At 40.6% G+C, this 281479-nt stretch overlaps 5 protein-coding genes and 1 pseudogene across 11 annotated transcripts in view; 4 read left to right on the top strand and 2 right to left on the bottom strand.

The window, feature by feature from the left end:
- Positions 1-28648: 28648 nt before the first annotated feature.
- On the top strand, positions 28649-179987 carry JADE3 (jade family PHD finger 3). Of its 2 annotated transcripts, none has more exons than XM_082864236.1 (11): positions 28649-28664; positions 108859-108915; positions 109687-109766; positions 126116-126273; positions 148396-148586; positions 151780-151991; positions 156949-157116; positions 159538-159654; positions 171749-172219; positions 173733-173850; positions 176954-179987. In XM_082864236.1, the coding sequence occupies exons 2-11, from the start codon at positions 108870-108872 to the stop codon at positions 177862-177864; spliced, it is 2472 nt and encodes an 823-aa protein (XP_082720362.1). In that variant the 5' UTR covers positions 28649-28664; positions 108859-108869; the 3' UTR covers positions 177865-179987. The 2 variants fall into 2 exon arrangements, with proteins under 2 accessions (XP_082720362.1, XP_082720361.1); XM_082864235.1 differs by lacking the exon at positions 28649-28664 and adding an exon at positions 104555-104580.
- On the bottom strand, positions 62238-63726 carry LOC309977913 (large ribosomal subunit protein eL15-like; annotated as a pseudogene). Its single transcript has one exon. The product of its transcript is annotated as a large ribosomal subunit protein eL15-like (transcript).
- On the top strand, positions 161886-162522 carry LOC309977999 (olfactory receptor 2J3-like; the record flags this gene model as incomplete). The annotated part of the gene is given in 3 exon segments (XM_082864370.1): positions 161886-162092; positions 162094-162189; positions 162193-162522. Coding segments are annotated over 3 exon segments (633 nt in total).
- Positions 179988-195799: 15812 nt separating the features above from the next.
- Positions 195800-217861, top strand: RGN (regucalcin). Its single transcript, XM_082865194.1, has 7 exons — positions 195800-195908; positions 197747-197927; positions 200000-200182; positions 213174-213389; positions 214898-215029; positions 215392-215546; positions 216228-217861. The coding sequence occupies exons 2-7, from the start codon at positions 197759-197761 to the stop codon at positions 216276-216278; spliced, it is 906 nt and encodes a 301-aa protein (XP_082721320.1). The 5' UTR covers positions 195800-195908; positions 197747-197758; the 3' UTR covers positions 216279-217861.
- Positions 217862-261549: 43688 nt separating this feature from the next.
- Positions 261550-264137, bottom strand: NDUFB11 (NADH:ubiquinone oxidoreductase subunit B11). Its single transcript, XM_082864819.1, has 3 exons — positions 263558-264137; positions 261929-262059; positions 261550-261774 (listed from the first exon to the last, which is right to left on the bottom strand). The coding sequence occupies exons 1-3, from the start codon at positions 263762-263764 to the stop codon at positions 261648-261650; spliced, it is 465 nt and encodes a 154-aa protein (XP_082720945.1). The 5' UTR covers positions 263765-264137; the 3' UTR covers positions 261550-261647.
- Positions 264138-264585: 448 nt separating this feature from the next.
- RBM10 (RNA binding motif protein 10) overlaps positions 264586-281479 on the top strand; it is a 29544-nt gene continuing 12650 nt past the window's right edge. For 2 of the 5 annotated variants that reach the window (XM_082864815.1, XM_082864816.1), the window contains exons 1-3: positions 264664-264851; positions 266701-266842; positions 278730-278913. In XM_082864815.1, coding sequence (XP_082720941.1) covers positions 264782-264851; positions 266701-266842; positions 278730-278913 — 396 coding nt within the window. In that variant the 5' untranslated portion in view covers positions 264664-264781. Of the gene's footprint in view, positions 264852-266700; positions 266843-278729; positions 278914-280388; positions 280620-281479 lie in introns of all 5 variants that reach the window. The other 3 variants (XM_082864817.1, XM_082864818.1, XM_082864814.1) reach the window with 3 other exon arrangements.

The following is a 281479-nucleotide window of genomic DNA, read 5'->3' on the forward strand; positions in this document are numbered from 1 at the left end:
TTCTGCTTCCTGGTAAGAAAAGGTGTATGCAACACTGAAACTATAGAAGCCCAATCACCAGCAGTTCAAAAAGGTGATCACTGTTTTATCAGCTCTTATGAGCTATTAAAATTAAAACAAAGCCTTGCAACATTTAGGTAAGAAATACTTAAGCATAGTGATAAGCTATGCAGATTATTAAAAAGCTAGATAAATTTGATTTTAATTAGATATCCCACTTCTATCAATCAATGTTCAAGTATGATAAAATTATTTTGGTTGCTTTAAAACATTATTTTCCAGATCAACCTGACCGTAATAATTTACCATGGGGCAGGGGAGAGCTACTTGTTTAAAAATCCACATTCTTGGACCAATCCTTAGGCAAATCGTTCAGTGCCCAGGGGAAACTCTGTTTTAAGGGGTTTGTTGTAACGTAAGGTAATCAGAAGATCTTGATAGGCTGATCTTGTGAGAAGGGACTGAACCTGCCATCTACACCACACAGAGCAGCTAATCAGAAGTTAGCTTTCATAGGTCTATTTTTAAAAGGAACCTTAAATTTAACTATGTTTTGATAAAACTAAAGCTGAAAATAATCACTTATAAAAATTCCTCTTATGATTGTTACTAACAATGTATTTTCGTGTTTAAACTGAAAATATTTTTGTGGATATTTTCAGATTCATTTACAACTATTGCATTGAATTGTGTATCGATGTTCAGAAATAATACATTAAAAGACTTTTCACTTTAAATTAATGAGTAATATTGACCACCTACCCTGTGCCTCACCTTGTATTAGCATTGTATCATTTCAGTCTTCTACAAGAGCATTCTATTCTACATAACCTATCCTTTAAATCAAAATGAATTCGTAAGATACAAATAAAAATCGGTGATGGGTTTAATATAATTTTTATCATAATTTACAAATGAGCTTTGCCAAGTAGTAGTCAGAGGACATTAATTTTTCTCATAGGTAAGCTAAATTAAACATATTCTTATCATAATTACATTATTAAATCCCATTATTCACAGTTTAAAAAAATCACAGTACTTTGTTTTTCAAAAATATAATACAATGTTATACAACGCTGTAAATTGAGTTCTTTATTTTACCTATGGTATTTTAGCAAAAACTCAGGAATATTACATATAAGGGAGATGTTAATTTAAAATTTTCCACTAAATTTAGTATCTATTAACCAAAGCCTAAAATTTTATACTCTTCAGTTAGATAAGAGCTTTTACCCAAGTTTAATTTGTCTTTCAGGACAGTTCTTTGCTTCTGAATGTTTGAAAAGATTTTTTAAAAATAAGTAGTGCTACGGTTGTTGTTTTTATCATTCTAAACCTTGATTGTAATTAGAGTATTCTACATTTCATTTCTGAATAGCTTTTGAATTCATGAAAAAAGAATTAGCAATGAAAACTTAGTAATTTTATTAAGATATACATGTTTAGACATTATATTAGCTTATTTCTCTTGTGTTAATAGTACTGCTATTTTTGCTTCTGTATATTTATATCTAGCTTTTGTATGTAATTTATCTAGTGTTTATAAAATGTGATTTGTAATAAATATTGTTAAAATGAAAATGAATTAACACTAATTTTTGAAGAGCACTTCTATAACATATATTTACTCATACGTGTACCAAAATATGATCATGACACAAATTTTTTAATGATAAAAGTAAAATAAATGGTCTAATCTGTCTTATGTTAATGATAAATGAACTGTATGCCATGTTGTGTGTACAAAGCACTCTGGAGAAATGCAAAGGAAGTAGAAAACCTGTTTTAATCTAAGGAATTTCCAATATCATGCTCCCTTTGTTAAAAGATACGTTTTGCTATGATTGAATACTTACTAAGATTAGGCATCTTTTTCTTCCATATTTAAGAAAATAGTGAATTGTTTGTGACATACTTTCAGGTTTATACAAATGGACCTTATTTTTGAATTGCTACCAAATTTATCAGCCTTTGTACCCAATTTCTCCCTCTCCCAGCCCATAAATCAGAGAAACTGCAGATTGGTTAGTTTTAAAAATAACATTTATTATCATTATTTCTATGTATAAAGCTTCTACATGTATATTTAGAGCATTTGGGGGAAAAAAACAGAACTGTGCAAGATAGTAGCAAAAATTACTTCCTACTTATTGGATAATTCTTGCTGTGCTGAGTTTAAATTTTTTCTCATTTTTATTTTCATTTTATATTTGTGTGAGTTATGATTTTATCTTTTTTTTTAACATCTTTATTGGAGTATAATTGCTTTACAATGGTGTGTTAGTTTCTGCTGTATAACAAAGTGAATCAGCAATACATATACATCTATCCCCATATCTCCTCCCTCTTGCATCTCCCTCCCACCCTCCCTATCCCACCCCTCTAGGTGGTCACAAAGCACTGTGTTTTTCTCATTTAAAAGGGACATATTTAGGGACTTCCCTGGTGATCCAGTGGTTAAGAGTCCGTGCTCCCAATGCAGGGGCCACGGGTTGGATCCCTGGTCAGGGAACTAAGATCCTGCATGCTGTGTGGTGCGGCCAAATAAATAAATAAATAATAGAAGGGTCATATTTAACTCTGTTTTACATAGGAAGAGAAGATACTGTAATTAAGGTATGATTACTCCTTCAAAATCCATTCCAGAAAATATTTTATCCTTTAAAAGTGTAACACTAAAAAAAGCCACATTTCCGCAGTGGTTGAGAGTCCGCCTGCCGATGCAGGGGACACAGGTTCGTGCCCCAGTTCGGGAAGATCCCACATGCCGCAGAGCGGCTGGGCCCGTGAGCCATGGCCGCTGAGCCTGGGCGTCCGGAGCCTGTGCTCCGCAACGGGAGAGGCCACAACAGTGAGAGGCCCACATACCGGTTAAAAAACAAAAAAACAAAACAAACAAACAAACAAAAAAAAGCCACATTTCATTTGAATTTTAGTAATGAAAACTTTTTTTGTGAAAATGGAGGCATTCACCATTGACTTGGTTTTCTTTTTTGGTCGAGTGTTTGAAGAGGGTGGCAATCGGTCCTACTCAGCTGGGGAGGCAGTAAACCTTTATACTACTTCATCTCTCTCCTTTGACATTTGTGACATTTTGGCTTTTAGTGGCAAACTCCAGCAAGATGTTCAGAAGCAGCGTTTTTTTTCCTTTTCTAGTGTTTTGGTGCTTTCCTGGTCAGGGCAGGTTCTTACCTATAAATAGATGTTGAGGGAGCAGGCTCACAGGTAGCAGGGAGCCCCCAGCATCCTTCTCTCGGCTCTGATCCTCCCTCTGGGGTCTGCCTTCCCCATTTCAGTTTAATCTGTCCACTAGTAATTGGACTAATGAAAAGTAACTTGTAAGTGGCGACAAGTAATTAACTGATGTTTGTAAAGTGCCTTGAAATGGTGCTTTATGGATGTTAAGTATTACTGTGCTCAGCAAAGTAGTATGGTGATCTTTTAAAGTAGTTCAGTTGTGAAGCCATACACCCACCTACAAATAGGCAACTGAATAAGAGAAAACACATATAAGAGGCTGTTAAGACTTAAGTGCTGTTCTCTTATTGATTGATGTACTTTCATTTGTCAATTGTAGGTCAGCTTGTTAGGCTCATTAATAGAACCTTTTATATTATTTCACCCTAACTTCTAAACTGAGCATATATTAAGTGATTTTAAAATTTATCCCAGGACTTCCCTGGCTGTCCAGTGGTTAAGACTCCTTGCTTCCACTGCAGGGGGCACGGGTTTGATCCCTGGTCGAGGAACTAAGATCCTGCATGCCGTGTGGTGTGGCGAAAAAAAAAAAATTATCTCATTAGAGCCATCTAGTTTTAGGACTGTGAAGTGTATGGACATTTTCAGTCCCTCATTTTACAGATGATAAATTTGAGGGTCAGAAAATTTAGATGGCCTGTCCAACTCAAACCATAATCACTGAACTACAGTGTAGACCTCTTGACTTTTCCCCTGCAATCACCCGGAGAACCAAGGCTCAGCTCATCAGGCTCCTTCTTTACGAAGCCTTTTCTAACTCTCACAAAGGTGCAGCCCCTCTTTGATGCTTACACAGTCCTCTGTATAGATTTCCTGTAACACTTTATTCTATTTCTTTAGCCATTCCTCCCTTGCTACTCAAAGTGTGGCCTGTAGACCGTCAGCATCAGCATCACCTAGAGTTTGTTAGAGTATCAGGCCCCATTCCAGATTTGTTGAATAAGCCTGTCAACTGAAGAAAAATGTACAGCCTAAAAGTTGCAAGTCATATTTTATTCAGACTCTAATCCAAAAAGATATATGCACCCCTATGTTCATAGCAGCACTATTCGCAATAGCCAAGACGTGGAAACAACCTAAATGTCCATCGACAGATGGATAAAGAAAATGTGGTACATATATACAATGGAATACTACTCAGCTATAAAAAAGAATGAAATAATGCCAGCTGCAGCAACATGGTGGACCTGGAGGGCATTATGCAAAGTGAAATAAGTCAGACAGAGAAAGACAAATACCATATGATATCACTTATATGTGGAATCCAAAATGTGACAGAAATGAACCTCTCTGTGAAACAGAACAGACTCACGGACATAGAGAACAGACTTGTGGTTGTCAAGGGGAGAGGATTGGGGGAGGGATGGAGTGGGAGGTTGGTGTTAGCAGATGTAAGCTTTTATATATAGAATGGATCAACAACAAGGTCCTACTGTATAGCACAGAGACCTATATTCGGTATCCTATGAAAAACCATAATGGAAAAGAATATTAAGAAAAAGAATATATATATATATATGTTTTATTCAGGGACCTTACTGAGAACTATAGCCTGGGAGACAGCCTCTCAGATAGCTCTGAGGAACTGCCCCAAAGAGGTAAGGGAGGAGCCAGGATATATAGGAGTTTTTGCTTGGAAAACAAACATAGTCGAACATCAAAAGATTACCGCTAATCACAAAAAGCAGACATCCTAAGTTAATGGTTTTAGTCCTTTTCTATATATGGGAAGATCCAAGAGTCTGGTCTCATAGAAATCATTCCTTAGATATGCATCTCAACTATCTAGGGCCTGTATCCTGTTTTTCTACATCCTGAATTCCCCCAGGGGGCACCATGGGGCAGGGGGCAGCTGCAGTGGTTGCTGGCTTGATGGTGGACAGCATTGTTTACTGAAATGTCAGGCAACATTTTCTGTCTGCAAGCTTCTACCTTTTAACAAGGTGTTCAGGGGATTCAATATATACATTAAAGTTGGAGAAGCTCTGTCCTAGACTGTTAGTTCCTCAAGCACTAAAATCAAGGCTCAGAAACCTTTGTATTCATAGAGAGTAGCTTAGGGTCCAGTAATTTGATCTATATTTAATAAATATTTTTGACTGAATGACATAATCCAGTGCTTCATTCTACTCTATCAGATTTTAGTTTTTTTCTGTAATTCCTCTCTTCATGTACTCTCCTTGATTGGCTTTGGAATAAAAACATTCTACAGTATTTACTTCCCGCCCCCCCCCCAGTTTTGTGCTGAAATAGTAAACAGGGTCTCTGCCCACTGAGGCTCCTGGAGAGCTTTAAGAACATCAGTGGTATGCATTGGAAACAGAGAAGAGCACAGCAGTTTCTGACTTAAATTTTCTTCTGATGTGTTTTCTTATTCAAGTTTGTTTTATTCAATGAGGAAATGTGTTGCATAAGCCAGAGTGGTGCTTTGTTGATGCTGGGGCTGAGTTAAAGTAAAACAGCAGTCAGCTACTTGCTTTGGGCTTGTGGGGAAAGTTAGTCATTTAGTCCCTCTCAGATGTTATCCTCCCTCTTTATCTCTTGACATCTTTCCACTTGGAGAGTTTAGGGATGAGCTTGGCCATCATCATCAATAGAGCATGTGCAGGATTGTCCAGGGAAGTGGGGGAGGAGACTAGTAACCCTGAGTCTCCTTTCTCCTAAAGACCAGCATTATCATAACAGGTAAGTGGTAGAGCTGGGGTTTAAATGGCTGTCTGTTAACCACTATTCCAGAGAGAGGGGCATATCAAAATTACTTGTGGGTGTTTTTCAAAATACATATGGCCCTTCAAGCAGTTAGAAAGCCTAAACAAGGGGGCTGTACAAAGCATTAAAGGTGGGGGAAGAAGATCAAAGATGGGCAGAGAAACAACATTCGAGTAGCAAAAAACAAAGATCTCTATGTACTGTGGACAAAAAATGTTGCCTGCCATTAAGCCATCAGGCACTGCAGCCCCCCACCCAGTGGTGTACCCTCAGGGGAATTCAGATGGAGAAAAACAGGATACTGGCCCTAGATAGTTAAGATGCATATCAAAGGAATAATTTCGATGAGCCCAGACTCTTGTATCTTCCCATACATAGAAGAGCACTAATATCATTCACTGGAGATGTCTTTTTTGTGTGTGATTAGCAAAAATCTTTTGATGTTCGACTACATTTTTTTTTTTTTGCAAAAACTCCTATATATCCTGGCCCCTCCCTTACCTCTTCAGGACAGTTCCTTAGAGCTATCTGAGAGGCTGTCTCCTGGGCTATAGTCCTCTCTCAGTAAGGTCCCCAAATAAAACATAAGTCACAACGTTTAGGTTGTGGGCTTTTCTTCAGTGGGCAGTACTGATAAGGAGTAATGTTACTTGTAGGTTACAAAACCAAGGTCTACAACAGTGTACCCCCTGTGCTACCTTATGCGTAAGAAAAGGGGAGATAATAAGTACATGTATATATATGCTTAATTTTGCATAAAGGACCACTGAAAGGACAAATAAACCAATAAAAGTTGCCCACAGGAGGCAAGAGAAACCAAGGGGGATGGGGTCAGAAGTGGGAATGAGATTCCTAAATGTATACCTTTTTACAGCTTTGATTTTTGAACTTTGTAAATATATTATCTGTTTTTAGATCCAAGTTGGGGGTAAAGAAGCAGAAAGAAGGTGCTTAGAGAGTAAAAGAGAAAAAGAATAAGAATAGAAAAAAATCATCGGAATACTTTTTCCAAAGACAAGTTGGTGATTTTTTTACTTGGGATGGAATTCAGGGAAAGCAAAGAAAAGTTAATACCCAGAGATGGCTGGAAAGAGACAACCTATACCTTAGACCAGACCTGGATCCTGATAGAAAAGATGTGTCCTGAGTGACCAAGAGAGTTGAGGAAGAATCCAACTTGATGAAGGGATAGGAACTGAGTAACTGTCAAGTCAGTGGCACTTCTCCTATTGCTATTCATGTGTATTACAACCCCCTTTATACTGTGTGTGTCAATGCCACTTACATTTCAGAAGAGTGCCTCTAAATCCTCTCGTCAAGATCCATAGGTTGTTGTTATTTTTGTTTGTTTTTTGGGAGGGTTTGTTATTGTTGTTTTTTGTTTTTTTGGCCACACCACGTGGCTTGTGGGGTCTTAGTTCCCCAAACGCGGCCCTTGGCAGTGAAAGCGCAGGATCCCAACCACTGGACCACCAGGGAATTCCCTGTTTGTCTTTTAATCACACTTTGTTCCCTGTAGCATTTTTCACTGATAATCATTGCCTTGTTCTTTAAAATGTCTCCCACCTTGGTTCCTGTGATAATGAATGCAGTTATCCACCATCCACGAATTCACTGAGCACTGCTTCTTGGGCCAGGCACTGTGCTAGACTCAGTTTTTCCTACTTCTTTGAGACTTAGTCTCTTTGTTTAGCTCTTCATTTCTTTTTTTTTTTCTCTCTGCCCTTCCTTTTCCCTCTTCCACCTCAGCTGTTATCATGGTACAAGGGTCAGTCGTGAATCCTCCGCTTTGATCTCTGTGTCCTTTCCTTTAGGTCCATGAACCCTTCTCACAGCTTCAACCAGCACCGCTAAGGACAGCCATTTATCTGGCTGCTGTTGCTCAATCTTCAGCTCTACCAAATATCTTCACCCAAGTAGTTAAATTTTAATTGTTCTCCTGGTCTCACCATGTAGTACACTGAACTCATCACATTCCTCCTTCCCAGATGGTCTCCCTGTCCTGGCACCCTTGCTTCCATTGATGACACGAAATTATCTCAGTTATACCACTGACATTTTGGGGTCATCTTAGAATGTTCTTCCCCCCACCCACCCCACCCCTTGCTAGGAAGCTCTTAACTAGCCCTGTTGTTGAAATGTTTCTCTTCTCCATCCTTTCCTTTGCATGCCCATACTTATCAACCGAATGTAGGCACATGGTTGCTACATTGGCCTCCTCACTAGGACCCCTACTTAAGATCTCTGCTCGCTTCCTCTCACGCATCCCATACACTGCAGGGTTTTGCTCTGCATAGTAGTTAAGAGCGTAACTTTTGGGGGTGTTTTTGTTATCATTAATCTCGCATCATCTTGTGTGATGCACAGTTGACAAGCTAGATTGTCAACTTCTGGAGTAATCCAAATGATGAACACCTTCGTTCTTAAGTCTGGGACCACTTTCTTTTTTTTAATGATATCTGATTTTTTAAAATAAATTTATTTTATTTATTTATTTGTGGCTGTGTTGGGTCTTTGTTGCTGTACATGGGCTTTCTCTAGTTGCGGTGAGCAGGGGCTACTCTTCATTGTGGTGCACGGGCTTCTCATTGCGATGGCTTCTCTTGTTGCGGAGCACGGGCTCTAGGCGCACAGGCTTCAGTAGTTGCAGCACGCGGGCTCAGTAGTTGTGGCACATGGGCTTAGTTGCTCCATGGCATGTGGGATCTTCCCGGATCAGGGATTGAACCCGTGTCCCCTGCATTGGCAGGTGGATTCTTAACCACTGTACCACCAGGGAAGCCACTTTCTGAAAGAAAAAAAACAATGTCAAAAACTGAGTGTCAGGGAGTAGGGGAGGGAAGGATTGGGAGTTTGGGATTAGCAGATGCAAACTATTATATATAGAATGTATAAACAACAAGGTCCTACTGTATATAGCACAATGAACTATATTCAATATCCTGTAATAAACCATAATGGAAAGGAGTATGAAAAAGAATATATATGTGTATAAGAAACACTTTGCTGTATGGCAGAAATGAACACAACATTATAAATCAACTTTTTTTTAATAATACCTTAGTATATATTTTTTTATTATTTTTTTACATCTCTATTGGAGTATAATTGCTTTACAATGGTGCATTAGTTTCTTTATAACAAAGTGAATCAGTTATACATATACATATGTTCCCATATCTGTTCCCTCTTGTGTCTCCCTCCCTCCCACCCTCCCTATCCAACCCCTCAGGTGGTCAAAAAGCACCGAGCTGATCTGCCTGTGCTATGCAGCTGCTTCCCACTAGCTATCTACCTTACATTTGGTAGTGTATATGTCCATGCCTCTCTCTCGCTTTGTCACAGCTTACCCTTCCCCCTCACCATATCCTGAAGTCCATTCTCTAGTAGGTCTGTGTCTTTATTCCTGTCTTACCCCTGGGTTCTTCATGACATTTTTTTTCTTAAATTCCATATATATATGTGTTAGCATACAGTATTTGTCTTTCTCTTTCTGACTTACTTCACTCTGTATGACAGACTCTAGGTCTATCCACCTCATTACAAATAGCTCAATTTCGTTTCTTTTTATGGCTGAGTAATATTCCATTGTATATATGTGCCACATCTTCTTTATCCATTCATCCGATGATGGGCACTTAGGTTGTTTCCATCTCCGGGCTACTGTAAATAGAGCTGCAATGAATATTTCGGTATATGACTGTTTTTGAATTATGGTTTTCTCAGGGTATATGCCCAGTAGTGGAATTCCTGGGTCATATGGTAGTTCTCTTTGTAGTTTTTTAAGGAACTTCCATACTGTTCTCCATAGTGGCTGTACCAATTCACATTCCCACCAGCAGTGCAGGAGTGTTCCCTTTTCTCCACACCCTCTCCAGCATTTATTGTTTCTAGATTTTTTGATGATGGCCATTCTGACTGGTGTGAGATGATATCTCATTGTAGTTTTGATTTGCATTTCTCTAATGATTAATGATGTTGAGCATTCTTTCATGTGTTTGTTGGCAGTCTGTATATCTTCTTTGGAGAAATGTCTATTTAGGTCTTCTGCCCATTTTTGGATTGGGTTGTTTGTTTTTTTGTTATTGAGCTGCTTATAAATTTTGGAGATTAATCCTTTGTCAGTTGCTTCATTTGCAAATATTTTCTCCCATTCTGAGGGTTGTCTTTTGGTCTTGTTTATGAATTCCTTTGCTGTGCAAAAGCTTTGAAGTTTCATTAGGTCCCATTTGTTTATTTTTGTTTTTATTTCCATTTCTCTAAGAGGTGGGTCAAAAAGGATCTTGCTGTGATTTATGTCATAGAGTGTTCTGCCTATGTTTTCCTCTAAGAGTTAGATAGTTTCTGGCCTTACATTTAGGTCTTTAATCCATTTTGAGCTTATTTTTGTGTATGGTGTTAGGGAGTGATCTAATCTCATACTTTTACATGTACCTGTCCAGTTTTCCCAGCACCACTTATTGAAGAGGCTGTCCTTTCTCCACTGTACATTCCTGCCTCCTTTATCAATGATAAGGGGGCCATATGTGCATGGGTTTATCTCTGGGCTTTCTATCCTGTTCCATTGATCTGTCTTTCTGTTTTTGTGCCAGTACCATACTTTCTTGATTACTGTAGCTTTGTAGTATAGTCTGAAGTCAGGGAGCCTGATTCCTCCAGCTCCGTTTTTCATGCTCAAGATTGCTTTGGCTATTCGGGGTCTTTTGTGTTTCCATACAAATTGTGAAATTTTTTGTTCTAGTTCTGTGAAAAATGCCAGTGGTAGTTTGACAGGGATTGCATTGAATCTGTAGATTGCTTTGGGTAGTAGAGGCATTTTCACAATGTTGATTCTTCCAGTCCAAGAACATGGTATATCTCTCCATCTATTTGTATCATCTTTAATTTCTTTCATCAGTGTCTTACAATTTTCTGCATACAGGTCTTTTGTCTCCTTAGGTAGGTTTATTCCTAGATATTTTATTCTTTTTGTTGCAATGGTAAATGGGAGTGTTTTCTTGATTTCACTTTCAGATTTTTCATCATTAGTGTATAGGAATGCTAGAGATTTCCATGCATTAATTTTGTATCCTGCTACTTTACCACATTCATTGATTAGCTCTAGTAGTTTTCTGGTAGCATCTTTAGGATTCTCTATGTATAGTAACATGTCATCTGCAAACAGTGACTGCTTTACTTCTTCTTTTCTGATTTGGATTCCTTTTATTTCCTTTTCCTCTCTGATTGCTGTGGCTAAAACTTCCAAAACTATGTTGAATAAGAGTGGTGAGAGTGGGCAACCTTGTCTTGTTCCTGATCTTAGTGGAAATGCTTTCATTTTTTCACCATTGAGGACGATGTTGGCTGTGGGTTTGTCATATATGGCCTTTATTATGTTGAGGAAAGTTCCCTCTATGCCTACTTTCTGCAGGATTTTTATCATAAATCGGTGTTGAAATTTGTCGAAAGTTTTTTCTGCATCTATTGAGATGATCATATGGTTTTTCTCCTTCAATTTGTTAATATGGTGTATCACGTTGATTGATTTACGTATACTGAAGAATCCTTGCATTCCTTGAATAAACCCAACTCGATTATGGTGTATGATCCTTTTAATGTGCTGTTGGATTCTGTTTGCTAGTATTTTGTTGAGGATTTTTGCATCTATGTTCATCAGTGATATTGGCCTGTAGTTTTCTTTCTTTGTGACATCCTTTTCTGGTTTTGGTATCAAGGTGATGGTGGCCTCGTAGAATGAGTTTGGGAGTGTTCCTCCTGCTGCTATATTTTGGAAGAGTTTGAGAAGGATGGGTGTTAGCTCTTCTCTAAATGTTTGATAGAATTCACCTGTGAATCCATCTGGTCCTGGGCTTTTGTTTGTTGGAAGATTTTTAATCACAGTTTCAATTTCAGTGCTTGTGATTGGTCTGTTCATATTTTCTATTTCTTCCTGATTCAGTCTTGGCAGGTTGTGCATTTCTACGAATTTGTCCATTTCTTCCAGGTTGTCCATTTTATTGGCATAGAGTTGCTTGTAGTAATCTCTCATGATCTTTTGTATTTCTGCAGTGTCAGTTGTTACTTCTCCTTTTCCATGTCTAATTCTATTGATTTGAGTCTTCTCCCTGTTTTTCTTGATGAGTCTGGCTAATGGTTTATGAATTTTTGTTTATCTTCTAAAAGAACCAGCTTTTAGTTTTATTGATCTTTGCTATCGTTTCCTTCATTTCTTTTTCATTTATTTCTGATCTGATTTTTATGATTTCTTTCCTTCTGCTAACTTTGGGGTTCTTTTGTTCTTCTTTCTCTAGTTGCTTTAGGTACAAGGTTAGGTTGTTTATTCGAGATGTTTCCTGTTTCTTAAGGTAGGATTTTATTGCTATAAACTTCCCTGTTAGAACTGCTTTTGCTGCATCCCATAGGTTTTGGGTCATCGTGTCTCCATTGTCATTTGTTTCTAGGTATTTTTTAATTTCCTCTTTGATTTCTTCAGCGATCACTTTAAAAAAAACTGAGTGGCAATACATGCCATGTACTTTCCGAAAATTAACTTTGGTATAGCCCACAGCAGCTATCACAGTTACTTGTTTGAAGAACTCAGTCCTCCACTTTAGCCGTTTGAAAACTGGTCTTTGCTTATGTTCCTCTCCATGCCTGGAATCCTTTGATCACTCTTCCATTTTTCCCGCCCCCTTACCCCAAAGCTTCAAATTCTGCCCTTCCTTCTGGACTGGCCTAATTTCCATCTCCTCCAATAAGCCACTGACCCTTGATCATTTGAACCAGTCATGTCAGAGTTGCAAAGAACAACAAGTATGGGTTTGAGAAACGTCAGACCTGGGTTTGACTTACATTCTCCTACATACTATCTGTGTAGATCTCTGTAAGTTATGTCTTTAGTTCTGTGCTCTGTAAAATGAGAAGTATGACTACTTTGTAGTTATTTTGAGTATTCAGTGAAATAAAGTAAGTAAAAGTTCCAGCCTCAGTGTTAGGTCTTCACCTTAATCACACAAAACTCTGAAGTATCACTTTTCTTGTGTCTTATTTTTCTAACATGACACAAAACTCACTGTGGACAGCCACCAAGACTTCTGTACCTGCCCCCTGTTGGCCTCAGGCAGCCAAATACTGCCTAAGGCAAATGAATACTGGTTGGATGAATACAAATATAAACATGTATAGGGGGCTCTAGTACTCTAATGCCACTCAATTAGTAACTCTGACTGAACAACTATGAGTATTGAACTTATATGAGCTGAGGTGATGGGTCATATGTAACAAAGTCTTGAGGTAGGCAGCTAGGCCACCCAACAACTCAGAAATGTCTTTAAGGTCCTAGGCTCTTTCTGTCTTCTTGCTCTGCCATCCTAAACATGTAACTTTTTCTTTATGCCAGTAACATGGCTTTCAGACCTCTAGGTATGGTGACTGCATTCTAGGTAGAAAGAATGGAGAAGGTGAATGGCAGAAGGCCAGCTAAGTCTGTACGTTTCCATTGGGAAAACAGTAACTTTCCCAGAAGTCTCATTCAGTAGACTTCAACTTATATGTCATTTGCCAGAGCTGGATCACATGGCCATCCTACCTTCTAGGGAATCTGAGGAGGTGAGTATTCTTACTGGGCATATTGTCTCCCTGAAAAACTGAGGTTCTGACGGTAAGATGAGAAGAATGGATATTGGGTAAACAACTCTCAGTATTTGCCACATGAAACTTATAATCCGTGTAGTTTAGAATATACCATAAACAGATGGGAGGGGAAAAGTTTAAGAACATTTCTCCAAATAACCCAAAAGTTTCTTCAGAGGGATAAAGAATGAGATGAGATCATTTGGGTAAGGTCTCTCAGAGAAGTAAAAAATCTCCAAGAAATTTCTGAAGAACTTCAGGAACCAAATTATTGCTGTTGTGACTTAGACAAACAAAAACAACAACTGGTTCATCTATCCCATCAGACATGCAGGATTTATGGATGGCCTTAAATAGAGCATAGAAGGCCTGGAACAGTTTTCGTGGCTTTCTATCCCAAAGATCCTGGTGCTTATATCTTCAGAATGCCAGATACAGAGACTTCTGAGAACTCACTTAGATGATGGTTTCCAAGAGGAACCACTCTCGCCTAAGCCACACATGGTGCAGTTTACTTCTAATATGGAAAATGATGGTTAGTCTCTAAAGCTGAGCATTCTCTGGAATTGGACGGTTCACCCCTTTTGAAATTTCTGATTTAGAAAAATCCAATCTAAGGAGAGAAGACAAAGTTCAGGGAAATTAATTAATTTTTGTCTTAAGTACATATAGATTCTGGATTTAAAAGTAAAGATAGTGATTGTATCATTCAGGATTCCACCAGAGAAACAGAACCAAGGAATTGGCTTAGGTGATCGTGGGGGCTGGCTAGGCAAGTCCAAAATCTGCAGTCTGTAGAGGGGAGTGTCAGGACGAGCAGGCTGGAGCTCTCAGGCACAAGCTGATGCTGCTGTCCGTAGGTGGGAATTCTTCAGGGAAGCCCCAGTTCTGCTCTTAAGGCCTTCAACTGATTGAATCAGGCCCACCCATATTATCTTGGATAATCTTCCTTACTTAAAGTCAGGAAGACTTGAATCATATCTACAAAACACCTTCACAGCCCCACCTCAATTAGTGTTTGAATGAATAGCTGGGAACTATAGCCTAGCCCTGTAACACTAATGGTGTTTGTTCGTGTTTCATTTTGTTTTTAAATTCCATCAGAACATTTTGTTCTTTGTGAAAATAAATCACAAGCCTGGACAGACTTCTAAGAAGAGAAAGAACCAATATTATCAACCTGTGGTATCAGCATTAATACATATTTGGTCTATAAAGGTCATTAACCATCTGGTGAAAGGAAGCTTCACTGATTATAATTCATCCATTGGGTGTATGCTATTACCTGATTCCACTAAACTCTTTTCAGTTTATTGGTAAGAAAATTAGTCTTCCAACTCAATTGCAGTTAACACCTAAAAAGGAAGAAGTATTTCAAGGAATAGGTGTGTATTTCTTCATTTGTAAATCATTTCTTTCTTTTCTTTTCCTTTTTGGCTTCACTGCTTGGCTTGCGGGATCTTAGTTCCCTGACCAGGGATTGAACCCCGGCCCTGGCAGTGAAAGCGCTGAGTTCTAACCACTGGCCCGCCGGGAATTCCCATCATGCCACAAATGTTTAATGAATACTGGGCTAGGTTAGTTGGCAATTTCTATTCTCCCTTGGAATAAAAATGGTGGATGCTTTAAATAATGAAACCTACACAAGAGTAAGAAGCATTTTGTATGAAGCATACCTACTGTCTATTAATGATGTGGGGAAAGTTATTTTCTCTCTGAGCCTCAGTTTGTTTACCTGTGAAGTGGGAATAATGATTATTATCTGGAGGGTTTGGGGAAGGATTAGATGAGAAAATATGAGTTAAAACACTTGGAACACAGTAGATTGTCCACACATTGATTTTCTGTCTCCTTCCATGAATACAGCCTTCACAAGTGAACTCTTGTGAATTAAAAGTTCTCTCCAGGGCTTCCCTGGTGGCGCAGTGGTTGAAAGTCCGCCTGCCGATGCAGGGGACACGGGTTCGTGCCCCAGTCTGGGAAGATCCCACATGCTGCAGAGCGGCTGGGCCCGTGAGCCATGGCCGCTGAGCCTGCGCGTCTGGAGCCTGTGCTCCGCAACGGGAGAGGCCACAACAGTGAGAGGCCTGTGTACCGCAAAAAAAAAAAAAAAAAAAAAGTTCTCTCCAACTTTTTTTTTGCAGATTGTTTCTACTTGATAGCATTATTTTGGATAGCAAAGAATCAAGTGAGGTTACCAGGGCTCGTGAATTTATCACACTGACTATACTCTCACTGTAGTTTCCTTTGTATTTACTTATGTGCATATGAAGACCATTTTTACATGTTTTCATTTCAACCATGAGTGCAGATAAAATTCTCCAGGTGTTTACAATTGCTTTTTTTGTTTGAAAAATCAGCAATTTTCCAAATTTTATCTGAAAATATTCCTGACTCATAGTCATGAAGTTCTGAACAAAGGTTAGGTGTTACCAGATTTCACAAGTTTGAAATAATTTTTGGCCAAGGAAAAGGGAGCATATCCTATATTCTTTTCCTTATCAGTCTCTCTCATGTGGCTCGGCAGATGCACTGGTTGTTTTATTATTAATTGTTAATTACACAAATAATACCATTTTATTTTCCCTGAAAAAAATGGAGATAAATCTAAAAATGCTCTTTGATCCCTACTCCCCATTGGTAAGTACCATTCTCAATTTGGTCTGTACTCTTCCAGACCATTTGTCTATGGATTTACATATATAGTACAGTACAGAGACAGATGAAATTATATGGAAGGTAGCTGCTTTACTTGTCTAAGGAAAATAGGGCCTATTATTGATTTTTATCATGTGAAACTGGTGTGATGAGTAAGAGAGAGATTGGAGAGAAAAGAGAAGGATGGAAGGTTTTGCCAAGAGTGATAATTTACTTCTCTATATTTCTTTGGCCTTTTCACTTTTGGTCCCCTGAGCCCATTGCTGGCAAGTTACACCACCATAGTGTCTGCACAATAGTACAGGTGGTCTAGAGATCTTGCATCCAGTTTCATCAAGGAGTGGCTCAACAAAGACAGATACACAGTCCCCTAGGCCTTTTGAAAGTCTCTCCACTGAAGTCCAAGCATTAGCAGTTCTAATTTACAAATTAAAAAGAAAGAAAGAAAGAAGAGTCGTTTTGGCTTTAAAGTGCAAGCTGAAGTCATCATGGTGGCAAATTCTTCGTGTTTTCCAACTGAAACAGAAATCTCTTTGTTAATCATTTCATTAATTTTTTTTTTCAGTTTTTGTCTGCGTTGGGTCTTCGTTACTGTGCGCGGGCTTTCTCTAGTTCCAGTGCACCGGCTTCTCATTGCTGTGGCTTCTCTTGTTGCAGAGCACAGACTCTAGGCACGTGGGCTTCAGTAGTTGCAGGGCATGGGCTCAGTAGTTGTGGCTCATGGGCTCTAGAGCGCAGGCTCAGTAGTTGTGGCATACGGGCTTAGTTGCTCCACGGTATGTGGGATCTTCCCGGACCAGCGCTTGAACCCATGTCCCCTGCATTGGCGGGCGGATTCTTAACCACTGCGCCACCAGGGAAGCCCTCACTAATTTCTTTTAAATGATGAGGTAGCTTCAAGTTCCAGACAAGATGGCATAGGCTCATTTCTCTTTGCTCCTCCCTGCTAAGTACAACTGAAATCCCTGGAAATAATACAAAAGTCCATCATAAAGAGACTCTGGTGCTGGAAAGAGGAATGTGGGCTGCCCAGAGACGTCAGGACTCGAGAAAACATGGAGGTGAGCTCCCTGGTTTTTCAGTGTTCCAGACTGGGTGCTGGGGAATCCTGCAACCTAGGATCTCCAATCAGAGCAGACCAAAACAAACAAACAAACAAAAAACAGCAAAGCCAAAAAAAACCACCCTGTTCTTTCTGGCCAAAGCACCTGGAAAGGAGAGAAACCCAGTCCAGCAGGAGAGAAACCTTTTTGACAGCACCTGCCCTACAGCAGCCTATGGTGTCAGCAGTGACTGAATAGGGACATTTGACTTAGGTGCCCCATTCAGTAGCTGCAGGCAGCTAGGGGAAACACTTTCCTATGCTTTCCCCTCCCTCTCCCTCGAAGAGCACAAGCCAAGATTGAGTGTGAGTCCCAGTGGCACCAGGCAGCCTGGGAAGCACCCCACACCCCCTCCCCCCATGGAGAGTAAACTGGAGCCACAATGGCACTGGTCGGGAGTGGGGGTGGGGATGGTGGCAGTGCTGTGCCCTGCTGGAGCCATCAGCAGATAACCAGCAAGGAATCCACACTGCTGTGGCTCACCCAGCAGCACCAGGTAGCCAGGGTTAGCACTTTCAGCCCCAGCAGGCCTGGCATCTCCCAGCCCCCCTCCCCTCAACCTGGTGATATGGGATGGCCCAGGGAGGCACAGGATCCCCTGACCCCCATCAAGTGGCAGGCGACTGGGGAGGCACTTTCCTCTCGCACCAGTGGTGTTGGCTGAGAATGTATGGGGGAGTTTGGACATCTGCCACTCCTCTCCCACCTGGCATAAGGAAAGGATCCAGAGAGATGCTCCCCCTACCTGGTGTTGCCATGTCAGTAGAGACAGAGTGAGGGGTCCAGACTTTTACCCTTGTCGGCCAGTGGCAGCTAGTACCCTCATTCTCTCAATTAGAGAGTGAAGAGAGGATCTCAGAGAGGAGGGAGCTGGATAAAGGGATTCTTTAAATCTGTATAGGAAGTCCTGGAAAGACACCTGACTGACCACAAGGTAAAACTGACTAAATCAACATGGCTGAAGGTCTGAGAACTGAACTACAGTGTGCAATGCCACCTCTGTTTTCAAGAAGGATTCTAAAAACAAAATTGTCATTGGAACCACAGCCCACAAAAGTAGACTAGGACTTGTGCACTAAACCTAAATAGTGTACTGCCTGCTAAAATAGAAGATTTAAGTAGTATCCAGAGTCTCCTAACATCCAAAATGTCCAGGAGATAATGGAAAAGCACTCATCATACCCAGATCTAGTAAAATCACAACTTTACTGGGAAAAGACAATTAACAGATATATCACTGAGATGAATCAGATGTTGGATTTATCTTAAATGAACTTTAGAGCAGCTGTCATAAAAAATGCTTCAATGAGCAATTACAGATTCTCTTGAAACAAATGGAGAGGGAATTCCCTGGTGGTCCAGTGGTTAGGACTCTGTGCTTTCACTGCCGAGGGCTCGGGTACAATCCCTGTTCGGGGAAATGATCCCACAAGCCATGTGGCGAGGCCAAAAAAAAGAAAAAAGAAACAAATGGAGAAATACATAAAATTTCAGCAAAGAAACAGAAGTTTTGGGACTTCCCTGGTGGCGCAGCGGTTAAGAATCCACCTGCCAGTGCAGGGGACATGGGTTCAATCCCTGGTCTGGGAAGATCCCACATGCCGTGGAGCAACTAAGCCCATGTGCCACAACTACTGAGCCTGCGAGCCACAACTACTGAGCCCGCATGCCACAACTACTGAAGCCCATATGCCTAGAGCCCGTGCTCCACAGAAAGAGAAGTCACTGCAGTGAGAAGCCCGTGTGCCACAATGAACAGTAGCCCCTGCTTGCTGCAACTAGAGAAAGCCCACATGCAGCAACAAAGACCCAATGCAGCCAAAAATAAATAAATAAACGTATAAAAAAAAGAAACAGAAGTTTCAAAAAAAGAACCAAACAGAAAGTATAGAAGTGAAAAATATAATAATCAAAATAAAAAACTCATTGGATGGGTTCAATAGTAGCATGAAGATGACAGGATAGACTCAGTGATTGAGGACAGAACAATAGAATTTCTCCAATCTGAACAAAAGAGAGAAAAAAGATGAAGGGGGAAAAGAACCTCAGTTTCAGGGACCTGTTGGACAATAACAACAAAAGTGCTAATATTCATAAAATTGAAGGAGAAGTAAAAGTGAATTCAAAGAAATAATAGGTGAAAATGACCCAAATTTGGTGAAAGACAAAAACCTACAAATTCAAAATGCTCAGTGAAACTCAGACAGGAACAGTAAAAAGTATCCACACCAAGACACATCATAAATAACTTCTGAAAACTAAAGATAAAGAAAAAAATCTTGAAAGCAGCTAGGGATCAAAGAAAATGCATTACCTGTATAATAACACTGATTCAGATGATAGTGAATTTCTCATCTGAAATTATAAAGGCTAGAAGGAAGTGATACATTTTTCAAATGATGAAAGAAAAAATAGTGATACATTTTTCAAATGATGAAAGAAAAGAATATCAAATCTGGGAATTCCCTGGTGGTCCAGTGGTTAAGACTCCGCACTTTCACTGCTGAGGGCATGGGTTCAATCCCTGGTCAGGGAACTAAGATCCTGCAAGCCATGCGGCACAGCCAAAAAAAAAGTCAAATCTGTATTCCATGATCAGCAAAAATATCCTTCAGGAATAAAGGGGAAATAAAGACATTCCTAGATAATAGAAAACTTATAAATTTTTTACTAGCAGAATTACCATTAATGAATGGCTAAAGAATGGAAATGATAACAGAAGGAAGCTTGGAACTTCAGAAAGGAAGGGAAACAATTAAATGTGTAAAAATAAGGATAAATATAACAGACTATCCTTTTCCTCATGAGTTTTTTCAATCATGACGGATTCTTGAAACAAAAATTATAACACCATCTGATGTTGGGTTTAATGTATGTAGAGGAAATAGATAAGAAAATTGCATTTAAAAAGTGAGAGGGTAAAGGGACATAAATGAAAATAAAATTTCTACACTTTACTAGAAGTGGTAAAATGTTGATGACAGTACATTGTGATATTACATATGTGTATTTTAATACCTAGAGCAAACATTAAGAAAACTATAGAGGGAATTCCCTGGTGGTCCAGTGGTTAGGCCTCCATACTTCCACTGCGGGTGCCCTGGATTTGGTCCCTGGTCAGGGAACTAAGATCCCACATGCCACACAGCACCTCCAAAAAAAAAGAGAGAAAGAAATAGAGAAAGAAAGAAAAAGAAAACCATACAAAGTGATATACTCAAAAATACAATGTAGGGACTTCCCTGGTGGCACAGTGGTTTAGAATCCACCTGCCAATGCAGGGGACACGGGTTTGAGCCCTGGTCTGGGAAGATCCCACATACCACAGAGCAAGCAAGCTCGTGTGCCACAACTACTGAGCCTGTGCTCGAGAGCCTACGAGCCACAACTACTGAGCCCTCATGCCACAACTACTGAAGCCCACGCACCTAGAGCCCATGCTCCACAACAAGAGAAGCCACTGCAATGAGAAGCCCATGCACCGCAACAAAGAGTAGCCCCCGCTTGCCCAAACTAGAGAAAGCCCACGCGCAGCAACGAAGACCCAACACAGCCAAAAATAAATAAATAAATACAATGTAAATCAAAATGGAATTCTAAAAAGTAACCTACAATAAGGCAAGAAAAGGAAAACAGAGGAATGAGAAAGAGAGGGAATAAACAGAATGCAAATAATAAAACATTAGACTTTAGCCCTAAGGTATCAATAACTATGTTAAAGGTAAATAGTATAGATACATGAATTAAAATACAGAGATTCAGGGACTTCCCTGGTGGTGCAGTGGTTAAGAATCCACCTGCCAATGCAGGGGACACAGGTTCGATCCCTGGTCTGGGAAGATGCCACATGCCACAGAGCAACTAAGCCTGTGTGCCACAACTACTGAGCCTGTGCCCTAGAGCCTGCAAGCCACAACTACTGAACCCATGTGCCACAACTACTGAAGCCTGTGCGCCTAGAGCCTGTGAAGCCACTGCAATGAGAAGCCCACGCACTGCAAGGAAGAGTAGCCCCCACTCGACACAACTAGAGAAAGCCCGTGCACAGCAATGAAGACCCAGCACAGCCAAAAATAAATAAATAAATAAATAAATTTTAGAAAATAAAATAGAGAGATTCACAGAACGGCTTTTAAAAGTACCCCACTATATGTTGTCTACAAGAAACTCAGCTCAAATATAAGTAGATAGAAAGTAAAATGATGGAAAAAGATATACTATTCAAACATTAATTTGTAAAAGCAGGAGTGGCTATATTAACATCAGATAAAGTAGACTTCAGAGCAAACAAAATTACCAGGGACAAAGAGGAATATTACACAGTGATAAAAGAGTCAATCCACCAAGAATACATAGCAATCCTAAATGTGTGTGCACCAAACAACAGAGCTTCAAAACACATGAAGCAAAATCTAATAGAACTGAAAGGAGAAACAGACAAATCCATAATTATAGTTGGAAACTTCAATACCCACTCTCAGCAACAGAACTACTAGACATAAGATCAGCAAGATTATACAGCTCAACAACACCATAAAACAACAGGACCTAATTTATAGGACACTCCATCCAGCATCATAACTCACATTCTTTTCAAATACCAATGAATATTCACCAAGATAGCTCATATTCTGAGTCATAAAACAAACTTCAACAAATGTAAAAAACTGAAATCATACCGAGTATGTTCTCAGACCATAATGGAATCAAACTAGAAATCAATTACAAAGTCAACAGGAAAATCTCCAAATACTTGGAAACTGAATAACACATTTCTCATTAATCCATAGGTCAAAAGGAAATCTCAAGGGAAATTTTTAAAAATACACTGAACTAAATGAAAATGAAAATACAGCATATCAAAATTTGTGGAATGTAGCTAAAGTAGTGCTGGCATGGGAATTTAGAACTAAGCGCTTACATTAGAAAAGAAGAAAGGTCTCAAATCAATCATGTAAGCTCCCATCTCAGGAGACTAGAAAAAGAAGAACAAAATAAAATGAACTCAAAGAAAGCAAGCAGAAGGAAGGAAATAACAAAGATAAGAGCAGAAATCAATGAAATTGATAAAAGGAAAACAATAGAGAAAATCAATTAAACAAAAAGCTGTTTCTCTGAAAAGATCAATTAACTTGATAAACCTATAGCACTGATTGACTAAGATAAAGAGAGGAGACATAAATCACTAATATCACAAATGAGCCAGGGGATCTTTCTACAGATCCTGAAGCCAATTGAAAGGAAAATAAAGTTCTCAACCTGGTAACCAAATTCTTTGGAAGGAAGATGCTATGGAAATGTCTGTCTATAGCAAATATAGTCAATCCCTGACCAAAATGTTCATTAAAAATGTCACTGTATTTTTCTTTTCTTTCTTTCTTTTTTTTTGGCTGCACTGTGCAGCTTGCAGGATCTCAGTTCCCCAACCAGGGATTGAACTCGGCCACAGCACTGAAAGCCTGGAATCCTAACCATTAGGCCACGAGGGAACTCCCAAAAATGTCACTATTTGGAAAAGAAACTTGCAAATTATTGTATTTCTTTGACATTAGGGTCCCCCCTGCAAAAAAAAAAAAAAAAAGAACTACCATATGATTCAGCAATCCCATTTCTGGGTATATATCCAAAGGAACTGAAATCAGGATCTCAAAGAGCTATCTGCACTCCCATGTTCAATGCAGCATTATTCACAAGAGCCAAGGTATGGAAGCAACCTAAGTGTCTGTCAACAGATGAATAATGGATCAAGTAAATGTGATATATATATATACCACATATACAAGAATATCATTCAGCCTTAAAAAAAAGAACGAGGGGGCTTCCCTGGTGGCGCAGTGGTTGAGAGTCTGCCTGCTGATGCAGGGGACACGGGTTCGTGCCCTGGTCCGGGAAGATCCCACATGCCACGGAGCAGCTGGGCCCGTTAGCCATGGCCACTGAGCCTGCGCGTCCGGAGCCTGTGCTCCGCAACTGGAGAGGCCACAACAGTGAGAGGCCCGCGTACTGCAAAAAAAAAAAAAAAAAGAACGAAATCCTGTTATTTGTGACAACATTGATGAATCTGGAGGGCATTGCGCTAAGTAAAATAAGCCAGACAGAGAAAGACAAATACTGCATGGAATCACTTATATGTGAAATCTAAAAAAAAAAAAAAAAGTCGAACTCATAGAAACAGAGTAGAATAATGGTTGCCAGGGGCCGTGGGGTAGGGGAAACAGAGAGAGGTTGGTAAAAGGGTAAAAACTTCCAGGGAATTCCCTGGCAGTCCAGTGGTTAGGACTCCATGCTTCCACTGCAGGGGGCACGGGTTCAATCCCAGGTTGGGGAACTAAGATCCCGCATGCCAAGCAGCCAAAAACAAACAAAAAAAAGGGTACAAACTTCCATCTGTCAGATGAAGAAAGTCTGAGGATCTAATGTATGACATAGTGAGTATAGTTGATAACACTGTATTGTATAATTGAAATTGCTAAGTAGAACTTAAATGTTCTCACCAAAGAAAAAGAAGGGGAGAGTAAATGTGTGAGGTGATGGATGTGTTTTTTTAAAAAAGGAATACTATGGGGTATTCCCTGGTGGTCCAGTGGTTAGGACTCCGTGCTTCCACTGCAGGGGGCACAGGTTCAATCCCTGGTCGGGTAACTAAGATCCTGCATGCCGTGCGGTGTGAAAATAATTAAATAATTTTTTAAAAAACCGGAATACTATGAAAAACCCTATGCGTATAAATTTGACAACTTAGATAAAATGGAACGTTTCCTTGAAACCCACACACTATCAAAACTCAAACAATATGGAATTTATAATCTGAATACTCCAGTAACTACTAAAGGAATTAGATTTGTAATTTAAAATGTCTTGGGAAAAAAAGTTCCAGGTCCGCATGGTTTCACTGGAAAATTCTACCAACATTTAAAGAATTAACACCAATTTTACACAATCTTTTCCAGAATACCAAAGAGGAGGGAACATTTCTGTGTCAGGGTCCCCAAGACCATCCCCAGGCTCAATGATTCAACTAGGACCTCAGCATATAGTCAGACTCAAGGCTATTATTTATTACAATGACAGAATACAGAGCAAAATCAGCAAAGGAAAAAGGCACATGGCGGAAGTCCAGAGAAAACCAGGCACAAGCTTCCAAGGGTTCTCTCCCAGTGGAGTCACACAGGATGTACTTATGTCCTCCAGCAAAGAGTTGTGACAACACATGTGAAATGTTGTCTATCAGGGAAGCTCATTAGAAGCTTAGTTCCCAGGGCATTTATTGAGGGTCGGTCATGTAGGCACCCTCTGCTTAGCACTTACCAAAATTCCAGACTCCCAGAAGAAAAGCAGATGATCAACATAAACCATACTGTTTGTACAGTTTAGGCACAGTGAGATACTCTTATCAGTCCTGGGAATGGGAGGAACACACTCCAAATCCAAGTTTCCAGATGCCATCCAAGAACCAACCTTGCAAACAGGCCTTTCAAAGGATAACAGTCAGGCCTGCTATGTTAACTCTTCTGCACAGCTTGGAAATCAGGAGACTTGAATTTTAGTCCCAGTATAAATCACGTTTGTACAAACAGTTTAGGCATAGTGAGTCACTCTTATCAGTTCTGGGGATGGTGGAAACCCTCCTGAAATCCCAGTTCCCAGAGGCCCACCAAGGGCCTGCTATGTTAACTCTTTTCTGCACAACTTCTTAACTCATATTATGAGGCCAGTATTCACCTAATATCAAAACCAGACAAACATGGCATGAAAAAAACTCTCAAAACTTCTTTCAGGGACTTTGACACAAAAATCTGCAATCAAATATTAGTGATATAGAATCCAGAAAGGTATAAAAACAATTATACCATGGCCAAGCAGGGCTTATTCCAGCTATGCAAGGTTAGTTCAAAAATCAATATTCAATCAATGCAAACTACCATATCCACAGGCTAAAGAAGAAGAATCGTATGTTCATATCAATTGATGCAGAAAAAGCGTTTGACAAAATTCAGCATTCATTCATGATAAGAACTCTCAGCAAATTAGGAATAGAAGGGAACTTGCTCAACTTGATAAACAGCATCTACAAAAACAAACAAATAAAAAAACACACCGCAGTTAACAGTTTTCTTTCTTTCTTTCTTTCTTTTTTTTTTGCGGTACGTGGACCTCTCACTGTTGTGGCCTCTCCCGTTGCGGAGCACAGGCTCCGGACGCACAGGCTCAGCGACCATGGCTCATGGGTCTAGCCGTTCCGCGGCACATGGGATCTTCCCGGACTGGGGCATGAACCCATGTCCCCTGCATCGGCAGGCGGACTCTCAACCACTGCGCCACCAGGGAAGCCCCCTAACAGTTTTCTTAATGGCAAATTTCCCTCTAAGATAGGGAACAAGGGAAGGATGTCCACTCTTATTCAACATAGTACTGAAAGTTCTAGTCTGCACAATAAGGCAAGAAAAGGAAATAAAAGGCATACTGATTGGAAAGGAAGAAATAGAACTGTCCATACTCATGGACAACATGATTGTCTATGTAGAAGATCCCAAATAATCTACCAAAAAGATTCCTAGAACTAGTAAGTGGGTTCAACAAAGTCAAAGAATACAAGATCAACAGCCAAAATTAATTGCATTTCCATATAATAATAATGAGCAATGAATAAAGAAGCTGAAATTTTAAACACAATATTATTTACAATCATGCCAAAGAAAATGAAATACGATATACACTTAACAAAACATGTACATGATCTGCATGCTGAAAATTCCAAAATGCTGATGAACGAAGTCAAAGAAGATCTAAATAAATTGAGAGACACACATATCGTGTTTATGGATAGAAGACTCAATATAGTATAGATGTTGATTCTCCCCAAATTGATCTATAGGTTCAACACAATTCCTATCAAAATCCCAGCAAGGTTCTTGTAGATATAGACAGGCTCACTCCAAAATTTATATAGAAAAGCAAATGACCTTGAATGGCTAAAACAATTTTGAAGAAGAATAAAGAAATATATAGCTACAGTAATCAAGACTGTTTGGTATTCACAGAGGGATAGACACATAGAACAATAAAACAGAATAGAGAATGGAGAAATAGCCCCACACAAATAGCCTAACACAAATATGCCCACCTGATTTTGCCAAAGGTGCAAAAGCAATTCAGTGGAGGAACAAATAGTTATTTTAACAAACTGTGTTTGAGCCATCAGACATTCATAGGCAAAAATATGAACCTCGACCTTAACTTCACATTTTATACAAAAATTAATTGAAAATGAAGCATGGCCTTATATGTAAAATATAAAACTATAATACTTTTAGAATGAAATACAAGAGAAAGTTTGTGGGACCTAGGACTAGGTGAAATTTTTCTCAGACATGACACCAAATCATGATACATAAATGCAAACATTGATAAGTTGGATTTCATCAAAATTACAACTTTTGGCCTTCAAAATCTCTTAAGAGGATGAAAAGACCAGCTACAGACTGGGAAAAATGTTTGCAGACCACATATCTGACAGAAAACTTGTATCTAGAATATATAAAGAATTCTCAAAATGTAATGGGCAAAAGACATGAACAGACATTTCACCAAAGAGGATATACAAATGGCAAATAAGCATATGAAAAGATATTTAACATAATCAGCTATTGGGAAGTGCAATTTAAAACAAAGAGGTATCACTACACACCTATTAGAATGACTAAAATAAAAATATAGTGACAACACCAAATGCAGGCAAAGATGTAGAGAAACTGGATCTTTCATACATTGCTGGTGGGAATGTAAAATGGTACAGACAATCTGGAATTTTTGGCAGTTTCTTATAACACTAAACTTATACCATTCGACCCAGCAAATTGCACTGTTGGGCATTTGTCACAGAGAAGTGAAAACTAATGTTTACACAAAAAACTCTACATGAATATTCATTGCAGTTTTATTCTTAATAGGCAAAAATTGGAAACAACCCAAATGTCCGTCCATGGGTAAATAGTTAAACAAACTGTAGTACATCTATAGCAATACTACTACTCAGTAATAAAAAGGAATGAACTATTGATACATGCAACAACTTGGGTGGATCGCAAGGAAATTATGCTGAATGAAGAAAAGCCAGTTTCAAAAGGTATGATTCCATTTACATGTGATAAAATTGCGCACTACTATATACACAGACACAGAAACGAGTGCATGTAAAACTGGTGTAATCGGAATAAGGCCTGTGGATTGTACCGATGTCAATATCTTGGTTATGTGAGATTACCATTGGGGGAAATTGGGTGAAGATTACATGAGACTGTTCTGTAATATTTTTTTTACAGATCCTGTGAATCTATAATTATTTCAAAATAAGTATAATAAAATGAGGTAAGTCTGAAGGACCATGAATATTTTAGAATTCATACATTTGCATATTATGACATAGAGCTTACCTTTCTGTTTAGTCTAGAAATGTAAATGAAAATGACAATTATGAGTTCATGGTAAAGGGTTTGTTGCTTAAACATTTGTATGAGTCAGTATTCCACCAAAGAAGCAGACCAATAGCTATAGACACACACACACACACACACACACACACACACACACACGCACACACACACGCGCGCGCGCGCGCGCGCGTGCGCGCACACACTCTCTCTCTCTCTCTCTCTTATTCATTCATTAATTATAAGATATTGGCTTACAAATGTGGGGCAGGCTAAGTAAATCCAAAATCTATAGGGCACGCAGTCAGAAAGGAATGATCAGGCCCACTCAGATTATCCAGGATAATCTCCCTTATTTTATGTCAACTGATCAGGAGCTTTAATTACATGAAAATACCTTCACAGCAACACCTTGGTTAGTGTTTGATTGAATAAATGGAGGCTGTAGCCTAACCAAGTTGACTCGTCAAAAAGCCACACATCATAAACCACTTGTGCTTGCAACTGAATAAATTTATTCTGTTAATAGCCACTTTGGCTTGATTATTATAGGTAATTCAAGTGCAAACGACTTAAATCAATAGTGGCCGACAAGAGTTGTATACATGAGGGTCCACTTATACAACTTTAGAGTTGAAAGGGGCCATGAAAAGCTTAGGTAGTATTTCAACACGGCCCAGGAACCTCCCCGTCGTCGGCGTCTCCGGCCCTTAGAGGCGCTGAGGCTCCTCCCGACAGCAGCGCGCCCAGCAGGAGCAGAGAGGAACCCACCTGGAGCCCAGCGCCGCGGGTGCGGGAGCACTAAGTGGGCGGAGCCTCGAGGCGCGCGGCGGTAGCGACGGCGCCCAGCCCGCCAGAAGAGCGCGCGGCGGGCGGACGGCGGGGAGCCAGTCGGGTAGGGCGAGCGCGGACAGCGGTTGGCTGCGGGGGGGTGGGTTGTGAGTGGAGCGCGGGGGGTGGGGGGACGGGGGGAGGAAGGAAGGGGAAGAGGCGGAGCGTGGGAGCGCACAGTGTCAGGAATACAATAGTGCTCCGCGCCGCTTCAGCCGCCGCCGCCGCCGCCTCAGCCGCTGCAGCCGCCGCCGCCCAACCGCCTGCCCAGCGCTGAGGCCTGACGGGCCGGGCGGGCGAGGGCCGAGGGCGGGAGCTGAGGCACTGGGGGCGGCCCCGGCGGATCCCGTGGCGGGGCGGGGGGCGGGGGGCGGGGGTGGGGAGGAGATTAGGGGGCAGGTGCGAGGGAGGGGAGAGAAGAAAGCGAGCGGTTCGGGGGGCGGTTACCACCCCTACCCGACTCGCCAGGCACGTTGCCGGGCCCGAGTGTGGAGCCGGGAAGGAGCGGCGACCGAGCTGCGCAAAGGTAGGCGCCACTGAGGCTCGACGCGGGGCGAGCGGGCTAGGGGGCGTCGCGTTGTGTGGGCAGCGGGAGTGGCGGCCTCGGGGAGTGGAAACGGGCGCCGCGGAGCGCAACGTCCCGGCCCAGCCTCGCCGCGCTCCGGGTCGCTTCGGCTCCTCACCGCGGTGGCCTCCGGCGTCCCCAGCGCCTTGGGGCCGAGAGCGTGTGTGGGCTGAGGTGAAGTGCCCGGTGGTCCCTGGCCGGCCGGCGCAGCGCCGGGTGGCCGGCGCGGGGGCAGGGGTGGTGGGGGCGCCCGGCCGGGCTCGGCTGCGGCTACACTCGGGCAGGAATTGAGCGCCATAACTGTTGCGGCCGTTCCCTCCGGTGCCCCATCCTGGCGCCCCCTCCCTCCCGGTCCACTGCCTGCTCTCGGGGCTCCCGGGGTCAGACCCGCGGCGGGAGGACCTGCTCTGCCGGCCGCCTGGAGCCGGATGCTCCGGGGAGCGGGGGCGCGCCCTGACTGTTTCGATGTTGGGGGGCGGGAAGAACCGAGTCCCGGAGACTGGGGGCCGGGCGGTGCGGGCGGCGGCGAGGTCCCCGGTGAGCCCGGGCGCCCCGCGGGCTGGCGAACTTTCCCTCCCCCTCGCGTCATTGTTCCGGCGCTCCGGGTCCGGATCCGCGGTGAGCGCCGGGCGGTCCGGGGGCGGGGGTGGCGAAAACGGGAGGGCTTTGCCAGTCTTATGGGAAAAATTTCCCATCGCTGGGCAAGGCAAAGTTAACTTTTCTCCAGCAATCGAGTTGGTTTTATTCCCTCCGCCGTGGGACAATCGATTAAAAAAAAAGAAAAGATAGCCTCCCTCCAATCTTTTTCTCTCGCTTTTCAGCGGCACTGCTTCGGTGAAGTCTGGCTTTAAATTGCACCGGGCAACCTGCGTTTGTTATTTGTGAGGAGGAAAGGGGGGGCGGGATTTCGAGTGTGTGACCGTAATGGTGGTATGTGAAGGCATGTTTAAAAGTTGGTATCATTGTGTGGCCCTGGGACATATGCAGCTCCTAAGCATTTGGCAAGAAACTTGTTTGGCCGCTTCTCTGGATTTCTGAGTTGCAGGGAAATCCATGGTCTCAGATGTTCGAGAGATTGTTTTTGATGTGAGATCCGTTGATCTGTGAAGCTGAGGATGAGGTCCCCGTGTCGTCTCCCCCCGCGTCCCCCCACCCCCCTGCCGTCTGATTGTGTAAGAAATCAAAACCGTGTTGATGGTGATTCCAGTGGCCTGGAGGGAAAGGCGACCTCATTCCCTGATAAAGATAACTGTCTGCTTCTCTCAAAACTGGCAAAGTAATGGAAAATAATTTAGGTAAAGACTGGTTGCACAACATCTTGGCTTAGTTTAAGCAACCCAGAATCCACTTTCTCAGAGTAGTTCTCTTAAATACCTTCCCTGCAGCCATTTCTTGTCAGCCTGGGGGTGAAGGCGGGGTGTGAGAAAGGAGTCGGCCTGAACAAAGCATCGCGTTTTTATTTAATACTTTCATAACATCTGTAAACAATGGGAATGTGGATCCCAGGCCTCTGTACCTTTTGAATAGTGTAGTTCTCATGCTTTTATAGTATCATGTGATTACTCTTTGGATAAGTGAAAATGTGTTTTTTTTTCTCTTTTGTTTAGCCTAGGAGTATTCTACCTCAATAACATATCATTTTCTTTTTCATTTAAATTGAGCTCTAAATTTAAATACTTGAACTGTAAAAGGATAATGATTCTCTCCAAGGGTGAGAGAATTACATGAGCTCTCAGTCTTGGCTACCATCATTGACACCTTTTCTTCAACTATGCTCTTCTCTACAGTTTTGTTTGCTAGAGAAGTGCTCTTAACCCAGTATTGGTGCCTTGACAGTTTCTTGCATTCTTCATCCAGTCAGTTCTGGAATACTCAGGGGTCCTGGTCTGGTCCTAGAACCTACACTTTCGTTCTCCCACTTTTCTGAGTCGTGTTGCTGTGCCTTGGCAGTGTGGTAAATGCCTTCTCACCTGTAGGAGTTGGTGAATCTTGTTCACAGGTAGGGGAAAGTGAAAAAGGGCCTCCCACTCCTACCTGAAGTGTTTGTGATCATCTGGCCTCCGGGAGTGACTTGGAAGCAGCCTTAGGGGTGACCGGGACCCACCTTCTGGCCTGTAGAGAGTTCCCAGGAGCAAGAAAGGTGATGGTGCAGGGCTGTCATCATAGTTGAGATGTATGAGTTAGCAAAAGTTAAAATATTTAAGAACAAAGGATGTTGAAGGCTGTAGGTTGAGCATGATCTCCTTTGGTAATGCTTGTCTTTTCCCTCCTTTGTGTTCCACTGACCCTAACAACCCATTTCTACCCTAAGCTACACGAAAGCATTTCTTCTTTTTGCACGCTACTTTGAGGTCTGGCTGGAACTAAGCAAGTATTTTGGGGGAGGCAGAAGGCATTGGGTGTTTTTGAAGACATGGCATTACAAAGGACTCTAACAAGCCTTGATCAGGGATACAGAGGTTGAATATTATCATAGGACATAATGTACCTACCTCCTCATAGAGCTTACACAAAACAGGAGCTGAGGAAGGTAGAGATCATATGCTGGTTTACATTAAGAAAATCTCTCATCAGGGGATAACTTACTGTGACCTTTACTTATCTCACCTTATAAGTGAGGGGTGAGTATTGGGTGACACCCATGTGGCACTTTGCCGAAATGGCTAATATGGGACACTTGAATGGTTTACAAGTTTCTACCTGTTGTTCCACTTACAGTGACTGGGAAAGCTGAAGCATTCTGGTTTGTGGGGTGGGGAAGGTCTAGGATGAGTAGGTAGAAGTGATGAACGAATAAAAGGGTGCTAACAAGTGGTCATTACAGACCAAGTAACTACTAGCTTTGAGTTTTCTCTTTTCTGGAATCTTTGTGACTCCCCCATAGTTATTTTTGCCTCCTTCCTGTAGATCTCTCCTTAGACAACAGCAGCAAAGCTCTTACCATCGAAACTGCCTCTGTGCTTCTCTTGCCGGGGACAGTGAGCAAGAAGTGTCCTGGGGAGAATTTGCCTGACCCTATAGCTGAGCTTGGGAAACAGAAAGTAAGAACTCAAAGGTAGCCGACTGAAGAAAGCAGGGGGCCTGGTGTGGGGAAATAGTACTGGGGCATTGTCCAATGGGAGATACCTATATGTTCATTAGTGCTCTTCAAGCAGTAAATAATTTAATCTCTGTCCCAACCCAGAAGCTGTGGCTGAGCCCTGTTACCTAAGGGGCTTTTTGTTGGCTGATAGGCAAGGAAACCCGAGTCTGGAGTGTGTTTTTTGGAACAGCTGACGAGAGAATATGGTACCAGCATGGCCAGTACACTAGACCTTGTGTGTTGCAATCTCCTGGGAATTTTTTTTTTTAGATTTTCAAAACTTCTTATTTTGACACAATTAGAAAAAAAGTTGTAAGAATAGTACAAAGAACTCCTTTATTCCTTTCAGTCAAGGTCACCGTTTACTAACAGTTTGTTCCCATTTGCCTTATCATTTGCTCTTTCTGTTTCTTTTTATGAACAGTTTGAGAGTAACCATTGAGAGATTGGTATTTGTCAAAGGCATCTGCACAGAGGGTGGCCCAGGTGCAGCTGTGGGGTGCAGCAGAACATTGGTGAGTGAAATCTACCTAAAGCTGTAAAGCACACATTTGTAAATCACATGGAATCTCTGGTGCTAAATATAGAAATCAGTATCAATTGGAAAAGTGGTTAATGTAAACTCCCCTTTTGTCAGCATTTTCGTCAAGTTTGTTCTTAGCTCTGCCAAGCTTTAATAGTTATGAAAATCCATTCCACCACTCCCCCAACTTTGCACCTATAATATATTCTCGAACATTTTCATTTAATTTATTTAGCAAGCATATATTTGCTAGGGGTATAAGAGGTGAAAGATACTCATCTCCTTGAGAGCTCAACAGCCAGTGGAAAGGTAGTAAGGAAATCTATCACCTCAATCAAGGGGAAGAGTATTGTGCTAAAGGGGTTTACAGGGGTAATTGGAACAGCAAGCTGGTTAAGGATTTGAAGAGTTAGATACCTGGGAGTCATTTGGGAAGTATGTGAATGTGAAGATCCATCTTTTCTGAGGCTTGCTGCTCTTAGATGACAAGGTTTATGAGTTAGGGAAGCCTTTGGTGTCATATCCAACACAGACTGTGGGGTCATGCCAACTTGCATTTTAATCCACCACTTGATTTTGACCAGTTACTTAACTTCACCATGCCTCAGTTTCTTCATCTGCCAAACCACACCTCCGAGATAATAATTAATTGAGGTAATAATTGCTCTGTTGGGCTTCCCTGGTGGCGCAGTGGTTGAGAGTCCACCTGCCGATGCAGGGGACACAGGTTGTGCCCCAGTCCAGGAAGAGCCCACATGCCACGGAGCGGCTAGGCCCGTGAGCCATGGACGCTGAGCCTGCGCGTCCGGAGCCTGTGCTCCGCAACGGGAGAGGCTACAACAGTGAGAGGCCCGCATACCGCAAAAAAAATAATAATAATAAAAATAATTGCTCTGTAAACATTCATTTCGTCTTCCCTTCAAAAAATACAGTATGGGGGGAATAGCGTGAAAGGTACTAGGTATTAAGGTGAAATCCAAGGAGGTGTTTCTATTTTTCTGCAAATAAATATCTAATTACTAATTGTACTGAGTTGTGATGGAGATTACTATGAGATAATAGCAATAACAGCAGCGATGATTTGTTAACCATTTCTTGTGTGCTAAGCACTGTGTTAAGTGCTTATCACAGGGTATCTTTCTGAGGCTCAAAGAGGTGAAGCAAAGGTAACGTGCCTAAGGTCACACAGCAAGTAAGAGGTAGAATGCTTCTGAGAGGGAGATCAGCAAGGTGCCCTGGAGCCTGAAGGATGAGCAGGAAAAAACAAGGTAAAAGTCAGAGAGAAGGGATTGCTAGGCAGAGGGAACAACAGGTGTTGTAAGGGCACTGAGATGGGAGAGAGATGTAGAAAGAATCCACAGAGGTTTGGCTAGGACCTGGGGAAAGAGATGAGATAGGCAGGGGAAAATTGACAGGGCCTTATGGGACCTCATTAAGGAGCTTGTGTTTTATTCCAAGGACTGGGGGAGGCTGCTGGAAGGTGTTTTTCAGTGTGTGTGTGTATTTAATCCAGAAAGGCATCTAGTGAGGCCTAAACAAAAGCGGTTTAAGAGAGTCATTTCCCTTTCAGTGTCCCACTTTGTGATCCAATAGAGGCAGTGTTTCTGGCCTAAATGTGTAGATCTTTTTTTTTTTTTGGCTGCGTCGGGTCTTAGTTGCGGCACACAGGCTTCGTTGAGGCAGGCGGGATCCTCTGTTGCGGCACGCGGGCTCCTCTCTAGTTGCAGCGTGCGGGTTTTCTCTCTCTAGTAGTGGTTTGCGGGCTCCAGAGCGCGTGGGCTCTGTAGTTTGAGGCACACAGACTCTCTAGTTGTGGTGCACGGTCCTAGTTGTCCTGCGGCATGTGGGATCTTAGTTCCCTGACCAGGGATCAAACCCATGTCCCCTGCATTGGAAGGCGGATTCTTTACCACTGGACCACTAGGGAAGTCCCATGTGTAGATCTTAAACAATTTTTACTGCCCACCATTAACATGGCTAAAAAGAGTTGCTGTGATGCTGGAAGAAGCTGGTCCTGTAGAATGCTTCTAGAAGGAGGTTTAATTGGGCTCTTATATCTGATGCTTTTTAGGCTGCATTAAGGGAGCTCTTTCAGCTTTCACCAAGCCCTGTCAAATGGGAAAAAAAGTAGAATTGAAGGAAAAAGTGATTCCTGGAAACCTGAGTTGTTGTTCATGTTAGAAATGGAACTGTTGAATATATAAGACTTTGGCTTAAATATATCATGATAAAGATGCTTCAGTGACTAAATGGAAATTTTTTGTGGAGTGTGTGTGTGTGTGTGTGTGTGTTTGGTGTGTGCCATCCGTGATGGCAGACAGTGCATTTGTGAGAATCTGGGAAGACTGATGAATTTTTTCTATACTTATATATTTATTTATTCTCATCCAGGTACTGCAGGTTTTTCTGTTTGAAACTATTTCTTATGTGCAGAGTAAACTTCATAGGGAAAATCAGTGTTCTTTTCCCCTTTCCATATGTAGTGGACCACAAACATATTTACTTTGAAGTAGCCTATGTCAATTAGCTTTTCCTTCTTTTTTTTTTTTTTGGCAGGGAGGATAGTTAGCTGGCAGCTGGATGATCTAGGATGGCCTCGCTCACACATTTGGTAGTTGGCAGGCTGGTTGGTCTAGGAGGCCCTAAGCTGGGATGGCTCATCCCCACTCCAAATGGTCTCTCATCCAGCTGGCTAGTCTGGACTTGTTAACATCCTGGTCTCAAAGGCACAAAGAGTAGCAAGCGAGAGCAAGCACCAGTGCACAAGCACTTCTCAAGTGTCTGCTTGTGTCACATTTGATATTGTCCCATCAGCCAAACCACAGAAGTTCTTCCATGGCCAAGCCCAGAGTCGTTGTGGGAGGGGACCCTCCAGGGTGTGGACATAAGGAGATGTGAGAAAATTGGGGACCATTACCACAGTAATGCATAATAATTATTAATTAATATAGCAGCTTTTCTTTGATAAATCATTTTAAATGCTCATTTGTAAATGTAGTGTATTCTTGAGACTAAGTAATATGATCATGCCACGTCTCTTCTATCGAGTGTGGAGCTGAGTGATGGTTTTTCTAGGAGGAAGCCAAAGGGAGACAGTGTGGCTCTAGATGTAGATACCATCATGAATTGCTTGGCTGCTCACTGATCTTGTGTGGCTATTATCAAAGGAGCCCCTGGGTTTCCTCAACCTCCCGTTCAAGCTTTATCACAAAAACTGTAGTGTACTAGACTGCACTAGGTTTTGTAGTCAAGCAAAAAGATGGCTAACTGGGAATCCATCACCACCTGAAAGATGAGAGAAACATTTGCATCCTTTCTTCATAACCTTTATGTGATTTATAGTTTTACCTAAGAGAAGAAATCCTTATTTAGGCATTATAATAAGGACAAAGGATTCTCTGTAGATATGTTTTATTTGGTCAGGATTTTAAAATCTCCCTGTGGTTGCTGTGAAGAATCCACCATTGTGCTGTAGAGTGGCCAGTGACTAGTAATTTGGGGAGTCAGCCTTTGGCTTTTGCTTGTGAAGATTTTAGAAGTAACACCTTTTACACACCTGAAATAGGCTTTACAACCAGCTTGTGGCCTGAAATACATTACATGAAAATGCAACTGGACCCTAGGAAGCATGTGTGGGAAAATGAATAGAAGGCTCACTTTGTACATCTTAGAGCTGTACATTTCTCTAGAAAATTGCCTGGTGATAGAATCTCAGCTTCCTTTTTTTCCTCCTAGGATAAAAATTAAAAATGAAAAATCCCTGACATTTTAAAAGTCAGTGACTTGCACCAGTCAGAATGGCCATCATCAAAAAATCTACAAACGATAAGTGCTGGAGAGGGTGTGGAGAAAAGGGAACCCTCTTGCACTGTTGGTGGGAATGTAAATGGATACAGCCGCTATGGAGAACAGTATGGAGGTTCCTTAAAAAACTAAAAATAGAATTACCATATGATCCAGCAATCCCACTACTGGGCATATACCCTGAGAAAACCATAATTCAAAGAGACACATGCACCCCAATATTCATTGCAGCACTATTTACAGTAGCCAGCTCATGGAAGCAACCTAAGTGTCCATTGACAGATGAATGGATAAAGAAGATGTGGCACATATGTACAATGGACTATTACTCAGCCATAAAAAGAAACGAACTTGAGTTATTTGTAGTGAGGTGGATGGACCTAGAGTCTGTCATACAGAGTGAAGTAAATCAGAAAGAGAAAAACAAATACCATATGCTAACACATATATATGGACTCTAAAAAAAAAAAAGGTTCTGAAGAACCTAGGGGCAGGACAGGAATAAAGATGCAGATGTAGAGAATGGACTTGAGGATATGGGGAGGGGATAGGGTAAGCTGGGACGAAGTGTAAGCTGGGACGAAGTGAGAGAGTGGCATGGACATATATACAGTACCAAATGTAGAATAGCTAGTGGGAAGCAGCCACATAGCACAGGGAGAACACCTAGAGGGGTGGGATAGGGAGGGTGGGAGGGAGACGCAAGAGGGAGGAGATATGGGGATATTTGTATATGTATAGCTGATTCACTTTTTTATAAAGCAGAAACTAACACACCACTGTAAAGCAATTATACTCCAATAAAGATGTTAAAAAAAGAAAAAGTGACTTGGAAATAGCCATCAAAATTATAAATGCACATATCATTTGAACCAGCAAACACTTCCAGGAATGAATTCAACAAATGTTTGCGTGTTACTCGGAATATTGCTTATAATAGCAAGAGTGGTTATAGCCTAAGGATCAATCAAGGCTTGATTATACAGTAGAATATTACATTGATATTGCATGATCTTCAAGATGTACAAAATGAAAAAAAAAGCAAGAAACAGAACAATGTGTATTGTATACTACCATTTGTATAAAATAGATAGTGGGGCAGTAATATGTAAATTTTTGCTTACATAAACATAAAATATTTCTGGAAGGATATTCAAGACACTGATAGCTTTGGGGCATACATGGCCTGGGTAGAAGGTGGGAGAGAGACTTTTCACTGCATAAACTTTTATATATACTTTTGGAATTTTAAGCCACGTGAATATATTACCCTATTTTAAAAATTAAGTACATTTATCTAAAAAGAGATGGTATATGGTTATGGTGATGTGAACTTCCATGAACTCCTACACAAGTTGACCTGGTCAGAACTATCCATGTTAAAAAATATATCCAGCCAGTTTTGTTTCCTAGAAATGCCTCAGAATAGTGTACTTCTGAATTTTTAACTATAGCCCTACCTTTTTCAGAATGTCATATGAATGGAATCATACAGTATGTAGCCTTTTTTGGTCTTGCTTCTTTTACTTGATTCATCTATGTTATGTGAAATAATAGCCTTTTCCTTTTTATCGCTGAATTGTATTCCATTGTGTGGAATACAACGGTTCATTCACCTGTTTCAGGACAACTTGGTTGCTTCCAGTTTCTTGGCTATTATGAATAAAGCTGAATAAATATTTTGTGTGGACATAAGTTTTCAGTTCATTTGGGTAGATACGTAGGAGTGGGATTGCTGAGTTTTTATAAGAAACTGCCAAACTGTCTTCCAAAGTGGTTCTACCATTTTGCATTCCTATTCCTACCAGCCATGAAAATGAGGAGTGTATGTCAAGGTTCATCTTCCTGAATATGGATGTCCAGTAGTTCCAGAACCATTTGTTGAAAAGACTGTCCTTTCTCCATTGAATTGCTTTTGTACCTCTGTCAGAATGTGGTTATGCTCGTGTGGGTCTATTTCTGAGATCTCTGTTTGTTGAATTGATCTTTGTGCCTGTCATTTTGCCATTACCACACTGTCTTGACTATTATAGCTTCATAGGATTCTTGAAATCAGGTAATATGGGTACTGTTATTTTTTCTTCTTTATCAGAGTTGTAGAGGTGAGAGAGGACATCCTTCATTTGTTCCAGTCTTAGAAAGCATTCCATCTCTCACCATTAAGTACGATGCTAGCTGTAGGGATTTTTTTTTTAATATATACCCTCGTGTGCTGAAAAGAGTTAACATAGCAGGCCTGAGGCTGCTATCTTTAGAAGGCCTGCTGGAAAGGTTGGCCCTTGGCTGGTGTCTGGGAAATTGGCTTTTCAAACATTTTGAAAATAAAACATTATATTATACCTTCATTTATTCCTTTTCCAACGTTCTTCATTTCTTTATGCTAATCCAGCTTCCCATCTTATTCATAATCTTTCTGCCTGAAGAATTTTCCTTTAACATTAACTTTTATGCCAGATCTGCTGTCAGTAAATTCTGTTTTTGTTTGTATGAGAAAGTCTTTTTTTCCCTCACTTTTAAAGGACATTTTCATGGACTATGGAATTCTGAGTTGAGTTTTTTTCCTCTCTCAACATACTACTCCACTGTTGCCTTGCTTGCATGGTTTCTGTAAAGTCTGCTGTAATTCTTATCTTTGTTCCTCTATAGCTAATTTGCCTTTTTTCCTCTGGCTTCCTTAAGTCTCTTTGTCTTTGCCTAGGTGTGGCCTTTTAGTTTTTTTCATATTTATGCTGCTTGGTATTCTCTGAGCTTCTAGTGTCTGTGATTTGTTGCCTGTCACTAATTTAGAAAGTTCTCAACCATTATTTCTTCAAATAATTATTGTGCCCCATTCTCTCTTTTTTTCTTCCTTCTGGGGTTCCAATTACAAATATATTATACTGTTTGTTATTGTCCCACAGTTCTTGAATGCTGTGTTCTATTTTTTCTCCCTTTTGTCTCTTTTTATTTTATTTTTATTGACCTGATCAACAAATTTGATCTTTATGTTCACTGATTCTTTCCTTGTTTGTGTCAGTTCTACTGTTGATGGTGGTTTTTTACCCTTTTTTTATTGAGCATTTCCATTTGATTCTTTATCACAGTTAACATCTCTTTTCTGAAATTATCCATCTGCTCTTGCATATTGTCTACCTTTTCCATTAGAGTCTTTAACACAGTAATCATAATTCTTTTAGATTTCATTTCTGATAGTCCCAACTTCTGTGTCATACTGAATCTGGATCTGATGATTGTTTTGGCATTTGGAATATTTTCCTGCCTTTTATTATACCTCATAAATTTGTTAAAAGCTGAACATGGGCAGAAGAACACAGGTTTCCTTCTGCTAGGCCTTTAGTGTGGGGATTTTAATTAATCTAGTCAGGAGTCTGCCTGTGTTCCATGTTTGTTTTTGCTATGGGCACCAGAGATTTCTGATTCCTCTAGTGATACCTTCTTTTTGACTCCTGCTTGGCTTTGGGTTTTTCCTTTGTGCTGTTTCCCAAGAGCTGTCTCTTACAGCTCTCCCAGTTGTATTTCAGTGTTACTAACCACATAACTGGTTTGCCAGGTGGTGGTTGCTGGGGGAGGGGGAGTTCTCTGATGATTTGATTAAGCCTCAGACTTAGGCAGGTACTGGAACTTGGGTCTTGAGTGTGTCCTTCACAAGATTTCCTGCCCTTTCTCCAGGAGTGGAGCTTCTTTTTCTTTTTCCTCTGTTCATTCGCCCAGCAGCAGTGAGTATCCACCAGTGTCCTCAAGCCATAGATTTTAAGTCCCCCCGAAAATTAAGCCTTTTGTTCTGTACTAGAGATAAAGGAAAGGGGTCTGGGTGGATTTCACAGTGAGTGCTATTTTCCTCAGCCAAACAGCACCTTCATGGAATCTTTCTCTGACATTTTTCCTGATCTTCCCTGTAGGAGCCTTGTGGGATTCCTTTTGGTAAAACTTGGAAGAGGATGGGAAACCCCTCCCCCACAACATGGAGCCCAAGAGCTTCATACTCTCATGACATTCCATACTCTGGCCTCCAGTAATTTGTCAGAATCTCTAGTTTAATCTTCCTACCAGCTTACATGTTCGGATCCTGTGGCTACCTGCAGGCACCGGTCTCTTCAGATAGTGGGTTGGTGGTTTGCCCTATGACTTCACTTCTCTGATAGGTCCAAGAAGAGTCATTGATTTTCAGTCGATATAGCTTCTTTCTTGTAAAGGTGGAAATGATGACCTCCCAGTACTTTACATGACCAAGCTGAAACCTAAGTCCTCAAATAACTTTTAATCTACACAAATGTCTAATGTGCAGCCCATAGAAACTTAGTACAGGTTAGTTTTTTCCCCTTTTCTTTTTTTCAAATCCTTGAATTTTATAGTTTTATGGCTAGGGAGCCAGAAATAATTGATTCTGGCTTGGGTTCTGCCTATTTTAGGCTTTAAAAGCCTCTGTACCACTGGTAGTATGTTATATGTTTGTCTTGCTCTCTTCTAAAATTCTGTGTATGCCTTTGGTAACTATTGAGCATGTTGTTAGCACTCAATAATAATTTGCCTCATTCAAAATTAGAGCATGATTTAGCCTTTCTAGATCATAGAGTTTGTTAGTGACCATGTGTTCGTTGTTTTTATTCGTCACATTTCCAGGTGCAATTCAGTTCAGCTGATAGTTGTTGAGTGCCCACTGTGCTATGAGTGAGGCACTAAGTGTTAAGTAGAATACAAGCCTGACCTGGTAAATGGAGTGACCAAGGGGTTCCTGAAGGCAGTGGAAGCCCCATGGATGGAAGGAAATTGCAACTTGGGAAACATCTCCATTTCAATCTAGGATTTTTAAAATTCTTTTTAAATTTTTATTTTTAATTATACTAGTGATACATGAATGAATTCTAGTAAAAACTGAGAAGTTTTTACTAGAGCCATGGTTGTCCATGACATCCTTATGACATTCTCATTCCATCACATTCTCCTTCCCAAAGTTAATTTTGACTACTTACTTTTGTTTTACTGTGCAAATTGCTATATCAAACATATCATCTAATAAGTTTACTGAAATACTTAAAATTTTTTTTTTTTATTTTTGGTCGTGCCACACAGCATGTGGGATCTTAGTTCCCCGACCAGAGATCAAATCCATGCCTCCTGCTGTGGAAGCGCAGGGTCTTAACGACTGAACCGCCAGGGAAGTCCCGTGAAATATTTTTATATTTAAGGGAATAAGCACCCAAATTCATTTAACTTTTAAAGAATGTTTATTAGGGGTAACTGTCATCATTTAGGTTGGATGTGTGGCCTAATAATGATTCTTTGCTGCACATTATAATGTAACTCTTCTGGTTTTTAAACCTGAAAACCTAGTGTTGGTGACAGAACTGTAAAAGTTTATTTTGAGTAAATAAGAAATACAGAAATTCGTACTGACTGAAAAGATGACGACCTGTTGCCTTTTTCTTTAATTATCATAGTATAATTGACTTTTCTGGGGTGTGTATAGTTCAGTGGATTTTGACACGTATAGATCAGTGTAACCACTACCACAGTCAAAGTACAAAACAGTTCCACCACCCTAGGAAACTCCTTTGTGCTACCTCTTTCAGTCATACTATGTTCTCACCCCAACTGCTGGCAGCCACTGATCTGTGCTCTTATCACACTATAGTTTTGTCACTTTGATGTCACATAAATGGAGTCAGACTATATGTAATATTTTGAGGGTTTTTTTCACTCAGCATAATGCTTTTGAGATTCATCCAAGTTGTGTGTATCAAATAGTTTGTTCGTTTTTATTACAGAGTAGTAGTCTATTATATGAAACCACATTTTGGTTGTTTCCAGTTTTGGGTGATTAAAAGTAGGGCTGCTGTAAAAATTCATGTGCAAGTGTTTGTGTGCACATAAATTTGCATTTCTCTAGGGTAAATACCTGAGAGTGAGATTGCTAGAATTACACTGCCATTCATGGTAAAACTAGTTAGCTAGAGTTTGAATGCTAGAAATGGATAGAGTAACAAAGACCCAAATTGTTTAAATCTTGCTTTTGCTTCTTACTAGCTATGCAACCTTGAGTGAGTTTAACCTCTTTGTGCCACAGTTTCCATATTTGTAAAATGAAGTTAACAATAACAACCACTGGGATTATTGTGTGGGATTAATGGCATATTTTAAAAATTTATTTATGTTTGTCTGTGTTGGGTCTTAGTTGCTGCATGCAGGCTTTCTCTAGTTGTGTCAAGCGAGGACTACTCTTCATTGGGGTGTGCAGGCTTCTTATTGTGGTGGCTTGTCTTGTTGCGGAGCATGGGCTCTAGGCATGCAAGCTTCAGTAGTTGCAGCACATGGGCTCAGTAGTTGGGGCACGCGGGCTCTAGAGTGCAGGCTCAGTAGTTGTGGCGCATGGACTTAGTTGCTCTGCGGCATGTGGGATCTTCCCGGACCAGGGATCAAACCCATGTCCCCTGAATTGGCAGGTGGATTCTTAACCACTGTGCCACCCGGGAAGTCCTATATTGATGGCATATTAAGAATAAAATGCTGATCGGGACTTCCCTGGTGGTCCAGTGGTTAAGACTCTACATTCCCAATGCAGGGGGCCTGGCTTTGATCCCTGGTCAGGGAACTAGATTCCACGTGCCACAACTCAGAGCCTGCATGCCACAACTGAAAAAAGACCCCACATGCTGCAACTAAAAAAAGACCCCACATGCCTCAACAAAAGATCCTGCATGCTGCAACAAAGATACTGCATGCCGCAACTAAGACCTGGCACAGCCAAATAAATAAATATTTAAAAAAGAATAAAATGCTGATAAATGTCTGGCATATTAAATGTATTATTATACTTATCTCATGTTTAATAAAACGTTTTCTTGTCAGAGACATTCGCCTTTAGTCAATTAAAATAGAGAAATTAAATAATCCATAGGAGGGAGCTTCAAAATGGCGGAAGAGTAAGATGTGGAGATCACCTTCCTCCCCACAAATACATCAGAAATACATCTACGTGGGGGAACAACTCCTACAGAACACCTACTGAATGCTGGCAGAAGACCTCACACTGCCCCAAAGACAAGAAACTCCCACGTACCTGGGTAGGGCAAAAGAAAAAAGAAAAAACAGACAAAAGAATAGGGACGGGACCTGCACCAGTGGGAGGGAGCTGTGAAGGAGGAAAGGTTTCCACACACTAGGAAGCCCCTTCTTGGGCGGAGACTGCTGATGGCAGAGGGGGGAAGCTTCGGAGCCACGGAGCAGAGCACAGCAACAGGGGTGTGGAGGGCAAAGGGGAGAGATTCCCGCACAGAGGATAGGTGCCGACCAGCACTCACCAGCCCAAAAGGCTTGTCTGCTGGGAGCTGAGGCTCTGGCTTTGGAGGTCGGATCCCAGGGAGAAGACTGGGGTTGGCTGTGTGAACACAGCCTGAAGGGGGCTAGTGTGCCACAGCTAGCCAGGAGGGAGTCCAGGAAAAAGTCTGGACCTGCCTAAGAGGCAAGAGACCATTCTTTCGGGGTGCGCGAGGAGAGGGGATTCAGAGCACCGCCTAAACGAGCTCCAGAGAAGGGCGCAAGCTGCGGTTATCAGTGCGGACCCCAGAGATGGGCATGAGATGCTAAGGCTGCTGCTGCAGCCACCAAGAAGCCTGTGTGCAAGCACAGGTCACTGTCCACACCTCCCCTCCTGGGAGCTTGTGCAGCCTGCCACTGCCAGGGTCCCGTGATCCAGGGACAACCTCCCCGGGAGAATGCACGGCGCGCCTCAGGCTGTTACAACGTCATGCTGGCCTCTGCCACCGCAGGCTTGCCCCGCATTCTGTACTCCTCCCTCCGCCCGGCCTGAGTGAGCCAGAGCCCCCGAATCAGCTGCTCCTTTAACCCCGTTCTGTCTGAGCAAAGAACACACGCCCCCAGGTGACCTGCACACAGAGGCGGGTCCAAATCCAAAGCTGAACCCCAGGAGCTGTGCGAACAAAGAAGAGAAAGGGAAATCTCTCCCAGCAGCCTCAGGAGCAGTGGATTAAATCTCCATAATCAACGTGATGTATCCTGCATCTGTTGAATACCTGAACAGACAACGAATCATCCCAAATTGAGAAGGTGGACTTTGAGAGCAACGATATATATATTTTTTCCCCTTTTTTCTCCTTTTATGAGTGTGTATGTGTATGCTTCTGTGTGTGATTTTCTCTGTATAGTTTTGCTTTTACCATTTGTCCTGGGGTTCTGTGTGTCCGTTTTTTTTGTTTGTTTAAGTATAGTTGTTAGCATTTGTTATCATTGGCTGATTTGTTTTTTGGTTTGGTTGCTCTCTTCTTTCTTTCTTTTTTATTAAATTTTTTTAATAATTATTTTTTATTTTATTTTACTTTATTTTATTTTATTTTATCATCTTCTTTCTTTCTCTCTTTTTTTTCTCCCTTTTATTCTGAGCCATATGGATGACAAGCTCTTGGTGTTCCAGCCAGGTGTCAGGGCTGTGCCTCTGAGGTGGGAGAGCCAAGTTCAGGACACTGGTCCACAAGAGACCTCCCAGCTCCATGTAATATCAAACAGTGAAAATCTCCCAGATATCTCCATCTCCATGCCAAGACCCAGCTCTGTTCAACAACCAGCAAACTACAGTGTTGGACACCCTATGAGAAACAACTAGCAAGACAGGAACACATCCCCATCCATTAGCAGAGATGCTGCCTAAAATCATAATAAGGCCACAGACACCCCAAAACACACCACCAGACGTGGACCTGCCCATCAGAAAGACAGGGTCTGGCCTCATCCACCAGAACACAGGCACTAGTCCCCTCCACCAGGAAGCCTACACAACCCACTGAACCAACCTTAGCCACTGGGGACAGACACCAAAAACAAAGGGAACTATGAACTGCAGTCTGTGAAAAGGAGACCCGAAACACAGTAAGTTAAACAAAATGAGAAGACAGAGAAACACACAGCAGATGAAGGAGCAAGGTAAAAACCCACCAGACCAAACAAGTGAAGAGGAAATAGTCTACCTGAAAAAGAATTCAGATTAATGATAGTAAAATGATCCAAAATCTTGAAAATAGAATGGAGAAAAAAGAAGAAACGTTTAACAAGGACCTAGAAGAACTAAAGAGCAAACAAACAGTGATGAACAACACAATAAATGAAATTAAAAATTCTCTAGAAGGGATCAGTAGCAGAATAACTGAGGCAGAAGAATGAATAAGTGACCTGGAAGATAAAATAGTGGAAATAACTACTGCAGAGCAGAATAAAGAGAAAGGAATGAAAAGAATTGAGAACGGTCTCAGAGACCTCTGGGACAACATTAAATGCACCAGCATTCGAATTATAGGGGTCCCAGAAGAAGAAGAGAAAAAGAAAGGGACTGAGAAAAAATTTGAAGAGTTTATAGTTGAAAACTTCCCTAATATGGGAAAGGAAACATCAAGTCCGGGAAACGCAGAGAGTCCCATACGGGAAAAATCCAAGGAGAAACACACCAAGGCACATATTAATCAAACTATCAAAAATTAAATACAAATAAAAAATACTAAAAGCAGCAAGGGAAAAACAACAAATAACACACAAGTGAATCCCCATAAGGTTAACAGCTGATCTTTCAGCAGAAACTCTGCAAGCCAGAAGGGCGTGGCAGGACATATTTAAAGTGATGAAGGAGAAAAACCTACAACCAAGTTTACTCTACCCGGCATGGATCTCATTCAGATTTGACGTAGAAATTAAAACCTTTATGGACAAGCAAAAGCTAAGAGAATTCAGCACTACCAAACAGCTTTACAACAAATGCTAAAGGAAGCTCTGTAAGCAGGAAACACAAGAGAAGGAAAAGACCTACAAAAACAAACCCAAAACAATTAAGAAAATGGTAATAGGAACATACATATCAATAATTATCTTAAATGTAAATGGTTTAAATGCTCCAACCAAGAGCCATAGACTGGCTAAATGGATACAAAAACAAGACCCATATATATGCTGTCTACAAGACACCCACCTCAGACCTAGGGACACATACAGACTGAAAGTGAGGGGATGGAAAAAGATATTCCATGCAAATGGAAATCAAAAGAAAGCGGGAGTAGCAATTCTCATCAGACAAAATAGACTTTAAAACAAAGACTATTACAAGAGACAGAGAAGGACACTACATAATGATCAAGAGATCAATCCAAGAAGATATAAAAATTGAAAATATTTATGCACCCAACATAGGAGCACCTCACTACATAAGGCAAATGCTAACAGCCATAAAAGGGGAAATGGATAGTAACACAATCATAGTAGGGGACTTTAACACCCCACTTTCACCAATGGACAGATTATCCAAAATGAAAATAAATAAGGAAACACAAGCTTTAAATTATACATTAAACAGGATGGACTTAATTGATATTTGTAGGACATTCCATCCAAAAACAACAGAATACACATTCTTCTCAAGTGCTCATGGAACATTGTCCAGGATAGATCATATCTTGGGTCACAAACCAAGCCTTGGTAAATTTAAGAAAATTGAAATCATATCAAGTATCTTTTCCGACCACAACGCTGTGAGACTAGATATCAATTACAGGAAAAAATCTGTTAAAAATACAAACACGTGGGGGCTAAACAATACTTAATAACCAAGAGATCACTGAAGAAATCAAAGAGGAAATCAAAAAATACCAGAAACAAATGATAATGAAAACACAACCCAAAACCTATGGAATGCAGTAAAAGCAGTTTTAAGAGGGAAGTTTATAGCAATACAGTCCTACCTTAAGAAACAACCTAACTTTACACCTAAAGCAATTAGAGAAAGAAGAACAAAAAAAACCCCAAAGTTAGCGGAAGGAAATTAATCATAAAGATCAGATCAGAAATAAGTGAAAAAGAAATTAAGGAAACGATAGCAAAGTTCAGTAAGACTAAAAGCTGGTTCTTTGAGAAGATAAAGAAAATGGATAAACCATTATCCAGACTCATCAAGAGAAAAAGGGAGAAGGCTCAAATCAGTAGAATTAGTAATGAAAAAGAAGTAACCACTGACACTTCAGAAATACATGGGATCATGAGAGATTACTACAAACAACTATATGCCAATACAATGGACAACCTGGAAGAAATGGACAAATTCTTAGAAATGCACAACCTTCCGAGACTGAAGCAGGAAGAAATAGAAAATATGAACAGACCAATCACAAGCACCGAAATTGAAACTGTGATTAAAAATCTTCCAACAAACAAAAGCCCAGGACCAGATGGCTTCATAGGCGAATTCTGTCAGACATTTAGAGAAGAGCTAATACCTGTTCTTCTCAAACTCTTCCAAAATATAGCAGAGGGAGGAACACTCCCCAACTCATTCTATGAGGCCACCATCACCCTGATGCCAAAACCAGACAAAGATGTCACAAAGAAAGAAAACTACAGGCCAATATCACTGATGAACATAGATGCAAAAATCCTCAACAAAATACTAGCAAACAGAATCCAGCAGCACATTAAAAGGATCATACATTATCGTCAAGTGGGGTTTATCCCAGGAATGCTAAGATTCTTCAACATATGCAAATCCATCAGTGTGATACACCATATTAACAAATTGAAGGAGAAAAACCATATGACCATCTCAATAGATTCAGAGAAAGCTTTTGACAAAATTCAACACCCAGTTATGATAAAAACCCTCCAGAAAGTAGGCATAGAGGGAGCTTTCGTCAACATAATAAAGGCAGTATATGATAAATCCACAGCCAACATCATCCTCAATGGTGAAAAACTGAAACCATTTCCACTAAGATCAGGAACAAGACAAGGTTGTCCACTCTCACCACTCTTATTCAACATAGTTTTGGAAGTTTTAGCCACAGCAATCAGAGAAGAAAAAGAAATAAAAGGAACCCAAATCGGAAAAGAAGAAGTAAATCTGTCACTGTTTGCAGATGACATGATACTATACATAGAGAATCCTAAAGATGCTACCAGAAAACTACTAGAGGTAATCAATGAATTTGGTAAAGTCGCAGGATACAAACTTAATGCACAGAAATCTCTGGCATTCCTATACACTAATGATGAAAAATCTGAAAGTGAAATTAAGAAAACACTCCGATTTACCATTGCAACAAAAAGAATAAAATATCTAGGAATAAACCTACCTAAGGAGACCAAGACCTGTATGCAGAAAATTGTAAGACACTGTTGAAAGAAATAAAAGATGATACAAATAGATGGAGAGATATACCATGTTCTTGGATTGGAAGAATCAACATTGTGAAAATGACTCTACTACCCAAAGAAATCTACAGATTCAATGCAATCCCTATCAAACTACCACTGGCATTTTTCACAGAACTAGAACAAAAAATTTCACAATTTGTATGGAAACACAAAAGACCCCGAATTGCCAAAGCAATCTTGAGAACGAAAACTGGAGCTGGAGGAATCAGGCTCCCTGACTTCAGACTATACTACAAAGCTACAGTAATCAAGACAGTATGGTACTGGCACAAAAACAGAAATATAAATCAATGGAACAGGATAGAAAGCTCAGAGATAAACCCATGCACATATGGTCACCTTATCTTTGATAAAGGAGGCAAGAATATACAGTAGAGAAAAGCCCGCCTCTTCAGTAAGTGGTGCTGAGAAAACTGGACAGCTACATGTAAAGGAATGAAATTAGAACACTTCCTAACACCATACACAAAAATAAACTCAAAATAGATTAAAGACCTAAATGTAAGGCCAGAAACTATCAAACTCTTAGAGGAAAACATAGGCAGAACACTCTATGCCACAAATCACAGCAAGGTCCTTTTTGACCCACCTCTTAGAGAAATGGATATAAAAACAAAAGTAAACAAATGGGACCTAATGAAACTTCAAAGCTTTTGCACAGCAAAGGAAACCATAAACAAGACCAAAAGACAACCCTCAGAATGGGAGAAAATATTTGCAAATGAAGCAGCTGACGAAGGATTAATCTCCAAAATTTACAAGCAGCTCATGCCGCTCAATATCAAAAAAACAAACAGCGCAATCCAAAAATGGGCAGAAGACCTAAATAGACATTTCTCCGAAGAAGATATACAGATTGCCAACAAACACATGAAAGGATGCTCAACATCACTAATCATTAGAGAAATGCAAATCAAAAGTACAACGAGGTATCACATCACACCAGTTAGAATGGCCATCATCAAAAAATCTAGAAACAATAAATGCTGGAGAGGGTGTGTAGAAAAGGGAACACTCTTGCACTGCTGGTGGGAATGTGAATTGGTTCAGCCACTATGGAGAACAGTATGGAGGTTCCTTAAAAAACTACAAATAGAACTACCATATGAGCCAGCAATCCCACTACTGGGCATATACCCTGAGCAAACCATAATTCAAAAAGAGTCATGTACCACAATGTTCATTGCAGCTCTATTTACAATAGCCAGGACATGGAAGCAACCTAAGTGTCCATCGATAGATGAATAGATAAAGAAGATGTGGCACATATGTACAATGGAATATTACTCAGCCATAAAAAGAAACGAAATTGAATTATTTGTAGTGAGTTGGGTGGACCTAGAGTCTGTCATACAGAGCGATGTAAATCAGAAAGAGAAAAACAAATACTGTATCCTAACACATATATATGGACTCTAAAAAAATTGATCATGAACCTAGGGGCAAGACGGGAATAAAGACTCAGACCTACTAGAGACTGGACTTGAGGATACGGGGTGGGGGAAGGGTAAGCTGTGAGAAAGTAAGAGAGTGGCATGGACATATATATACTATGAAACGTAAAATATATAGCTAGTGGGAAGCAGCCGCATAGCATAGGGAGAGCAGCTTGGTGCTTTGTTACCACCTAGAGGGGTGGGATAGGGAGGGTGGGAGGGAGGGAGACGCATGAGGGAAGAGATAATGGGGACACATGTATATGCATAACTGATTCACTTTGTTAATAAAGCAGAAACTGGCACACCATTGGAAAGCAATTATACTCTAATGATGTTTAAAAAATAGAATAAAATAAAATGATATCATGGAGATAAGTAATTAAAAAATAATAATAATCCATAGGTGTGGTGTGTTTGGTAGGCAAGGCTTCAAAGCATGGTGTCCATTGGCGAAATTTTAAATGTTGTCCTCAGTTGTCCTTAGGAACATTTAGATGTATGGGAGTCCTATATAATATCCAATGATTGGCCAGATGCCCCCTTTTGATGGTTTTACTTGTCCTCCCAACATTAAAGAATCACGTTCACCAAAAATTTAGTGCATTGCTATACTTCATAAAGAAGCTGCAAAAAGTAGCTCAGAATGAACTAACACTCGAGTGGTTGCTATATACCAGGCCTATGTGTAGACAGTCCTCAAGTGTGTAAACCTGAGTATCTCCCCACAAAATAAGTAATTCGGATAATCACTAAATGCTATTTTTATACTTTTTTAAAAAGCTAACTGTTGAGGACACTGATGAGGCATGATTTATTGGAACCCCCGTGATATGAACCATCTATAATTTCTCAGATCCTAAAAGAAAACACATCTTTTTACAGGAAACCTCCCCAGTTTTGAGGAGCACATTGAGGAGAGAATTGACAAAAACAGCATGCCCACTCAGATATCTCCTTAGAATACTATGTCATTAGAAAATGCAGTGGAGGTCCCTTTCTTGCATAACTGCTGCATGCTATGGTCTGGCTCAGTCTGAGCAAGCACCAAGGGCAGAGGAGATGTGTTTTCCCTTGGAGAACTTTTTCCCTATCCTATGATGTATGCACAAAGGGCCACCCATTCACCTACTAGACAGTGGATAAAGCCCTGTATGTGTAAAGAGGAACCTAAATATCCTTTCTTTTCCTGTCTATTAGTTTCAGTTGTTTTGTAATGTTTTCCCATGACACAATCCATCAACTGAGGACAGTTCTTCACCTGGGATTTCAGGGCAACTAGGTTTAACAGAAATCTTAAGCACACAGACTGGGAAGTCATCTCTGAACTGTTTCCTCACTGGCTCCCCTCCCCCAGTACCACCAACAATCCAACACTCAAGTTTACCTGGAGCCTTTCCTCACAGCTGGATCATCCTGTCCTCTTCTTCCTGCCAATCAATCCTGCCTGGGCCAATTCCAAATTCTTGGAAATTCTAGCTTGGGAGATTCTCCATTTCCCCAAAACCCACACACTTGGATGTTATCCTCTGCGCCATATTCTCTCATTTTAAGTCCTGTCTTTTTTATTCACTTTGGCACCTAATGCCATACTTCCTTACTCTGTGACCTATTTCGTATACGCATGACCTGAAGCTTTACAACTAGACTGCCCCTCCCATAGTGTTAGTAGAACTTCAAATTCTCTACGTTCTGTCTCTCACAAATACCTGAAACAGAATTGTTGCCTGCTGGTTTTTTATTTTTTATTGAAGTATAGTTGATTTACAATTTTGTTAGTTTTAGGTGTACAGCAAAGTGATTCAGATACACGTGTGTGTGTGTGTGTGTGTGTGTGTGTATTCTTTTTCAGATTATTTTCCCTTATAGGTTATTACAAAATATTGAGTATAGTTCCCTGAGCTATACAGTAGGTCCTTGCTGGTTATCTATTTGCTGCCTGCTGTTTAATTAACAAACCAAACATCACTTCTCATTTTGTATTTAAAAAAATTACACATAATGTGTTCTAATGGCCATATAAATCCTGTGGAAAGCAGTAGTTTGGAAAAGAAATATACATTTTGCAGACTGTCAAAAGAAAACTGGTGTTTTCCTATGCTGCCACTGTGAAAAGTGTGGCTATACAGTCTGCCTGGGCAGAGCATGGCTCCGTAGTTTAGATTACAGTCAAAACTGCAGGCAGCTTTTCCCTGGCTGCATCATGGTTTCTAGCCTCATCCATGATTCCTTGCCCACTTATAATGTTAAAGAGCACTAGGATTTTTTCTTTTCAAATACAAACAAAACTTTGACTGTAAACAGTTGTATCCTACTTGTCTCACATGAAAGTTGAATCTTATACAGGAGAGAGGAGGGTGTGTTTGTGTGTGTTATGAACCTAAATTTAGCTCTCTCTAGGATAATCAATTCAATCCAGGATAAACATTTTTTTATACTTCTAAATAAGCCTACCTTTAAAACTCCAATTATGCCCTTTAGCCCCTTGAGGAGAATCCATGTAGGCACTTGCCTTTAGGGAAACTGTCTCTAGGCTGATTTCTTGCCATGATCTCTGTGCCGCTCCAGGTCATACTCAACTTCCTTCCAAACTGCTGTTCATAAAGATGCAGGCTCTTAAAGGTGTCTTCGCTACACCACCATACCCACTCCTGCCACTAAGCCACCATGTACTCCTGGCTGCTCACTGCATAGTAGGTATGCCTGTACTCCTGAGAGCCTAGCAGGTAAAGTCCCCCACGCCCAAGCATAACCTTTCCCACCATCCTTACCGCTTATGTCTTAAATCCTCTTCTCTACCCACTCCACCCAAGTGTGCATTCACTAGAGTCTAAACATACCATGAGTCGTCCTGCCACTCTGTCTGTACTGCCTCTGCCTGAAGTTCTCCACATTCCTCTGTTCTATCTGCACATTTCTCAGGATCCACTCAAAAGCTCATTTTTTTCACCTCAGTGGTTCCTTCCATCTCTCAAGGCCCATAGGACTATGTGCTTAACACTCATTTTCCCAAATGGAATGGTGTGATAGAGTGCTTAATGGCCACCAAGTCTTTTCATTTCTGTATATACACCACTTTACAGTGTGACTTTGCAGCTTCTTCCATCAGGAGGTGGAGTCTATTTCTCTACTCCTTGAATCTGAGCTGTTCTTGTAACTCGATTTGGCCAATAAATGCAGCATGAGTAACTGGGTGACTTCTGAGCCTAGGTCTCAAGAAGTCTTGTAGCTTTCCTCTTCTCCCTGAGAACGCTGAAGCAACCATGTGAAGAAGCCCCAGCTAGTCTGCTGGAGGAAGAGAGATGATATTGAGAGGCCAGTCAGCAGCCAACCATCAGACATGTGAGTGACGCCATCTTAAATACTCAACCCTAGTCGTATTGCCAGATGACCAACTTCATGAGGAACTCTCGGAAAGACTAGCAGAAGAACCACTCAGCTGATTCTAGCTCAGATTGCTGACCCACAGAATTATGAGCAAATAAAATGGTTGTTATTTTAAGTCACTAAATTTTGGGGTGATTTGTTATGCAGCAGTAAATAACTGAAAGAGCAGGTTTTGTACTGCTGTATTCCTGGCATCTAGAGGGCATGTTCATGGTAGGTTGTCAGTAAGAGATTGCTGTGGATCCCTGTCATCAAGGTGTCACTCCTCTTTACTTAATAGACAACCAAGCTTCCTAATCCTCATGTCTCTCCCTGGCTCTCAAACAGTTCAAAGCCTGGGCTCAACACTGTCTTCCAGGATGACACCTTGCAGTTCTTCTTCACTCCACTGGACCAACATCCATTCATTTGCTCCCTTCACAGCCCTTTGACAGGTCATATCTTTCAGCTGCATGCTGCATTCCCTCACTAATTACTTCGTTCACTAAACCCTGAGGGGCCAACCCATGGACTGCCTCAATGCCATAAAGCTGTTCTCAACTTCCCAACCTTCCACCATCACTCTGAACCCTCACTACCTGATTCACATGTGCTTACAATTAGGAGAGACCTAAGAGATTGTCTAGGACAACCCCTTCCAGTTATGAATGAGGAAAGAAAGTCCCAGATAAGAAATAATAATAATAAATGGCTTATTCAAGGTCACATGATGGCAGTATCAATACCAGAACCCACATGTCATGCAGATTATTACCTAGTAGATTGCTTATTTGTGCTTGGTTTGTGTGTGTGCAACTGTGCCCTGCAGTTTAGACTGTGGGAGTTCCTTGGAGAGTGGCATCATATCTTTTACTTCTCCTACCTTTTCACACTCTTCCTGCTATCTGCAAAGACTGACCAGTAACTACTGGACACGTCAGCAGTCAATAAATGCTTGTTGATTAATTGACATTTAAAAGGAAATTACGCTTGGAACTGTTCTGTATCTTGTTTTTGGTGGTAATTACAACCATAGGTATTTGTCAGAACTTGAACTGTACATTAAAAAGGGTAAATTATACTGTGTATAAATTTTTAAATTAAGGTATAATTCAAAGCAATTATGCTGAAGAGATCTATTTATTTGATAAATGTGGCTAAATGTATTACTGTGAGAAAAGAAATTTGGCCCTTTGAAAATAAATTTGTACATAATAGGCACTCGGTAATGTTAGTTTCCTTCCTTCTTGTGCACAAATGCTTCATGATTACCTGTCAAGACTGCTAAAGAAAGCATTCCTGCCCTAGGAGATGACTGGATCTCAGATGACTTCTAAGATCCTATGATTTCTTTGAAAGGTAAATAAATAACTGTTTTGAAACACATGTGTAAAGTAAAATATAGAAGCGTTACTACACTATTCCAAAGGTGGGCCCCCTAGAACCTTGATTTTACTTCCAAAGACTTAGACTCAGGTATAAAACTATTAACCCTCTGTTAATAGAAATTATTTTAAAACTTAAAAAATAATACAAAAGGACGACCAAATGTCCTTTCGTTGTCATTCTGGAGCATTGACTGAGAGATGTGTGTCTATAACCCAAGTGTGTCTAAATAACCCAAGGATTATTTAGTTCTCTAGGGGATTACATCCTTGTTTGGCTTATTATTCACTAATGATTAGGATCCAGACTTTTTGAAGTGACATGTTAACTTAAAGATTTTTTGTCTGGTAGAGATGAAAAAAAATTCTGTTTGGTAGAAGAAATAATCCCAAAGACTATGGATTAACTGTCCTATAGTGCATTAACCACTTTTCTATCTAATTTGGCTATCTTATTCTAGAATTTTTACTTTCAGTATTTATATATACTGAATCTCTCAAATATTCTTTGAATCAGCCTTACATAATGCTGGGTCCCTCACTAATAAATTAGTCTTTGACATGTGTTCATTCTGTATTTGTATGTGAGTCATGTTCTTAATTTTGAAAATTATATTGTAATTATATATATTATACCCCAAACATCCTACAACATTGTCTGTGGACCATGTCCCATCCTGCACAAAGTCCCTGATATCTACTACTGACTGCTGGTTTTAATGCTGTAAGAGCACCTTGAAATACCTTTGTGATCATGCTGGTACCTGAAGAGGTCAGGATACCTCTGCAAGTGCTCAAGAAAACTGCAGAAAGACTTTCTGGAACTACTCTCACAAAATGAGAAACTGATGTCTTTCCTATCATGTTACTGTTCTATCTATAAACCGAGAGGATGACATTAAGAACTTTGTTTTAGAGATCCAGAACAAATAGACTCACACTGGGCCCTTCTTTCCTGTCAAACACTATTCCTGTAATCCGCTTTTGCTAGTAATGGCCATAAAATAACTATATTGGAGCAATAAAAATTGATAAACTACCAGCTGCCTCAAAAATCTAATAGCTTTGGCAAAATATACTGCAGCTTGTTGTGATAGAGCCTCCTTTTCCCTAACACATTTTATTTTAACACTTGCCTTTTCACACTACTGAATAGTATAATCAAATTAACAGATTCAGCAAATGCTCAGTGAGTTCCAGGCACTAGACACTGCTCAGTCCTGACTACCCTCACCCCCTTCCCCAAGCAGGCTCAACTAGTACTCAGTGTCAATCATTGGTTTGCAGTTGTCCAGGATGAAAATGGAGAATAGAGCCCAAATGGAGGGTTGCATTCTGTCCTGTCAGCACCCAAAAGATTTAAAATGGAGTCAAGCAAAAGAATGGATCTCTTTCACATTAATAAAATTTAATGATCTACAACACCACTGAGTATTAAATGCATACAGATTTGAAACATCCTGAGAAACAGGAAGGGTGGGTTAAAACGTGGTTCACAAACAAACTGCTATTTATAAATATTCTGAATCAGCTTGACAACTTTATTGAAAGAGGTATGAAACAAATATCTTCCAATAAACACTCAAACTCAGAAATAATCGAAATATGGTGCCCATTCATACAAAGACCAAAGTGCCAAGTTTCCATGCAGCATAGGGAATCCTCTGCAAAGCAAGTCTGAACCAAAATTCTAAAACGCCAAGGAGGAGGGGGTGAAGTGGGTTGAGGATATAGAACAGGAGTAGGAGTAATTTTTTCAACCTACTTTTACCCTGGTGATTATTAAAACAGAATTCTGTAATATTTCACAATAGAATGTTTTTGAAAAAATAATCTGTTTAGGCCAGCTTCTGCCTTGGGATGTAGGGAGCTGGAAGTAGTGTTGCTCTTACCCTTACAATTAGCCAAACTAAATTAAAATTCATGACTTTTATTGAGCCCATCAGAGGAGTATTACTCAAGTATTTGTTGAGAGGAGTATTTGTTCAAGTATTTTGCTTTAATTTAAATTTGGTAGTTTGTTTTCTTGCTGTGGTGTTTTGAGAATTTTGTTTTTTGTTTTGTTTTGTTTTGTTTGGCTGCACCGTGCAGCCTGTGGGATCTTAGTTCCCCGACCAGGGATTGAACCCACACCCCCTGCATTGGAAGCGTGGAGGCTTAACCACTGGACTGCCGGGGAAGTCCGAGAGTTTTTTTTTTTTAATATTCTGAATAAAAATCCTTTGTTGGTTATGTGGTTTATCAGTAAATATTTTCTCTACATCTGTGGCTTGGTTTTTTATTCTCTTTTTTTTTTTTTTTTTTTTTTTTTTGCGGTACGTGGGCCTCTCACTGCTGTGGCCTCTCCCATTGCAGAGCACAGGCTCCGGACGCGCAGGCTCAGCGGCCATGGCTCACGGGCCCAGCCGCTCCATGGCACGTGGGATCTTCCCGGACCGTGGCACGAACCCGTGTCCCCTGCATCTGCAGGCGGATCTCAACCACTGCGCCACCAGGGAAGCCCCGGTTTTTTATTCTCTTAATGGTGTCATTCACCAAGCAAGATTTTAATTTTGATGAAGTCCAATTTATCATTTTTTAAAAGGACTCGTGTCTAAGAACTCTTATATTAACCTTAGATCATGAAGATTTTCTCCTATGTTTTCTTCTAAAAGTTATGTAGTTACATGTTTTACATTTAGGTATGTGCCTATTTCGAGTTAATCTTTGTCCATGATGTGAAGTTTAGGTGGAGATCTGTTTTTTACATATGGATGTCTAATTGTTCCCACACCGTTAGTTCAAAAGACTATCTTTCCTCCTCTAAATTGCTTTTGCACCTGTTTCAAAAATCAGTTGCCTGTATTTATGTAGGTCAATATCTTAACTCTCTTTTGTTCCATTGTTCTGTTTTTATCACTTCATCAATACCACTGTCTTGATTACTGTAGCTTTATATTATGCCTTAAAATCAGTGTGTTTCTCCAACTTTATTCTTCTTTTTAAAATTTGTTTTAGCTATTCTAGATCTTTTGCTGTTCTTTATAAATTTTAGAATCATCTTGTCTATATTTACAAAAAATCCTACTGGCATTTTTGTTTGAATTAGGTTAAATCTAATCATGAATCTGATGACTTTGGGGAGAAATGACATCTTTAATATGCTGAATCTTCCACCACATGAATATAGCATATTTCTCCATTTCTTTAGATTTTCTTTGATTTTTTCATGGAAGCATCTATGTTTTGTAGTGTTCAGCATAGAGATCCTGTACATGTTTTGTTAGATATATACCTGAATGTTTCATTTCTTTGGAGCTGTTGTAAATGATATATTTTTTTAAAGATTCAGTTTCTAGTTGTTTATTGCCACCATATAGAAATATGACTGATTTTTGTATTGACCTTATATCCTGCTTCCTTGCTAAGCTGTTAGTTATAGGACTTAAAAAATAGATTTCTCTGATATATTCTAAGCAAACAATCATGCTGTTTAGGAGTAGGGATACTTTCATTTCTTTCTTTCAATCTGTATACCTTTTATATATTTTTTGTCCCTTTTTGCACAGGCTAAGACTTCTAGTATGATGTTTGATAGAAGTGATGAGAGAGCACAGCTTTTTCTTATTTTACCTTTAAGTTCTTTATCAAGTTGAGGAAGTTCCCTTCTATTCCTACTATGCTGAGAGTTTCTATTATGAATGCATTTTGAATTTTGACAAATGGTTTTGTCCTCATCAACTGATATTATCATTTGGTTTTTCTTTTTTAGACTTAATATGTTGATTACATTGATTGATTTTCAAATATTGAACCTGCTTTTCATTCCTGGGAGAAACCCCACTTGGATGTAGGGTTTTATATATTGCTGTTAGATTTGCTAATATTTTGTTGAGGGTATTTGCTTTTATATTCATGAGGGATATTGGTCTATAGTTTTCTTTTTTGTATTGTTTGTCTGGGTTTGGTATCAGGGCTTCATAAAATGAGTAGGGAAAGATTCTATCCTCTCCTGTTTTCTGGAAGAGATCTTGCAGAATTGGTGTTATCTTTTCTTTTTTTTAATTTTTTTACTTTATATTTAATAATTTATTCAATACTCATATCAATCCTATAAGTACAATACTATTATTTTCCCCTTTTGAACCAATAATGAAACATTCTGAAGCACAGAAATGTTAACAGTTTCCCAAGAGCACAGAATTAGTAAGTGGCTGAGCAGAGATTAAAATTCAGGAAGTCTGACTGTAGTCCCTGTGCCATAACCACTTGCCTATAAAATGGTGTTATCTTTTCTTTAAATGTTTGTTGGAATTTGCCAGTGAAACCATCTGGGCCTGGGCATTTCTTTTAAAAAAGATTTTTAGCTGTGAATTTAATTTCCTTAATAGATGGATCATTATTCAGGTTACTTGTTTCATCTTCAATGAGTTTTAGTAGTTTGTGGTTTTCGAGCAGTCTGTCCATTTCATTTAAGTTGTCTAACTTATGTGTGTAGAGTTATTCATGGTAGTATCCCCTTATTATCTTTTTATGTCTGCGGGGTCTATAGTGATAATCTCCTCTTTCATTCCTCATATTGGTAATTTGCTTTTTTTTTTTCTTTCTCAGTTTTGCTAGAGGTTTATCAATTTTATTGATCTTTTCAAAGGACCAGCTTTTGTTTTCATTTATTTTTCTCTGTTGTTTTTCTGTTTTCAGCTTCATTGATTTCTGCTTTATCTTATTTCCTTTTTCTGCTTGCTTTGGGTTTATTTTGCTCTTTTTCTAGTTCCTAAGGGGGAAGCCTAGATTACAGTTGACCCTTGAACAACAGGGGTATGAACTGTGCAGGTCCACTTATATGTAGATTATTTTCAATAGTAAATACTACAGTACTACACGATCCACATGGTTGGTTGAATCCACAGATGTGAAACTGCCAATACAGAGGAATTGAGGTTATGGAGGAACCATGGATAGGGAGGGCTGACAATAACTTAGATATGGATTTTTGACTGTGCAGAGGTTTGGCACCCCTGACCCCTGATTGTTCAAGGGTCACCTGTATTTATATGAGAGATTTTTTTCCCTAAAATATCATTTACTGCTATGAATTTCCCTCTAAGCCCACAAATTGAGTTATGTTGTTTTTTCATTTTTCTTTAATTAAAAATATTTTCTAATTTCCCTTAAAAGTTTCTCTTTGATTAATGGGTTATTTAGATATATGATATCCAATAGCCAAGTATTTGGAGCTTTTCCTCTTATCTCTCTGTTGTTGATTTCTATTTTATTTCCTTTATGGTCAGGGAACATATTCTGTATGATTTCAGTTCTTTTATATTTGAAGTTTGTTTTGTGACCCAGGATGTGATCTATCTTGTTGAAAGAATATATATTCTGCGATTGTTAGATAGAGTGTTCTGTACATATAAGCTAATTCCACTTGGTTGATAATAGTGTTCAGTTCTTACATATTCTTGCTGATTTTCTGTCTGCTAGTTCTATATATTAATTAGAGAGGAATGTTGAAGTCTCCAACTATAATTGTGGGTTTTTCTACTTCTAATTTTAGATCTGACACTTTTTGCTTCACATATTTTGAAGCACTGTTGTTAGGTGTTTACACATTTAGGATTGTTAAGTCTTTGGGGTGAATTAAATAACCCTTTTAGCATTATGACATGTCTCTTTATATCCCACTTTATCCTTTCTTTTTAGTTTAATAGACATTTATTCTATTATTATGTATAGTTGAACAAGCTCTACACACAAAATTATATGGTTTAAGACTTTTTTTTTGAGTGGGAAGAAATTTGGGTCTCAAAACGTTTTGCGAGCCTGCTACATGTTTTCTGGAAATCATTAAGTGGACCTTTCAAGACCCTTGAAGAAAATACGAGAAAAATTGGTTCAAGAAAACCAGCAATTAGATTTCAAAATTAACCTACCTGTTAAGATAGCAAACCAAGAATTGGAAAGAATTGGGGCAATTCCTCTTCCATATTTCCTATACACTCAAATCCACCCTGGGAAACAGAACATGATGCAAGCAGAATGTAGTGGTATGCCCAGCCACAACTGGTGGCCTGGCAAGTTTGTGGAATGGTGAGGCTCTTGAGGGTGGTTTGAGCAGGGATCAGAAAAATAACTGTAGGCAACATATAAAATTGGAAACCAATTGAACTTGTATTGACACCAACTACATGACTTTTCTCAGTATCCTTATGGGAATGGATAATGTGGCTTGACCCAAAATAGCACTGATTAGACTTAGTGTTACTTTTAAATAAAACCAACCCTGTTGTCCCCTCTGTGGTGGCTTAGAGAGTTCATAATGGTCACAAACTAATATTACAGATAAAACATTTAAAATTTTGATCCAAGCTTTTTCTGTCCTCCCACACTTGAAAGGTATCTGATGGACACCAATTTCCCAATCCTAGCATTACTAGCTTACAAACCTTAGGGCTAATTAACTCCCTTCTCATTTACCTAATGTTCAATTTCCATCAGTTTCAGTATACACCAGTGTAAATACCATGACTATTTTGCATGAAGTTCAGTATTCTACAGATCCCAATCCTGGGATTAAACCAGTAGCTCCCATCTTTTATGTGAACATCAGTGGTACCATGGAGGCCAAGGCAGTTTAATTTAGGTTAACCAGGATGTTTTCATTTGTAAGCGAACCCTCTTGCAACGGGTTTATTCAATTCTCTTAAAAATGGTGACACTCCTTTACTTTTCGCCTTTCGGAAGCAGCTGTTTACATAAATGGAATATTAGATTAAGTCTAAAAATGTGGGCCCTAGTCAACTTTCATTGTTTTTCTGCGTATGATCATGATAAAGGATCAGGATATCCTTCACATTTCCAAGGAAAATCCAATTTAAAAAGTTTGTCCTTGCCAAACTCCATAAAACAGCCACTTTAGAGTAAACCAGCAGAGCATTGCATCACCCCAATAAAGCTGTAGGTTTCATCACATGCATCAACAAATCTACATGGCTAGTTTCTGCACTCCTCTTTTCCAGAATTTATTTTACACCTATTGTACCAAACAGCATTTTAAACACGGACATATCAACTCCCTAATAAAGCAAAAACAAAGGCATTTCCCTTATTAGAAACAAGATACACCATCACTTAAAGTCTTCAAACATTATTGCACTTTAATTTTCATAATTTGACAATGCATTCAGTGAAATAATCTGGAGACAACTAGTTTTAACAGACAAATTTAAAAACACCTTTAAGCGGACATGAATGTCCTAAATTGTTTATTAGGTAAGAATTTTACAAACATTACTTTTATTAGCGGTAATAGTGGAGCTGGAGAGTATTGCGCCTTCTCCAAGCTGCACGGTGAGAACCACCAATAGTGTGGTGGGACTTGTGGCCCTTTCCAAGGCCGCGGCTCTTTCTGCCTGCAGATGTCAGCCCCCACATCTCCCTGTGCTTGTGGACTGGTTTGGTGATCCACTGGGTGACAGGGTTTCTTCTGATAGCTTTATGAAATGGATCAATGATGATAACCTCAAAAAATTTGTAAGTAGAATCTTCACCAACCCAGTAAGAATTCAGGACCCTTAGGGCCCCACAGTGACGTCCAGTTCACTCCTTGGCAACAGAATGAAGGCTTCGAGCAAACTAGAGCTGGTTGACACCATGATGGAGAGGCTTGACGTAGGTGGCACCATTAGGAACCGGGCATTTGCGGGCACCACAGCACACACGAATCCGATATATGACATAACCTTGCTTGGCCTTGTAGCCCAGCCTGTGTACCTTGTCAGGCTGGGTGGGGCAGAGGGCCCTCTGCAGTGCAGAGAGCTGGCGGTACTGCCAGCAGTGCACCCTGAGCAGAAAGCAAATTATGTGGGACTGCTTCTTCCTCCTGGATGTACTAGCAAGTGCCCATCTCGGCTCACCTGATGGCTGCTGCCAGACGGAAAGGCCCACTTTATCCTTGTAATTTTCTTTGCTCTGAATTCTTTCTTTTCTTTTTTTTTTTTTTTGGCGGTACGTGTGCCTCTCACCGCTGTGGCCTCTCCCATTGCAGAGCACAGGCTCCAGACGTGCAGGCCCAGCGGCCATGGCTCATGGGTGCAGCCGCTCCGCAGCATGTGGGATCTTCCAGGACCGGGGCACGAACCCGTGTACCCTGCATCGGCAGGCGGACGCTCAACCACTGCGCCATCAGGGAAGCCCTGAATTCTTTCTTTTGATCAGCATTTGCATCATATCTTTTTTCATCTTTTACTTTTCATCTACCTATATCATATTTTAAATGATTTTCTTATAGTCTTTGTGGTGGGATCATGTTTTTTAAATCTGTTCTGACAGTCTCTGTCTTTTAATTGTATGTTTAGACCATTCCACTTAATGTAGTTATTGATATGCTTGGTTTAAACCTACCATTTTATTATTTCTTTTCTTTGTGTTATACCTCTATTATTATTTCCTCTCTTTTCCACTTTCCTGCCTTTTGGGTTATTTGAACGTTTTTTAGTGCTCCATTTTAATTAATCTACTGTGGTTTTTTTTTTTTTTTTTGCGGTATGTGGGCCTCTCACCGCTGTGGCCTCTCCCGCTGCGAGGCACAGGCTCCGGACGCGCAGGCTCAGCGGCCATGGCTCACGGGCCCAGCCGCTCCGCGGCACGTGGGATCCTCCCGGACCGGGGCACGAATCCGCGTCCCCTGCATCGGCAGGCGGACTCTCAACCACTGTGTCACCAGGGAAGCCCTACTGTGATTTTTGAGTTTATCTCTTTGCATATCTTTTGTGGTTACTCTAGGGATTATAATATACATATTAAGCCTTGCACAGTCTGCTTAGAATCAATACTTTACTACTTCAGGAGTCATGCAGAAACCTTACACCCTGTAGGTCCCTTTACCCTCTCCCCTTTATGTTATAGTTGTCTTATATATTACATCTACACATACTGAAAATCCCTTCACACATTCTTATTGTTTTTGCTATCAGCTGCCAAACATATTTTAAGTAATTCAAGAGAAGAACAGTCTGTTATATCTACCCAAATTTTACAATTTATATTGCTGTTCCTTCATTCCTAATGTGCTAAATTTCTTTCTGCTATAATTTCCCAACTGGCTGAAGAACTTCCTCTAGCAGTTCTTTTAGAGCAGATTGCTGGCTATAAATTGTCATCCCTGAAAGATATTTTTGCTGGATATAGAATTATGTGTTGACAGTTCTTTTTTCCCCACACTTCAAACATGTTGTGCCATTTCCTTATGACCTCCATGGTTTCTGATACAAGAAATCCACTGTAATTCGAATTGTTATACCCCTATAAGGTAATGTATTTTTCCTCTGGCTGCTTTCAAGATTTTTTTCTTTGTACTACGTTCAGCAGTTTGATTTGGATATGTCTGGAAACGGGTTTCTTTGGGTTTATTCTGTTTGGGGTTTTTCACTGCTCAGGCTATTCAAAGTCTCATAAATAGGCTCTGGATCCAGAAGAGATTGGAATAATAATGACAAAAAACTTCTTTTGAAAGTATCTTTGCTTTGTAGGGACCTGCACACAGTAGAAATAGAAATATTTTCTGTATATCCCAGACAGAATTTAACATTAGTAAATTATAGTTGTAACTCCTGCTCCCTTTCAGTGATGTGGAAGATTGTTGCAAATGGACTAGAATGGAGAGAATTGAGCTCCAGAGAGAATGAGTGAGTTTTGTAGTTTTACACACCTAGTAAGTTGCAGATCTATAAGTTAGTGTTCAAGTTCTGTTTACACTACTATAATATGTTCCTATGCACTTATAGAATTTGTCCCTCCTCCTAAACTGAAACTTTAGCTTAAGTTTATGGTGAGATGCTCGTTTGAAATGTCTACTTTTTAAAAAAAATCAGGGAAAGTCTCATATTTTAAATTCCTTCAGGGAGGCATTAAGTCTTGGTTTGAGCAGGGATTGGTACACTATAGCCTGCCCGCTAAATCTGTCCCACTACCTGTTTTATGCAGCCTATATGCAGCCTATAAGCCTTATGCAGCCTATAAGCTAGGAATGGATTTTTCTGTTTTTAAATGGTTGGAAAAATCAAAAGAAGAATAATATTTGATGACATGTGAAAATTGTATGAAATTAAAATTTCAGTGTAAGTGAAGTTTTTTTGATATTTATTTACTTATTTATTTATTTGGCTGCGTTGGGTCTTAGTTGCGGCACACGGGCTCTTCGTTGCAGCGCACGGGCTCTAGACCACACGGGCTCAGTAGCTGTGGCACGGGGGCTTAGTTGCCCCACAGCATGTGGGATCTTAGTTCTGTGGCTAGGGATCGAACCTGAGTCCCATGCGTTGGAAGGCGGATTCTTAACCACTGGACCATCAGGGAAGCCCCTATAAGTGAAGTTTTATTGGAACACAGCCATGTCCATTTATTTACATAAATAAATGTCAGTGGTTTCTCTTATGCTGTAATGGCAGAGTTGAGTAGTTAAGACAGAGGCTGAATGGCCTGCAAAGCAAAAAATATATACTGTCTAGCCCTTTACAGAAAACGTTTGCTAACTCCTTGTTTAGAATAATGTCCAGTGAATTGAGTTAGGATGTCACTGATCTGAACTGTGTGAAAAGGGTAGCTAGAATTCAAACGTTGCTCTTTGAATAAGTGTCTTAGGTGTAAGAAAAGTAGAAGATAAGAAATATTAACTGTTTACAGTACTAGTCTATTGACATGTATTGAATGTTTTCAGTTCTGCAGCAATATTCTGTTCTTTTAAAATTAACCCTTCAGGAAATCCTACTATTTGCAACAACATGGACAAACTGGGAGGGCATTATGCTCAGTGAAATAAGCCAGACAGAGAAAGACAAATACTGCATGGTATCACTTCTATGTGGAATCAAAAAAAAAAAAAAAAAAAGGTCAAACTCATAGAAACAGAGAGTAGAATGGTGGTTGCTAGGGGCGAAGAGGCAGGAGAAATGGGGTGAGGTTGGTAAAAGGGTACAAACTTTAAGTTATAAGATGAAAAAGTTCTGGGGATGTAATGTACAGCATGGTCACTATAGTTATCAATACTGTATTTTATACTTGAAAGTTGCTAAGAGAGTAGATCTTAAATGTTCTCACCACAAAAAGGAAAAAAGGTAACTGTGTAGTGATGGATGTGTAAACTTGGTGGGAATCCTTTCACAATGTATAGGTATATCAAATCAAATGATCACATTGTACACTTTACATATATTATAATTTTATTTGTCAATTATACCTCAATAAAGCTGAGGGGAAAATTAAATAAATAAAGGGCAAAACATAAAATAAAATTAGTCTTTCAGATCAAGAGAAATTGATTAGAAGAAAAGCCAGGACTGTTTCTACCTGGTTGAAGAAGATTGTCAGTTGGAGGCACTTGAGGCCCAAGTGTGAGGGGCTTAGGGAGGTTTTCTTGGCTGGACGAGGTAAAGGTCATTATTTAAACTTTGTTTTCCTGCTTCTCTGTTGGGCTTTTTACAGGTCTAATTACCTAGTTGACTTTCTGTTCTTTTGTGAGTCTTTTTCTCTATGACTAGTGAGAGGAAATGGCTGATCACTTTTAAATGAAGAGGAAAGCCCAACTCAGACCAGGAACCGTTGCCCCTCACCCCTACCGCTATAGGTGGACCTTTCCTTTGGGCTTATTGACCTACCTTGCCAGCTGGCATCAGAAGTCCATTGAGATGTACATGGCCTGTTTCTCCTAACCTCTTCCCTCCATCTCAAGGACCAAATGAGCCACATCTGTACTATGCATGAATTTAAGGATTTTTTTTTAGGCCCAAGTTAACTTCTGTTACGCATTGAAATTTAAGCTTCTCGAGTGGGTTGCCTATCATAGAGTTCCTGGCAACAACAAATTTTAAATGCACAATACACATTAATTTTTAGGGTAAAAATATTATTATCTTGGTTTGTAAACTTACCTTTTAGGTGACAGGAAAACAAATCTCTCTTTGTGCTATGCCTGCTTATGTATTTTCTATACATATGTGTTCTATAATTATATATTCTCTCTTGGATCTACTACTACTATGAAATATAGCTGTTCTGAATGTCCTGGGCCACACCATTCTGGCAGTGAAAGCAGGGTCTGGATAACAGTCCCTCAGACTTTTGCCAGCTCTATTATAGTTCTCCAGCTTCCAGGGAAGTCTTCAAACATACCCAGTTTACCCTGGAGGTATCTGTTGTGTTTTCCTGAATAAGGTATTCTAGAGCTCCAAGTGTCATCTCCCTCCTCTCCCTTTGCTCTTAGCACCTTTGGTGACCTCTGGGGCAGGGTCCTTGCTGGGCTGCTAGTGCTTTCAGCCCCTTGAGGCTGCTCTCCTGTGTTTGCACAGCCCCCAGTGCTGCAAATACCACTGACATGCCTGACTCTGTCCATGTGGGTGGCTCACTCTTACACTTCCCAGTTAAGGGTACTGGTGTCTGTGCTATGGACCTTGACTTTGACTCTCTCATCCTCCTGCTGCAGCTGGATCTTCTGGGGCTGTGGGGGCTGCATGTCAGCTTGTTTAGGTTTCTGTGGAAAGCCCATCTCTTACTGGATTCTGAACCACGTCCTTGAAAACTGAGCTTTTAGATTAACCTGAGTAACACGCTTCACACCATTTTCTGAATCATTCCTCTCTCATACCTTGGGGTATTGCCACTAGATCAGTTGATGAGCTACCATCTTCTCTTGGAACTCCCTTCTTTACTAGGGAATTCCTTGGTCCCTCAAGAACCTAGATTCCTGGTAAGATAAGCTGCTCCTAGGTACACCTGACAGGTGAGAATTCAACTGGTGTGTTAATCACCTTCTGCTCAAGTTAGGCCCCTCTGTGAGTTTATGTATATGTATTGATAATATATGCCCTATGGTGCATATCCTTGAGGAGATTTTAAAGCTGTGCAGCTGCTATAGGAAGCCCAGAGCTTAATTTCTGCCTTTACCTAAACTCTTGCATTCATCTGAGATGTTAGCATTAGTTTGGTCTTCTCCCTGCCCAAACATTCTGCCATGTACCACCTTGTGCCCACTTCAGGCCTAAGTGGTTGACCTAACTATCCAGTGTTGCTATTTCATAGAAGTTGACTCTCATTCTTCCCAAACCTTCATCTACTTTTGTATCCTATTCCAAGGATTGTTATCCTCCTTTTTCTAGTTTCTTGAGGCGGAGCTTTGATTACTGACTTGAGACTCTTCTTTCCTAATGTAAGTATTTAGTACTGTAAATTTCCCTCTCAGCACTGCTTTAAGCTGTGCCCCACATATTTTGATATGTTGTATGTATTTTCATTTTCATTCAGTTCAGTGTACTTTAAAATTTTCCCTTGAGATTTCCTCTTTGGCCCATGGCTTATTTAGAAGTATGTTATTTAGTTTCCAAGTGTTTATAGAGATTTTCCTGTTGTCTTTCTGCTGCTGATTTCTGCTTTGATACCATTGTGGTCAGAGAATGCACTCCGTATGACTTCAATCTTACTAAATTTGTTTAAGCTTGTTTCATGGCCCAAGATACGGTCTGTCTTGGTATATTTTCTGTGGGTGCTTGAAAAAAATGTAATCTGCTGTTGTTGGATGCAGTGTTCTACAGGTGTCAGTTAAATCGTATTGGTTGATTGTGTTTGTTGAGTTCTTCTATCAATATGTCCTTGCTGATTTTCTGTCTACTAGTTCTATCAATTGTTGAGAGAAGAATGTTGAAATCTCCAACTATGACTGTGGATTTATCTATTTCTCCTTTCAGATCAGTTAGTTTTTGTTTCACATATTTTGCAGCTCCATTTTTTTAATGCATACATATTTAGGATTGCTATGTCTTGGTAGATTGATCCTTCTATCATTATTTAATGTTCTTCTCCATCTGGTGATTATCTTTTTATTGATATTAATATAGCCACACTGCTTTCTTTTGAGTAATATTTATATCTTATATCCTTCTCCATTTTTTTCCACTTTCAACCTTTCCTTATATTTGAAGTGAGTTGTGGCAGACAACATATAGTGGATCATGTTTTTTAACCCACTCTGCCAATCTCTCTCTGTCTTTTAATTGGTTTATTTAGACCATTTATATTTGCTGGTTATTCAGAGATCAATAAAATGTCTATCCATAGAATATGTTTTCTAGATTCATGTCTGGCTTCTTCATGAGTGACTCTTTAAATACATGATATAATGAAAAGCTCACTAGGTGAAGAGCCAGATGTCCTCGGGCATAGGCCTTCCTTTGCCATACAGCAGTTCTGTGACCTTGGACAAATGATACTACACAGTTCCATCTAAAAATGCTCACTGAGTTTCTGTTGAGCACCAAGTACTGGGTTACGTACTAGAAACACAAAGATAAGACATGACACACTCTTTGCCTTCCCAGAATTTAGAGTCCACTGGGAGACATGTACAAATGATCAGATAATTACAGGGGATGACTATTACGGTAGAGGTTAGTATGGGCATTTTACCCAGCTTGGTAGTGGAAGGGGGGTTAGGTAAGGCTTCCAAGAGAGGTGATGACTGTGCTGAATTTTTTTTTTTTTTTTTTTTTTTTTTGCGGTACGCGGGCCTCTCACTGTTGTGGCCTCTCCCGCTGCGGAGCACAGGCTCCGGACGCGCAGGCTCAGCAACCATGGCTCATGGGCCCAGCCGCTCTGCGGCATGTGGGATCTTCCCGGACCGGGGCACAAACCCGTGTCCCCTGCATCGGCAGGCGGACTCTCAACCACTGCGCCACCAGGGAAGCCCCTGTGCTGAATTTTAAATGACCAATAGAGATTGACAAGGTAAAAGGGAGCAGAGGAAGAAAATTTAGAACATTTCTGAGTTTTTGTTTCCTTGTGTTCAAGGAGAGATTGGCAGTCCAATCAAAAAAAAATTCAGCCTCTCACCCCCAGAACACATATTTAATATTGTATAATCTAGATATCCTCAGGCCTTGGTATCCTATGGCTCTATTTATACCCAAATTGTATGGTTCTTGGTTCTCTTGGCTCCTACTGGACTTTCAGGCTCCAGCAAAGTATTCGTGCTTAGGTCTATAAGTCATCATGGGGTATCTCACATGTCTTCATAAATCAATATCAATTAAAGTCACTCTTCTCCTGTGCAAAGTATTTATACACATATGCTTAGGGTAGGTGGTAGGAAAAGGCACAAATCATAGGCTTCAAAGGACTATTAAATTTATACTTTATTTGTCACATTTCTAATTCTTGTATTCATCCTAATGGTGTCTTCGTATATAAGTAAGTTTTATAGTATTTGTCTTCCTCTTCCTAAACCAGGTTCATATTTATTAGTAAGGATTAAATAAAATTTTCTAAAATAAATTTATTTATTTTTGGCTGTGTTGGGTCTTCGTGGCTGTGCGCGGGCTTTCTCTAGTTACAATGAGCGGGAGCTACTCTTTGTTGCAGTGCGCAGGCTTCTCATTGCGGTAGCTTCTCTTGTTGCGGAGCACGGGCTCTAGGCACGTGGGCTTCAGTAGTTGTGGCACACAGCCTCAGTAGTTGTAGCTCATGGGCTCTAGAGTACAGGCTCTGTAGTTGTGGCGCACGGGCTTAGTTGCTCCGTGGCATGTGGCATTTTCCCAGACCTGGAATCGAACCCGTGTCCCCTGCATTGGCAGGCGGATTCTTAACCACTGCACCACCAGGGAAGTCCCTAAATAAAATTTTTTTAAAGTCCTTTAACCAGCTTAATCATTCTTATTCCCTTTTTGAGAATCCCTTTTCCATTGTCTATAGTTTTTCTAATAATTGGATGGATACACAGTGGTACAGAATACAGGAGCTACTGGGTAACCTCCTCATGGTGTTCACCAGTGGCCATGCCTTTTACAAGAGTATCTGGCTTGGGAAAACATGGAGAATAATAAAGAGTTGGAAAGCAAGACTTTAGAGTAGCAGGTAAAGGATTATGATTATTGACTCTGCAAAAGAGAAGATTGAAGGTACTCCTTCAGTACTTGGGACATTTTAAACAAAATTTGGTAGCGGCCAGTTATAATATGAGTACTAAAAATAATATAAGGACTTTATTGCTATGATGGGTTTAGGAAAAGAAGGAAGTATTTCTAACAACTGTTGAGATGGATTCCAAGGGGATATAGTAGAATTTCCTAGTTGGGCCTGAGAGAAAAATTTCATAGTCTCCCTTTTAGGGCTTCAGGTAAATGTAGAGGGACTTAAGAGGCAGTGGGCAGGATTGGGAAGGGGGCATTCTTAAATCATCACCCGGCCTTCCCTTGGAAGTAGCATGAACTAGTAGGAAGGTACGTTTTGGGAAATCAGTCTATGGGTTAAAATCTCAGCTCTCTAATCCCTCACTGAGGCTCTTTTGTATAAATGGATAATATCATGTGATAGGTATGATTACATGAATTAAAGTATGTGAAGCATCTACCACAGCAAAGGGTACCCTCATGAGTATAGTCCCCCATGCCGTTCTTTATAGTCTGTCCCTAGCTGGGCTCCCCAAACTCACCATTCATCAGTCTCTTATACCACTCTGTAGTCTACAGAGTGAATAGTCTAGTCTATTCAGAATTACTTAATTTTTGTCTGTTAGCTTGTTCATTTTATTTTGTTTTAAGCATGTTGTGCCCTTCCATGCTATCATGTGTGTTATGCCCTTCACCTTGGAGAATTCACCTTCGTCCAGGGCTGGCCTTCCACTTGGTGGACTCCGAACCCCAATAAGGATGGACCCCTACTTAGGGATTGACTTAAGGTCACCTAGCTCTTGAGATCTGACCTGTATAAACCAAGATGGCAATTTATTGATATATAGTGGAAATTCAACTGATTACATTTTCGTATGTAGTCACCTCACACCAGATTGCAAGAGCCAATTGTGCACATCACTGTCAAATTCCATGGCAAGTGACATCATCTTAATAGCTTGAAATTGACCACGGTGAGAGTATCTACATTTCAGAAAACAGTAAACTACAAATCAGAACTTTCCCCCACCCTGTAGAGCCTGTTGTTAAACATTTATCAGCATACCACTGATACTATCTCTCTGTCTCTTTGGGTGAGTTGTGTGGGAAGCCAAGCCATCTTCATAAGACTACTACATCATAAATGTGGACTTGGACCTGGGACTTTAGTGATGTGATTCTCATATTTGATGTTATCAGCATGAGACCTCTTCTCAGTCCTTTTCTGGAACTGTGGTGTTTCTGTTTTTCAGCCCAGAGGGGTGGATACTTGGACATGAGCTCCAACTTCTCTGGGCCATGCTTAGATGGTAACTTCTGACTGTGTGACGTTCCTTTTTTCAATCCTTTGGACTGATCCAACTTTTATTCTCATAGTCTTTTTCCATCCTAAGTAGAATATAAAATATAATTGTTTGTTTTTACTAAATTGTAGTCATATTTCAATCCTGCTTCCCTGAAATGAAGTCAAACTCACTTTTTTTTGCATCCATGCCACTCCCAAATTAATTTGTTGGGAATTTTAGGTGTTGATGAGCTTTTGGTCCCCTGTATAGGCAGTATGAGGGTTTGCCCCCATAAGTGTTCAGTCACATCCAAATGTGGGTTTCACTAGTCATTTCTCAGAGTAAGCACCTGCATTTTGCAGTTCTGAGTTCTTGAGAGGTCCCATACTGAGAGATCCCATGTTGTTTGGTTGGTCCACATCCTGATAATGTGTCACTTCCAACATGGAGTCTCCACACCCTCTCTGGATAGATTTAGTCACTATCCTTCCATGCTCCTAGGAAATTTGGAGCCTTCCCTTTTTCTGTTACAAAACCTATCACCCTGGGTTCTGGTAATTTGTTTTTCCTCTCCTTATCACTCCACCAGAGCCCTGAGCTCCTCGAAATTACAGGCCTTGCAGTTTTCTGTCCCTGTATCTGCAGTATTGAGCATGGTGTCAGGCCTGTAGTATCTTGCACATAAATTTGGAGTGTGGGTAAATTAATGAATAACATTCTGTGGAATTAAAGGGAATGTGAAAGTTAAGTTAGCCTGTGGGAGTTTTTAATATTAAGCTCCGTAAGTCCAAATTTTACACTGTGAGTTAAGAATCAATTCCTGGACAGCCTTTTTGCCTCCTTTATAATATTTTTCAACTCCAGTAATTGCTAAAGTATGTGAAAGTGCCTTTGGGAAGATTCCCTATACAGGAAGGAGCACGTAAAGGAATGTCACTCTTGGGTCTACAGCTTTGTCCTGGAATTATGTGGGCAAATGAACTAATCCTACTATTTAAAGGATGGTTTCCCCTCTGTAGATAGACAGGGGCTGGCTTCTTTGATGCTGATTCATGAAATTCTGCCTGTTTAAAGTATGCCTGTGTTCTCCCTGCAGTTATTTTGTGGGCTCACTTTACTCACCGCAATTTTGACTTTATGTGTTCCTAGTCACTGCCAATGAAGATTCAGGTTATTGATAGTTAGGCAGACAGGAATTCAGAGAAAGAGAAGTGTATATGCTAAAGAAGGATAAAGGGGGCAAAGGGGGTGGTGTTGGTAGTGAGCAAAGAGAGGAAACCTTAATTATACATACATATAGCATAAGGGACAGTCTAAAATATAGGTGGAAGTAGAATGTACCTGAAGAAAAAGTGAACAGGTCATAAGTGCACAACTCTATTAATAATCTCAAAGTGAACACATCCATTTAACCAGTGCCCAGGTCAAGAAAAAGAACATCACCAGCACCTCAGAGGCCCCCTTCCTGTTTCCTGGCAATGACTTACTTACCCCTTCCCTCTACCCTAGAGGTTAGGTTACCAAGTTACTGCTATCCTGAATTCCATCACTATAGATTAATGCTGTTTTTTCACTTTGCATAGATGGAGAATATATATATCATACAGTTTTTAAAAATCTGTTATACTGTGATGAGCATGTCTCATCTGAACATTCTCACACATGTCTTTTGAGGAACAAATGTGTGCATTTCTGTTGGATATATAACTAAGAGTGAGGTAATAGCGTACGCATATGTTAAGCTTTAGTAGAGGTTGTCAAACAGCTTTCCAAAGCGTTTATACTAATTTACGTTCTTGCCAGCAGTATACAGAAGGTACCATTTGTTCACATCTTTGACATCACTTGTATTGTTAATATTTTGAATTGTAGCCATTCTAATGGATAGTAGTGGTATCTCATTGTGGCTTTATTTCGTTTTTAATTGAGATATAATTTGCATACAATAAAATGCAAAGATTTTAAGAGTACAGTTTGAGTCTTTTTTAAAAAATTAATATATTTATTTATGGCAGTGTTGGGTCTTTGTTGCTGCAAGTGTAGTTGCAGTGAGCGGGGGCTACTCTTCGTTGCGGTGTGTGGGCTTCTCATTGTGGTGGCTTCTCTTGTTGCGGAGCACAGATTCTAGGTGCACGGGCTCAGTAGTTGTGGCTCGCAGGCTCTAGAGCTCAGGCTCAGTAGTTGTGGCTCACGGGCTTAGTTGCTCGGCGGCATGTGGGAATCTTTGCGGACCAGGGATCAAACCCGTGTCCCCTGCATTGGCAGGAGGATTCTTAACCACTGCGCCACCAGGGAAGTCCTACAGTTTGAGTCTTGACAAATGTATATACCCATGTAACTCACACCCCAGCAAGATATAGATGATTTTCTGTCACCCCATAAAGTACCTTTTCATTTGATCCTCTCCAACCAGAGGCAACCATGATTCCAATTTCTGTCACCATAGATTAGTTTTGCCTGCTATTGAACTTTATGTAAATAAAATCATACAGTGTGTAAGCTCGTGTTTGGCTTGTTTTTGGCTTATTTTGTTCAACATAATGTTTTTGAGATTTCATCCATGATGTTGTATGTATCAGTAGTATATCCTGTTTCATTGCTGAGTATTTCATTGTATGAATGTACCAAAATTTGTTTATTTGTTCTCCTGTTGATGGACATTTTGGGTTTTTTTTTTTTGAAGTCTTACTGTGGTTTTTAATTTTTACTTCCCTGATGCCTAATACTGTGGAACATCTTTTCATAATTTATTGCCATTTGATATTCTCTTGTGAAGAGCCTGTTCAAGACTGTTGCCATTTTTCTTTTGAGTTGTTTGTCTTATTAATTTATTGGAGTTCATTATGTAGCCTGGATATGAGTCCATTCTAGTCTGAGAGAGTCTTTTCACTCTCTTAAGAGTATCCTTGTTACACATTTATACAGGAATGTTCATAGCAGCTTTATTTGCAATAACCAAAAACTGGAAACAACCCAAATGTCCTTCAGTAGGTGAATGGTTAAACAAACTGTGGTACATCCATATAATGGAATAAAAGGAATGAACATGGAACAACTTGGATGGATCTCAGGAGCATTATGCTGAATGTAAAAAAGTAAGTTTATATACTGAATAATTTCTTTGATATAGCATTCTTAAAATGACAACTTTATTGAGGTATAATTTCCATACCACAGAGTTCACATGTTTCAAACATACAGTTTAATGCTTTTTAGTAAATGTACCAAGTTATGTAACCATAATCCAGTTTTAGAATATTTCCATCACTCCAATAAAAATTTTTGTGCCCATTTGCCATCAGTCAGTTCCCCTCCCCTGAGCCCTAGGCAACCACTAATCTACTTTCTGTCTCTATAGGTTTGCCTTTTGTGGACATTTTGTATAAAAAGAATCATACACTGTATGCTCTTTTGTGTCTGTTTTCTTTCATGTAGCATAATGCTTTTGAGGTTCATCCATGGATATGCCATGTATCAGTAATTCATTCCTTTTTATTGTTGAATAGTATTACATTATATGGATATACCACATTATGATTATCTATTCTCTGTGCATGGACATTTGGGGTGTTTCCAGGTTCTCATGAATAATGCTGCTGTGGACATTTATGTACTTGTCCTTGTGTAGGCATATGTTTTCATTTCTCTTGGGTAGATTCCTAGGAGTAGAATTGCTGAGTTGTGTGGTAAATTTATGCTTAACTTCTTAAAGAAACTGCCAAACTGTTTTCCAAGGTGGCTGAACCAAGTTATAGTCCCGCCAGTTCCTGGAGAATGTTCCATATTCACTTGAAAAGCATGTTTATTTTGCTCATCTTGGGAAGAGTGTTTTGTAAATGCCAACTAGGTCAATTTTTTGGTAGTGTTGTGTGAGTTTTCTATATTCTTGCTTGATTTTCTTTCTAGTTGTTCTGTTACCAAGAATGGGATGTTGAACTCTCTATTAGTGTTGAATTGTCTGTTTCTTCAGTTCTTTGTCTTTAGTTTTCAGCAGTTTGACTATGATGTGTCTGGGTGTGGATTTCTTTGTATTATGTTTGGTATTCTCTCAGCTTCTTGGCAATTTTCATCTGTTTTTTCTTCAAATGTTTTTCGGCATCACACTCTTTTTCTTCCCTGTATTGGATTCCAGTTACACAAATATTAGATCGTTTATTATCATACAGGTCCTTGACACTTTGGTTCTCCCCCCGAATCTTTTTTCTTTCTGTTATTTAAATTGGCTAGTTCGTTTGTCTATTTTCAGTTTCAGTGCCTCCTCCATTCTGCTATTGTGTTCTTTCAGTGAATTTTTTATTTCAGTTATTTTATTTTCCAGTTCTAAAGTTTTAACTTGGTTATCCTTTATATCTTCTCTTTACTTTGCCAATAACTTTCTATTTAAATTTATTTCAAGAGTGTTCAAGTTTGGTGATTGCTCATTTGAGCATTTTTGTAATAGCTGCTTTAACCTACTTGTTAGATAATTTCAACATTTGTGTCATCTCACTGTTGGCATCTGTTTATTGTCTTTTCCCATGTGAGTTGGCATTTTTATTTTTTATATACCGAGCGACTTTGGATTTTATCCTGGACATTTTGAATATTATGTTATTAGACTCTGGATCTTGTTTCAATCTAGTGGAGAATGTTGATTATTTGTTTAGCAGTCAGTTGACCTGGTTAAGTTCATACTGCAAGTTCCAGCTCACCTTCTGTAGTGGGCTGTAGTTCCAATATGAGTTCAGTATTCAATGCCTTTGCAGTGCTATTCAGATCTGTCCCATGTGTGATGACCACTGGTCAGGTCTGAGACCTGAGTGTCTCTTAGCTCAGTTCTCAAAGTGTTTGACATGCTAATTAGGATCAAATCCACACATGCCCAGATGGAGGGTGATCACAGTTGTTCATAAGCAGCTTTATGGGTTTGCTTTCCTGAGGTCTTCCCTCTTCGTTATTACCATGGTATTTTATGGTTTTCTAGAGCTTTCCTTTTCGGTCCTCCAGTCAGAAACCACCCGCTTTCATGATGCACTGCCTCTGGGGCATAAGGGACAGGGAGACAGAGAGAGAAAGAAAGTAAGAAAAAACAGTGGGATTTGGCTTTGCCCTTTTGGAGCTTGCTATAGTTCCACCGAATGGAATGGAATGTTCCTTTCCCTCGAGAGTTTTAACTCCTACAGTCAAGTCTCCCTCTGCCAGTCAGTTTCGTTGCTGTTGCCACAGCCTCCACCATGGGATTTTCTGGACATGAGAGAAGGGAGAAAAAGGAGAGAAAACCCCAGGGGATTTCCCCCCAGTCTCTCTTGAGTTTTAGTAGTTCCCTTTTCCAAAAAAAGCACCTTGAGCCAGAACATGTGCTCTAAACACAGTGCTCACTTTCACGTTTTGTTGTGTTTTCAGGCCAGAGAATACGGGAGGAAGAAAAGTAGTAAAGTCACCACCAGTTCAGTTGTACTAGGCACCCTGATATTCTTCCCTGATTCATCTGCTGATAATATACTTTAAAGAGTTCTCTAATAGCTACCCAGGCATTCTGTACAGATTTTATAGTTGCTTCCGGTGGACATAAAGGTGGATGTGTTGATTCCATCTTACCTGCAACCAGAAGTCTTAACTGATATTTTAAATGATGTTTTGGATTGGCTTCCTCAACTCCCCAACATATTTATATCTCTGAAATAGTTTCAAAGATGCAGTGTTTGGTGGTGTTAAGTGGACAAAAGTTCCTAAGTATAAGCAGAGGAGCTGCAGTATTGGCAGAATAATGACCTCCTGAAAAACAAAGCCACTTTTCTGAAGGCATACGTGGTAATCTCATCCGGAAGCACAGTTCTTTGTCCTCATGCAGCATATCATTGACCTCCTTGTTTTCCTTGGCCCTGCCTCTTTGTCACATTCTCTTACTTCTGTCCTGCTGTTTTTCAGTAACCTTTGCTCCTCAGGACTTCATTCATCAACTCCTTTCTCCTCCTCCTCCCTCCCGTTTGTCTCTGGTTTACCCTACACTCTCTTCTTCCGAACATTACATTCTTGCGTTTTATCACCAGACTCTGTCTTCCAAGGATAAATACACTGCTCTGTGATGGCTTAGGATGTAAGTGCTTGCACTTGAAGGGTGGAGAAGCTAGGCTGGGGAGGTGGGGGCTGAGTAATCAGCTTTTGCTTATAGATTAGGGCCAGACCAGAGTCCCTGTAAGGCATTGTAGTGGTCTAGCCAGCCGCTCTTCCAGCATATTAAGGCTTTCTCTCTCATCAGTATTTCTGGTAATAGTGGGGCCTGGCCATGTGAAGCTCCAGCACAGCCAGGAATATCGGTCTAGAAAGAAGGTAGTATTCAAGCCACACTAACCTCATTAACTTGAGAATATATCAGGGCCTTCTGAGCTGTTTTGTTTTGTTGTTAATTGTGAAATTTAATAGGAAGAAACTATTAAATAACAGTTACTTTTATGCAAGTATTTCCTATTCTTAGTTACGGTGGTACAGAATCACTGCCAGAAGGAAATCCTAAAAGGGCAAAAACACATGGACAAAGCACAAGTTTTTATGTTGCAGCATGCTTTCAGTATTTTTATGGTGGAAACATAACGTTCCTTAAAAACCACAGTGGGCTTCCCAGGTGTCTCTTCAGATCCATCAGTTTCCAGGCATGCAAAAGCTGCTCAACTCATAACCTTCTGGGCATATATTAACTATGTATAGATAAAATTTGTAGGTATTCAAAAGATATGGTACCTTTTGGAAAGAAAATCCTCAGGTACAGCATATTGTCTCATTTACTCCCACTAAAATTCATTATCTTCTTGTCTGGGAGCAGGGCAGCAGCAGGGAGCTCCCTGAGTTCTGACCCACTGTTTTTATGCCAGACTGGCCCTCCTCACACAAGGACAGGTCAATGATAGTCTTTTCCACTGCTAAGATTTTTATTTTTTCAGGTCAGTGATACTCTTTTCCACTGATAAGATTTTTATTTTTTCTTTTGACAGTAGCCAAAGCAACTAGTTGTAAAGAAAACACACTCATTATTCTTACTCTTTCATTTTACACAGCAATACTCATTTCAGTGGTATGTTTCTGTGGAGATCTCTTTAGCTATCAGAGCAATTTGACTTTGGTACTGGAAAAACTTAAGTCACAGAAACAGTGATTAAACAGGCAACAGTTCTACAAATAATACTGATTTAATTATGTACATAAGGTCAACCAAGGCATGAGAATTAAAGTGAGATTTATTTAAGGCCAGTATACTGTAAACACCACTCCCCCCAATCCTGTGACTATAATAACTTTCAGGCCCAATTAAGTGAATTATTCCTCATTGACTGTGAAATATTCCCAGGTAAAACCATTAAAGGCTGTGTTGATTTCGGATTGTTGCATTATTTCTTAAAGCTTGTCTTGGGATAACTGCTGCATTTTCCAGAGTCTGTGAGCTCTAAACTGTGAGGTGCTGGCCTAACTTTGATGGAACCTGAGAATTGGAAGGACCTTGGGGATCACCAAGTCCAGGTACCTTCCCAGTGCAACAATCCTCTCCACAATATTCTGTCAGACAGGCAGTTGTCTGACTCTTTACCACTTTTACCCCCAAAGAATATATATTTTTCCTCCATATATTTTTGATGCTACTCACTCATCTTTCCATGATAGGTCATTCTTTATTCCCAAGCCAAGATCTGCCTTCTAGGGTCTCTCACCATTGTTCCCAGCTCCTCCATTACCACACAGAGCAAATCTCCTTTGTCCAAAATAGTTAAAGCCGTCTATTTTCGTACTTCCCCTTTTTCGCATCTGTGATCTTCTCAGGCTAAAAAAATTCCTGGTTCTTTCAACAGCTTAATTCAAGGCTTTTTAATGCAGTGGAAAATTCAAAGAATAATATAATGAACACTCATATTCTCCACCAGCCAAAATTATCAACAATTAAGATTTTGTCATATTTTTCTTTTTCTTAAATAGAGGAATTAAAACATTACAGAAATGATTATTTCCCCTTTGATCACCCCTTCTAGTGTCCACCTCCTCCCTCGCAGTGTCATGCATATATAGGTGTGTATAAACAACATATAGATTTGTTTTAATTTACACAAATGGTGTTATTATGGGTGTGTCTATATGTTTTGTCCATACAGCAAATGTCTTAGATCTTTTCATATGTTTTGTATTAATCTTTCCATACTATGTATTGTATTAGTCATTATATGTATGACATAAGATATTTTGGCTGTCTGCCATCTGGGCATATGGTCGGATTGTAGTTCTGCCTCTTCTGAAGTTAGGTGTGGCCATGTGATTTGCTTTGGTCAATGAAATGTCAGCAAAAGTAACGGGTGCACTTCCAAATGGAAGTTTTAAGAGCCAGTATGAGATTTACCACATTTAATTCCCCTGGCAGATAGAGATGAGGTCTCTCTGTCAGCCTGGGTCTGAGAATAACTACTTGAACTTTCCTGCCAACTCACTTTTTAAGCATGTAGCATATGAATAAATAGACTTTGCTTGTATTAAGCCACTCGGATTTTAGGTTCCTTTTGTTAATTTGCAAACTTCGCCCATCCTGATTTATAAGTAGACCTACATCATTGTTTTTAGTGGCTGCAAAGTATCCCCGAGTGTGAGTAGACCTTATTCTGTGTAGCCATTCTCCTACTGACAGAAGCTGCTTAAGGACTTCCTGAATTTTGCCGTTATAAACAATTCTCTGTTGGTAATTGTATAAATTTGTGAGAGTTTCTCCAGGATGTGTATCTAGAAGTAGGATTGTTTGGGTCACAGTGTACGGATATTTTCAGTTTTACAGGATTCTGTCTTTGTTATTTAAAGTGGCTATATCAATTTACATTCTCACTCTTTCAACTGTCATTTGTGTGACATGATTCCCAAACTTTTTACTAACCTTGATTCCCATCTCTGGATTCACTTTTGTCAGTCATTGTTTCTCTGTGATACTCAGACTGGAACTTGGTTGTCCTGTTGTTGTCCAACTGAGGTAGATGATATATTTCCAAATGTAGCCCAAGCTGAGTAGCTGCATCACCCTGGGGTATTTGCTGGCATAGAAGACTGAACATCTATCATCCTGTATTTAGGAGTTTTTTAAATTGCAGTGGCTTTACATATGTTCTAGTTAAATTTCATCCTATTTTTGCTTATCATATTACCTTTTGAATTCTCCCCTTTACTCTAATGTCACCCTTCCTAGGTCAGTAATCCTAGGTTCATCTACATTACTGATCAAAATTTTGATCAGCACAGGGCCAAGGGCATAGCTCTGTGTCCCACCATGAGACACTTTCAGGTTTACTTGTCTTCAGGATTCTTCATCTTATCAAGCGGAAAATCCTGGTGGCCTTCGTCAGCTGCACCACATATACTCTACCTATAAAGAATTATCCCAATAAATGAATTGAGTGACTGGAACAGAAAGGAGTCTGGGGTAAGTTGGGCATGTAATAATTTTAGAGAGCCTATCCTGGCAGTTAGTGATTATCAAGTGCTTATCCAACCAGTGCTTTATTAATCTGATCTAGAATTTAGTTTGGAGTGAGATTTCAAGCTTTTTATTAGTAATGATTATGCTCCACCCCTTTGAAAATAAGGGAGATTTTTTGGCTCTCTCCAGTCTGTTGGGAGGTCTGGTTTCTGTGAGTTTTCATAGATGAAAGGAAGTGATTCTGCTGTCATAGCTGCAAATAGTCTTTTATTCCTGGGGAGAGGACAAGGTGGTTTTTAGGATTATGAGCAGCCAGGATGCTTGTGCTCTACTCCCCAGTCAGTGTCTTTTCTTCCTGCACCAGAACCAAACCTGTTCATAGTTCTAGGAATTATAAGGATTCCCTAGGCCAGTAGCTCAGGTCATTACAAGTTAGACTTGTTGATGGTCTTTCTCTTGTTCTTTGGGACCAACTACATGTCTAATTCCTGTTACCATTTTTGTATTAGGATTCTTAGTTACATGTGTCAGGATCCCAACTCAGATTAGCCTAAGAAACAAAAAGAAAGTTTACTGGTAAATGAATAGCCCTATGGACTGCTGCCTTTAGGAATGGCTGCATCCTCTCACTCATCACATCCCTGATTCTCCTTCCCTCACCTTTGCTTTCCTCTGAGTTAGTTTCGCTCACTCTCAGGCATGCTATCTGCAGCAGATGCAGTGCTTCTTTTCCAATACTTCTGTCAGAACCTTTGGATGACTTGTTGATTTAGCCTGGTTCATATACCTTAGCCCCAGGAGGTGTGTATGTGTTAGGAAGTAGGGCAGAGATTGCCCTCAACCTGACTACATGGACTGAGAGTGAGCCCTCATTCACTCCTCTTTCATGTATTTGCCGAGTGCCCACTATATGATAGGCACCATATTAGGCTCAGGGGTTGTTATTACACTGAACAACATAGTCGTATTGATATAATATAATCAATATATATATTGATCAAGATATAATCTGCCTTCTTGAAGTGTATAAGCGTTTAAAAAATGGACTTTAATGTGCTCACAATAATAAAGAAGTTACTGGTGCTGGAAAGCAAATGACAGGGGTTCTGACCTACTCTGGGGCAGGTTAGGGAAGCCTGCCCTAAGGAAGTGTTTTTTGGATTGAAATCTGACATGAGTATGAGTTAGCTATGTGAAGTAGGTAGGAAGGTTGATGACAAGCAATTGGGGGAGGGAGGTAGAATGTACAGAGCCTTGGAGGTAGAAGGGGGCATATTCCAGGCACTGAAAGAAGGCCAGTATGGTTAGATCACAGAGACTGAAGGAGCAGAGAGGCACATGTGGGGCTGGAGAAGTAGGTTGGTACCACTTGAGCAATGCCTCATGGCTTGGCAAGAGGTTTGGAAGCCATACAAATAGCCCTAGTCTATGTGGGTAACTCACTTCCTAAAAACTTCCTTAGTCTAGTTAATTAACTAGCCAAGATCACCCACCTGGTTGGAATTTAAATCTAGGAGCACCACAATATCTGTCACATGTCCAGACCTGGCTCAGGCATTGCCTCTCCCAGGAAGCAATCCTTCCTGCCAATGGGAGAGGGTAGGTGCCCCTCCATTCCTACTCCCTTAGTACCCTGCTCAGAGAACTCTCATGGTTTTATTTACCCCATCCAAGCCTGGGCAAGACATGTTGGTGCCCAGCCAGGCTAATGATTGGCATCTGTGCAAAAAAGTGTTGTCATAGCAGGCCTGTCTTTGAAAGGTCCCTTGGCTGGCATCTGGAACTTGACTTTCAGGGGGATTCCCACCATTCCCAGAACTGATAAGGGTGGCTCAATGTGCCTGAACTGTTTATATAAATAGTGCAGTTTCTGCTGAACACTTACTTTCCTTCTTGAGGTCTAGAATTTTGATATTGCCAATCAGAGGGAGCCTATGTGACCAACCTCCAATCAAAACCCTGGGCACTGAGTCCCTAATGAGCTTCCCTAGCAGACTACACTTCATGTATGTTGTCACAACTTGTTGCTAGGGAAATTAAGTGTATCCTGTGTAACTCCACTGGGAGAGGACTCTTGGAAACTTGTGTCTGGTCTCCCCTGTATTTCACCCCAGGTGCCTTTTCCCTCCACTGATTTTGCTTTGTATTTCTTCACCGTAATAAATCATAGGCGATGAGTGTGGTTATATGCTCAATTCTGTGAATCTTCCTAGTGAATCACAGAACTTGGGGTGGTCTTGGGGACCCCTGACACAGCACCCTTGCAAAACCATTCTTAAGTACTTTTCAACACTTATTTTCAAAGGAGAGAGTGAGCCTGGTGAGGAACTAGGGCAGAGAAAGGGGCTCTCTGGTGGTGGCACTGACTCTCCTCTCCTTTTGTGCAGTCAGCTTTGGTCCCAAACTTGTACTCTCCACTCTACTAAACTTCAGTCTTGCAGAGGCCTGCAAGGGAACCTTTGAGCACTGGGGAGCAATGGAAAGGTTTTACACTAAGGAGTCATGATCAGATTTGCGTTTGGGGAAGAATAAATGCCCGAGAATCGTCACAAGAATTTGTGAGGAGAGTTTGCTTCACCAGAATACAACTATCTATACAAAGCCACTATCATAAAATAGTGTGGTAATGGACTAGAAATTTGATGTAACAGCCAGGTTTCCCAAATTTCAGCCCAAGTTCCTTCATCAAACCTTTATTGAGTTCTTTGATGAGTTCTGTAAGAGTGAACACGTGAAACTCAGTTCCTTCTCTGCTTTACTTCTGAGACAGGTCATGCAAAAGCAAGCATCATTTATACTGTCTTCAGTGGAACTCTCTGAACTTGTTTTTGGGTGGTTGGGATGCTGTCAACTGTCAAAGTAGGAATGTGGGGTTCTGAATTCAGAACGTGGGAAAAAAACAGTAAGTAAATAGTGAACTCTTTACCAGTCTCCCTCCTGTGAATTGCTGATATTTCAAATCATTGCATATTAATAGCTTAGGGGTGATTTTGGCACTTTTGAGTTTTACAGTTTTTTAGTTGGTAAAAATATTCCTATTTCCACAATCTACCACCATTGTTTTGTCTTCCTTTGCATGTCAGGGATGATATTTCCTAAGGGAAAACTTAATTAGACCATGCAATAATCTTCTTGGAGAAATAGAGAAAATTGGTTATTTAAAACACTAGATGAAAGATCTTAGTTTTTTTTTAAAAAAAAAAAAACCTTTGAAAGAGGAAAACATCCTGTACTGAAGGAACAGAGGTAGGATGATGGAGTTCTGCTGTCCCTGTTTTGCATTTCTAACAGTAAACTTGAAAGCACAGGATCTTCTGACCGCTGAAGCTGAAATTATGTATTCACTGTTTCCCATGAAATAACATTTACCATTAAAAAGAGATTGCATTTATATTTGTCTTGGGTAAATTTCTATGCAGAAAATTCTAAAATTTTTAATGCAGAAATTCATAAGTTCAAGACCTACATGAGCACACAAAAGCATTACATTGATTACATGTCCGTGTATTGGCTGATTCCTGAAATGGTGTCTCAGAAGGATTAAAATTGAGCCTCTGTTCTGAGCACATGGGGTTGACTGTGGCTTGGGAGTGTGCCAGTTAGTCGTAGCACCTGCGCCTCCTCACAGGGTCTTGTTGCCGCTGCCCAGGAAGATGGAGGGTAACTGCCTCACCACTCCAGCCACAGATGCAAGGCTAGAAATCCTACCTAGGAGCCTTCTTCTCCTGCTCTGATTGACAAGAGACCCAGAGACGATAGTCTAGCCAGCTGGCTGCAATGCTGGGGCAGGAAAAGCAGCAAAAGTGAGAATAAAATCAAGTCCCCCCCACTCCCAAGCCCACACTGATAATAATGATCAGACGCCTTTTTGTCAACAACCTCATCTTGCATTAAACAACATTCAGGAATCCTGGGTGTGATGGCCTATTTGCAGTGTGTAAACGGAACATGGGCAGAGGGTGGTGCTCAGATCTGACCTAGAAATTTGAGATGTAGGTGGAGAGACCTAACACCCCGCTGGGGACTCACAGGCCAATTACCTTGAGTCTGGTAACTGGAATACAACTCCTAAAGGAAACTAGGTGTTTTGAACGAAGAAATTATGTATAGGCGAGGCTTCATGTATTCTTTCTTTGTTTATTTTAAGTCCTCAAAAGTTCATAGGAATTAAGGTTTTCCAGAGTGTGTGAGGGCTTTGGAGACAAAAGAAGAGAAGCAAAGGAAGGAGCCTTTTCTTTATTTTTGTTCGTGAGCAAAATCCTGCAGTATTAGACTGAACCATATGAAATTGCTGATACTCAAACATTTTTACCTACAACAATGGCAATTTCATATGGTTTAACCTAATACATCTAATTTCACCACACAAATGCTTTGAAAATATTCTCAGCTTATTATTTTTTTGGACTTAACTTCATCAGAGGGGGAAAGATCTCATAAATTCTTAGAAAGTCTTTTCTTTATAATTTATGACATTAATCCGCACTTATCAAACGTGTTTTTTAGCAGCTCTATGGAAGTATAATTGATATATAAAAACTGCACATTTTCAATGTATGCAGTTTGATGTGTTTGGACTTAATGCATATACCCATGAAACCATCACTACAATCAAGGTAATAGCTACCTCCAAAAGATTCCTTGTGCCTCTTTTTTTTGTGATAAGAACACTTAACATGAGATCTACCCTCTTAAATTTTTAAGTGCACAATATGGTATTATTAATAGACACTGTGTTGTATAGCAGATCTCTAGAACTTAATTCATCTTGCATAACTGAAACTTTACACTCATTGAACAATAATTCCCCATTTTCCTCTCTTCACAGTCCCTGGTAACCACCATTCTATTGTCTGCATCTCTGAGTTTGACTATTTTAGATATGTCATATAAGTGGAATCATGAAGTATTTGTCCTTGCTTATTTCACTTAGCATAATGTCCTCCAGGTTCATCCATGTTGTTGCAAATGAAAGCATTCCCTTCTTTTTTAAGGTTAGTATTCCATTGTGTGTATATAACACATTTTCTTTATCCATTCATCTGTCAAATGGACATTTGGGTCGTTTCTATATCTTGACTATTGTGAATAATGCTATAGTGAACATGGGAGTGCCAATATCTCTTTTGAGATCCTGACTTGAATTATTTTGGATATATATGGCCAACAGGTATATATATAAAGGCGCTCAACATCACTAATCATCAGGGAAATGCAAATCAAAACCACAATATCACCTCACACCTGTTAGGATGGCTATTATATATTTAAAAAGGTAAGTGTTGGTGAAGATATGGAGAAATTAGAACTCTTTACTCCCACACTGTTGGTGAGAATGTAAAATGGTGCAGCCGCTATGGAAAACAGTATGCAGATTCTTAAAAAATTAAAAATACAGCTACTCTATGATCCAGCAATCTCACTTCTAGATATATATCCAAAAGTAGTGTTTGTTTTTAACTTGGATATTCTTGAGAGAGAATCCCAAAGAAAACCAAAACCCCAAGGCCTGCTGTCTTAAATACAGTGGCATTGTGATCAGTGGTCTAGATAGACTGGAGTAGCCTGGAATTTTTAGTTCATTTCTGGCTCAGTACCTGATTCACTGGGCTTTCTTAGGCAATCATTAGGCCTGACTATAAATCAGTTACTATTCCAACATTTCATAATTTCATTCTCAAAATGCACGTGGGAGGCTAGCTACTTATTCCCTTGCTCAGAATGTTTTTGGGGCTTTCCTTTTTGGAATTACCTTTAGAGCCATATACTAAGCCACACGAGGAATTGGTTATTCACTTCATTCATTCAATAAGTATTTATTTGAGTTATTTACAATGTTGGGCATTGTATCAGGTACAGAGACAGATGACATGGACATAGAAGGTGGTCCAGGGAAGGAGTGTGAACAGAAGCATGTGTGCAGGAAAGCACCAGGACATGTGAGTGGGGAGCAGTGAGTGGCTTAGCTTCCCTAGAGAAGAGACCATGCAAGGAAAATAACACTGGAAAGGTGAGCTGTGGCCACATTGTGGCTTAGCCTAGTATCCAAGCTTAGCCTTGGATACTAAGCCTAGGAGTCTGAAATTTGTGCTGTGAGCAGTAGGGAGCCATTGAAGGTTTTGTGCTTTTAGAGTTTTAACCTGCCAGCTGATGACAGTAGAATTGGAATTGTAAATCAGTCTTGCAGTTTATTTTCCGAGCTTGTTACTGACTAAAACTGGTTTTACACACCTCAACTGCATGCCCATTTCAGTGGACTTTGAATAACATTTGATTGTTTCCAAAAGTGAAATTCACTTTCAAAGGAAGAAAAATTGCTTCTATTGACCTTACTCAGAGAAATATGATACACCAAAGGGACAGAAAGCAAATCAAAGTAGAAAATGTCCTAAGTGTTTTGAGGAATTGCATTTGCCTCAGAGGGTCTCTTGGAAGTCAGCCTGTAATTGGATGTGTGAATTCTGGTATATTTGGTTTTTTAAAAATTACTTCATAGTTACATACATCTGTGTAGTTAATCTTTTGAGTTGGTAACTGCCCTGTCTTTACTGGAATGCACTGAAGAGTAACAGTGTGCAAATAGAGGATGGGGATTATAACTAAAAAGAATAGGGATTCTAATGGCAATGCTAAGTTCTCTTCAGGTGAGATATTAGCAGTGTGGGACATATTAACTAGTTAAATGGTTAACTGCTGATTGCAGGTGCCACTGCCTCTGGTCTGAGGAGGTACCTTATGGCTACCTTGGCATCAGGTAGGATGAGAGACTTGTGTATGCAATGACATTTGTTATTTGCATGGCCGTTATTATAAATTTCTTCTTTGGGGTCAGGTGTTTGACCCCCTCTGTGATCTTGGCATTAGCTAGAGTGCCCTTCTCAGTGGAGCCCAGCAGTAGTGCCTGCTTTGGAGAATTATTCAATGTCTAAAGTGATTTAGTGTAGTAGGACTGTGGTGTGTGATGAAATTTCCATTCTATATTTAATCATTAAAAACTGACTTCTAAATTCTGTCAGTTGACTCTTGCTGTACACCTAGCCACTTCAAAAGTTAGTGGCTCAAAATAGTAATTATCTGTTTAGCTCATTATTCTGTGAGTTGGCCATTTGGGCTCGGTTCAGCTGAGCAGTTCTGTTCTTAGCTGGTCTCCCTTATGTCTGTGGTCAGCTACAGGTCAGCAGGGAGCTCTGCTTTTGAGGTTGGCTGGCTGCCAACTGGGACAATGGTAGAGGGTAGGAGTACTGAGCTATACATCTGTTATCCTGCAGCAGGCTAGCCCAGGCTTGTTTTCATGATAGCTGGGCAGGTTTCTAAGACTGAATAGAAGCAGCAAGGCCTCTTGAGGCCTAAGCTTAGAACTGGCACAGCATCACCTCTGCTGCATTTTGTTGGCCTAGGCAAGTCATAAAGCCAGTCCAGATTCAGGGAATGGGAAGGAGCTTCAAAATCACCTTGAAAGGGCATAGATAAAGAAGGCGGAGAATTGAGACCATTTTTGCTGTCTATCGGACAAATACAGATTACTCTTCTTAAAGGCTTCAGTTACTCCTGTAACATTTAAAACTCATGTGTTCTGTATAATCACATAATTCGTATTCACAGGGTTAAAGACTGATCAAAAACAAATAAAGTATTAAAATCGTTCACAAGTCAGGGCCACCATATGATAGTCCTTTTGTGAAGCTGAGTTTCGGGAGGGGGGGGGACTTGGATGCTCTGATACCTGAATGTGCTTCACATTTTATTTCATTTTTTTAAACATCTTTATTGGAGTATAATTGCTTTACAATGGTGTGTTAGTTTCTGCTTTATAACAATGTGAATCAGCTATACATATATCCCCGTATCTCCTCCCTCTTGCATCTCCCTCCCACCCTCCCTATGCCACCCCTCTAGGTGTTCACAAAGCACCGAGCTGATCTCCCTGTGCTATGCGACTGCTTCCCACTAGCTATCTATTTTACATTTGGTAGTATATATTAGTCCATGCCACTCTCTCACTTTGTCCCAGCTTACCCTTCCCCCTCCCCATATCCTCAAGTCCATTCTCTACATCTGCATCTTTATTCCTGTCCTGCCCCTAGGTTCTTCAGAACCTTTATTTTTTTTAGAGTCCATATATATGTGTTAGCATACGGTATTTGTTTTTCTCTTTCTGACTTACTTCACTCTGTATGACAGACTCTAGGTCCATCCACCTCACTACAGATAACTCAATTTCATTTCTTTTTATGGCTGAGTAATAGTCCATTGTATATATGTGCCACATCTTCTTTATCCATTCATCTGTTGATGGACACTTAGGTTGCTTCCATGTCCTGGCTATTGTAAATAGAGCTGCAATGAACATTGTGGTACATGACTCTTTTTGAATTATGGTTTGCTCAGGGTATATGCCCAGTAGTGGGATTGCTGGGTCATATGGTAGTTCTATTTGTAGTTTTTTAAGGAACCTCCATACTGTTCTCCATAGTGGCTGTATCAATTTACATTCCCACCAACAGTGCAAGAGGGTTCCCTTTTCTCCACACCCTCTCCAGCATTTATTGTTTCTAGATTTTTTGGTGATGGCCATTCTGACTGGTGTGAGATGATATCTCATTGTAGTTTTGATTTGCATTTCTCTAATGATTAGTGATGTTGAGCATTCTTTCATGTGTTTGTTGGCAATCTGTATATCTTCTTTGGAGAAATGTCTACTTAGGTCTTCTGCCCATTTTTGGATTGGGTTGTTTGTTTTTTGGATATTGAGCTGCATGAGCTGCTTGCAAATTTTGGAGATTAATCCTTTGTCAGTTGCTTCATTTGCAAATGTTTTCTCCCATTCTGAGGGTTGTCTTTTGGTCTTGTTTATGGTTTTCTTTGCTGTGCAAAAGCTTTGAAGTTTCATTAGGTCCCATTTGTTTATTTTTGTTTTTATTTCCATTCCTCTAAGAGGTGGGTCAAAAAGAATCTTCCTGTGATTTATGTCATAGAGTGTTCTACCTATGTTTTCCTCTAAGAGTTTGATAGTGTCCGGCCTTACATTTAGGTTTTTAATCCACTTTTAGTTTATTTTTGTGTATGGTGTTAGGGAGTGTTCTAATTTCATTCTTTTACATGTACCTGTCCAGTTTTCCCAGCACCACTTATTGAAGAGAGCCTCACATTTTAAATCAAAGTCACTAACTGGACCCTTTCTACTAAATGACATGAAGAACATAAATGGAAATTTAAAACAAAGCTGTAGATTCTTTGACACTAGTCTCATCAGGTGGTAGGGCCCATGTCTCCTTTGAGTTAAAGCTGGGTGGGCTTGTGACTGCTTCAGCCAATACAAGAGTATGTGACTTCTGAGACTAAGTTATAAAAGGCAGTGCAGCTTCTGCCTTGTTCATTAGGACATTTATGCTGGGAACCCTGAGCTGCCATGTAAGAAGCCTGACTACGCTGAGACTACTGTGCTGAGAGGCCTTGTGTGGGCACTTCAGAGGTACTCTCTGCTAAGCCCAGTCATCCCTGTCAAAGGGGCCAGCTGAGTGAAGTGAAGAATCCTCCAGATGATTCCAGCTGTTTTGAGTCTTTGCAGCTGAGATCCCAGACATCATGGAGTAGAAAAACGCCATCCTTGCTGTTTTTCACCTGAATTCCCGATTCACAGAATTTGTGAGATGATAAAATGATGGTTGCTTTATGCCACTATATTTTACAGTGGTTACATAGCAATTGATAAACTGAAACAGAATAAATGAATGGGCATGGCTGTATTCCAATAAAACTTTTTTCATGGACACTGAAATAAGAATTTTACATAATTTTTACATGTCATAAAATATCCTTTTGATTTTTTCCAACAATTAAAAACTGTAAAGGCCATTCTTAGCTCATGGGCCATACCAAAAACAAGCAGTGAGCTAGATTTGGCCTACAGGCCATAGTTTGCTGACCCCTGCTCTAGAAGATTATGTAGTACTTGTAAAATTTAAACCTAAGGGCTTTTGGCCAAGATGGCTCTGATTTCATGCTTCAAACTCATATCTCCTCTCTAAATAAAGTGATAATAGATAAAATAAAAAATTAGAAAGACATATCTGTGATCAAGAAAAGGTAAATCTTGGGGCTTCCTTGGTGGCGCAGTGGTTAAGAATCTGCCTGCCAATGCAGGGGACGCGGGTTCGTGCCCCTGTCCTGGAAGATCCCACATGCCGCGGAGCGGCTGGGCCCGTGAGCCATGGCCGCTGGGACTGCGCGTCCGGAGCCTGTGCTCCGCAACGGGAGAGTCCACAACAGTGAGAGGCCTGCGTACCGCCAAAAAAAAAAGAAAAAAGAAAAAGAAAAGATAAATCTCTGGACCAGAAACAGATCAAACAGTTAAGTGGAGATTGTTAGTCATGGGCCGCTATTTACTGATGTACTGGACTCTAGATCCAGAGAAAGGTAGAGATGGCTGGGAATTGTATTTCTATAGACAGTGGAAATCAAAGCACTCACTGATTGGAGGAAATGATCCCTGGCTGTGCAAAGTCAAGGACTGCTCATGAACAGAGACGGAAAAAGATGTTACTTATATTTGTAGTGGCAGGTAGGAGAGCAGAGAGAGACTCGGGGCCAGATGCAAATGTATTATTGGCTTACTGTCTAAATCTGTACTTTTATCCCTATTGGTAGGATGGGATTGAAAATGCTGGGAGGAAGCAACTCTCAATGGAGAGGGTGAATGAAGGAGGGAAATGAACTTCCTCCAAGGTTAGCTTACAAAGTAAAATTTCAAAGTGAGAACAGTTGTCCAAATTAGCACCCAGCAAATAAATTTACTCCCAATGAGAATCATTTTAGAGTGACTTTAAAGTTTATTTTCAAAGAGCTAAAGCAAGAATAACTTGCATTATAAGTTTTTAAAAAATCTAGCCATACCTGGTAGGAATTCATATTCTAGTTGGAGATTTTTAAATATATATCAGTGATTACAAAATCGTTTATGTTAGTGATGGTGCTGTACACAGCCCATTCAGAGCATACTGCTGTTGAGATCGTCAAGGGGGTGAGTCAGACAAGGGAGGCTTTTTAGAAGAGGTGACATGTTTGCTAAGCCTTATAAGGATGAGTTTATGTGTTTGCAAAGTGAGGAAGTTAGAAGAGGGCCTTCCAGGCAGAAGGGATAGTATGATTATATAAAGCATGCAACATGGGTGTGGGAACTGCAGAGGTTCAGCATTGTTAGAGCATAAAACTGGAGCATAGTGTGTTTAGGAATAAAGCTGCAGAAGTAGGTGTAGCTTGACTGTGGAGGTTGGCCTTGATGAGGACCTTAATAAAGATCTAGGAGCAAAGGGAAGCCATTGAAGTCCCAACAATGAAGGGGCATGGTCGAATTTGTGTTTCAGGTAAGTTTCTGGCATTTGGGTGGAGGGTGAACTTGAGGGCAACAAGATCAGGAGCCCCAAGACCAGTTAGGAAGCTACTGTTGCGGTCTCAGTTTCAGGAGATGGTTAAGTCCCAACCTAGGAAAATGAAGGCTAAAATGGGATGGGACTATTGATTTAGAAGACTATTTCAGACGTTAACTTGGCAGGGTTTGATGAGGATGTTCCAGGATGAGAGAAAGGAAATAGTTAAGAGAATTTTTCTAGATTTTGTAACTACATAGAGGGTGCCAACTGAGACCACTAGAAGGGAGGAAGAACCAGTGGAGAAAAGAAGGTAGTGGCCTTAGTGTTGATCACCTTTCAGGTTGGTGTGTTTGGTTGGCGGGGGTGGGGTGGGGGGGAGGGGCATGGGTAGGGGGGTGTTAGATTTTTTTTTCTTTTTTATCTTTTCCTTTCCTTCCTCCCTCCCCCATCCCTCTTTCTTTCTATTCTGGGAGCCATAGCATGGGTTTAGTGTAGTAGGGCACTTTGGGGAAACACCATCACAAGATGGTTAGAGGAAGAAAAGGATATTAGGGAGCAATACAGGGAACCCGGAAAAAGCCCTTGGAAACCAAGGCAGCTGTTTCAAGAGGGATAGTGGGAGGGAGGGACTGAGTGATCAGTATGTCAAATGCAGCATACAGGTACTTAGAGATGAGGGTTGGGAAATGTGCACAGACTGATGACTTTTTCAAGAACTCTGTAGAAGGTAATTGAGGAGTGACTGAGAGCAAGGAAGGGAGGACAGACCATAGACTACATTTTGAGGAGTTTGCAAGAGAAGAGAAAGAAGGAAATTAGGTATTAAATAGAGAAAAATTATGTAAGGTCAAGAGATAATTTGGGAATAAAGGTAGGGAGGTGACAGGTACAAATTAAAAGGTAAAAATTAACACGTAAAAAAAATCTGTTAACAGGTAAAAATTTAGTATGAAGGCAGATTTTTTTCTATTCATAGAAAGTTATTCTTTGTTTAGAGCTGTCTAAAAATTAGAATGGATTGCCTTGTTAGATAGTTGCTCCCTGTCACTGGAGTGGTCGAATAGAGATTAGATGTTTTCTAGTCAGCTGTGTAGAAAGATATGTTGGTGAGCGTCTTTGGGTGTTTTAGGCTCTGTTCAATTCTCAACACTTTGCCCAAAGTTGATTTAAGCATTATAAACTAATGAGTTATTCTGTGGACTTGTGTTGCCTGGCAGCTCTCCATAGATTGATCAAATCAATGGGCCAAGTTAACTTATGTGCCTTTGATCTTGAAGGATGAAATTAAACTGCAGATTCTTAGATAAGAAAATATTGAGTCTCGGTGTCCAGGAACGTTTCATCACTATGACAGTCAACCATGGTCTGGGTCCACAGGTATTTTTGACAAGGTAGTCACTTTCCACACACAACAACAGAGCCTTTATTTCAAATTTTTGAGAGTTTTTTTTTATCTGTCCATCATTTTTGTAAAACACTGTTACTTGGAATAATTAAAATAGCACTGAGATTATAGGAGAAATGGATAAAGAAGAAAAATCTGTTTCCTTTTCTCTGTGATTCATATTTCTATATGGATGCTTTTAGTTTACATAGAAGTTTGGTTTTTTAGGGCCAAGAGGAGATAATTAGTTTCCATCTCTGCTCTCTAGTCCTCATCTTAGATCTTTTAGTGGTCCTTTTGGGTAGCATTTAAAACAATTCAGGGGTAAACTTTGCTGTTTGTCTCAAATGACTACTTATCTGTATCCAAATCTGGCTTCCTGGGGTACTGAAGCATGAACAGCGTAAATTACTGAACTCAACTAATTCTCAGAAAGCCACATTTTAGTCAGTACTTTCCAACTTTCTCACTCATTTCTGTTACAGAACTGACAAGTGGTATAACTAATTAATTAGACTTGTATTCCTTTTCAAGTTAAACATTTTAAATTCTCTCTGTTAACCTTTTCAAAATGCTAGTAAGTAGTAAAACAAATCCATACAGAAAAACTAAAAAATGCAAGTACTGGAAAAAACAGCTCCCCCACCCCCAAGAATAAGCACCAGGTGTGGTGAATATTTATCTTTTAAGGAAAAATAGTTGCATCCTTGTTACCAACTGACTTTCCTTCTTATGGCCCGTGGATAGGGGAGCAGCCTCCCAGTTACCGCCAGGCCTGTAAGTTTTACCTGTTTCTTAGCCTGTTTGTTTCCTTGCTCTGGGAGAGTGCAGTAAGTGAAAAATCTCACAAGTCCACAAGTTGATTCTTTTCCTTTCACAATTTAATACTTTCCGAACATGTTAAGAACATGAATAAAAATGCCCTTTTAATCATATACTTACTTTTTAACAGTTAAAATTTTTATTTTGAAATAAAAGATTTTGAGATAATGTGTCTAAATTTAGAGAGGAGTTGCAAAAATAATATAGAGAGCAAATTTCCTGTTCCAAACAAGATGGAGTAGACACATTTCACCATATTCCAGTTAAATGCAACAATATAGGTAGTTTAAATGTAAATAGATGGAAAAAGACATACCGTGCAAATGCCAATCAAAAGAAAGCTGGGGTGGCTATACTAATATCAGATAAATTAGACATCAGAGCAAAGAAAATTACAAAGGACAAAGAGGAGCACTACATAATGATTCAAAGGGTCAATCCACCCAGAAGACAGGGCAATCTTAAATGTGTATGCACCAAACAGAGCTTCAAAGTACATGAAGCAAAACTGAACATAATTGAGAAATAGACATAAATCCACAGTTATCAGTAGGAACTTCAATAGCATTATATACTTACTTTTCAAGCGCACATGTAACATTCACCAAGGTAGACTATATCCCAGGTCATAAAACAAACCCCAACAAATATAAAAGAATTAAAATCATACAGAGTATATTCTCTGACCATATGGAATCAAACTAGAAATGAAAAACAGACTACAGGAAAGTCTTCAAACACTTGGAACTTAAACAACACACTTCTTATTAATCCATGGGTCAAGGAGGAAGTCTCAGGGAAACAAAAAAATACACTGACCTTAATGAAAATGAAAATACAGCATATCAAAACTTGTAGGTTGTAGCTAAATCAGTGCTGAGTGGAAATTTATAGCACTAAATGCTTATATGAGGAATAGATGAAAGGTCGCAAATGAATAATCTAAGCTTCCACCTTGAGAAAATAGAAAAAAGAAGAGCAAAATAAACACAGAGCAAACTGGAGGAAGGAAATAATAAAGAAGAGAGAAGTTAATGTAATTGAAAACAAAAACAGTAGAGAAAAACAATGAATCCAGAAAAGATGGTTCTTTGAAAAGAGAGATTCTGACTTAATTGGTAATGGGTGCAGTTTGGGCACTGGAATTTTACAGTCTCTCCAGGTGATACCAATGTTTAATGGGAATTGAGAACCTCTGCTGTGGAGGCCAGATAATTTTCTCAGGGTTTAACTGGTGTTAGCATCTATGGCCCACCCCTTTCATTTCTCCTGAGGAAAATTTGTAGTCGTTTCATTTTCTCTCACTTTTTGTTGCCCTCAAAGTCAGTGCTGATCCTTTCCCTTGTAGGTTAACTTCCCTGCCTGACTGCCCTTTTGCCATCAGTATAGCCCTGACCAGAGGTGAACTGTTCCCAACTGCAACCCCCCGCCACTTCACACCCACACCACCTTGATTGATTTGGGATTAACCCCCAAAACCCCCTCTGATTGGTTTGTCACACATCATTGGTCACCAGCTTTAGGCTGTGATCACCCAAGCCACAGTAACAGTGTGTCTAGTGCACCTGGTCTTGTGACCCTGGCTCTGAGGGAGCCGAAGGACTTGGTTTTTCCATTCTGGTGGCCAGTGCAGTGCCTGCCCTTTATTAACACACTATTAACAGTTGATGTACGGTGGATTTGCACTTGCTCAGTAAGTTTGGGGTTGTTTGTTTGACCTTACATGTGAGACCTGTTATTGTTTCTAAAACCTGGGATAAAGATACTTTTCTCCTAATAAATTCTGATGATCACTTTAAATCAGGTAGATGTTATTGTAAATGTATTAGGGGTACATGTGCCTAAATTTCAATGTGGAAGCAACTCACAGCAAGAGATAAGACATAATGGGAAATCATTATTTTTAAAAAATTGTTTGAGTTTCTATCTGGAGAAAGAATTATGTATTTCATAGTAAAAGCTATTCTTGTTGATTTACTTTATTCTTAAGAGGTCTTATTTGCAAATGGTATTTTATCTTAAGAGGATTTATGCTTTGTACATGTATCTCTTTATTCTTAAGATGCCAAGCCTGCTTATTTATCTGGGTAGTTGAAATTATTGAACATATGTATATAAATCAAAAAGAAATTGTAGGGAATTCCCTGGCGGTCCAGTGGTTAGGACTTGACGATTTCACTGCCATGGCCCGGGCTCAATCCCTGGTCAGGGAACTAAGATCCCACAAGCCACGTGGCGCAGTCAAAAAAGAAACAAAGAAAGAAAGGGAACGTACTGCTAATTTTAAAAAAATTATTAGAACTGGGGCCTTTTTGCTTAAAAGGCATAAAACAGATTTTAATTTAGAAAGGGTCTAGGACCATTAAAATTTGTCAAGATAATGTCACAGAATAGGCCACCCAAGCTGAAACCTTCCAGTGAGGTCTTTATTAGCCAAACAGTGGGCTGAGAGATTGGGAAGGAGGGAGCGGTGTTAGGAAAGTGATAATTCAGTTGTATGCTTCCAATTTTCAGTATTCTTTCTTTCATTAAAAGAAAGGTTTCTTGTAGTTTAGACCAGAGGGTGACAAGCTATGGCCTGTGAGCCAAATCTAGCCTACCACCTGTTTTTGTATGGCCTGTGAGCTAAGAATGGTTTTTAACATTTTTAAGTGGTTGAAAAATGAAGAATAATATTTCATGACATGTGAAAATTGAATTTTAGTATAATAAAGTTTTATTGGGACAGAGCCATGATCATTTGTTTATGTACTGTCTGTGGCTGCTTTCATGCTACAATAACAGATTTGAGTAATTGCCACAGAGACCATATGGCCCACAAAGCCAAACATGTTTGCTATCTGGTCCTTTACAGAAAAAGTTTGCTGAACCCTGTTTTAAACTCCCTTCCCAATGTGGCCTTCCCATGCAAGATGATTTCTACTCAGGAGGTTTGAAATTCCCAAATAATTTGTTAACATTAAGGAGGATAAGCCTGTTTCCTGGCAACAGGGATACCTGTGGTTGACATAGAAATACTTGACTGAGTGGCAGGAACTACCTACGTAAATTGGTATTTTCTTCTTTTTTCTTTAATGCTTTTTGAGGGCTTTGGGAAAGAGTTGACCTCCAGACTTCTCATCTGGTCACAGGGGACTCATGAGTCACACGATGTGTCTTAAGTTTTAAAAACAAGCTTTAAAATGACTGAGATGAAGGCAGTCTTCTTTTAAAAAGTACAGAAAAGTTCACCGACTCCAATTTCTGGTATCTCTTCTTTTTTAAAGACAAAGATTTGTGGGGGGTAAGGAGAAGCAGTAAAATATGTAGGATATGTTCTTTTTCTTCTGATTATTTTTTGTTTACTCAATTAAATATTTATGGTTTTAGTTACTGGAGTACTGAAATGTGGTAAAGATAAAAGATATTTGAGGTGAACAGGCTTGAAGGGAAGTTTTGTTTCCACGACACTGAAACAGTGATAGATTGAATTGTTTTGTAGAGAGGGGTGAATTCTGAATTAAAGCATAGGCAGTGGACTCAAATGGTCTCAGTGTGGAGAGGGTTAGTATTGTTTACCCCAGAGCAGAGGTAATCAGCTCAAGAAACACATCTGTAGTATTTATGATTTCTGTTTAAGGAATAGTTTGGGAGTTTCTTTGCCCGCATGAGCAGGAATTGATCCTTAAGAATAAAAGAAGTGTGCTGCTCTGGTCTGACCAGTGGCCTAACTCAAACGTCTGTCTCTGTTAACGGCCCTGAAGGGTATTTTCCTGAAAGTCTAAGGGAGCTGGACTTTTAGATGCTTCTTTACTTAAGGATTACTTCCAAATACCATCATGGATTTATCCTCCCTGATTTTATCTCAGTCCTTCTTGAACCTGTTTACATTTTCATTCTGTTCCACTTCTTGAGCTGATGAGTTCTCTAAGTTCCCTAAACATTGCTCAAAGTCCTGCTTTCTTTTTGATAAAATTGCCTTTAGGTTACAGGGATTGCCCCTTTGTTACTTTAACTCTGTGATTGGGTGAATAAAGTCAACAATTTCCACACTCGTCTTGATTCTTATCGATTTACTGCTTCATTCTTTTAGAGCAAGATTTCTCAACCTTGGCAGTATTGACATTTTGGGCCAGATAAATCTGTGCATTGCAGGATGTTTAGCAGCCTCCCTGGTCTCTGCCCCCAAGATGCCAGTAACGCTGCCCCTTCCCAGTTGCGATAACCAAAAATGTCTCCAGATATTGCCACATTGTCCCTGGGGAACAAAATTGCCTTCAGCTGGGAATCACTACTTTAGATATTTGTCTTTTCCAAACTGTAGGGTTTTGTCTTTTGGGACTAACTTTATAAATATGGAGGCTCCTCTATCCAGTTGATTATATTGTGCTTTTCTGGGTTTTTTCCAGCTCTGGTTGATGTCCATCTTGAACAACAGTGACAACTACTTTTCATAGTTTCAGTTTTTTCAGGTCAGCTGCATCATTTGTGAATGGTGTGTGGAACAAATACCTTGAAAACTTAGAAGTTTTTTTCTAATTATAAATGTCCTATATGTGTACTGTAAAAATGTGGAGAATGGAAAAAATTAGAATGTTTTTGTCACTCAGAAAACTTCAGTGTTATTGATGCAACTAATGTTAGTAAATTGGTTTATGGCCTTCATTATTTTCTATATATTTTATTTCATAGGTGCAATCTTGCTATAAGACCAATTTTTATAGTTTTTCCACTTAACATTTTTATTTATTTTATTATTTATGGCTGTGTTGGGTCTTCGTTTCTGCGCGAGGCCTTTCTCTAGTTGCGGCAAGCGGGGGCCACTCTTCATCGCAGTGGTGGGCCTCTCACTATCGCGGCCTCTCTTGTTGCAGAGCGCAGGCTCAGTAATTGTGGCTCACGGGCCTAGTTGCTCCGCAACATGTGGGATCCTCCCAGACCAGGGCTCGAACCCGTGTCCCCTGCATTGGCAGGCAGACTCTTAACCACTGCGCCACCAGGGAAGCCCTCCACTTAACATTTTAACATGAATGTTTCCCTGTGTACCATGTTTAAATAATTGAGTGAAATACCATAATATTAATATACTTTAAGTATTCCTCTTTTGTTTGATAGCTAGGTTTCATCTATTGTTTTTATTAGGGAGTTTTAATGAACATTTTGTTCATAAATCATTTTCTGTGTTTTGTATTATTTTTCAAATATGAATGTTGGAAGTAGAATTCCTGGATCAAAGGGTATGAATATGTATAAAGTAGAGCCTTAGATTATTTTTAAGTTGCTGCATGGCCCCACAGATGGCAGTGAATAGTGGCTCCTTGAACTGACCATGCATTTCAGAAGTATGTCTGGTGGGTGTATAGAAGGAAAGAAAGGGCTGTGTTTGAGTTAATCACTTTTCCTGCCGCCTGCTCTTCTGTGGGAACATTAATGGGGAGTCCAGTAGCCACCAAACCACAGACTTAGATTCCAGTCCCAAATAATCCTAGTTGGGTTGACTTCCAGACAGTTCTCCTTTAAGAGGGAGTTTCACCCAAGGAAGGCATTTATTTTATACAGTTGTATTTTGCCTGGCTTACAGTCACTGTTAAGATTAATCAGAATGCTGTTAATCATTTTGGTTGAGATTATAGTAGGAATAAGATCTGAAAACCGCCTTCAAATTACTGTTCTCAAGGGTGCAATGTAAGGGCTGGTGCACATTTCATTTCTGCCAAAACAAAGGAATACTCATTGTGGGAGGTAAGGAAGAAAATAATGTCATTGTAAAGTCTGCACGCTGAATAGAGGACTAGAAAATAAACAGCTGAATAATATATCCAAATGTAAGGCAATGAGGTACATCGCACTGTACTTATTCTTGGTTTTGCTTAACAAAAAATTTTATTCTGAAGTACTTTTTAAAGGGTACCACCAAATGAAGTTTCACATGTTGTCTTTAGGGGTGCCTGGAAGCAGAATGTGAGACCATATTTGAACGTACATGATTTGTTGAGGGACTGCTCTCAGGAGAAACTTATAAGGGAGCAAGGACAAGAAGGCAGGGAAGAGGAAGAAGCTAAAGTAAGGATATAGTCTAGCATTAGCCTGTTTTGGTTAGGGGCATGGTTGGGGTGGTGTAGAGCTACTGGCTGCCCCTGGGAGGGAGACAGGGAGAGTATAATCTCCCTGGCAGGACTCCAGCCCTTGGGGAAAGGGACAGCTGTGAGCCATTAGCAGCCAACAAGCAGTACCTGGGAGATGGGTATGCTAGCTAGTAAAGGGGATGTGGGTGGGGCATGTTTACTTTGTGCAGGACACTGTGCTGAGACCTGGGAGTAAGAGATGAATGTGACATAGTTCCTGCTTTGAAGATGGTTGTGGTCTTGTGGCAGGGCTGACCATGTAAAGAATATTTACAGTGCAAATGAAGAGCATTTTACATGGACAGAAGCATGTATAGAGGCTTGGATAGAAAGCAAAGGAGTGAATAATTGTGAGAGAGGCATATCTGGGGAACCTCACTGAGGAGATCTAACAAATGGGTCGGACCAGGTTGGGGGAAAATGGGATGGTCCGGGTTAACAAGCAGGGGACTGTAGGCAGAGGGAAGAGCCCCGTCCAAAGGCTGGCAAGTATGAAACAAGATGGTATGTTCATGGAATCACATGAGGCATAGCATGTGCAGGAGGCAGGGGGGAAGCAGCTGATGAGGCCTGACAAATTGGAGCCGGAACGCTGTGGGCCTCCAAGGCTATGCTTAGGAGTCTTGGGCTTAGAAGGGGCAGCATTCCTGCTGTTAACCCCCCAGCCTGCCTCAGGTCTCAGGGTCAACTTGGAGTGCCCTGAGCTCTGCCCTCTGGTGGCCATGTAGCTCCAAGCATGTCATTTAAACATTTCTGAGCCCCAATTTCATCTGTAAAATGGTGATAATGATGTTTATAGGACTGTTGTTGTGATTAGAAGTAATAAAGACAGATCTAAAGATTTGCCACCATGGAATTATTCTGCTGATATTTACTGTTCTTTGTCATTTTCCTGTAGTAATTAAAACAGCAGTGCTGTCACAGAAATAAATCGGTGGACTTTAATAGCCCAGACCCAAAAATTTGCTTGCTTTGTTTTCTTTTCTAAAAATTATAAGCAACCCAGTTTCCAGGACTGGTGTTATTGGTGTTAATCTGTTTCCTAGGCTCTTTATTGATAATAAAAGATTTTTTGTTTCCATCTATAGTAAAACATGACTGTTACTGTAATAGTTTAAAAACCACAAGATTTGGGAATTCCCTGGCAGTCCGGTGGTTAGGACTCAGTGCTTTCACTGCTGGGGCCCCGTGTTCAATCCCCAGTCGGGGAACTAAGATCCCACAAGCCGTGTGGCATGGGGGGAAAAAAAGCACCAGATTTTACAGATTCTTAAAAATCTGCACCTCCCTCAGTCATGAACAGTTTGGTAGCTCATCTAAAGAAGAGAATATTATAGAAAATGGAGACACTCTTTTAGCCAGAGTTCATAAGACCAGAACTTCAGATGAGAGGAGTATCTAGCTTACAAGAAGTCTTAGGTCTCCTGAAACTTTCAAGAAAGTGAAGAGAGAGGGACCATACTCAGTTGGCTTTCTTCACTGACAGTTTTTAGAGAATAAAAGTATTTCTTCTATGGCATATGCTGCCTTCAATCCCAGTACAAGCTATCCATATGGAGGTTATGTTCAGTAGACACAGAATTTTTCTATTGATGTTATTCTTGACTCTACCTAAAAATTTCTCATTGGTAAAATGTCACAATATTTTTAAAGGTTTTTTTTAGCTTTATTGAGATATAATTTACATACTATAAAATTCATCCATTTTAAGTAGACAATTCAGTGGGTTTTAATATATTTACAGAGTTTTGCAACCATCAATACTACCCAATTTTAGAACATTTCTGTCACCCCAAAAAGAAGCTTTGTGCCCATTTGCAGTCAGTATTCTGTGTTCTTACTCCCAACCCTAGGTAACCACTAATCTACTTCCTGTCTCTATACATAGGCCTGCTCCTACTCTGGACATTTCATATAAATGGAATCATATGATAAGTGATATGGTGTTTATGACTTCTTTCACTGAGCATAATGTTTTTGTTAAGTGGTTTTTTTTTACATGTTTTACATTTGTTTTACACGTTGTAGCATGTATCAGTACTTTTTTCCTTTTTATTGCCGAGTAGTATTCCATGGTCCAGATGTACCACAGATTGTTTAACCATTCACCTGTTGAAAGAAATCTGGGTTGTCTCCAGTTTTTGACTATTATGAATAAAGCTGCTATAAACATTTGTGTATAGGTTTTTGTGTGAACATGTATTTCCATTTCTCTGGGGTAAATGCCCAGGAGTGCAATTGCTGGATCCTGTGATAGTTACATGTTTAATTTTTAAAGGAATAGCCAAATTGTTTTCTAGAATACCTGTACCATTTACATTCCCACCAGCAGTGTATGAATGATATAGTTTCTTCACATCATCACCATTTGGATTTTCACTGTTTTTTATTTCAGCCATTGTGGTTTTAATTTTCATTTCCCTGATGGCTAATGATATTGAACCTCTTTTCATGTGCTTATTTTCCACTTGTAATGCTTTTTGGTGAAATGTCTGTTCAAATCTTTTGCGCATTTTAAATTGAATCATTTGTTCCTTACTGTTGAGTTTTGAGCATTCTTTACGTATTCTGGATACAAGTCCATTGTTGTAAATGTGGTTTGTAAATATTTTGTCCCATTCTGTCGCTTGTTTCTGTATCTTCTTAACAGTCTTCTGCAGAGCAAGTTTTTCATTTTGATGAAAGTGAATTTTTCTTTGATAGATCTTGCTCTTGGTGTCAAATCGAAGAACTCTTTGCTTAACCCTAGGTCCTGAAGATTTCCTCCTTTGTGTTTCTAAAGTTTTTTTACTTTTACATTTAAGTCCATGATCCATTTTAAGTTAACTTTTGTATAAGGCATGAGACTTAGGTTGAAGTTCTTTTTTTTTTCCTATTGTTCCAGTACCATTTGTTAAAAAGACCATCTTCCTCCATTTGATTACTTTTCTACCTCTGTCAGAAATCTGTTGGGCATATTCGTGTGGGAGTGTATTCATTTTAATACTGCAAAATATATTAGGTTGTGGTAGGCAGAATAATAGGCCCCCTAAGATGGCTATGACCTAATCCCTGGAACTTGTGAACATGGTAGGTTACATGGCAAAGGAGAATTAGGGTTGCTAATCAGCTGACTTTAAAGTAGGGACATTATCCTGGATTATCTGGGTGAGCCTTATGTAATAACAAGGGTTATTAAAAGTGGAAGAGGGAGGCAGAAGAGAAAGGTCAGAGAATGAGGTGTAAGGATAGAAGCAGGGTTAGAGAGATGCAGTGTTGTTGGCTTTGAAGACTGAGGAAGCTGGCCAGGAGGATCCAAGGAATGTGAATGGCCTCTAGAAGATGGAAAAGGTAAGGAAATGGATTCTCTCCTAGAGCCTCCAGAAAGGACCACAGCCCTGCCAACATCTTGATTTTAGCTTAGGAATACCTGTATTAGACTTCTAACCCACTGAACTTACTATTAGAGATAATAAATTTGTGTAGTTTTAAGCCACTGAGTTTGTGGTAACTTATTACTGCAACAATAGAATGCTAATAAATGGATATTTCAGAAAAGTTCCCATTGATAATAGGATTCTAAATGTTTGGGCACACCACTTATCTGGAAAGTTTACATATATGGAACATCCCAATGGTATCAGACAAATGAAGTGCTACTCTAGGTAGATTTGTGCATTCAATGGGGAATAATTAGAAAATATATTACATGTATCTTTAAATTTCTACATTCATTGTGACTTTAAATTATGTTCCTTTTTGATGGGAAGTGTTTTGTGACTTGTTTTTGTTTGCATTTCAGAAGAGTGTTTGAATGTCTTGAGTTTTACACTGGGAACCAAACACAGCCCCCAAAATTTATGTGACGGGAGGTTAACATCCTATTTAAAGAAACATTCTTCATTTTGCAATATATAGATACTGAATTATTATGTTATAAACCTGAAACTAACATAGTGTTATATGTCAATTATATCACAATTTAAGAAAAGAAATATTCAGTTGACTTTGATAGTAGGACAAATAGAATTTGATTAATAATCTTTTTTTTTTTTTTTTTGCGGTATGCGGGCCTCTCACTGTTGTGGCCTCTCCCGTTGCGGAGCACAGGCTCTGGACGCGCAGACTCAGCGGCCATGGCTCACGGGCCCAGCCGCTCCGCGGCATGTGGGATCTTCCCGGACCAGGTCACGAACCCGCATCCCCTGCATCGGCAGGTGGACTCTCAACCACTGCGCCACCAGGGAAGCCCAATAATTTTGATACTTATGCTAATCCTATTCGTTTTTTTAAATAACAGCTTTATTGAGTTATAATTTACGTACCATACAGTTCACCCAGTTAAAGTGTACAGTTTCATGATTCTTAATATATTCACTGATATGTGCCAACATCAGTACAGAGCACTTTGAATATCTTATCTCATTGCCTTCTGATTTCCATTGTTTTTCATGAGAAGTCAGCTGTTAATCTTATTGGGGTTCCCTTATAAGTGAGGAGTCATTTTTCCCTTGCCGCTTTCAAGATTTTCTCCTTGTCTGGCTTAAAGCAATTTGACCATGATATGCCGTCTATTTGTGCAGCTGTTTGCAGACAGTAGTGTAGTAGTAGAAGTAGTAGTAGTATAAACTACTTGGAGTTTTTTGAGCTTCCTGGATGTGCAAATTAATGTTTTTCAGTTAAATTGGGAAGTTTGCAGCCACTAAAAAAAAAGGTTGTTTTCGCTTTCTTTCTCTCTCTCCTTGTGGCACTCCTATTACATATATGTTGGTGCATTTAATGGTACCCCACATTTCTCTCAGGCTTTGTACATTTTTCTTCATCTTTCTTCCTGGTTCATGGTTTTCTTTAGTTCTAGGAACATATTTACATGGCTAATTTGAAGTCTTTGCCTGCTAAATCTGACATCTAGTTGCACTTACAGGCAGTTTCTGTTGCTTGCTTTTTTGCTGGTGTATAGGTCATACTTTCCTGTTTCTTTACATGTCTCGTAACTTTTTGTTAGAAACTGGGCATTTTAGATAATATAACATAGCAACTCAGTACTGGTGCCCCACCGCCCCTCAGGGCTCTTTATTGTTATTTGCTTGTGAATTTTTTTAGTGACTGGCTGCATTATTTTATTGAAACCTATTTACTCTCGCCCTTTGCCCTGAAGTGTGAAGTCTTGATGTTGCTTCTTAGGCATGTGGCCTTTGGTATGCCCACAGTCACCCTGGGATTGACTGTGGTTTTGGCAGGGCTCTTTCTGACTCTTAACCCTGACCACGTCCAGCTGTTAAACTCCACTGATTGCTGTTGTTTTTAATAGTGCCCCCAAACTGATCCAGTCAGATTAGGGCTCCTTTGAAGGGATAGTTCCTGAGATCAGTATTAGAGATTTCTTCTGACCCCAGGATGGTTCCTCCCAGCTATTTCTTTCCTTGGTTCTCTCCAGCATGCTATACCGTAGGCTTGGACTTCTCCACACACTGTTGCAAATGAAGTCAGTTCGACTGGGGGAAGATTTAGAGCCCTCTATTCTATGGCCTACTTCTCCCCCTAGGCAAAATCTCTGAGCCACAGCTCTAGTGCAGGGGGTGGGGACAATGATGTGTTTCCCTCTGAGTGGTGACCCCAGGTCTCCTAGGTTTGCCTCTCCTAATGTAGAACCCACGAGCTGGGCCCATGGCAATTAGGGCCTCAGTATTCTTGGTGGTATCACACCCCTGGACTTAGCCTCCATACCAGGAATGGGGGCCACCTGGAAGAAGGGAACCCCCATCTCTCAGCCATAGTTGTCTGGAACCTAGCCTCATCAACCAGTAGTCGCTGTGGACCAGATGAGAAACACACATCCTGCTCTTCCCAGGAGAAAGCTTTACAACTGGGAGCTGGAGGAGAGGGAGCTCTGTGTTCTTGGCTGCACTTGTCTGGTGTGATATCTGTGCTGGGAGTGGGAATGGAGGGAGTGGGTCTAGGTCCAAATACCATGGACTCTTACTTTATGTACTGAGTTGTAGATTTTCTTTAATGAGTGCTTCTTCATTTTCTTTATGCCCTTAGGACCATTTCCAGAGATTTTATTTTATTTTATTTTTTTAAAGGGAACTTTATTTTTATTTATTTATATTTGGCTGCATTGGGTCTTTGTTGCTGCACGGGCTTTCTTTAGTTGAGGCAAGTGGGGGCTACTCTGTTGCAGTGCATGGGCTTCTCATTGCTGTGGCTTCTCTTGTTGTGGAGCACGGGCTCTAGGCACACAGGCTTCAGTAGTTGTGGCTTGCAGGCTCTAGAGCACAGGCTCAGCAGTTGTGGCGCACGGGCTTAGTTGCTCCGCGGCATGTGGGATCTTTCTGGACCAGGGCTCGAACCCGTGTCCCCTGCGTTGGCAGGCGGATCTTAACCACTGCGCCACCAGGGAAGCCCTCCAGAGATTTTAAATGAGTGTTTTTTGTTTATTTTTTAAGTAATTTTCACCAGTTTCACTGGGGAATGGATCCACAAATCTCTTCACATTGTCATGCCAGAAATGGAGCTCTACTAGCTTTTTAGCATACAGTTTTGTTTCTGTTACTCCTGATTGCTCATAGTGGCCTTGTACTTGGATTTCTATCTCCTTGGTAGATTGTGAGTCTCTTGAAGGCAGTAGCCCTGACCTTTATTCCTTGTTGGATCATGATTGTCCCTAGTAGCATTTTATATACTGTGGCGCATAAAAGAATGTTAGTTATTGACTGTATCACTGTCTTTTCTAGTTTATATTTTCAGCACTTCTTTTGTGACTTAAAGTGTCTTACCATGTTTTCCTTTTTTTCTACTCTCTAGTGCTGATGTGTTCCCAGAAAGGTGGTGCCTCTTTTTTATCTGTCACTGGTCTCTCTTTCTCTCTTTCCCTTTCCCTCCCTTCCTCCCTCCCTCCCTCCCTCTCTCTCTCTCTCTCTCTCTCTCTCTCTCTCACACACACACACACACACACACACACACACACACACACAAGGATGCTTAAACTATTGGAAGTTTTAATTAAAAACATTATTTTTCACGATATAGGAGCTTTCTGTAGCATTTCTTGCGATAGATAGATATAATTTTAAATTAGGCTAGTTTGTGGGATGGGAACAGGTAGAAAGTGAGAAAGGGGGAGAAAGGGCAGGCAGAAAAGCAATGGTTTGTGCTTTTAAAGATGGGACATGCCTCACTTGTTCTTTCTTCAGCCAGCCATGTCTCATGCCTTTTTAACCTTGGCCCTTGACAGCTCTGCCTTTGCAACTGCTTTTTCCTTTCTTGCTCCTCTCTTATTGGGGATCCTTGGCTGATGATGACCCTGTGGCTGCCCCCCTTTGTTTGGGTGGACAGTGGTCATGTGGCCACATCTGAGGCTCCAGCCAATCCTATACCATTCATTCTCTGCTGCTTGGATTTCCTCCTAAAGCTAATATGTGGCCTCACCCAGTCTTTGACACACTGTGTATTGGAGAATTTGGTAGTACTCTTCTCCCATCACTCTAGGTCATTTGAGAATATTCTTAACAGAAATTATTTTATTTGTGTGATTTGCCTGCTGCTGCTTCTTGAGCAGTATTGACTGCCCTCTGGGATGGGTATGTGTGGGTTGACTATTTTATTCAGTGTTGTTCTCTTTCCCAGGATGCTCCAGGATGAAACGTCATAGAACTCTCAGCAGCAGTGACAGTTCAGACGAGAGTGAGTAGAACCAGCGAACAGCTGGTAACCTCTGTATCTGTAATCCTTGAGGATTTCTTTGACTTGAGGACAAGCTGTTTCATGCTTCTTTTAATGGTTAAAAAATAATGTTTCTAGGAAGGAAAGCTTGGAGTACCATTTTTCTTATTTAAATTTCATTAGACATAGATAAGTTAGGTGAGAAAATTGGTTTTATGCGGCATATAGCATTTTGTTTTTCACTTTTTATTTACCCAAGCAACAAAGCCACATCTACCAATGATATAACAGTCCTTTTCTAGAAAGTAAGAAAAGTATGAGAGCATAATTGTAGGCCCTACAGTTCTATTTGTAGCTCAGGTACTAAGTGTTTGACTGGATGAGTCATCATTTGTAAAAGACAACAACTTTATTAACAGTAGCATTTGGGGAAGTGCTGAAGGTTACACAGATTACCTGCTCCACATTTTTAGTTTTTTCAGTTGCTTTTGCAGATACTTTTTCTCCAGATGGAACATGAATTGTGTTATTCCAAGTTATTATGAAATATGATTACACCAAATTGAATCTCCTCAGTGTTAGCACTGTTGAAGCTTTTGCACCCTGGGATGTCACCCATAAATGTCATTAAACTCCATTATGAAACTTTTTTGGTTGCAATTTAACTGTTTTCTTCAGTGGTATGAGGTCACTGTGCTCTTCTCCACCATATATTTCATATTCTTTTGGATGACATTTAGTTATAATAGCAGGTAATAAGTCTCAGTATGTTTTTCTAATTATCTTTTGCAGGTCCTTCCACTTCCTTTACTTCTGGCTCAATGTATAGGAGCAAGTCAAAAATTCCAAATGAACACAAGAAACCTGCTGAGGTGAGATCAGATATTAAATTCTTAAGATTTAAAAAATAGACAGATAGCTACCTTCTGCCTACATATCTACAATACCCAGATCTTGGAGACGTGAGGAGTAAACTACATGCCAATGGATAGGCTTGTTTTCTGATGAACTTTTTTGTTTTTCAAGAAAGATTCCGTTTCCTTTTTCCTTTGGGGAAAACAGTAACCTTCACTGTGCTTTCATTTTGGTGATGACACCTAAGTGCATGGCTTTAGAATATAAATCCTCTCCTAGCCAAGAAGTCAAAGGGAGCCAGATTTGGAGAATTGGGAAGGACCAAAAGAGCCAAAGATCTGGCCTATGATAGGAAAGAGCTAAGTTGGCAGGTGGGAGGCAGTGCAGGAAAGGATAGATGAGGAAGTTGTGGATAGAGAAGGAAAGGACTGGATTGGAGATCTGGGCTCTGGTATGTCCTCACAGCCTTCAGAGCACTACCACCAGGCCAGGAAAAATGGGCCAGTCCTTGTGAGGCTAGTCGTCTTCTGCTTCAAGGGCAGCAAAGTACCAGGGTTGCACCTGGATTTGGTAATTGTTTTATGAATCCTACAGACTTTCCTCTGTGATAATTAAATGATGAGAAACTGACCTTGTCTATCTTCACTTCTACTATGAGTAGTCTTCCTTGGCTGCAAAGGAAAAGGGAATGTATTAGTTAACTGTTGCTGCATTATATGATATCACAAAATTATTGGCTTAAAGCAGCACACATTTATTATCTCAGTTTCTGTGGGTCAGGAGTCTGGGCACAGCATGACTGGGTTCTCTCTGTTCAAGGTCTTTCAAGGCTGTAATCAGTGTGCTGGCTGGGCTGTGTTCTCATCTGGAAGTTTGACTAGGGAAGAATTTGCTTCCAAGCTCATTCAGATTGTTGGCAGAATTCATCTCCTTCCAGCTGGAGGACTGAGGTCCCTGTTTTTTCATTGACTTTTGGTAGAGTACCACCCTCCACTCCTAGAGGCTGCTTGTAGTTCTTTGCCATGTGGCCTTCTCCATAGATCGTCTCAAAACACAGCAGCTTACTTTTTCAAAGCCAGCTAGGGGAGAGTCTTTTACTCCAGTCTGCTAAGACTGAGTCTTTTTTTTTTTTTTTTTTTTTTTTTTTTTTTTGCGGTACGCAGGCCTCTCACTGTTGCGGCCTCTCCCATTGCGGAGCACAGGCTCTGGATGCGCAGGCTCAGCGGCCATGGCTCACGGGCCCAGCCGCTCCGCGGCATGTGGGATCCTCCTGGACTGGGGCACGAACCCGTGTCCCCTGCATCGGCAGGCGGACTCTCAACCACTGCGCCACCAGGGAAGCCCAAGACTGAGTCTTATATAACATAATCATGAGAATGGCATCCCATTACATTTGCCACATAACATAACCTAATCGAGGGAGTGACATCCCATCATGTCTGACATATTCTGTTGATTAGAAACAAGTCCAAGTTCCACCTGCCCTCATGCAAGTGGTGGTGCGGGGGGGGGGGGGCGGCATTGCTTTAGGGTGTTAGCCAGAGAGAGCATTTCTCCCTTTCTCAGAGGTCACTTTTCATTTTCACCTTTTGCCAGGGACCTTTCTGGGCAGAGTAGAATATCAGTGTGTATTTATATGTGTCTGTGTCATGCAGAAAAACTTAGGGAATAAAACGCACATAAACAGGAGCAGAACAAATTTCCCACCTATCCAGAGGAGGCTTTGACTACAGAATGGTGAGAAAGAAACCTTGCTACTTTCCCATTTAGGACAGCCAGTCCTCGAACATAAAGTGACTCAAGAGCTTTGAGTCTTAAGGCCTGCTGCCTCCAAGTCAGTGAGAATATCAGTCTTTTGTTGCAAGAGATAGGGGACCTGGGCTACTGGAAGCAAATTTTTTCATTTATATGTCCCATTCTATTATAAAAGAGAGAACCTGATATTGTAGGACAAAACCAGCCTTGGCATTAGAAAAGATTGATTCCATGTGTTGCTTGGCTGGTTTATTTCATCTCTCTGAAATCATTTGTTTTGTCATTATAACATGGATGTTATCACGCCTACCTCTCATAGGTACCATTTATTGTAATTTTCTGTGCCAAGAGCTTTTTATTAGATAATCTGATTGTTTCCCAAAATTAAGCAATTGTAAGAACCTCCTTGGATGCTGCCTTCATTTAAAATTTTTATTTAATAACTTATTTATATCAGTATGGACTGACATATATTTATTTTATACTTTGGGTTATAATCCAGTACTACATAATATATTGTATTGCTCAAATTATTCTATATATCAGTGAAATCATCTCTCTTATTTTTCTCTTTTCAATTTCCATTGATTTCTGCTCTTACTTTTATTATTTTCTTCCTTCTTGCTTCAGTTTTATTTTGTACTTTTTCTAGATTCTTGAGGTAGATGCTTAGGCTATTTGAAATTTTTCCTTTTTTCTAGTATAAGAATTTTAGTGCTATAAATTTCCCTTTAAATACTACTTTAGCTGCACCACATTAATTTTGGTATGTTTATTTTCATTTTCATCCATTTCAATATTTTTATTTTCCTTGAGACTTCCTCATTGATCCATGGATTATTTAGAAGTGTGTTGTTTAGTTTCCAAGCGTTTGGAGACTTTTATTGCTATCTTTCTGTTATTGATTTCTAGTTTGAGTTCATTTTTGTCAGAGAACATAGTCTGTATGTTTCAGTTCTTTTACATGTGTCAAGGTTTGTTTTCTGGCCCAAGATATGGTTTATCTTGGTGAATGTTTCATGGGCACTTGAAAAGAATGTGTATTCCACTGTTGTTGGGTCCTATTGGTTGATGGTGTTCTTCTGTATCCCAGCTTATTTTCTGCCTAGTAGTTTTATCAGTTGTTCAGTTAGGGCTGTAGCAGTCTCCAACTGTAATTGTGGATTTGGGTATTTCTCCTCTCAGTTCTATCAAATTTGCTTTGTGTATTTTGAAGCTCTGTTGTTAGGTGCATACATATTTAAGATTGCTATATCTTCTTGGTGAATTTATCATCATATAATGTCCCTCTTTGTCTTTGGTAATTTTGTTTGCTCTTAAGTCTATACTATCTAATATTAATATCATTTCTGGCTTTCTTTTGATTCCTGTTTACATGGTATATGGTATATTTTTTCCATCCTTTCACTTTTGATTTATACATATAATTTTTATTTGAAATGAGTTTCTTGCAGATGATATATAGTTGGGTCATTTTTTAATCCACTCTTTCAATCTCTGTCTTTTAATTGGCATATTTAAAACAGTTATATTTAATGTAACTTTTACTACTGTTTGGTTTAAGTCTGCCATTTTACTATTCTTCTGTTTGTTTTCTCTGGGTTTTTTGTTCCTCTTTTATTTTCTGTCTTCTTGTGGATTACTTGAACATTTTTTTAAGTTCCATGTTGAGTTTCCTTCTTCTTTTTCTTTCTTTTTTTTTTTTTGTTGGCTGCACTGCACAGCTTACAGGATCTTAGTTCCCCAACCAGGGATTGAACCTGGGGCCTCAGCAGTGAAAGTGCAGAGTCCTAACTACTGGACTGCCAGCGAATTCCCCCATGTTGATTTTTCTATGGTGGTTTTAAGGGTATATCTTTGTGTAGATTTTTAGTGGTTGCTCTTGGGAAGCAACCTTTAAAAGGGAGGGCCTTTAACAAACATGACATCAGTCTCCTGATCTCTACATTTTACCACTTTGAAGTAAAGGAAGCTTACCACCATTTGGTTTGTTTATCCACCCCACCCCCACCTTTATCATATAGTTGTCTTAAATATTTACTCTACATACATTGAGAACTACATTAGACAATGTTAGAATATTTGCTTCAACAGTAAAATATTATTATAAAACTCAAGAGGAAAAGGGTAGTCTATTATATTTACCCGTATTTTTATTCTCTTGTTCTTCCTTTATTCCTGATGTTCCAACTTTCCTTTTGTCTATTTCCTTTCTATATGAAGAACTCCCTTTAGCTGTCCTTTTAGGGGGAGTCTGCTGGTGATAAGTTCTCTTAGTTTTCCTTCATTTGAGAATGTCTTGGTTTTACCTGAAGGTTATTTTCACTTGATATAGAATTCTGGTTTGACAGAACTTTTCTTTCAGCACTTGAAAAATGTGCTACTTCCTTCTTGCCTCCATGGTTTCTAATTAGAGATTGCTCTCATTCAAATGGTTGCTCTCCCGTAGGTAATCAGTCATTTCTTTTCCAGTTGCCTTCAAGATTTTTCTTTGTCTTTAGTTTTCCAAAGAAAACTTTAGAAATCCATGCCTGGGCATGGATTTCTTTGGGTTTATCCTGTTTGGGCTTTGATCAGCTTCCTGAATCTAAGTTTATATCTTTTGCCAAATTTGGGAAATTTTCAGCCATTATTCTTCAGCTATTTTTCAGCTCCACCTTTTTTTCTTTTCTTCTTTTGAGACTTCAACTGCATGAATGCTAGATCTTTTGTTATTTCCCACAGGTCCTTCAGACTCTTCCTGTTTTTTCAGTGTATATTCTTTCTGTTGGTTAGATTAATTTCTCTTTTTCCCTGTTTCTTTATTCTGTTAATTCCATTATTCTATTGAACCTATCCTATGTGTTTATTTCAGTTATTATATTATTCCATTTCAAATTTTCCATTTGGTTATTCTTTGTATCTTCTTATTTCTTTGCTGAAACTTTCTTTTTTTGTTGTTTCAAAAATGTTTGTAATTTCTTGTTGAAGCATTTTTATGGTGGCTGCTTTAAAATCCTTGTCAGATAATTCCAACATTTGTGTCATCTCAGTGCTGGTATCTGTTGATGGTCTCTTATTCCTGGTTCTTAGTATTATGAACGATTTCCTATTGCATCCTGGGCTGGGTTTTTGTTTTGTTTTGTTTTGTTTTGTTTTTTGGTATTATGTTATCAGACACTAAGTCTTATTTAAATCTGTTTTAGCAGGCTTCCATAATAACCACACCAGTGGGGAAGAGAGACACTGACTTTTTACCACCAGTTACACAATTCCTAGGCTCCCCATCCTAGTTCTATTATCTCTCTAGGAAGGTAGTTCTGTTATCCCTCTGGGAAGGGGGAAGGTTGGCTCATTACTACTTGGCAGGGGTGGAAATCCCCACTTTGTTACCTCCACTGATAGCAGGGGCAGTGGTGTGGTAAGGAGTACTGCATTACTGATGGGCAGTGGTGATAGTCCAGGCTCCCTACCCAGTCTCTGCTGATATCACATTGAGGAGGAGGAATGCCTTATTATTGCTGGGTGGGAGTGGATGTCAAAGCCTCTCAGGTGATGTCCACTGATGCCACAACAATTGTTCTTTTTTAAAAGACATTTTAACATCTTTTTGAAATATAATTCGTACAGCATACAGTTCATCTACTTAAAGTGTATAATTCAGTGGGTTTTAGTATATTCACAGAGTTGTTGGGTAACCATTACCACAGTCTAAATTTAGAACATTTTCATCACCCCAGAAAGAAACTCCCTATCCATTAGCAGTTAACTCCCTGGGCCCCTACTCCCAGCCACTGGCAACCACTAATCTAATTTCTGTTTCTACAGTTTTGCCTATTCTGGACATTCCATATGAATGGAATAATACAATATATGGCTATTTGTGTCTGGCTTCTTTCATTTAACATAACATTTTCAAAGTTCATTCATGCTGTAGCATGTATCAGTACTTCATTTCTTTTTTATGACTAAATGATACTCCATTGTATGCATATATCACATTTTTACAATCCATTCATTAGTTGATAGACATTTGGGTTGTCTCCATTTCTGGAGTATTATGAGTAATGCTGCTGTGAGCATTCATATACACGTTTTTAGGTGGACATATGTTTTCAAAAACACCTAGGTGTAGAATTGCTGAGTCTCATAGTAACTCTGTTTAACCATTTGAGGGAATGCCAGACTATCTTCCAAAGGGGTCTCATCAGTTTACACTCCCACCAGCAGTGTACAAGAGTGTTTGAAATTTGTTATTGCTATGCGTACCAGAGACTTGGAATTCCTCAGATAACTTTGTTTTTGTCTCGTCTCTTGACTTTTCCCCTTGTGCTTGTCCTCAGAGAGATTTTGTCTTCTACAGCTCTCCTAGCTGTAAGCCACTGTTATCACTGGAGGCTTTAGTGTGGTGGTAGGGTATGAGGGAGGGGTGGTGTTCTCTACTCTTCTGATTATGTCTCAGTCTTTGGAGTGTGTAGTGGTCCTGTGTCTGGGGGTGAGGTTGGGGAGGTAGACTTCAGGGATAGAGCATTTTTGCCCCTGCCCACTATTTTCCTGAATGCCTGCAGCAGGTATCCTCTGGTATTCTCAGTCTATGTCCTTGAAGTTTTCTCTCCTGCAGATGAAGGCTTTTTTCTCTGTTGAGTAACACAGGGAAGCTGAGGCTGGGTGCTTTTCCCTTCCCACAGCACTAGTCCAGTGCCCTCACTTGAAATCCTTCCTCTGTAGATGAAGCCTTTTGTTCAATAAGGGAGCCAGGACACTGAGCACCAGCGACCCAGACAGCACCACTGGGGGAGCTTTTTCTCCAGGTTCTCCCCCATCTTCCCTGTGAGTGGCCTCCTGGGTTTCTAGAGAAAAAGCTTACAAGAAGGTGGGAACCCCCTATGACTACAGCCCCCAGAAACTTCATATTCTCATAGTAGGCCCCACTTAGCCCCCAGAGATTCATCAGAATTTCTAGTTTAATGTTCCTGCTGTGGCTTCTGCCCCAAGTAAGGAAATGCTCCTGTCCTGTGTCTCCCTGCAGGCGTGCTTGCCTCTCTTTGAGTTTGACTATTTGTCCTGTGACTCATTTCTCTAATGGCTTCACAAAAACTCGTTAATTTGCTGCCTCTCCTGCCTTTTTCTTCTTGTAAAGATGAGAATTTCTTTTTTCTGACTCTCTACAGGTCCAAGATGAAACCTTATTTTTTAGTCATTGAAGTGCAATATAAATGATCTTTTTCACTGGGGCTTAATTGGCTGCATTGATAGACAAATATTTTCTTTGATGTTTAGTGCTTTGGTGAGATTCCTGTGTGTGCCTCCCTGAGTTATCCTCTAGAGGAGTATTTCCTAGGGGTGTGTGAATTCCACATACGGTTCAGGGGCTTTGGGACCTTCTGAAAATTGTATACAGACTTTTAAGGGTATGTTTTTATGTGTATTTTTTTTCTGAGCTAGTAGCCTTCATCTGATTCTCAAAAGGGCTCCTATTCTAAAAGATGTTTTTAAAAAGCTAATTGCCCTAGAAAAAGCTCATAGTACTAGATGACCAATTTGAATATATTAAAAAGTCTTTTATTCTTTCTCAAAAGCCTGCATATTTTCACCTAATATTAGTCTGACTGGTCTATAAAATATATCAACCTATCTTAAAAGATTGACTGCATATCTTCTCTAGGCCCAGAGTCTCATTTATTATATCTAAGACTTTCATAGCAACAGAGTGAAAGCTCATATATTTTAACTCAGCAGAGAACACTGCATACTCTCAAATAGAGCCTATTTATATCACTTTACCTGTATTTCTAACAAGCTTGATTATTTGGTTTTCTGACCCACAGCAGATAAAAAGTACTAAGCTTGCAAATGCACACTTACTGCACAAAAAGGGACATTGAGGAATGGGAGAAAAACTTTCAAAGCAAACCTCAGTTGTCATCTCTTGTATGAAAATTGCTCACATCTCCAAGTCAGACTCAATTGTTCCTCCTCCTCCATTAACAGGATGTATATGCCTCTGATACAGGGTAAGGAGAATAATCAAACCTACCTAAGCAGCCCAAAAGTACATTGCTTTACGGGAATCGATGTTCCAGTTGATGTCAGCCCATTAACCATCAGAAATGTCCTATTTATTCTTTATAAGAAACCTAAGAATTATTTAAACTATCTGAAAAGTATTTCCATGATTTTTAAAGTTTTAAACTTAGAAATTGAATAAGTTTTGCTTCATTGGAAAAACCAACGTGGGACACAGTATCTTGACAACACTGGCTACTTTTGTTGATATAAAAACAAGCTTGTATTCTTTGCTAGGTTTTCTCTGCTTTAAGTGGTTGATTCTTTTAGATAACCTGAAAAATCTTTTCTTGCCTTAAGATTGTATAATTCTAAGAAAATCACTTACGGTTAATTCCTCTTGATTAAATAGAGTTACCGTGTTTGCAGCTGTTTTTTAATGCTTTGGGGGTGACATCTGTTTGTCGTCAGTTATGTATTTCAGATTTAGTGACTATGAATCAAAACTGATCAATCTCTCTGCTTCATTATACATGGACCAGACAGTGTTCCCCTTTGTGTCATACAGGAAGCACATGTTTTGGCTTTTCCTCTAAAAAATGTCACAGAAATGTTCAGACTAGCTGTGCTTATAAGAAACTGCCCACTGAGAGATGTTAATGAGAACAGTAAAAGCCAGAGCTGTCCATGAAGGGCATTTTCATTTTGTGGCTCTGGCAGGTTAAGCATTGATATTCTAATTGAATTCATAGTGAGGCCTCCTTTGTTTCTGCAAGCATCTGAGAGGCCAAGATGTGCATGCACTGTTGGACTTGGCATAGCTTCTGGGCTGTATGTTAGCCTGTGAATCCCCTCTTTGACCATAAATGAGCAGATATCTGGTAAGTACAAAGCATTTTTGTTTCAGGAACTTTTGGGGAAACTACCAGTGCATATAAAATAGGCACACAGTTAAGAACTTGTAAAACTTCTCAACTTCATTACCTAGGTCAATGTCAACATCCAGATCCCTCATTCACAATCTTTAATTTAGCAACGAATAGCCATGGTTCATTTTGTGAAGTTTCTGTATTACCGCATGACCTATAGAATGTTGGTTAAAGTTCTCGATGGAGCTCTTGCTTGGGAACACTGTCTTTGGGAGTCAAACCATGCATGTTTTAGTTGAGCCCTGAACTCACATCTCCTTTTACCCATCAACAATTACTTTATGGACTAGAGAGGAGAATTCAGCTATATACTTCTTTCTGCTTTTAGAACTAAAGCTGAGACTATGATGATGATAATAAAATAACTGCAACTAGAATTTATTTAGCAGTTACAATGAGCCCAATACCATGCTAAGACCTTTACATAAATTCACCTATTTAATCCCTACAACTACCCCTATGAGGTAAGTGTTCTTATCCTTGTTTTACAAATAAGTAAATAAACATGGAGAATTTAGACAGCTTCCCAAACTAGTAAGTGGTGAAACCAGTAGACCAATCCAGGCAGTCTGTCCCGGGACCCATATTCCTCTCTTTAAAGATTTTTTTTTTTGTAACGCTTTTCCTTTTTCTTTTCTTTTTTAAATTTATTTATTTTTGGCTGCATTGGGTCCCCGTTGCTTCATGGGCTTTCTCTAGTTGCTGAGAGCGGGGGCTACTCTTCATTGCGGTGCGCAGGCTTCTCATTGTGGTGGCTTCTCTTGTTGCAGAGCATGGGCTCTAGGCATGCAGGCTTCAGTAGTTGTGGCTCGCGGCCTCTAGAGCACAGGCTCAGTAGTTGTGGCGCACGGGCTTAGTTGCTCCTCGGCATGTGGGATCTTCCCGGACCAGGGCTTGAATCCGTGTCCCCTGCATTGGCACATGAATTCTTAACTACTGCACCACCAGGGAAGTCCTAAAGAAAATTTTTTTAAATAAATTTATTTATTTATTTATTATTTTTTGCTGAGTTGGGTCTTTGTTGCTGTGCGCAGGCTTTCTCTAGTTGTGGCGAGCGGGGTAGTTGTGGTGAGCAGGGGCTACTCTTCGTTGTGGTGCACAGGCTTCTCATTGTGGTGGCTTCTCCTGTTGTGGAGCACGGGCTCTAGGTGTGTGGGCTCAGTAGTTGTGGCTTGCAGGCTCTAGAGCGCAGGCTCAGTAGTTGTGGTGCACGGGCTTAGTTGCTCCGTGAAATGTGGGATCTTCCCGGACCAGGGCTTGAACCCATGTCTCCTGCATTGGCAGGTGGATTCTTAACCACTGCACCACCAGGGAAGTCCCCTAAACATTTTTAATTTCACTTTTTACCATATAAAACATTTACCTGGTTCAAATATCGAACTATGAAAATACATTCAGAAAGATTCAGCTTTTGTCTCTCTTCTCCCTATTTTCTCCCCTTTCCTCCATGCTGTTTATTATTATTATTTTTTAGTTCTTCGTTTATCCTTTTATTGTTTATGAAAATATATACAAATATGCATGTATGTGTGTGCCACTATATGTATATAAAGCTCATACCTCTACCCAGGATACGCTGTAACTATTTTGCCTGTGTTTATTTTATAAACCTTTAAAAATGACTTTTCTTACCAGAAGCAGATTCATGAGACCAGTCTGGTAAATGTATTTCATATCACTTTGCAGATATCTTCCTGAGTACTGAACTTAAATTCCTATCCCCTCTTCAGCATTTTATGTTCTGCCTCATACTTGAAATGTTTGACTTCTACAGCAAGATAAGGCAGACTCTTGCACTCTGCCTTGAGTAAAAATGCTTCTCTAGAAACCTTGGATCTGATGCTGTTTAATCTGGCTAGCTTGTAAAATTGAAATCAGGCTTACCATGTAAGTCTATTTTTTTCTAAAGGTGGAAGGGAAGTTTACAGTAGTCATTGGATTTAGCCTTCATTTGCTTAAGAAAAATAGGTATGAGTTGATCGGTATTTCTGCAGTCCGAGGTTCCCCAGACTTCACAGAGTGCCTGTTCCCTGGAAGTTTACTATTTCTGAAGCAATGGACAAGGGCCAGATTTCATTGGCCTCTTTGTCTAGAGTCTTCAAGTTACTCTTCTGTTTGGTAAATGTGTGTATTAGTTTCCTAGGGCTGCTATAACAAATTACCACAAACTGGGTGGCTTAAAACAGCAGGAATTTATTTTCTCACAGTTCTAGAGGCCGGAAGTCCAAAATCAGCCAGACTGCATTCCCTCCAAAGACTTTAGGGTAGATTCCATTCCTTGCCTCTTCCAGGTTCTGATAGCTATCAGCATTTATTGACTTGTGGATTAATGAATCACTCCAGTCTCTGCCTCCATGGTCATAATCCCTTCTCCTCTTCTGTCTCAAATCTCCCTCTGCCTTTCTGTTATAAAGACACTTTTTATTGGATTTAAGCCCCACCTGGATATTCCACGATGATCCTTTCATCTCAGAATCCTTAAGTTATTTATATCTGCAGAGATCCCATTTCATATAAGGTAACATTCACAGGTTCCAGAAATTTGGATGTGGACATATCTTCTGGGGGGCCACCATTCAGCCCACTGCAATATGTTTCCAGGCTACTTAGGAAACTCTACAGAACAGACTTTCATAAGCAGTTATATCAAGTATGAAGACATAGCTTATGCTGTGTGATTATTGTTAATCCCAAAGCATGATTTTGCAATCAGTTGATTTATTTTGAGAAGTGTATTGTATGGAAAATAATGAAATATTTTATGAGGTTGAAAAATACTTGGCTCTAGTATTCTTTGCAGAGCTAAGGTAGGATTTCCCACAGGCAGTAGTTGAGCACAATTGTAAATTGCCACCGTGTCTTAACCACTGTCTCATTAAAGGCACTCTGGTAATTTATAGAAATGGATCAGAGTGTTCAGCAAAATGGTGATTCAGTTTCTCCAACTAGCCACCCAGAACACTGAGCTCTGTGCAAAACATGTTAATGGATATGTCTGTGATCCTCTCTTACCTCCTTATACAAAGCATTATGTAGTAAACCACCGGTTTTTTGTTTCCTATAGACTTAGCTTTCTCCCTGCACAGTACCCAATTAACTTTAATTGGTTAGGATTCTTGGTAGGAAAGTCATTTTGTTGCCACCTCGACACCAGCATGTTTAACGTTGGTTTCCTGCTCAGGTCATATTATTCATTCTAAATCTTCCCTAAATGAAACCAAAAGGCATTTGTAGAGTTGTCCCTGCAGAATAGCAAATGGAATGAGTCCTTATGCATTTAAATGACATCATTCGATTATGTGATAGTTCAGTCCTGTACTCTGTGAAATGTCAGTTTAAACAGAACTACACCAACTGAGAATTAATTGCTTTCTTGTACCATGCACTGTGCTTCAACTTTCGTGTTACACATAACTTGGACAGTGTTTCTCTTCAGAGAACGTTGATTAGCATTAAAGGCTAAAATGTTTGCTTGATGGCATCTCTTCCTTTGATAATCCAGAGATGTAGACACATTTACCTTAAACCTGCAAGTGGTTGTTTGATTTTTTTTTCAGAATTAGCACTTAGTAGGTGAGGTATATATCAGTGTATGTATGCTTTTATATGAAAGTTTATTCCCTCATTGTTTAGGCATTAACTGGGCCTTCATCAGTGAAATCAGTACCAGGTTAGCTGAAGAACTCATGGCATTCTTCTTTCCTGTTCTTGAAAAGGCAGAATCACAAAGCCTAAGTTGCCACAGCAATTTAAGTCATGTTCCCAGGCTTGTGAGTACATTTCTGTGCCTGTCAATCACGCAGGAGCCCATTCAGTCAGAGGATAACTGTACATCAAACTTTAGATGGGTATTCATTCCCATATTGTCAGTACCTAACTGTGCTTAAGGTGTAGAAAATGGACTATAGGGAATCTCTTTGTCTCTGTAAGTCCAAGTTTTAGCTGTACCCATATCATCATCCCCTACCTCTGGCCTTTGAACTTTCCACACAGCTAGGGATCCTTTGCCAGGGGTAAGGTTAAGGCTCGCACTGGGAGCCTCTTGGCTGCCACAGTAAGCATATCATTCGTGTCCTCCTCACCCCTGTGCACACTGCTGTGCAAAGTGGAGCTGTCTATACTTTGTTTCTGTTTTTGTTTTTCTTCCTGGAAAAGCATTTTTTTTAATTTTATTGAGGTATAGTTGATTTACAATGTTAATTTCTGCTGTACAGCAAAGTGACTTTGGTTATACATATATATATTCTTTTTCATATTCTTTTCCATTATGTTTTTTTAACATCTTTATTGGAGTATAATTGCTTTACAGTGCTGTGTTAGTTTCTGCTTTATAACAAAGTAAATCAGCTATACATATACATATATCCCCATATCTCCTCCCTCTTGCATCTGCCTCCCACCCTCCCTATCCCACCCCTCTAGGTGGTCACAAAACACCAAGCTGATCTCCCTGTGCTATGTGGCTGCTTCCCACTAGCTATCTATTTTACATTTGATAGTATAAATTAGTCCATGCCACTCTCTCACTTCGTCCCAGCTTACCCTTCCCCCTCCCCATGTCCTCAAGCCCATTCTCTACATCTACGTCTTTATTCCTGTATTCCCATCCTGCCCCTAGGTTCTTCAGAACCATTTTTTTTAGAGTCCATATATATGTGTTAGCATATGGTATTTGTTTTTCTCTTTCTGACTTACTTCACTCTGTTTGACAGACTCTAGGTCCATCCACCTCACTACAAATAACTCAATTTCGTTTCTTTTTATGGCTGAGTAATATTCCATTGTATATATGTGCCACATCTTTATCCATTCATCTGTCAATGGACACTTAGGTTGCTGTAACTGTGTATACTTTGCAAGCCTCTGTACAAATAAATTTGAAAACCTGGATAAGATAGATAACTTACCATGGAAATACAGATTACCAAAATTGACCCCATTGGAGGTAGAAAGCTTAAAGAGATCAATTTCCAAAAAGGTAGAGAAAATTAATAAGGAACTACCCCACTAAAAAGCACCAAGTTCAGATGGTTTCATAGGGACCAGATAGTCCCAATAATTCTCAGATTATTCTAGAGCATTGTAATGCAAGGAAAATGTCCTAATTCCCTTTATGAAGCATGCAAAATGCTGATACCTAAATCTAAAAGACAAAGACAATACCAGAAAAAAGGAAAGAAAGAAAACTGCAGATAAATATCACTCATGAGAATGATACAAAAATAATATTAGAAAACGAATATAATACCATATTAAGAAAATAATATATCATGACCAAATAGATATTCATTCTAGAAATGCAAGTTTCAGTATTAAGAAATCTAATATTATCATATAGCATATTAATATATCTAAGGAGAGAACTATATAGTTATTTCCATATATGCTAAAGAAGTCTTTAATAAAATTCAGTACTTAGGCATTATAAAACATTCAAGAAAATAGGAACTGTAAGATACTTTCTTAACATTATAACATAAATATGACATAGTCTTCAACCTAGTATCTTATTTCATGGGGAAACACTAGAGGCATTTCCACTAATTTCAGTGAGAAGACAGATATGCCCACTATCCCCATTACTATTCCAAATATCAGTAGAGGTATTAGTCAGTGCAATTAAACAAGAGAAACCAATTAGAGACATAAGACCAAGTAAAGATGATGCAAAATTCTGTTTGCGGATGATGCAATAGTATATTTAGAAAACCTTAGGAAAGTCAATGATAAAACTAACTCAGGCCATAAAAGAATTTAGTAAGGTGGCAGGATATGAAGTTAACATATAAAAATCAATAGCTTTTATAATCAGGTGGAGGATATTAACACGCCTGGGGTATGTTGTAATGCAGGAAGTTAAGGAAATACTCAAAAAGGGGTGGGATGTGTCAAAAGAGCACAGGTGCAAGCCAAACTGAAAGAGCTCCCAGTGACCAAAGGTGGAACAATTTAAGCATCAAAATAAACAACAATAATACTGAATTGTAACCCAAAGAATAAAATAGATCCATGAGTCTATAATGATATAAATAAATAACAATGAATGAATGAATGAACGAATGAACAAACAAACAAATAATAAATAAGGGAGAAGGGGCAGGTCTCTTTTACAGAGGAATTCCAATTAATAAATGTAGAACTGAGGGAAATAGAAAATCACCATTAGAATACCACAGTAATAACTGTTACAGGCAAGGTATCTATTCGTGGATGCTAAAATTAGTCCATGACAGTTTGAGGAGAAACAGGATGTTTTTATGATTTCAGAGTATCTCCTCTAAGATATTTATTAATTACAAAGGAAAATATAGTAACCTAACAGCTGAGAAAACCAGCGAGACACACTACCTTAACCAACTGATAAAGTTTAACATCACCACTAATAAGACATTGAGATCATACATTCCTGATATAATGGGATAAGAGGGTCACAGCAACCTTTCTATGGCATTTTTGCTCAAAACTGAATAACCTCGGTGAGAAAACATCAGACAAACCCAGATTGTAGGGACATTCTATAAAATATATGACCAGTACTCTTCAGAAGTGTCGAGGTCTGGAAAGACTGAGAAACTATCACAAATTGGAGGATACTAAGGAGACATGACAGCTGCTGCAGTGTGGGATCCTGGATTGAATCCTGGAACAGAAGGACATTAGGGGAAAAATTAGTAAAATTTGAATAAGTTTTGTAGATTAATTATAGTATTATAGTAATGTTAATTTCCTGGTTTAGGTAATTGTACTCTGGTTATGTGAGATGTTAACATTAGAGGGAACTATGTGAAGGGTATATGGGAGCTCTGTACTATTTTTGTAACTTCTCTGTAAGACTAAAATTATGTCTAAGTAAATTTTAAAATTAGGTGATAGCTAAATAAATAATTATAAGTTATTTATTTATTTTAAAATTAATTTTTATTGGAGTATGGTTGCTTTACAATGTTGTATTAGCCTCCACTGCACCACAAAATGAATCAGCCATACACATACAGTTATCCCTTCCCTTTTGGACTTACCTCCCATTTAGGTTACCACAGGGCACTAGGTGAGTTCCCTGTGTTATACAGCATTTTCCCATCAGTTGTCCATTTTATATATACATAGTATCAATAATGTATATGTGTCAATCCCAGTCTCCCAATAAGATCATCTATACCATTTTTCTTGATTCCACATATGTACGTTATTATACGATATTTGCTTTTCTCTTTCTGACTTACTTCACTCTGTATGACACTCTCTAGGTCCATCCACATCTCTACAAATGACCCACTTTCGTTCCTTTTTATGGCTGAGTAGTATTCCATTGTATATATGTACCACATCTTTATCCATTCCTCTGGATTATAAGTTATCATAGGATACTTGTTGCTTAATTTGAGAGAGTTAAGGATTGTTTGTTTTACGCAGACTCTTTAAGAGTAACCTGTATTGTTGATTTAAATTCAAGGAGCCCAGAAAAATAACTCAGGAAGTACCCCTTTCCTCTTTATTAAATCCAGAACAAGCTGGCTTCCCTGTCAATACTTCAGACTCTTTACAAATAGAAGTTGATCTGGCCATTTACGAAGTTAAGAGATGTCTCTCTTGTTGAAGTGCAGAGTGGGTGGGGATGGTCTTTTTAAAAGGAGAACATTAAATGGTGTTAGTTCCATAGTGATGATCTTCTCAAGGTGTATGCAATGTCTTCCCAGGTATTCCGGAAGGACCTTATCAGTGCGATGAAACTTCCAGACTCTCACCATATTAATCCTGACAGTTATTACCTCTTTGCGGATACATGGAAGGAAGAATGGGAAAAGGGAGTCCAGGTACCAGCCAGTCCAGACGCTGTTCCACAGCCTTCCCTCAGGTATTTTTATGCTTGTATCTTTGATTTATGGGATGAATGCTCTTATGGTTATCTGTGTGCTGCTTGAGGAGAGACTTTGAGTGGCTAATTAAACATTTATAATGCAAAGTCACATACCATGTTCAGCAATTCACTCAGACCAATGGCAGATTATACCAGCCTAGGATAGGTCAGTAGTTGAAGTCAAGGTCGTTTATTTAGGGATAATATATGTACCTATTCACAGGATAAAACTGTTTGAAGTCCAGTCTGAAATTATAAGGTTTTGGAGACCAAGATTTCCCAGTCTGACACAATAATCAGTAGCATTTATTAATTAGCCTTTGAAGAGAAGCAGAACATTAATTACATAACCCCATAATAACCCTATTAAGTTGCATGACAAGTTGCTTCATTTTAATAGGGGCTTCATAGTGATAGCATCTGTAAACAGAGCACCAAAACATACAGAGTTTGTAAAATGCATAAACCCAAATGAAAGGGGGTAACTGGAATAATTAGGTTGACCATAAGCACACAGCCTTCATTTGCAAAGACCTGAGAAGAAAGTTTAAGTAGGAGAGGACTTTTCTGACAGAGGAAGTAGTAAGTTTAGCTCCTCAAGAGTAATGACTGGTTTTGGAAGCCACTTTTTCTTACTGGTCTTTGTGTTCCCAGTGCTTTGCACAAAGGCCAGCATGAAATAAAATGCTTGGTATAAGTTTGAGCGAGTGAGGGAAGGAAGGAAAGGGAAGGAATAGAATCAGATAAAGGGGCTGGTAGGACCTGCTGGTTACTATGAGAAATGGTACATCTCATTGTATAGCTATCTATTTCTAGTACATATTAGGTTCTTAAAGGTCAGAGACCACATTCTTGAATTCTCAGCCCCTAGCAGCAGGTTCTTAGGTCTTAGTCATATTCCAGAAATGCTTGTCAAATCACTTCTAAAAACCCAAGCCCAGGCTGTCCCACCCACAGAGAGACTGTCTATGTTCTGTTAAGGAAAACTTCACAGTCTTGCCCAGTACACTTATGGACCCTTACTAGTTCATCATCATTGCCACCATCCTCCTAGAAATCACAACAGCATCATGAATGAACATAGGAGTCAGGCATTTTCATGTCCTTATTGTCAGTATTTTAATATACTGTTGCAGTAACTGGGGAGCCTAGACTTCCACCTTAAACCAGCATTAATGATGCATCCCTCTCCCTCCCATCTATCATACTATCAGAGGAGACTTTCACCACTCCTTAGAGGTAATGAGGACACCTGCTCCCCCCACCCCATGGTATCAGTGGAGGCCACATAGGGAGTAAGGTGCTCTTATCAATCCCAGCAAAGGAGGTATCAGTGGAGGCCTAATGGGAAGCCAGAACTCTCAGCTTCACCCAGTAGTAACAAAGAGTCCCTGCCCCGGATGTCAACACAGGCCAAATGGTGAACCAGGACATATACAATCACCTGGCAGTGATGAGATGATATCCACCCCCAACCTGATCTCCATCCAGAGCAGTGTCAGAGGAAGCCAGTCAAAACAAAAGTTTTAAAGAAGATCCAGAGTCTCATAGCATAATCCCCAAAATGTCCAGTCTCCAGTGAAAAAATCACTCATATCAAAAACTAGGAAGATCTCAACTTGAAGGTAATCAGTAGATGCCAGTACCAAGGTGACAGATATTAGAATTATCTAACAAAGACTTAAAAGCAGCCATCATAAAAATGGTTCAGTGAGCAATTATGAGTACACTTAAAGCAAATGAAACAATAGTATCCCCCCTTTCATACCTCATATTGGCAATTTTTATCTCCTTTTTTACTTGCTATAGGTTGGTCATTTTTACTGACCATTTCACAAAGCCATCTTTTTGTTTCATTATCTTTTCTGTTTTTAATTTATTTCTGCTCTTCTCTCTATTACTTCAATTATTTTAGTTGCTTTGGATTTATTTTGCTCTTCTTCTTATAGTTTCTTGAATTGGGAGCTTAGCTTATTGATTTGAGACATTTCTTCTTTCCAATATGAGCATTTAGTGTTAAAAATTTTCCTCTCATCACTGCTTTAGCTATGTCCCACACATTTTGGTGTGTTGTATTTTCATTTCATTCACTTTAGTGTATTTTTTCCTTTGAGACTTCTTTCACCTTTTTTTCCCTTGGGACTTCTTTTATTTAAAAGTGTGGTTTTTACTTTACTTGGATATTTTCTTATCTCTCTATTATACTTTATTTGGATATTTTCTTATCTCTCTATTACTGATTTCTAGTTTTGATTCCATTGTATTAGAGAACACTCTGTATAATTCCAATTTGTTTCAATTTGTTGAGGTTTATTTTATGACCCAAGATACAGTCTATCATGGTACATGTTCTGTGGGTGCTTGAAAACAATGCCTGTTCCACTGCTGCTGAGTGGAACACTCTATAAATGTCAGTTCAGTCCTGTTAGTTGATGGTGTTGAGTTCTTCTATATCCTGGATGATTTTCTGTCTGTTCTATCACTTACTGACAGAGGTTGAAGTCTCCAGCTATAATCGGGGAATTGTGTTTTTCTCCTTTCAGTTCAATCAGTTTTTGTTTCAGATATTTTGCAGCCCTGTTGTTTGGTACACATACATTTACTATTGCTATGTTTTATTGGTGGATTGATCGTTTCTTCATTATGTAATATTCCTCCCCGTCTCTGGTAATTTTCTTTGCTATGAAGGCTACTTAATCTGATATTAATGTTGTCACTCTTGCTTTCTTTTGAGTAACGTTTGCACTGTATATCTTTCTCCATTATTTTACTTTTGACCTACTTATATGCTTATATTTTAAGTGTGTTTTTGGTAGACAGCATATATTTGGATCATGTTTTTTAATCCATTCTGCCAACCTCTGACTTTTAATGGGTTTAGACCATTTACACTTAATGTAATTATTGATATGTTAGGGCTTAAGTCTGCCATTTTATTTTATTATGTGTGTATGTGTGTGTTCTCTGTTTTTTATTTCTCTCATTTCTTTTTCCTGCCTTCCTGAGGGTTACCTAAACAAATTACCACAACTTACCCAGTGTGAAATAATCATTTGAAGAGCCCCATAACTATTAATGAAATTGAATTTGTAATTAAAAACTCTCCCTAAAAATACCTCCAGGCCCAGATGCTTTCACTGGAAAATTCTTCCAAACATTTAAAGAAATAAAAAGTGATGATACTGGAAGAGAAATTTGAATCAAACTAAATGTAGTTATAGAATAAATAGTTGACCATGGGAATGTGGATACACTGTTGCAGTTTGAGAGGAACTAGATATGCAGCTAGAGGAACTTAATGAAGGCAAACTTATGGACATAAAGAAAGTGATTGTGATGAAAAGAATGAAGATGCCCCAGAGAAAATGATGCCAGAAAAAAACTGCACATTAATGGAACTCTCAGAAATTTTTTCAACAGTCAAAGCACAAAGGACAAATGTTGGAAACTGATCCAAGTTCATAAAGCAGTATGACAACTTGCCAAGACATAGAAAAGGTGCTTGCTCTGTGTCATAAATTTTGTAATTAAAAGAAGAAGTCAAGCACTGTACTCTTGATAAGTTTTTACAAAGAGATAAAAGAGTTTAAATTCTCAGTGTTTCAAATTATAGTGTATTAAATACATATTGGTTTTACTATTTTTTATTTTCCTATATAGTTATAGCCAACAGTAAGAGAGTAAAATGCTTTGACAAAAATTTTAAAGGTCACTGAACAATCACAGTTTTCCCCATTGATTATTAAGGTTGCTTTTCACAGTTTCAGTTTGCACAGTCATTTTTACAGTACAGTACCACTGTGCAAAGCGAGGACTACCTGCTTTAGTGACAGCAGATCAGTGGTTTTTTGGAAGTGGCCAGTGGAGCAGGAGGATACAAGGAAACTTTTAGAGGTGATGGATATATTTATTATCTTGGTTGTAATTCTGGCTGCACAAATTTATATGTGTGTTGGAACTTGTTAATTTGTACATTTTAAATATATGCAGCTTAATATGTAATTTATACCTCAATAATGTTAATAAAAGTATCATCCATGTATGTAATTATAAATATATGTTTAAATATATAAACAATCATCACAAATAAAGGAGTGTATAGATGGTAATAAAATGTGGTAGTGGGCACATGAAGGCACAACAGTATGTGATTAGAAGAGAAAAGGAAGAAAGACAACAAATGTGACTATAAGCTACCCAAGAGCAGAACCCTTACCGTCAAATAGTAGGTTTTCAATATACGTTTACTATTGTAAGGAGAATAGGATGAAGGAAGGAAAGAGGAAAGCAGGTGGGTATTAGGAAAGAAAATTAGCAAACAACCAAAAGATATTATAGTTGACCCTTGAACCACATGAGTTTGAACTGTGCGGGTCCACTTATACGTGGTTTTTTTTCAGTAGTAAATACTACAGTACTACACAGTCTGTGGGTGGTTGAATCCACAGATCCAGAACCACAGATGTGGAGGGCCAACTGTAAATTATGTGTGAATTTTTGACTGCATGAAGTGTCAGTGCCCATTACCCCTGTCTTGTTCAAAGATCAACTGTACATTCCTACCAGCATTGTATGAGGATTCCATTTTCTCCACATCCTAGCCAACACTTGTTATTGTCTGTATTTTTTATTGTGGCCATCCTAGTAGGTATGAAGTATATCTTATTGTGGTTTTGATTTGCATTTGCTTGATGGCTAATGATGTTGAGCATCTTTTCTTCATGTGCTTATTAGTCAGTTGTATATTCTTTTTGGAAGAGAGCTTTTCTACTTTATTACAAAGAGAAGAAGCCTTTATGTGGTCAGAAAAATACAAGGTTGATCTTTTTTCCCTTCCTGTGAAACACTACTGTTCAAACTGCAAAGTGAATCATCTCAGTTCACCTCTTTATGTTCTATCACATTCACTTTGGAATGGCTGCCTTTGGCTGCTGAAAATCTAACCCTTTAGTGAAAAGGGTGACAAAGTCCCCTGACCAGCAGTTCTAGAATATCCCATTTTTACTTGGTGCTTTGATGCATACCTCCTATATATATTTCTTCTTTGGAGAAATTATTCACATCTTTTGCCCATTAGAAAAATTGGACTATTTGTCTTTTTATTGTTGAATTGTAAAAGTTCTTTACGTAGTCTAGGGTTTTTAAAAAATATTTATTTGGCTGCACCGGATCTTAGTTGAGGCACACGGGATTTTCGTTGCCCCATTCAGGATCTTTAGCTGTGGCATGTGGGATCATTTAGTTGCAGTGTGCAGGCTCTTAGTGGCAGCATGTGGGATCTAGTTCCCTGACCAGGGATCAAACCCAGGCCCCCTGCATTGGGAGTGTGGAGTCTTAACCACTGGACCACCAGGGAGGTCCCTAGATACAGGTTTTTTTATCAGATATATGATTTGCAAATCATTTCTCCCTTTCTGTGGGTTGTCTTTTCACTTCATTGATGGTGTCCTTTGAGACACAAAAGTTTTTAATTTTGATGAAGTTCAGTTTATCTATTTTTTTTCTTTTGGTTGCTTGTCCTTTTGGTGTCATATCTAAGAAATCATTGCCTAAACCAAGATCATGTAGTTTTATACCTATGTTTTCTCCTAAGAATTCTGTAGTTTTATAAAACTCTTACATTTGGGTCTTTGATCCATTTAAGTTAATTTTTGTGTACAGCATGAGATGTTAGGGGTCTAACTTCATTCTTTTGCTTGTGGATATCCATGTATCCCAGCTCCATCTGTTGAGCAGCTTCCGTTTTGAAAGCAATGGACACTATATCCCAACCTTACCCACCTTGGTTCCACCAGGCTGCTATGAAAGAAAACACAGTTCTTGAATCACCAAGAAATCCCAGTTCCATCTTTTTAAGTCCCTTTTCACAAATATACCAAGGTGACTTTTCAAAAGTTTTTCCTACTTTGAACTGAGATGCTAATTTCTCTACTTTATGCTTCACTCCGTCCAAATACGTTACTTTTTCCCACTATATGGGAAAATACCATATATGTTCCTTTTTATTGGTTAATTTTACAACTTTTTATGTTAGTGTTTCTTTTTTATGTCTTTGTTGGGTTTTTTTCATAGGTTACAAATTTTGTAGAAGTTAAGGAGGTGCCTGGTAAAAGTTTGGTTATTTACACTATTGAGAGTATACTTAGATAGTTTTTGAAATTAAAAGATGTAGCTTTATTCTCAAAAGCCACAAATAAAAGTATTTTCTTCTGACATAACTGCCAAATCTAAACAAATGTAAATGTTTCATAGCAAACCCTTGCAATGATTGCTTTTAGATTTAAAATAACGATAGTGTATTACCTTCATATAAAAATAAATGTTCACTAATAATTATTCAATTGTAAAAATTCTTCCTGCCTTCCAAATTTAAAAAATTGTCAGTGTGCATTAAAAGCATGATGACATTCCTTGATTTTGTGATAAATTTTTTTAAATTTATTTTATTTTGGGCTGCATTGGGTCTTTGTTGCTGCACACGGGTTTTCTCTAGTTGAGGCAATCAGGGGCTACTCTTCATTGCGGTGCGCGGGCTTCTCATTGTGGTGGCTTCTCTTGTTGCGGAGCATGGGCTCTAGGCGTATGGGCTTCAGTAGTTGTGGCGCATGAGCGTAGTAGTTGCTCGTGGGCTCTAGAGTGCAGACTCAGTAGTTGTGGCACACGGGCTTAGTTGCTCCATGGCATGTGGGATATTCCTGGACCAGGGCTCAAACCCATGTCCCCTGCATTGGCAGGTGGCTTCTTAACCACTGTGCCACCAGGGAAACCTGTGCTAAATATTCTTAATAAAGAGTGTTATAGCAGTTCACAATAGCATATGAAAAGTATCAGAATGTAAAAACAAAAATCTTTTAATATATTATTTTGGGTTGACTCCTCCATGTTAGTTTTAGTAAAATTAAAACCTCATTGGTTAGTTATTTTCTACTGATGGATAGCTCTGGAGAAAATATTCTAAAATATAAATCTGTTAGAGAAATTTAAGAATGAATCTAATGCAACAAAATAGTTACTTAAGTGGAAATATACATGAAAATATTGGGAAATAATTTTTTACCGTTATGTATGTATTAGTCAGGATAGGCCAACTGCTATAACAAACATCTCCGAAAGTCTCAGCATCTTAACACAATGAAGGTTTTATTTTTTGCACATGTCTCCATCCAGTGTGGGTTTGGGATGTGAGTCATCTCTGCCTGACATAGGCATTCAGGGACTCAGGCTCTTTTTATGAGTGACTCCTCTGTCTGCCAGGTCTTTTCCCACTCCCTTTTCCACCCCCAAACTTCTAAATCCAGTCTGCAGGAAAAGAAAAGACAGTATGGAGGGTTATGCAGGTAGATTTGGAGGGGGGCTAGACTTTGAGGTAGATTATCCACACATACGCCATTAGCCAGAACTCATTCACATGGCCCACCTAACTGCAAAGGATACTGGGGAATGCAGTCTTGCTATGTGCCTAGATGGAAAAAGAAACAGGGTTTGGTGAACACATTAGCATTTCTGTGTTACTCCTTGGTAGTGGTATTACGAACTCAAAGCTACATGAGCACAAGAACCTTACTGATTTTTTTTTTAACATTTTTATTGGAGTATAATTGCTTTAACACTGGTGTGTTAGTCTCTGCTGTATAAAAAAGTGAATCAGCTATACATATACATATATCCCCATATCCCCCTCCCTCTTGTGTCTCCCTCCCACCCTCCCTATCCCACCCCTCTAGGTGGTCACAAAGCACTGAGCTGATTTCCCTGTGCGATGCAGCTGCTTCCCACTAGCTATCTGTTTTACATTTAGTAGTGTATATATGTCAATGCCACTCTCTTACTTCATCCCAGCTTACCCTTCTCCCTTCCCGTGTGCTCAAGTCCATTCTCTACATCTGCGTCTTTATTCCTGTCCTGCCCCTACATTCTTCAGAACCATATTTCTTTTCTTAGATTCCATATATGTGTTAGTATATGGTATTTGTTTTTCTCTTTCTGACTTACTTCACTCTGTATGACAGACTCTAGGTCCATCCACCTCACTACAAATAACTCAATTTCATTTCTTTTTATGGCTGAATAATATGCCATTGTATATATGTGCCACATCTTCTTTATCCATTCATCTGTTGATGGACACTTAGGTTGCTTCCATGTATTGGCTATTGTAAATAGAGCTGCAGTGAACATTGTGGTACATGACTCTTTATGAATTATGTTTTTCTCAGGTTATATGCCCAGTAGTGGGATTGCTGGGTCATATGGCAGTTCTAGTTTTTAAGGAACCTCCATACAGTTCTCCATAATGGCTGTATCCATTTACATTCCCACCAGCAGTGCAAGAGGGTTCCCTTTTCTCCACACCCTCTCCAGCATTTATTGTTTGTAGATTTTTTGATGATGGCCATTCTGACCGGTGTGAGGTGACATCTCACTGGAGTTTTTATTTCATTTCTCTAATGATTAGTGATGTTGAGCATTCTTTCATGTGTTTGTTGGCAATCTGTCTATCTTCTTTGGAGAAATGTCTATTTAGGTGTTCTGCCCATTTTTGGATTGGGTTGTTTGTTTTTTTGATATTGAGCTGCTTGTATATTTTGGAGATTAATCCTTTGTCAGTTGCTTCATTTGCATATTTTCTCCCATTCTGAGGGTTGTCTTCTCATCTTGTTTATGGTTTCCTTTGCTGTGCAAAAGCTTTAAAGTTTCATTAGGTCCCACTTTATTTTTGTTTTTATTTCCATTTCTCTAGGAGGTGGGTCAAAAAGGATCTTGCTGTGATTTATGTCATAGAGTGTTCTGCCTGTGTTTTCCTCTTAAGAGTTTTATAGTGTCTGGCCTTACATTTAGGTCTTTAATCCATTTTGAGTTTATTTTTGTGTATGGTATTAGGGAGTGTTCGAATTTCATTCTTTTACCTGTAGCTGTCCCGTTTTCCCAGCACCACTTATTAAAGAGGCTGTCTTTTCTCCATTGTATATTCTTGCCTCCTTTTTCAAAGATAAGGTGACTATATGTGCGTGGGTTTATCTCTGGGCTTTCTATCCTGTTCCATTGATCTATCTTTCTGTTTTTTTGCCAGTACCATACTGTCTTGATTACTGTAGCTTTGTAGTATAGTCTGAAGTCTGGGAGCCTCATTCCTCTAGCTCTGTTTTTCTTTCTCAGGATTGCTTTGGCTGTTCGGGGTCTTTTGTGTTTCCATACAAAATTGTGAAATTTTTTGTTCTAGTTCTGTGAAAAATGCCAGTGGTAGTTTGATAGGGATTGCATTGAATCTGTAGATTGCTTTGGGTGGTATAGTCATTTTCACAGTGTTGATTCTTCCAGTCTAAGAACATGGCATATCTCTCCATCTGTTTGTATCATCTTTAATTTCTTTCATCCGTGTCTTATAGTTTTCTGCATACAGGTCTTTTGTCTCCTTAGGTAGGTTTATTCTTTTTGTTGCAGTGGTAAATGAGAGTGTTTCCTTAATTTCTTTCTCAGATTTTTCATCATTAGTGTATAGGAATGTGAGAGATTTCTGTGCATTAATTTTGTATCCTGCAACTTTATCACATTCATTGATTAGCTCTAGTAGTTTTCTGGTAGAGTCTTTAGGATTCTCTATGTATAGTATCATGTCATCTGCAAACAGTAACAGCTTTACTTCTTCTTTTCTGATTTGGGTTCCTTTTATTTCTTTTTCTTCTCTGATGGCTGTGGCTAAAACTTGCAAAACTATGTTGAATAATAGTGGTGAGAGTGGGCAACTTTGTCTTGTTCCTGATCTTAGTGGAAATGCTTTCAGTTTTTCACCATTGAGGATGATGTTGGCTGTGGATTTATCATATACTGCCTTTATTATGTTGACGAAAGCTCCCTCTATGCCTACTTTCTGGAGGGTTTTTATCATAAATGGGTGTTGAATTTTGTCAAAAGCTTTTTCTGCATCTGTTGAGGTGATCATGTGGTTTTTACCCTTTGATTTGTTAATATGGTGTATCACATTGATTGATTTGCGTATATTGAAGAATCCTTGCATTCCTGGGATAAACCCCACTTGACCATGATATATGATCCTTTTAATGTGCTGTTGGATTCTGTTTTCTAGTATTTTGTTGAGGATTTTTGCATCTCTGTTCATCAGTGATATTGGCCTGTAGTTTTCTTTCTTTGTGACATCTTTGTCTGGTTTTAGTATCAGGGTGATGGTGGCCTCGTAGAATGAGTTTGGGAGTGTTCCTCCCTCTGCTATATTTTGGAAGAATTTGAGAAGGATAGGTGTTAGGTCTTCTCTAAATGTTTGATAGAATTCGCCTGTGAATCCATCTGGTCCTGGGCTTTTGTTTGTTGGAAGATTTTTAATCACAGTCTCAATTTCAGTGCTTCTGATTGGTCTGTTTATATTTTCTCTTTCTTCCTGGTTCAGTCTCAGAGGAACCTTACTGATTATTGATTTATTAATTTATTTTGGTTGCGCCTGGTCTTAGTTCTGGCAGGTGGGCTCCTTGGTTGTGGCATGCTGGCTCCTTAGTTGTGACAGGTGGGCTCCTTAGTTGCGGCTTGCAGGCTCCTTTAGTTGCAGCTCAGTGGCTCCTTAGTTGTGGCATGTGAACTCTTACTTGCGGCATGCATGTGGGATCTAGTTTCCTGACCATGAATCGAGCCCAGGCCCCTTGCATTGGGAGCTCAGAGTCTTAACTGCTGTGCCACCAGGTAAGTCCCAGAACCTTACTGCTTTTATTCACCACTGTAACCCTGTAGTTGATGCTATGATCTGTACTACCCAGATTCCCATTTAGTCTTAGGACCTATCCACGTGGTCAGGATACTCTGACTTCTTACCTGGCAGCTCTGGGCTCCAAGAGTGAGTTTTCTAAGCGATGAGAAGTGGAAGGTGCCACTCCAGCAGTGGCCATTTCATCATCTCTGCCTCCTATGACTCTTCCTCAGACACTGCTTGACCAGGTGGCTTGAGCAAGACCCCAGTCTGGTTATTGAGTCCAGAGAAACTGTGATTAAACACTGCTTCTCATTCCCTTTCCTCAGCCCTCAGTGTTAACCTTGTAAGAATATAAATATATATTTTTCTTTTTACAAATAAGCCAATGGAGATAGTTTAGTGTTACTAACATAGTATTTATAGGCTTAAAACAAATGTACTCATGGTGATTAAATGTAATTACTGTTATAGACTTTACCAAACCATAGTGGTTCTCAGGCAACACAAAGTAGAGAAGGAATTCCATGTTTTTTAAAAATTATCAAAAAGGAAACTGAGAGTCAGCCTAGACACTTGTGTCCTCAACTCCTGCTTTTCCTTCCCACCCTACCTCTCATTTTTAGTCTACTTAATAGATGACATTTTTTTAAATAAATGACATTAAAAAAATTTTTTTTTAATTCTACATTCATCAGGAGGAGACAACACTAACTTTACTGCTTACACAAAACTGTCAGATCCAGAATATGAAAATGTTGGTATAAGCCAAATAAATTATTTACATACTGTTTTTAAGCATAATTAGCTTCTGTGCCTCATTTTTTACAATTTATGAAAATCTAGATGTTTAGCTAACTTCTTTTGGGAGCAAAGGAGGGAATAAGGGTGCCATTCTTTTTGGAAGCTATATAATTTTAAAATAATATGCAAAGTCCAATATTATGGCAAAAAAGACTGTTACTAGCTCATTTTTACTGTTGTGCTTGAACCTGGATAGAATTTTTTTTCTAAGAAATCAATGTAAATGAAGTTTGATTATCAGATTTACAAGAAATTTAAAACTACCAAAGCTTTGAAAATACTCACAAGCATTAGATTATATATCAAACATAAAGAGAAAGTAGAGAATGGAAAAGTCTTACTAAAAATCTAGAAGCACTAGTCAAGACAACAAAAACCTCATACTCTTCAAAGCCCAAATCCCCTGAATTTTTTATGTGTAAGCATTGAACTTCAGTCTGTTTTCCCTAGGGGATTACTTGACTCTGTAGTTGAGATCAAAGGAATATTGACACTCATTTTAGGTAACAACATTTTGTTACCAAATTTAGCTGAATTCAAAGCAGTCTTGAAAATGTGCAGTTTCTTCTACAGTAAATATAAATGAATTTATGTGTGATAATCCCGCAATTATAATAATTATAATTTTGGTTAAAAAAAAAAAGAAGTGGAAGGTGCCAGTCTTAAGGCCTGCGCTCAGAAAATGTCACAGTATTACTTCCACCATATTTTATTAGAGCAGTTGCAGAGAGCTCCCAGACTGAAGGGGAGGGAAATAGACCCTACCTCTCAACAGAAGGACTATCAAAGGATTTATGACTATCTTCAATCCATCACAATAGTAATATTTGTAATGTTTGTATTTGAGTTACTTGTCTTATTGACTACAGACAGATTAATCATTCAGCTAGAGAAACTTAAATACTAGTAAAACTAAGCACTTGCTTTTTATTTATTACCTAATTCACAAGATTGTCAAAATGCTTCAGAATTTTATTTCCTAATGAACTTACAGAAGTAATTTTGGATGTATATAAATTAATTGACCTGATTCTTGGGTGCTAAAACTGAAAAGGGGTGAAGAAAGATACAACAGAGTAGGTGGAGCAAATCCTTTTAGGGTTTTTGTTCCAGCTTTCAGGTTAGGTTTTCCTCTCTGTTCCATTATCCTTTCTGCTATTCTCTTGTCCCTTAGTTTAGGGTAGTGTAGTGCATATACGTGGTGATTGAGGGGAGGGGTACAGAGAATTCTGAAATGGAGCCAACTTGCACTGTAAGTTACAGCTGTTTAAGTAAGCCTTTTCATTACCACAAGGAATTTTTTGAAGTAAGTTCAACAAATAAAGATGATGTTAACCCCATTTCATGTTTTTTAGGTAGACCGTGGATGATTTTGATGCTCATCAATGATAAACAAGTTTCAGATAGTTTTTGTTTTGTTTCGTTTTGTGTTCATTTGTATATTTAAATCAGTTTCTTTCACAGTAAGGTTCCAATGGAAGGAAAGCAACGCTTCATGTTTGGTTAAAAGGAAGCATGCATTATAAGTTATATTACACATAAGTGGTTAATGTTATATTTATCATGTATGTGTATATGATTTTTAAATTGTAGATGAATTATTGACTTACTGTAAAAACAAAAATAATCAGAATACAAATATTAACTGTATAATATATATGCTTATACAACATGTACATATGTATGTACAAATAAATGGGAACATTCTGTAACTTGCTTTTCTCACTTAACAATATATTATCATATACTTCTGAGTCATTAGTGATACTGGAAGAGAGGATGATTAGGTATCCAGAGAGGCCTAGTTCTCCTTGGAATATAAATGTTGGACTAACTGGGTTATGGAGAGCAGTACTGTCTTCACTAAACTCCCGACTCAAATATTTAACCACCAATGCAATGTTTCCACTTGGATGTCCAATAGACATCTCAGACTTAAAGTGTCCCAAACTGAACTAGTGATGTTCTTCCCAAACTAGTTCCACCTGTAATTTTCTACGTTTAACTAATAGCAGATTCATTCTTCCTGTTCAGTCTTTCAGGCCAAAATTCCTAGAGTCATCTTTGATTCTTCATTGCCTCATACCCCATATTCAGTATCAAAGGAGATCCCCTTGGTTCTACTTTTCAAAATATATCAGATTTCATATAGTAAGTCAAAGGAAGAATGGCCCCTAATGATAAATGGGAGCACAAGCCTGCCTCCCACTGCTATATTTTACCATCATGCTTCTCTCACCTCCCCCACTCTCCTTGCCCCACTCTTCACACACCTCCTTTCCCATTCCATTTTAGGCAGCAGCAGTCTACCATTTTGCTTTCAATTATGAGAATCAATAAAGAGCACTTTTGTACACACATTTATCTTATTTAAAGTTTAAAGCAGTCTTTTGGTAGCTTTTCCAGTTACTATTGCTGTATAAATTGTTTTTCCAGTTACTGTTGCCCCCAAACTTAGCACCAAGCAACCATGTTTTTATACTTATAGGTTCTGTGGGTCAGGAATTCAGACAGGGCACAGTGGGGATGGCTAGTCTCTGTTCTACTATGTCTAGGGCCTCATCTGGGAAGACTTGGAAGTTTGGGGGTGACTCAGCGGCTGGGGGCTGGAATCATCTAAAGGCTTTCACTAACATGTCTGCCACCTGGGCTGGGATGACATAAAGATTGCACATGGCCTCTCCATTTGGTTTGGCTTCCTCATAGCATGACAACCTCAGCATAGGCAGACTCTCTACAGGCCTCAGACACAGGGGTCTACATGCACATATTCCAGCAAAAAGATGAAGCTGTTTTCCCTTTTATGACTCAGCCTTGCAATTCTCATAGCGTCACTTCTGCTGTATCCTATTGGTGGAAACAGTCACATGCCCTTCCTGATTCAGAAGGAGGAGAAATAGACTTCACCACTTGATGGGGCAGTGGGAGAGTCACATTGTAGAAGAGCGTGTGGAATTTTTTAAATACCATCTGTCACAGAGGTTGTAATTGTCTTTTGTTTCATAAATGAGGCATGGAGTCTTGTAGAGAAGCAGAGTGGCAAGATTAACAAGGGGCATCTTGGGAAACTACTCCTAGAGATTTTATTATAAGGGCCTCCTGTTTAGTTAGCTTTTAAGGCACTTATTTCAAGCCTTTAAAAAAAATCCATGATGTTGTGGTATTTGTGCAATTTCTGTGCTATTCACAGATGATTCTGATCCACTCATTAGGAAATGAAGCATAGTCTCTACCTGTTAAATATTTAGATCAACTGAAGACACACTGAGGACTCACTGTGCATAAGACACTGGAAGAGGCTGTAGGTCGGCTTAGAGTGGTTGCAGCTTCTTTTTTTTGCCTCCTCAGTGTCAACAGGAGTGTTCACATGGGCTAGAGGTAGCTGACCTACCCTGAGGAGCAGGTGGATAAGCTTTCTTTCTATGAGGCTAAGCAGGTGTGGTTGTGGGTCCTTTCACCAAAATCAGTCATCCAGAAAGTTACTACAGCATTCGTTTACACTCAAGCATCCAAATTGAAAACTGCACTTACTACATTACTCTAACAAAATTGCTCATATCTCTAGGCTTGTGAGCTTTTGCTGATTTGTTCAGTGGTCTGGTGACAATTCAAAGAGTGTCCCTCTACCAAGTGTATAGTGGCCAGAGAAGAAAATCACTGAGGGATGATCCTGGGATTTCATCCAGCTATAGCAATGTTATGTGTACTTGAAGATGTTAAAGCTGCATTTTACAAAACCCCAAAGTAATATTTTTTCATTTATTCTCATAGACCTTCCCTCTATCGTTATAAGAATTTCTCCTTGTGAATGTGTATTAACCACCTTTTACCCATGCATTTCCTTGCCTTTGGTATTACTGTTTCGGCCTATAATTTTTTTTTTGTCGTAGGCTCAGTCCTTAGATTCAGACCTTTAGTTCAAGATACATATGAAAGATGAGTGAGATAACATCATCATTGTTATAAATTTTGCATTGAAATATAATATACACACAGAAAGATAACTAATGTATAACTCAGTTTTCATGAATTAAATACACTTGCTTAACTGGCACCCAGATCAAGAAAGAGAACATTACCAGCACCCCAGAAGCCCTCCTTCTGCTCCTCCCCACTGACTTCCTTCACCATAGGTGACAGTTTTGCCAGTTTTTAACCTTCATACTGAGACTGGATTGTTTTGTTCATCATTATGGTTGTGAGATTCATCCATGCTATTGCATGGAGCATTTCATTAAGTTTCACTTCTGTGTCATATTCCATTGTGTGATATACCACATTTTATTTATCCATTCTGCTTTTGATAGATATTTGGGTTGCTTTCAGTTCTCAGCTATTATGAAAAATGCTAATATGGACATTTTTATACATCTTTTAGGATACATATGTGTACTTTTTTGTTAAGTATATTCCTAGGAGTGGCTTTGCTAGGTCATAAGGTATGCACATGTTCAGCCATAATATCTGCTGCCAAATAGTTTGCCAAAATGATTGTACCAATTCACACTCCCAGCAGCAGTGGTCGATTTGCTCCATTTCTTTACAAGCACTTAGTATCTTCAATTTTTGATCAGTCTTTTCAAGTTTAGCCATTCTGGCAGGTAATGGTGATTATGATTTCAGTTTGCATTTCCATGTTAACTCATGAGGTCGAGAACCGCCATCTGGATAGCCTTATTTGTGAAGTGTCTATTCAGGTTTTTTGCCCAGTTTTTAATTGACTTCTCTGTTGTTTTCTAATTGATTTGTGAAAGTTTATTATACATTGTTGATAAACACGTTTTTCAGTCTTGGAGGTTATGGCTTTTGTGTCTTATTTTAAAACTCTTTGTCTATCCCAAGATTATAAAGATATTCCCCTTTGTTTTCTTCCAGAAGCTTAATAAACATATTAGTTTAAATCAAGAACATTTATAGTCTGCCTTGTTCCATGTAGAATTTGAGGCAATTAAGATGAGTAATTAAGCAAAATATTCTTCCTTTTAGAAAAAGATAAATCTTGAAAAAACTTAGATATTCTATAATTACCTCATAAGCCATGCACCAAAAAGTGTAGCATATTTAATCTCATAGTCTCTGGAGAATTCATATGCATGTCTTGTCCTTTTCGGTTGGGTTCATTTCAGTTGGAAGCAGGCCTCTGATAGCAGCTCCCAAATTTTTAGCTTCAATTAATAGTTAGAGTTCCACTTTTTTCCTCAAATACTTTCTTCTTGTTGGCTTTTTAAAACTCCATATGGTAGAAAAATTAAAATATGCAAATGTGTGTAGTTATTAACTTTATTCCACATGCATTATTTGGAATCATAAGCTTTTGGAAGAATGCTTAGGAGGAAATATTCAATCTAAAATTACAGGGTGGACTATGCCTCTGTATATATTTATGTGTATTCTTATGAATACATTTATGTTTATGAATCCTTGTACATACATAGTAACCCTAGAAGCTCCAGAAGCCTTCCAGAGAAACAATTTTCATCATTTTATGATGACACATATATCTATTTCTTTCTTTTTTATTATTTATTTATTTATTTATTTTTGGCTGCGTTGGGTCTTCACTGCTGCACGTGGGCTTTCTCTAGTTGCAGAGAGCTAGAGCGACTCTTCATTGTGGTGCGCGGACTTCTCATTGTGGTGGCTTCTCTTTGTTGCGGACCACAGGTTCTAGGCGCGCAGGCTTCAGTAGCTGTGGCATACGGAATCAGTAGTTGTGGCTCACAGGCTCTAGAGGCAGGCACAGTAGATGTGGCGCACGGGCTTAGTTGCTCCACGGCATGTGGGATCTTCCCAGACCAGGGCTCGAACCCGTGTCCCCTGCATTGGCAGGTGGATTCTTAACCACTGCGCCACCAGGGAAGTCCCTTTCTCTCTTTTTTATTATAATTTTTTAACATCTTTATTGGAGTATAATTGCTTTACAATGGTGTGTTCGTTTCTGTTTTATAACAAAGTGAATCAGCTATACAAATACATATATCCCCATATCTCCTCCCTCTTGAATCTCCCTCCCACCCTCCCTATCCCACCCCTCTAGGGGGTCACAAAGCACTGAGCTGATCTCCCTGTGCTATACGGCTGCTTCCCACTAGCTATCTGTTTTACATTTGGTAGTATACATAAGTCTATGCCACTCTCTCACTTCATCCCAGCTTACCCTTCCCCCTCCCCACGTCCTCACGTCCATTTTCTACGTCTGCATCTTTATTCCTGTCCTGCCCCTAGGTTCTTCAGAATCTTTTTTCTTTCTTTTTCTCTTTTTAGGTTCCATATATATGTGTTAGCATATGGTATTTGTTTTTCTCTTTATGACTTACTTCACTCTGTATGACAGACTCTAGGTCCATCCACTTCACTACGAATAACTCAATTTCGTTTCTTTTCATGGCTGAGTAATATTCCATTGTATATATGTGCCACATCTTCTTTATCCATTCATCTGTCGATGGACACTTAGGTTGCTTCCATGTATTGGCTATTGTAAATAGAGCTGCAATGAACATTGTGGTACATGACTCTTTATGAATTATGTTTTTCTCAGGTTATATGCCCAGTAGTGGGATTGCTGGGTCATATGGCAGTTCTAGTTTTTAAGGAACCTCCATACAGTTCTCCATAATGGCTGTATCCATTTACATTCCCACCAACAGTGCAAGAGGGTTCCCTTTTCTTCACACCCTCTCCAGCATTTATTGTTTGTAGATTTTTTGATGATGGCCATTCTGACCAGTGTGAGATGATATCTCATTGTAGTTTTGATTTGCATTTCTCTAATGATTAGTGATGTTGAGCATTCTTTCATGTGTTTGTTGGCAATCTGTATATCTTCTCTGGAGAAATGTCTAGTTAGGTCTTCTGCCCATTTTTGGATTGGCTTGTTTGTTTTTTTTGATATTGAGCTGCATGAGCTGCTTGTATGTTTTGGAGATTAATCCTTTGTCAGTTGCTTAATTTGCAAATATTTTCTCCAATTCTGAGGGTTGTCTTTTTGTCCTGTTTATGGTTTCCTTTGCTGTGCAAATTTTTTGAAGTTTCATTAGGTCCCATTTGTTTATTTTTGCTTTTATTTCCATTTCTCTAGGAGGTGGGTCAAAAAGGATCTTGCTGTGATTTATGTCATAGAGTGTTCTGCCTATGTTTTCCTCTAAGAGTTTGATAGTGTCTGGCCTTACATTTAGGTCTCTAATCCATTTTGAGTTTATTTTTGTGTATGGTATTAGGGAGTGTTCGAATTTCATTCTTTTACCTGTAGCTGTCCAGTTTTCCCAGCACCACTTATTGAAGAGGCTGTCTTTTCTCCACTGTATATTTTTGCCTCCTTTATCAAAGATAAGGTGACCATAGATGCGTGGGTGTATCTCTGGGCTTTCTATACTGTTCCATTGATCTATATGTCTGTTTTTGTGCCAGTACCATACTGTCTTGATTACTGTAGCTTTGTAGTATAGTCTGAAGTCTGGCAGCCTGATCCCTCCAGCTCCATTTTTCTATCTCAAGATTGCTTTGGCTGTTTGGGGTCTTTTGTGTTTCCATACACAATTGTGAAATTTTTTGTTCTAGTTCTGTGAAAAATGCCAGTGGTAGTTTGATAGGGATTGCATTGAATCTGTAGACTGCTTTGGGTGGTATAGTCATTTTCACAATGTTGATTCTTCCAATCCAAGAACATGGTATATCTCTCCATCTATTTGTATCATCTTTAATTTCTTTCATCCATGTCTTATAGTTTTCGGCATACAGGTCTTTTGTCTCCTTAGGTAGGTTTATTCCTAGGTTTTTTATTCTTTTTGTTGCAGTGGTAAATGGGAGTGTTTCCTTAATTTCTTTTTTCAGATTTTTCAACATTAGTGTATAGGAATGTGAGAGATTTCTGTGCATTAATTTTGTATCCTGCAACTTTATCACATTCATTGATTAGCTCTAGTAGTTTTCTGGTAGAGTCTTTAGTGTTCTCTATGTTTAGCATCATGTCATCTGCAAACAGTGACAGCTTTACTTCTTCTTTTCCAATTTGGATTCCTTTTATTTCTTTTTCTTCTCTGATGGCTGTGGCTAAAACTTGCAAAACTATGTTGAATAATAGTGGTGAGAGTGGGCAACCTTGTCTTGTTCCTGTTCTTAGTGGAAATGCTTTCAGTTTTTCACCATTGAGGACGATGTTGGCTGTGGGTTTGTCATATATGGCCTTTATTATGTTGAGGAAAGTTCCCTCTATGCCTACTTTCTGCAGGGTTTTTATCATAAATCGGTGTTGAAATTTGTCGAAAGCTTTTTCTGCATCTGTTGAGGTGATCATGTGGTTTTTACCCTTTGATTTATTAATATGGTTTATCACATTGATTGATTTGCATATATTAAAGAATCCTTGCATTCCTGGGATAAACCCCACTTGATCATGGTATATGATCCTTTTAATGTGCTGTTGGATTCTGTTTTCTAGTATTTTGTTGAGGATTTTTGCATCTCTGTTCATCAGTGATATTGGCCTGTAGTTTTCTTTCTTTATGATGTCTTTATCTGGTTTTGGTATCAGGGTGATGGTAGCCTCGTAGAATGAGTTTGGGAGTGTTCCTCCCTCTGCTATATTTTGGAAGAGTTTGAGAAGGATAGGTGTTCGCTCTTCTCTAAATGTTTGCCAGAATTCACCTGTGAAGCCATCTGGTCCTGGGCTTTTGTTTGTTGGAAGATTTTTAATCGCAGTCTCAGTTTCAGTGCTTGTGATCGGTCTGTTTATATTTTCTATTTCTTCCTGGTTCAGTCTTGACAGGTTGTGCTTTTCTAAGAATGTGTGCATTTCTTCCAGGTTGTCCATTTTATTGGCATAGAGTTGCTTGTAGTAATCTGTCATGATCCTTTGTATTTCTGCAGTGTCAGTTGTTACTTCTCCCTTTTCATTTCTAATTCTACTGATTTGAGTCCTTTCCCTTTTTTCTTGATGAGTCTGGCTAATGGTTTATCAATTTTGTTTATCTTCTCAAAGAACCAGCTTTTAGTTTTATTGATCTTAGGTATTGTTTCCTTCATTTCTTTTTCATTTATTTCTGATCTGATCTTTATGATTTCTTTCCTTCTGCTAACTTTGGGGAAGTTTCGTTCTTCTTTCTCTCATTTCTTTAGGTGTAAGGTTAGGTTGTTTATTTGAGATGTTTCTTGTTTCTTGAGGTAGAATTGTATTGCTGTAAACTTCCATCTTAGCACTGCTTTTGCTGCATCCCATAGGTTTTGGGTTGTCGTGTTTTCATTGTCATTTGTTTCTAGGTATTTTTTGATTTCCTCTCGGATTACCCCCTTTCTCTCTTTTTTAGATGGCCTACCCTGTTCTTTAAAATTTCCAGGGACTAATAATTCAGATTTCGTCTTGGTTACATTTTCTGATGCTTCATGTACTATCTAGAACATTCATTGTAGAACGAGTCATTGGTATGAGAAATTTCTGTTTCTTCCCTTGCTTGGTTTCCTTGCCTTGGGCTCTTAAGCGTCAGGAGGGGTTTGGGAAAATAATGGGTTTGCTCAGGCCTGCTAGATAATTTGGTGGAAGAATGGGAATCTTTCATCCCATTGTGTTTTCCTGACTCAGACTTATAGTCACTATCATTTATGGTTGGGAAATGGCTTAAGTTTGTATAAATCCATGGCCTCTTGGCTTTAACTCATCTACCTAAATAGTAAAAATAATAAGAGATATAAAAATAACACTGGCTTTTTTTTTTTTTTTTTTTTTTTTTTTTTTTGCTGTACGCGGGCCTCTCACTGTTGTGGCCTCTCCCATTGTGGAGCACAGGCTCCGGACGCGCAGGCTCAGCGGCCATGGCTCACGGGCCCAGCCGCTCCGCGGCATGTGGGATCTTCCCGGACTGGGGCATGAACCCGTGTCCCCTGCATCAGCAGGCGGACTCTCAACCACCGTGCCACCAGGGAAGCCCGACACTGGCATTATTGATCATCTGTTTTTTACTATACACTTTACTAAGCACTTTATGTATTTTATTTCATATAATCATCATAATAACCCTATAACTTTGATACTATTATATCATAATTTATGATTATCGTCCTTTTTAGCTGAGAAAACTGAACTTTGTAGGCATTAAGTAATTGCCCAAGATCACCATGCGAGTGAGTGGCAGTAAAAGACTGGTTTGTGTGAGTCTATAGCCTATACTCTTTACCACCATCCAGTATGGCCTCCATGGTAGAAAATCATGAGTTTAGCTAAACTATATCTTTGGTATGTAATCCGGCTGTGCCTTTGTACAGGTATCACCCCTTCTTCTGGTTCCCCTTCTAAATAAATGTGGTGGCCATTGCACCAAGAATGCACAATGCAATATTTTATTAGAAGGAATGGAAGTAAGGGCCTAGGAGCCAAAAGCGTAAATGAAACATTTTATTAGCAGTCAGAGTATTCACAGCAAATAACAAAGCTGGATTTGTACAACCATTTACTTTCTAGAAAGGGATCTCTCATGCCTCTCATTTGGCGGAGCAGGGGATTTCCCCAGGGTGGGAAGGGAGAACATTCAGCTCCACTGTATGGCCTGAGTGCTGTTGGGCCCATCCAGTCAGTGCCTGGAATCTGTCATTTGTTGATTGTTATCAGTGTCTTTCTTTTGCTTTTCTAGGATTGTAGCCGACAAGGTAAAGGAGGTCCTATTTATCCGACCCCGGAAGTACATCCACTGCTCCAGCCCAGAGACTGCAGAGCCTGGCTACATCAACATCATGGAGCTGGCGGCATCTGTGTGCCGCTATGACCTAGATGACATGGACATCTTCTGGCTCCAGGAACTCAATGAAGACCTCGCAGAAATGGGTAAGTTGTTTCCTCACAAGTAACTTGTTCCTTGACTTGATTTGTGATTTTTTAAAAAAGGTGTCAGGACCATTTTAACTTGCTTTCATTTTGTGGCTTCCTTTCTTTTCTGGACTCTTCATTTATTTTTCTCTTTAATCTTAATCTTAATGAGGCATTTCCTGAAATGCATAAATATATTGAAGTAGAGCAGTAACATTTAAATCTGACCTTGTCTTTCCCTGTTCATGGTGAATATCACAGATCAGGGATGGCATGTAGGTTTCACAAGGCCATTTCCCAGTTCTGAGTGTGAGATTGGTCATGGCTGATTGGACTTCTGGTTGAGAAGGATTCTGAGACTGGTTGCTCGTTCGGCCCTGAAAAGTACCATGATCAGTGAGCAGGGCCAAGGGTAGTGGCACCTCTGACATCTCCACCTGATGGAGAGAAACTGCAACTTTAGCATTAGGCAGCACCACTGCAACTGACAGGTTGATGTGACCAGGATGCCTTAATGTAGGACTTGTATTTTGCTGCCTGGAAGAAGAATGGCAGGCCTAGGGCAAAACATCCCCAAAGCAGTTCTTAGCTACCTACAGTGAGTTCTAGAGTTGTCATGCTACTCTCAAAAAATAGAATAGAATGAAGCAAAAACAAGCAAATAAAAAACCTCGTAGTAAACATAGTAGTAATTTTAAAGTAAACGTGTGCCATACAGTACCATACCGGCAATGCTCAGAAATCCTAGGCTGAAAGGAAACTCACCTTATACTTACACACAGTTCTTTTTGACCTGTTTTCAGTCTAAACAGTGTTTAGGTCCAAGTGGTCCTGTGAAACTGGGTGGTTTTTAACTCTCTGTATGAGATATGGTAAAGGATACATTTGATTTTGTTTTTGTTTGAATCACATTTGTTCATTGTTAGTACAACAAGGATCAGTGGTTTTCCTTTTCTTCCCTTTTTTTTTTCTTTCTTTCTTTTGAGGTTGGTATCTGAATGCATGTGAATACAAAATTAAAATTATACTAAATCCAGTTTGGCATGGTGGTGATAGTTACTCTGCCAGTAACCAATACTAACTCCTTGCTTTTTAAAACATTTTGTTTTATGTCTTCTCTTGTTCTGCCTTCTAAGAGGAAGGAGAGGGGTCAAAAAAATTTAGGGTCAGAACCACAAAGAGAAGGGAATAAAAGACTGACAGAAAGGGAAAATGAGAGTATGAGGGCATAATCAAGTGGATCGATGGCTCAATGTACAGTTGTGTTTATGAACCATACAACATCCATATACACTATAGTCATTACAGTGCTGCCTTCAACATGACACTGCCTTATAACAAAGTCCCTTTGGTATTTTGCAGTTAATTCCCTTTGGATGAGTTTTTTTTAAATAAGCTTTCAAAAAAATTTTTGAAATAGTTTTAGCTTTCAAGAAAAGTTGCAGTTTTAATACAGTTACCATATACACCTCACGCAGTTTGTTTCGTCTAATGTTAACATCTCACTTTACCATGATACATCTGTCAAAGCTAAGAAACCAGCACAGGTACAGTACTATTAGCTAAGTTCCAGACTTTATTGGAATTTCACCAGTTTTTCCACTAATGACCTTTTTCTGTTCCAGGATCCCATCCAGGATACCACATTGCATTTAGGCTTGGATGAGTTTTAAAAAGATGATTACCTTATCTCCAGCATTCCTTTAGAGTGAATGATATTGTAGTAAGGTTCTAAGAGCTTAAAATAAACTTTCAAAAACAATATTATCTTAAGCATGTTTTTTATTCAGATTAAGGAATTCTAAAAGTTGAGTGCTTACTGCATACCAGTCACTATACTAAGCAATGTATGAACATGATCTCATCTCTGCCTCACAAGAAATCAATGAGTTTGGTATTATTATCCTTATTTTTATAGATAAGGAAGCTAAGCCCTAAAGAGGGTAAATAACTTGTCAAAGCTTATATAACCAATGTGAGGTCAAGTTGGAATTTGAATCCAAGTGCTCTTATAACCAGACACTATACTCCTTCACTCCAGGGAAAAAAAAAGTGTAATTTGTCTTGGCTGGAAAAATTAAACATACTACCTGAGTAGTTTTTGGTTTCATAAGTAGCAACAACATTGAAAAGGTAGTTTATGTGGAATTCCAAAGTTCCTTAGGATCTTATATTGCAGATGAAGTGGTATATTTGGATAAATTTGTTTTGGATCACTTTGAGAAGTACTCCTGAGTTTATAAGCTGTTAGAATAAATATATGTGTGCTCTCACAAAATCATCAGTCCCCCTAAGAAGAAAAATGTTTAGTTGTTACCAATAGCCATCATATGAATCTTTTAGTTGAGTTATTATGTATAGAAGGCTAAGAAAAATTAAAAGTATAGAAGGAAAAGGAATCAAGAGGCAAAAAAGGTAATTTCAGAATTTGCAGTTAGACCTTTATGAATGCTAATAAGTTTACTTTATATTTTAGTTTGTCATTAGAAAGTATTATTGGATTTTCTAAAAGTCAGGTTTGAAAAACAAATAACAAATATTTCATATGTATAATCACATATACAGTACCTAGAATTTTCTTTTATGGCTTAATACCTTTTTGTATGAAATTTTCCTTGTGTAACCATTAGATGTGCTCATTGGAACTAATTTGCTAAGAATGAATTGTTATTTATATCCAAATAGTTATATGATTCTAATTATTTTATTATACTATAAAGTGTTCAAGATTACAAAGTCCAATGAAAGTCCTCCCTCAGTGGGAATAAGAGAAAACAGATTCGGGGGAGTTCCCTGGTTGCCTAGTGGTTAGGATTCCGGGCTTTCCAGGTTCAATCCCTGGTCAGGGAACTGAGATCCTACAAGCCTCATGGCGCAGCCACAAAAAAGAGAGAGAGAGAGAGAGAGAGAAACAGATTTAGGAGGAGACTGGCTAGGATTTGGACAGAAAATTGAAAGGGTCAGTATATATAACTTACAAAGAATATGGTGAAATGTATTTCTCCTTTCATGTGTCAAACACTAATATGTGATGATAGGTAAATTTTAGAATAGCTCTAGTAAAAGATTCTTTAAAATCTGGTTGTTTTAGATCAGGGAAGAGATGGTTTTATCCTTTAGAATCTCCCCACCCCTGCACCGGGCTCACAGTAGGTGATTTGGGAATGACAGCTGACTGATGGGTTGATTGATTGTTTGTATTTCTGTGCAGGTTGTGGGCCAGTTGATGAGAATCTTATGGAAAAGACAGTAGAAGTCCTGGAACGCCATTGCCATGAAAATATGAACCATGCTATTGAGACAGAGGAAGGGCTAGGCATAGAGTATGATGAAGATGTGATCTGTGATGTGTGCCGGTCTCCAGACAGTGAAGAAGGGAATGATATGGTGTTCTGTGATAAGTGTAACATCTGTGTGCATCAGGTTAGTGAGAGTGGAGACCGCCACCTCCCCACGGTCAGCCTTTCTGAAGTTCAGTGATCATCTCCAGCACCCATATCTGGGTAGCAGCTTGCATTTAAGGGTGAAAATAAGGATTTGGCCTGGCTGTTCTCCAGTAATTCCTTTAGAAATAATACTTCTTATGATCCCCAAGGTGACTTATTAACTTTACTCCAGGGGGCTAAACCCAGGTCTTTATTGTGTATCTTCATGCCCATGCCATTGAGATTGCCTTGTTCGATACTTTTACAGTCCCCTGGGGAGTCTCCTTGCTACCTGCCTGGGAGTCTCTCCTCTGCCTTGGAGTCCCTGTTATATCATCAGGTTACACCCATGGTCAGTAACCTTGGGGAGTTTACACTTCCTACAGCTGGAAGTCGGGACTCCTCATCCTGGCACCCAGAGCCCTCCTCTGTCTCCCAAATATACCACTCCCAGGAAACTAGGTCTACTCCATTTTTAAACATCATAGAATTTTAGGATTGTAAAAAACCGTCCCACTCCTTAATTTTACAGATAATACCAGGAGAGGTGAAGTGACTTTACCCAACCTCTTATAGCTAGTTGTCATTCTTTCTCTACCACACTACTTTTTTAAATTAATAGTAATGATGATGGTGATATCCACATTCTTTTCAGCTCTTTCCTTTTCTTCCCCCACAAGCCCTATGCTCTAGCAAAATAAGGTTACTCAGTGGGGCAGTGATGAATATTCCTGATGCTGTCCTGTCTCCATGTTTCAGCCACACCAATTTAAAATGCCTTCTCCCACCTCCGGCTAACAAAACTTTACATATCTTTCAAGATCTAGTTCGAATCCTTTCTTGAACTCCCTTACCCTAAGTGATTTTTCACTCTTCTGAACCTGTTGTGTGTTTCATTCATTTCATTAATTTATCTAGTAAATAGGTATGCAACACCATCCATGTTCCAGGACTGTGCTGCATGCTGAAGATACAGTGATGAAGAGGCAGACATGGTCTTTGCCCCCAGGGAGATCAGAATCTGGTGTAGGGTCTACAAGGAAACTGCCCATTTAGCATAGTATGCCAAGTGTTTTTGTAGATTGAAGTCCATGCTGCTGTGGAAGTGCATGGGAGGGATGGGGGTCGGGGATACCATCCAGAAGGTGGCATCCAAGCTGAATCTTAATGGCCAAAGGGAAGTGCCAGAAAAAAACAGCAGCGTGTGTTCAGGCAGAGAGGAGAACATGTTCAGGTGGGGTAGTGAGAGTAGGCAAAGTATGTTAGAAGCAACTCTGAGCTGTTCAGAACTGTGGAGAGTGGTGGGGTCGAGTAGGGAATGCATGGAGAGTGAGGGTAGAGAGGGATACAGGGGACAAATGTGAAGGGCCTTCTCTGACAAACTAAGGAACTTCGGTTTTGTCCTGTCAACCCTGAAGGATATGATTTGTAATTTAGAAGGATCACCCTGACTACAAAGATATTAAAATGATTAGATAATACAGGAGATAGAGAGAAACCAGGACTTAAGACTTTATTTTAGTTCCATGGGCCACCTAACCTAACCCTCTGTATTAAAAGGTACTCAGAATATTCTGTGATCAGTTGGGTCTCTTTCTTCCTTTTACTTGTATCCTTTTAGAGTGAATTTTGAAAATGTATATTCACTCTACCAGTTACTGGCATTTATGTCTCACCTTTAGTGACAGAGAAAATCTTTACTACTTAAGTACGAACTTAAATATCTGACAGTACAGGTCCACAGTCCCTTCTATGCATTTCCAAAATTTTAAAGCTCTGAAAACTACAAGTTTTTACCGAAGTTTGGCACCAAAACTGATTTGAGGGCAGTAGCAGAACTCACCCCGTATGAGGCTATTTGTAGTCTTTATTCCATTTTGTGAAAATACTCATATATTTTGTTAGAGAAATATTAATGTATTTGATTATATGGCACTGCCCTGGTCCCATTAGGGGGTTAGGTAATATGCCATGTATATACTGTATCACTTTCCTAAGATATGAACAATTCTGAATTTCCTGATGTTTCTTACCCTAGGGTTTTCAGATAAATGATTGTGGATCTTTAGTAGAATTGAAGGTAATAGTACTGAGGTCATCTGTATATATTTTCTGTATTTGTCCTTCACAGTTGGGACAAAATATTAATGAATTACTTCCAGGTTCTTTAACTAACAAAATGAAATGTAGCATAATAATTCTCCTTAAAGATATTTTGCTTTGAAAACATATCCAGTAATGACTATAAATGGTGCCCTTTCCTCACATAGAAAGAAATGACAATAACACCTGACCAGGCCTTGCAGAATATAAGCTGGTATGTGTTAAAGCTGGATGTTGATGCCACATAAAGTTTCATATAAAAGAGAATTCTTCCAAAGTGAGTAGGTTCACTTGAATTCTAAAGAGATACTTAGGTTAGAGCTCCCTCTGTTGACTGAAAAGTGACTTTAAATGATTTGGAAGATTTGGTTTACTCAACAGAATTGGGGACATGTTGACAATTATATTTATTAAACATAATTTTTCTTCTTTAACTACCATATTATATCAACTGTTTGTTCCTCTGTGACTATAATACACTTACGGTCCGTACTTTAGAAGAGAGGTTTATTTTACATCAATAGATGTTGGATTTTAACAATTAAATTTTTTCATGAAAAACTGTGAAAATTGGGACCATTCCAAGGCCCTTAATGTATTCCATTTTCTGCTTCTTAGCCCATGTATTGAACACTCAAACTGAGGCCTAAATTAATTTGCCTGAAGGTACATGCTCATAGTTTTTATACCTGTCATATATATAATGTTTAGCACTAAATTTATTAACCCCTTGAAATTATATGTAAAACATCTGTTCGTGCATGTGTGCAGTTTTTTTTAAAAAATGCAGTCCAGCCTTCGTCATTTTGTGGTCTAGAAAAAGTTGAGAGCCGCTACAATGAAATACAAGCTTCTATGATCTTATGACCAGGAATAAGTCTACAGAAGAGCTCAGTAAATGATTTTCTATCCAATAAAATGGCCAGGTGATAAAGGGTATTGCTAGAACCAGCTTCTGGTTTTTCTTCTGCTGGTCTGAAAGAGGCTCTGTTTTAGGGAGAAAGCTTGCTTTCATTTCCTTGCAGACTTTCTGAATCTCAGAGAAAGAAAAAGCTTTGAAGGTTAGGGACCTTATAAAATGATGCCCTGCTTTTGTGACAGCAGCCTAGTTGGAATCCAGCTTCAGTTGTTGAGTGAAATTTATTTGTTCTACCAAACCACCTACTCAAGCTCAGCGTAGAGAACCTTCCAGATAAATTGATGGTAAAGGACCTACCCCCAGTAACCTTACAGTATCACTGAGGAGATGAAACATAACAGTTAAAGTAGAGAAGCATACATGATGTCGACTAAGTACCTGGTGAGGGAAACGACGTTGAGTGGAGGGTGGGAGTCAGGAAGTGGAGCAGACACAGGGGCTACAGTGATCTGAGAATTGAGGTGAAGAACAGCAGGCTTTTTCTTTGAAGGGCCAGATAGTAAATATTTTAGACTTTGAGGACCACATATAGTCCCTGTTACATATTCTTCTTTCTTTTAACATCCCTTTAAAAATATGGAAACCATTCTTAGCTTGTTGGCCTTACAAAACACGTCTCAAGAAGTAGGCCCCTGGTTTTAGATGGGGTTGGGGGTGGGAGCAGAAGGGGTTTTTAGAGGGTTTATTGCTGTGCAATGGTATGAAGTCTTTGTTTTAGTAAGAAGAATATGGCAGCCAAATAGAAGAAGGATTGAAGGTATGAAGGGAGAGGAAGAGAATTTAGAAATAAATCAATCCAGGCATGACTTGTTTGGAGCAGTTGTGGTGGGGATGGAGAGGAAGGTCAGAGTCTAGTGACCACTCCGTAGGGATTAGTAGCAAGCCCAAGGGACAGTAGATGAAGGAAAGTGGATAATAAGAGTCAAGGAATTTGGATCTGGAAGCTGCGAAGCATGGTGGTGATATGGATAGAGAGAGTTTGGAAAGGGGGCCAGTTGCGGGGGTAACATGATGGTGACTGTTGGAACTGGAATCTGAGGTGTGGGTGAACTTTCTGGGGCAGGCACAGACTTTGAAGCTGCGGTGGTGAATCAGTCAGTAGTGAAGGTATGCTAGGCCACATGGGGAGCCAGGTGACCCCCAGCTATAGTCTCTAATGGTGAGAGTAGAGCAGTAAGGGGGGAAGGATGGGCGAAATTAGAGATAGTAAAAAGGAAATCTAAAATATTTCCAAACTAATCTCCCTCCTCGCACCTCCAATAGTAATTCATTTATTTATTTGTCTGACTTCATTCTGTAAGGAATTTGAAGTAGCTTCAAGAACTCATTATGGACTATTGTGATTAGTCTAATATTCTGTTCAATTCAGGATCCATTCATAAGTCCCTTTTTCTTCAACTCAAGCAAGTAACTGCTAGTTTCCTGAGAGTGCTTTTTATGCAGCAGGCACTGTTAGGCTCTTTAACATCAGCTCATTTGCTCCTCAGAAGTTTCATTCTGCTTATTTCTTAACACTTTTTTCTCGATCACAGCAGTGCATGACATGTAGAAGTTGTTCAGTGAGTATATGACTGACTAATTATAATACATAATCATTGAGAAAGCTTTAGAAAACGGAGGCAAAAAAAATATGTAATCACAAAACTCAGATAACAGTTGGGCTAACCTTTGCGTGTATTTCCTTCTAGTCTTACTCTATCGTCCTTAAAGTTAATTCTCATAGACAGTCATGCTGACCTTAAAACAGATGCTAAAAGTTGCTTTTTTTTTTTTGAGTGTTTTAAAATTACTAAATCCTGGATATGAGCTCGTTTGGCCTTATTTGCCTCTTTCTCCTAAAAGTGGAGGGTACTCTGTGACTGTGTACCGGAGCAGACATTGACCCTGTGAGAAGATGCTAACCATTACCCCCCTCTCCTCCTCATGCCTCCAGGCCTGCTACGGCATCCTCAAGGTCCCAGAAGGCAGCTGGCTGTGTCGCTCCTGTGTCCTGGGCATTCATCCACAATGTCTGTTATGTCCAAAGAAAGGTGGAGCCATGAAGACCACCAGGACAGGGACTAAATGGGCTCACGTCAGCTGTGCCCTGTGGATTCCAGAGGTAAGAATTCATCCAGGTCTGTGAGGCCATTTGCTCTCCCACAACGTTCAGACTGACTCAGGCTTCATGGAGATGCTTCATGCCTGCCCAAGTTTCTGAGGTGACAATGGTTCCACTTGACCTCCCTCACATCCTTCTTTTGCAAGTGGGCATGTGAGCCCATGCTAATTAATTTATAGGTGGTACTACCAGTGGTATTGGATAAATTTGGATGAGAGGAGAGGGTATGAGCAGAAGATTTTTTAAAGGTAAAACCTACCTTAAAAATACCAAATCTTAAGTGTTGAGTTTCATAAGTTTTTACACATTTATGTATCTGTCACCACAACCCAGACCAAGACATAGGACATCCCAGAAGTAGACATAGAGCATCCCAGAAGGATCCCTCACACCCACTTTCCAGTCCTTATCTGGGTCCCTATTACCCAAGAGTAACTACCATTTTGATTTCTATCACTATAGTTTCGTTTTGTCTAAAAATGGAATCATACAGTATGCACTCTTTTCTGTCTGGCTAGCAGTCTATATTGTAGTGTGTGTCAATGTTCATGCCTTTCCATTGCTGAGTAGTATTCCATTTTTTAAGAGTGTCTTTATTCAGAATGCCACCCCTCACTATTTAATCTGGTCCTTCAGTTGCTGATATTTCCCGAGGGCTTCCAGACATTACTTCTTACTTTTTATGGCTGCCCTTTTTATTTTTATTTATTTATTTATTTATTTTTAATTTATTTATTTTATTTTTGGCTGCGTTGGGTCTTTATTGTTGTGCGTGGGCTTTCTCTAGTTGCAGAGAGCAGGGGGCTACTCTTCGTTGCAGTGCGCAGGCTTCTCGTTGTGGTGGCTTCTCTTGTTGTGGAGCACGGGCTATAGGCGCATGGGCTTCAGTAGTTGTGGCTCGCGGGCTCTAGAGCACAGGCTCAATAGCTGTGGCCCGCGGGCTTAGTTGCTCCACGGCATGTGGGATCTTCCCGGACCAGGGCCCGAACCCGAGTCTCCTGCATTGGCAGGCGGATTCTTAACCACTGCGCCACCAGGGAAGCCCTATGGCTGCCCTTTTTTTTAAAAAAAAAAAATCTGTTTGGACATCTCATTCACATTCTCTCTCCCCAAACCCTATCCAAGCCAGCAAATTTGTTAGCATTTTAACTGCAGAACAAGAGAGACTGCAGAATTCAGTTTATTGGGAGCTGATGATACTGTATCAGAAATTCATTCTTCCTTTAAAACTTGCCTGCCTTTATTCTTGTTAACGTCTAACCTGTCTAGCAGTCGAGCTCACAAAGTTAAACTGAAAGTTCTAGGTACATACTATGGTATTCTTATGGATATAGAAGTCAGTTTGTTTTTTTAATTTGAGTAGTGGTTTCTTTTTCTTACTGAGAACATCCAGCTAATAGACATGTGAAATGAACTCTGAGGATTCTGGCCTGAGAATCACTAATTTCTAGCAGCAAATTCCCCAGCTAATAAAGCAGGCTCTTTCAGAATATTAAAAATCTGGAACATGACTCAGGAAGAGTTCTTTAAAATTAAAAGAAGCTTTCTCACCTGTTGACATTCTCTTATGGTTTCTAATACCTGATTTCTAGTACTTTGAGGGCTTTTCTAGATGTCTCTGATCTTTCTACTGTTGGTTTCTCCATGTGGGTGGAACTTGTACTAGTTTAACTGTCCTTACTCAACAGTCCTTCACTTTTCAAAGTCATTTCTCTCTTAGAAACTCATGTACGTATTTTTAAAGAAAACACTTTTTACCAGAAGTTGCTTGACCCCTTATTTTCACACGGAAAAAAGTTCCGTGTTTTTAAAAAGCATCTCTTTCAGCACTCTCTCAAAGACTAATTTAACTTTAAAGCTACTTTGGCTGAAAGAATAGAGTAATCTGGTGATAGTTAGCGTGATTTTAAAGACTGGTTTTAAAATGTTATCCTCATCTTTTCTACTTATGTGCTGCAATCTCTTCATTACACAGATTGCTGCTACTTTCCAACGATACTATGTCACTGCCGCTGTTTTTCATCATTCATTATTAAATGAAAAAAACACAAGGCATGTGGCACCATCTCAAACATGTGAGAGGTGCTAGATTTGTGAATCTTAATTCCTTTCCTTAGTAGCTTTCTTTGGTTCCTAAGTAAAGTGTAGATATCTTTGATTCATTAAGGTAACCATGCCTAGTCTCTACTCCTGCCCTCTCATCCTATATATGAATCATTTATATTACTGGAAATGATTGAAGGCCTGAGCAGTGGCTAGAGACGGGTTTTATTTATTCTAAGTCCCATAGTAACCTTAGGAGACATGGCTCACCTCATTGTTTTGATGTTCTGAGCTTCTTGTGATATCATTTATGGTTTGTGAAGGGTACTTCTGGAATGCCTTGGTGCCTTCTGCCTTATGGTGGTGTTTTATTTGTAGGTCAGCATTGCTTGTCCTGAGAGGATGGAACCAATCACAAAGGTCTCCCATATTCCGCCCAGTCGGTGGGCCTTAGTCTGCAACCTGTGCAAGTTGAAGACAGGGGCTTGTATTCAGGTAAGTCCCAATGAGAAGTGGTAGAGTGGGCTAACACCAAATTGGCCAGACTCACCCTCCCAGTGAGAGCATCCTGCTAATTGAAAGGTTACTCAGCAGGCTTCCCACTCACTCCTAGAGCTCTGCTACTGTACAGACCATTTCTGGAGCCCCTTTTTTGGATGTTGCCTCTGGACCCTTCAGCTTATTCTTTTCAATAGCCATAGTGGTGGTTAATTTCCATCCTTCACTGTCAGATCTGATGAATTAGGTGAGTTCTGAAGCTAGATGATCCTGGGTGGAAACAAGCCATAACTTCTAAACAACCAAGCCCATGTTCTTGTGTGGCTCACCCATTGTAGATGGATGACTTGGGTTCCAGGATGATTTGACAGATGACCCTGTTGCTGGACTAAGTGCAACTCATTTGATAGGGAAAGATGCATCTGAATGGATAAATTCTGGTTGATAGGTTTGAAAGTCACTCTCATAGGCATATTTGTTGCATATGGTAGTGCAAGTAGAGTTTTCTGAGACATCTGAGGCATAGAAATTCAGCTGCTTGAAGTAGAAGTCGTAGCTGGTGCACCCAAAAGCAACATTGGAGGTGGGGAGGATGGGGCTGGGAGAGGCCAGTCACCCCCAGAAAAGGCAGGAAGGTCGACCCTTCATAATCTAGTTTTCCAGAATGTCATCTCACCTTTTATTCCGAATGTAATAAGGTGGATTTCCTGGTGAGAGGGGAGGAAGGGCTGGCCTTCCACTTCCCAGACCTCTTGCATAGGATACAGTCTGGTTGGAGTTAGGTTTGCATGTTCACCTTCACAGAAAGGGGGCCATATGATGTCATAGCTTAGGGACAGTGGCTCTAGGTGTTTCATGAGGTTCCTTGCTATCTGGTTCATCTTGTAGATTTCTTGCTCTAGACCTGTGATCAGCCACTCCTCCAAGTAACCCTGGTTCTTTTACTGGGAAATGGTATTTAAAGAACACAATCTGGACCCCAAAAACACTTTTAGTTTTTAAACTCGTTTTTACATTTGACAGAATCGGACACTTTGTCTTGCTTTTTTAAAAAAAAATTTTCCTGCTGATTTTATTTAACTATAGCACTTTAGCAATTATAAGGAGGAAAATTTTTAAGGAAAACTATTCCCATGGGGTCTACTGCCTTAACACATTGCCTGTTTATGCTTTTCTAAGTTCTCTCCTGATTCCGCCCCACATGTGAGCCCCTTGAGGGCCAAGGTTATGTATCATTCTTTCCCTAGCACAAAAGAGAGTTCTTGCCCCTTGTCAGTGCTCAATTAGTGTTTATTGAATAAATATATCCGTATTTAATTGTATCGTAGATTAGTTTGTAATATGCATTCTCCCCACTAAAAAATAAAATATTTCCCATCTTTTCATAATTATCATTTAGTCATTTTATAATAGCACATTGAATTTATGTCTGTTAATTTACTTATTTTCCTTATTGTGGTACCTGCATTTTCCCCAATTTTTGCTGTTTTAAAGGATTTTTTTTTTACAACAGTTAGTAATTGGCAGCATGACTGTGGTGAGAGAAAAAATGCCCCATATTGTCACATTCTGCCCTCTATTATAGTTATTTATCTATGAGTCTTAGCTTCCCTAGTAGGCTGCAAGCTCAAACTGTTTCATCCTTAGATCCTGCAAACCCCCGACATGGCCAATGAACAATAAATATTAGATTGATAGATGGATAGTGGATGAACAGATGGATGGAAGAAACATTCTGGAGTGGGTTTTTTTATTTCAGGGCAGTGGTTTTGTTTTTATTACTTAGAGTTTAGATTCTGCATTTTGTAAAGGTCTTTCCAAATTAAGACTCTTAAAAAAAATTTTTAAATTAGAGATTTAATGAAGCTCCAGTGAAGTCTTTGTTTCTCTCAATCTTAACAGATCCAACACCTTTTTATAACAAATATTTTGTAATGCATCTATACTACCTTTACTTTCGTAATACCTCTACTTAGTAAACTATGAGTTTACTAAATGAAAGTCGTGGCTTAAAATATGGTTGTTAAAATACAGGTATATAATTGCTAATTCTTAGTTTTCTTGCTGAGGCAATAAAAGGAAATACATTAATGATTTTACTTGTTTCAACATTCCCTATCCAGTTCCTCTGTTGGATGTAGGTTCATGAACCAGCATTAAGTTCTAAGCAAAGGATAATCAGGCTTCAAAATTCTGACTGTGGTGTTTCCAGCAAGTAGTGTTAAGCAATGAGAAAATTCAGTAACACTTTTCATCACTCTGATGGCTTTGTTCTGGTGGGCTTCTCTGAATGGCCCAAACTAGAAATGGTTCTTTTTCTGGCCATCTCTGTTTTCTACATAATGACCCTCCTTGGGAATTTAGCCATCATTATCTTGTCATGCCTTGATGCCAGGCTCCACACCCCCATGTATTTCTTTCTGTCTAATCTCTCTTTTTTTGGACGTTTGCTGTACTACTTCCCCTGTCCCCCAAATGCTGATCAACATCCAAAGCCACTGGAGAAATATCAGCTACCTAGGATGCATAGCTTAACTTTTCATATTCCTTAGTTTAGGATCCACTAAATGTGTACTTCTTTCAGTAATGGCCTTTGATCGTTATGTAGCTATCTGCCAGCCTCTCCATTACACAGTTATCATGCACTCTTGGCTATGCCAACAACTGGCAGCAGTGGCTTGGGTAACAGGTTTCAGCAACTCTTTGGTGCAAATAGTGTTGACCTTCTTGTTACCTCACTGTGGTCCATATCAGGTGGAGAATTTCTTCTGTGAGGTACCTGCCATGCTTCAATTATCATGTGTTGATACATGGATCAATGAAGTGGAGATGTATGCTGCTGTGGTGGTCATAAAAGTCTCTTAAAATTTTGATTATAAGGAATTTCACTTATTCAGCAAATATTTGAGTGCCTAATTGTATGCCAGGCACTGTTCTAGGCACTTTGGATTTATCAGTGGACCAACAAAGAACTTTGCCCCATGGAACTTACATTTTGGTTTGGGAGAAATCAGTGATAAGCAATAGATACTAAATATCGTGTTAGAAGATGGTAAGTGCTCTGGAAAGGAAAAATGTGGAGTATGGTAAGAAGATGGGGATTGTGGGGCAGGAGGCATACATTGCAAGTTTAAATAGAGTGGTAAGAGTAGGACTCACCGTAGCTGTGGCATTTGAGCAAAGACTCGAAGGTGAGAGAAGACAATGCAGATATTTGGGGTAAAAATGTTCCAGGCAGAGGGATCAGCCAGTGCAAAGGCCCAGAGATAGGAGTGTGTTTGGCTTGTCCGAGGGATAGGAAAGAGGCCAATGAGGATGGAATGGAGTGTGTGAGAAGAGAATATCAGAGAGATTACACAGGGACCTGATTGGTTAGGGCAGGGGTTGGCAATTTTTTTCTATACAGGGCCAGATAGTAAATATTTTAGGCTTTGCAGGCCATATGGTCTCTGTCACGACTACTCAGTTCTGCCTTTGTAGCACAAAGGTGGCCATAGACGATACTTAAAGCTTTACTGGAATATAGCCATGCTCATTTGCTTATTTATGGACTCTAAATTTATTTTATATGTCATAAAATATTCTTTTGATTGTTTTCCACCATTTAAAAAATGTAAAAACCATTTTTAGCTCCTATTCTTAGCTCATGGGCCACATAAAAACAGGTATCTGGCTGCATTTGGTCTGTGGGCCATAGTTTGCAAGCCCATGGTGAAGGGTTTCCAGGGCCCTTATAAGATCTTTTGTTTTGGGACTTCCCTGGCGGTCCAGTGGTTAAAACTCCGCACTTCCAATGCAGAGGGCACTGGTTCGATCCCTGGTCAGAGAACTAAGATCCCAGATGCCACGTGGCGTGGCCAAAAGATTTTTTTTAAAAAAAAGATCTTTTGTTTTTACTCAGAGTTTAAAGGGGGAGCTATTAGCAGGTTTTGAGCAGATAAGTAAAATGATTTGATTTATATTTTTAAGGGATCACTCTATGGAATGATGTCTAAGATTTGCTTCAAAATAATCTGGAGGGCAGGGTACTATGGGGATTAAAGATGAATCAAGATGGGTCATACATTAATAATTATTGAGTCTGTATAATGGGTATATAGGGTTTAATATAGTATTCTCTATGCTATTATGTAGGGTTTTCCATACTAGAAGGTTAAAACAAAAATAGGCACTCTGGCTGCTTATTTGGAGCAGACTGTGAGGAGGGAAGGTTAGGAATGAGAAAAGCAATTAGGAGGCTATTACGGTAATCCTTGAGAGATGGCAGTGGTGGCTTTGTCTGGAGTGGTAGCCCTGGAGGTGGTGAAAAGTGGTTGGGTTCTGGATGAATATTGAAAGTAGAGCCAAGAGGATTAACTGTGGATCGGGTATGAGGTGTGAGAGAAAGATAGGAGTTGGGGAGGCTTCCAGGTTTTGGCCTGAACAGGGAGAAGGGTAAAGTTGCCATGAACTGAATGGAAAAATCTGCAAGTAGAAGAGATGTGGGCGGAAAGATCATCATGAGTTCAGTTTTAAATATTTAAGTTTGAAATGTCTACCAGATATCCTAGTGGAAATATTAAACCGACAGTTGTCTGTGCGAGTTTGGAGTTTGGGAGGAAGTTTTGGACTGAAGACATAAATTTGGGAGTCATTGTCATGTAGGTATCTTTAGCTTGGACTGGGTATGATCACTGAGTGAGGGAGTGTAGATAGAGAGGAGAACAGTACCAAGCACTGGGCCTTGCAGCATTCCAGTGTTAAGTAGTCAGGAGAGTAGGGAGAGATAGCAGAGGAGACTGAGAAGTCACCAGGGAGACAGGAGGAAAACCAAGAGAGCATAGTAGCCTAGAAATCAAGGAAAGAAAGCGTTTCAAGGAGAGGGGAAAGATCAGTGATGTAAAAATACTGCTTGAGTAAGACGAGGACTACAAATTGACCCCTGAATTTAGCAATGTGGTTATTGGTAATCTGGATGAGCAGTTTAGGTGGAGTGATGATGGCAAAAGCTACATTGCCAAGGGTCAGGGCAAAGAAATGGAGTAGGAACAGTCCGGAAAAGTGAGGGAAAGAAGTCCGCTCTTTAAGATGGAAGAAATAACAAGTATGTACAGTCAGCCCTCTGTATCCGCAGGTTCTGCATCTGAAGATTCAACCAATTGCAGATTGAAAATATTTGGAAAAAAATTCCAGAAAGTTCCCAAAAGCAAAACTTGAATTTGCCTTGCACAGGGCAACTATTACATAGCATTTGCGTTGTATTAGGTTTTATAAATAATCTAGAGATGATTTAAAGTATGGGAGGATGCACGAAGGTTACATGCAAATACTATGCCATTTTATATAAGGGATTTGAGCATCTGTGGATTTTGGTATCCACAGGAAGTCTGGAGCCAATCCCCTGAGGATACTGAGAGACTACTGTATGTATACTTGTTAACATATAGAACATAACAGTATGCATGCAAAGAGAGTGACCCATGGAGAGGAAAAACTGCTGGAGCAAGGTTTTTCAGTAGGTGAGAGAGGGTGGGGTAAAGAGGGTGAGAGAGGGGCGGCTTCAGGTAAGAGCACAGGTTGTTCTTCCCAGGTAACAGGCTTGAAGGCAGAGTGTGTAGGTACAGTATTAGATAGGTGTGCTGCTGGGAATCTGCAGAGTGCTCTTTTTTTTTTTTTTTAAACAGATTCCTGGTGCCTCCTACTCTGCCATTTTCCCAGAATCCTTGCTCTTATTGTTTTGTTTTATTTTTTTAATTTTAAAAAAATTATTTATTTATTTTATTTTTTAAATTTTTGGCTGCATTGGGTCTTTGTTGCTGCGCGTGGGCTTTTCTCTAGTTGTGGTGAGCGAGGGCTACTCTTTGTTGCGGTGCATGGGCTTCTCATTGCGGTGGCTTCTCTTGTTGCGGGGCACAGGCTCTAGGCGTGTGGGCTCCAGTAATTGTGGCCCATGGGCTCAGTAGTTGTGGCTCATGGGCTCTAGAGCGCAGGCTCAGTAGTTGTGGCGCACAGGCTTAGTTGCTCCGTGGCATGTGAGATCTTCCTGGACCAGGGCTCGAGCCCACATACCCTGCATTGGCAGGTAGATTCTTAACCACTGTGCCACCAGGGAAGCCCTACTTATTTATTTATTTAGGCTGCTCCACGTCTTAGTTGCAGCACGTGGGATCTTCATTGCGGCATGTGGACTTCTTAGTTGTGGCATGCGGACTTCCTAATTGTGGCATGTGAACTCTTAGTTGTGGCATGCGGACTTCTTAGTTGCGGCATGTGAACTCGTAGTTGTGGCATGCATGCGAGATCCAGTTCTCCAACCAGAGATCAAACCCGGGCCCCCTGTATTGAGAGCGAGGAGTCTTACCCACTAGACCACCAGGAAGTCCCCAGAGTGCTCTTTTTGATTGTTGTAATTTCCTCAGTGAGATAGGAAACAGGATCATCAGCTGAGAGTGAGGATGTGGGTGAAGTCTTAAGGTGTGGGGAGAGAAGAGGTGTGAAATAGTTTTTTGGTTTCGGGAAGTACACTGTGAGTGCCAGGCTGCATTAAAGATCTTCCCCCCAAGTGAGGGGGAGTGAACTTCAGGTGACCTTGTGAAGTGTGGCTGTATTTTTCTCCACCTATGTTCTGCCTATACTAATTTACTGTTTTTGATCCCCATATAGGGAACAAGATTCTAAATTACTAATTGGTTTGAAATTAACTTAGTGGTGGTTTAAAAGGAAAAAAGGGTTTTGGTCTCTTTTTCCACAGGAAAACTAGGTGTGAACCGTGGAAAACAAAGCCCACTCTGTTAGTATAAGCAGAACATAGGTGGGGGTCAAGTTTTATTAGCATCTTTGTTTGTCAGAGGTTTATTTAAGGGTATTTGTGATTAGTAACACATCTCAGGTATTTTGCTTTATAAACTCTTTATGGAATTTTCTTAACTGTGAATTGTGTTCATTCTTCCTATCTCCCAGCAGTGGGGAATACCCACATCTCTCCTCTTCCTTCGATTTGGGAACATTCATTCGGCAAGGATAGAATCTAACACTGGTGGTTTTGGGGTCTAGACTAGCCAATATCTACAGCCTCCATATCTGGGAGCTAGAACCTTTCTCCTGAGGATGAAGGTTTCTAATAATCGTGGAACAGATCCTAAAGACTGGGTTCAAAACAGATGCCCCAGACAGCTCTGAATTTTGCTTAAACCCTGGACACAGTCCCTCTGCCACCTTTCCAGAATTCCTATAGGGTCCTTATATATCTTATGTTCAAGCCCCATTCAACCTAGATCCAGATGTCATAGGCCTTCCCTGAGAAAAAAGGAAGAACAGTGGTTAAAAATACAGCCTTTGGAGCCAGATTCCTGGGGTCCAAATCCTGGTTCCATCTCTTGTTTGTTATGTAATCTTGAGAAAGTTACCTGCCAAATCTGTTCCTCAGTTTCCACACCTATAAATGGAGATGATAAAATAGTACCTACTTAATAATGTGGTGAAGAGCTTAACACAGTGCCTAACAGATACTAAATACTCAGTAAATATTAGTGGTACTAGTATTTGTACTTGTTGTTATTGTTCATATTATTCCCTGGAGTCAGTCTGACTTTGTTGATGGAAAGCCCTAGCATTCATCCAGCCAAACTGAGTAGAATCATTAAACATTTGGTGCTGGAGTAGGTGCCCCTTTCGACAGTAGAGGAATGTGGTCATGTCTGGAGTTACATGCATGTTTAGTGAAGTCAGAATAAATTGGTGGACCACCATAAGTTTACTGTTAGGCTAATATGAGCTTGACTATGAGGGAAGTGAACTTTTTTAAAACAAATGAAAATCTTTGCCAAGTGGGGAAATGCAAGTACGTCTACTCAGTGACTATTAAAGGTGGTACTAGTAGAGATGGAAATTAAATGTTAAGATTAAAGGGCATCAAAAAAAATTAAGAGGGAAAGCACCTTAATATTTTTCTCATATATTCCAAATTTTATTTGTGAGTACAAATTGTTCCTATTCTAAGATATTTCTGGTCCTTGCCTTCAGGTGTTTATAGTCTATTAAGGGAGACCAGATATAAACATGAGAAAAGTTAAATAACACTGAAGTGACATCTCCCCTCAGACCTTGCAGACCCTTAGGGATGAGAGATCAGAAGGGCTGGTGGCCACCGTTGGTGCTAGAGTTTAAGTACATAATGGCTAAATAGGTTTTGTGGGCTGACTTTGAATCATTTATGACATGGTTTCAGTGACCAAGTTTTGAGAAAATTGCTCTGATATCACCCATTTGTCTGTTCACAGATTATTGGGGATTAAGGGCAACCAAATGGACACTGTCCTGCAGCAGGATAAGAACTGCTGAGGACACATGCACCAGGCCCTTGGTGTTCAACGCAGGTGTCATCTGCTTTTGAGGAGGACACACTATTTTGTTTTCGGGAGGGGTGACAAAATATTTCCTTAAAGAGGCAAGAAACAATTTAATTCCTAAATCAGTCTCTGGTGTTCTTTTTCAAAGACTTTTATTCCAACCATCCTATCTAATCCAGTTCTCATCCCACAGAAACTCCAACTCCCCTTACAAATGTGAACATATAAGGGTAGCATTTTCCCTCTAATGAAAGTATTTCAAAAACTCATTTCTCTTCTATAATTTCTGAAGAATAGGTAGAAAATTATTTCTTTTTCCCCCTTTAAAAGTAAATAAACCATAGTGAGATACTACTTCATACCCACTAGGGTGGTAATAATTTAAAAAAGCAGGCAATAACAATTATTGGCAAAAAGGTGTAGAAATTAGAACTCTTATGCATTGCTGGTGGGAATGTAAAATGCACAGCCACTGTGGAAAACAGTTTGGCAATTCTTCCAAAAGTTAGACATAGAGTTACTGTATGTCTTAGTAATTCCACTTCTAAGTATATACCTACAAGTTAGAGGTCCCCAAGACCACTCTCGGGTTCAATAATTCACTAGAAGGACTCACAGAACTCAAAAAACCGTTATACTCATGGTCATAGTTTATTACAGTGAAAGAATACAGATTAAAATCAGCAAAGGGAAGAGGCACATAGGGCAGGGTCCAGGAGAGACCAGGCATGGAGCTTCCAGTTTCCTCTCTAAGTGGAATCTTGTGGACAGTGCTTATTTCTTTCAGCATTGGTGTATGATAATATACACAGAGTACTGCCAACCAGCAAAGCCACCTAAGTCTTGGTGTAGAGATTTTATTAGGAGTTGGTCACATAGACGTGGCTGACCACCTGCATGGCTGGCCTTAGTCTCCAGTCCCTCCAGAGGTCAGGCTGATACCACATGGCTCAGAGCTTCCACCATAAATCACATTGTTAGCATAGACTATCTGACATGGCCCAAGGCCCCCAGGTAAATAAAGACACTCTTATCAGGCAGGACATTCCAAGCGTTTAGAGGTTACCTCTTAGGAGCTAGAGGCAGAGGGCCAAGCCTTTCTTTGTCAAGGTTAATCCTTTATTGCACATTACCAAAGAGAAATGAAAACATGTCTGCACAAAAACTTGTACACAAATATTCATAGCAGCATTATTTCATAATAGCTGAAAAGTAAAAATAGCCCAAATGTCCATCAGCTGAAGAATGGATAAACAAATATGGTATATCCAATGTAATGGAATATTATTTGGCCATATTTTAAAAAGAATGAAATTCTGATACGTGCTACAACATGGATGAACCTTGAAAACGTGCTAAGTGAACGAAGCCAGATATAAACTGTCACATATGATTCCACTTATGTGAAATGTCCAGAATAGGCATTTCTATAGAGACACAAAGTAGATTAGTGGTTGCTTGGGGCTGGGATGGGGAACAGGGAGTGGCAAATAGGCATGAGATTTCTTTTGGGGGGTGATAAAAATGTACTGGAATTATGTAGTAGTGATGGTTGCACAACTCTGTTAATATGCTAAAAACATTGAAATGTATACTTAAAATTGGTGAGTTTTGTGGTATGTAAATTATATCTGAATAAAGCTGTTCTTTTAAAATGGGCATAATAAAACCTCCCCTATCACCTTAAGTGATTACAGTAGAAATGAGATATATACAAAAGCATTTTGTTTAACAGAATGTGCCAAATATATGTTTTTGGAAAAAAAATTAAAAGTTATTTGGTTAGCGTTTCTCCTTTACCACCAAGGTATATGGACTTCTAGCTATAAATATCATAGAATGACCTTTTTTTGAAACTAGATGGATTTTATTCTTATTCGTGTATTGTCTTTTTATTTGGAGTAATTTATATTTATGTCTCTACATTCTATAAATTTGACCTGAGAGAGGTGATCTGTTTTTAGCTTCCCATTAGTAGTAGTTTTATGTCACACACTCATCTCCTTGAATAGAAAACAATCCTTTTGCTTTCTCTTCCCATATTTTTGTCAGTTATTAGACAGCAGAAGAGCACTATGCCCAACACTTTTAATCTTTTGCTAAAGAGTGCCTTTTGCTACTTGTGTTTTAAATGACCAGCTAGTTTCTTATTCAAGGGATAACCAAAGGTACCCAGATAAAAGTACAGTTTGGGGCTCTCATCATCCTCATTTTCATGAGGCTTTTCAAATACATAGAATTTTTAAGAATACAAACTTCGATGTAATGTAACAGACTCTTCCAGTTGCTCTAAGTTGGGGTGGGCTGTTTTAGGAATACAGTAAGTGGCTAGAGTACCACTTAACTGAAAAGTGGAAGGAGTTGAGGGCAGGGAGCAGTGTAGGTAGAATATCAGGTACTTTACAGGAAGTACAAGCAATAATACATGTGAGGTTGGATAAGATGATCTTTGAATTGTTTTCCATCCCTGGAATTCTTTATCCTGTGCAATTAGATTAAATGGAATCTGCCCCCATTAAAGCTTTGATGGTTGCCAGCATTCTCTTAAGTGTTGAATTTCTCAATCTATAAAGAGACCTATCAGGTTTTGCATTTTTTTAGTCTTTATTCATATACAAGGTCATCCTCTATGTTTAGTTATCAAAAACCCAACATATTGAGAAGTCTGCCCTTCAGATGCAAGCTTCCAAAAGATTTGAGACTTGGCTTTAACCATGGGAATTCCCACTATATCTTTTGAAACAAACCCTCCATTGCTTTCCCTCCTTCCTTTGCATAAAAATATAAACACACACATGCATTTTAAATCTTTGGAAGGAAAACTGTAACATAACCATAACAAATGGTAATTGAGACTAACTGAAGCACAAGAGTCCAGCAATCATGGGCCAGGTTCTCTCTGCCTCCCTGTGAGTCCTCAGTGCATGCCACATAGTGATACTTAACAAATGTGTTGCATCTATGAATGGCAGAATATTATAAACTTAATTCCAGATTGTCTGTAACCATACTGTCCAACAGAACTTTCTATGATGTGATGGAAATCTGTGCTGTCCAGTATGGTTGAAATGTGGCTAGTGTGACTGAGGAATTGAATTTTTAATTGTATGTAATTTTAATTTTAATAGCTGCTTGTGGTCAGTTGGCTACTCTGGCTACCATGTTGGACAGCACATCTCTATAAGACCAATTTCAAGAAGTTAGGTTACTTAGATATTAGAGTTCCTGTGGCCTTTTTTAGAACCAATAGCTGCTCTGGCAATAATATTGATTTTGTTTTTCTTTCGATTGTTCAGAAGCATTTCTTGAGTACTTCCTTGTTCAATAGTTGATGGTAATGCAAAGATGAATGACACAGCTTCTGTCATTAAGAGCCATGGCCAGGGATTTTACATTTATTATGCTATAGGTACAGTGTGAAAAGGACCATTGTAGAAGCATATAATAAAGTGATATTGGGGTCACAGAAAAAGTACAGCATGACTTTACAGGGGCCAAAGAAGAATTCTCGGAAAAACTTAATGCTTGAGCTAAAATTTAAAGGAGAGTTTGAAAAAAACATTTTTTTGCCTCTGTTTTTACTGTTTTCTATAAGAGCAGATTTCCTGGGTTACTTGTAAAGTGTCCATCATGGTCAGTTTAAGACCAACTTTCTCCCTGTCTTTTCTTTGCTTCCTGTGAGCTCTCAGTTTAGGCCCAGGCGTTTAGGGCTTCCCCTTTCCCCCCACAGCCCTGCTGCCTTAACACATCTTTTCTTCCCACAGTGCTCAGTGAAAAGCTGCATCACTGCCTTCCACGTCACCTGTGCCTTCGAGCACAGCCTAGAAATGAAGACCATCCTAGATGACGGGGATGAAGTAAAGTTCAAGTCATACTGCCTCAAGCACAGCCAAAACAGGCAGAAGCTCGGGGAGGCCGAGTACCCTCTACACAGGGCTTCAGAGCAGGGCCAGACCAAAAGCGAGAAGACCAGCGTGCGGGCACAGAAGCTCCGGGAGCTGGAGGAGGAGTTCTATTCCCTGGTCCGTGTGGAAGATGTGGCCGCAGAGCTGGGGCTGCCCACGCTAGCTGTGGACTTTATCTATAACTACTGGAAACTAAAGCGGAAAAGTAACTTCAATAAGCCATTATTTCCTCCCAAAGAGGATGAAGAAAATGGTCTGGTGCAGCCAAAAGAGGAGAGTATTCACACTCGCATGAGAATGTTTATGCACCTACGGCAAGACCTAGAGAGGGTAAGGTGACCAACTGTGACTAGTGTGTAGATCTTGGTCTGCATAGAAATGGAGGCCCCACTTCCAGTTTTTAAAAGAACACAGCTCATTTACATTTATAGTGTAAGCTTCTGTGTCCTTGCTTATCTTCTGATTTCATCGTGGCGCCAAACATTGGGCTTAGTTAAAATTCTGGTAGACACATCAGAGAATGGAAGCTTCCTCACTTAGATGCTCTATGAACCTTAAGTTTGAAATAAATTTTCATTTGGTTTACTTTTTATTCACTGTTGAACCTAAATTGGCTCAGCTATATTTTACTGACACACTTATGAGACTACAGGCTGAAGAAAGAATGAATTTTATTTAGGAAGGCACCAGATCAGAGTTTCTTAAACCCGGCACTGTTGACATTTGGGGCTGGATAGTTCTTTGTTGTAGGGGACTGTCCTTTGTTGTGGGGAACACTGTAAGATGTTTAGCAGCATCCCTGGCTCTACTCACTGGATGCTAGTAGCAAACCGCCACATGCCCAGTTGTGAGAACCAAAAATGTTCCCAAATTACCAAATGCCCTCTGGGGGTCAAAATTGCCCCTGGTTGAGAGCCTCTGTGCCAGATAATTCAATTTAGCTATATATGTACATATATATATGTATATATATATATATAAAAAATCAGGTATCTACTAAATTAGGTACTGTAGGGGTTCAAAGATAAGTTAGGCCCTGTGTTTACCCTAGAGAATCTTATAATCAAGTATAATTATAGAGGTGGCTTGTTTTTTTCTCTGCTACCAGAATTTGGAGGGGAACTAATAGATTTGGTTCACTTTTTAAAATTTAACTCACATATATAGCACTTACTATGTGGCACCACTGTTCTAAGCATTTTATAAATATTAACTCATATAATCCTAACATGCCTATGAAGAAGGTACAATTATTATCCCTATTTACAGATGAATAAACTGGGGCAACAGAAAGGTTGAGTAATTTGTCCAGATGAAGGAGCATGAGAGGGTGAGGGTTTCACCCTTGTGGCTGTGGAGACTTGGCTGAGCTGAAAGTGTGAGCAAAAACGCCACTTCCAGTCTTCCCAGCAGACCTTTATCCTGCTGATCCAGCACTCATTAGAAAACTTTACTGGATCCAGCATTGCCACCATTTACTCAGGGATCTAAAGGGAAAGCTAAAATGTTAAGTCATCATTCAGTTTTCCCAGCCTGGCTATGCAGATAAATATCAACCCCATGATACCACAGGGAGAGTAGACTTCAGAAGGTGGCTTTGGAGCATTTTGCTTGTGCTACTGATTGATACAGAAACCATGATCCCACGACTGACCATGCTATGTGACTTCCTGTGGAGTGGCTCTCGTTATACAGCTTTTAGGGTCTGTCTTCTCTCCTCACCTGCCCACCACCCCCCAACCCCACCTGACTTTAGTTGTCTTAATTTTAGCTAAACAATTTCAAATGTCAGGTTTGTGTAACATGACAAAAATCTCTTATTTGCTGGGGGTTGGGCTTTCAGGTCCGAAACCTGTGCTACATGATAACCAGGCGAGAGAAGCTGAAACTGTCACAAACCAAAATACAGGAACAGATCTTCAGTTTGCAAGTCCAGCTTGCTAACCAGGAAATTGCTGCAGGTAACCTGTATAAATTTTATATCAATTGTTTAACTTAAAAATCTTTTAAATTCATTTCTTCTAGTCCAGCCCTGATATAACATGGCCCATTTCACTGTTGACTCATGAGGCAAGAAATCCCGGGGTGGGGTTCATGGAGTGGCAGGCCTAGGATAGATAACCTAGGTCCCAGACAGATATTTGAGGCTATTAGTTGGAGCCGTGAAATTATTCTAAACTCATTGGATTCATTTAGAAGTCAGTAGGATAGGATCTAATCCTAGTTTCCAGAAAACATTTAATTCCAGGGTTACTTAACTTAATCTGTCTGTTATAACAGATCCTTAACCAGAAGTTAGGAGATCTGGGCTCTTGTCTCTTCATTTATTCACTGATATTTTTTGAGCACCTCCTATGGACTAAGAGCTGAGCTATAAGACAGAGCAGTCAGCATGACAGAATTCCTTCAGAGAATTCTGCCCACTTGCTGAGAGAAACAAGTGAGCATAATTACAGTGCTCTAAGCATGGGAGCTTGGCTGGAATAATGACAGTCGTATTCAGAGACATTTGTAACCTCCCTGTGCCTCATTTAACACAGAGGTCAGTGGCAGAGCCTGGCTGCCACTGGGCAGGGGTCACTGGGCAGGGTGTGCAGAAGCCAGCTTCTGCCAAGGGCCAGCTATAGAGCAAGAGAGGCACCCAGAAATAAGGTGTCAGGTAGGTATCAAAGGCTCGTGGTCAGTTGTGAGTATCACAGGTCACAGCAAAATGGTGTAGCAGGAGACAGCAGGGCTGCTCAGCCACAAGAGCACCATGATGGACAAGACAAGAAGAACCAAAGGACAGCAGGAAGAGCCTCCATGGTGCCAAGGAAATTGGCCCCTAGACCATGTGGCTTCTGATTAGTGGGACCCAGCCCCATAACTGCTTGTGGCAGCAACAGGTGGCAGGCCCTGGTAGAGATGGGAGCTATGAGTGTTCAGTATGGACCCTTAGGGAACAAATGCTGCCTGCTGGGATTTTTTTTTACTTTCTGAGAAATAATAGTTCATTATTAGTGTACAGAAATGCAACAGATTTGTGTATATTAATCTTGTATCCTGCAGCTTTGCTGGATTTTTTAATTCTAATAGTTTTTGGGTGAAGACTTTAGGGTTTTCTATATAAAGAATTATGTCATCTGCAAATAGTGACAGTTTTCTCTTCCATTCTAATTTGGATGCTTTTTATTTCTTTTTCTTGTCTGATTGCTGTGGCTAGGACTTCCAGTACTATGATAAATAGAAGTGGTGAGATTGGGCATCCTTGTCTTGTTCCTGAAATTAGAGGAAAGGCTTTCAGCTTTTCACCATTGAGTATGATGTTGGCTGTGGGTTTAGCGTAAATGGTCTTCATGATGTTGAGCTATGTTCCCTTTGTACCAACTTTGATGAGAGTTTTTATCATGAATGGATGTTGAATTTTGTCAAATGCTTTTTCTGCATCTATTGAGATGATCATGTGCTTTCTATCCTTCCTTTTGTTAATATGATGGATCACATTGATTGATTTGCAAATGTTGAGCCATCCTTATGTCCCTGGAATAAATGCAACTTTATCATGGTGTATGATCCTTTTTATATGTGGTTGGATTCAGTTTGCTAATATTTTGTTGAGAATTTTTGCATCTGTATTCATCAAAGGTATTGGCATGTAATTTTCTTTTTCTGTAGTGTCTTTGGTTTTGGTATCAGGGTAGTGGTGGCCTCACAGAATGAATTTGGGAATGTTCCATCCTCTTCGATTATTTGGACTAGTTTGAGAAAGATAGATCTCAGTTCTTCTTTATATGTTTGGTAGAATTCCCCTGTGAAGCCGTCTGGTCCAAGACTTTTGTTTGCTGGGAGTTTGTTTAAATTATAAATTCAATTTCACTACTAGTGATCAGTCTGTTCAAATTGTCTGTTTCTTCTCAATTCAATCTTGGCAGGTTGTGTGTTTCTTGAAATTTGTCCATTTCTTCTAGGTTGTCCAATTTGTTGGCATGTAACCATTCATAGTATTCTCTTATGATTTTTTTGTATCTCTGTAGTATCTGTTGTTATTTCTTCTCTTTCCTTTCCTATTTTGTTTATTTGGGTCCTTTCTCTTTTCTTCTTGGTGAGCCTGGCTAAAGGTTTATTAATTTTATCTTTTCAAAAAAACATCTCTTGGTTTCATTGATCTTTTCTATTGGGTTTTTTAAATCTCTATTTTATTTATTTCTTCTCTGATCTTTATTTCCTTCCTTCTGCTGACTTTGGGCTTTGTTTGTTCTTTTTCTAATACCTTCATGTGGTAGGTTAGGTTGTTTACTTGAGATTTTTTCTTGTTTCTTGAGGAAGGCCTGTATCACTCTAAACTTCCCTCTTAGAGCTGCTTTTGTTGCATCCCATGGATTTCGGAAAGTTGTGTTTGCATTTTCATTTGTCTCAAGGTATTTTCTGATCTCTTTGATTTCATCATTGACCCATTGGTTTTTTTAGTAGCATGTTGTTTAGTCTCTACGTGTTTATTTTCACTTTTTTCTTTCTATAATTGATTTCTCATTTCATACCATGTGGTTGGAAAAAATGTTTGATATAATTTCTCTCCTCTTAAATTTGTTAAGACTTGTTTTGTGGCTTAGCATGTGATCTATCCTGGAGAACATCCCACGTGCACTTGAAAAGAATGTGTATTCTGCTGGTTTTGGATGTAATACCCTATAGATATCTATTAAGTCCAACTGGTCTATTGTGTCATTTAAGACCACTGTTGCCTATTGACTTTCTACCTGGGTGATCTGTCCATTAATGTAAGTAGGGTTAAAGTCTCCTACTATTATTGTATTATTGTCAGTTTGTCTCTTTATATCTTTTAGTATTTGCTTTATATAGTTAGTTGCTCCTGTATTGGGTACATATGTGTTAATGAATGTAATACTCTCCTCTTGTATTGCTCCCTTTATCATTATATAACGCCCTTCTTTGTCTTTGTTATAGCCTTTGTTTTAAAGTATGCTTTGTCTGATTAGGAGTATTGCTGCCCCCACTTTCTTGTTATGTCCATTTGCATGAAAATGTACTCTGTCATTTAAAATGAATCTTTCTTTTTCATCTTAGGACTTCCTTTGACAAATGCACTAGAAAATTCATTGTTTTACCCACCACCAAGAATTACCTTAAAGTTAAAAATGCCCAAATCAGCCCCAGAAGACTGCAGAAACAGCTCCACAGAGCCTGATCATGGACCTATCTCTCCTGACGGCAGCTCCCCTGTTTGCAATATGAGGAGCATGCAGGTGGCTCAGGAATCACTAGAAATGAGAATGAAGTCATACCCAAGGTATCCACTAGAGAGCAAGAATAACTGTTTGCCGGCCAGTCTCAGCCATGCTAGGAGTGAAGCAAAGGATCCCAGTCCTGCTTGGATAACTCCATCTCCAGAGTTCTATCATGGGCAGTCTCTGGGAAAGCCTCTGGTCCTTCAGGCTGCCCTGCATGGACAGTCTTCCATTGGGAATGGGAAAAGTCAGCCTAACTCCAAGTTTGCCAAATCCAATGGCCTGGAGGGCAGCTGGTCTGGGGATGCCACCCAAAAAGACAGCTCAAGTGAGATGTTCTGTGACCAGGAGCCCATGCTCAGCTCCCACTTGGGCAGTCAGGGCAGCTTTAGAAAATCTACCATGGAACACTTCAGCAGGTCCTTTAAGGAGGCCACCAACAGGTGGGTGAGGACCACAGAGGACCTCCCGTGCTATGTGAAGCCAACCAAGAATACTAACCCCAAGGAGCAGCTCTGGGGCAGGCAGTTTGTCAGGCGGTCTGCAGGGAGAGCTCCATATCAGGAAAATGACGGGTATTGCCCAGATTTGGAGCTGAGTGATTCAGAAGCAGAAAGTGAGGGGAATAAAGAGAAAGTTAGGGTAAAGAGAGATAGCTCAGACAGGGAAAATCCTCCCCATGACTCCAGACGGGATTGCCATGGTAAAAGCAAGACATATCCCCTTTCCCACAGTTCAATGCATAGGTGATTAGAAATTCCGAGAAAAACTCCATCTTTGCCTTTGCCTCATATATTGGGGAAAACCCATACACCAAAAGGATTCTAGTATATGTTAGGAGGAATTGTAGTGAAAAGGATAAAAATTTTCCACAGTAAATTGGCTTGCAGTTTTTGAACCAGTTTCAAGTCCAATTTTCACGAGCACATCATAGAAATTACATATTGTCCAAAAGCTTAGGGGTTTGTTTTGTTTTGTTTTTTTGCCAGAGGCTAGTGAGAACAGCTGGGACCAGAGTATTTGCTCAGTAAATACTTTGGGGCAGCTTTCCAATTATATTAACACATATGTATTAAGAGTCCTTGCATTGTCCTTGATTTGCAGGAGATCATGATTATCAGACACTAAAACTACTTATCTTTTGAAGCTACAGCATGTGACTTCCAGAGCTCCTGTCTGTAAGAAGTTTCCACTGGTACCTGGAAACCCTCTTCAGGGAGGGACCAGGGACCAATAATATCTCAGATACTGTCAAACTCACTACTCTCTTCCTTTGCTCTGAACAAGGTTGAGTTCCTTTCACAGTATCTTAACTTACCAAGTCAATACACCTAATGCTTATAAGTGTCCAGTGCCTGTTCCTAGACTTGCTTGTTGGGGACGCACTTGTAACTATTTCACCCAGCTAACAAGCGTAAAAGGCTAACTTGTGGATAGTGTTTACAAAAGTACTACTTCCAAGGAAAATGCTCTGATCCTCTCAGTTTAGGCATTTGTGAAGGATCCCAGAGCCTTTCCCAAAGTGAGAACATTTCTGGAGGGTTTGTATCAGGTCAGGGTTTTTGTGTTATTGTTTTCAAATAAGTTTGACTTAAATAAGTTTGGCTGACAGTTTTTGTATACCTGCTTTAATGTTTATAAAATTTTTATTGAGGTATAATTAAGATATAGTAAAATGCAGAGAGGTTAAGTATTCTTACCTGCTTTAATTTTGAAACAGATTTTTATTGTCAAACAGAATTTGAAAGCATGTGTTTAACACATGGATATAATTTAGCTTTGTACCAACTTTGAATCCAAGGCAATTTCCCAAACAAAAGGGCTGGAGCTGTTTTTCAGAAGTTACTCATACTCTGTTCCCAAACTATCAGCCTTTATTAATTTCTGGGAGGAAGAGAATAATTACATTAGTGGGAGATAAAACATACCTGCTTCGTGTTTAAAGAAGAGGAAAATGTTACAGTTTTTAAAGTGTGAAGCCAACTATAATTCTCTGCTCTCTATTCTTCTTAGCCTTAAATTAATATTCTCTTTCTTCTAGTTTGGGAACATGTAGTGAGACTTTTCAGACAAAAGAGGCCATTTTAGATATTTTAAGTTGCTTCCTGGTGAAACAGCCCAGCTGCAGTAAAGGCAGGGGCCCCTCTTCTCTCCGTCAATATGGGAAGCTCAGCAGTTTTCCTCTCCCCCGCTTTTGTTCCTGTAGCCTGTAGCTTTGTTAATGAGTTCCTGTGCTTTTATTTCTTCCTCCTTTTCTGAAAACTTCTGTATTTTGCCTCTCCTTTGGCTACACCTTCAAAATGTTTCTTTTGTGCCTGTGTACATGTGTGAACATGCCATAGCATGTGTAATAGGTGTCCTATTCTTTGTTTGAATGGAAAAAGCTATGGATTATCCAAATGAGGAACAGTAGTTCTCCTATTTATGCACTAGGTTTCTGTGCTTTTTCTTTGCATTCTCCTGGGTTCGATATTAATTTGATACCTTCATGGTAATAAAATTGTAGTGGAGCTATGTTATAAACTCCTGTTAGAGGCCAGTGCAGTAGCCTATATCCTTTCATGCCTTTCAATTCTGAGTGAGGAAGAAAAGCAAACATTGAAAAAGTGCTTCAGCCAAATTCCATATGTAATGCCATTGGGAGAGTATTGACTAAAATAATTTCAGTCAGGGAAATATAGTTGTAATATTTTTACAGGATTTTCCTAGGTAAATGAAGGAGCCTTCAGTTGTGTACATTTCAATTGCCCCCAAATGTATTTGCTACATTTTGCTGTTGTTTGAAGTATTACCTCTTAATCTTCTTTGTTAAATTTTTTTTCGTTTTGTCTTATATAGTCCAGTTTTCAAAGATAAACTTGGTCTTTTTTCAAATGTCACCTTTTTACTGATACTTTTTCATTAAATTATGAAAACTGTTAACTACTGTCGGTGTGGTAATTTTTTATTTTGGCATATGGGTTTTAGAAAAGCTTACATATGTTTCTTCTATATTTAAAAAAAATCTTATTAAGCACAACAGATGGTAAGGGGAAAGGAAGGAGGAATTGAATGTTTAGAAGCACAAATTCGTGATTCATGTCAATACCAGGAAACAAAGAGAACTCGGAAATTGGACTCTACCTGCAAATCATGATTTCATCAGGCCGATAAGACGGAACCTTAGGATCAACATAAATCACTAGGGGAATGGAGGCTGTCTAAAGTCACAAAGTTCAGAAGGCTTAGATCAGGCCTCACTTAAATGTACATTCTTTACAATATTCATTCTATTTTGGAGTCACGTGAGAATATTAAGATTATAGGGGTTATGTAGTGTCATGGAGGGATTTTTGAAGGCATTTATAAACATTTTCATTATGTTTGAGAAATTTGCTGAAGGTCATTGGGTAAATCATTAGTGAAGATAGTTAAAAGATAAGGTTGTTTCTCTCCCCCATCTTCTCTTCCCCCTCCTTCTCCCCTTCTTCCCCTGCATTCTCCCTCCACCACCACCTCCTCTCTCTCCTTCATAGATAACTGTTTTGATTCAGTAAATTTCTAGGTAAAATGTTGGAGTACTAAAACTACAAATACCACTCTGTTATAGCCAACAAAAGCTTTGGGTGTATTCTAATGTCTGTATCTCTAATAAGAGGTGAACCTTTGTTTTCATGTTGAGGAAACTTTTAAATTCATAGAGTAAACTAGAGGATGCACAGTCCCAGGGCTTTTTCCCTCCAGGACTTTACAATCCTCAGCATGTTTGCTGACCCTTAAGAATGGAGGAAAAATACATGATAGGATTAAAACCTTATTCACCACTGAATAACCTTCATGGGATATTTTCAAAAAATGTATCTTATTTATAACACATGTTTATTAGATTTTCACAACCTTAATTCACCTATTTTCAAGTTTTATGGAAAGCAGCAATTACATATTGATTTTTAAAAATAACTTTAAGTTAATAAACAAAGGCCTACCCTGAGGCTGTCTCTCCTACACATATGGAGCTCTGTAATACTCAGTTCATCATTGTTGAAGGAGCCTTCTGTGAATTCAGTTAATTTTACTTCATGGATTGGAACAGATTGCATGACCTGAAACCATGAGGATAGTTGTCTTTGAAATGAGCTGAGATGATGGGGGTGGTCACACCCCAGATTGGTGCTTCCTGCCCTGTCCGGTCACTGATGAGTTCTTTGACCTGATGCTCCCTAAATATATTAATCATCTTGACAAACTCTCAGAGCATCCATCATTTCTCATCTTGTTAAAGTGGGTTTGGGTGTGAGCGTTCCAACCTCACAGCCTGGATACCCCAAGCATTAATTTCTCTTCCCCTGACTACTCCTCCCACCCCACCTTCTTAGTTTCCTTTATTTTTACCGATTGTCAGGTTATAAACAAACTAGAAAGATGGAATTGGGCTGATTAAGCTGTACTTACTACAGCAAGTTTCTGCTCAGCTTCTCCCTGAAGAAAACAACCTGAGAGGGGGTTTACTCATGAGTTCTGTACTGCTCCATTCTTGCCATCCTGAACAGAAGATTGGACTAGTCATCTGACACAAAGGCAAACAGTTTAGAAGCTCACATCCAAAGAGCAAGATAATTCACATAAATCTAGACTGGACAGGCCTCGCGATGGAGCTAGGACCTGGTGAACTTGCCTTCTCCATAGCTAGTCTAACCTGTAACTGAGTGTAGTTGGCTAAATAATGGCCCCCCAAAGATGTCCACATTCTAATCCCTGGAACCTGTGAATATGTTACATTGCATGATAAAAAGGACTTTGCAGATGTGATTAAGGTTAAGGACCTGAGATATGGAAATTATCCTTGGTTATCCAGGTGAGCCCAACCAGTATAATCACAAGGGTACTTTTAAGAGGGAGGCAGGGGGATCAGCGTCAGTAGCAGTAGGAGTTGTGATAGTGGAAGCAACAGGTTGGAGTGATGCTAAGAAGGGCCGTGAGCCAAGGAATGCAGGTGACCTCTAAAAACTGAAAAAGGCAAAGAAATGAATTCTCCCCTAAAGTCTCCAGAAGGAACCCATCCCTGTCTACACCATGACTTCTGACTTCCAGAACTATAAGAGAACAAATTTGTGGTGTTTTAAGCCACTAAATTTGTGGTAATTTGTTATAGCAGAAATAGGAAGCCAATACACTAGGCATAGAGCAAGTGTTCCTTATCCTTTCAGGGGCACATTCCTCCTTCCTAAAGGGCCCATCTGGGCTGCAGCTGACCACTCTAGGTTGGTCCTGTGCTTTCTATCTTAGTTGAAACACTTTCTGGAAATGGAAAAATATCGTGTTTTTTTCAATCAATAAAATCCTTCCCTATACAAATTAGTTTTCTATTTCCTCCCTCCCACCCACTTTTTCCAAGATACCCTTTGGTACGTTTCAGGTAGCCTTGGGTAATCTTCCATGGCTTGCTTGATCCAGTGTGCCTGGATCTGGCACTGCCTAAGGACTTGCCATAGGTTTGGATGTCCCTGTTGTCTGAAAAACTGTCCTCGGGAAGTGGAAATAATTCACTGAGTGTAACTCTGGGGAGCGGGGGGAGAGGTGATAGAAGGTAGGTGGGGCTCATTATGAGGAATGATGCTCTAATTATCAGAGCCTCCTACAAGGAAATGGGTAGCTTGGAGAGTTAGAGAGTTCTTGAAGATCCCAGGGACCTGAACAGAGCTTGGGGATTAAAGAATGCAACTCTATGCTGCCTATAAGAAACACACTTTTAAGTATAAAGACACAAATAAGTTAAAAGTAAGAGGATGGAAAAAGATACCGTGTTCACACTAACCAAAAGAAAGCTGGAGTGGCTATATTAGTATCACATGAGGGCAAATTCATCAAGAGGACATAAAAACCCTAAATGTTTATGCATCTAATAACATAACTTCAAAATACACTAAGGAAAAACTAGTAGAACTTCAAGGAGAAACAGACAAACCTGCAATTACAGTTTATGTCTAATTAGTAGCACAAGTACATAGAAAATCAGGATATAGAAGATTTGAACAAAACTATCAACCACCTAGATTTAATTGACATCTACCACTCCACCCCAAGGCAGCAAAATATACATCTTTTTCAAATGCACATGGAACATTAACCAAGTTAGACCATATTCTGGGCCATTAAACAAGTCTTAATAAATTTAAAAGGATTCAAAAACAAAGAACATTCCCTGACCACAATGGAATAAAATTAGAAATCAATAACAGAAACATCTCTGGAAAATGTGATTACTGGAAACTAAACACACCTCTAAATAACACATGAGTCCAAGAAGAACTGAAAAAGGAAATAGAAAGTATTTTGAACTGAATGAAAAAGAAAAAATACAATTTGTGGGATGGTGCTAAAGCAGTGCCTTGGGGAAATTCTATAGCACCAAATGCTTATATTAGAAAAGAAGGGTCTCAAATCGGTGGCCTCACCTTCCACCTTAAGAAATTCTAAAAAGAAAAGGAAATGAAATCCAAAGTAGAAGAAAGGAAATAATAAAGATCAGAGCTGAAGTCAGTGAACTAGGAAGGAAAATCAGTAGAGAAAATCATTGAAACCAAGAGCTGGATCTTTGAGAAGTGATAAACCTCTAGTGAAACTGATCAGGAAAAAAAAAGGCAAATTATCAACATTAGAAATGAGAGAAATGACGTTGCTACAGATTCTACAGATATTAAAAGACTAATAAAGGAATATTATGAACAACCTTATGCCAGTAAACTCAAACAGCAAAGACAAAATGGATACATTCCCTCAAAGATACAAACTACTAAAGCACATTCAAAAATAAATAGATAACCTGAAAAGCCCTTTATTATTAAGTAAATTGAATTTGCAGTTAAAAACTTTCTTATGAGGAAAACTCCAGGCCCAAAGGATCTTGCTGGTAAATTCTAACAAACATTTAAGGAGCAAATAATATCAATCCTACACAACTCTTCCCAAAAAATTGAACGGGAGAGAATAGTTCTCACCTCATTCTATGAGGCCAGCATTAACCTAATATAAAAACCAGACACAGACATAAGAAAACTACAGATCGGGAGTTCCCTGGTGGTCCAGTAGTTAGGACTCGGCACTCTCACTGCCGTGGCCCCGGGTTCAATCCCTGGTCAGGGATCTAAGATCCCACAAGCAGTGTTGGCAGCACGGCACCCCCCAAAAAAAAATACAGGTCAATATCCTTTATTTAAAGCAAATGCAGGCTTCCCTGGTGGCACAGTGGTTAATAATCCTCCTGCCAATGTAGGAGACACGGGTTCAAGCCCTGGTCCTGGAAGATCCCACAGGCCGCGGAGCAACTAAGCCCGTGCACCACAACTACTGAGCCTGCACTCTAGAGCCTGCGAGCCACAACTACTGAAGCCCCTGCACCTAGAGCCCATGCTCCGCTACAAGAGAAGCCACCACAATGAGAAGCCCGTGCACCACAACAAAGAGTAGCTCCTGCTCGCCGCAACTAGAGAAAGCCACAGAGCAACAAAGACCCAATGCAGCCAAAAATAAATAAATTTATAAAAATAAATAAAGTAAATGCAAAAAAGTTCTTAAGGGGCTTCCCTGGTGGCGCAGTGGTTGAGAGTCCACCTGCCGATGCAGGGTACACGGGTTCGTGCCCTGGTCAGGGAAGATCCCACATGCCGCGGAGCGGCTAGGCCCGTGAGCCATGGCCGCTGAGCCTGCGTGTCCGGAGCCTGTGCTCCGCAACGGGAGAGGCTACAACAGTGAGAGGCCCACGTACTGCAAAAAAAAAAAAAAAAAAAGTTCTTAAAACTTTAGCGAATTGAACTCCAACAATATATGAAAAGGATAATACATCATGACTATCTTGGTCCACTTGGGCTGCTATAACAAAAAACTATAGGCTGGGTGGCTTAAACAACAGGAATTTATTTCTCACAGTCTGGAAGCTGGAAAGTTTATGATCAAGTTGCTGTCAGATCCATGTCTGGTGAGGGCCCACTTCCTGGCTTGTAGACAACTGCCTTCTCACTGTGTGCTCACATGGCCTTTCCTTGGTGCCTACTCTCATGGAGAGAGAGAGAAATCTTCCTCTTATAAGGGCACTAATCCCATCATGAGGTTCCCACCCTCCTGGCCTAATCTAAACCTAATTATCTCCCAAAGACCCCACCTCCAAATACCAAATCATTGTGGGCTAGGGCTTCAACATATGAATTTGGGGGCACACAAACATTTCAGTCTATAACAATGACCAAGTGAGATTTATTCCAGAAATGCAAGTTTGAGTGAACATTCAAAAAATAATCAGTGTAATTTGCTATATCTCAAAGATACATAAAAAGCATCTGACAAACTCCAATATTCACTCCTGATAATAATGCTTAGCAAATGAAGAATAGAAGGGAACTTTCTGAACCTGATAAAGGACATCTATGAAAAACCTACAGCTAACATCATACTTAATAGTGAAAGACAATGTTTTCCCCCTAAGATCAGGAATAAGACAAGAGTATCTGAACTCACTACTTCTCTTCAACACTATACTGGAATTTCTAGTCAGTGCAGTAAAGCAAGAAAAATAAATGAAAGGCATCCTTACTAGAAAAGAATAAATATTTGTTTATTTTCAGATGACATGATTATCTATGTAGAAAATCAGATGGAATCGACAAAAAAAGCTACCAGAATTAGTAAGGAAGTCTAGCAAGGCTGCAGGATAAAAGGTCAACTTACAAAAACCTATTATATTTATATACTAGTAAGGAACAATCAGAAGTTGACATTTTAAAAATAATACCATTTATGACAGCACCAAAAATGTGAAATTCTTATGTATAAATCTGACAAAAGATGTGAAAGACCTTTACAATGACATCCATAAAACATTACTGAGAAAAATAGGAGACCTAAATAAATGGAGAAAGACACCATGTTCATGGATCAGGAGGCTCAATATTATCAAGATTTCAATTATCCCCAAGTTGGTCTATAGATTCAATGCAATTCTAATCAAAATCACACCTGGGGTTTTTTTTTGGGGGGTGAATTAATAAACTGATTTTAAAATTCATATGAAAGTGCAAGGGACCTAGGATAGGCAAAACTGCTTAGAACAAAAAGAATGAAGTTAGAGGACTGACACTACCTGATTTCATGACTTATTATAAAGCTACAATAATCAAAACAATGTGGTATTGGGGTAAAGATAGACATATAGCTCAGTGGAACAGAATGAATTCAGAAGTAGACTCATATATGTGGGCAACTGATTTTCAACAAAGGTGCAGAGCAATTTAGTGAAAAGAGGAGTGTCTTCAACAATCCTCTTCCCAAAAAGCATGCTGGAAAAATTGGATACCCATATGTAAAAAGTAAAACATCTCCTATCAATACCTCACACCATATATAAAATTAATTTCAGAATGGGTCAAAGAACTAAATCTAAAACTATAAAACTTCTAGACAAAAACAAAGAAGAAAACCTTTAGGATCTTGGTTAGGTAAAAACTTCTTAGATATGACACCAAAAGCACTTTCCTTAAAAGAACATACTGGTATATTGGACTTCATCAAAATTAAAACTTCTTTTTGAAAGACACTGTTGCTAGGATGAAAAAAGAAGTCAGACTGGGAGAAAAGGTTTGCAAAATCATTTATCTGATAAAGGAGTGGTATCCAGAATGTGTCAAGAATCCTCACAACTTAATAACAAGAAAATAACCTAATTAAAAAATGAGCAGCCCATCTCAACAGGCACTTTGGTGAAGACAATGAATGGCAAATGCTCACATGAAAAGATGCTCAACCCCATTAGTCATTAGGGAAATGCAAATTAAAACCACAGTGAGATACTGTTACACCTCTATTAGAATGGCTAAAATTTAAAAGACTCACCATACCACGTGAACTGGAACTCTCATAAGTGGGTGGTGGGAATGTAAAATGGCACAGCCGCTTTGAAAAACAGTTTGGAAGCTTCTTACAAAGTTAAACATACACCTACCATAAGATTCAGCCATTCTGCTCCTAAATATTTACTGGAGAGAAATGAAAGCAAATGTTCATATAAAGATTAGTACACAAATGTTCATAGTAGCTTTGTTTGTGATTGCCGAAACTAGAAACAACTCAAATGTCCAACAACACTTAAATGGATAAACAAGTTGTGGTATTTACATACAGTGAAATACCTCTTAGTAATAAGCAGCCGCATAGCACAGGGAGATCAGCTCGGTGCTTTGTGTCCACCTAGAGGGGTGGGATAGGGAGGGTGGGAGGGAGACGCAAGAGGGAGGAGATATGGGGATATATGTATACGTATAGCTGATTCACTTTGTTATACAGCAGAAACTAACACACCATTGTAAAGCAATTATACTCCAATAAAGATGTTTAAAAAAATGGAATGGACTACACACAGCAGGATAGATATTTTGATTCTCAAAATAATTATGCTCAGTGAAAGGAGCCAGACAAAACAGAAAACGTACTGTATAATTCCATGTATATAAAAATCTAGAAAATGAAAACTAATCTAGAGTAACAGTGGATCAGTGGTTGCCTGGGAGTTAGGAGCACAGAGGGGCAGGACTGAGAGATAATAAAGGGGCCAGAAGAAACTTTTGAGAGTGATGGATATATTCATTATCTTGATGATGGTAATGGCTTCAGGCAAATGTGTATGTGTCAAAACTAACCAAATTATACTCTTTGTATATGTCAGTTTATTGTATGTCTCTTATACATCAATAAAGCTATTAAAATACTTCTATTAAAAAGCTATTAAAAAGACTTCTTCAATTATGTCTCTGTGTCCCTAGGAACTCTGTTTCATTAGCCTGCAAACAGGAGGTTTTATTCAGCTTCTGATGGGTAATGGTTGGGCTTCAGCCATGCTCTAGAGACAAAAGATTGCACAAGCACCATCCTTACGGTCCATGGAAGTTCTCATGGCGTCTTCTGAATCTAAAACTGCAACCCTTCTATGCTAAACACCTGCCTTCTTCATATTTTCCTACTATCATGTTCTCTACCTGGCATAATTTATCTAGGGTCAATTTGAAATTACCATGGCCACACTGGGGAATTTCTGACATGAACAAGATTGTTCACTTAAGAAGTACTTCAGGGGATTTCCCTGGTGGTCCAGTGGTTAGGACTCGGAGCTTTCACTGCCATGGCCCAGGTTCAATCCCTGGTCCGGAAACTAAGCTGTGCTGCACGGCCAGAAAAAAAAAAAGGGGGGGGGTACCTTAGAACAAAAAGGGAAGAAACCCTCATGAGTCATGAGGAGATTGTTTTTATCAAAAAGAGAATTTTTTTAACATAGGAGACTATATTAGCTTTGTTTCTATACTTCAAGGATTAATGAATGGTAGCTTTTAAATTATTTAGATTGGTAAAATTGTCAGTGGCCTGAGTTATTGTCTAAACCAGCTGTAATCTCAATATCTATATATCTATTTATCTTTCTTTCTATTTCTTGTGTTTGTAAAAATGGGGTTTCTGTATCAATACACTCTTCCTTCTTCAAAAAGCAACATAATTACCCTTTAAAAATTGTAATTTCATATTTGTCTGAAGCTGAGTCCCTCTTAATTTTTGTCCCTCTCCCTCTGTTTTACCCCCTTAGGAAACTTTTAAAGATTAACTGATCAAAAAACATTCAGTTGTTATGTGTACACTTTTTTTCTAGTCCAGATAAACTGTCAAAAATGTCTAAAAGAAAGAAAATGTTATTAAATTGTTTCTTTTTGTAGACACTGAAAAGTGTACTTGCATAATAGCCTTTGTTATTCTAGTTATGAGAAAAGAAGAAAAGAGCTTAATTCCAAGATGAAGAAGAGCTTTTGATACAACTTAGTCTTTATTTATTTATTTGGCTGAGCCGGGTCTTAGTTACAGCACGTGGGCTCCTAGCTGCGGCATGTGGGATCTAGTTTCCTGACCAGGGATGGAGCTTGGGACCCCTGCACTGAGAGCACAGAGTCTTAACCACTGGACCATCAGGGAAGTCCCATGACTGAGAGTTTTTAAAAATTAGTTTACCATTTAAAAATAATGTCAGCACAGTATTTTGGTTTGTACAAAACCAGGGTTAAATTATTTAACCTTTCTAAATTTCCTACACTGGTTTTATGAGTTAAGTAAGTTACCATTGTTTCCATAACTTCCTGAAAAAATATATTTAGGAACAATTAAATGAAATGATAATAACTTTTTAAAGAGTTATGAAATTTTATGAAATTCTTAAACTGCTACAAATCACAAAGATTTAACATATTAGCTAAACTTGAAATTTCCAGATCCTGACTAATTTTAAGGCCTTAGATAAATGGTTAAGTTAATTAATAAATAATCTTTGGATATCTGGACAGTTTCTAAGTAAGAAACAGATACAAAACACTGGCCACTGAACATAACTCTTTATTCTTATCTCCTAGAATGGCACTGTACTTATCGTCCATAAATTCAGGAGAAGTGCAGAGAACTAACTGAATTCTAAAACCAAAATTTTTAAAGTTCTCAGAAACCCCTTGAACGTCCATGGCCTAAAGTCTTGCCATTATCCTTGATAGCAGTAAGATCTGTCCCCTCTAGGATCCACAAGCTACCTCCTTCTGAGTTAATAACGAGTTGCCCCATGGATTTGGAAAGTAATCTCAATCCTAGACTCTACCCTATGACATGCTGATATCATTAGTTACAGCAGGGAACTCATAAAATACTTCCAGCTTTATCACCAACAAGTACAGCTGCTTTTTCAAAACACCCACCTAAGCAGCCTCTGCATGATCCCAAACCTGAAAGCTTGGTTTTCTGAAGAGGCATCAGAGAAAAACTGCCCTTGAGCCTCAGTGGAAAAGACCTTTTCAGGTACTGTTAGCAACCGACACAACACTAAAACTCCAAGGTACTGGTACTGAAGTTCATGTCTCCCAGCTTATAAGATATACAGGCCACCTAGAGGGGTGGGATAGGGAGGGTGGGAGGGAGGGAGACGCAAGAGGGAGGGAATATGGGGATATATGTATACATATAGCTGATTCACTTTGTTATACAGCAGAAACTAACACACCATTGTAAAGCAATTATACTCCAATAAAGATGTGGAAAATTAAAAAAAAAAGATATACATCACTTCATCCTGACTACTGGATGGCCATTCCATTGGAATACTTTAAACAGGATTCTTAGGATCCCTCCAGAAACTGCTGACTGCAGAAGTTGACAGCTTCTGCCCAAGGTTAATTTTCTGATTCTTCAGTGGCTTTTTCCTTCCTTTTACCACTCATCTTGCCTGTTATTGTACTTTACACTCCCTAGGAACTGACGCTAAGGCTCAATATGTTCTTCCTTATCTTCATCCTATGACTTTTGACCCTTTATGATCTTCTCCCACTTCAGAAAAAGTAAAATGTTCTGATGGGTTTTTCTCAGACCATAGCTACTGCTCTGAATTTAACTGTTTGCTGACAAAAATTTAATCTTTTTTCTTTTAAACACCTCTGAGAAGGTACGTTTCCTTTTATAGGCCCCTTCTGGTTCTTAAGTTTCCCCCACATCATTAATCCCAAGCTTCAGTCACATAAAAATTGACCTCACATCAACAAAATGCTTCTACTGAGGTTACTACAACCCTATCAGCAAAACGTAGCCCATAAGGAATGAGAACTAATATTAGCTACAAACATTTTTTTTTTAATTTGACCTCACCACACAGATTGCGGGATCTTAATTCCCCGACCAGGGATCAAACCCGGGACCCCAGCAGTGGAAGATTGGAGTCCTCACCACTTGACCGCAGGGAATTCCCTACAAACATTTGTTCTCTTCAGAGACACTCTTTTTGGGAACTGTTTACCTCCACTCGCGTTATCTGCCCATTTCAAGGGACATATAATTAGCTCATGCAAAATGATACTTATACTCCCAATAAAGTCTGTGCTCCGTTGGAATACCATTTCTGAGGTGGACATCAGACTTACACCAACCTGCCACACACTAACTTATCCAATATATTTGGGGTAATTGTTAGAGACTTTCAGATATTTAAAACTACCTCTCTTCCAGAGGATCAAATTTTCATGAAAAGAAGAGGGCCAGGGGCTTCCCTGGTGGCGCAGTGGTTGAGAGTCCGCCTGCCGATGCAGGGGACACGGGTTTGCGCCCCGGTCTGGGAGGAACCCACATGCCGGGGAGCGGCTGGACCCATGAGCCATGGCCGCGGGACCTGCGCGTCCAGAGCCTGTGCTCCCCAACGGGAGAGGCCACAACAGTGAGAGGCCCACGTACCGCAAAAAAAAAAAAAAAAAAAAAAAAAAAAAAAAAAAAAAGAAGAGGGCAGCACAGCAGAATCAGGACAACTCCCAGAGAGATAACTGGCTCCTCCTGCATTCTCTGTGAGCTGCGGTTCCCACAGTGGTGAAAAGGTGGTCCCAAACCTGTCTCAGACCCTAACAGATGCCATAAATGACACAACTTCTACTCTAGAAGGCTTCCCCACCCCCAAAAAGTCTAAATTCTTTAGCCAGGCTGTCACGAGCAATCCGAGGAGCGAGTTAGCTTTAGCAATACCTCTTGCTGCACTTATATAAATACTACAGGTCAAGTAGAACAATATCTGATGAGGCTAAAAGAAAAAGGCACCTGGCTCTCTACAAGAGACCAGCTGAAACATGGGACATATTTCCATGGCCTGGGTTGGGTCATCTAGGCCCCTGTGCCCAGAGTCTATTACGAGGCTGAATCATCATCTTGTTTCTGGTAACTGCCTGTGGTGCTTTTGGCCGATGGATCCTGTCCAGAGTCGTAAATGCCACTGTGCAGCCCTTGTCACATCAGAAGATTCAATACCTCATCCTGCAACAAAAGGAGCAGGAGAGACTTGCCCGTCCTCCTGCAGACAATTTTCTCGGTGCCACCTCCAGATCAGCAATATCTCAGCAATGGTGATGATTAGAATATATAAATTCATGTCCTGTGGCCTGACCTCATCTGACCTTGGATGAAAGGGGGGGAATGAGAAAGAAATGCAGCCCCTGACATCCAGGAGCTGGCCTGGCACTCACAGCAAGGCCTTGGTGCTCTCCCGATGGACATGACCAATTTCACAGATTCCAAACATCAGACAAGGCCACTCTATGACTGTAATAGATCAAGACAAAAACTAGACTAATAAGCATTGTCCAAATTCCCCAAATGATTAAACATCACCCTCTTCTAGCTCATATGAAGGGGTGCTGCTTCTTTATCAATCACTCTCTTTGCCTCACCTTTCTAGATAAGGATTAAGATACCCAATCATAGAATCACCCCCACTTTCTGACAGCCTCCAATCCTTGGACTCTCCCCTCAAATCGTCTAACACAAGGCCACATCCCATAATAGAATCTAACACCTTCTTACCGAGACATCGCATGGTGTATATGTTCTCCTTCATGGCAAGGAATCAATGAACCCAGATTTGTGTGACTGGATGAAGAAATTAATGAATGAAGGGACTTATAATAAAAGATCCAGGACTTACCCTCTAAGAGCTCATAATGTAGTAGGAGAGACAGACAAACCAACGGTTCTCAGGCAGTGTGATGAGTATTATAATAAAACGTAAAGACAGGGTGCTGTACAAGTGACATGTCAGAGCCAGGGGTTTCAGTGAAGGCTTCCTGGTAGAGGGGACACTAGGGTGAATCTTAGGTAGGAGTTAGCCCAGTACAGAGGTAGGGGTTGGATTTAGTGGGAGGAAAAACGTGTCTAGGCAGAGAATAGAAAGTTCAAAGGCAAGAAGCAGAGAGAGTATATAGCTAGACCATGACTGAGGTCAAGAAGGGACTACCAGCAAGTCTGCAGGGCCTTATATGCTTTTAGGTCCATTGAAGGGTGGTAGGATTAGATTGTATTTTATAAAGATTCAATAACCACATACTGTGATCAAAGTTAACAAATCATTTACCTCCAGATGTTAAGATGGATACAGCATCACTTTTATTGTATCGCCAAAAAGGCATAAATTGAATTAACCATGAGGAAAAAGCAAATAATCCCAAATTAAGGAACATTCTGCACATTGAACTCCAAAAATATCAATGTCATAAAAGAAAAAAAGGCTGAGGAGCTCTTCCAGGTTAAAGGAGACTAAACACAGCTAAACACAATGCTTTACCCTGGATTGGAATTGGGAACGAAATACTTTTTTTCTTTTGCTAGAAAGAACATTAGTGGGACAACTGATGAGACTCAGCTAGATAATACTGTATGGATGTTAATTGCCTGATCTTGGGAATTCCCTGGTGGTCCAGTGGTTAGGACTCTATGCTTTCACTGCGGCTGTGAGCCCGGGTTCAATCCCTGTTCGGGGAACTAAGATTGCCACAAGCCACGTGGTGTGGCCAAAAAAAAAAAAATTCCCTGATCTTGATAACTGTACTGTGGTTATATAAGAGAATGTCCTTGTCTTCAGGAAATGCACACCACAGTATTTAAAGGTAAAGGAGCACCATGTCTGTAACTAACTCTCAAACTGTTCATAAATATATATATATATATATGTAAACGAGAGAAGGATAAAGCAAATGTGGTAAACTGTTAACATTTGGGGAATCTAGATGAAGGGTAGTCATGAATTCTTTATATTATTCCTGCAACTTTTCTGTAAGACTGAAATGTTTTCAAAATATAGTTACCCCTTCCCTACCAAACAAAAAAAAATGCATGTAGTTGAACAAGCTCTATGTGTCAGTACTGTGGTGGGACCTGGGAAGGAGAGGGTAAATAAGATGCATCCCCTGCTCTACAGGACTCATGGTCTAGCAGGCCATCTTGGCAGCAGATCCAAAGGTGTGAGACAAGACCTCCAAGAAGATGACAACAATTTGGGCAAGAAATGGGGAAGGCCTGAATGAATTAGGGCAGTGCCAATGTAGCTGGAAGGACATTAAAGGGACAATATTTATGATCTGGTGACTAACTGGACTTGAGGTAGGGAACAAGAGAAGTCTAGTGAGGTGTCTGGGCTTCTTACACAGTCCATTGGCTGGACCATGGTCCCAGTCACCAAGACAGAGTGCTCAGGCAGTTTGTGGAGAGTAATGGGATTGAGTTTGGACAGCTCAGTGGTGCTGTTAAGTAGAGGGTTTGAGCTACAGGACTGTAGTTTAGGGGAAAGATCTGAGCTGAGATATATTTGGAGGAGTCATCAGCATTGAGGAGTTAGAGGAAGCCACGAGGTAAGAAGAAGGCACAAGAGAACCCCAACATCTGGAGATCGCAGTCCCAGTCTTTGCCTCACCCAAGAAAATGTCCTTCAAGTTCTTACTTTTCTACCGATGGTTTGGGCTCTTTGCCAGATTTTTCCCAGCTGGATGTGTGGCTTTCGGAGGTTCCTCACTTTGTAGACTTCCTTCCCACACGTAAATGGGGACATGGGAGAGTAGTTGTCTTAAGTACCTCCTGGTGTGAAGGCGAAATAATTGAGGCCATAAACACCAGTTATTCTAAGTACTGACCGTAAACTGAACTGAGATTGCTCCAGCCATCTCCTGCCTGTGCCTTTAGGTATTGATTTCTGGTTCTTCCTCCTCAGTGAATTAAAGGAAATTAGAATGCCACAATGATTGTGATTTGAGTGCGATTTGATAGTGCAGATGGCAAAGAATGGGACACTTGATTGAGAGATATAAATAATGAGGTAACACTGACCTTGGATTCAACACATACAATAAAATGCATAAATCTCAAGCGTGGCACTGGATGGTTTTTGACAGTACATACACCTGTGCAACTCACGCCTCCATCAGGTTACAGAACAGCTCCATCACCCCAGAAAATTCCCTCAACTCCCCTTCACAGTTAATACCTGACTCGCATCCCTCAGGAGCAACCACCATTCTGTTTGCCTCCCTCCCTTAATTTTATTTTTTAATGTTTTAAACTTGTGGGTTATTTAGAGAAAGTATGGATGGTCAGGTGGCAGAGCCAGGAATGCATTTAGGCTCTCAATGGAGAATGTGAAACTGAGTGCAGTTTAGGAATATTTATTCCACAGGATTTTTTTTTTATTGAGGTATAGTTGATGTACGTTTCAGATGTACAGCATAGTGATTCACAATTTTTAAAGTTTATATTCCACTTATAGTTATTATAAAATATTGGCTATATTCCCTGTGCTGTACAATATTTCCTTGTATCTTATTTATTTTATACATAGTAGTTTTTGCCTCTTACTCCCCTACCTCTACCTTGCCCCTCCCCCCTTCCCTCTCCCCACTGGTAACCACTAGTTTGTTCTCTGTGTCTGTGAGTCTGCTTCTTTGTGTTATATTCATTAGTTTGTTGTATTTGTTAGATTCCATCTATAAGTGATATTACACAGGATTTCTCTTTCTCTGTCTGACTTATTTCACTAAGCATCAAATAAAGCCTCTCCTCTTGCCCCACCAAAAACGTTTTGCAATAGTTGGCCTCCAGTTGACTCTTCTCCACTAGGAAAATAGGATTTGTTTAACTGTTTGAACTTTCCTTTTGAACCTGTTTGTGTTTAACCCGACCCTCGACCCAATCTCTCGGTGAGGCATTTGGATAACTTTTTTTGGTTAAGTCAGAGATTACGTTTAGCTATCCGTCCAAACTCCAAAGCTTAGGTTCACTGGGCTCCAAGCCTCTATCCCACCTCCCTGCCCCGGCGGGCTTTGCTGGATTCTTCCTGCCGAGGAGGAGGGAAGGCGTGGAGGGAATCGGTTCCCACCCACAGCCCCGGCCGGGTGACTCTCCACCGCGGGCCCTGCTCTGCCACCTGACCTCTGAGCCACCTGCAAGTCATCAGGCTGGTGAGTGCCCTGCTCAGGCCGGCCTCCCCGCCCCCTCCCTGGAGAGGGGACATCTGGCGACAGCCAGCCCCACCCCCAAACCCGCGCGGCTGAAAGGAGACCGACCCCCTCTGCCACCCGGGGACCCGCGCCCCGCTCGGCCGGCCGGGGCTGGGGAGGAGGCGGGCACAACCTTCAGCTTCCCCGCGGCACCCTAGGCCGCGGCTGCGCCGCCAGCCAGTACCGGGCCCCGCGCCCGCACAGGTGGCCCGAGCAGAAAAGGGACATTTGCCAGACACCCCCTCCCCCCGGCTTGCACCACGGAGCGTGGGGTTAAAAGTTGCGATTGCAAAAGTCCTGCGTCTGATCTTGGGCCTTATCTCAGATTGACAGCAGGAAGGCCTTTAGAACCTCTGCCAATTTTTAACAGCCAGTGAGGACTGCAAATGCAACAGCGCTGGCAGGCAGCATTTGAGGACGATTTGAGCTGTGTTTCTTAAAAAAAAAAAAAAAAGCGATTTCTCGAAGGTAATATTAAACCAAAGATTATTTTCCCCTACCATTAATTTGCCCATCCATGTGTGGGACCAGTGACTTCAAATCAGATAATTGTCAAGGAGAAGGGTGAAGATGCAGGCAGTTTTGATCACCATCAGGACACAGTCTGGGAAAGAGAGAATGCTCTTGAAAGTTGTCTGTCTTTCCTCTCCCACGTGGGTTTCTTAAGTAAGGATTTTTTCTTTTCTGATTATTTTTCTTTTTCTTCTACCTGTTCGCTGGTCACAGCCTCTGGCCTAAAGTCCCAGCATAGAATGTTCCTGCCTATGGAGTTCAAGACTCCTTGCCAAACTGGCATGGTGCCTTCCTAGGCAGCAAGAAATAGCTGAGGGGCTGTCATTTCCTACAGTGGTGCCCCAACAATGTCCTTTTCTCCCCCCTTTCCATTGTCTGAATTTGAAAATGGATGTTATAGAGAACAGACTGGTGGTTGCCAAGGTACAGGGGGCTGGGGGAGGCATGGAGTGGGAGGTTGGGATTAGCAGATGTAAGCTTTTATATATAGGATGGATAAACAACAAGGTCCTACTGTATAGCACAGGGAACTATATTCAACATCTTATGATAAACCATAATGGAAAAGAATATATTAAAAAAAGAATGTGTGTATATATATATATATATATATATATATATATATATAAACTGAATCACTTTGCTGTACAGCAGTAATTAACACAACATTGTAAATCAACTATACTTAAATTAAAAAAAAGAATATGGATGTTATTTCTACTTTAGTGTATTATCACTGATGAACTGCATTTCGAAAAATGCAGTTCAGAAAAGTGCAGAGCAGGAAGATTGGCCTTTGGGCCGTTAGAGAAGGAAATCAACACCATGCAACGGATGGGAAGGGCAGCAGGAGAAGGATGCTCAGAGGGCCACCAATGAGGTAGTTTCCCACCCCCTGACCCGCCTTGGGGGCTTGGGTGCTGGCATAAAGGCAGCCTTGCCTTGTAGAAGCAGCCAGCTCTCTCTGGGGGTCACTAGCGCCAAGGTGTGGATGTTGGAGTGTTGCTTTTTCTCTCTCTCTTTTTAAGAGAAACCTTGAAGAAAAAAAAAATCACCGGTAAGTTGATTGAAGATGTCTTGTGTTATGGCCTATCAGCTCTTTCTTCATTTTTATCTGTCTCCTCCTGCCACACTGCGTATTTTGTTCTGATCTGGGGAAAGTGTGTCCAGCTTTTCCAGTTCTGATTTTAAAAACTCAATCTGTATTGGGATCTTACCAGCGTCTTAGGTGTTTTGCTGAATTTGCTCCATGCAATGACATTTCACTTTATCTCTGTTGTCTTCAGTAAATCTCTCCCATGACAATGTCTTCCGCTAAGATTGAGTGTGTTTTGCGGGAGAACTGGCGCTGCGGTGAGTCTCCAGTCTGGGAGGAGGCATCCAACTCTCTGCTCTTCGTAGATATTCCTGCAAAAAAGGTTTGCCGGTGGGATTCGCTCAGCAAGGAAGTGCAGCAAGTGACCGTGGGTAAGGATGAAGGATGGGCTTGGATCTGCCCAGACAGCCATCTCTTCCCTGGGGAGGCGCGGTCACCTAATGTGTCATTCCTCCGGAACCTTCTTGTTAAAGCGTACTGAATATGCTTGAAAACTGTTGGATTGTCATCCTTTCTGTGTCCCCCACTTTGACCCAGGGGTAAAATCTGGATGGTCAATACTTTCCTCTTCCCCTGCGGGTGCCGGGCAACATTCCCCATTATGTTTTAGATGGTGAGTCACGGTAGGATCTTTCCTTCATACCTTCAGTTAACAGCCGTGAAAGTTGGAGACCCGGTTTGTGGCACAGCAAAGGTTATCTACCTTGGGTCAGGCCAAGGCCTTAATTTGAAAAACAAAATAATAATAATAACAACAGATATATCCCCTCTTTGTGCAAAGAGGAGCTTTTGGACTTAGAAAGCATTAACCGGGGCTTTCTGTTCACTGTTCAAAACAGGATTCACAAAGGAATTTCGAGTGCATTGGAGTATGATTCTGTTGATGGCCCTATGATTTCCCATGGAGGGGTTTATCACATTTTATGGCCCAAGGATATGGGCTTGACTAGAGATAAAGAAGTTTCTTCTTTTCATTATTGTGTTCCTGGGAAAGAGATACCAGGAATTCCTGTGACCTCAGGACACACTCAACCCAGAACTGGGGACCTTTTTTTCTTAGATGAGAGGGAACAGCTTTTAATTCACTCACGGACATGACTGTGGCTCGAGGCAAAATGACTGTGACCCACTGTGATCAGACTTGGGGGAGGGACCCATCACCTTCCCTAGTCTCTCTTTCCCAATATGCACACATTAGGGATATATTCCTACCCCTAATCTTCAAAACAAAAACAAAACAAACAACCCCCCCACAAACCCTGGGAAGGGCTTGTGGTGTCCACAGCATCTTAAAAGCTAACAGAAGCCTCAGGCCACAGGTTGGGATCCCTGATGAGGATATGACGCTCCTACTAGTGTCTTGCACATTCCCTGGGACCCTCCACGGCTCCAATCAACTTCTGCACGGGGCACCAAGCGTCTTGCACTGAATAGATGCTTAGGAAATGTTTTCACAATAAAGTCTGTCAATTTGTTTCCTGTGAGTACTCACCATGGTAATCAATCTCTCCACTTAAAAAAAGTTTCCTTATATGTGGAAAAATGTTAAACCCAGAAAACCTAAAATTTAAATATACAAAATATAGTAGTATAAGGAAGACGTGATTTTTTAAATCATTGCATCTACATTTCTTTTTTTTTTTTTTACTATTTATTTTTATTTATTTGGTTGTGTCGGGTCTTAGTTGCGGCAGGCGGGCTCCCTAGTTGCGGCTTGCCGGCTCCTTAGTCGCAGCACGTGGGCTCCTTAGTTGCGGTATGCATGTGGGATCTACTTCCCTGACCAGGGAACGAACCCGGGCCCCTGCATTGGGAACGCAGAGTCTTATCCACTGTGCCACCAGGGAAGTCCCTCTATTATTTTTTAATCATGCTTACTTCCAAAAAAGGATTTAAGAAACAATTTTCAATTAAATACATACAAAACAGGGTACCTTTAACAAGACAAGTCCTAATTAAAAAAAAAAAAAAAAGACAAGCCCTGTACTTGAGGGAGAGAGAGATGTCACAAAACCCAGCTGCTGGAACTAAACACAGTTTGTGTCCCTGCATTTCCTGAAGATCAGGCAAACTGAGCATTGCTTGCTCTGTGACAACTGCCCTGGTTTACACACCACCCCCTTAGGAACCTCTCCTCTGAACTTGCTGTGGCATCTGCCCCAGTGTATGGTGGCTGCTGTGATTTGACTTCTCTGCTTCTCCCGCTAGACTCGGAGCTTCCAGAGGAGTTGGGTTTCATTCATCTTTACATCCATGCTGCCCGGAACAGCACACGGAGTTCATGGTCAACGAATATACTGGGTTATGTAACCTTCACTGTTCAACAGAGAGGAGGGAGCACTCCCCTTGTCAAAAGAGCTGCAACCTCTTAGAGATGCCGGGTGGCGTGATGGACACAGTGTGACTACTGGCTGCCCCCTGACTGCTGCTTTTACCTCTGCAGATGCCCCAGTCAGCTCTGTGGCCCTTCGCCAGTCAGGAGGCTATGTCGCCACAGTTGGAACAAAGTTCTGTGCTTTGAACTGGGAAGATCAATCAGCAGTTGTCTTGGCCACAGTAGATAAAGACAAGAAAAACAATCGATTCAATGACGGGAAGGTGGATCCCGCTGGGAGATACTTTGCCGGTATGGTTTACCTTTAGCACCTACTTACTGAGCTTTGGGGAAGACCAGAATGTGACTTACAAAAGCCTCACAGCTGCAGTAGTAAAATAAGTGTTCATAACGGGTCTGGGGTTCTTCTTTCATTATTACTTAAGTCACTTGTATCAAAAAAAAAATCCCATGAGAAAAACTTCATAGATATCCCTTTCAACTGTTGTCTCTAGCAGACTAAAATTTGTATTGTATTTTTGTAGTTTAAATGAGTTTTTTTTAACATCTTTATTGAGGTATAATTGGTTTACAATGGTGTGTTAGTTTCTGCTTTATAACAAAGTGAATCAGTTATACATATGTTCCCATATCTCTTCCCTCTTGCATCTTCCTCCCTCCCACCCTCCCTATCCCACCCCTCCAGGCGGTCACAAAGCACTGAGCTGATATCCCTGTGCTATGCGGCTGCTTCCCACTAGCTATCTACCTTATGTTTGGTAGTGTATATATCTCCATGCCTCTCTCCCGCTTTGTCACAGCTCACCCTTCCCCCTCCCCATATCCTCAAGTCCGTTCCCCAGTAGGTCTGTGTCTTTATTCCTGTCTTACCTCTGGGTTCTTCATAACATTTTTTTCCCTTAAATTCCATATATAAGTGTTAGCATACGGTATTTGTCTTTTTCTGACTTACTTCGCTCTGTATGACAGACTCTAGGTCTATCCACCTCATTACAAATAGCTCAATTTCGTTTCTTTTTATGGCTGAGTAATATTCCATTGTATATATGTGCCACATCTTCTTTATCCATTCATCCGATGATGGGCACTTAGGTTGATTCCATCTCCGGGCTATTGTAAATAGAGCTGCAATGAACATTTTGGTTCATGACTCTTTTTGAATTATGGTTTTCTCAGGGTATATGCCCAGTAGTGGGATTGCTGGGTCATATGGTAGTTCTATTTGTAGTTTTTTAAGGAACCTCCATACTGTTCTCCATAGTGGCTGTACCAATTCACATTCCCACCAGCAGTGCAAGAGGGTTCCCTTTTCTCCACACCCTCTCCAGCATTTATTGTTTCTAGGTTTTGTGATGATGGCCATTCTGACTGGTGTGAAATGATATCTCATTGTAGTTTTGATTTGCATTTCCCTAATGATTAATGATGTTGAGCATTCTTTCATGTGTTTGTTGGCAGTCTCTATATATTCTTTGGAGAAATGTCTATTTAGGTCTTCTGCCCATTTTTGGATTGAGTTGTTTGTTTTTTTTGTTGTTAAACTGCATGAGCTGCTTGTAAATTTTAGAAATTAATCCTTTGTGAGTTGCTTCATTTGCAAATATTTTCTCCCATTTTGAGGGTTTTCTTTTGGTCTTGTTTATGGTTTCCTTTGCTGTGCAAAAGCTTTGAAGTTTCATTAGGTCTCATTTGTTTATTTTTGTTTTTATTTCCATTTCTCTAGGAGGTCGGTCAGAAAGGATCTTGCTGTGATTTTTGTCATAGAGTGTTCTGCCTATGTTTTCCTCTAAGAGTTTGATAGTTTCTGGCCTTACATTTAGGTCTTTAATCCATTTTGAGCTTATTTTTGTGTATGGTGTTAGGGAGTGATCTAATCTCATACTTTTACATGTACCTGTCCAGTTTTCCCAGCACCACTTATTGAAGAGGCTGTCCTTTCTCCACTGTACATTCCTGCCTCATTTATCAAAGATAAGGGGACCATCTGTGCCTGTGTTTATCTCTGGGCTTTCTATCCTGTTCCATTGATCTGTCTTTCTGTTTTTGTGCCAGTACCATACTGTCTTGATTACTGTAGCTTTGTAGTATAGTCTGAAGTCAGGGAGCCTGATTCCTCCAGCTCCATTTTTTGTTCTCAAGATTGCTTTGGCTATTCGGGGTCTTTTGTGTTTCCATACAAATTGTGAAATTTTTTGTTCTACTTCTGTGAAAAATGCCAGTGGTAGTTTGATAGGGATTGCATTGAATCTGTAGATTGCTTTGGGTAGTAGAGTCATTTTCACAGTGTTGATACTTCCAATCTAAGAACATGGTATATCTCTCCATCTATTTGTATCACCTTTAATTTCTTTCATCAGTGTCTTATAATTTTCTGCATATAGGTCTTTTGTCTCCTTAGGTAGGTTTGTTCCTAGATATTTTACTCTTTTAGTTGCAATGGTAAATGGGAGTGTTTTCTTGATTTCACTTTCAGATTATTCATCATTAGTGTATAGGAATGCCAGAGATTTCTGTGCATGAATTTTGTATCCTGCAACTTTACCAAATTCATTGATTAGCTCTAGTAGTTTTCTGGTAGCATCTTTAGGATTCTCTATGTACAGTATCATGTCATCTGCAAACAGTGACAGCTTTACTTCTTCTTTTCCGATTTGGATTCCTTTTATTTCCTTTTCTTCTCTGATTGCTGTGGCTAAAACTTCCAAAACTATGTTGAATAAGAGTGGTGAGAGTGCGCAACCTTGTCTTGTTCCTGATCTTAGGGGAAATGCTTTCAGTTTTTCACCATTGAGGATGATGTTGGCTGTGGGTTTGTCATATATGGCCTTTATTATGTTGAGGAAAGTTCCCTCTATGCCTACTTTCTGCAGGGTTTTTATCATAAATGGGTGTTGAATTTTGTCAAAAGCTTTCTCTGCATCTATTGAGATGATCATATGGTTTCCTCCTTCAATTTGTTAATATGGTTTATCACATTGATTGATTTGCATATATTGAAGAACCCTTGCATTCCTGGAATAAACCCCACTTGATCATGGTGTATGATCCTTTTAATGTGCTGTTGGATTCTGTTTGCTAGTATTTTGTTGAGGATTTTTGCATCTATGTTCATCAGTGATATTGGCCTGTAGTATTCTTTCTTTGTGACATCCTTGTCTGGTTTTGGTATCAAGGTGATGGTGGCCTTGTAGAATGAGTTTGGGAGTGTTCCTCCCTCTGCTGTATTTTGGAAGAGTTTGAGAAGGATAGGTGTTAGGTCTTCTCTAAATGTTTGACAGAATTCGCCTGTGAAGCCAACTGGTCCTGGGATTTTGTTTCTTGGAAGATTTTTAATCACAGATTCAATTTCATTGCTTGTGATTGGTCTGTTCATATTTTCTATTTCTTCCTGATGCAGTCTTGGCAGGTTGTGCATTTCTAAGAATTTGTCCATTTCTTCCAGGTTGTCCATTTTATTGGCATAGAGTTGCTTGTAGTAATCTCTCATGATCTTTTGTATTTCTGCAGTGTCAGTTGTTACTTCTCCTTTTTCATTTCTAATTCTATTGATTTGAGTCTTCTCCCTTTTTTTCTTGATGAGTCTGGATAATGGTTTATCAATTTTGTTTATCTTCTCAAAGAACCAACTTTTAGTTTTATAGATCTTTGCTATCGTTTCCTTCATTTCTTTTTCATTTATTTCTGATCTGATTTTTATGATTTCTTTCCTTCTGCTAACTTTGGGGTTCTTTTGTTCTTCTTTCTCTAATTGCTTTAGGTGCAAGGTTAGGTTGTTTAATCAAGATGTTTCCTGTTTCTTAAGGTAAGATTGTATTGCTATAAACTTCCCTGTTAAAACTGCTTTTGCTGCATCCCATAGGTTTTGGGTCGTCGTGTCTCCATTGTCATTTGTTTCTAGGTATTTTTTGATTTCTTCAGTGATAACTTCATTATTAAGTAGTGTATTGTTTAGCCTCCATGCGTTTGTATTTTTTACAGATCTTTTCCTGTAATTGATATCTAGTCTCATAGCATTGTGGTCCGAAAACATACTTGATACAATTTCAATTTTCTTAAATTTACCAAGGCTTGATTTGTGACCCAAGATATGATCTGTCCTGGAGAATGTTCCATGGGCACTTGAGAAAAATGTGTATTCTGTTGTTTTTGGATGGAATGTCCTATAAATATCAATTAAGTCCATCTTGTTTAATGTATCATTTAAAGCTTGTGTTTCCTTCTTTATTTTCATTTTGGATGATGTGTGCATTGGTGAACGTGGGGTGTTAAAGTCCCCTACTATGAATGTGTTACTGTCGATTTCCCCTTTTATGGCTGTTAGTATTTGCCTTATGTATTGAGGTGCTCCTATATTGGGTGCATAAATATTTACAATTGTTATATCTTCTTCTTGGATCGATCCCTTGATCATTATGTAGTGTTCTTCTTTGTCTCTTCTAATAGTCTTTATTTTAAAGTCTATATTGTCTGATATGACAATTGCTACTCCAGCTTTCTTTTGGTTTCCATTTGCATGGAATATCTTTTTCCATCCCCTTACTTTCAGTCTGTATGTGTCTCTAGGTCTGAAGTGGGTCTCTTGCAGACAGCATATATATGGGTCTTGTTTTTGTATCCATTCAGCCAATCTGTGTCTTTTGGTGGGAGCATTTAGTCCATTTACATTTAACGTAATTATCGATATGTATGTTCCTATTCCCATTTTCTAAATTGTTTTGGGTTCGTTATTGTAGGTCTTTTCCTTCTCTTGTGTATCTTGCCTAGAGAAGTTCCTTTAGCATTTGTTCTAAAGCTGGTTTGGTGGTGCTGAACTCTCTCAGCTTTTGCTTGTCTGTAAAGGTTTTAATTTCTCCATCAAATCTGAATGAGATCCTTGCTGGGTAGAGTAATCTTGGTTGCCGGTTTTTCTCCTTCATCACTTTAAATATGTCCTGCCAGTCCCTTCTGGCTTGCAGAGTTTCTGCTGAAAGATCAGCTGTTAACCTTATGGGGATTCCCTTGTGTGTTATTTGTTGTTTTTCCCTTGCTGCTTTTAATATGTTTTCTTTGTATTTAATTTTTGACAGTTTGATTAATATGTTTCTTGCAGTGTTTCTACTTGGATTTATCCTGTATGGGACTCTCTGTGCTTCCTGGACTTGATTAACTGTTTCCTTTCCCATATTAGGGAAGTTTTCAACTATAATCTCTTCAAATATTTTCTCAGTCCCTTTCTTTTTCTCTTCTTCTTCTGGAACCCCTATAATTCGAATGTTGGTGTGTTTAATGTTGTCCCAGAGATCTCTGAGACTGTCCTCATTTGTTTTCATTCTTTTTTCTTTATTTTGCTCTGCAGTAGTTATTTCCACTATTTTAAATTCCAGGTCAATTATCCATTCTTCTGCCTCAGTTATTCTGCTATTGATCCCATCTAGAGTATTTTTCATTTCATTTATTGTGTTGTTCATCGTTGTTTGTGTCATCTTTAGTTCTTCTAGTTCCTTGTTAAATGTTTCTTGCATTTTGTCTATTCTATTTCCAAGATTTTGGATCATCTTTACTATCATTATTCTGAATTCGTTTTCTGGTAGACTGCCTATTTCCTCTTCATTTGTTAGGTCTTGTGGGTTTTTATCTTGCTCCTTCATCTGCTGTTTGTTTTTCTGTGTTCTCATTTTGCTTATCTTACTGTGTTTGGGGTCTCCTTTTTGCAGGCTGCAGGTTCGTAGTTCCCGTTGTTTTTGGTGTCTGTCCCCAGTGACTAAGGTTGGTTCAGTGTGTTGTGTAGGCTTCCTGGTGGAGGGGACCAGTGCCTGTGTTCTGGTGGATGAGGCTGGATCTTGTGTTTCTGTTGGGGAGGTCCACGTCTGGTGGTGTGTTTTGGGGTGTCTCTGGACTTATTATGATTTTAGGCAGCCTCTCTGCTAATGGGTGGGTTAGTGTTCCTGTCTTGCTATTTGTTTGGCATAGGGTGTCCAGCACTGTAGCTTGCTGGTCGTTGAGTGAAGCTGGATGCTGGTGTTGAGATGGAGATCTCTGGGAGATTTTCGCCATTTAATATTATGTGGAGCTGGGACGTCTCTTGTGGACCAGTGTCCTGAAGTTGGCTCTCCCACCTCAGAGGCACAGCACTGACTCCTGGCTGGAGCACCAAGAGCCTTTCATCCACACGGCTCAGAATAAAAGGGAGAAAAAGTAGAAAGAAAGAATTAGTAGAAGTAGAAAGAAAGAAAGGAGGGAGGGAGGGAGGGAGCAAGGAAGGAGGGAAGGAAGGAAAAAAGAAAGAAAGAAGGAAGATAAAGTAAAATAAAGTAAGATAAAATATAATAAAGTTATTAAAATAAAAAATAATTATTAAGAAAAAAAAACGGACAGATAGAACCCTGGGACAAATGGTGGAAGCAAAGTTATACAGACAAAATCTCACACAGAAGCATACACATACACACTCACAAAAAGAGGAAAAGGGGAAAAAATTATAAGTCTTGCTCTCAAAGTCCACCTCCTTAATTTGGGATGATTCGTTGTCTATTCATGTATTCCACAGATGCAGGGTATATCAAGTTGATTGTGGAGCTTTAATCCGCTGCTCCTGAGGCTGCTGGGAGAGATTTCCCTTTCTCTTCTTTGTTCGCACAGCTCCCGGGGCTCAGCTTTAGATTTGGCCCCGCCTCTGCGTGTAGGTCACCGGAGGGCGGAGGGCGTCTGTTCTTCGCTCAGACAGGACGTGGTTAAAGGAGCCGCTGATTCGGGGGCTCTGGCTCACTCAGGCCGGGGGGAGGGAGGGTCACGGAGTGCGGGGCGGGCCTGCGGCGGCAGAGGCCAGCGTGACGTTGTACCCGCCAGAGGCGCGCCATGCGTTCTCCTGGGGAAGTTGTTCCTGGATCCTAGGACCCCGGCAGTGGCAGGCTGCACAGGCTCCCCAGAAGGGGGGTGTGGATAGTGACCTGTGCTCACACACAGGCTTCTTGCTGGCGGCAGCAGCAGCCTTGGCGTCTCATGCCCGTCTCTGGGGTCCATGCTTTTAGCCACGGCTCACGCTCGTCTCTGGATCTCCTTTAAGCAGCGTTCTTAATCCCCTCTCCTCGCGCACCAGGAAACAAAGAGGGAAGAAAAAGTCTCTTGCCTCTTCGGCAGCTCCAGATTTTTCCCCGGACTCCCTCCTGGCTAGCTGTGGTGCACTAACCCCTGCAGGCTGTGTTCACGCCGCCAACCCCAGTCCGCTCCCTGCGCTCTGACCGAAGCCCGAGCCTCAGCTCCCAGCCCCGCCCACCCCGGCGGGTAAGCAGACAAGCCTCTCGGGCTGGTGAGTGCCGGTCGGCACTGATCCTCTGTGCGGGAATCTCCCCGCTTTGCCCTCCGCACCCCTGTTGCTGCGCTCTCCTCCAGCTCCAAAGCTTTCCGCTCCGCCACCCACAGTCTCGGCCTGTGAGGGGGCTTCCTAGTGTGTGAAAACCTTTCCTCCTTCACAGCTCCCTCCCACTGGTACAGGTCCCGTCCCTATCGTTTTGTCTCTGTTTTTATCTTTTTTCTTTTTCCCTACCCAGGTACGTGGGGAGTTTCTTGCCTTTGGGGAGGTCTGAGGTCTTCTGCCAGCGTTCAGTAGGTGTTCTGTAGGAGTTGTTCCACGTGTAGATGTATTTCTGGTGTATCTGCTAGTGTTGGAGGTTCTCCTGCAGAGGCAGGGGGTGGCTGTGGCTCACCGTGGGGACAAGGACACTGGCAGCAGAAGTTCTGGGAAGTACTCCTTGGCGTGAGCTCTGCCAGCGTCTCGACATTGCCATTTTTGAAGACTACAATCTCGCCCAACTCCCCTCTTTTTTAACAGAACTTTCCTCATGTTTTTGCGTCTAATTTTTCCTTGTGATTAGATTGATGCTATATATTCATGGCTGGAATCACTGCATAGGTGCTGTTCTGTCCTTCTCGGGGTATCCCATCTGGATACCATCTGTCCCTCATTGGTGATGTCAGTTTTGATCACCCAGTTGAGGTCTTAGATTTCTCTACTACGTAGCTACTATTTTTAAATTGCAATTTATAAGCAGTTTGTGGGGTCTGTTAGTGATCTATTGCTGTGTTACAAATTACCCTGAAATTTAGTGGCTTAAAATAACAAACATATATTATAGTTTCTGAAGGTCAAGAACCTGGGTCTGGCTTGGCTGCATGGTTCAAGGCTATGTCCTGAAGTTGCAGTCAAGCTGTTGGCTGGGGCTACAGCCTTGGAGGGAGCTGGAGTCTCTGAAGCGGCCTGGAGGATCTGCTTCAAATCTGACTTACATGGCAGGCAGTTGGCAGGAGTCTTCATTTCCTTACTGTGTGGGCCTCTCCATAGGACTGCCCGGGGCATGGCCTCCCCCAGAGCCAGTGATGAGAGGCAGAGAGAGAGAGAAAGAGAGAAAGCCCAAGATGGAAGCTACAGTCCTATTATAACCAATCTCAGAAGTGACATAGCATCACTTCTGCCATGTGCTATTGGTCACAAAATTATGGAGGGGACTAGACAAGGGTGTGAATACTGGGAGGCAGGGATCATTATGGGTCAACTTAGAGGCTGGCTACAACATGGGGAGATACTTTAAGTCCAAGCAAATATCCTGGTCCTCATCAAAATATCTTCCTTAGCTTTTACATTCCTTGATGATTCTCACTTGAAGCCATCTTTATTATGATGGCTGCAGAATGACTTATATACAGATTTAAATGAATTTTAACTCTAAGTTTGAAATTAAATAATGCATTTCACATTTAGTTCTCATTTAGCTCCCATCCTAACAACCCTATAGTTAGCCAAAGTTGATTCTAAATCCCTGCTGTTTCCACCTCCCCACTCTTCCCCTCACATCATCAGCCATGCTGTCCTGGCTCCATTCTCTTTCTTTCTTTCTTCCTTTCTTTCTTTCTTCCTTTCTCTTTCTATCTCCTTCTTTCTTTCACTGTGCTGGGTCTTTGTTGCGGCACGCAGGATCTTTAGTTGTGGCATGTGGGATCTTTTAGTTGCAGCATGTGAACTCCTAGTTGTGGCATGCATGTGGGATCTAGTTCCGTGAGCAGGGATCAAACCGGGGCCCCTGCATTGGGAGCACGGAGTCTTAGCCACTGGACCTCCAGGGAAGTTCCTCCACTCACTTTCAACATGGAAGGTAAGATCTGAGCAGGTGGTGTGGATTGTTTCCCATCTTCCTGGACTTTACACAACCACAGATCTAGTCCAGGACAGGTTGAAAGATTAAAGATGAGAATCCATTGGAAGCCCTTCTGCCAGTAATTTCTGCAGGATGAAGAAATATGATTGGATACTCTACCTCCTGTTGAAGTTGATTTTCTCTCTCCCTTATGGCTAGAAGTTTACAGCTCTGTGGCACTTGGTGAGACAAAATTAAAATGCCCTCAGAGGCCTGAGTTCTTAGCCTGGAGTCCCCAATTCTTAACCTTTGCCCTCTGGAGACCCCTTAAAATTGTAGGCATCAGTGTGCCTACATACTGGTCATGTGCATCTGTCAGAAGCACCTGAGAAACTTTTTCTAGAGAGAGTTTATAGATTTCAGCAGGTGTTGAGAGCTGTCCCTGGCCCAGAAAAGGGTGGGGTCATCTGATAGTCTGGATGGGGGTCTCTTAGTGGTGGGTAGTACCCTAAAGGTGTCCCAACACCCAAGGTCTCACCTGTCTGGGCTCACTACTAGATAATGATAAACCAGGGCTCCAGTTTCTTTCCCACTAAGGAAGAGCCCTTTCTAAGCAGTGGGGGATCCACATTCATGTTCCAGGCATCTCCTTCTGTGAGGCAGATAGTGGGGGAAGGGGGTGGGTGGGGGTGGAATAGAAATAATAGAAACAAGCCCAACTGCCCTATAGCAAAAAAACAAGGAGGGAGGTCTGGCTTGCTGTTCAGGCTTCCCAGTTTCAGTCCATTTTCCTCTAACTCACTCTTCTTTCAGATAGAGCATGTTATAGTAAATGAGCTTTCCGATTTCTTCATTATGTTAAATTCTGCTCTATCCTCTGAGATCACACTCAAGTCTAAGTGCATATTCCATGGGCACATGAGAAGAATGTGTATTCTGCTGTTGTTTAATGGAGTGTTCTCTATAAATGTCACTTAAGTCCAGTTTGGTTAATGGTAGTCAGTTCTTCTATTTCTTTGCTGATTTTCTATCTACTTGAGTCTATTACGGAGAAAGGGATGCTGACATCTCCAACCGGAATTATGGATTTGTGTGTTTCTCCTTTCAGTTCTGACTTTTGCCTTGTGTATTTTGAAGGTCTGTTGTTAAGCACATGCACATCTAGGATTATTATGTCTCCTTAGTGAAATGACTATTTTCACAATATGTAGTTACTCCTATTTATCCCTGGTAGTTTTCTTTGCTCTAAGTATATCTTGTCTGATACTAACATAGCCTCTACAGTTTTTTTAAATTAATATTTGCATAGGATAGGTCTTTTCCCATCCTTTTACTTTAAAGCTACCTATGTCTCTTATATTTGAAGTGAATTTCTTATAGACAGCATATAGTTCTATTTTCAAAAAGTTTATTCTGACATTATCTTAATTGATGTGTTTAGATTATTTACATTTAATGTAATTATTGATATGCTTTGAGTTAGGTCCACCATTTTATTATTTGTTTTCTCTTCTTTCCCTCTGTATTTTTTGTTACTCTGTTTCCCCTTTCCTGCCTTCTTTTAGGTTATTTGAATATTTTTTAGAATTCAATTTTAATTTACTTATTGTGATTTTTCACTATATCTCTCTGTATAGTTTTTTAAGGGCTCCTGAATGGATTACAAATGTATAGTTAACTTTTCACAGTCTGTCTAGAACCAATATTTTACCACTTCAATTGACAATCACCCATTTATGTCATAGTTGTCTTTATATACATAGATTTAAAATCCCATCAGAAAATGTAATTTTTGCTTTCGATCATCAGAAATATTTTAAGGAACTAAAAGGAAGAATAGTCTATTATATTTACTCATATACGTGCTATTTCTATTGCTCTTTCTTCATTCCTGTTGTTTCTTTTGGTATTTCCCTTCTGTCTGAAGAATTTCCTTTAGCAATTCTTTTAGAACAAGTCTGCTGGCTATAAATTCTCTTAGTTTTACTTCACAGGAGAATGTCTTTATTTCACCTTCATTCTTTAAGGATATTTTCACTTGATATAAAATTCTAGGTTGACACATTATTTTTCTTTCAACAAATTAAAAATGTATCACTTTCTTCTGACCTCCACAGTTTCTCATGAAAAATTAACAGTCATTGAAATCATTATTCTCCTATATGTTGTATGTATGTCATTTTTCTTTCATTAATCTTAAGGATTTCTATTTAACTTAAGTTTGGTTGTTTGTTTTTTGGGGGTTTTGTTTGTTCTTTTTTTTTTGCCATGCCACATGGCATGTGGCATCCTAGTTCCCTGACCAGGGATCAAACCCATGCCCCCTGCATTGGAAGCATGGAGTCCCAACCACTGGACTGCCAGGGAAGTCCCTATTTAACTTAAGTTTTTAGAAATTTGATTATGATGTGTCTGGGTATAGGTTTCTTTGGGCTTATCCTGTTTGGGGTTTGCTCAGCTTCTCAAATATATAGTCTTATGCTTTTCACCAAACTTGGAGAGTTTTGAGCCATTACTTCTTCAAATATTTTTTGGCCCTGTATTCTTTGTCCTCTTCTCTAGGAATCTAGTGACACATATGTTAGCTCTTTTGTTGTTGTCCCACAGGTCCCTAACACTCTATTTTTTTCAGTCTTTTTTTCTCTCTGTTGTTCAGATTGGATAATTTCTTGATCTAGCATCAGATACATTGACTCTTTCCTCTGTCATCTCTATTCTGCTATTGAGTCCATCCAGTGGGTTTTTTATTTCATTAATTTTATTTTTCAGTTCTAAAATTTTCACTTGGGGATTCTTTATATTTCTCCTCCTTTGCTGCTATTTTGAGTTTTGTTTTAAGACTTTGCAGATCGTTCATTTGAGCATTTTTATAAGAATTGCTTTAGTCTTTGTCAAGTAATTCCAACATCTGTGCCATCTCACTGTCTGCCTCTTGATTCGTTTTCCTATACGACTTGAGATTTTCATGCTTCTTTGTGTTGCCAAGTAACTTTGGATTGTATCCTGGACATTTTGACTATTACCTTATGAGATGCTGGGTCTTGTTTAAATCCTATGGAGAATGTTGATATATTCGTTTCAGTAAGCAATCTGTATGTTTACGTTCAGATCACAAGTTCCACTTTCCACAAGTTCCTACTTTCTATTAGGTGCCATTAGGTGCGCCACTCAGTGGTCAGTCTGAGACCTAGAAGGAGTTCTATCCATTAGCTCCATTCTCCAAATCTTTAGCATGCTAATTAGAATCAGATCCATGCATGTACAAACAGATGAGCCCAGCAGATCACAAACAACTTTATGGGGTTGCATTCCTGAGCATCATCCCTCTTCTAGTACTTTCCAGCTTCCTGTAGCTCCTTTTCATTCCTCCAGTCAGAAACCACCCACTTCTATGACTGTTCTGCCTCCAGGGCCAAGTGGCAGGAGGGGAGAGAGAGAGAGAGAACATGAAAGCAACGGTGTTTGATCTGCCCTTTTGTCCCTGCAGCTTCACTAAATGCAGAGGAATGTCGCCTTCCCTCAGAGTTTTGATTCCTGTAGTTTCCTTTTGCTGACCTCTTTCTGCCTTTGCTACCCTCACTGCAGAATTGCCTGGGGGCTGGTGCATGAGAAGATGGAGAAAAAGGAGGAGAAAATAAGCAGGGGGTTTCTTCCACTCTCTCTCTGAGCCGTAGGAGTGTTTTCTGCTCCTTGCGCCAGATCTAGAGATTTCTCTCGGACCTCTTTCTGCCTGCACCATGGTGCTCACTTCCAAGTTTCAAGCTGGGTTGAGTTCAGGCCAGGACATACTAGAGGATAAAATGGAGAGCTCAAGAACTCGCCACCAATTAGGTGATACTTCAAATTCTGTGTTCTTCTCTGAGCCGCCTGATAATTCACATTGCAGAGTTGTCAAATAGCTACGCCATGCATTTTGTCCAGGTCTTAGAGTTGTGCTCAGTGCGAGAAAATGAGTTTGGTGCAGATGTCTGGAACCAGAACCTCTCAAGGTAGTTTTAATTTGCATTATAAGCAAGGTAGTTGTCATTAAAAAAAAAAACCCATAGGACCCAGATTGGGATTGTATAATAATTTCCTTGATTTCATCACAGGGAAGGAGTCCTGGTGAGAGAAGATGGTCCAGTGCATGGGCGGGATGCTGTGCAGCTGAGCTCCATACTCTTTGGGTTTTGTAGGTACCATGGCTGAGGAAACAGCTCCAGCAGTTCTGGAGCGGCACCAAGGGTCCCTGTACTCCCTCTTTCCTGACCACCATGTGGAAAAGTACTTTGACCAGGTGGACATCTCCAATGGTTTGGATTGGTCTCTGGACCACAAAATCTTCTATTACATCGATAGCCTGTCCTACTCGGTGGATGCTTTTGACTATGACCTGCAAACAGGGAAGATCTGTATGTACTTTTTCATTATTTTTCTTAATATTGCTGATATTTTTTTCATATGCATATGACTAGCAGGCTGCCTCGCCCTTAACCCATTTGAAAAGGTCCTTACTTTTCAAACAAAGAACTGCCTAATGTTATGATTCCAATATTGTAATGATTACACAGACTTGACTCTGCTGCCAGTCAAGCCATGGCTCTCAGCACAACTAAATATGGCCACAGTTTGCATAATATGGCTAGATCCTTAATCCTTTTTCTTGCAACCATCACTAGAAAGAGGCTCACTGTAAAACGGATCCTGTTCTACCAGCTGGTGCTTAAAGGCAAATAGTATACAGCAGAATGGGACAAAAGAACAGAAAATTAGAGTTTGGGGTTGATATTTCTTATTTGTACTTTAGTTAACTATAGGCAAGTACTTAAAGACAAATTAACAACCTTTCAAAATGGAAAAGTAAAAAAAGTAGTTGCAGATTGTTCAACTCCACCAACGGATCTAAATGAGCCATAGTTGGAAACTGGGAGGGAAGGAATTATTGGAAAGAATTTAAAAAGGAGTGCTTGAAACTTTCATGAAAGGTGCCAGACCACAAGAGCAAAACCAATCATAAAAATGACTTGAAAAAAATCATGAGTCTCATGTAGATTTAATCAGAGGCTAAATATTCCAGCACAGATGTTTTGCTTTGAAATATGTAGTGCTCTTTTTCATGACTGTTTTTACCCACTTTACTTACACATGGTTTTAACATTTTTCCCCTTATACCTCAATCTGATTACTGTAATGACCTGGATTTTGTAGTGTAATGTTCCTCTGGATTTTGATGCTTGTTTTTTGTATATTATGATTCCCTTTAAGGCCGGCCAGTTGGTTTCAGAATACCCCTCTTTTCAGAAACAAGCTCTTCTAATATTTAGATAAGGTGATTTTGGAGCATTTAGTTGGGCAGAAACAGAACTCATACACCTTGTTAGTTTTTGTGCGTGAACTGTTGGCAGCTCAAACCTGGGCCCTTGGCTGTGAGAGCGTGGAGTCCTAACCACTGTACCACCAGGGAATTCCCCAAAGTAGGCATTTTTGGAAGAAAAACAGCAAAGGTCTAACCACAGACTGAAGTGTGTCTGAGGTGGGCATGCAGGGCTTCAGTTCAGGTCCCTCAAAAATATCTTTTGTTACTTTATTAAGAATTCTGCTTTCTTTTTTCTCTCCTCCTCTGAAAGCCTAGGTAGCTGTGTCTGTACCCAAACTAAAGGGAGTGAATCCACCCCAAATCCTACAGTACAAATCCTTTGTTGAGGGGTGCCCACTCATGTTTTTAGACATTTTTAGAGTTAGGAATCCTCCTGAATCATCCCGCCTGGGGTACCCATTTGCCAGACACTGGATAAGCAGAAGCGATCAGTATTTATAATCAACTTGATTGCTCATTGTTTAATGCTCAGTACTGAGTGGCCTGTGGTTTGGGGGTGTGTGTGTGGTTGGTTTGTCTGTTTGTTTGTTTTTTTAACCATAGCCAACCGCAGAAGTGTTTACAAGCTGGAGAAAGAAGAACAAATCCCTGATGGAATGTGTATTGATGTTGAGGGGAAGCTCTGGGTGGCCTGTTACAATGGAGGAAGAGTGATCCATTTGGATCCTGAGACAGGTAGGCCCACAGCAGAATGGAAAAACCCCGCCATGTCTAGAAAACACCAGACACTAGGGGCCAGAGAAATTTCATTACTAATAAAGTTATATAGAGATATATTCAAAGGTCTCAATTGGATGATTTTGGAAAATAAAGGCCAAAGATATAGCCCAAAATGTTATAGTCAGAACTCTTTTTCCTGTAGAGGTAAATCTTTTTTGCCCAGAAGAAATTGTCAGGGAAGGTAGGTGAAATACCTGGGCGAAGTCTGACCTCCAAATCTTCTTTGAACTTTCCTATTGCTCCACAAGGGGTCCCGAAAAGTTGTGCGGGTGGAAATTTGCTAGAGCTAGACTTAAATGAAATATTTGGTGACCTAGGGAAAAGACTCCGAACTGTGAAGTTGCCTGTTGTTAAAACAACCTCATGCTGCTTCGGAGGGAAGGATTACTCTGAAATGTATGTGACCAGTGCCCGGGATGGGATGGACCCCGAGGGTCTACTGCAGCAACCTGAAGCTGGTGGAATTTTCAAGGTGATCTGGCTATATCTTTTATTTTGAGGGTGAGGTGGGAGATCTTCGGTTAAGTAACTGAATGATTGGTGCTTTTTCATACTTCCCAAATACAATTGTATTTGGCATTTAAGCTCATCATGCTAGACTTAAAAACATTTTATTGAGATTTTCTAGACCTGAAGTCCAGGACAATGTGTTTAGCCCACTTTGTACAGTGCTTTAAAATATTTTTTTGCTTCAGTGGTGTTTGAAATTCTATAAATCAGTAGAATAGGCTTGGAAAACCAGTGTTTGAAACACATTTATAAGATTAGTTGATTGTTTTGATGTTGCAAGAATATTTTCAGGTTCTTAACTTTTTTTGGCAGTGAAATAAACACTGATAAGAGTTATAGATCTCTTGAGCTGAAAAGAAATGTAGAAATCATCTGGCGCAAACCCCTTTCTTAACAGATGGGAAGAAGATAGAAATAAATTCAGTTTTCAATCCTAGTTGTAAATGGTTGCTAGTTGAATTATTATCTATGTGAATAATTGGGTTGGACCATAAATACCTAATCAAATAGTTCCTTTTTATTATAGGAAACAAAACAAGGATAATAGGTGGCTAAATATATTATTGTGGATCATAAAAATGTTTTTGGAGAATACTTGTGAATTACCTTGTATCAGAGTTTCTCTCTTTTCTTTTTTTAACAGATAACTGGCCTGGGGGTCAAAGGAATTCCTCCCTATCCCTATGCAGGATGAGTGACAGGCCTTCCTTCATAGTGGAAGAGACTTAGAAGACAACTAGAAAATTCTGGTGCTGAAATTTCAGTCTAGTTACAAAAAAAAATGAAACAATGATATTAATAGGATTAAATTTTTAATTACAATTTTTAAAACATAGAGCATATTTAACAAGGGGTGACAGGTGGTTTTGATAACATACTATAAGGCCTTCTGCAAAAGTGCTATAGAAATATAGAGGTGTTCAACCGTCAACCAGCCTCTTGATTCTTTGCAAATTGCTGGTGGAATCAGGGAAGGGGGAAGGAACCATATTTGTTCTTTACTCTGCATTCGATACTTACTATACCTAAAGCTTTAAAACATTAATAAATAGTAGTCTGGTAATGACTTGCTATGATTATGTTCCTTTTTATTTTCATCATAATCTTATAAAATATGCTGCAGTGCCGACCTACCTTCATATTACTTTTCCTGTATGTTATTTTACAAATTAAAATATTGCTGGAGGATAAGAATCAAACATTTTGGCAAAATCTATGGTTCCGACTGCCACCTAGTAGATGTAATGTATCACTTTGGAAAGAATACTTTAAAAAATAGCCTTATTGGGGCTTCCCTGGTGGCACAGTGGTTGAGAGTCCGCCTACCGATGCTGGGGACACGGGTTCGTGCCCTGGTCCGGGAAGATCCTACATGCCGCGGAGCGGCTGCGCCCGTGAGCCATGGCCGCTGGGCCTGCGCGTCCGGAGCCTGTGCTCCGCAATGGGAGAGGCCACAACAGTGAGAGGCCTGCGTACTGCAAAACAAAAAACAAAACAAAAATAGCCTTATTGAGTTATAATTGACCTACACATATTTAAAGTGTACAATTTGATAAGTTTGACATATATATACACATTAATGAAACCAACACCTCAAGTAAGATAATGAATCTATCCACTACCCCAAGATTTTCCCTGTGTCCCTTTGTAATCCTTCCCTTTGGTCCTTCTGTATGCCTGCCCCCATCCCCAGGAAACCACTGATCTGATTTCTGTCACTATAAATTAGCCTTAAAATTGGGTACTGTGATTTCTCCAACTTTGTTTTATCAAAATTGTTTTAGCTCTTTTAGTTCCTTTGGCCTTCCATATAAATTTTAGAATCAGCTTGACTATATCTACAAAAAAATCCAGGGGCAATTTTCATTGGAATCGCTTTAAATCTGTAGAACAATTTGGAGAGAATTGGCATCTTTACGATTTTGAATCTTCCAACCCATGAACATGGCATGTCTTTCCAATTATTTAAGTCTTCTTTGATTTCTTTCATCAGCATTTTGTAGTTTTCAGCATACAGATTTTTGTTTTGTTCTGTTTTTGTTTTTGGCCGCACCATGCAGCATGTGGGATCTTAGTTCCCCGACCAGGGATCAAACCCCCGCTCCCTGCAGTGGAAAAGTGGAGTCTTATCCACTGGACCGCCAGGGAAGTCCCAAGCATACAGATCTTGTACATGTTTTGTTAGGTTTACATCCAAGTATTTCATTTTCTGGAGCTATTGTGTTATTATTATTTAAATTTTTTGTTTCCAGTTGTTCATTGCTCATTTATGGAAGTATGATTGGTGTTTGTAGCTTGAATTTGTATCTAATGACTTTGCTAAACTCACTTATTAGTTCTAAGAATATCTCTATAACTTCTCTGGAATTCTTTGGATGTATAATCATGTCTTCTGTAAGTAGACAGTTTTATTTTGTCCTTTCCCATATGTATATTTTAATTTCTTTTTCTTACCTTATTGCACTGACTAAAACTGCCGGCATTACGTTGAATAGGAATAGTAAGAGTGGATATCATTGCCTTGTTCCCAATCTTAGGAGAAAAGCATGCAGTCTTTCTTCAGTAAATATGATGTTAGCTGCAGAATTTTTTGTAGATGCCCTTTCTTAGGTTGAGTAAGTTCTCCTCTAGTCTAGTTTGCTGAGAGTTTTTATTAGTAGTAGTATTTTGGTTTTTTATTTTATTTTATTTATTTATTTTTTATTTACTTTTGGCTGCGCTGGGTCTTCCTTGCTGCACACGGGCTTTCTCTAGTTGGGGCGAGCAGGGGCTACTCTTCATTGTGGTGCACAGGCTTCTCACTGTGGTGGCTTCTCTTGTTGTGGAGCACAGTCTCTAGGCGTGTGGGCTTCAGTAGTTGTGGTGCGTGGGCTCAGTAGTTGTGGCTCGTGGGATCTAGAGCGCAGGCTTAGTAGTTGTGGCGCGTGGGCTTAGTTGCTCCGTGGCATGTGGGATCTTCCTGGACCAGGGCTCGAACCCATGTCCCCTGCATTGGTAGGCAGATTCTTAACCACTGCGCCACCAGGGAAGCCCAGTAGTAGTATTCTGGATGTATTTTATCAATTTTTTTCTGCATTTGTTGATAGCGATCATATGGTTTTTCTTCTTTAGACATTAATATGATAGATTTTTGCATCCTTGGGATAAACCCCACCCTGGGTGGTGGCATATTATTCTTTTTATATATTACTGGATTCAACCTTCTAAAATTTTGTTGAGGATTTTTACATCTATGTTCATCACGGATATTGGTCTCTAGTTTTCTATATTTCTAGTGTCTTTGTCTGGTGTTGATATCAGGGTAAGACTGGCCTCAGAAAATGAGTTAGAAAGTAGTCCCTCCTCTTCTATTCTCTGGAAAAGATAGTGTCTATTTATGGTTATTTATTCTTTAAACATTTAGCAAAATTCACCAGTGAAGCCATTTGGACCTGGAGATTTCTTTTTCAGAAGGTTTTTAAAACTTTCCCTAATAATTATAGGACTACTCGCGTTATCTATTTAATCTTGGTGAGGTTTGGTAGTTTCTGGCTTTCAAGGAACTATTCATTTTCGTGTAAATTGTCAAATTTATGTGCTTAGAGTTGTTCATAGTATTTCCTTATTTTTTTTAATAATGTCTATGAGGTTCGTAGTAACATCCCCCTTTCTCCCTGGTACTGGTTATTTGTGTCTTCTCTATTCTTTGTCAGTCTTGCCAGAGGTTTATCAGTGTATTGATCTTTTAAAAGAACTGATTTTTTATTTCACTGATTTATCCTTCTATCTTCATTATTTTCTTCCTTCTGCTTTATTTTGATTTATGTTGTTCTTTCTCTAGCTTCTTAAATTGGAATCTTAGATTATGAATTTGAGACATTTCTTCTTTTCTAAAATAAGCATTTAATGCTATAAGTTTTCCTCTCAGCACTTCTTTTTCTGCAGCCCACAAAGACTGATATGTTGTATTTCCATCTTTGTTAAGTTCAAAATATTTTCTAATTTCCTTGGAGACTTTTTGAGTGTGTTGTTTAATTTCCAAATGATTGGAGAGTTTACTGTTATCTTTTTGGCATTGACTTCAGGTTTAATTCCATTATGGTCAGAGAGCATATTTTCTATAATTTCAAGTCTTTGAAATTTATTAAAGTTTGATTTATGACCCAGGTTATAGTCTATCTTGCTAAGTGTTCTATGTGCACTTGAGAAAAATGTGTATTCTGCTGTTATGAGTGGAGTGTTCTACAGATGTTAGATTCAGTTGATGGTGTTGTTCGATTTTTTTTTAATTTTTAATTTAATTTTATTTTATTTTTATTATTTTTTTGGCTGCGCTGGGTCTTCGTTGCAGCGTGCGGGCTCTTCGTTGCGGACTTCTCTCTAGTTGTGGCACATGGGCTTCTCTAGTTGTGGTGCGCGGGCTCTAGAGCACGTGGGCTCAGTAGTTGTGGTACACAGGCTTCTCTCTAGTTGCGGTGTGTGGGTTTTAATTGCCCCTCAGCATGTGGGATCTTAGTTCCCCGACCAGGGATCGAAGCCACATCGGAAGGCGGATTCCCAACCACTGGACCACCAGGGAAGCCCCCAGGTGTTATTCAGTTTTATATCCTTCTTAAGCTTCTGTTTTCTAGCTCTATTAATGAGAAAGGAGTGTTGAAATCTCCAACTATAATTTTGGATTTGTTTATTTCTCTGTTCAGTTCTGACAGTTTTTGGTTTGTGTACTTTGGAACTCTGTTGTTAGGTACATATACCTTTAGAACTGTTTGTCTTCTTGGTAAACTGACTCTTCTTCAATATGTAAGGTCTCTCTTTATCTCTGGTAATTTTCTTTGCTCTAAAGTCTACTTTGTCAGGGACTTCCCTGGCGGTCCAGTGGTTAAGACTCCGTGCTCCCATGCAGGGAGCATGGGTTCGATCCCTGGTCAGGGAATTAAGATCCTGCATGCCCCATGGCATGGCCAAAAATAAATAAATAAATAAAGTCTACTTTGTCAGTTTCTTTTAGTTCATGTTTGCATGGTATATCTTTTTCCAACCTTTTACTTTTCAAGTACTACCTATATCATTATATTTGAAGTGAGTTTCTTCTAGATAGCATACATAGTTGGGTCATTTTTTAAATTGAGGTATAGTTGATTTACAACATTGTGTCAGTTTCAGGTGTAAGCTGGGTCATTTTTTTAATCTTCTGACAATCTCATATTTTAATTGATGTGTTTAAACCATTTACACTTGGTATAATTTCTGGTATGTTTGCATTTAGTCTGCCATTTTATTATTTGCTTTCGCTCTCTCTCTTTTTCCTGTTTATTGTTCTTCTGTTTGCCCTTCCCTGCCTTCTTTTGGGTTATTTGAACTTATTCTTGTACCTATCGTGATTTTGACTATATCTATTTGCGTTAATTTTTATGACTACTTTGGGGATTATAAAATACATAGTTAATTCTTCATAGTCTATTTAGGATCACTTTAATTGGAATGTATAAACCTTACCACCATATAGGTCCCTTTACACTTCCTCCTTCATGTATAAGTGTATTGTATACTGTATCTATATACACTGAAAATTCATCAAGGTTAAATTTTTTGCTTTCAACCGTCAAGCATGTTTTATTCTTTTTGTTTGTTTGTTTGTTTTTGGCCATGCTGCATGGCTTGAGGAGTCACAGTTCCGTGATCAGGGACTGCACCCAGGCCACAGCAGTAAAAGCCTGGAATCCTAACCACTAGACCACCAGGGAACTCCCAAGCATGTTTTAAAAACTCAAGAGGAGAATAGTCTATTATATTTACCAAGATACTTACCATTTCTGTTGTTCTTCCTTCATTTCTGATGTTCCAAGTTTCCTTCCTATATCCTTTTTATTGTGTGAAGAACTTCCTTTAGCAATTCATTTAGAGCACGTATGCTGGCTATGAATTCTCTTAATTTTCCATGTCTTTATTTCACCTTCACTCCTGAAGGCTATTTTCTCTAGATATGGACTTCATGGTTGGTAGTTCTTTTCTTTCAGCCTTTTAGCAGTTTTAAAATGTTGTGCCATTTCCTTCTGGTTTTCATGGTTTCTGATGAGAAATCTGCAGTTGCTGAAATCATTGTTCCCCTACAGGTAATGAGTCATTTTTCTCTCACTGATTTCAAGATTATTCATTTTGTCTTTAGTTTTCAGCAATTTGATTATAATGTGTCTGGATATGGATTCCTTTGGGTTTATCTTGTTTGGGGTTTGCTCAGCCTCTTGAATCTGTAGGCTTATGTCTTTTACCTAACTTGAGAAGTTTGGAGGTCTATTATTTCTTAAAATACTTTTTTCTGCCTCACATTCTTCTTTCTCGGACTCCAATTACTTGAATATTAGACTTTTTGTTGTTGTGCCACAGGTTCCTGAAGTACAGTTCCTGAAATTAACAGTTCCTGGTAATTTTTTTCAATATTTTTTCTCTCTTGTTCAGGTTGGATGATTGTTATTGCTCTATCTTCAAGTTCACTGGCTTTTTTCTCTATTATCTCTATTCTGCTGTTGAGTCCATTGAGTGATTTTGTTGTTGTTGTTATTTTATTTTTCAGCTCTAAAATTTCCATTTGGTTAATCTTTATGTCTTTTTTCTATTCCAATACTTTCTGTTTTCATATTTGTTTTGAGAATTTTCATGATTGCTCAGTCAATCATTTTTATAATAGCTCTTTAAAGTGCTTGGCAGATAATTCCAACATGAGCATTATCTCATTCTTGGCACCTGTTGATTGTCATTCCCCACTTGAATTGAATATTTCATTGTTCTTTGTATGCTGAGTAATTTTGGATTGTAACCTGGACACTTTGAATATTACATTATGAGACTCTAGGTCTTATTTAAATCCTATGAGAAGATAATTCAGAAAGAGTCATGTACCACAGTGTTCATTGCAGTTCTATTTACAATAGCCAGGACATGGAAGCAACCTAAGTTTCCATCGACAGATGAATGGATAAAGAAGATGTGGCACATATACACAATGGAATATTACTCAGCCATAAAAAGAAACGAAATTGAGTTATTTGTAGTGAGGTGGATGGACCTAGAGTCTGTCATACAGAGTGAAGTAAGTCAGAAAGAGAAAAACAAATACTGTATGCTAACACATATATATGGAATCTAAAAAAAGAAAAAAAAAGGTTATGAAGAACCTAGGGGCAGGATGGGAATAAAGACGCAGATCTACTAGAGAATGGACTTGAGGACATGGGGAGGGGGAAGGGTAAACTGGGACGAAGTGAGAGAGTGGCATGGACATATATACACTACCAAATGTAAAATAGATTGCTAGTGGGAAGCAGCCACATAGCACAGGGAGATCAGCTCGGTGCTTTGTGACCACCTAGAGGGATGGGATAGGGCGGCTGGGAGGGATGGAGACACAAGAGGGAAGAGATATGGGGATATATGTATTTGTATAGCTGATTCACTTTGTTATAAAGCAGAAACTAACACACCATTGTAAAGCAATTATACTCCAATAAAGATGTTAAAAATAAATAAATAAATAAATCCTATGAAGAATGTTGATACATTTGTTTTAGCAGACAATCTGCATGGTTAGGTTCAGTCCACAAGTTCCATCCTGTCTTCCGTGAGTCTGGTTCCAGTGTCAGTTCAATTTTCACAGGCTTTTCAGTGTTATTCATGTCTGTCTCATGTGTGTACCCCCTAGTGGTCAGTCTGGGACCAGGGAAGGGATCTAGCACTAGCTCAGTTCTCAAAGTCTTTGGTATATTAATCAGGATCCAATCCATGCACATGCAGGTCAGGAGCTGGGAAAAGCAACTCCATAAAATTGTTTATGAATACCTCAGCTCAAACCCAATCTGCAAAGGCCTTTTCATCAGGGATCTCCAGGGAGCATGTGGGTCTGAAGCTTCAGCCAGCCTCCCCCATCTTCACTGCAGTCCACTAGCTGTCTGATCTCTGCTTGGTCCTTTCCCAACCCCATTTCTCAAAGGAGTTCAGAGAGCAACAGAGCTGGCATGAGGAGACTCCCAGCACTCCAAGAAGGATGTAGAAAGCTTTGTTGTAGGCCATCAAGAGACTAGGGATGATCTGAAGCACAAAATAGAGTACCTTCCCCTTCCCCCCAATACAACTGGCTAGCCTCTTAACCCATTCACTTCCAAACAGAGATAGAGGTGGAATGGCTGAGGAGGTAGGTCAGAGAGGTAGATAGGTGAAATGTCTGAGGAGCTCCAGGGACCAAGGTGGTGTATTCTGAGGACTGTGAGGAGGAAATCTCCTGGAATTTCAGTTGATCCCAAGCCCCCAGAGTGGCTCTCCTGCTCTCTCCAGGACCCCTAGCCCCAGGAACTCAACCTAGTGGGACCCAGGCTCTAGCCCCCTCCCCTGGTGGTGGAAGCCTCCCCCATGACAAACATTAACCCCCTTGCACTGAATCTCTTCTGGCTAATTGTCCAGATGACCATCTAATCAACCAAACTTCTAAAACGATGTCTACTTGGCAGTGAATCAAGACATCTGGTTAACTTACGAACACAGAAGTAAGATCAACCCCCAAATCAGAACACCTTGTCAAACCCCAAAGCAGGTCATCTGGTCAGCTTGACTTAACAAAAGGAAATCTTTCATCATCCCTGAGGGTACCTGCACCTTTCTTGCTGGGCATGCCAAGAATGCAAGGCCCTAGTCACTCTTGACACAGTTTCAGAGTTGTATATGTAGCAAGTTCCCTTGAGAAATGAGGTAGTATTTCCTCCCAGACAAAAAGCAGGTTTGTTGCTGCTCATTATAGGAGCAATTAATCCCCCACATTCAGTGTTCCTCTTCTATAACACCACCCACTATGTGCACAGGCATGCATCTAAGCCCACCTGTATTACCCCCTTGGAGAACCAGTTCAAACAACACACTAGCACTCTGGCTACTGCTTTTGCTGTGAATAGTAAAATCCTTTATCTCTGACCCAGGAGTCTCATGTCTTCTGCTTGCATCCATGAAACAGGATAGATTGTTAGCTTGCAAGTAGGGTAAATTCTCAGACCCTTTACATTTCTGGACATTGACCTGCACCCATCAGACACTGAGTCCAATGTCCTCAGGCCAGGTGGTAACACCAGGCTCCTCACACCAGGCACTAGGTCCTGCCTCCCCACTGCCAGACACCAACTCCCAACCTCTGCTGCCAACTACTAGTGCCCCAATTCCCCCTCTAGAGGCTAACAAATAGCTCCAGAACCTACCTCTTAACTTTTGCTTCAGAGACTAGGTTCCAACCTTTCCCTCCAGAGACCAAGTCCTGACCTCTCCTGCCAGAGATTGTCAGGACCTCTGCCTCCCAACCTGTGCCATGATCAACTAGGTTCCCCAATTTCCCCTCTAGAGGCCAAACCTCCAGTACCCATTGAGATGCTAAGTCCCAATTTCAGCTCCAGAATCTAAGTCCTCATTCTTAGTCATGAGATGAAGTCTCCAATTTTCACTGCAGAGGATGTCCCAACTTTCACAAGTGGTCACCAAAGCTGTCTAGCCACCTGACCTCAACCAAGTATTTCATGATACCATTTCTCATGCAGAGGAGAAAGGAATGGGGAGAGACCAGCAAAAGTAGACCCTGGAGTCTTACAGAGAAGGTACAGGGTCCATTCAGGACTGATCCTAGGAAAACCAGGAACAGTAACAGACCCTGAGCAGGCCCTTTCTACCCTCTGTGGCTGGTTGGTCTGTCGATAATGACCCAGGCGCCTAGAAGACCCATTTCTTGGGTAGAGGAGGTTGGGGAGCAGGGGAACAACCTCAGGGGCCAACACCAAGGGTACAGAGGCCTTTTAGGAAGGACTCACTGGGAAAAAGAGGTAAAACCAAATACCAGCACATGCTCCTGCAACAGAGTTGGCTAGACACACAGCCTGCACCTGGGCACTTAGTGACCTCATCTCTTATGCAGGGGAGAAAAGAATTCATGAAAATGGCACAAGTCAACCCTGGGGTTCTCCGTGGTGGGTGCAGTGAGTGGCCTTTCAGGAGGGGCAATGCAGGAACTGGATGGATCTGAGGCCCCAAGCAGTGCCCCTCTCTGCATCCAGCTGGTCTTCCAATAACTACCAGGGATCTGTGGCCCAGTTTTTCATGTGAGGGAGCAATGGAATCCCATGGAATGACCCCAGGGACCAATGTGAAGCATAAAAAAATCTTTCAGGGGAACCTCCTATGGAACAGGGACTATCTGAAACCTCATCTAAGCTCCACCCTCTTCAACCAGCTTGTGATCTGACATTGTCACTCTCTGATGCCATGGTCTGGAAGGTTGACTGACTTGCTCAGCTTGACCCTGGAAGCTAGATTGACTTGCTCAGCCCCCATGGACCTCCACACAAGGTGCGGAGACCTTTTAGGAGGTCCCTTCCAGACACTTAGCTCTAGGAAAAGCCCAAGATCAAGCTCCTCACACCTCAGGAGGTTAACTCTTCCACCTCTACCCTGTTGCTTCCCAGCCCCAGTTCTCAGCAGGTGAGGTCAGAAAGAAGTAGGACAAGCTCCCTGGTCCTTTGAAGGCTTCAACAGAGGATAGGCTTGCTGGGCCCTGGGTTCCTACCTCTGCAATCAGTGGGACCAGTGCCAGGAGCCCCTGTGGCCTCTTCAGGGGGAGAAGAGGCCTTTTTGAAGAATGTCCTGACATTCAGGGCTGGTCCCTACCTCCAGACGAAACTCCTCCTCCAACTGCAGCAAGTTAACCAGGCTACTTCAAGCCAGTGACATCCTGGCCTTGGTTATCATCTAGGAGAAATCAGATAGCATGTGAAGTGACTTGAGTCCCTGAGAGTCCCTGCAGTGAAGGAAGAAGACTTTCAGGTGGAATTTCAGCAGACCAGGAGCCATCTGAAGCCCAACACTATGCTCCCTCACCTGTAAACAGCTAGCTGTCTAACGTAGACCTGGTTGTCCTCTGACCCCCCTTCTTAATCTGAGGAGGTCAAGGAAGAGAAGGACTAGCACCAGGAGGCCTCTAGGACCTGTCAGGGGGTGCAGAGACTGTGGGGGATGTCTCTGGGAAGTCCATGGAGGCCAACACAGAGGACTCAGAGACTTTTTAGAAGAGGCTTACTGTGGAACTGGGGTGATCCCGATCCCAATTGTAGCCAGCTATCTAACCAATCTCAAGTAAAGAACTTCTTGGCCCTCTTTCTCACCCATATCTAACCCTGACCCTGAAATCGAACAACTGAACATTGACCTCACCCTAAACTTAACCGTAACACTGATTCTGACCATGAACTCGACCCTTACATTAATCATAATCCTAAACCTGGTTCTAAACCTGATTATAAACCCTAACCCTAAAGCTAACCATAAACTAGATCCTAAACATTACCTGATCATGACCCTGACTCTAAGCCTAACCCCTAACCTAATCCTAAATTTGATCTTTACAACTAAACCTATCCCTAACCATGAACCCGACTGTGACAAACCTAACCAGAACACTGACCCTCACCCAGAACCTGACCTAACTCGACATCTAACTCTAACCCTGACCCTGATGTTAATACTAAACATAACCCTAATTCTGACCCTGACAATGAACTTGACTCATCCTGATAGTGATTCTGAAACTAACCCTGACCCTAATCATGAAATTAACTGTTTCCCTGATCCTGCGCCTTACCCTGATACTAAACCTAACCATATCCCTGACACTAACATTAACCCTAAACCTAAACTTATGCTGACTTTGTAGGAAAATGTGTTATTCTAATCTTATTTTTACATACACTGTTTATAATAATAAGATTTTCTCTAGCCATAAGAAGTTACTTTTAAGAAAACTGGGTTACTTTGATGTTGTTTTCACTGAGCTTGTCCCCACAAATACTGCTGAGTTTCATCTAAATTTACCCTAACTTACAGTAAGAAGCTACTTTGGAGGAGAATGTGTGATTCTGGGCACATTTTTACTTATACTGCTTAGATTAATCTAAATTTGCTCTTTCAGGAATTGGTTTCCTTGGCAAAGAGTGTGAGGTTCTGAGCTTGTTTTAAAACATACTGCTTCTCTTCATCTAGGTTTGCCCTAACCTGCTTTGGGGAATTACTTCTAAGAAGAACGTGTGATTCTAAGCTTGTTTTCACTTATATTGTTTAAATCCATTTAAGTTGCACTAAATCACCACGAGTTATTTTTTAGAATTATGTGTGACTCTGTGCTTATTTATACATATAAAGCTTAGTTTCATCTTCATTTACTCTACCCATATTACTTTTGCGAAAAATTTGTGATTCTGAATATGTTTTAAAATAAAGCTCTTGGGAATTCCCTGGTAGTCCAGTGGTTAGGACTCTGCACTTTCACTGCCAAGGGCCTGGGTTCAGTCCCTGGTTGGGGAACTAGATCCCACAAGCCAGGTGGTGTGGCCATAAATGAATTAATTAATTAAATAAAGCTCTTAGTTTCACCTAGATTTGTTTTAACTCACTGTAAAGAGTTTATTTACAGGAAATATGTGATTCTGAATTATTTGCAGGGACTTTCCTGGTGGCGCAGTGGTTAAGAATCCGCCTGCCAATGCAGGGGACATGGGTTCGAGCCCTGGTCTGGGAAGATCCCACATGCTGCAGAGCAACAAAGCCCGTGTACCACAACTACTGAGCCTGCGCTATAGAGCCCGTGAACAACAACTACTGAGCCGTTGTGCCACATCTATCGAAGTCCACACACTGAGGGCCCGTGCTCTGCAACAAAGAAAAGCCACCACAATGAGAAGCCCACACACCCAAACGAAGAGTAGCCCCCACTTGCCGCAACTAGAGAAAGCCCGCGCGCAGCTAAAAAGACCCAACGCAGCCAAAAATAAATAAATTTATTAAATAAATAATTTGCACACAAACTACTTAGTTTCACTAGATTTATTCTAATGTATTGAGAAATTACTTTGGAGAAGAATGTGCAATTCTGAGCTTCTTTTCATATAAGTACTTATGCGGGATCTTCCCGGACCAGGGATTGAACCCATGTCCCCTGCATTGGCAGGCGGATTCTTAACCACTGTGCCACCAGGGAAGTCCCCAATTAAGATTTTTTTAAGGGTCCAAGTTATTTGAAAGTAAATTGCTTGGTTTTGTCTAGATTTCTTCTAAGTCACATTGAGAGGTTATATTGGAGAAGAATGTATGATTCTGGTTCTGCTTCCATCAAAGATAGACAGGGACCAGATTTGCACTCCCACCTGAAACAATCAAAGGAACCTGACAGAATGAATGAAAGAACAGGTTTTAAGCATTGAACAGCAGGCATCCAAGAAGTGAGAGATGGGAAACAAATGAGGTGAGTACTTATGATTCCCCCAGACTGCCTTGAGAAAGTGCTCAGGCCATGGTGCAGGGTGGAGGAACTGAGGCAGAGCCCAACTGACTCCCTGAGTTGAGGATTTGGAGCTGAGTCTCATGGGGGAATTGAAGCAGCTAGAGTTGATAGAACAGAGTACCAAAGAGCAAAAAGCTGCGCAGAGAATGTGACAGTTAATTTTTTATGTGTCCACTTGGCTAGGCCACAGTATCCATATATTTGGTCTAATGTTATTCTAGATTGTTTCCTACTGTTCTAGATTATTCCTGCTGGTTCTGTTTCTCTAGTGGATGCTGACTAATACAGAAAGAGAAGCCTGGAGATCTGAAGATAGTACTCTTGCGTATTCAGAAGAGTACCAATTAGTGCATGCATGTGAGGAGAACACAGAAAGAACCATCTGAAAGGATTAGAGGGAACAACACTTGGCACTCACACAGGGGCAAGAATAGGACCTGCTCCCACCAGCCAGACTGAAAAAAAACACCTAATTCATAAAGCATTGGGTAAAGTCCTCAGGAAGGTCTTGCCTCAGAATAATTGTCTCAGGAGAATAATTAACCCTAGACTGAGCATTGCTCAGGACCCCATCTAACAAATCCTAAGGGCAAGACCTGAAAGGATAGAAATGTTTCTAAGAAACTTAACTACATCCCAAAACAAAGTCCAAGAATATTTATAGTAATACAAAAGTATCCAACACCCAAAAGGAAAAAATTCACAATATCTGGCAACCAATCAAAGCTTATCAGTCATGCTAAGGTAGGAAAACATAAAAATAATAATCAATAAAAACCAACCCAGATTTGACACAGATATTAAAATTAGCAGAGAAGGACATTAAAAGTTATTATAATGGTATTCCACAAGGTCAAAAACTCAACGAGAGACATGGAAAATATAAAAATGACCAGTGAAGCTACATCTTTAAAATAATGAATTGAAAAAAAAAAAAGATAACCTAGAATTCTATACCTGGCAAAAATATCTTCAAATTTGAGGATTAAATCATCTAGCTTTGAGGGCAAACAGGGCTCAGTATTTGTGAGTCTCCCAGGACCACAGAGAATAAAGGGTTGTTTTAAAATGGGTGCACAGAAGATGGGGAGATTGGTTCAAGATGGTGGAGTAGAAGGACATGAGCTTACTCCCTCTTGTGAGAGCACTGGAATCACAATTAACTGCTGAACAATCATCGACAGGAAGACACTGGAACTCACCAAAAAAAGACAGCTCACATCCAAAGACAAAGGAGAAGCCGCAATGAGATGGTAGGAGGGGCTCAGTCACAATAAAATCAAATCCCATAACTTCTGTTTGTTTGTTTGTTTTTGCGGTATGCAGGCCTCTCACTGTTGTGGGCTCTCCTGTTGTGGAGCACAGGCTCCAGACGCGCAGGCTCAGCGGCCATGGCTCATGGGCCCAGCCACTCCATGGCATGTGGGATCTTCCCGGATCGGGGCACGAACCTGTGTCCCCTGCATCGGCAGGCGGACTCTCAACCACTGTGCCACCAGGGAAGCCCCCCATAACTTCTGGGTGAATGATTCACAAACTGGAGAACACTTATACCACAGAAGTCCACCCACTGGAGTGAAGGTTCTGAGCCCCACGTCAGGCTTCCCAACCTGGGGGTCTGGCAACAGGAGGAGGAATTCCTAGAGAATAAGACTTTGAAGCCTAGCAGGATTTGACTGCAGGACTTTGACAGGACTGAGGGAAACAGAGACTCCACTCTTGGAGGGCACACACAAAGTAGTGTGTGCATCAGGACCCAGGGGAAGGAGCGGTGACCCCATAGGAAACTGAACCAGGCCTACCTGTTAGTGATGGAGGGTCTCCTGCAGAGGCAGGGGGTGGCTGTGGCTCACTGTGAGGACAAGGACACTGGCAGCAGAAATTCTGGGAAGTACTCCTTGGCGTGAGCCCTCCCAGAGTCCACCATTAACCTCACAAAGAGCTGGGTAGGCTCCAGTGTTGGGTCACCTCAGGCCAAACAACCAACCGGGAGGGACCCAGCCCCACCCATCAGCAGACAAGCTGTTTAAAGTTTTACTGAGCTCTGCCCACCAGAGCAACACCCAGCTCTACCCACCACCAGTCCCTCCCATCAGGAAACTTGCACAAGCATCTTAGATAGCCTCATCGACCAGAGGGCAGACAGCAGAAGCAAGAAGAATTACAATCCTACAGCCTGTGGAACAAAAACCACATTCACAGAAAGATAGACAAGATGAAAATGCAGAGGCCTATGTACCAGATGAAGGAACAAGATAAAACCCCAGAAAAACAACTAAAGGAAGTGCAGATAGGCAACCTTCCAGAAAAAGGATTCAGAATAATGAATGTGAACAGTGAATATCTTCACTAATGAATAGTGAAGATGATCCAGGACCTCAGGAAAAGAATGGAGGCAAAGATCAAGAAGATGCAAGAAATGTTTAACAAAGACCTAGAAGAATTAAAGAACAAACAAACAGAGATGAACAATACAATAACTGAAATGAAAAATACACTAGAAGGAATCAATAGCGGAATAACTGAGGCAGAAGAACGGACAAGTGACCTGGAAGACAGAATGGTGGAATTCACTGCCATGGAACAGAATAAAGAAAAAAGAACGAAAAGAAATTAAGACAGCCTAAGGGACCTCTAGGACAACATTAAGCGCAACAACATTCACATTATAGGGATCCCAGAAGGTGAAGAGAGAGAGAAAGGACCCAAGAAAACATTTGAAGAGATTATAGTCGAAAACTTCCCTAACATGGAAAAGGAAATAGCCACACAAGTCCAGGAAGCTCAGAGAGTCCCAGGCAAGATAAACCCAAGGAGAAATACGCTGAGACACATAGTAATCAAATGACAAAAATTAAAGACAAAGAAAAATTATTGAAAGCAGCAAGGGAAATATGAAAAATAACATACAAGGGAACTCCCATAAGGTTAACAGCTGATTTCTCAGGATAAACTCTACAAGCCAGAAGGGAGTGGCATGATATATTTAAAGTGATGAAAGGGAAGAACCTACAACCAAGATTACTCTACCCAGCAAGGATCTCATTCAGATTTGATGGAGAAATCAAAAGCTTTACAGACAAACAAAAGCTAAGAGAATTCAGCAATACCAAACCAGCTCTACAACAAATGCTAAAGGAACTTCTGTAAGTGGGAAACACAAGAGAAGAAAAGGACTTACAGAAACAAACCCATAACAATTAAGAAAATGGTAATAGGAACACACATATCGATAATTACCTTAAACGTGAATGGATTAAATGCTCCAACCAAAAGACAGAGGCTTGCTAAATGGATACAAAAACAAGACCCATATATGTGTTGTCTACAAGAGACCCACTTCAGACCTAGGGACACATACAGACTGAAAGTAAGGGGATGGAAAGAGATATTCCATGCAAATGGAAATCAAAAGAAAGCTGGAGTAGCAATACTCATATCAGATAAAATAGACTATAAAATAAAGAATGTTACAAGAGACAAGGAAAGACACTACATAATAATCAAGAGATCAATCCAAGAGGAAGATATAACAATTATAAATATATATGCACCCAACATAGGAGCACCTCAATACATAAGGCAACTATTAACAGCTATAAAACAGGAAATTGACAGTAACACAATAATAGTGGGAGACTTTAACACTTCACTTAACCCAATGGACAGATCATCCAAACAGAAAATTAATAAGGAAACACAAGCTTTAAATGACACAATAGACCAGAGAGATTTAATTGATATTTATAGCACATTCCATCCAAAACAGCAGATCACACTTTCGTCTCAAGTGTGCACGGAACATTCTCCAGGATAGATCACATCTTGGGTCACAAATCAAGCCTCATTAAATTTAAGAAAATTGAAACCATATCAAACATCTTTTCTGACCTCAATGCTATGAGATTAGAAATCAATTACAGGGAAAAAAATGTAAAAAAAAAAAAAACCAAATACATGGAGGCTAAACAATATGTTACTAAGTAACCAAGAGATCACTAAAGAAATCAAAGGGGAAATCAACAAATACAGAGAGACAAATGACAATGAAAACACTACAATCCAAAACCTATGGGACGTAGCAAAAGCAGTTCTAAGAGGGAAGTTTATAGCAATACAAGCCTACGTCAAGAAACAAGAAAAATCTCAAATAAACAATCTAACGTTACACCTAAAGGAACTAGAGAAAGAAGAACAAGCAAAACCCAAAGTTAGTAGAAGGAAAGAAGTCATAAAGATCAGAGCAGAAATAAATGAAATAGAAACAAAGAAAACAATAGCAAAGATCAATAAAACTAAAAGCTGGTTCTTTGAGAAGATAAACAAAATTGATAAACCATTAGCCAGACTCATCAAGAAAAAGAGGGAGAGGACTCAAATCAATAAAATTAGAAATGAAAAAGGAGAAGTTACAACAGACACTGCAGAAATACAAAGCATCCTTAGGGACTACTACAAGCAACTCTATGCCAATAAAATGGACAACGTGGAAGAAATGGACACATTCTGAAAAAGATATAACCTTCCAAGACTGAATCCAGAAGAAATAGAAAATATGAACAGACTAATCACAAGTAATGAAATTGAAACTTTGATTAAAAATCTTCCAACAAACAAAAGTCCAGGACCAGATGACTTCACAGGTGAATTCTATCAAACATTTAGAGAAGCATCAACACCCATCCTTCTCAAACTCTTCCAAACAATTACAGAGGGAGGAACACTCCTAGACTCATTCTATGAGGCCACCATCACCCTGATACCAAAACCACACAAAGATACTACAAAAAAAGAAAATTACAGACCAATTTCACTGATGAATATAGATGCAAAAATCCTCAACAAAATACTAGCAAACAGAATCCAACAATAAATCAAAAGGATCATACACCATGATCAAGTGGGATTTATCCCAGGGATGCAAGGATTCTTCAGTATATGCAAATCAATCAATGTGATAAACCATATTAACAAATTGAAGAATGAAAACCATATGACCATCTCAGTAGATGCCGAAAAAGTTTTTGACAAAATTCAACACCCATTTATGAGAAAAACTCTCTGGAAGGTGGGCATAGAGGGAACCTACCTCAACATAATAAAAGCCATATATGACAAACCCACAGTAAGCATCGTTCTCAATGGTGAAAAACTGAAAGCATTTCCTCTAAGATAAGGAACAAGACAAGGATGTCCACTCTCGCCACTATTATTCAACATAGTTTTGGAAGTCCTAGCCACAGCAATCAGAGAAGAAAAAGAAATAAAAGGAATACAATTTGGAAAAGAAGAAGTAAAACTGTCACTGTTTGCAGATGACATGATACTATACATAGAGAACACTAAAGACTCTACCAGAAAACTACTGGAGCTAATCAATGAATTTGGTAAAGTAGCAGGATACAAAATTAATGCACAGAAATCTCTGGCATTCCTATACACTAATGATGAAAAATCTGAAAGAGAAATTAAGGAAACACTCCCATTTACCACTGCAACAAAAAGAATAAAATACCTAGGAATAAACCTACCTTGGGAGACAAAAGACCTATATGCAGAAAACTATAAGACACTGATGAAAGAAATTAAAGATGATAAAAACAGATGGAGAGATATACTGTGTTCTTGGATTAGGAGAATCAATATTGTTAAAATGACTATACTACCCAAAGCAATCTGCAGATTCAATGCAATCCCTATCAAGTTACCAATGGCATTTTTTACAGAACTAGAACAAAAATCTTAAAATTTGTATGGAGACACAAAAGACCCCGAAAAGCCAAAGCAGTTTTGAGGGAAAAAAATGGAGCTGAAGGAACCAGACTCCCTGACCTCAGACTATACTACAAAGCTACAGTGATCAAGACAATATGGTACTGGCACAAAAACAGAAATATAGAACCGTGGAAGAGGATAGAAAGCCCAGAGATAAACCCATGCACCTATGGTCAACTAATCTATGACAAAGGAGGCAAGGATATACAATGGAGAAAACACAGTGTCTTCAATAAGTGGTGCTGGGAAAACTGGACAGCTACACGTAAAAGAATGAAATCAGAACATTCCCTAACACCATACACAAAAATAAACTCAAAATGGATTAGAGACCTAAATGTAAGACCGGACACTGTAAAACTCTTAGAGGAAAACATAGGAAGAACCCTCTTTGACATAAATCACAGCAAGATCTTTTTTGATCCACCTCTCAGTGTAATGGAAATAAAAACAAAAATAAACAAGTGGGACCTAATGAAACTTTAAATCTTTTGCAAAGCAAAGGAAACTACAAACAAGGCATAAAGACAACCCTCAGAATGGAGAAAATATTTGCAAACGAATCAACCAACAAAGGATTAATCTCCAAAATATATAAACAGCCCATGGAGCTCAATATTAAGAAAATAAACAATCCAATCCAAAAATGGGCAGAAGACCTAAATAGACATTTCTCCAAAGAAGACCTACAGATGGCCAAGAAGCCCATTAAAAGCTGCTCAACATCACTACTTATTAGAGAAATGCAATTCAGAACTACAATGAGGTATCACCTCACACCAGTTAGAATGAGCATCATCAGAAAATCTACAAACAACAAATGCTGGAGAGGGTGCAGAGAAAAGGGAACCCTCTTGCACTGTTGGTGGGAATGTAAATTGATACAGCCACTATGGAGAACAGTATAGAGGTTCCTTAAAAAACAAAAATAAGGGCTTCCCTGGTGGCGCAGTGGTTGAGGGTCCGCCTGCCAATGCAGGGGACGTGGGTTCGTGCCCCAGTTCAGGGGGATCCCACGTGCCACAGAGCGGCTGGGCCCGTGAGCCATGGCCACTGAGCCTGCGTGTCTGGAGCCTGTGCTCCACAACAGGAGAGGCTGCAGTGGTGAGAGGCCTGCGTATCACAAAAAAAAAAAAAAAAACTAAAAATAAAATTACCATATGACCTTGCAATCCCACTACTGGGCATATACCCAGAGAAAAGCATAATTCAAAAAGACACATGCACCCCAATGTTCATTGCAGCACTATTTACAATAGCCAGGACATGGAAGCAACCTAAGTGTCCATCAACAGATGAATGGATAAAGAAGATATGGTACATATATACAATGGAATATTACTCAGCCATAAAAAGGAATGAAATTGGGTCATTTTTAGAGATGTGGATGGATCTAGAGAGTGTCATACAGAGTGAAGTAAGTCAGAAGAAAAAAACAAATATCGTATATTAACGCATGTATGTGGAACTTAGAAAAATGGTACAGATGAACCGGTTTGCAGGTCAGAAATAGAAACACAGATATAGAGAACAAACATATGGACACCAAGGGGGGAAAGTCATTGGGGGGGAGGGTGTGTGGTTGTGTGATTAATTGGGAGATTGGGATTGACATATATACACTAATATGTATAAAATGGATAACTAATAAGAAACTTCTGTATAAAAAAAATAAAATTCTAAAAATCAAAAAAATAAAATAAAATGGGTGCACAAGCACTCCTGATGGCTGCTCCCCCTGGCTCAGCCCAGAGCAAATGGGCAAAAACACCCAGTTCCTAGTTTCTCCCTGAAAGGGGATAGACTGCTATCTAATGTCCCGACTTTCCCAACTGCTACCCAAAGGTCATCTCTGATGAACATAGATGCAAAAATCCTATATAAAATACTATCAAACTGAATTCAACAACACATCAAGAATATTATACAACATGACCATGTGGGATTTATCCCTGGGATGCAAGTTTGGTTTAATATATGCAAATAAATCACTGTGATATACCACATGAACAAAATGAAAGGTAAAAATCACATGATCATCTCAATAGAAGGAGAAAAAGCATTTGACAGAGATCAACATCCATTCATAATAATTTTTTTTTTTTTTTTTTTTGTGGTACGCGGGCCTCTCACTGTTGTGGCCTCTCCCATTGAGGAGCACAGGCTCTGGATGCGCAGGCTCAGCGGCCATGGCTCACGGGCCTAGCCGCTCCGCGGCATGTGGGATCTTCCCAGACCGGGGCACGAACTCGTGTTCCCTGCATCGGCAGGCAGACTCGCAACCACTGCGCCACCAGGGAAGCCCCATTCATAATAATTTTTAAAAACTCTCAACATAATAGGTATAGAAGGAACTTACCTCAACACAATAAAGCCCATTTTTAAAAATCTCATAGCTAATATCATAATCAATGGGGAAAATCTGAAAGCTTTTCCTCTAAGATCCAGTACAATGCAAAGATGCCCACTCTCACCACTTCTATTCAACATAGTACTGGAAGTACTAGCAAGAACAGTCAGACAAGAAAAAGAAAAGGCATCCAAATAAGAGAAGTAAAATTATATCTCTGTTTGCAGATGACATGATCCTACTTGTAGAAAGCCCTAAAGACTCCCCCGAAAAACTGTTAAAACTAATAAAAGAATTCAGTAAAGTTGCAGTATACAAAATCTACATACAAAAACCAGTAGTGTTTCTTTACACCAACAATGATCTATCTGAAAAGGATATCAGGAAAACAATCCTATCTACAATAGCAACAACAACAAAAATGAAATACCCAGAAATAAATTTAACCAAGGAGGTAAAAGACTTGTACACTGAAGACTATAGAACGTTGATGAAATAAATTAAGACACAAATCAATGGAAGGATATCCTATGTTCATGGATTGGAAGAATCAATATTGTGATATACAGATTCAATACAATCCCTATAAAAATTCCAAATTTGAACAGCCAAAAGCAATCTTGAAAAAGAAAAACAAAGTTGGAGGCATCACACTTCCTGATTTCAAATTATATTACAAATCTATAGTAATCAAAACAGTATGGTACTGTCATAAAAACAGGCACATAGAGAAATGAAATGGAATAGAGAGCCCAGAAATAAATCCAAGCATATACAGTCAACAAATTTTCAACAGGGGTGCCAAGAATACACAATGGGAAATGATAATCTCTTCAATAAATCTTGTTGGGAAAATTGGATATCCCCATGCAAAAGAATGAAATTGGACACTTGTTTTACACCATACACAAAAATCAAGTCAAAATGGATTAAAGACTTAAATTTTAAGACCCCAAACCATAAAATTCCTAGAAGAAAACATAGGGGAAAAGCTCTTTGACGTTGGTCTCAGCAGTGACTTCCTGGATATGACAGCAAAAGCACAAGCAACAAAAGCAAAAATAAGTAAGTGGGACTCCATTGCACTAAAAAGCATCTGCACAGTAAAAGAAACCATCAACAAAATAAAAAGTCAACCTACAGAATGAAAGAAAATATTTGCAAATCATATATCTAATAAGGGGTTATATACAAAGTATATAAGGAACTCCCACAACTCAATAGAAAAAAACAAATAACCCAAGTTTTTAAATGGGCAAAGGACTTAAAAAATTTTTTACTTATTTTTTGGCTGTGTTGGGTCTTCATTGCTGCACGTGGGCTTTAGCTGTAGTGAGTGGGGGCTACTCTTCGTTGCGGAGCATGGGCTCTAGGCACGCAGGCTTCAGTGGCTGTGGCACACAGGCTCAGTAGTTGCAGCACACTGGCTTAGTTGCTCTGCAGCATGTGGGATCTTCCCGGACCAGGGATGGAATCCGTGTCCCCTGCATTGGCAGGCAAATTCTTAACCACTGTGCCACCAGGGAAGTCCCTCAAAGGACTTGAATAAACATTTTTCCAAAGAAGACACACAAATAGTCAACAGGTACATGAAAAGGTGCTCTACATCACTAATCATCACGGAAATGCAAATCAAAACCACAGTGAGATATCATCTCACACCTGTTAGGATGGCTATTATCAAGAAGGCAAAAGATAACAAGTGTTAGCAAAGATGTGGAGAAAAGAGAATACTTGTGCACTGTAGGTGGGAATATAAATTGGTACAGCCATTATTAAAAACAGTATGGAAATTCCTCAAAAAAATTAAAAATAAAATTACCATATGATCCATTTACCCCGCTTCTGGGTATATACCCAAAGGAAATGAAATCAGTACCTTGAAGAGACATCTGTGCTCCCATATTCATTGCAGCATTATTCAAGATAGCTAAGATAAGGAAACAAGTGTCTGTTAACAGATGAATGGATAAAGAAATTGTGGTGGATATATATACAATGAAATATTATTCAACCTTTAAAAAGAAGGAGATTCTGCCATTTGCAACAATGTGGATGAACATAGTGGACGTTAAGCTAAGTGAAATAAGCATGATCTTATGTGTGAAAATATTGCATGATCTTACTTATGTGTGAAATCTAGAAAAGTCAAACTCATAGAAGCAGAGAGTAGAACGGTGGTTAACAGGGGTCGAGAGGTGGGGGAAATAGGGAGATGTTGGTCAAAGGGTAGAAAGTTGCAGTTTTGTAGGATGAGTAAGTTCTAGAAATCTAACGTATAGCATGACTATAGTTAATAATACTGTACTGTATACTGGAAATTTGCTAGATTTCACAGGAAATCACAGAGTAGATTCCACAGGACTTCCCCGGTGGTTCAGTGGTTAAGAATCCACCTTCCGAGGCTGTTTAGGGGGGACGAGGGGAAGATGGCGGAAGAGTAAGACGCGGAGACCACCTTCCTCCCCTCAGATACACCAGAAATACATCTGCACGTGGAACAACTCCTACAGAACACCTACTGAACGCTGGCAGAAGACCTCAGACCTCCCAAAGGCAAGAAACTCCCCAAGTACCTGGGTAGGGAAAAAGAAAAAACAGAGACAAAAGGATAGGGACGGGACCTGCACCAGTGGGAGGGAGCTGTGAAGGAGGAAAGTGTCCTACTGTGGACACTAGGAAGCCCCTTCGCGGGCGGAGACTGCGGGTGGCGGAGGGGGAGCTTCGGGTCCACGGAGGACAGCACAGCAACCGGGGTGCGGAGGGCAAAGCGGGGAGATTCCCACACAGAGGATCGGTGCCGACCGGCACTCATCAGCCCGAGAGGCTTGTCTGCTCACCCGCCGGGGCGTGCGGGGCTGCGAGCTGAGGCTCGGGCTGTGGTTGGAGCGCATGGAGAGGACTGGGGTTGGCAGCGTGAACATAGCCTGAAGGGGTTAGTGCACCACAGCTACCCAGGAGGGAGTCCGGGAAAAGGTGTGGAGCTGCCGACGAGGCAAGAGACTTTTTCTTCCCTCTTTGTTTCCTGGTGCGCGAGGAGAGGGGATTGAGAACGCTGCTTAAAGGAGCTCCAGAGACGGGAGCGAGCCGTGGCTAAAAGCGCAGACCCCAGAGACGGACATGGGACGCTAAGGCTGCTGCTGCAGCCACCAAGAAGCCTGTGTGCAAGCACATGTCACTATCCACACCTCCCCTCCCGGGAGCCTGTGCAGCCCGCCACTGCCAGGTTCCCGGGATCCAGGGACAACTTCCCAGGGAGAACGCATGGCGTGCCTCAGGAGGGTGCAACGTCACGCTGGCCTCTGCCGCCGCAGGCTCGCCCCGCACTCCATGCCCCTCCCTTCCCCCCAGCCTGAGTGAGCCAGAGTCCCTGAATCAGCGGCTCCTTTAACCCCGTCCTGTCTGAGCAAAGAACAGACGCCCTCCAGCGACCTACACGCAGAGGCGGGGCCAAATCCAAAGCTGAGCCCCTGGGAGCTGTGAGAACAAAAAAGAGAAACGGGAATCTCTCCCAGCAGCCTCAGAAGCAGCGGATTAAATCTCCACAATCAACTTGATGTACCCTGCATCTGTGGAATACATGAATAGACAACGAATCATCCCAAATTAAGGAGGTGGACTTTGAGAGCAAGACTTATGATTTTTTCCCCTTTTCCTCTTTTTGTGAGTGTGTATGTGTATGCTTCTGCGTGAGATTTTGTCTGTATAGCTTTGCTTCCACAATTTGTCCTAGGGTTCTATCTGTCCGTGGTTTTTTTTTTATTTTTTTCTTAATAATTAATTTTAATAACTTTATTTTATTTTACTTTACCTTCTTTCTTTCTTTCTTCCTTTCCTTCCTTCCTTCCTTTAGACAACGAATCATCCCAAATTGAGGAGGTGGACTTTGAGAGCAAGATTTATGATTTTTTCCCCTTTTCCTCTTTTTGTGAGTGTGTATGTCTATGCTTCTGTATGAGATTTTGTCTGTATAGCTTTGCTTCCACCATTTCTCCTAAGGTTCTATCCGTCCATTTTTTGTTTTAATTTATTTTCTTAATAATTATTTTTAATTTAATAACGTTATTTTATTTTATTTCATCTTCTTTCTTTATTTTTTTCCTTCCTTCCCTCCTTCCTTCCCCCCACCATCCCTCCCTCCCTCTCTCCCTCCTTTCTTTCTTTCTTTCTTTCCTTCTTTCCTTCTTTCCTTATTTTCTTCTTCCTTCCTTCCTTCCTTCCTTTCTTTCTTTCTTTCTTTCTTTCTTCCTACTTCGACTAATTCTTTCTCTCTATTTTTTCTCCCTTTTATACTGAGCTGGGTGGATGAAAGGCTCTTGGTGCTCCAGCCAGGAGTCAGTGCTGTGCCTCTGAGGTGGGAGAGCCAACTTCAGGACACTGGTCCACAAGAGACCTCCCAGCTCCACATGATATCAAATGGCGAAAATCTCCCAGAGATCTCCATCTCAACGCAAGCACCCAGCTTCACTCAACGACCAGCAAGCTACAGTGCTGGACACCCTATGCCAAACAAATAGCAGAACAGGAACACAACCCCACCCATTAGCAGAGAGGCTGCCTAAAATCATAATAAGTCCACAGACACCCCAAAACACACCACCAGACGTGGACCTGCCCACCAGAAACACAAGATACAGCCTCATCCACCAGAATACAGGCACTAGTCCCCTCCACCAGGAAGCCTACACAACCCACTGAACCAACCTTAGTCACTGGAGACAGACACCAAAAACAACGGGAACTACGAACCTGCAGCCTGCAAAAAGGAGACCCCAAACACAGTAAGATAAGCAAAATGAGAAGACAGAAAAACACATGGCAGATGGAGGAGCAAGATAAAAACCGACCAGACCTAACAAATGAAGAGGAAGTAAGCAGTCTACCTGAAAAAGAATTCAGAAAAATGATAGTAAGGATGATCCAAAATCTTGGAAATAGAATAGACAAAATGCAAGAAACATTTAACAAGGACCTAGAAGAACTAAAGATGAAACAAACAACGATGAACAACACAATAAATGAAATGAAAAATACTCAAGAAGGGATCAATAGCAGAATAACTGAGGCAGAAGAACAGATAAGTGACCTGGAATATAAAATAGTGGAAATAACTACTGCAGAGCAAAATAAAGAAAAAAGAATGAAAAGAACTGAGGACAGTCTCAGAGACCTCTGGGACAACATTAAACGCACCAACATTCGAATTATAGGGGTTCCAGAAGAAGAAGAGAAAAAGAAAGGGACTGAGAAAATATTTGAAGAGATTAGAGTTGAAAACTTCCCTAATACGGGAAAGGAAATAGTTAATCAAGTCCAGGAAGCACAGAGAGTCCCATACAGGATAAATCCAAGGAGAAATATGCCAAGACACATATTAATCAAACTGTCAAAAATTACATACAAAGAAAGCATATTAAAAGCAGCAAGGGAAAAACAACAAATAACACACAAGGGAATCCCCATAAGGTTAACAGCTGATCTTTCAGCAGAAACTTTGCAAGCCAGAAGGGAGTGGCAGGACATATTTAAAGTGATGAAGGACAAAACCCTGCAACCAAGATTACTCTACCCAGCAAGGATCTCATTCAGATTTGATGGAGAAATTAAAACCTTTACAGACAAGCAAAAGCTAAGAGGGTTCAGCACCACCAAACCAGCTTTACAACAAACACTAAAGGAACTTCTCTAGGCAAGAAACACAAGAGAAGGAAAAGACCTACAATAACGAACCCAAAACAATTTAGAAAATGGGAATAGAAGCATACATATCGATAATTACGTTAAATGTAAATGGACTAAATGCTCCCACCAAAAGACACAGATTGGCTGAATGGATAGAAAAACAAGACCCATATATATGCTGTCTGCAAGAGACCCACTTCAGACCTAGAGACACATACAGACTGAAAGTAAGGGGATGGAAAAAGATATTCCATGCAAATGGAAACCAAAAGAAAGCTGGAGTAGCAATTCTCATATCAGACAAAATAGACTTTAAAATAAAGACTATTAGAAGAGACAAAGAAGAACACTACATAATGATCAAGGGATCGATCCAAGAAGAAGATATAACAATTGTAAATATTTATGCACCCAACATAGGAGCACCTCGATACATAAGGCAAATACTAACAGCCATAAAAGGGTAAATCGACAGTAACACATTCATAGTAGGGGGCTTTAACACCCCAATTTCACCAATGGAAAGATCATCCAAAATGAAAATAAATAAGGAAACACAAGCTTTAAATGATACGTTAAACAAGATGGACTTAATTGATATTTATAGTATACGCCATCCAAAAACAACAGAATACACATTTTTCTCAAGTGCTCATGGAAGATTCTCCAGGATAGATCATATCTTGGGTCACAAATCAAGCCTTGGTAAGTTTAAGAAAATTGAAATTGTATCAAGTATGTTTTCTGACCACAATGCTATGAGGCTAGATATCAGTTACAGGAAAAGATCTGTAAAAAATACAAACGCATGGAGGCTAAACAATACACTACTTAATAACGAAGTGATCACTGAAGAAATCAAAGAGGAAATCAAAAAATACCTAGAAACAAATGACAATGGAGACACGATGACCCAAAACCTATGGGATGCAGCAAAAGCAGTTCTAAGAGGGAAGTTTATAGCAATACAAGCCCACCTTAAGAAACAGGAAACATCTCGAACAAACAACCTAACCTTGCATCTAATGCAATTAGTGAAAGAAGAACAAAAAACCCCCAAACTTCGCAGAAGGAAAGATCATAAAAATTATATCAGAAATAAATGGAAAAGAAATGAAGGAAACGATAGCAAAGATCAATAAAACTAAAAGCTGGTTCTTTGAGAAGATAAACAAAATAGATAAACCATTAGCCAGACTCATCAAGAAAAAAAGGGAGAAGACTCAAATCAATAGAATTAGAAATGAAAAAGGAGAAGTAACAACTGACACTGCAGAAATAGAAAATATCATGAGAGATTACTACAAGCAACTCTATGCCAATAAAATGGACAACCTGGAAGAAATGGACAAATTCGTAGAATGCACAACCTGCCAAGACTGAATCAGGAAGAAATAGAAAATATGAGCACACCAATCATGAGCACTGAAATTGACGGTGATTAAAAATCTTCCAACAAACAAAAGCCCAGGACCTGATGGCTTCACAGGAGAATTCTATCAAACATTTAGAGAAGAGCTAACACCTATCTTTCTCAAACTCTTCCAAAATATAGCAGAGGGAGGAACACTCCCAAATTCATTCTACAAGGCCACCATCACCTTGATACCAAAACCAGACAAAGATGTCACAAAGAAAGAAAACTACAGGCCAATATCACTGATGAACATAGATGCAAAAATCCTCAACAAAATACTAGCAAACAAAATCCAACAGCACATTAAGATGATCATACACCATGATCAAGTGGGGTTTATTCCAGGAATGCAAGGATTCTTCAATACATGCAAATCAATCAATGTGATAAACCATATTAACAAATTGAAGGAGAAAACCATATGATCATCTCAATAGATGCAGAGAAAACTTTTGACAAAATTCAACACCCATTTATGATAAAATCCCTGCAGAAAGTAGGCATAGAGGGAACTTTCCTCAACATAATCATGGCTGTATATGACAAACCCACAGCCAACATCATCCTCAATGGTGAAAAACTGAAAGCATTGCCACTAAGATCAGGAAAAAGACAAGGTTGCCCACTCTCACCATTCTTATTCAACATAGTTTTGGAAGTTTTAGCCACAGCAATCAGAGAAGAAAAGGAAATAAAAGGAATCCAAATTGGAAAAGAAGAAGTAAAGCTGTCACTGTTTGCAGATGATATGATACTATACATAGAGAATCCTAAAGATGCTACCAGAAAACTACTAGAGCTAATCAATGAATCTGGTAAAGTTGCAGGATACAAAATTAATGCACAGAAATCTCTGGCATTCCTATACACTAATGATGAAAAATCTGAAAGTGAAATCAAGAAAACACTCCCTTTTACCATTGCAACAAAAAGAATAAAATATCTAGGAATAAACCTACCTAAGGAGACAAAAGACCTGTATGCAGAAAACTATAAGACACTGATAAAAGAAATTAAAGATGATACAAATAGATGGAGAGATATACCATGTTCTTGGACTGGAAGAGTCAACATTGTGAAAATGACTCTACTACCCAAAGCAATCTACAGGTTCAACGCAATCCCTATCAAACTACCACTGGCATTTTTCACAGAACTAGAACAAAAAATTTCACAATTTGTATGGTAACACAAAAGACCCCGAATAGCCAAAGCAATCTTGAGAGAGAAAAATGGAGCTGGAGGAATCAGGCTCCCTGACTTCAGACTATACTACAAAGGTACAGTAATCAAGGCAGTATGGTACTGGCACAAAAACAGAAAGATAGATCAATGGAACAGGATAGAAAGCCCAGAGATAAACCCACGCACATATGGTCACCTTATCTTTGATAAAGGATGCAGGAATGTACAGTGGAGAAAGGACAGCCTCTTCAATAAGTGGTGCTGGGAAAACTGGACAGGTACATGTAAAAGTATGAGATTAGATCACTCCCTAACACCATACACAAAAATAAGCTCAAAATGGATTAAAGACCTAAATGTAAGGCCAGAAACCATCAAACTCTTAGAGGAAAACATAGACAGAACACTCTATGACATAAATCACAGCAAGATCCTTTTTGATCCACCTCCTAGAGAAATGGAAATAAAAACAAAAATAAACAAATGGGACCTAATGAAACTTCAAAGCTTTTGCACAGCAAAGGAAACCATAAACAAGAAAAAAGACAACCCTCAGAATGGGAGAAAATAATTGTAAATGAAGCAACTGACAAAGGATTAATCTCCAAAATTTACAAGCAGCTCATACAGCTCAATAACAACAACAACAAAAAACCCAATCCAAAAATGGGCAGAAGACCTAAATAGACATTTCTCCAAAGAAGATATACAGACTGCCAACAAACACATGAAAGAATGCTCAACATCATTAATCATTAGAGAAATGCAAATCAAAACTACAATGAGATATCATCTCACACCAGTCAGAATGGCCATCATCAAAAAATCTAGAAACAATAAATGCTGGAGAGGGTGTGGAGAAAAGGGAACACTCCTGCACTGCTGGTGGGAATGTGAATTGGTACAGCCACTATGGAGAACAGTATGGAGGTTCCTTAAAAAACTACAAATAGAACTACCATATGACCCAGCAATCCCACTACTGGGCATATACCCTGAGAAAACTATAATTCAAAAAGAGTCATGTACCAAAATGTTCATTGCAGCTCTATTTACAATAGCCAGAGATGGAAGCAACCTAAGTGCCCATCATCAGATGAATGGATAAAGAAGATGTGGCACATATATACAATGGAATATTACTCAGCCATAAAAAGAAACAAAATTGACCTATTTGTAATGAGGTGGATAGACCTAGAGTCTGTCAGAGTGAAGTAAGTCAGAAAGAGAAAGACAAATACCGTATGCTAACACATATCTATGGAATTTAAGAAAAAAATGTCATGAAAAATCTAAGGGTAAGACAGGAATAAAGACACAGACCTACTAGAGAACGGATTTGAGGATATGGGGAAGGGGAAGGGTAAGCTGTGACAAAGCGAGAGAGAGGCATGGACATATATACACTTCCAAACGTAAGGTAGATAGCTAGTGGGAAGCAGCCACATAGCACAAGTATATCAGCTTGGTGCTTTTTGACCACCTGGAGGGGTGGGATAGGGAGAGTGGGAGGGAGGGAGATGCAAGAGGGAAGAGATATGGGAACATATGTATATGTATAATGGATTCACTTTGTTATAAAGCAGAAACTAACACACCATTGTAAAGCAATTATACCCCAATAAAGATGTTAAAAAAAAAAAAAGAATCCACCTTCCAATGCAGGGCAGTGGATATTGGTTCAATCCCTGGTCCAGGAAGATCCCACATGCCGTGGAGCAACTAATCCAGTGTGCCACAACTACTGAACCTGCGCTCTAGAGCCTGCGAGCCACAATTGCTGAGCCCATGCACCACAACTACTGAAGTCCAAACGCCGTAGAGCCCGTGCTCCGCAACAAGAGAAGCCACCGCAATGAGAAGCCTGCACACTGCAATGAAGAGTAGTCCCCGCTTACAGGAACTAGAGAAAGCCTGCACACAGCAACGAAGACCCAACGCAGCCAAAAATAAATAAAAATTTTTTAAATGCTCTGTAAGAGTAGATTTCAGGGGCTCGTAGCACACATACACAAAAAGGTAACTATGTGAGAAGACAGATATGTAAATTAGCTTGACTGTAGTAATCATTTCACTATGTATATCTAATTGCCTAGTGGACATTAACAATGGCACATGAAAAAATATATATCTCCAAAAAGAGAACCCTCCTACACTGTTGGTAGGAGTGTCAATTGGTACAACCACTATGAAAAATAGTATGGAGGTTCCTCAAGAAACTAAAATAGAGTTGTTATATTATCCAGCAATCCCACTCCTGGGCATATATCTGGACAAAACTATAATTCAAAAAGATACATGCACCCCTATGCTCATAGCAGCACTATTCACAATAGCCAAGACATGGAAACAAGCTAAATGTTCATTGACAGATGAATGGATAAAGAAGATATGATAGATGTACATACATACACACACACACACACACACACACACACACACACACACACAATGGCATACTACTCAGCCATAAGAAAGAATGAAATGATGCCACTTGCAGAAACATGGATGCAACTAGAGATCATCATACTAAGTGAAGTAAGTCAGAAAGAGAAAGACAAATACCATATGATATCACCTGTATGTGGAATCTAAAATATGACACAAATGAACTTATCTACAAAACAGAAACAGATTCAGAGACATAGAGAACAGACTTGTGATTGCCAAGGGGGAGGGGAGGGAAGGATTGGGAGTTTGGGATTAGCAGATGGAAACTATTATATATAGGATGGATAAATAACAAGGTCCTACTGTAGAGCACAGGGAACTATATACAATATCCTGTGATAAACCATAATGGAAAAGAATATGAGAAAGAATGTATATATATGTAGAACTGAATCATTTTGATGTACAGCAGAAATTAACACAACATTGTAGGGACTTCCCTGGTGGCACAGTGGTTAAGAATCCGCCTACCAATGCAGGGGACACAGGTTCGATCCCTGGTTCGGGAAGATCCCACGTGCCGTGGAACAACTAAGCCCGTGCGCCACAACTACTGAGCCTGCACTCTAGGGCCTGCGTGCCGCAGCTACCGAGGTCGCGTGCTGCAACTACTGACGCCCGCATGCCTAGAGCTTGTGCTCCGCAACAAGAGAAGCCACCGCAATGAGAAGCCCACTCAACGCAACGAAGAGTAGCCCCTGCTCGCCACAACTAGAGAAAGCCCACGCACAGCAACGAAGACCCAACGCAGCCAAAAAAAGAAAAACAAAACAAAAAAAACCCCACAACATTGTAAATCAACTATACTTCAATAAAATAAATTTTAAAAGAAAAAGAAGTCCAAGGATCAGTATCAGACAAATTTTAACATAATATCATTTCAAGTTAAATAAGAAAATAACATCATGTAATAATATAATAGATGTCTAAAAAGTAATTGCTAACATTTAAAACCAAATCTTAATAAATGCATTTTACAATATAAAAAAGCCACTCCCTATCCACACTGTTACCCCATCCTCCAAGTCCTGAATTCATAGGGGTTACCCCAGTGTATTACTGTCCCTATTCCCCCAAATTGTGTATGGTCTTACACTACAGACATGCTGAGCATTTTCCACAATAATACTAAGATATTATACATTTTATATACTATATGTATTATATATTATCTCCATCTTACAGATCAGGAAACTGAGGCTCAGAAGGAATAAGGAATTTAACAAAAGTCCAACTATGTTGGTGTGAAATAAAGGAAAATAAATATATTGGTCTCTGCCCCCAGTTCCTGACACAGAGCTCCTGAAACGCTTGTAAATTCCTACGTGATAAGAGCATTAGCAGCACCTTTATTTTACTGAGGCGACTCTGGGTGGGCTCCTGGATGGTCACCAGAAAGACCAAACCACGATTAGGAGTTTGGCATTTTCAGCCCCAGGCCCCCATCCTCCAGAGAGGGGAGAGGGCTGGAAATGGAGTTAATGATCAATCATGCCTACGCGGGGAAGCCTCCATAAAATCCCAATAGCATGGAGTTCTGGGAGCTTCCGGGTGGGTGAACACATCCACATACCAGGAGGGTGATGCACCCCAACTCCACAGGGACAGAAGCTCCTGCACTAGGGACCCTCCCAGACCTCACCCTATGTATCTCTTCATCTGGCTGTTCATCGTCATCCTTTATCATGTCCTTTAATAAACTGGTAAATGTAAGTAAGTATTTCCTTGAGTTCTGTGAGTTGCTGTACCAAATTAATCCAACCTGAAGAGGAGGTCGTGGGAACCTCCAAGTGCAACCAAATCAGACAGAATTTGTGGGTAACCTGGGGACCTACTACTTGCAAATGGCATCTGAAGTGGGGTGGGGGGCAGTCTTGTGGGGCTGAGCCCTTAACCTGTGGGATCTGATGTGCTCTCCAGGTAGACAGTGTTAGCACTGAGTTCAATTGTAGGATACCCGGCTGATGTCACAGAGAATTGCTTGCTGTGGGAAAAACCTCCACATGTTTGGTGACCAGAGTGTCAGAAATCCCATCCTCTCCCTTCCCTGTGTCTCCCTGAAGTAAGGGAGACACAGGGAAGGGCGCGGGTGGGATATTTTTTCCTATACGCAAGAGGGAGAACTGGGTGATTTTTTCCAACATAGTTGGTAAGTGGTAGAGCTAAGTACCAAATGCAGGTAAGTCTGAATCTAAAGGGTGACTATTATCTAAGAAAAATCCTATCCCATATCTTCCTGAAGATTGCATATCTTCCTGAAGGGCAGCTGTATTTCTCACAGGGTCCTCCAAAATCTCCAAACACCAATGACACACAGCCCCAAACACTGACCCTTAAAGAATCCAATTAAGGAGCCAAAGAAACCCCCATCAGAGTGTCGCTCGTCACTGGCCCACATAAACACGAGCAGCACAGCCCCTCTCCCAGTGATCGACAGTCACGTATTCTCAATCAGCAGCCTCGCAGGCCTCAATCACTATTTCCCTCAGGACTCACTAATGGAGCCACATTCCCAACATCACTGGCAGCTGATCACTGACCTTCCAAAACTGCCAATGGCCAAATCATAGGGACTATCAGAGTATACAGAACCATCCCTCAGTCCTTGACTGTCAGGGTCAAGATATTTTTGTAAAGGGTCTGAGATTTTACCCTCTTAGAAGACAGCAAGTTTTAGAGATGCTGACAGAAGACATGAGATTCCTGGGGCAGAGACAAAGGAGTTTACTATTCACGGAGCAGCAAGCAGGAGGTACATCATATCGGCACCCCATGTCCTCGAAGTCCCACAGGGGTGACATAGAGGGACCCTGGTGGATGCTGCACACACAGTGGGTTTACATCACAGCCATGAAAAGCTGAATTTGGGGAATCCAGCCTGCTCTTTGTCCCAGAGGGAGATATTACCTCATCCCTCAAGGTTCCTCACTGTCAACACAGCCCTGAGAAATGGCCAAGGTATTAAGTGGTCAGAGTCCATCTTAGACAACCAGGAAGTAGTCTATGGTCAGGCTATTATACTGCACCCCACACAAAGGAGCTTAGACTGACTTTCGGATGTTTGGTGTCAGCATCAATAATGACAGCATCCAAAAGCAAACTCCATCCCCAGTGGAGAGACGTTCTATGCCCCAGTCTTTCCTCCATATACAAACACATAACCCAAAGGAACACAGTTCATTTCAGTTCAGAATTTGTTGTTAGACTTGACTGGGAACACCATGACATTGGTTTGGTGAAGTCCAATAGGTGGTAACATCAATCGCTAAACACAGCATAATCTGAGACCATTCAGGTGTTGGGGGAAGCAGATGAATTTGTATCGGTCAGATCTAAACAAGGTCATGCTGGCCCATGTGTTTGTACAGTTATGAGGGAGGTCTGTCTTCAGGAGTTGACATTGATGGCCTCGGGCACAGTAGACTAGTTTAGGACCAGCCATGTTCTCATGAGTTTTTCTGTTTTTGTCATCCCAAGGAAGTGATGACACACCTGGTAGCAGGTCAGATTGCCAGCTGTCTGCTTGACTCGGGGAAACCACACGATTGTTTTGTCAGGCTGCAGTGCTCAATCTAGGGGACAAAAAACATTAATTGGCTCCCCATCTCGCACCTCTCAGGGTCTAAGATGTTCCTTCCCCAAGTACACTCCTTCCATAGCCATGAAATCACTGTGTCCCATCCCAGTGCCTATAACTTCACTTTTATTCAATCATCTGTTTGCACACAGACCTTTCATCCAGATGCAGGGTCAGGTGCAAGAGGACAAAAGGCATTTTTATAAAATTTACAGAGATTTTTTTTTAATGTCTTCTATCTTGGCCCCTGTGGGCCACTGGAGGGGAATTCGGTAAGCAGTGTCTTCAGTCAAGTGGTCAGTGTTGTTATGATCTACGACCACGTCCATCCAACAAAAGAATCCAGGTGACTGAACCAGAATGAAGTTCAAATCCCCTAGGTCCCTTTTGGGCTGAGTTGCCACCCCTTTTGTCCTGACCATTACCCAGAAGGTATCCAATAGGCGATGATCCCTTTCTGGTGGCAGCCACATCCAGTGACCAAACTGACTTACTTAAGTGTGTGGACCAGAAAGAGGTAGAGAGAGGTAGAGTCTGAAATCCTTTTGAGTCCATTTTTGTGGAGGCTGTTCAATGTTCAACAATATAAGATACCTGCTGATGGTAGGGAGCACTGTTGGGTGCACCACTGTCAGACTGCAAACAGTCTGCATCAGAAACATAGAGATTTTTACTTTGTACCCAGTCTCTGATGGTGGATGTGTTACCATGTCCAAGGGACAACAGCAGTGATCTGAGCAGCACAGACTCCATCCGCTGCTTGATTCTAGTTGGTCTCATCAGAGAACAGGCCCATAATATGGGCGTCTACATCAGTCACCCAGACTGACCTCAACCACTCACCATCCATTACAGATTCCCACAGGCCACCATCACTGTCCTCAGAAACCCCCATTCACTCTCACCAGAGACCCTCTATCAGACAACCTCCTCCATCACCATCTCTCAAGCCCTAAAATTCAAATCAAGTTCCAATTCTATGCCAACTGCTGTTCAGCTGCTTCTGAGAACCACTTCCATTTCCAGTCCCCACCACTAAGATCACCTTTTCTAAGGGCTGCTCTTTTTTTCACAGGTACAGTGAGGCCACCATTTCTGTCCAGCATGAGAAAGCTAAATTGCTCTAAAGCTGTGATTTTCCAACTTTTTAAAGTATCATAGCCTTTTCAAAAACAGAAAAGGGGAAAAAATTAAAATAAAAAAATAAAAACAGAAAAGGGGGAGTGCTACTTGTGGAATTTGGTTTTCCTCGTTGAGCAAAACAAGGGTCAGTCAAGGACAAGACCCTGCCTTTTCTGCCACTAGCCGCCCCGCCCCCAGCTCAAATAGACCTGCTTACTGGATGATAAATGTGTCAGTCAAAGCAAGACCCTCCCCTCAACTGCCAATAGACCCGTGCTACGCAGGGCCCCGTGGCTCAGACATTCTGACTCGTTGGAAAGGCTATCAATCAAGTCCCCACTCCCGCCCCCTGCTCGCAGATGAGCGGCGGGTCCAGAGCCTGCACTCACAAACAGGCTGGCTGGTCAATCAGTCCTCCACCCTCTCGCTCAGCACACCCAGTGCCCCAGGAGCAAGAGCTCTTGATTGGCCATCTGCTGCCCTTTCAGATGGAGAATCCACCCTCTAAAGGTGGCAAAGCTGCTGTGATGAACAGCTGATTAACCCAAGGGCTGTCACTGGCCCACAGATCTGTCACGACTGGCTCCACCTCTTCCCAGACATCTATTGACACGAAGACGGGCGTGCCTGCAAACAGGCTCTGCGCGCATCCCAGCTTCCCTCTGCTGGTCCTTTTAAGGTGTCCAGTTTGGAGCCCAGTCTCCACCAGGGAAGAGAGACCGTGGCGCAGTGTAGGTTTCCCAGACTGTAAGAGCGCAGAGGGAAAGAGTCCCTACGCAGCCACATTCTGGAAAAACAAAAACCTGGGGGTGGGTCCAAAACACTTTTAAAGATTAACTCAGCGAGCTGCTTCTTTGGAGTTCTCACCTAGCGCTTACGTATTGGCTTTCCTTCAGACTGCATGGGAAATTTTACCTGCATGTGTGCATGTCTGATTTTTTCAAAATATATTTGAACTTTCTGTAATTATGTTTTCTGTAAGATTCTGTAATATGGTAATGGTGATGAGTAATTCACTTACAACTCTAGTTTGAGTTGAAAAACAAAAGTAGTAAAAATAACCATAACTACAATACTCTTATTGGTTACACAACGTAAAAAATATATAAACTGTAACATCAAAAACCTAAATTGTGAGGAAAAGTGTAAAGTTTAGGAGTGCTATTGAAGTTATCAGCTAAAAATAGGGTGTTATAATTTCAAGATAATTTACGAGCCTCGTGGTAACCATAAGGGAAAAACCTGCAGTAACTACACAAAAGAACATGATAAAGAAGTCAAAACATACTGATACTGAAAGAAATCAAAACACACAAAAAAGACAGCAGGATAAGAAATAAGGAACAATGGATCTACAAAACAGCCAGAGAATAATGAAAATGGCAATAGCAAATCCTTACCTATCAATAATTACCTTAAATGTAAATAGATTAAATACTCTAATCAAAAGACATAGATAAAATAGATTAAAAAATACAAGACCCAACCATATGCTGCCTGCAAGAGACTCACTTTGGTCTTAAAGACACATATAGACTGAGAGTGAAGGGATGGAAAAAGGTAATTCAAGCAAATGGTCACACACACACACAAAAAGGCAAGTGTAGCTATATATCAGACAAAATAGACTTTAAATTAAAAATGGTAAATTTTATTAATCAAAAGCCTTTTTCAGGGTCAGATCCCAAATGGCCCCTCTGAGCTTGTTTTTTCAAAGTGCATCTCCCCCCGAAGAGGCCACGTTTGTAGGGCAAGTGGAATTTTCTGAAAAAGGAAGAAAGTGGATTCTAGGTTAGAAAAATAGGGGCCCAGAGGTTGTTATGACTTAGAATCTTGGCAGAAACAGAGGCTGGAAACTGTGCAAATAATGTTTTTCATTTAGATGGAATTTGTTCAAATACACACACACACACACACACACGCCAAACCTCGGTGTGACACCTGGCCCCAAACCACCATTCCTGCCACGTCTTGATGGGTTTAGGATTTTTGAAGATTTCCTCCATCTCCCCTTCCTCTCTCCTCTTTCTCCTCTTCCTTTCTCTCTCCCCCTCATTAAAATAACAACCTAGTTTATTTTTGTTTAATTGCTGGTAGCATGACCTCAATTACAAGGACAACACAACTAATGCAGTTTGTGTGTGCTGTGGGGGAAAAAAACTCCAAAAGAAAAAAAAAACCTAGAGAATGAATAGTAAGGGGGATTGTACCTTTAAACGAGGGGAGTCCTCTTTGAGAAGCTGATGTTTAGCAAAACACTTGAAGGAGGTGAGGGAGTTGGAAAGAGGATAAAAAGACAAGGCTACAGCATTTCAGGGCCCCAGTTCAGGGCCTCTAATTGACACCTTGTGGCATTTGTTGATGGCTGCTCTGCTCTTTTCCTAAAGTTCAGCTGAAACCCTGGATCCTCATTCTGACCCTGTCAGAGTTCCCCAAACTCTCTCTACCTTTGAAGCAATTGACTCCAAGAATCCTGCAGCTTTTCTGACAACTGCTACCTAAAGTACCTGCCTGGCCTAAGTAATTTTTCAGACCTTGCCTACAGGAACCACAACTTTCAATACCACACCCTAAACCTCTCAGTAGTGACTGCCAGGTTTCCAGAACCACCTTCCATACCGAGTCCACAATCTGAACATCCCCAAAACCATAGTTACCACAAGTTCATTTTATAGGGCACTTCCATGGCCACTACATTAATATTAATGAGGATTCATTCATTCAACCAATATTTACAAACACCTAATCTGTGGCAGGCAGTGTTATAAGTACTCTCAGATTAATCCTCTCAAGATCCTTAGGAGGTAGTTAATGTCATTAGCCCGAGTTGATAGAGGAGGAAAATGGGAATATAAGGTCACACATTGGTTGTGGAGAGGGCTGTGATTTGAACCCAGTCTGGCTCTAGAATCCATGCCCTTAACCCCTGTGACTGTCTTGCAATCATGGGTCTTGTTTCAAAGTTCTCTCTTCAGTTAGGCACTTCCCTTATGTCTTTCTTAAATGTCAGCTCAGTGAGGCCTTTTTCATGGCCATTCTAGCTAAAATTACACACACACACACACACACACACAAACACTCACTATACCCTTTCCTGCGTCATTTTTCTCCTTAACATTTATCACTATATGATACATTTTATTTATCTAGCAATTATTACCCCAAATTGTTATTTGTTCTTTACATTTAATATCTGTGTCCTGCACTAGAAGTCAGCTGCAAAAGGGCAAGGATTTTCGCCTGTTTTATTTGCTGCTGTATCCCTTGTCACACAGTAGGCACTTGGTAAATATTTGTGGAATGAATGAATGAACCCTTCCCTTGTGGAATGAAAGAATGAATAAGTGAGTGAATGAACCCTTCCAATGATGGCTGATTCCAGGCTGCCTTGCTTGGATCCTGGTTGGCTCTGATTTCACCCCTCTGACTCCCATGCTTTCGACCGCAAGTGTATTGGCTCTGTTTACAAATGTTAACGTTTAAAATCAGAATTATACCAATTCAGATTAATTTCTATTGAGGAAGTTTGCCCTGGAGTTAATTCTGAGTCAATGTAAATTCTTGTTCAATGCCGTACAGTGGCGAAGTTAACCCAAAGCCAATTTTGTCCATTTTCACTTTTCTGAAATTGTTTTCAGTGGGATGAATCTTTTTCGGGTTAATATTTACAGTGATAATTAGATCCACACATCAATATTCTTATCTGTGTCATATTTCAGCAATAATAGCTTTGCCCCTGATATCTCCTTGCCCTCAGGCTGCTCTTTGAACAGCTCAGGCACATTCTTGCTTTGGGGACTGTACTGGTTGTTCCCTCTGCCAGAAATGCTCTTGCATCTGTAGTTCATCTCTTTCTTTCTTCACATGTTTTTCCTCAAAAAAAAAAATCACCTTTCAACAAGTCCTAAGCAGACTACCCTATTCAAATACAATCTTCTCCCATCCTGCACTCCTGATCCCCCTTACTGCTGTTATTTATTTTTTTATTGAGATATAATTGATTTACAGTGTTTCAGGTATACAGCAAAGTGATTCAGTTATATATATATACATATGTATACATATATATGTACGTATATATTTCAGATTCTTTTCCATTATAGGTTATTACAAGATATTGAATATAGTTCCCTGTGCTATACAGTAGGTCCTTGTTGTTTATCTATTTTATATATTGTAGTGCATATCTAATCCCAAACTCCTAATTTAATCCCTCCCCTGCCTTTATTATTTTTTCTTTTTTGTGGTACGCGGGCCTCTCACTGTTGCAGCCCCTCATGTTGCGGAGCACAGGCTATGTCTGAATTGCAAAAAGCAGTAGCTCCCTTGATATCTTTTGAACGGAATGTTGCTGACAACAGGCAAAAGTGGAATTCAAGAGGGAATCTTATGATAGAGAAAGAAACATTGTTTCAATAATTCAATTCTGTCTTCTTATTTTCTTTTTTTTTTTTTTTGCGGTATGCGGGCCTCTCACTGTTGTGGCCTCTCCCGTTGCGGAGCACAGGCTCCGGACGCGCAGGCCCAGCGGCCATGGCTCACGGGCCCAGCCGCTCCGCGGCATGTGGGATCTTCCCAGACCGGGGCACGAACCCGTGTCCCCTGCATCGGCAGGTGGACTCTCAACCACTGCGCCACCAGGGAAGCCCCCCGCCTTTATTTTTAATTTAATGCATACTTATCACCTCCCAATACACAAATATAATGTAATTTATTGTCTTGTTTATTGTCTGTCTCCCTCTGCTAGAATAAAACTCCACAAGGGCAGGAAGTTTTGAATCTTTTGTTCCCGGCTGTATCCCCACTACCTATAATAGTGCCTGGCACCCAGTAGGCACTCAATAAATATTTGTTGAATGAATAGCTCCTGTTCTTCTGAGCTTTATTTGTGGCAAGTTTTCACCAAGTCTAATATTTCAAGATTGCAGTTTGCAGGTTCATGTTTGGTTGAGAGCATTGGTTCTGTTTTCCCTTAACACATTTTAAAGTTCACGGTTTTAGCTGTTGTCAGTTTGTTCTGCAGTGATTATGTCTATCAGTAATAGTCATTGTGAATCCGGTAAGATATTTTGTTTTTATTTCCTGGGTAATCCAGGAGAAAAACTGTACGCAATCCCCTTAGACAGTCCAGAATTGTCTGGGATGGGCTTTGCTAAGCTGGGTTTTCAGTCAGCTTCTGGTCAGCTTTGTGTAGTGTGTAAAATCTAAACTCCTTCCAACAAGGACCTGCTGTCTAGCACAGGAAACTGTATTCAGTATCTTGTCGTAATGTATGATGGAAAAGAATCTGAAAATATATATAACTGAATCACTTTGCTGTACACCTGAAACTAACACAACATTGTAAATTAACTATACTTCAATTTTTAAAAAAAATCTAAACTCCTGGGCTTCCCTGGTGGCGCAAGTGGTTGAGAGTCCGCCTGCCGATGCAGGGGACGGAGGTTCGTGCCCCGGTCCGGGAAGATCCCACATGCCGCAGAGCGGCTGGGCCCGTGAGCCATGGCCGCTGAGCCTGTGCTCCACAACGGGAGAGGCCACAGCAGTGAGAGGCCCGCGTACCGCAAAAAAAAAAAAAAAAAAAAAAAAAAAAATCTAAACTCCTTCTAACCATGGCCCATGGGGCCCTACAGATCTGGCCCATGACCATCTCTATAACCTCGTCTCTAACCACTCTTTTGCTGGATGATTCCAGTGATTCTAGTAAGCACAGTATTCCAGCCACACTCGCTTTCTGGCAGAATTTATCTCATCTGTTGGTTTCCATGCTTGTTTACCCTCTGTCTCACTCACAGCCTTGAGGTAAAGTCCATGAGGACAGAGACTGTCTTAGTTTGGGTCCTTCCAGAAGCTGACCCTGAGACAAAGATTGAAGTTAAGTAGTTTATCTAGGATGTGATTCCAGGAAGCACCTGTCAGGCAGTGGGGAAGTGAGGAAGTGAGACAAAGAAGGGAGGGCAGCCGATGAAGAGTGTTATTAAACGACTTAGTGCTGTGGGCAACTGGGACTTGTTCCCACTGTGGAGTTCTGGAGGCCAGTGGAGAACACACAGCTCGGGGATGTCCCATCTGAGGGGCAAGGGGGCAGGGATACTTATCTACCAGCTCTCGTCGGTCATTGGCTGAGGGCTGCTGCCAGGAGGTGTTCATTTCCTGGCCCCTACAGCCTGCCAGGCCCAGAGGCAGAATGGCCTTATGCAGCTTGAGAGAAGCCCTCCAGCCAAGAGATGCAGACCCTGGCAGTTGGCAGTTGCCCAGTGCACACCGGAGCAGTGAGGGAGCTGACAGTGTCTGCCACAGGGACTATGGTTAGGGAACTGACAGTGTCTGCCACAGGGACTGTGACTGTCTTGTTCACTGGGCCTTGCACATGGTACGTGCTCTATTAGACTGAAAGGTGAAGCTGGTTCGTACCTGTTATTTTGCCAGAGCAAAGCTGGGCCCCATACATCAAGGTTCAAATATCCTTGGGGCCAAACAGTATGGTGAAAACATTGAGTGTAAGGTCTCTGACCACTCACACTGGCCTCCACTCCCACCCTGGGAAATTCCTGAGGACAGGGATCCTGGTATCTGTCATGCCTGGCACTTTCAGGGTTTGACACATAGTAGGCACTCAACTTCCACCCCTTCATCCCAATGTGGTCCTTAAAATGTCAGTCAGTCACCAGAATGGCTACAATGAAAAAGATGGGGACTGCTGAGTGATGCTGAGGATCCACCACTGGGGAAGTGTAGATTGGAGAATTGGCACGATTTACAAAGCTGATCGTATGTCTACTCCCATGATTTAGTAATTCCATTCTTAGGTATATGCCCAAGAGAAATGAGTGCATATATCCATCAAAAGATATATACAAGAATGTTCACAGAAGAATTATTCTTAATAGCCCCAAATAGAAAACTACCCAAATGCCCATCAACAGTGGAATAGATGAAGTGTGGTCTATTCATGGCAATGCAAGAGAATACAGCAGTGAGGATGGGCAAACTACTAGTTACATAACAACGTGGATCCATCTTGCAAACATCATGAGATTGAACGTTGTTAGAAGTCCAGAGTGATTACCCTTGGGGGAGGGGGGTGGACTTGAAGGGAGCTTCTGGCGTTTGTTTCACATTCTCTTTCTTGACCTGGGTGCAGGTCATATGGGTGTGTCTAGTTTGTAAAAAGTAAATGAGTTCTGTAAACTTACGGTGTGTACACTTTTCTGTATGTACATTTTAATTTAATGATTTAAGAGGTGGCCAGTGTGGCTGGGGCCCATGAAGGAGAGGAAAGGTTGCTGTCAGAAAGGGGGCAAGGACATGAATTTTAGGATTTGGTCTAAGTGCAGCTTCTTGTTTGACCAGAATGGAGGTTTCTTGAGAGCTTGAGAGCTTGATGAGGAGGCGGGGTGGGGGGGGGGGCAGAGGGGGTGATCAGAAATGCTCTTCTTCAGGGGCTGTAAGCCTGAAGGGCATTGATGGTAGGGAATGGCACCTATACCAGAGGTAACAATACCAGTGTGTTGCAGCACATACTGTGCCAATCCCTGCTCTAAGTGAACAGATATACCCAAATACCTGCCCTCGTGGAGCTTACATCCTGGTGGGGGTTAGTGGGGGGACATATTCTCTGGGCCAAGGGTAGCTATGGCTGCAACAGGCTGAGGTTTATTATGGGGGTATTCCCCCCATATACTCAGGTACTTGGTGGCTGGGATAACACGCCCCTTTCACTTCCACAGTCCCCGTAACTGTCGGCTGGAGAGTGGAGAGTGCTCGCTTTACACATTAGTACTCTCTGCTTTGGAGCTGCCCTCGAGTTGGGAGACTGGCTCCACAAGGAGCATTCAGGGAGTGACACTGCTCACTTCCAGGAAGGTTCACCTGGATATCACTCCCACCTTAGCCTCATACAAGTGAACTAGGACTCCTCCTGACTCAGAAGCTAGGGTTAGGGGCATCACCTGTAGTGGTGGGTCCATCAGGCCAGATGTTCTTCCGGTAGCCAGTGACTGGGGGCTCCTGCCCTCTCCGACACCCCAGGCAGGGACATGCACAGAGATGGCAGCAATGAGCATGTGATATGGGAATCTCATAGTGTGAGCTGTGGAAGGGGGCCACAGGGGAGAGGGCAGAGATGCCAGGGGCACAAAGGGGAGCCCAGATGCCCAGACATAACGGGGATCTAGGAGAGACTCCCTGGAAAGAAACAAAGAGCCAGAGCAAGTGTCCAACTCCATCTGCCAGATCCAGAGAGACGGAGACAGAGAGAGCCTGAGAATGAGCCCCTGACGCAAGGACATGGCCTATTCCCAGAGAAAAAGAATGGGGGATGGGGTGGGCAGTGGAGAGAGACTTCCTGCTCGAAAGAGAGACACAGAAAGACACAGAGAGAGATAAGGGGGCAGGGAGAGAAACAGACACACATGCACACACACAGAGATGTGCATCTTGAGTTAGAGACCATCCAGATTGGGGCAGAGGGGAAGAGAGAGGCATCCACACTCACCAAGACACAAGACCGAGGCAGAAACCCCAGAGATGAGAGAAACAGAGAAGAAGGCAGGGAGCGAGACAAACACTCATCCTCAGCAATAGAAAAGCCCTGCTCTGACCCACCACCCTCAATCCCTGGTCACCCTGGCCCTTCTTCCAACATAGGCGGTCCCAGTGTGGTAGCTTTTTTCTAAATACGGCTGCCGTCAATTTCTTCTCATATGCTACACCTTGATCCAGAGAAGGCCTGAGCCACCACATAAAAAGCCCAGGCTACTCTGCTGGAGAGAGAGGCCACATAGAAGACTCAAGTACCAAACATGGGAATACAGAAGTCATCTTGGATGTCCAGCCCAGTTGAGCCTCCAGATGATTCCAGCCCAAGCCACCCAACACCCCAAGAAGGACCATCTAGTTGAGCCTGGTCAACCACAGGACCATGAAAGGTAATAGTAAATTGTCGTTTTAAGCCACTGAGTTTTAGGGTGTTTGTCACATGGCAACAGATAACCAGAATACCCAGAAAAGGCTTTTAAAGCCTGACATCCCACTCCCACATCCCCCTTACAACAAAAGCAACACCAGCCAGTCACAGTTTCAGTCCCTTTAATTAGGTGCTCTGAAGAGAGGGCAGAATGGCAGACAAGGGGTGGAGAAGGTGGTGCTTCTTAAGCCCCTTTCAGTAACCGGTCAGTCCTCATCCTCTGGCAGCTGGATCTTGCTGGGGTCGAAGCAGTTGGAGTCCATGATGGGGAGGCCATTGGCCTCTCGGTATTTTACAAGCCTCTCAGCTTCCCGGCGGGCCCACTCCTGCATCCTGGAGGCAGCAGCGTGAGGGTAGACGTGAGGGAGCTTCAATGGACACCAATCCCCATCTTAGCTCCCCAAGGACAGGATTTCTGGCAGTCTCCTTCAATCTCCACCCCTGCTTCTGCCCCGACCCGTCCCACTCTCTTTGACACCCCATGCACCTGTAGTCAGGCAGATAAGCCACAAAGGTGCTGCCAAGGACCAAGATGATGGAGAAGCCAAAGAAGAAGACGACCCGCATGTTCCAGAGGTCCACAGCAGGGTCCCTGTCATAACCGTGGGAGTCTGGGTTCTATGGCAAAGAGAAGAAGAGGTCAATGAGGGCTTCCTGCTGCTCCACAAAACCTTATGCTGGCGCTGCATAACCTGGTCTCCAATTTCGCCTTGGACCAATCTCCCCTCCCTCCCTAAATTCCTCTCTATTCTTAGGACTTGTCAAGCTCCTTCCCACCACAGGGCCTTTGCACCTGCTGTTCCCTCCGCCTGGAAAGCCTTTCCCCCAGATCTAGTCATGGCTGGATCTGTCTCCTCATTCAAGGTTTTGGCTTCATCATCACTCCCCTTAGGAGGCACTCCCTAGTCACCTTATCTATTAAGTTGAACTACAGAAAATTGCCATTTTTACAGGTCAAAAATGGCTCAACCTATTAACTCCCTACCCCCAAGTCACTCTCCATCCTCTTACCTTGCTTAACTTTCTAGCATTTACTAGTTTACCAAAGTAGCATATCCTCCAAATCCTCTGATCACATCATCTTATATTATTGATTACATACTCTATATTACTGTTTTCTAACATTTTACATGTTTATTTTCAGTATTCTCCACTACCACGTAAGCTCTGTGAAAGCAGGGGCTTTATCTGATTTCCATCCTGCTGAATCCCTAGCACCCTGAACTTAACCTGGCATTACAGCAGGCCCTCAATACATAGTTACAGAATGAATGAATAAATGAATAAGCATCCTATATATCACAGCCCCTCAACCAGAGATTAGTATTAATGAAGTACCTATTATATGCCAGGCCTTTTCACAAGCACAAACTGCACAATATCCCAGTGAAGTGGAAAGTGGCAAGAATAATTAACACCTTCTAATGGTGAGTACTTACTAAGTGCCACCTGCTGTTTTGAGCATTTTGATTCATTTAATTACACGAGGCAGGTGTACTGTAGTATTTTATTTTTTTAGAAGGTGTCCTAACACTTTCCCCATCTTACATAGAAATTGAGGCACCAAGGGGTTTAGCTACTTGCCCAAGGTCACTGCCTGTATTCCAACTCAGGCGTTCTGATTTCAGTCTCTGATATCGGTATAGCACAGCAGACCTGGCTCCACCACACATTCAGTTATGTGAGCTTAGACAAGTCACTTAACATCTTTATGCTTCAGCTTCCTCATCTGTAGAATGGGTACACTAATACTACCTACCTCGAAATAAGGTTGTTATGAGGATTAAATGAGTTAATATATGTAAAGTGTTTCAAACACCTGAGCAAGCACTATATCAGTGTTTAGTATTACTGTTGTTATATTGCTTCAAACGTGTTTTGAGCACTGTCCACTTCAGGGTTGATATCTGTCTGCAAAATAAGGCCAATCTCGCCTCTGGCCCTGAACCCGAAGGTGATCAGGGGACAAAGGAGGAAAACAAGCTAGGCAAAATTCCCAAATCTTCGAGGATTTCGCCGGCTGCGCAATCTTCACCCGACTAAGAACGTCCTCTATGGCGCCCATCCGCTGGTCTCCGATTGACCCTTCCGGCGTCCCGTATCCCCTCCCTCTCACCTTCTCGTAGAGGTTTTCGTCCTCGGGATCTGGGTCCTCCTGCCAGCGTAAAGTCGGTTCCGGCGGCCGCTTTCCCGCCACAGCGGACGGGGCGATCACAGCCCTGGAGGAGCTGGATTCCCAGCGAACACGGGCAGCCGGGAGCCCTCGCCTCGCCGCCACCGCCAAAAGGCGGCGGCCGCACAAACCTAACATCCCGGCCACCATGACAGATCGTTCTGCAGTTTATCGGGGGCGGGGACGGAAATGTGACTGCGCAGCTGCAGCTGGTCCGAGCGCGAGAATTGTCGCTCCGCCCCTACCGCAATAGGTCCCGAGTCGAGATTTTGTTTTCAAAAGGGCGAGGCGTCCTCTTTCCCTCCCTCTGTCACGGCCTCACGGAAGCAACCATCTTCTTATCCTCTCGATCAGGCTATGGAATTTCTGACCGAAAGGCTGTGGAATTTCCTTGAAAATAAAGCGGTAGCACGCGTGTGAATTCCGTTCCCAACCAATCGCACGGAGAGCTCCCTTGCCCTCTGGCGAGAAGGGCGGAGCTTCCGTTGCTCTTTCATCTTAGAAGGAAGCCAACCTTTTTTTTTTTTTTTTTTTTTTTTGCGGTACGCGGGCCTCTCACTGTTGTGGCCTCTCCCGTTGCGGAGCACAGGCTCGGGACGCGCAGGCTCAGCGGCCATGGCTCACGGGCCCAGCCGCTCCGCAGCATGTGGCATCTTCCCGGACTGGGGCACGAACCCCCGTCCCCTGCATCGGCAGGCGGACTCCCAACCACTGCACCACCAGGGAAGCCCGGAAGCCAACCTTTCTTAAAAGCGCCTCGCCGGATTGGCCAATTGCTGCTCCTTTTCTCGACTTGTGGGAGTTTGCATGGGGAGCGGGGAAATGGCGTACACTTGCCAATCAGAGCAAGCCGGGGCTGGCCGACGGCGGACGGCGACCAATAGACTGGGCAGGCCAGAGCGCGCTCCCTTAGTAGGTGGATGGTGGTTGAAGCGCCGGCTCCCTTCTTGTCGTCGCCATTTTGTGCTGGTGATCGCGGCCGGCTGGGAGTAGGCGGCAGTGGGTTTCCAGGAGAGGGTAGCGCGCCTCGCGCTTCTCCCCTCCCTCCCATCTCCGCCCTTCCCCCCCCTCCTCCGCCCTTCCGCCCCTAGCCTCGGACTTGGTAGCTGCGCGGACCGGCTCCGGCTGAGCTGCGAGAGTTGGAGGAGGTGGCGGCGGGCCGAGGTGATGTCCGAGACCCCTCCCTTGACAGCCCGGGCCGAGAAGGTGAGCGTCGACGCTGGTCGTGGGGGCGGAGGTAAGGGGCCGGGGTGGGGGAGGGGGTGCGTAGAGGAGGCGGGAGGGCGGACTGCGGGTGGCGGTTCTGGGCTTCGCAAAGAACCGATCGATGCTTGCACGGTCTGAGCCGGGGAGGGGGTGTCTTTTTGTTTTTTGTTTTTCTCCTTTAGAGAGCAGAGGCGCGTGCGCGATTGGGACACTGGATGGGTGCACGAGGGTTGGGGGAAGGGAGGGACGAATGGGAGTGGGCTACTGTGGCTCACTGTGTCTGCGACGCCGAACTTTATCCGTGGGAGGCGGGTGTTTGCGACTTTGCTTTTTATTCATAGAAGTGTGCTCTCTGCAATCGTGTGTGACTTTGGTACTTACCTACCCATGGGGAAGTGTTTTGTGGCTCTGGTCCTTATTCTTGGGTGGGGGAGGAGGGAGAACGTCGGTATGACTCGGGTCTCTATCCTCGGAGTGTGTGTCTGTAACCCTGGTCCTTATCCATGGGGAGGGGTCCTTATCCATAGAAAGTCTTCTTACGATTGGCCCTAATCCACTTACTGGGTGGGGGCGGGGAGTGCAAGGAACGTGTGTAAGACTTATTTCCCCGTCTTTTTTTGGGGGGGGGCTTCGTATCTGTTACTCTGACGCTCATCCTGTGAAAGGGGGCCTCAGTGTGTGATTATGGCCCGTGTTGATTGTGAGTTCCTGTCTGTGATTTTGGCCCGTAGTTATTTGGGGCTCGAGTTTGTGACTTTGGTCCCTCTCTGTTTTGGATACCAGTGTATGACTCTGGCCCCTTTGCCAGATCTACTGAGGGTTTTGTCTCTGGCTCTCATCCACTGGGGCCCCTGGTTGTGATTCTCTTACCCATCTGGGAGCAGGTAACTCTGGTTCCCTGTGGCTTGAAGAGGAAGAGAAAATTGGTGTGAGTGTATACCAAGGAGGAAAGGTGTGGTGGCAACCTAGTGTTGGGCAGGTGCTGTTAACGCCTGACTTTGCCTGATTTTTGTTTAGAGGGTGGGGCCTGAAGATTCTGGGATACTTCGTGGTGACCCCTGGCCCGGTCACATGGCTTTCAGGCCTTCCTTCGTTCTCACCGCAGCCCTGAGGGTTGCGGGAAGGGACTGCCCTTCCGTCCCAGCAGAGTAACAGTGGTTCAAAACAGGCTCCGAAAGGGCTCCTTATTACCTCTGAATAACTTGGGCCCAGAGCCCTGGAGAGGGAGCCGCCTTGGGGGACATGGCTGTGCATAAGAGACAGGGCTCAGGGCTGAGCCAGTTGCCCTGTGAGGGCCAAAACTGTGTTAGCCGGGAGCCTAGGGAGGCGGCAGCTGTCTCATTGCCAAGTTACCCTTCACCCCCTGAGCCTTTCGTGGTCTCCTGCTGTCTCATAGTGGGCAGCCAGCATCTTCTTGGGAGGATGAAATGGCACCTGAGGGCTCATGGAAGAAGCCTGGTGGGTGCCTGGGACTCCCGCTGTGAAGTCTCGCCTCCATGCCTAATGTGCCTGATCTCAGACAAGTCATCCAGCGCTTAGAGCCCCCTGGGCAGGTAGCTCCGGGCTTGACTTGTCTACCAGTCTCAGGTGGCAAAGCCCTGATCACAGAATTGGTGGCACCACTGGGTCTCTGCAAGATGCTGTCTGCTGAAGGCCATGCTGTTTCTAGGGCGGCCGGCTCTAGCCTCACGTTTGTAGGGAAACGAAGCAGCAGGCCAAATAGGGACTGCCTTCCTGCTCTGGTCCACAGGAGCGCTAGGAGTTGGGAAACAGCGTCGCTGGGCTCAGGGACAGCAGAAAGCCTTCGCAATAAGCGTTTCTCAAGGAGGCCCTCTCTGCCCCAACTGCCTTGACCCCTTTCTTCCTTCTGCTCTCTCCAGAGTCCCTGCAGGAGGCATCACCCAGGCTGGCAGATCATGGTGGCAGCAGTGGGGGTGGCTGGGAAGTGAAACGGAGCCAGCGGCTGAGGAGGGGCCCCAGCAGCCCCCGCAGGCCCTATCAGGACATGGAGTATGAAAGACGGTGAGTTACCTGCTCCCACCTTTGCCAAGAAATCTAGGCTTGTCCCTGTGTGAGAGTTGATCCAGGAAAGTGCTAGGAGGGGGCTTTTGTGCAGGAAAAAACAACAACAAAAAACAGCACAGCAGATAATTGGTTTCTTTTCAGCAGACATTTACCTTGGCACTTGTGAGCCAGGACCTGTGCTAGGCTCTGAGAGTGCATTGGTGAATTGAGACAAATAAGATTGTAGCCTTCTCCTTACTTAGGGTCTCACAAGGGAGACCACACAGTTTACAGATCATTACAAAACAGCTTGATAGGTGCCATGTTTGGTTGCAGAGTGGGAAGGGATCCAGAGAAAGGGAGGAATGGAGACTGATGCCTAGGTTTCCAGTTTGGATGAGCCAGATAGGTATATGGTGCCATTCACCAAGGTGTGGACAGCCACTGCAGGAGGAGAGGCAGAGGTGCATGACAGATGGGCAGTGGGTGGGTTGTAAGTGCTGTGGATTCTCAGGAGAGAGGTGTGGGCTGTAGCTTTGGGTTTGAGGGATGAAGAGGAGTGGTGCCTTCAGAGTCAGGAATTTGCCCAGAAAATGTATGGGGCAAGCCAGGTCAGATAGTATTACTTAGCACTGCATTTTTAAGATTTAGGATTCAGGGACAGGGTGGGCTGAAGTTGCTGTGATACTTGTCTTGGAATGGGACACTCTTATACAGTTATTTTTAAACTCTGGTACGAACAAGAAACAGTTGGGACACTTGGTGAAATACAGAGATCCTGGGCCATACCCTTACCATACGGGTGGATCACCTCGCTTGATTCTAACGAAGATGATTTGTTCCTGACTTTTAAAGGTTGTATAGGAAAGTAGACCTAATTGTCCCAGAGAGCCTCTATTAAGAGTCAGTAGATTTATGAAAAGTCAGGGAGGAAATAATTTTTTTAATGTCTTACAAAGGGTTTCTGCTACCACCACCTTTTCAAAAATATAGAATTATAATATTTTGTTTCTGAAAAGTGATGAGCCCAAACTTGAGGTGTGGTCATCCTCTAGTGTTATTCAGCCTTGACCTTATTTCAGAATGTCTTTTGAAAGGCATTCGATTTTGGATGGTATTCACTGGAAGAGCTCTTGGCAGTTTCTGAGTTTGAGTAGGTAAGATACTTGCCTCAGACTTTATTACCAAATAAAGCCACTGGCTTTCTTTTGGCTTTTAAAGGACCTCAAGTGCAGAGGTTTGAGTTAATCATACTTTTCCAGTTCAAGGTACATTTCTATCATAGGTTGGTACAAGACCTTCTCTTGCCATATTTATTTTTTCCTTTTTTATTTCCAATACCCATACCTGTAGGCAGCTGCTCTGTTGTGTTTGAAACGTATCCTTCTAAAATATGTAGTGTTGTTTCGAGTGTGTGTGTTTTCAATTTACACAAATGGCAGAGTATTACAGTCTTCATTCTGTTTCCTGGACTTTGTATTACTCAGCCCTGCATTCTTAAGATCTGTCTGTATTGCCATGTGTATGTTAGTGCTTTGCTTCTAGTTGGTCCCAAAGACACCATGGGGTGTGCCTACTGCCTTTTACTTAATGATTCCCTCAAGGATGGATACCTGTTTTTAATTTTGGTGTGCTGAAATTCATCACTTTTTGTCCTATAACCTTTCCTTTCAGAATCTTCTCTATTCCTATCTCTGGATCACAAAGATTGTTCTCACTCTATAGTTTTACCTTTTGCATTCACATCTTCAAATCCATCTAGAGGCCACTTTTGAATATGTTATAATGTAGGTTCTGGTTTTATTTTCCTCCATATAGTGGGCAGTTTTCCCAGTACAGCCCCCCAGATACTTACTTTGTAAGTAGTCATCTCATCCTCTGAAACAGGTCACAAAGATCTATAAAATTCGTTTAAAGGACATAAAAATCTGAATAAACCAAAATACAGGTCTTTGGTATTCCTTTTTTTAAAATTGATACATAGTTGATGTATAATATTATGTAAGTTTCAGGTGTGTAGCATAGTGATACAGTTTTTAAAGATTATATATTCCATTCATAGTTATTATAAAATACTGGCTATATTCCCTACATTGTACAATATATCCTTATAGCTTATTTATTTTATACATAGTGGTTTGTACCTCTTAATGCCCTACCCCTATCTTGTCCCTCCCCTCTTCCTTTTCCCCACTGGTAACCACTAGTTCTCTAATCTGTGAATTTGTTTCTGTTTTGTTATAGTCATTAGTTTGTTTTAAGTTTTAGATTCCACATATAAGTGATATACAGAATTTATCTTTCTCTGACTTACTTCATTTAGCATTAATACCCTCCAAGTCCATCCATGTTGCAAATGGCAAAATTTCATTCTTCTTTATGGCTGAGTAGTATTCCATTGTATATATGTACCACATGTTCGTTAGCCATTTATCTGTTGATGCACACTTAAGTTGCTTCCATATCTTGGCAGTTGTAAATAATGCTGCTGTGAACATTGGGGTACATGTATCTTTTTGAATTAGTGTTTGCATTTTTTTCAGATATAGACCCAGGAGTGGACTGTTTTTAGTTTTTTGAGATGCCTTCATACTGTTTTCCACAGTCGCTGCACCAGTTTACATTCCTACCAACAGTGTACGAGGGTCCCCTTTTCTCCACATCCTCACCAACGTTTGTTGTCAGTGTTCTTTTTGATGATAGCCATTCTGACAGGTGTGAGGTGATACCTCATTGTGGTTTTAATTTGCATTTCTCTGATGATTAACGATGTTGAACATCTTTTCATGTGCCTCTTGGCCATCTGTATGTCTTCTTTGGAAAAATGTCTATCAGGTCTTCTGTCCCTTTTTTTTTTTTTTTTGCGGTACGCGGGCCTCTCACTGTTGTGGCCTCTCACGTTGGGGAGCACAGGCTATGTCTGAATTGCAAAAAGCGGTAGCTCTCTTGATATCTTTTGAACGGAATGTTGCTGACAACAGGCAAAAGTGGAATTCAAGAGGGAATCTTGTACTGGAGAAAGAAACATTGTTGCAATAATTCAATTCTGTCTTCTTTTTTTCTTTTTTTTTTGCGGTACGCGGGCCTCTCACTGTTGTGGCCTCTCCCGTTGCGGGGCACGAACCCGTGTCCCCTGCATCGGCAGGTGGACTCTCAACCACTGCGCCACCAGGGAAGCCCCTTCTGTCCATTTTTAAGTTGGGTTTGTTTGTTTCTGTTTGTTTGTTTGATATTGAGTTGTATGAGCTGTTTATATATTTTGGATATTAACCCCTTATTGGTCATATCATTTGCAAATATTTTCTTCCATTCAGTCGGTCTTTTGTTTTGTTGATAGTTTTCTTTGCTGTGTAAAAGCTTTTAAGTTTAATCTGGTCGTGTATTGTTTGTTAAAGTAATTCCTAGATGCTTCAGTAGTTTTTATTCGCATCTTGTCTTTTTATTTTCCAAGCTGATATTTACTGGGGTAGAAGAAAGCTGTTGGTTTTTTTAAGTTATCTTATCTCTGCTGTGTTCCATTGTTATTTCTACTCATTCATTGTTGACTTTGATGGTCTTTCTAAGTAGTTAGCCATGTTGTATACAAACCAATCCTGGCTTTTCTTATTTCTTTTTCCTCACTTATAGCACTGACCAGGACTTTTGATACCATGTTAAATAGTATCTGTGATGCTGATTAAGATTCATTTTAGTTAAGAGTCACAAGTATAGATTCATTTTGGTAGGTTGTAACTGGAAATCCAAAGAATAATGGCTTAAACAATATAGTTTATTTTCTTTCCCATAAAGGACATCTGCAGACAGACAGTCAGTCCAGGCCTGATAGGCAGCCCCTTTTGTTTAGCCATCAAGTGTGATGTGTACTGTAGGCTTTTAGAATATAGTCTTCAATAAATCAAGAAAATTCTCTAGTTTTAGTTTGCTAAGACTGAACAGAAATGAGTATTGAACTTCATAATTACATGCTTTTTTCCCTCCTTTTGTCCATCAACTTCATAAATTGCATTCAATTGCATCCTTGATATTATTGAGATATACCCTCCTTGATCATGGTATGTATGTGTATGTTTATAACTTCTCATTTTGAAAAAACCTCAGATTTACAAAAAAAAATTGCAAGTACAACGAACTCCCTTAATCCTCTACCCAGAACCACTAATTGTAAACATTTTGCCACATTCGCTTTACCTACCTACAAGCCTACTCCTTCCTCCTTCCCCCTCTTTTTTCTCCCCTCTCCCTTTTCTCCTCCCCTCTCCCTTCCCCTCTTCCTTCTCCCTTCCCTCTACCCCTCCTCCACTTTCTATACATAACATTTTTTTCTGACTCATTTGAGTTAGTGGCAGACATGACCGGTAAGTACTACAGCATGTTCGTCCCGCTTTCTCTTTCATAATCACAGGATGCTTATCAATATCAAGAAATTTAACATTGATACAATACTTTTGTCTTAAAGTCTATATTCAGATGTCATCAGTTCTTCCAAAAATGTCTTTTATAGCTGTTTTTCCCTAATCCAGTATCCAATCCAAGATCACACATCACATTGAGCTACTTTGTTTTTTAGTCTCCTTTAATCTGGAATAGTTATTCAATCTTTGTCTTTTATGAACTTGATGTTTAAAGAGTACATGTCGGTTGTTTTGTAGATGTTTCTCAATTTGTGTTTTTCTCATGTTTACTCATGAATTTTTGGAAGAAAAACTATTTAAATAATGTGTATACTTTTAAAACACTGTTACATTTAATTAGATAATTGTTTTATTTAGGATATTTGCATCTGTGTCCATCAGTGATGGGGTCCTATAATTTCCTTTTCTGGTATTTATCTGGCATTGAATCAAGGTGGCCTCATGACATGAATTGGGCATCTTTTGCTATTTCTCTGTTTATTGGAGGAACTCATAAAAGACTTATCTGTCCCTTGAAAGTTTCGTAAAACTCACCTTTAAAGGGGCCTGGGTTTTTGATTATCATTTTGTCTACTTCTGCCAATTATGGCATTTTATGTTTTCCAGAAATATACTCATTTTGTGGAGATCCTCTTATATTGTGATTCAGTCCAGCTTCCTAGAAATGTATTATGAATGGGGACTACCTTTGGAAGGTATTTAGTCAAAGTGCTCTGTGGCCAGTGAAAAGTATCCCTTACTATCTAAATCTTTTCCCTTCCTGAGTTTAGATAGCAAGAGTTCAGTATTCAAATTTATTTGGTTTAGATGCTGGGTGTCAGTTAAGGATTTCATCTGAACATTTATTCAACTCTATTCGGTTGTTTTGGTTTTTATTTTGTTTTTTGTTTTTTGTTTTTTTGGCTGTGTTGGGTCTTTGTTGCTGTGCGGGGGCTTTCTCTAGTTGTGGCGAGCGGGGGCTACTCTTCATTGCGGTGTGCGGGATTCTCATTGCAGTAGCTTCTCTTGTTGAGGAGCACCGGCTCTAGGTGCGCGGGCTTCAGTAGTTGTGGCACACGGGCTTAGTAGTTGTGGCGCATAGGCTTAGTTGCTCTGTGGCATGTGGGATCTTCCTGGACCAGGGCTCGAACCCGTGTCCCCTGCATTGACAGGCGGATTCTTAACGACTGCACCACCAGGGAAGTCCCCAAATCTGTTCAGTTCTTAGATTCTGATAAGTAGAGTCCAAATATCGAGGAATACCTACATTAAGCAACAATGAAAAGCATTGTTCATATCAAAAACCTTAAAAATACTCATATCTCTCACACCAGCTGCTTCTTGTCTAGGTATTTATCATTAAGGAAACAATTTGGGTTCTAAGCCAAGCTCACAAGGACAGAGACTTCATTTTGTTCACAGCAGTATCCTCAGCACTTAGAATAGCACCTGACACATAGCAAATGTTACATTACTATTTGTTGAATGAATAAATGAATGAACAATTTTGAAAAATTGCAAACCAACTGAAATGTCTGGAAACATTTTATTTTTCCCATTTGTTAATTACCTTTTAGCTTTTTGGGGGTTTTCCAGTATTTTATTATGAAATTTCAAGCATACAGCAAAGTTGAAAGAATTTTACAGTGAACACCTCTATATCCATCCACTGGATTCTACCATTAACATTTTATCATATTTGTTTTATCACATGTTTATTTGTTTATGGTATTTTTTATACTCTAGATATTTAAAATTTTTTATGAAGCCAGATTTATCTTTTTTTTAAATTTTATGACTTCTGGGTTTTGCCTTACTTATAAAGGTCTTCCCCATTCTTGAGGTAATCAGTTTTTTCTTACATTTTCTTTCTAATATTTTTAAGGTGTCTATTCAGGGACTTAAATTTTTGATCCATCTAGAATTTACTTGGTGTAAGAAATGAGATAGATAAACAACTTTATTTTCTTAAAGGTCAACAAACTTTTTCTGTAAAGGACCTGATAGTAAATATTTTTTGGCATCGAAGACCATACAGTCTGTCACAACCAGTCTGCGGAAAGCAACCACAGACAATATGTAAATGAACGGGTATAGCTGTGTTCAAGAAAACTTTATTTAGGTGACTGAATTTGGCCCCCTGGCTGTGGTTTACCAATTCCTGAGCTAGACAGTTATCACAACTAGTATTTATTGACTAATCCATTTCTCCTTGTTCATTTGAATTGCAACCTTTGCCTGATTCTAAATTTCCATATGTGTGTTTGTGTACTATGAACTCTGATTTTACCGGATCTGTCCATTTGTGTTTCAATTGCTCCACCTTTATAATATGTTTTAATATTTGGTGGGGTTCCTCTCTCCATCATTAGTCTTTTTTTAAACAGAATTTTCCTGACTCTTCTCTAAGTTGTTTCTTGTCCTTTGCTGTTATAAACAGTGTTGCATTGAGAATACTGTTTCTGTATATGTGCAAGTGTATCAGTACATTAAATTCCCAGAAGGAGAATTGGGGGTCAGAGAGTATATAGATTTTTAGTTTTGCCAGCTATTGACAAATTCTCCTCCATGAGGATCGTTCCATTTTCACTCCTGCTACCACTATGAGAGTGCCTATTTCCCATACAGCCTTGCCAACAGTTTGTTGTCAAACATTTGGACTTCTGCAGATTTGTTGAGTTAAAAACATTCGATCACAGATCTTCCTTACAGAAGAATTCCAAATAATATATGTAGATACTCCCCACTCTAAGAAGTAGAGCTTAATTTTCCTCCTCTTGAGTGTGGGCTGATCTTAGTGACTCGCTTCTAAAGAATAGAGTGTAAGAGAAAAAGAAACTTTACAGCGGAGAAACCGGGCAGACCCCACCATAACCAGATGATCAAGTTCAGTGTCACCAGTGGTAAGTCACATTGATAGCATGCCCCTGAGATCTGATGTGATCAGAAGGGCACCTCTATTGTATTCTTCAAAAAACCATAACTGACCAGTATGCTTCAAAATTGTGTCAAGGTCATAAAAAAACAAGGCAAGACTGGGAAACTTTCACAGGCCAGAGGAGACTAAGGGGGCATGATGACTAAATGCAATGTGGTATCTTGGATTAGATCCTGGAACAGAAAGGGGATAGTAGTGGAAAAACTGGTGAAATGCTAATGAAGTCTACAGTTTAGTTAACTTTTTAGTTCTGGCAAATGTACCATGGTTCTCTTCACATTAGGAGAAACTGGGTGAAAAGTATATGAGAATTGTATTATCTTTGAACTTTTCTGTAAATCTAAAATTATCATTTCTTTTTTTTTTTTTTTTTTGTGGTACGCGGGCCTCTCACTGTTGTGGCCTCTCCCATTGCGGAGCGCAGGCTCAGCGGCCGTGGCTCACGGGCCCAGCCGCTCCACGGCATGTGGGATCTTCCCGGACTGGGGCACGAACCCATGTCCCCTGCATCTGCAGGCGGACTCTCAACCACTGCGCCACCAGGGAAGCCCAAAATTATCATTTCTTAAAAATAAGTTTGACTTTATCAAATTAGAAACTTTTATACATCAAAGAATGCTATTCAAAAGAATGAAAAGACATCCCACAGAATGGGAGAATGTGTTTGCAAATCATATATCTGATAAGGGATTAACACCCAGGATATATAAAGAACTCCTACAAGAGCAACAGAAAAACCTAATTCAAAAATGGGCAAAAGACTTGAATAGACATTTCTCCAAAGAAGATGTATAATTGGCCAATAAGCACATGAAAAATGCAAAATAACAAGTGTTAATGAGGATGTGGAGAAATTGGAAGCTTTGTGCATTGCTGGTAGGAATGTATAATGGTACAGCTGCTATGGAACACTGTTTGGCAGTTCCTCAAAAAATCAGTTACCATAGGATTCAGCAATTCCACTCCTGGGTGTGTACCCAAAAGAACTGAAAGCAGGGACTCAAACAGATACTTGTACACCAGTGTTCATAGCAGCATTATTCACAATATCCAAAACAACCAGTAGGTGGAAGCAACCCAGGTGTCCATCAAGAGATGTAGCATATACCATACATACATATATGGCCATAAAAAGAAATGAAATTCTGATGCATTCTACAACCTGAACCTTGAAAACATTCTGCTAAGTGAGATAAGCCAGACACAAAGGGACAAGTGTTATATGAGTCCACTTATATGAGGTACCTAGAATAGGCAAACTCATAGAGACAGAAAGTAGAGTAGAGGGTGCCAGGTGGTGTGGGGAATTATTGTTTAATTAGAGTACAGAGTTTCTGTTTGGGGTGATGAAAAGGTTCTAGAAATAGATAGTGGTGATGACTGTACAACATTTTGAGTGTACTTTGTGCCACTGAGTTGTATACTTTAAAATGGTAAAGTCCTTGGGCCTCCCTGGTGGTGCAGTGGTTAAGAATCCGCCTGCCAATGCAGGGGACACGGGTTCGAGCTCTGGTCTGGGAAGATCCCACATGCCGCGGAGCAACTAAGCTTGTGCACCACAACTACTGAGCCTGCGCTCTAGAGCCCACATGCCACATCTACTGAAGCCCACGCACTCTAGAGCCTGCGCTCCGCTACAAGAGAAGCCCGTGCACCGCAATGAAGAGTAGCTCCCACTCACCACAACTAGAGAAAGCCCGCGTGCAGCAACGAAGACCCAACACAGCCAAAAATAGTAAATAAATAAAAATAAAAAAATTTATTTAAAAAAATGGTAAAGTTCTTGTTATATATATTTTAGCACAGTAAAAATGATTTAGGAAAAATATACAAAAATAAATTTTAAGTGTTATAAAAATGACCTATCCAGTATGGTTTTAATTTTCATCTTTCATTATGAGTGAGATAGAGCATCTTTTCAAATATAAACCATCTGTACAGTTGACCCTTGAAAAACACAGGTTTGAACTGCATAGGTCCACTGATACACAGATTCTTTTCAATAGTAAATACTACAATGCTACAGGATCCATGGTTGAATCTGAGCATGTGGAGGAACCACAGATACAGAGGCCTGACTATAAGTTATACTCGGATTTTCAACTGAGCAGAGGGTCGGTGCCCATAACCCCTGCATTGTTCAAAGGTCAACTGTATTATTTTCTGTGAATTCAGTTCCCTTTTTCTTTATCCCTTATCTTTTCCCTGTTTATTGTTTGTCTTGACTTGGCTTGTGACGGTTTTTGTTTTTTCCAAGCAGAAATGTTTTATTTTTATGTAGTCAGATTTAATAGTCTTTTCTTCTGTGGCTTCTGGATTTGGGTCATAGTTTACCCCATTTCAAGATTATCAAAAAACTATCTCGTGTTTTATTCTTCTTTTCCTCTATGGTTTCATTTCTTCCATTTAAATCTTTGACCCATTTCAAATGTATCCTGGCTTATATGTGTGAAGTATAGTCATAAGATCTTGCACATGTCTAGGTATTTAACCTTGTTGATGCAGTGATCCTTGGGATCTTCCTATTTCTGAACAGTGGCTCTCTGAATACAAGCACAATATTTATTTCTGTGTATTAATTTTGAACCCAGCATCTTTACTGATTTATCTTATTATTTATAATCAGTTCTCAGTTGATTCTCTTAGGCTTAGGCAGATACATCCTCATATCATCTACAAGTAATGGTAATTTTACCTTTTCCTTTCCAGCTCTTAATCTTTTTTTCCTTTGTTTAATTGTTTAATAGCGAGTATCTTAGAATAATGTTAATAATGGTGTGGATAATGGATATTCTAGTATCATTTCTGACCACGATTGGGATCCTGCTAGTAGTAGTCTATGGTGATGTCCATTTTTGTCTTGTTTTAAGTAGATATGTATTGGTTGCTTTTAGAATACTTTTAGAGGGAGTTTCCTGGTGGTCCAGTGGTTCCTCAGTGCTCTTTAGAGTCATTATTTTATCAAAGAATAATTATTGGGCACCTGCTGAGTATTAGGCACTAAGCTAAGCTTTGGGGAATAGGGCAGTGAACCGAACAGGTGGTTCCCTCATCTCCCAAAACTCAGTCTAGTAATTTTTTGCGGTACGCGGGCCTATCACTGTTGTGGCCTCTCCCGTTGCGGAGCACAGGCTCTGGACGCGCAGGCTCAGCGGCCATGGCTCACGGGCCCAGCCGCTCCGCGGCACGCGGGATCTTCCCAGACTGGGGCACGAACTCGCATCCCCTGCATCAGCAGGTGGACTCTCAAACACTGTGCCACCAGGGAAGCCAGTCTAGTAATTTTTTAAATCATCAAAGAAATGCACATTAAATCAATGTTGAGATAATTATTTTACAGTTATTGCAGTAGGAGAAATTTTAACAAAACAGCTGCCAGGGGCTTCGCTGGTGGTGCAGTGGTTAAGAATCCGCCTGCCAATGCAGGGGACACGGGTTTGAGCCCTGGTCCAGGAAGATCCCACATGCCGCGGAGCAACTAAGCCCATGTGCCACAAATACTGAGCCTGCGCTCTAGAGCCCACGAGCCACGACTGCCAAGCCCATGTTGCTGAAGCCCGCATGCCTAGAGCCCGTGCTCCGCAACAAGAGAAGCCACCGCAATGAGAAGCCCGCGCACCACAACAAAGAGTAGCCCCTGCTCGCTGCAACCAGAGAAAAGCCCACGCGAAATAAATACATACATACATACAATGAGAAGCCCACGTACCGCAACGAAGAGTAGCCTCCTCTCACCGCAACCAGAGAAAAGCTCACGCGAAATAAATACATACATACACACAATGAGAAGCCTGCATACCTCAACGAAGAGTAGCCTCCGCTCGCTGCAAGCAGAGAAAAGCCCACGCAAAATAAATAAATACATAACTACATACAATGAGAAGCCCGCGTACCTCAACGAAGAGTAGCCTCCGCTTGCCGCAGCCAGAGAAAAGCCCATGCGAAATACATACATACATACATACATACATACAATGAGAAGCCTGCATACCGCAACAAAGAGTAGCCTCCGCTCGCCGCAGCCAGAGAAAAGCCCGCACAAAATAAATACATACATATATACATACGTGCAAACAGACAGCTGCCAGTGCTAGCAAGGTGACCGTGGAACAGGGGGGCAGGGTAGCACAGTGCACGATGAGGTGGAAGGAAAGAGGTCAGCAGGGACCTCATCCCGCAGGACCCTGCAGACCTTGTAGGACCTTAGTGAGCATTTTGGTGTTTTGTAAGGAGCAATATGGTTGGGCTTGATTGACTTTGCCTTGTGAAACCCTCACTCACATTTGGGGTATAGAGAGTAAACTAGGGGAGGCCTGGGTGGAGGTGAGGAGACCAGTCGGGGTTCCACATCTAAGGGCCCAGTGAGGGAATGGAGAGGTGGGGAAGGGAAGGAGAGAAGTGGGTTGAATTTGAGGGAGAGGTGGGAGCCAGTTGGCCCCACGGGGTCAGCATGTAGGGATCCCTGTCAGGGGTTGGGGCTGAGGGTCTAGGGAGGGGGGTGGGTGGGGTCACTCTCACCTCTTGCACCTTTCAGAAAGGATTGCCCTCTCTTCCCTCCCCATCCTTCTTTCCCCAGAGGGGGTCGTGGAGACAGGACTGGCCGTTACGGAGCCGCCGATCGTTCACAGGATGATGGTGGGGAGAACCGCAGCCGGGATCACGACTACCGGGACATGGACTACCGCTCATATCCCCGCGAGTATGGCAGCCAGGAGGGCAAGCACGACTATGATGACTCGTCCGAAGAGCAGAGTGCAGAGGTGAGGGCAGGGGAGGGCCAGCTCCTGCAGGGCCTCTGTCTGGCTGTAGCACCGTGTGCAGGTAGCTCTCAGCTCCCATGCCTTCAGACTGTGCTCGGTGGCTTTGCCTCACCTGGAGGGTCTGTCCCCACTCCCCTCTCTGAGGGCTCCTCTCCCAAGTTGGGTCTCCCTAACTTCCACGTGCTTGGCTCTATACTTCTGAGGGCCCCTGGCCACCACCTGTCTCCCTTCTTCCCTGTTGTTCAGGATTCACTGCAAGCCCTATACTGCCTGCTCCCGCCAATTTGGGGACCCGGCATCTAGGGTTGGGAGGGCACTTGGATATCACTTGGATATCACCAAGCAAAGCAGCTCTGGGGGGCTGACCGTGGGCATTCCCAGTGGTGGCAGAGCCTCTAGACAGAAGGGGAAGTCCCCTCAGGCCTCTACTTTGAGCTCAGAAGCTAGCCATTTCCATGTTGTATAGTTAGCCCTGGCCTGAGTGGGGAGGCATGATGTTCACCATCAGGGAGCCCCCATCTGACGGGAAGCAGCAGCCTTGCCTTACGGGAACCCCAAGTTGAGGGGGCGTCAGGGCCCTGGTCCACACAAGCAGACAGCTCTCCTTTCCAGTGGGAAGCAGAGTGTGGGCTGCCGGCCACCCTCTGGGGGGTCCAATGGAAAGACCCCTGTGGTGGGCAACCAAGCTTCCTCGATGGCAGCTGTGAGCTGTGCCTGGATGTCTCCAGGGCACTGGCTGGGCCCTGGGTGGACCAGGAAGAGTGGAGTGCTGAGTTATCTGGCCTCCGTGAGGGCAGGAGGGGTGTGGACCCAGGCCTGGCTTGCTTAGTCCTGAAAGGATGGTTTGGGCAACACCCAGGAATCCAGTGACCACACCCTGTTAGGAGAGAGCCTGGTGGTGATGGAGGACTGGCCAGGCAGAGGATCAGGGACCGGAAGGCAGCGCTGTAGCCCTCGCACCTTTGCCAGGCCCTGCTGGCTGGCTCTGGCTGAGGTCTTAAGCTATTCCTAAACCCACGACTTGGTGGCAGGGCCCAGGCTGGGAATCTTAAGCGAGGTGTGGCCTTCCATGGCACAGGGAAAAATTGTGCACATGCTAGCTGAGCTGGCGAGGGAGGAGGGGGGAGAAACAGAGCAGGGTTTAGTGTGCCAACCCCAAATGGTCTCTTCCCAAGGAGGTTTTAAATGGTGTCTGGTCACCTGTCTGTGGGAGTTCCTCTCCCACACCAATACTGCCACCGGCCTCTCCCCACTCCCCACCAAAGCAGCCCCCAAAAGCATCCTGGGGAGAATCTCCAACCCCAGAAGGGTTGCAGTCCAGGGCCTGCCCACATTGCCTGCCCCAAGCCTTTAGCCGGAGCCCGCCCACCCCTGGCTTTCAGAGCCTGCCTGCCTCGGAGAGCCAGCGGCCAGCTCCTAGGCCCACCCCAGACTGACTGCCCGTCTGGTGTCTCTCGTCTCATTCTGTTGGCCAGGATTCCTACGAGGCCTCCCCGGGCTCCGAGACTCAGCGTAGGCGGCGGCGGCGGCACAGGCACAGCCCCACCGGCCCACCAGGCTTCCCCCGAGACGGCGACTATCGGGACCAGGACTATCGGACCGAGCAAGGGGAGGAGGAGGAGGAGGAGGAGGAGGAGGAGGAGGAGGAGAAGGCCAGTAACATCGTCATGCTGAGGATGCTGCCACAGGCAGCCACTGAGGATGACGTACGTGCCCCCCGTGTCCCTGGGCAGGTGGCAGAGCAGGAGGCCAGGCTGGGTCTCCTCCAGGGCCCTCAGCTTCTCCCTTACCCCCAACCTCAGCACTTTTCATGCCTTATCCCCACTAGCTTCTGTCCGCCAGCACTGATCCGTCCCCCGATAGGCCTTGTTGCCTCCTAGTCTGAAAGGGAGGAGCGTTGGATAGGCTGACTTGGCCCAGGGGCTGTGGTGGGGGGTGGGGGAGGGAACAGAGCATTCCTTCTGCACATTCCACTGGCCATCCATCCATTCTGCAAATGTCCATCAAAGGCCAGATGCTCACCAGTCCCAGTGCCAGATATTTCTGGTGACAGAGATGTTGTGGAGACCCTGCAGCCTGGGCGGTGGGGTGGTTCCCCGTGGGATTTTCTGAGGTTTTATTCTCATTCCCCGCCCTCCACCCTCTTTTGCCAGCAGCATCAGATCTCCTCACTGGCACGACCACAGAGCCTTGGGTTCTCCTTTGACTTCATTGCTGCTGCAGCCTTCCCACCCTGTTTTCCTGTGTGACGTTCCCTCCGATCCTCCTCCCTTCTCGTGCAGACCTCTCCTAGAGAGCAGGAAAACCCCAAGTGGGCCACTAGAACAGCCTCCTCACTAGCCTCCCCAGTTCTCCGCCTCCTCCCCACTGCCCGTGAATTCTCTGCTCATCTCTCCTCTGAAACCTGCTGGCTGCCTATGTTGTTGCAGAGAAAACCCCACCTGTGTGCTTGAGAGCTTTCAGGTCTGGCCCACCTGCACTGTTCAGGGTCAGACGGTAACTGAGTGCTGACATCTGTGGAGGATTTATCACAGGGTGGGCCACATGTCAGGTCTGATTTAATCTG

The sequence above is a fragment of the Leucopleurus acutus genome, assembly GCF_964270905.1.
Source record: "Leucopleurus acutus genome assembly, chromosome: X".
NCBI lineage: Eukaryota > Metazoa > Chordata > Mammalia > Artiodactyla > Delphinidae > Leucopleurus > Leucopleurus acutus.

Bases quoted from the DNA above. Each gene is read 5' to 3' on its own strand.
- JADE3 (XM_082864236.1), top strand. From the start codon at position 108,870: ATGAAACGTCATAGAACTCTCAGCAGCAGTGACAGTTCAGACGAGA. The intron at 159,655-171,748 runs GTAAGTCCCAAT...TTCTTCCCACAG, and splicing joins AGACAGGGGCTTGTATTCAG to TGCTCAGTGAAAAGCTGCAT. The intron at 173,851-176,953 runs GTAACCTGTATA...TTTTCATCTTAG, and splicing joins TAACCAGGAAATTGCTGCAG to GACTTCCTTTGACAAATGCA.
- RGN (XM_082865194.1), top strand. From the start codon at position 197,759: ATGACAATGTCTTCCGCTAAGATTGAGTGTGTTTTGCGGGAGAACTGG. The intron at 213,390-214,897 runs GTATGTACTTTT...TTTTAACCATAG, and splicing joins CCTGCAAACAGGGAAGATCT to CCAACCGCAGAAGTGTTTAC. The intron at 215,030-215,391 runs GTAGGCCCACAG...TTGGTGACCTAG, and splicing joins CCATTTGGATCCTGAGACAG to GGAAAAGACTCCGAACTGTG.
- NDUFB11 (XM_082864819.1), bottom strand. From the start codon at position 263,764: ATGGTGGCCGGGATGTTAGGTTTGTGCGGCCGCCGCCTTTTGGCGGTG. The intron at 262,060-263,557 runs GTGAGAGGGAGG...TCTTTGCCATAG, and splicing joins ACGAAAACCTCTACGAGAAG to AACCCAGACTCCCACGGTTA. The intron at 261,775-261,928 runs GTGCATGGGGTG...TGCTGCCTCCAG, and splicing joins GCTTATCTGCCTGACTACAG to GATGCAGGAGTGGGCCCGCC.